This window comes from Chelon labrosus (genome assembly GCF_963514085.1).
Source record: "Chelon labrosus genome assembly, chromosome: 16".
NCBI lineage: Eukaryota > Metazoa > Chordata > Actinopteri > Mugiliformes > Mugilidae > Chelon > Chelon labrosus.
The window spans coordinates 5,585,319-5,865,647 of NC_140349.1; the positions used below are offsets into that span (position 1 = coordinate 5,585,319).

At 42.1% G+C, this 280,329-nt stretch overlaps 23 protein-coding genes across 38 annotated transcripts; 19 read left to right on the top strand and 4 right to left on the bottom strand.

Moving 5' to 3' along the window:
• Positions 1–2,171: 2,171 nt before the first annotated feature.
• On the bottom strand, positions 2,172–5,750 carry LOC311500898 (uncharacterized protein). Of its 4 annotated transcripts, none has more exons than XM_084562529.1 (11): positions 5,400–5,750; positions 4,824–4,979; positions 4,282–4,401; positions 4,057–4,176; positions 3,837–3,962; positions 3,589–3,741; positions 3,357–3,500; positions 3,130–3,258; positions 2,892–3,041; positions 2,665–2,802; positions 2,172–2,581 (listed from the first exon to the last, which is right to left on the bottom strand). In XM_084562529.1, exons 2-11 carry the CDS (start codon positions 4,840–4,842, stop codon positions 2,502–2,504), a joined length of 1,179 nt encoding a protein of 392 aa, XP_084418655.1. In that variant the 5' UTR covers positions 4,843–4,979; positions 5,400–5,750; the 3' UTR covers positions 2,172–2,501. The 4 variants fall into 4 exon arrangements, with proteins under 4 accessions (XP_084418655.1, XP_084418654.1, XP_084418653.1 ...); XM_084562528.1 differs by having other exon boundaries at positions 5,345–5,750; XM_084562527.1 differs by lacking the exon at positions 4,824–4,979.
• Positions 5,751–6,461: 711 nt separating this feature from the next.
• kdm1b (lysine demethylase 1B) lies at positions 6,462–17,604 on the bottom strand. Its single transcript, XM_084563729.1, has 21 exons — positions 17,383–17,604; positions 16,927–17,069; positions 14,311–14,432; positions 14,144–14,233; positions 13,437–13,548; positions 13,240–13,353; positions 13,117–13,155; positions 12,781–12,973; positions 12,464–12,648; positions 12,185–12,355; positions 12,020–12,094; positions 11,791–11,925; positions 11,217–11,388; positions 10,934–11,061; positions 10,612–10,743; positions 10,451–10,525; positions 10,252–10,368; positions 9,372–9,497; positions 9,014–9,136; positions 8,601–8,753; positions 6,462–7,607 (listed from the first exon to the last, which is right to left on the bottom strand). Exons 1-21 carry the CDS (start codon positions 17,396–17,398, stop codon positions 7,524–7,526), a joined length of 2,505 nt encoding a protein of 834 aa, XP_084419855.1. The 5' UTR covers positions 17,399–17,604; the 3' UTR covers positions 6,462–7,523.
• Positions 17,605–17,942: 338 nt separating this feature from the next.
• On the top strand, positions 17,943–30,463 carry cfap69 (cilia and flagella associated protein 69; the record flags this gene model as incomplete). The annotated part of the gene is made up of 23 exons (XM_084562985.1): positions 17,943–18,032; positions 19,425–19,484; positions 19,576–19,641; positions 19,967–20,076; positions 20,172–20,248; positions 21,100–21,198; positions 22,440–22,592; positions 22,835–23,012; positions 23,161–23,284; positions 23,403–23,451; positions 23,547–23,668; positions 23,746–23,977; positions 24,161–24,325; positions 24,432–24,547; positions 24,743–24,861; positions 25,392–25,473; positions 25,580–25,772; positions 25,933–26,070; positions 26,357–26,433; positions 27,061–27,258; positions 27,429–27,515; positions 27,609–27,680; positions 29,109–30,463. 23 exons carry the CDS (start codon positions 17,943–17,945, stop codon positions 29,271–29,273), a joined length of 2,772 nt encoding a protein of 923 aa, XP_084419111.1. The 3' UTR covers positions 29,274–30,463.
• Positions 30,464–33,670: 3,207 nt separating this feature from the next.
• Positions 33,671–46,159, top strand: slc9a1b (solute carrier family 9 member A1b). The gene is made up of 12 exons (XM_084563005.1): positions 33,671–35,013; positions 38,459–38,919; positions 39,051–39,301; positions 39,875–40,092; positions 40,690–40,886; positions 41,126–41,215; positions 41,310–41,380; positions 41,471–41,644; positions 41,996–42,110; positions 42,208–42,306; positions 42,903–42,975; positions 43,995–46,159. Exons 1-12 carry the CDS (start codon positions 34,719–34,721, stop codon positions 44,237–44,239), a joined length of 2,289 nt encoding a protein of 762 aa, XP_084419131.1. The 5' UTR covers positions 33,671–34,718; the 3' UTR covers positions 44,240–46,159.
• A 163-nt stretch (positions 46,160–46,322) lies between these two features.
• Positions 46,323–47,349, top strand: fabp10b (fatty acid binding protein 10b, liver basic). The gene is made up of 4 exons (XM_084563134.1): positions 46,323–46,504; positions 46,591–46,763; positions 47,034–47,123; positions 47,241–47,349. The coding sequence occupies exons 1-4, from the start codon at positions 46,438–46,440 to the stop codon at positions 47,289–47,291; spliced, it is 381 nt and encodes a 126-aa protein (XP_084419260.1). The 5' UTR covers positions 46,323–46,437; the 3' UTR covers positions 47,292–47,349.
• A 194-nt stretch (positions 47,350–47,543) lies between these two features.
• Positions 47,544–54,527, top strand: srsf10b (serine and arginine rich splicing factor 10b). The gene is given in 7 exon segments (XM_084563133.1): positions 47,544–47,682; positions 51,177–51,403; positions 51,406–51,479; positions 51,985–52,091; positions 52,978–53,149; positions 53,244–53,297; positions 53,379–54,527. Coding segments are annotated over 6 exon segments (729 nt in total). The 5' UTR covers positions 47,544–47,682; positions 51,177–51,304; the 3' UTR covers positions 53,602–54,527.
• A 2,521-nt stretch (positions 54,528–57,048) lies between these two features.
• Positions 57,049–58,551, top strand: gja9b (gap junction protein alpha 9b; the record flags this gene model as incomplete). The annotated part of the gene is made up of 1 exon (XM_084562719.1): positions 57,049–58,551. The coding sequence occupies one exon, from the start codon at positions 57,049–57,051 to the stop codon at positions 58,549–58,551; it is 1,503 nt and encodes a 500-aa protein (XP_084418845.1).
• Positions 58,552–59,272: 721 nt separating this feature from the next.
• On the bottom strand, positions 59,273–60,714 carry mycbp (MYC binding protein). Its single transcript, XM_084562857.1, has 5 exons — positions 60,601–60,714; positions 60,241–60,313; positions 60,050–60,098; positions 59,589–59,718; positions 59,273–59,500 (listed from the first exon to the last, which is right to left on the bottom strand). Exons 1-5 carry the CDS (start codon positions 60,613–60,615, stop codon positions 59,456–59,458), a joined length of 312 nt encoding a protein of 103 aa, XP_084418983.1. The 5' UTR covers positions 60,616–60,714; the 3' UTR covers positions 59,273–59,455.
• Positions 60,715–61,434: 720 nt separating this feature from the next.
• LOC311501253 (sialin) lies at positions 61,435–72,147 on the top strand. The gene is made up of 11 exons (XM_084562972.1): positions 61,435–61,689; positions 64,403–64,562; positions 65,938–66,158; positions 66,251–66,484; positions 66,656–66,830; positions 66,915–67,033; positions 67,366–67,527; positions 68,225–68,357; positions 68,756–68,903; positions 68,996–69,086; positions 69,463–72,147. The coding sequence occupies exons 2-11, from the start codon at positions 64,478–64,480 to the stop codon at positions 69,628–69,630; spliced, it is 1,536 nt and encodes a 511-aa protein (XP_084419098.1). The 5' UTR covers positions 61,435–61,689; positions 64,403–64,477; the 3' UTR covers positions 69,631–72,147.
• An 8,232-nt stretch (positions 72,148–80,379) lies between these two features.
• On the top strand, positions 80,380–83,978 carry LOC311501286 (elongation factor 1-alpha). The gene is made up of 8 exons (XM_084563007.1): positions 80,380–80,506; positions 81,309–81,463; positions 81,955–82,134; positions 82,217–82,513; positions 82,612–82,762; positions 82,836–83,092; positions 83,178–83,412; positions 83,524–83,978. The coding sequence occupies exons 2-8, from the start codon at positions 81,320–81,322 to the stop codon at positions 83,643–83,645; spliced, it is 1,386 nt and encodes a 461-aa protein (XP_084419133.1). The 5' UTR covers positions 80,380–80,506; positions 81,309–81,319; the 3' UTR covers positions 83,646–83,978.
• A 247-nt stretch (positions 83,979–84,225) lies between these two features.
• Positions 84,226–89,883, top strand: LOC311501285 (elongation factor 1-alpha). The gene is made up of 8 exons (XM_084563006.1): positions 84,226–84,283; positions 85,361–85,513; positions 86,175–86,354; positions 86,439–86,735; positions 86,865–87,015; positions 87,282–87,538; positions 88,971–89,205; positions 89,447–89,883. Exons 2-8 carry the CDS (start codon positions 85,370–85,372, stop codon positions 89,569–89,571), a joined length of 1,389 nt encoding a protein of 462 aa, XP_084419132.1. The 5' UTR covers positions 84,226–84,283; positions 85,361–85,369; the 3' UTR covers positions 89,572–89,883.
• A 1,981-nt stretch (positions 89,884–91,864) lies between these two features.
• On the top strand, positions 91,865–97,878 carry LOC311500899 (cyclic GMP-AMP synthase). The gene is made up of 8 exons (XM_084562531.1): positions 91,865–92,755; positions 92,864–93,096; positions 94,581–94,803; positions 94,892–95,022; positions 95,681–95,825; positions 96,551–96,650; positions 96,829–96,951; positions 97,314–97,878. The coding sequence occupies exons 1-8, from the start codon at positions 92,698–92,700 to the stop codon at positions 97,702–97,704; spliced, it is 1,404 nt and encodes a 467-aa protein (XP_084418657.1). The 5' UTR covers positions 91,865–92,697; the 3' UTR covers positions 97,705–97,878.
• Positions 97,879–98,541: 663 nt separating this feature from the next.
• Positions 98,542–102,021, top strand: rpl11 (ribosomal protein L11). Of its 2 annotated transcripts, none has more exons than XM_084563323.1 (6): positions 98,542–98,648; positions 99,374–99,524; positions 99,669–99,775; positions 100,283–100,414; positions 101,600–101,710; positions 101,942–102,021. In XM_084563323.1, exons 1-6 carry the CDS (start codon positions 98,643–98,645, stop codon positions 101,969–101,971), a joined length of 537 nt encoding a protein of 178 aa, XP_084419449.1. In that variant the 5' UTR covers positions 98,542–98,642; the 3' UTR covers positions 101,972–102,021. The 2 variants fall into 2 exon arrangements, with proteins under 2 accessions (XP_084419449.1, XP_084419448.1); XM_084563322.1 differs by lacking the exon at positions 98,542–98,648 and adding an exon at positions 99,237–99,278.
• A 1,752-nt stretch (positions 102,022–103,773) lies between these two features.
• Positions 103,774–113,689, bottom strand: klhl43 (kelch-like family member 43; the record flags this gene model as incomplete). The annotated part of the gene is made up of 7 exons (XM_084563403.1): positions 113,474–113,689; positions 106,665–107,045; positions 106,429–106,577; positions 105,844–106,190; positions 105,050–105,349; positions 104,682–104,857; positions 103,774–104,560 (listed from the first exon to the last, which is right to left on the bottom strand). The coding sequence occupies exons 2-7, from the start codon at positions 106,976–106,978 to the stop codon at positions 103,774–103,776; spliced, it is 2,073 nt and encodes a 690-aa protein (XP_084419529.1). The 5' UTR covers positions 106,979–107,045; positions 113,474–113,689.
• Positions 113,690–114,978: 1,289 nt separating this feature from the next.
• Positions 114,979–126,404, top strand: eloa (elongin A). Its single transcript, XM_084563561.1, has 12 exons — positions 114,979–115,061; positions 118,625–118,681; positions 118,908–119,020; positions 119,216–119,784; positions 120,198–120,559; positions 122,177–122,288; positions 122,638–122,790; positions 123,042–123,139; positions 123,362–123,542; positions 123,633–123,762; positions 123,931–124,112; positions 124,224–126,404. Exons 1-12 carry the CDS (start codon positions 114,990–114,992, stop codon positions 124,283–124,285), a joined length of 2,091 nt encoding a protein of 696 aa, XP_084419687.1. The 5' UTR covers positions 114,979–114,989; the 3' UTR covers positions 124,286–126,404.
• A 530-nt stretch (positions 126,405–126,934) lies between these two features.
• Positions 126,935–131,779, top strand: pithd1 (PITH (C-terminal proteasome-interacting domain of thioredoxin-like) domain containing 1). The gene is made up of 6 exons (XM_084563562.1): positions 126,935–127,258; positions 128,156–128,199; positions 128,770–128,847; positions 129,496–129,600; positions 129,717–129,825; positions 130,876–131,779. The coding sequence occupies exons 1-6, from the start codon at positions 127,067–127,069 to the stop codon at positions 130,975–130,977; spliced, it is 630 nt and encodes a 209-aa protein (XP_084419688.1). The 5' UTR covers positions 126,935–127,066; the 3' UTR covers positions 130,978–131,779.
• Positions 131,780–132,481: 702 nt separating this feature from the next.
• Positions 132,482–147,500, top strand: lypla2 (lysophospholipase 2). The gene is made up of 10 exons (XM_084562882.1): positions 132,482–132,513; positions 137,631–137,723; positions 139,093–139,124; positions 140,463–140,528; positions 140,645–140,692; positions 140,853–140,923; positions 143,387–143,460; positions 143,580–143,681; positions 144,664–144,834; positions 145,430–147,500. The coding sequence occupies exons 2-10, from the start codon at positions 137,646–137,648 to the stop codon at positions 145,478–145,480; spliced, it is 693 nt and encodes a 230-aa protein (XP_084419008.1). The 5' UTR covers positions 132,482–132,513; positions 137,631–137,645; the 3' UTR covers positions 145,481–147,500.
• An 805-nt stretch (positions 147,501–148,305) lies between these two features.
• Positions 148,306–166,220, top strand: sfpq (splicing factor proline/glutamine-rich). 2 transcript variants are annotated; one of them, XM_084563222.1, is made up of 12 exons: positions 148,306–149,064; positions 149,687–149,875; positions 149,988–150,289; positions 150,384–150,479; positions 151,152–151,348; positions 151,484–151,568; positions 151,677–151,788; positions 151,872–151,920; positions 152,022–152,128; positions 165,232–165,281; positions 165,871–165,983; positions 166,078–166,220. In XM_084563222.1, exons 1-10 carry the CDS (start codon positions 148,441–148,443, stop codon positions 165,256–165,258), a joined length of 1,788 nt encoding a protein of 595 aa, XP_084419348.1. In that variant the 5' UTR covers positions 148,306–148,440; the 3' UTR covers positions 165,259–165,281; positions 165,871–165,983; positions 166,078–166,220. The 2 variants fall into 2 exon arrangements, with proteins under 2 accessions (XP_084419348.1, XP_084419347.1); XM_084563221.1 differs by having other exon boundaries at positions 148,307–149,064; positions 155,241–165,281.
• Positions 166,221–174,150: 7,930 nt separating this feature from the next.
• Positions 174,151–196,751, top strand: zmym4.1 (zinc finger MYM-type containing 4, tandem duplicate 1). 6 transcript variants are annotated; one of them, XM_084562885.1, is made up of 27 exons: positions 174,151–174,486; positions 180,163–180,574; positions 183,256–183,369; positions 183,708–183,784; positions 183,866–184,021; positions 184,648–184,880; positions 184,978–185,215; positions 185,309–185,512; positions 186,314–186,464; positions 186,549–186,664; positions 186,764–186,943; positions 187,364–187,514; positions 187,622–187,794; positions 187,881–188,025; positions 190,243–190,341; positions 190,446–190,483; positions 190,747–190,930; positions 191,652–191,764; positions 192,453–192,708; positions 192,918–193,148; positions 193,308–193,417; positions 193,527–193,692; positions 194,283–194,434; positions 194,533–194,647; positions 194,726–194,974; positions 195,474–195,603; positions 196,103–196,751. In XM_084562885.1, the coding sequence occupies exons 1-27, from the start codon at positions 174,181–174,183 to the stop codon at positions 196,335–196,337; spliced, it is 4,734 nt and encodes a 1,577-aa protein (XP_084419011.1). In that variant the 5' UTR covers positions 174,151–174,180; the 3' UTR covers positions 196,338–196,751. The 6 variants fall into 6 exon arrangements, with proteins under 6 accessions (XP_084419011.1, XP_084419014.1, XP_084419012.1 ...); XM_084562886.1 differs by lacking the exon at positions 174,151–174,486 and adding an exon at positions 176,431–176,636 and having other exon boundaries at positions 179,962–180,574; XM_084562889.1 differs by lacking the exon at positions 174,151–174,486 and adding an exon at positions 176,431–176,636.
• An 859-nt stretch (positions 196,752–197,610) lies between these two features.
• Positions 197,611–222,531, top strand: LOC311501191 (uncharacterized protein). Of its 2 annotated transcripts, none has more exons than XM_084562883.1 (46): positions 197,611–197,676; positions 198,257–198,423; positions 198,775–198,934; positions 199,056–199,248; positions 199,546–199,617; positions 199,842–202,317; positions 202,417–202,506; positions 202,614–202,727; positions 202,964–203,120; positions 203,309–203,483; positions 204,216–206,058; positions 206,553–206,630; positions 206,835–207,572; positions 207,723–207,796; positions 207,967–208,140; positions 208,272–208,432; positions 208,506–208,668; positions 208,751–208,945; positions 209,804–209,963; positions 210,148–210,403; positions 210,670–210,850; positions 210,959–211,165; positions 211,856–212,006; positions 212,181–212,269; positions 212,427–212,534; positions 213,471–213,727; positions 213,830–214,010; positions 214,097–214,291; positions 214,395–214,539; positions 214,728–214,843; positions 215,618–215,764; positions 215,864–216,014; positions 216,096–216,268; positions 216,360–216,495; positions 216,655–216,771; positions 217,069–217,106; positions 217,213–217,318; positions 217,418–217,545; positions 217,929–218,073; positions 218,268–218,362; positions 218,447–218,621; positions 219,344–219,495; positions 220,441–220,555; positions 220,641–220,889; positions 220,957–221,086; positions 221,688–222,531. In XM_084562883.1, the coding sequence occupies exons 2-46, from the start codon at positions 198,324–198,326 to the stop codon at positions 221,890–221,892; spliced, it is 11,271 nt and encodes a 3,756-aa protein (XP_084419009.1). In that variant the 5' UTR covers positions 197,611–197,676; positions 198,257–198,323; the 3' UTR covers positions 221,893–222,531. The 2 variants fall into 2 exon arrangements, with proteins under 2 accessions (XP_084419009.1, XP_084419010.1); XM_084562884.1 differs by having other exon boundaries at positions 216,658–216,771.
• Positions 222,532–231,149: 8,618 nt separating this feature from the next.
• LOC311501069 (putative C-mannosyltransferase DPY19L4) lies at positions 231,150–241,225 on the top strand. Of its 2 annotated transcripts, none has more exons than XM_084562727.1 (19): positions 231,150–231,484; positions 231,615–231,779; positions 232,916–233,040; positions 233,130–233,220; positions 233,310–233,431; positions 233,655–233,800; positions 235,435–235,558; positions 235,677–235,811; positions 236,452–236,583; positions 236,683–236,784; positions 236,859–236,932; positions 237,029–237,187; positions 238,413–238,532; positions 238,624–238,744; positions 238,829–238,885; positions 238,974–239,056; positions 239,148–239,280; positions 239,513–239,671; positions 239,772–241,225. In XM_084562727.1, the coding sequence occupies exons 1-19, from the start codon at positions 231,379–231,381 to the stop codon at positions 239,934–239,936; spliced, it is 2,319 nt and encodes a 772-aa protein (XP_084418853.1). In that variant the 5' UTR covers positions 231,150–231,378; the 3' UTR covers positions 239,937–241,225. The 2 variants fall into 2 exon arrangements, with proteins under 2 accessions (XP_084418853.1, XP_084418854.1); XM_084562728.1 differs by having other exon boundaries at positions 238,624–238,738.
• A 1,705-nt stretch (positions 241,226–242,930) lies between these two features.
• ints8 (integrator complex subunit 8) lies at positions 242,931–251,673 on the top strand. 2 transcript variants are annotated; one of them, XM_084564006.1, is made up of 28 exons: positions 242,931–243,071; positions 244,151–244,289; positions 244,410–244,584; positions 244,805–244,945; positions 245,326–245,397; positions 245,882–245,933; positions 246,081–246,260; positions 246,343–246,450; positions 246,527–246,679; positions 247,024–247,124; positions 247,292–247,433; positions 247,551–247,621; positions 247,704–247,879; positions 248,135–248,265; positions 248,395–248,505; positions 248,602–248,806; positions 249,138–249,259; positions 249,374–249,558; positions 249,662–249,695; positions 249,781–249,840; positions 249,992–250,053; positions 250,264–250,382; positions 250,536–250,639; positions 250,864–250,914; positions 250,998–251,071; positions 251,148–251,212; positions 251,349–251,392; positions 251,487–251,673. In XM_084564006.1, the coding sequence occupies exons 1-28, from the start codon at positions 242,991–242,993 to the stop codon at positions 251,601–251,603; spliced, it is 3,075 nt and encodes a 1,024-aa protein (XP_084420132.1). In that variant the 5' UTR covers positions 242,931–242,990; the 3' UTR covers positions 251,604–251,673. The 2 variants fall into 2 exon arrangements, with proteins under 2 accessions (XP_084420132.1, XP_084420133.1); XM_084564007.1 differs by having other exon boundaries at positions 242,932–243,172.
• A 1,741-nt stretch (positions 251,674–253,414) lies between these two features.
• On the top strand, positions 253,415–264,344 carry LOC311501172 (T-cell differentiation antigen CD6-like). 3 transcript variants are annotated; one of them, XM_084562859.1, is made up of 13 exons: positions 253,415–253,553; positions 254,624–254,689; positions 256,868–257,149; positions 257,242–257,556; positions 257,900–258,211; positions 258,446–258,536; positions 258,631–258,752; positions 260,085–260,195; positions 260,369–260,491; positions 260,690–260,761; positions 261,129–261,314; positions 262,741–262,833; positions 262,924–264,344. In XM_084562859.1, exons 1-13 carry the CDS (start codon positions 253,502–253,504, stop codon positions 262,956–262,958), a joined length of 1,860 nt encoding a protein of 619 aa, XP_084418985.1. In that variant the 5' UTR covers positions 253,415–253,501; the 3' UTR covers positions 262,959–264,344. The 3 variants fall into 3 exon arrangements, with proteins under 3 accessions (XP_084418985.1, XP_084418984.1, XP_084418986.1); XM_084562858.1 differs by having other exon boundaries at positions 258,446–258,535; positions 258,627–258,752; XM_084562860.1 differs by lacking the exon at positions 260,369–260,491 and having other exon boundaries at positions 258,446–258,535; positions 258,627–258,752.
• The last annotated feature ends 15,985 nt before the right edge of the window (positions 264,345–280,329 follow it).

A 280,329-nucleotide genomic window follows, 5' to 3' on the forward strand; every position in this document is an offset into this window, starting at 1 on the left:
TACAATTAGCTCTTATCTGGATATGAACTAAAACAAATAACACGCCTGTCGCAACTTCCACTAGTCAGTGTTGGCTAACCTGGCCTCCTGAGAACCTATTTAAAGGGCTGAGAATATGAGGTCATCACATGACATCACGACTGGCTTTGATCTCAGCCTTTGATCTCAGCCATGGCTGCCTTTGAGCTCAGCCTGTCATCCCTGTTGCTATGCAACATATTTAAAGGTAAACACATGGTCACGTGACCTGCATCTACCAGACAAGGTTCTAGAGTCTGACCCACCACTGCCATCAGGTCAAACAAGCTTTTGTTTTATTTTTCTCAGTGTTGCCAACTTGGCGACTTTCTTTTTTGTCAAAAGCAACTAGCGACAAATCTTGCGACTTTTTCTGGTTTTATTGGAGACTTTTCTAGTGTCTTGGAGACTGACGTGAAAGCACACATCGGTTTTCAGTTACTGTCCTCAACAAGCAGTAACCCTCCCCCGTCCCAAAGCACTCACAGGCGGTCAGTCTCACAGCAGCCCCGCGCAGCAGCAGTCAGGTGAGCCGGACAGGTGAGACCCACGCCGCTCCGCGTCCAGACTGCAAATGAATGGCGCATGCGCAAAGCTGCCGCTGATCGGGATGTAAATGTTTCTTCACTGTCACACTAAAATAAATAATGAAATAATAATCCATTTAGATTGTTAATTTTTGTCAAGTTAAAACCGTTTATACAAAAAAAAAATGTTAAAAATGTTCTAGTTATGGCAAAAAAATGCTCATGTTTTACTGTGACTTGTTGTAGGCTCCTAAATGGAGCATAAGGTTACTATAGAAACTAAACCAAACTTAAGAAAATTAAAAATAAATAAGTAACTCTGCCAGAGTGTCACTTTTGAGTCACTTTGCCAATACCAAGCCCGGATAAAGGAGTAGCGTTAATAATACAGGACAAAATTCATTTTGTGTGGCTAGGCAAAGCATTAGTCATGAAATTATTTTGAGAGCTGATGGCCTATTTCAATGGCAAAATAAAAAAAAACAAAAAGACAACCAAGAATCAACAGAAGAATTTGTAGTTCTATACATATTTAGGTGTTTTGTTTTTACTCACTTTTTGTTATTCACGTTATCCCTCTCTCCTACAGCGTCCATCACAATTACATCCAAGTGGCAAACTATGCGACTTCTAGCGACTTTTAGGACAGCCAATAGTTAACTTTCTTTACTGAGGAGTTGGCAACACTGGTTTTACACTTATATTGTTTACCTTGTGTGCTATGTACAATTATTACTGTTTTTACTGTAGTACTTTTTTACTAATAGCTGCAGGAACAAAAATACATTTCACTGTGCATTGTACTATGTAAAACTGTGCGTGTGACAAATAAAACCTCATAAAAATCTTATCTTACACTACACAAACCTCAGTTATAGAAGGAATCAACATTAGCATGAACATTTGGATGAACTGGATGAGAGAGGAGAACGGGACTAATGGCGTCTCTGTGGTTAGGACATGTAATGTCTGTGTGAGATTAGCCCATGATGGGGCTAACATGATGGGGCTAACAACAGCCCACAACATTGTTTGAGACGTGCAAAAATATTTCTGATTCGTTAAGACACCATGGCGGAGTAAATTAGACCCTGGTGGGCTGCCGTAGAATTAACATTGCACAGGAAACTCTGTTATTGTGATATCACTACATCAAATTTCATCTTAAAACAATGAACTCGTCTACGTAACTCTACAAATCTGTATACAAAAAATGCCTTGCGAAGAAAGGAAGAAGCTTCATCTATTTTCGATTTATTTTACGTTTCACTTTTTCTTGTCTTGTGCACTATCCTTACAATAAATTGCTGTGACATAGCAAATGTCCCCACTGTGGGATAAATTAAAGAATTATCTTATCTTTAAATCTGCCTTCTAAAAGAGGTCCTGTGCTCGGAGTTGGATATTTGGAATCTATCCCATCGGTCACTGGGCGAGAGGCGGGGTACACCCTGGACAAGTGACCAGTGTATCGCAGGGTTAAAGATAATTATTGTGTGTAATACAGTAATTTTAAAGTTAATGACCTCATAATCTTACACAAAATGTGTATAATAAAAATGCCTGATAGATAAGTGTGCGTAACCAGTTGGCTAAAAAAAAAAAACAACAAACAAACATCTGACATGAATTTCATCATGGAAGCAGTTTAATCCAACACAACAAATTGTCACTGCTGTACACAGAGTGTGCACATAACACAAAAGCATAAATGTAACTTAAAACACTTGAGTTTTAAAATGGTTTTTTTTTATATATAAAACGAGGAAATGGGGCTCACAAACAATCGGCACATATGTTAAGACATGAATAAAACCTTAAAGGATTTGGTCCTAAGCCTAAAAAAAAAAACATAGTAAAAATCTTGTCATCTTAAATTAACAGGAATGTAACTAAAACACACTGACCTACTAAACATAGCTGTAATTTTTTTTAGGGGATGTTTAGGAAGTTCGCTTATTCTTCTTCTTCTTCTTCTTCTTCTGGTGATCCGTCAGAGTCTTCCTTCACAGGCGTCTCAGCAGTCAGCGTTTCGTCTTTGTAGAATAAGAATATTGTTAATCTACGCACATTGTGACTTCATTGCAGCATCAGTACTTGGTCGATGTATAAACAATACCTGTTCTGTTTTTTTTCAGGCTTCCTGCTACTTGTTCGTCGTCACACCTCTCGAGATGTATTCTCAGGATTTTGGTCACTGATGGGTGTTTAGCTGCCTTGATTAAGGGTTCATCATCTGAACTGTTGCTTAAGGAATCTGAAACCAGATTAATTTAATTAAACATGAGTACATGACTGGTTTCTGTCATCTTCACATGCTCCCAGTGCTGAGGGCAGAGTGGTTACCTGTCACAGGCTTCTTTCTGGGCCTTTTTGGAGTTACGTTCCTCTTCTTTGGAGTTGAGGCCTTTGTTTTGGTTTTTGTTCGTACGTTTGTGCGTTTCTTTTTCACGACATTAATCAAGGGTTCGTCATCTGAACTTTCATCACTGAATTCTGCCAAACAACAGCAACAAGGAAAAGGTTTTGTAATGCTTAAGTGGAAACGTCAAACAATGTTTTGTTCAAGTTGCTGCTCAATTACCGCTTTTCTTTTTTGAAGCACTTCCTTGCGATGCTTTTCTCTTTGTGTTTTTCTTCACCGGTTTCCTCTTCTTGGCAACGAGATTCACCAGGGGAACATCGTCATCATCCTCATCATCCAAGCTGCTGTCTGGGGATGAAGAGTCTTTTAAAACCCAAACTCTTTGAATTTGAACCACCTGTGCTTAAATTTGTTTAAATTAGATTGCAACGACGAAGGCCTCTTACCTTCTAGAAATTTGTCGGTGTGTTTTGTTGCATTTTTCTTGTGTGCTGAAGTCTCTTTCTCTTTCGGTGCATCTGTCCCCTTCCTCTTTATTGTTACCAGTGACTCGTCGTCTGAACTTTCACTGGAAGTCTCAACATATTTCACTAGAACAAAAAAAACAAAAACAATTTCACTATAGATAATGCATTTTTGGTACAACTAAAAAGATAAAAGCTTTCCAGTTTGACCCACCCTTTTTCCTTGCTGCACTCCTTTTGGACGTAATAACTGGGGTTGATTTTTTTGATGGAACAACAGATGCTTTTCTTTTAGGACGTGACTGAACTCTCTTGGCAATTTCACTCAGAGGCTCATCGTCTGAGCTATCGTCCTTGTCCGGTGACGCTGTGTAAGAAAACGAAATCAAGAGTAAGTGTCAGATACAGAAGACAGAAGCTTTCTGTTGATGTTCCAGGTCCGTGAAGAGGAAACTATCCCACCTCTCTTCTTCCTCTCAACAGATTTCTTTTTCGCTGGCACGGAAAACGTCTTCTTTGCGGCTTTGGAGGGAACTTTGGAGATTTTTGCCAGAGGTTCATTGTCAGAACTCTCATCTGTGCTCAAACCTGAAAAGGTTAGATCAAGAAAAATATCAAAACAATCGGTTTAGGCAGAAAACACAGCTGAACAATAGCCAATGATGTGTGGTTATGTAGCCACCTGCATTCTTTTTATTTTTGCAGTTAGGTTCAGGTGGTGTGTTTTCCTTCTTCTCTTGTTTCTTGGGACGTGCAGTTTTCAACTTTAAAAGCGGCTCATCCTCTGAGGAGACGTCCGACGCTACAAGACAAAAACAAACAACAATTTAGTACAACAATCTCCATGAAAATAATTAACTTAAACACAATAAAAAAAACAAACTATCTGTTCTTTTGTCCTCAGCACCTTTGTCCTCTTTTGAGGCTACGCCCTGGGTGTTGCCGCATGACTTTTTCTCTTCACTTTGAGGCCTCATCAGGAGTTGTGACAGAGGAATAAGCTCATCAGAGCTGGAGGATTCCTTCCCTAATCAGAGACAGAATGGGATAAATATCAGTAAATAAATAGATTGACGAAGCACTGACGCCCAAAGTACTTGAAAAAAGCAATTCAGTATTAAGACTGCAGCAATACCATAGGGCAAAATACTCTGCTGACGTTATACAGCAATAAGTCCAAGTACAGGAGGTCAACCAAACATTAGCCACAAAATACATCCTAAAAGTACTTGTGTAGAATAGTATGAACGTGTTATCACATAAATTATTTTACTGGTTTATAGCATCTGATGTACACTCAGCAACTTAATGTTATAGCTAGCTGACATGGAGCTAATTTCACCTTATTCATGTACATGTGGGTTGTTGAGTATTGTAGAAGCTGTTCAGACGTTTTTTTTATTATTATTCTTATTATGCAAAATTGAAATCTGCATATACATCACTTACCTGTAACTTGCCAAAACATTAGGCACACGAGAGAAAACCAAAGTAGTGTTTACGTTTGAAACAGTGTCAGAAAGGTGGTGATTCAACTGGATGATCATTTTGGAGGAAGTCTAAAGTGTTTCCGTTGTCTGTCCGAGCCCACTGACTAAAATGGGACTGTCAAAATAATAAGGACACGTGTCGGTACTGCAACATAATACAGTTCAATATTACTAAAAACCACAGCCTCCAAAAAGAAAAGAGTTAAATCAAGAGCTTTCTCGGTTATTTTAAACCAATGCTGAATACCAGGACATTCCCGAAGCTAACATTTGTGCAAGGCTGTCATACTATTCACTAGTATACCTAATGAATTGGCAGGTAAGTGTTTATTAGTTGAACACAGTGGAGTAAAAAGTGCATTGTTTTGCTTGTCTCCGCCTTAAAATGTCTGCCTATTATAACGGTAATCAAATTAAGCTAGCAGCAGTTTCTTTATTTATTTATTTATTTATAGGCTACCTTCGCTGTTAGCTACGTACCTCGGCGACATGCCCCTTTAGCTCAAACTAAAAGGAATAGTGTTGACATTTCTACCTGGGGAGTCATGTACATTAGCGGGGAAACCGGCGGTGCTGCAGTCCATGTTGTTGGTCAGTATCCGTGCTACTGTGTACGCCTTTCATCCAAAACGCGCCAATTTGGCCCCCCCGTTAGCTTCTTGTGGAGTTGTGATAGCTTAGTACGTAGCTTGTTGTTTTCCGTGTCCTTTTTTTTTTTAGCAGCTCTACGGTGCGTGCTAGTTAGCCGAACTACGGCTGCAGTCACTGCCCCAGGAAATGTCAATAAACTGGTTTAAAAACGACTTTCCCCGGGCAATGCTGCTTTAATGTCCCAGTTCACGTTTATTTTGTTTTCTTCCGTGTAGCCTTCGCTGGTCGAGCGTTGATGACGTTCTATCGCGTCATTGGTCTACTGATTTCTTCTTCGTCTTCTTCTTCTTCTTCGATGCCAAACTAGGAAAAGAATCCAAATAAATACTAATAAATACTAAATAACTTCAAACATTGGCGACTTTTTTGAACAATGAATCTCTCTGTAACACAATAAAATGTTTTAATGTGTTTTGATGTTGTTTTTGTTTGTCTTTCTACAAAATAGTTAAGTGGCAAGTTGGTGCCGCATAATATCAAGTTATCGAAGAGAAAAAATAACAACATGCTTTTATTGAAAATGAGATTTAAATCCAACTGATTTTATTTTATTTCCGTGGCTTCAAGTCACAACATCCACAGTGTCACACGTCCATAGAAAAGATGGGCCAAACAGGATTTCCCGGATGCAGTCAGTGACTATACGGATGTAAAATGTGTTATAATTCCATTAAGTATAAAGTAGCCTTTAATGAAAATAATCAAATTAGAAAAAACATGTTTACAATTAATTATTTGGTCTGTAACTGTTTTATTCTTATTACATAAGTTTATAATAGAAGAAAGCAGCAAACACTACGTTCACATGCTATTCTTTTTTTAGCATTTATTTCTAGAAATTAAATATTTATTAATAAACAAAATGAATTTACTGATAAATGTTGTCATTTTGTTGGCCGACTTTAATGAGGAAAAAAATAAAAAGCCTTCATGAGTGAAACGGGTCACTGTGGCAGTTGATAGCTCTTTTTATTACACACATCCAAGATAAATACTCAAGCGCTGTAATGTCAGACATGTAGGACATGATCATGAAGATGCACTGATCCAGACAAAGATAAGCATCTACACATAAAGAAGAAACATTAGTCAACATTAATCAAAGAAAGTGAGGACATTGTTGTGCTGTTCCCCAACCTCAAACCTCAGGTACTTCAACGATCAGGAATTAATATGAGAAAGAAAGTGTTTTTTTTCCCCCTCCCTTTTGGTTGGTTGTGTTCATCGTTTAAACGTCCATCTTCAAAATTATTTCATTATTCGCTGGCTGGTGTTGTCCTGACCACATCCCTGAGAAAGTAAAAGGGACAACCTGGTGTCTTCTGATCAATTCAACTACTAATACAAATGATTTATTAGTTTCTTTTCTTACTGTTTTAAATCAAAAGTGCTATCACAGAAGTACTACTACCTACTAAAGATCTAACCGTTCGTCCACTCGACGTCAACCGTTCGTAGCAAGACATGAATCACAAATAATACAACTGAAATTCATTACGGCTGAATAAAACATTGGCAGGTAACTCTCAATAAAGTTATTTTAGAAATCATGATCATATATTAAGTGACAGAGAGCACACCAGTGTCTCATTCAGCCTCATGTCATTGCAGACTTGCAAAGAAGAAATATCATTAAACTCATATCACCCTGCTTTCCAGCCCAGCTGACACTCGCAGAGCTGCTTTCTATTCTTCATGCCGTGTTGTTGAGTGTTTTTTTTTTTTTTGCACCACAGCGTTTTACCTGATGTGTTTTGATAGAAGTAAAAAAAGTACTTTCCTGTGTTAAATATGTAGTACTAGGTCCTGGAGAGCCCTATTTCACCCCGCTTACTGGAGAGAGACTAACAGCGTCTTGATGATCAGACACATCACAGTACAGCAGAACATCAGGTCATTCACACAGTCTGAGTGGGTCAACGGCCCGTGGCTTGGTGCAACCTGCGAGTCCGTGCTGGTGTTTTTTGGTGTTTTTTTTTTTTTTTTTGAGTGCTGTGGGACGGTCGGGTTACATGGCAGCCATCTTGCTGGCCTCTCTGACCCCGCTGAGGTAGGCTCCTGTCACCGTTTGAGGGAAGTGTCTGTTGGTGGCCTGGCATCACAAATCAATAACGACAAATCCGTTAGAAGGGATTTCATATGCACTTTGAAAATCAGTTTATAAGTCTGGGACGTGACAGTGTCATCCTGACCTTTCTCACAGCAGACATTTTGGATGTGTGTATGAATTCAGATTCTTGAATTAACAACATTTAACATCAACAGTAAGATTAACTTGATTGACACTCAGGTCATTAAGTATGTGTTAAATGGACGTGGAAGATCTTTTGCACAAAAAAAATTAAAATAAAATCTTACAGCATCTAGTTACCAAAACAAGACCTGTGTATTTAAAGGATAATTCTGTATTTCCAGTTAGTGTGGCTCTATGGGTGATGTTAACTTTGCACTCTCCACCTCAAGAGTTAGCAAACCAGAGTGTGTAAGGTGATTAGGTCAGCTGGCATGTTGCACCGTTTGGAAATATTGTCTGTGTCTACTTTCAGTCAGACTCAAAAACTAACCACTAAAATCATGCATCAAGCTGCAGGGCACTGTAAAAAAAAACTCCTACACCTACATTCATTCATTCATTCATTTTCTGTAACCGCTTGTTCCTGTGAAGGGTCGCGGGGGTCTGCTGTCATTGGGCGAGAGGCGGGGTACACCCTGGACATGTCTCCACTCTATGACACCTACGGCCAATTTAGAATCGCCAATGAACCTAACCAGCATGTCTTTGGGCGGTTGGAGGAAGCTGGAGTATCTGGAGAAAACCCACGCAGACACAGGGAGAACATTCAAACTCCTCACAGAAAGCCCCAGTCGGCCCATGGATTCAAACCCAGAACCTTCTTGCTGTGAGGCATCAGTGCTAACCACCTCGCCACTATGCTGCCGCCCCTACACCTACATATTGGGTTGAATTATCCTTTATAATTACTGCTAAGGAAGGAGAAGATTGGCACCTATTGGAAGCCACATTTTAGTGACGTAATGGAGGAGGAAAAAACTCCAAAGACTCATTTGGTAAAGGACGCGTTACCTCGCCAGCAAAGAACACTTTTCCCTGCACGTCTTCAGCGAGGATGTCGTAGGCCTCACCGCTGCCCCCGGTCTTCACAAAGCTGTAGGACATCTGGGACCACATGTCTTTGCTCCAATGTGTGACGAAGAAATGCACCGGCTCTGGGACGTCCTAGAGAAACGTGACGACTTGAATTACTGCCCCCAGTCACACAGTTACAGTTCTCCCGTAAGAACCTTTACAGGAACTCAGGAACTTAACATGTTTGACAAAATAAATCCAATAGTATTAAGTTCAATTGAAATTGAATGATCAGGGTCATGGTTTTAGTCAGTGCCTGCACAATATTTCCTTTGAATGCTCAGACTTTAGTTTGCACTAGGGTTCTCTCAGCCACAGTAGGAGTTACTCTAAGTGTTGTAAAGCATCACCTGCTCTTTGAAAAGTTCACGCAGGACCTTCATGCACTCATCGACCACCTCCTTGTCCTCCATGTCCCGGACGGCAGGTACAGCATCACCGGCGATGACTGACATCAGCACAGATTGCTTCCCCTAGAAAACAAACAATTGTGGTTTTACACCTGATGAGATTCAGATGTTTTTCTGTCCTGTAGCTCAAAGTTATTTTGTCATTTCTGACAGAAGATTAGTTGATTATTACGCTCACTTGCCAGTTCATTAGGTACACTAGTGAATGTATTCACTGCACTAAATCTCATCTTCATGAAGGTTGTGATATTCAGCATTAGTTTAAAAGAACAGAAAAGGCTTGACTGTTGACACAAACCTGTGGATCCAGGTCATAGAAGACACCGAACATGCCCCTCTTTTCAGGAGCTGGTGGGATGTGACCGAAGTAGTCGGCCCCTTGGATCTTGTTGTCCCAGAATCTGTACGGGAACTGGAGAGCAATCTGCAAAAAGCAAATTATAGGAATTAAAAGGATGCAATGTTGTTTTTCCCTTTTTATTGATTTTAAGTCACCACCTGGATTTAACCACAGGTAGGAGCCTCCTGTAGGATAATTACTGCATGGGTGATTATCTTTCAACTGGCAACAAGTTATTTAACCCCAACTGATGCAATGAGTAGCTTCTCATTTCTTAAACAACCATGTCTAGAGACACATCCTGTGGTTGTGGAAAAGATGTGGTTGTTTGAGAAGGGTCAAATCATTGGCATGCGTCAAGAAGAGAAAACATCTAAGGAGATTGAAGAAACTACTAAAACTGGGTTAAGAACCATCAGGGTAAGAAGAGAGGCAGATGAAGTGATGCACCCATCATGCCTAGTGTCTACTGTACAAGCCTGTGGGGGCAGTGCTATGATCTGGGGTTGCTGCAGTTGCTCAGGTCTAGGTTCAGCAACATTATGTGACCAAAGAATGAGGTCAGCTGATTAGTGGAACAGATATCACCCGAGTGCAGAGAATGTGTGTCAAGCATCTGTAGTGTAAAGACGTCTGTGTCTGGAAGGTCCCGTCACTGGTTAGTCAGTAGTCAGCTACAATTTCACACAAAACAAAAACTAATGACGACTCTGAAGGACGCTGTGGGTACGGTTTTGGATTGTATGAGTACAATAAAACCTTCACTTACAACCTATTGTTATCTGGCTTAATGTTCAGATCCAGGCAGACGTCATATAGTTTAACTAACCGACATTACCTTTTCAATGATACCAGCTCCCAGACTGTGGATCGCTTTCATTTTTCTCTCAGACAGTGGAGGGTTGAACTGAATCGCGTTCCTCTGAAGCAAAGTCAACGGGATGGTGACGAGGACCTGAAGAAGAAAGGGCGTTAATTTAACCAAAAGAAGCAAACAACATAGCGACAATAAACACATTCAGCGTTCATGTTCTTACCTTCTGTGCCGTCCACTGCGACCCATTAGAGGAAGTAACTTTGACAACGTCACCTGAGTAGTCTATGGCCTGAACCTAGCAAACAAAATAAAAACGTAATTTTATTTAATTATCCCTTACATAACTTGTAAATGTGAGGGTATAAACGTTGAAGAACAAACCGGACACTGTGTGCGGATGTCGAGGCCCTCTGCCAGTTTGTGGAGCAAAACAGAGTAGCCCTTGGTGAGTAATGTGTGATCTCCTGAGAACTGGGCAAAAAATTCATTGTGGTCCCAAGATCTGGCCGAAACCTGCGAACAAAAATACACAATAACATTTCTAGTGCAGTTCATATCAAAACTGACAAAAACGAACCGACACAAGGCACTGGAGGACAATCTCTAAACATACAGACACATGTGATAAACCACAATCATTCACATCAGACGCTAAACGAGAATCTTGCAGCCGATTTTCACATTTGGAGTTTTTTTCTCCCACCTGGTCTAACGTGCTTCCACAGGCGTACTCCAGATTGCTGAGATGAAACTGAAGAACTTTCTCCTCCAGCTCACTGAACTGGATCCCAGACTCCTGGAGGAAGTTCTTCTTCACCTCCTGGACCTTTTCTGTAGACATAAAGAAGATCAACATCATCGTTTTACCTTTTACAACCTGCAGCGTGGTGTTTCAGCAACTGTTACGCTTTATTTCTCTTTGACCGTGCCTTGGTTAACTTCACACACACACACACGTAAAATTATCATATTGTGATGAGAGTCACCTCCCAGCGGAGTGTCCTGGTTCTGCGACTTGTCCTTCCTCCATTCTGAGACCACGTCCAGGATGGCGTTAAAGTGGAAGTCCATGCGCTTGTCGATGGCCGGGTCGGTGACCTGCCCTCCCTCCTGAAAGAGGTCACACCTGTCTCCCAGCTTGTGCATCTTGACGCCCATCTGCAGCAGAGGAGGGACAAAGAAACTCACATTTCAGATCCGTGACCCATTAATAGAAATGTCCTTCTTCCTGGAAATAAGCTTTTAAATGAGAAAATTCAAAATGCTTCTCTCTTTTAAAGATCAACACTGCCACCTCTCTGGTTGGGCTTAAGAGCTTATATATAGAGAGAGAGATGTGATGCTGTTTTCATTAAAATGTCTCACAACAGGGCTGGACATTTAAAATGACACATTTATTTATTTATTTACTGCATACATTATTTAAATCGTCCTGTACAGCGTGTTTCTTGATGACCCTGATGAAGGCCATGAATAGTCTTGACCTTCCTACTGTTTCTTTTCCACCCCCATAGTAGCAGGTGAAGTTTTTCTGCAGTGTCTGAGCGCACTAATTCCCACCTGTTCACACATCAGGGCGACGGGGTTGTTCACACAGCCATTGACAATCTGAGCTCCTCGACCCACGGTGACGCCCAGAGATGTATCGTCCCACACCCGACCGCCAATTCTCTCCCTCGCCTCCAGCACCACCACCTGTAAAACGAAGCAAAGTTTGTTCTCCTCTTTTGTCCAGGAAACGGGGTTAAATATGACACCATAATGAGGTGCACTTGGAATAAAGTTTTACCTTTGTGCCAAAGTTTTGGAGCTGCCGGGCAGCGGCCAGTCCTGAAGCCCCGGCGCCGATGACGATGACGTTCTTCTGCGCAAAGTGGAGGAGCTGATGTAAACCGTAACAGAATAAATGATAAAAGCTTTTATCCTCAGGCCACATGCAAATGACAACACTCACGGTGCAGTGTCTGTCAGGGAGCAGAGGTCGTTTCACCGCCAGCACGCCGGTGTTGATGAGGCCCTTCCTGGTCATGAAGTGGAGCACCCGGTCCATCTCCTGCACGCAGCGCACGCGCACCAGCCCCCGAACCACGATGTTCAAAGCGCATTTCTCAGGGGTCAGCACCTCCTTTAGAAAAACAAAGGGGGAAATAAATAAATCTTATAATTTGATTGTAATTTTTTTTCGAGGAGGAGGAGGAGGAGGAAGGAGGAGATGTTATTGACTGCACCGTACCTTACAGTTCCTGTGCCAGGAGGCCAGGATGAGGTTACGGAGAGCCAGGTACATGGTGGGGTCACGGGAAAATTCTGGAAACTCGTAAAGCTCATCCAGCTCCATCATATCCGGTCGCACACACAGAGCCTTGCCGCATTCATTCGGCTGGTAGAAGGGCTGGAAGTACGGACACAGGCCTGGAACTGGGGCACAGAGATCATGATTACTACCACATATTACTGTGAGGATTAGGATCGTGTTTGTAAATGGGACCCAGACCGAGCATCTCCTGTAAGGTATATCGCATGTAAGGTATATATTATAAACAATCTTACTTTGTGGCTGCACAGCTCTGCAGTGATCTGCCCTCAGCTCGTTCAGAGACATGTTGCTGGTAGAGCCTGACGGACTCATCCCCACACAGTCGGGGTAGTAGGAGGCGAGGAAAGGGCTGGCTGGACTTTCTTTAAACAGCGGCGGCAAAATCAGCATCGAATGCCACCAGCTGTCGGACACCTCGGCCACTCTCTGAGAGAACGAAAGGACTTCCGGGTTAAGAGCAAATCAATCAGCGTGTCGTTCAGTGGCACACATTCTGGATGCAGATTAATAACTCTGTCACTCTGGAGATAACAGTGAACTGTTGCGTATATCACACACCACCAGCTTACCAGGTCCTCTGGTTGGGAGCACTGCTCAGGTCCCTCAGTCTGTAAGCATCACACAAGATTTCCATCACAAAAAAAATCCAACTTTTCTTCGTGTAAGGTTCATTTTTTCTGTTCCCTGTTTACCTTGATGTTGTTAAACTTCATTCCACAGCGGTACGTCGCTGCTAGAGAAGTAGTGAGTTGGATCTCCTTGGTCAGCTGGCGCCACTTCCTACAGTCTGGTTTGGTGCATTGAACCTAAAGGGAACATTATGAAAATCAACAATGCTGCTGCATGTGTTGGTTAATATATTTCAATTCAAACATTCAACAGAGCTCACCCAGAGTGGCAGCTGCTGATCTGCCATGAAAGCTTTAAGGCTCGGCTCACTCTTCCCGTTGCTAGTCCACACCTTCTTCCAGGAGGCGAAGGTCTCGTAGCCGTCTTTGTGACTGACACGATGAAAAAGCAGGAAATGAAAATGATATATTGAGCTGATTTTTTTTAACAAATGATTGTTTTCTGTCATCCAGGTCATGGCACAGTTTATTTCTGGAGCAGCCTTCCCATCACCGCAGTACATTTACACAACCAAGGTTATCAGGAGAACCCACAACATCACCAAGGTCAGCACACAGTCACAGAACAACCTCTTCACACCGGCGGGGAGACGCTACAGGAGTTCAAAATCAAGGACAAGACTCACAAACAGTTTCTACTCTCAGGCCGTCAACCTCCTGAATAGGTCATATACATAACACTTCTTCATTATCCACTGACTGCTTCTGCAGCACAAGGCACGGAGCACTTTCCTCAACTCTGTTTATTTTTTAACATTTAATTTAAGATAAGATAATCCTGATTTATTTATTCATCCCACAGTCGGAACATTTGCAGTGTTGCACTAAAATTCCTGCAGCTTATTGTAAAAAGCATGTGGAAGGCTACCAGAATCATTAAATACTTCACAGGTAAAGCCATCAAATACTAACTGTACATGGACACTTCACTTAGACTTGTGATACGGCCTGAGTGAAATTATTTTACCTTCTGTAGTAGTGATCGAAACACTCGTTGCAAAAATGCTCGCCACACGACAGATGATACCACCGAGACGTGTATCCGTTTTTGGCGCACCTGACAAGAGAGAGGGAAGAAAAACCATTGGCATTTTAAAATCTAGCGGTTTCACGTGCGATTTCTGCCACGTTTACCTTTCAGATGCGCTCGCGAAACAAACGGGGTACATGGCCGAACACCCGGCCTTCTCGCATTTTCTGTACTTCTTCTCGGACTGGTCATCTTCTTCTTCTGTGTCCGTGGCTTTTCGTTTGCTCTGCGGTCCAGAGGAGAGTAGCATTAACAAATGTCAGTCAAGAACACACCTGCCAGCTACGCTTGATCGGTATCCCCAAAACTATGGGGCCATTATTGTAGCAAAACTATCTACAAATGTGTATTTCAATCCGTGTGTGTGTAACTACATTTGCAAATGTGTAAAAAAAATCTGTGTGTGTGTAACTGGATTTACAAATGTGTATTTCAATCCGTGTGTCTATAACTAGATTTGCAAAAGTGTAAAAAAAATCCGTGTGTGTGTAACTGGATTTACAAATGTGTAAAAAACATCTGTGTCTATAACTAGATTTGCAAAAGCGTAAAAAAAATCTGCGAATGCGTACATCGATCCGTATGCGTAGATAAACCTGTAAATGTGTGATCTGTAAATATCTGGCCTCTCCATTGGATGTGTTCTTACACGTGACTTTTGCTACACTTCTGCCGCTGCAGATCCGCAAATGTGCGCAGCGATTTGCAAATGCGTGTGGAGATTTGTCTGTGTGCCTCCGTAGCTATACAGCTACATACCACCAGTGGGCGCTAGGCTAGCACCCAATGATATTAGCTACCGGCTACCTGGGCTGGCTGGTACCACAGACTGTATGGCTGGGACGAACAGTGGTCCCGATCCCGATGCAATGGAGGCTGGATGTCGTGCTGTAACTACATAACAGGGCTCTCGAATGAGACACACACATTCAATAAGTTCACACGCCACACTTCTCACGCTGACAAGTGATAAAATTCGCCGCACATTATTAACATAGACTGTTTAAAATGAGTAATTACGAATGGATGAGGCGAAAGCAGACTCCTCTGCTTGAATAAGCGACCTGTCAGCAAATCGATGGGACAAAATAGTATTTCTAGTTGCCAGGTGAAATAGTAAATGCGTGCACACGTCAAAGAAGAGCTGGAAGTGGAAGCCCGGGAGGATGAACTTATTTTAATGCGTGAGAGCCCTGTTATGTAGTTACAGCACGACATCCAGCCTCCATTGCATCGGGATCGGGACCAGTGTTCGTCCCAGCCATACAGTCTGTGGTACCAGCCAGCCCAGGTAGCCGGTAGCTAATATCATTGGGTGCTAGCCTAGCGCCCACTGGCGGTATGTAGCTGTATAGCTACGGAGGCACACAGACAAATCTCCACACGCATTTGCAAATCGCTGCGCACATTTGCGGATCTGCCGCGGCAGAAGTGTAGCAAAAGTCACGTGTAAGAACACATCCAATGGAGAGGCCAGATATTTACAGATCACACATTTACAGGTTTATCTACGCATACAGGTCGATGTACGCATTCGCAGATTTTTTTTACACTTTTGCTAATCTAGTTATAGACACAGATGTTTTTTACACATTTGTAAATCCAGTTACACACACACAGATTTTTTTCACACATTTGCAAATCCAGTTACACACACACAGATTTGTTTTACACATTTGCAAATGTAGTTACACACACACGGATTGAAATACACATTTGTAGATAGTTTTGCTACAATAATGGCCCCATACAAAACAGGCATCGCATAAAATATGTCCCGGCAAATTCAGCACAGACAGACTTCAAACTTGGAGACATTTTGCAGCGTACCTACGTGGTTGAGAGAGTTTAATGCACTGCAGCTTAAGAAAACACAATCAAATAGACAAAACACAAGCACTGCAAATACTCACAACACCAGCACACACAGAAACACAATGACAACACAAACTGGCAGACAAGAGAAATGTCTCCAGTGGACCTTATAAATCTGTCTGAGACAAGCTTGTTGTTGAAGAATTCCTTATAAGCCTTTTGCTTAATATTAGCTTGCCAATTCCACTAATGTGATGAAATACACACATTAGCTTGCAGGCCGACAGCCTCGGCAACATTTCCGTTGCGGTTTGCATTGCAAACATTTCTGTGTTGGCTGGAGTTGTGAGTATTCGCAGTGTCTGCGCTCTGAAATTACGAAGACGTTTTACTAATTTGCTTGCGTTTCGTCTATTTGCATGTGTTTTTTTGGGCACAGCAACAACTCTCTCTCGGTTACTGTAGGGATTTGAGTTGGTATCGCTCATCCCTGCTTTGAACACAGCCCATCCGAAGATCACAAGACAAAAACAACAAAGTAAAGGAGGAGAAAGGATCCGATAAGGAGTCAAAAACAAGTTGAACAAACTGACAACAAACAAATTCAAGCTCTCTCATTAAAAGGAAGAAAGTTCTTAGGAAACAAGAATAAATATCCTGGAGAGTAGTACAGAAATCTGTTAGATCTTAATAATTATTAATCAGCATGGATGAGATAACCTTCATGTCGTCAGCGTGCCTGGGAAATGTTGTATTTTTGGATATGATATGACCAAAAGAACAAAACATACTGTATGAATGAGATCAATATTCAGGCTTAGATAGATGGATCATTTCTCGTTTGACATATTAGATGTGGATAGAGAGCAAACAGGTGAAAACAAAGCAGACATTGTGCTGTTTACCTGTCCAGGTGGAGGGTTGTTGGTGCGCTTCACCCGGACGTTGATCTGCCTCCCAGAGGAGCGCAGGGTCTGACCGTCCCCAGGTGACTCCCCGGAGCTCCTCTTCTTGGCTCTCCGGGCACCAGAGGCATTCCCAGAATAGTCTAAACATTGCAAAACCACCAAATATTTCACAACAATGCGCAGATCGGGGAAGCTCAGCTCAAATTGGGCCTTTATTGTGACTGGAAGAGCTCTTTAAGAGACAAAACATGACGTTCACATAGAGACAATGCACGCAGCTAATTACGAGATGATAAAAGCGATTAAAACATTTGGTGAATTAGTGTTTAAAGATAGCAAAAGATGGGATAAATGCACACGTTAAGGAGCTCTTTAAATCAGCAAAACAATGTCAGCCTGTCACTTTAGCATAGAGCAGCAGCAAGCAAGCAGCAGCGCGGCGTGAACACTGACCTGCGTCCGACAGCATGACTGTCTGCGGTGCCTCTTTAAAACCCCGAGATTTATTTATTTTCTTATAATGAAGTTAAGCTCAGTCACTGAGACGCTTCTTTACATTTGCTGAATTCCTTTTATTGTTGTAGGGGAAGGGAAATCAATGCGCCGCTGCTACCTGAATACCACTTCCGGTTTTAAAGAGGAAATGGGCGTGTCCTCCTGGCTCAGTTTTGACCTCCGCGGCTCGCCGTAGTGCTCTGCGCGGTCACCATAGCAACGGCAGCACGCTACCGTTGAACACAAGCGGAGCGACGAAGAGAGCGATGGATGGTTTTATTCGGTTTTGTGATGATTTTTATTTTATTTACGTGTTTTTATGAACAACAACTTACAGTTAACTCGTTTTTATTAGCAGAACCACCCAAAACACTTGCAGTTAGATGGACAATGAATGCTAAAATGAAGCTAATTGTAATATACTAAAATTGGAGTCTTTCGCTAAATCATTTCGTGTGGCAAAAAAAAATATTTTTTATTTTTTATTTTTTACTTTATCTTTTCCTCTAAATTTGCCAATGGATCCAGGAAAAGTTGTACACAGGAGAAAGCCGGACATCCCCGTCATCAGCCTGAGATCATCACATAGGAGTCAGCATATTCCAGAGGTAATTTATGATTATTTTATCATTTTAAAACAACCCAGAGTTAATGGAAAGAGTTCATGAACTGATTATATGCGCACAAACTAAGGCTTGACTAAACTAAACCATCAACAATTGAACATTACAGTGATTAATGTTTGTTAATGTTGTAAAAATGCACACCACATACTACTTATTGTTGTTATTCTCATGAAAATGTGATTGTAATATATTTAACTTGTAATTCATTTAACAACACTTTTATTTATACTGTACTGTATTCAGATGCCTCCTCTAGTCTGCACTGATGTGCAGTTAAAGGCAACACTCGTGGTTCACTGTGTATTTTTTAATAAATCATTTAATTAATCATGTCATAGTATATGTAGAGACAAAGCTTGCACAAAGGCAGCTGGACTAGTTTGAGTTCTCTCGAGGATTTTCCACATATGTTGTTTGGGTTTTTATTAGGACCGTCTGTGGGTGGAGCAGACCTGAAAATTAATTTCTGAAAAGTGGTTCTCTATCATGAAACCCTCCAGGCTCAATGTGTGAATTGTTTTTTTGGGGGTGAAAGGCGATGCCCTGAAGGATCCTGACCGTACCTTTTTGCACATCTGGCAACAAACACCTGGGGCACAGGCTGACCCGCTTAACGTGAAGAAGCAAGACTAAATATCCCCACAATTTATACTAGCATCACTCTTAATATAGGTAGGAGAGGGATCTCCTTTATTATGACACAAAAGATATTTAAATAGTAAAGCTGCTTTAAGTTTAAGATTAATTAATTACTTTAAGACGTTTCAGTCCACCTCCCCTCTTTAGAGAAGAGTTTTCTAGTTTTACATACGTGGCATTGTGTCTTGACCTGGAGACCTGACTGTCCTGTGATGTGCCAGTGCATTCGTGAAGTAGTTGTTCCCCCAGTTTAAATCCTACACATTCCACACAAACCTAAACCAGTCTTTTAGAACTGAAGAAGCCACTTGAATGAGTTGTGAAATATTTTCTAGAAAACAAATCAAATCAGCTTCATTTTAGCTTTGTTTTAAGATTAATGAACTCATGTTTGTTTGCAGCTTCATCCGTTTTTTACCACTATGTTTTCCATGAATGCAAAAATTATATTATTTACCTATTTATGCATTTACTGTACAAAAATGTTGATGTTCTGTTTACTAATTTTATGGCGCAAATGCTGTCTGAATGGTGTCTTTATGATCCCAGAAAATGCACAAAGATTACATAATGTTGGCTCTGAGTTACATTCTCTATGTACTAAACTTGACTGTTAATGTGAATTTAACTCAACTACATATTATAAAATCTGATTTTACACTAAAGCCTGGAGTTGACCTCAATCACGTATCATGAAGAGATGTTTAAAGCCAGTAACTCACAATTTCCCAACAGGTCAGCGCTAAAGGTCTTGATCTCAGTAAGGTGATTCGTCTTCTTGAAGATCCTTTGACAGTAAGTTCCACTTGAGTATCTTTAATCTTTTTTTTTCCTGCTTTCAGTTGTGTTATACTCTGTCTGTGTGATTATTCTGTCTTTATTAAAGGCTGACTTGAAGGAGAAACACCTTCTTGTCTTGAAGAAGCTGCTGAAGAGAAACCACACCGGCTTCGTATCCTTTCTCGATTTGTTATAACGCAGACGTCTATTTCCAAGATGCACTTATTGTCTGCAAAATAATGTCTCCCAGGCGTCTCACTCTGCAACAGATGGTCAGGTTTTCCCTCATTACGGTTCCCCGGTGCAGGGATGGAAATAGACCCTGAACACCGTTCCCCTGGCTCTAATTTACCACTGCACCACTGTATCTGTCAGCATTTTCCCCGTTCAGAAATAACCCCAGTTATCATGTTGAGTCATTGCTTCCCCTCCCTCGTTAGGATTCACCTCTGTTTCTGTACGAGCACGAATGTTAGAACTTCTTAAGCCGTTTGAAGCTTTTAAGGGAGCTGACGGGCGTTGCCAAAATACTCAACATCTGCGCTGAGAAGGTGAAAGATCACCCTGAATACGTGCACATATTGTGTGAAGCGCTAAATATCTGCAGGTAAGAGAATCAAGTGTTTCGGACTTAGTGCACATGGTTTCTATTTTTAATATAAGATCATCTGGTCATCACAGTGTCGCTCTGTTTCATCTCAGGCTTCCCTTTCTGAAGGAGAAAGTGTCTGACGAGCTGAACTACGCTCAGGACGTCATAGTGTTTCTCTCTCAGATAGGTACACTGCTCATTAACATTTCACAAGTCACATTAAATAAAGGCACAACTGGGAATTATCAAAAGCTGCCACTAATTTCTGTCACTTCAGACTCGAAATGTAGTTATTAAATCTTTGTTATAAGGATAAAGGTTCCACTCTTTAGGTTTTTATGCTCACAAAACATAAGATCAGCTTATAATAGGTTATATACACTGATCAGCCACAACATTAAAACCACCAGCCTGTCAAGTGAATAACAATGCGATCCATCAGACCTTCTTCATTTGCCCCGTGGTCCAGTTTTGATCCTTATCCGTCCATTATAGGGCTTTCACCGTTAGACAGAGGTCATCATGGACACTCTGACTCGTCTGCAGCTACGCAGACCGATAACAAAACAAACTGCGATCCACTGCGTGCTCTGACTTCTTTATATCTGAACCAGCATTCACTTTTATAGCAATTTGAGCTACAGCAGCACGTCTATCGAATCAGGCCACACAGGCCTGCCATCACTCCCCGCCTGCATCTTGTCCGCCCATGAACCTGTCACCAGTTCACCCCTTTTCCTTCCTTGGACCAGTTTTGATGGGTGCTGACTACCTGTAGACCAAGTACACCCCACAAGACCGAGTCGTCTCTTAAATTCTCCCGCTTTTCGTCCAGTTTTTCTCATTCTAACAGTGACTTTGTGACAAAATGTTCACTTGCTGCCTGATATATCCCAGCTTCTGCCATGATAACCAGACAATCAGTATTATTCACTTGACCAGCGATTATTATCATAATGTTATGGCTGATTGTTTATGTCAATCCATGCATCAACTGTTTGGACATTTTGTGACGGATGGTTGTGTTTCCGTTGGCAGGGTGTCTGATGAGGGTGTCAGATGCCGAGGTGAAGCAGCACATAGTTGAATCTGTCAAATCATTCTACAGCTGTGTGGCTCCCAGACAGCTGCTCGATGGTAGGGACCGTCTCGCCAAGCCAAAGCCTCGGACTTTCCACTCTAACAACCGATTTTCTAGGCTTTCACCGAGTGAGGCTCTTTCATGGCTTCCCGTGGTGGCATGCTCGTAGTTTTGTCTTCTTTTCTTTTTCTTTTTTTTCTCTTTTAGAATCCACTATCTAACAGTCTAGATGTGTAACCAAACATGCAGCCATTCAAGCTGTGTGTGGCTGTACACTATCTACCCAGAGCAGTGATTGAGTCTAGATACTGAAAGATGCAAAGAACAGCTAAGACTGAAGGGAATGACCCTCGTTTTGCAGTTTTTTCGATTTAGATAAAAAAAAACTTTATGATGGAGATAAATGAGAAGTTAGAAAATCATTTGGGGATCCTAAATGTGTGAATTCGTGGTAATCTTAAAAAAAATATACCAACCTCACGGTGGTTCCTGAAGAAAAATCACTAGACTCCATTCTCTGGAAATCATAAGATTGTAGTCGTGACATTGCCATCCATCTAATCTAATTTTAAAATCTATTTTCTTTAATGTTTTTTTCAATATTGTCCAGTGAATATATGTTGTGTTCATTTTAGAAATTTTATTTTTAGAAGTTTTAATTTTCTACTTTTAATTATTGGTGTCCTTAGTCTTTTTCCTATATATATATGTATTTATACATACTGTATATACATTATATATACAGTATATCCTTTTAAGAGATACATAATTAATTATAATAATTAGGTACACTAGTGAAAACTTGTAAAAACAAATGTGTTTCAGTATAACTATTAGTTTAAAGTGACTGAGAGCTGTTGAGTCGACTGTGTTTTCATTTACTGTGGTTTGTTTGTAGTGCTATTAAATTGTACTGTGTTGTACTGACACGTGTTTCTATTATTTTGACACCCCCACTGTAGTCAGCGGGCGAGGCTAAATAACTGAAACACTTTTTAATCCAATCCAGTTTAACAGCACCACAAACTACATCCTCCAACGTGATCATCCAGCTGATTCACCACCTTTCTGACTCTGTTTCAACATAAACTGAACATTAAAACAGTCATGAAGGAGGATTTAGCGCAGGACTGTTGTATTAGGCTGGATTTATTTTAACTAGTGTACCTAATGTTTTGTATTTACATGTATTTCACTTTATTCCCTCTCTGTTTTACTTTGTTAGAGTCTTTCTCTCTGTTAAGATCCAGGAATGAATTCATTAGTGTTTAGTAATGTTTCTGCTCTGCTCCTGCAGATCACCAACCGACCTCTCTGGGCTACAGGCTGCAGCTCCTGGAGCGCAGCGACCTGCCTCAGACTCTGGTCCTCTCCATGGCCACTCTGGAGAACCACCCAGACATCAAGCTGCAGCTCCTGCAGACTCTTCAGATCCTCTCCAGCTCCTCTGGTCAGTAACTGATTTTTGGAAACAGTGACGTGTGCAGGGGAGGTTTAGATCTGTCAGACATGTCAAATAAATTACGTACTTCATTAGAGAAAGTAGCCAGCACTCGAGAGCGCAAATCAACGTACAACCAAATAACAATCAGACGAACAGTGATTTTGAGTGTCCTTGTGTCAATGTCAGCAGGTCCCTGGGTCGTTTCATTAATCACATCTCCATGACTGCATTTCACTTTGCATCCACAGATATGAATTGTGCTTCAATACTGCGTGCGCGAGGAGCAGAGACGGTATGTCTCCACATGAACGGGCACGACCCGTCCGGTCAGGTGCTTTTCCGCTCCTCTGAAATCCTCTGGAACCTCCTGGAGAGAGGCAGCAAGGAGGAGGCCACCGCTCAGCTCAGCAGCATGGAGTGTGTCGTGTATGTGTCATTTCAGACGTGGCTGATGAGGACAGTCCCTCAGACCTGAATTTAAAACCACATAAATCACCCATTTGAATACATTTGTCTTTTATTTTATAATATCAGCACATAACATCTTACCTTCTAGACTTTGTTTGTGCCTTAGGTCTCTGAAAGAAGCGTTTTTTCATCAGCTGCTGAACGCTTCTCGACCTGCTGACCTCCAGCTCAGAAATGATCTGCTTGTGATCACAAGTCTCATCGCTGAAAATCCAAACTCTCTGCTCATTGTGAGTATAAGACCATTAAGTAAATGATAAAGTGATGTATTTGTCACATAACTGCACAGTGTTAAATGTGTTAAATGTGAATCAAGGCTTTGTCTGACAACATTTTTCGTATTTTCAGGAGAGTTTATTTGCCAAACAGCTTTTGGTTCTCGTCTCATTTCCAGAGCGTGAGGCCTCTCTTTGCTTGAACTTCAGCTATTTAATAAGTCACGTGTACAGTTGTACCTTTCTTGATAACAATATTTAATCATTTATGTTTTAGTGAAAAGCCACAGCCCTTTGGTGTGCAACCTCAAGCTCACCTGCAACAGCGAAGATTTGAAAATGAAGAAGTTGCTGTTGAATCTGTTGGTTTTAATGTCAGCGGACTTAGCTGCCCTGCAGGTCAGTCACACACTCAGTCAGCGCGTTTGGTAATATTTCAGTAAACTGAGCGATAAGTCCGAGTTCTGTTTTTGCAGCTCTTCAAAGAAGAGCGAGTTGTGCTGTATCTGCTGACGCTCGTGAAGCCGCCCGCCGCGTCGCCTGAGCGCCAGTCGGGTTCACGCCACTGGTCCACCGTCCAGCGGGAGGAGCTGCAGCTGCAGGCGCTGGCCACCCTCGCCACCATCGCGCCGCTCATGTTGGACGACTACATGTTATATTATGGAAACAGCTGTCTGCTGGTCTTGCTGGACTGGTGCATCGGGCAAGGTCAGGAAATAGATACACATGAGACAAAGTACACTAATAAGAGTCTGTGATGTGACTGAAAGGTCAGGGGTCACAGAGGAACATACATGCATACTTTAAAATGTTTCAACTGTTCTATATATATTTTTCTTGGTTGTTTTAAAACTATAAAAAGGCAGTCCAATGCTTCATTCTCTATTTCAGATGCTTACTTTGGCCGGGGTCACAGCTCCCATGGCACTGGAGGCAGGGGCAGTACGAAGACTCAGATGCAACACTGTGTCAGGGTGCTGAACTCGGTGGCGTCTCTGGGTGACGAGGCTGTAAACCAGGACCTCTGTGATCAAGGAACCATTAGCCAGTTTCTGGGTAACTTTGGTTAAAGCTGGATGCCACCAAGTGCTCACCATCAACCTTTGCTGTTACCCTTAAAATAAATAATGTAATGTAATAATTAAATGCGGTATTTCCTCAGGGATTTTAATGCAGATGGAAGCGAGTCCTGATGAGGAGGATGCTCTTACTCTGGAGATACAGTCGGACATTCTTCTGATCCTTTCAACTCTGTGTGAGACCGACTTGCACAGAAAGGTGCGGCTGGATTTCAACATATCTTGATAGTCTGTCGGCTCGATGCTTAGACCAGAACCTGCATGTTACATTACCGTTTCGTAATGTAATATGTGTGAAAAAGAACTGACTCCTTAAATAAAATGGGTTTATTTGATTATTAAGTGGATCTGTTTTGAGATGCTGATCATTCTGTAATGTGTCACCGTGCTGCAGGACCTGTTTGGGTCAGAGGGAGTTGAGATGACCGTTCACTTCCTGAGGAAGGGCACCGACAAGTTCTACAGCGGCCTGGGACACAACAAGCTCTTCCTCTCGACGGTCGAATGCGTGTGGTCAGTTCAGCTAAAGATCAGCACACATTGTTTAATTTTATGCATTAAAGCATGCTGTTTCTCAAATTTTAACCTAATCTGGAGGAATATTGACCTTCCACTTGTTTTGTTTAGATGTTTTATATCCTTGTGAACAGTTCAGGAAGTGCAGTCGTGCACTAAATCTTCCTTCACGACTGTTATAATGTTTACTTTATGTTGAAACTGCATCAGAAAGCTGGTGATTCAACTGTATATTCAACTGAAGAAAGCGTTTCTGTTATTTAGCCTAGCCAACAGACTGGAATGAGGTCGTCAAAATAATAGAGACATGTGTCGGTACAACACAAAACTGTTCAATAGTACTATAAACTGCAGCCTCCACAATGAAAACACAGCTGAATCAGATAACCTTCATGAAGACAATATTCAGTGCAAGACTGTCATGTAAGAATACATTTCTTTTCACTGGTGTAATGAACTTGCAAGTGAGTGTAAGCATGCAGTCAGCAAGAAAAGACGTCCTGTCATTGTGCTCTTTATCCCGTCAGGTCATGTATTGTGGGCTGCTACACCGCAGAGGATTACTTTCTGGCCAAAGAGGGAGTTGTTCTTCTTCTTGACTTGCTCAGTGTAAGTAGCTGTGTCTTGAAGCCCCTTATACAGGATTTCAGTTTGTGACGTTCATTTACACCTACAGTACGTGAAATATAAAATCATTTGACTAACTCTTTCTCAGACGGGCCCCAGATGTGTTCACGGCATCATCCTGGCCACCCTGCTGGAGTTATGTGACAACCCCAGCACTATTTCTCACGTCCTGAGCTGGAAGGACGGCGGCGGTCAGACGGCTCCGGGGCTCCTGCTGCAGCTGTGGAGGGAGGAAGAGGAGGCGCTTGGCGTTGACCGCGACCTACGTGGAAAGATTGCAGGTCAGAGTGCAGCTTCCAGTTTGAGCCAGAACGCAAAGTACATGACTGTGCAGAAACATTTTAGTGCTATACGTTTGATGCTATACAAAAGGAATGTGTTACATGTAATCATGCAAGCAGGTCATATTGCAGAGTATTGTCATGTGTTTTTGTCTTAAAGATCCCCAGAGACCCGTCCTCAGTCGTCACCAGCAGGACGACATCCAGCTCTCATTTCCTGCTAACATGCCGAGTGCAGCAGTACTGGAGATATCTGAGAACCTGCGGTCAAAGATTTACTCTGTCTTCTGCAAAATTGGTAAAATTGTCACTGAAGAATTCAACCAGCTTCACACTTGCTTTTCTTCCTTTTAGGCTAATTTCACACCCTGCAATTTATATAGTATTACTTATTTAAGCAATACACCTATTAGTATTGTTGTATAGCTTCTTAAATCAGCCTCATTCTGACACTGTTTTTAGCAAATTACATCTTTTAGTGCCAGACTTAATTCATGTGATTCAAGATCATAGATTTCATAAATACCCTATCATGGTGTCTAGTAACGCTGGGACTAGAGATGATGTTCCATTCACACCCTCAGGTTTTCAGGATCTTCCTGGAATGTCGACAAAAGATCACGTGACTCTGAGCATCGTCAAGCGATATCTGGACTTCAAGGTAAAAATCCGAGAAATGACAACGAGTGCAGGTTTGTTGAAATGTAAAGCTTTAGATAGCAGTGTACTGCATCCTTCAATCTTTCCACAATAATCTGTCCCGAGGCAACAGAGATAAATGAACTAAAACGAGACATAAACAGAACCAGGTTTCATCAGTATGTGCTTACTTGTATCTATAAAATATATAAAAATAGTATTTTTGTGTTTTCATTCATTTGTAATCTGTAAAATTGATTATTTATTATTATTATTTTGTTTGTTCTATTGTTGATTAGATCAATTTGCAAGTGTCTGCAGATGGAGATCCACTAAGCATTTAGCAACATCTTCAGAGAGACAAATTAGATGATTAGATGTTTATCTGAAGTTAATATGAGCCTTCAGCTGTAAACATTAGGCAGATATCTTTTGAATTCAGTCCAACATTTCTGCAGTTCAGTGTTTAAAGAACTACTGAAGCCTCTAATTCACTTCAGATAAACTCTTTAGACGTTGACTCGCTAAATGGACTTGACAACGCGGAAGAATGAACAGGAGGACAGAGAGAACGTGTGATTTTGTCACATCTAGCCTTAGTCTCAGATGACGCAGAAACGGTATAAACACTGAGGTGATGGTTCTCTAGGTCGGTGAGGTGTGGGACGAGATCAGCAGGGAACTGAGTCTGGACGGCGTGAGGCCGGTCAGCCCCGACGAGGAGGCTCTGAGCTGCATCTGCAAGACTGCGGTGGACACGGCAAAGAGGATCGCTGCAGAACAAAACAGCATCCTGGAGCAGCAGCAGAAGGAGGAGATCAGCGAGGAGAAGATCACGTACACGGAGGTGCTGAGAGTTTAAAGAGCAGAAATGCCTCATTGATATATGTCAAATCCTGCTACACAAACCTGAACTTAAATAGATCTGTTTCCACGCGTACATCAGAACAAGAGAAATCATGAAGGAAGCTGGCATTTTCTTTTCTTTTCATGCGGTTTGGTGTCTCTTTATTGCAGATAAAGTCTCACTGGAAGCAACGAGAGCTCACAGCCAAGTCATGGGACAGTTACGTCTCCAGGACGTCAAACTACGAGATCCTGAAGGTTTTATATTCTGAGATATAACCGCCTGTCCTACAAAAAGTTCATCTACATTTTTATTATAACACCTGTAACTATTGTTATTTTTGTGTGCAGGAGGTAAAAGCACAGAGGGAGTCACCCAAACGAAAACCAAATCATGGGGACGCTGCTGCTCACCCTGCAGAGGTATTTAACACCGACACACAGCTCTTATCTGATTTCACTGATTGTAGGCGCCCAAGTCTGTCAGTAATCTGCTGATGTTTGTCATATACCTGCTGATAAAAGCATCAAGTTAATCTTTTGGCTTGAGAATGAAGATTTTAAATTTAATGAAATATCTTGGAGCATAGCTTTGAGTGTTTCTGGCTCATAAAGCAGCACTGGAATCAGTTTTGAAAGTAAGAAATCATCAGTAATCAGAACTAATATGGTAAATCTAACCTTTTAGACGATATAAAAAGCAAATTTCTTATTCCGTCTATTAAAATCTCATTTTGGCTGCAAGGAAATCAAACTTTTATTTCCATTTACAAGGTGCTTTAGTTATGTCCTCAAGCTGAGCCACAGGGAAAAGACTGGAAAAAGACATAGCAGACGACCATTCAAAGGAGATTAGTTGAGCAGGTTTATCGGCTGTTATTGAACAAAGAGCGCATAACATGGCATTAGGCAGAGCAAAACCCGGACAAAACACCTCTATCTATGAAGGAAATATTCAAATAGGGTATGCTAGGAGCCACAAAAGAGCCCTCTCTCTCTCTCTCTCTCTCTCTGTCTCTCTCCTACAAGCTCCCACTGGCAGTCTATAGATCACATACAACATAGAGCAACAGTGGACTTACACAGATGGTTAGCGGTTTTATCCCTAACCACAACACTAAGTAACCTTCCCCTTAAGATCTATCCATAAGGAACACGAACACATCACACAGGTGCAATAAACCAAACAAAATAATAATTAGCCAAGAGGCCCAGATCCACAGCTACCCAGTCCTTTTATACCCCAGTGAGTCACAGTGGAAAAACAAAACAAATAAAAAACAAAAGGTGTTGGAGTGATGAGCAGGTAAAGAAAGTAAGAAAAGGAAATCCAAGGAAAGAAAGGCAGGATAATCCAAAGGGAAAACTAAAACCAAAGCACACTCAATCTGGAAATTTCAGCAGGGCCGACATGAGGGTAAGTCAGCAGATGACTTGACTAGAGACAAGGGGAAAGACATGATTATAAATACACAAGGACTGATGGGAAAGCAATAAACAGGTGGACCATGAGGGGCGAAGCACACAGACAGAAAACAAGACAATACAGGTGAAAGTAATAAAAAGGGACAGTAATAAAACACAAAGACGGGAAGTAAAACTGACAGACACAGGGAAATAAAAGTAGAAACACAAGGAAAACAAAACTGACGGGACAGCGAGACCAGGACCTTTTCAAAAATAACATAAACTAAAGCGATAAAAATGAATTATGCATAAGAACCATTAAATACTGACATCATGACACAGTGGACGGCCCTGAGTGGTTGCAGCAGGTCAGGCAGCTATATGCAGAGCTACAATAAGAATCTGAATTCACCTGCTGCCTTTTTTTTTTTTCTGTCTTGTCAGAATTTCGTCGGTCACGTCGTGGCGGTCGAGAGCACGGACGCTCCGGGTCCTGCAGGAGTGAAGGTGACGCTGGCCAGAGCTGCAATCAAGGCTGCAGGTCAGGACAGAGCGGAGCCAACCACACAAGACCCGGAGTATTTCAGCACTGTATCTGTCAGAGACTGATGTCAAGTCCTCTACGTTATCATCATTATTATTACTACTCCTCTGTTTTATATTATTTAAATATACAGTACAGCCACAACAGACTAGACCTAAAGGCGCATGCTTTAAAGTGTTTATATTTCCTGTGTCCAGCTCTATAGATGTCGAAGCGAATCTGCAGCAGACATGCCGTCACTGCATGTGCACAATCAGCATCTTGTTGTCTCGTCCACCTCCCAGCGCCTTACACAGACACACACTGTTAGCATCACTTCACAGGACGTCCATTTATTAGTCTAAACAGTAACAAGAGTAACACACACACACGGTTGCTGTAATTGTGGTCAAACACGTCTTATTTCAGTGTGTCTGCTTGAATTAAATTAAAGAATTTGATTTGTAAACAGTAAAAAACCATTGAAATCCTTATTTTTATCCATTTTTAAGTCATAATTATGAATGCAGTCATTAAATATGTATCCATGAACTTACATAATAAGTGAAACAGCGTGAAAACAACCACTCTGGTATCATGGAGGCCTTATATAACAACACAATACCTCTAAACATAAAGAATCAACAGTGTAGTAGTTAACACTCTCCTTAAAAGCTTCCACTTTTGCCTTGGAGGTGAATTTGTTTAAAAACTGTTTTCTCTTTAGTGCTTTTTGGAGTTACATAAGTCACTGCAGTGCATTAACACACATGCTCCTTCAAGCGAGTAACACGCTGCACAGAGCCGCCGCTTCTTCTTCTTCTTCTTCTTCTCCTCCTCCTCTGTCTGCTCTCCCACGTTTTACCGGCCGGTCGACCAAATCACCCCTGACAGGGCCGGAGCTTTTCACTCGGCTCTCTGTGAGCGTTTGTGTGTCCGTCACGGTGGGACGCTCACACTGTACAATAGAGCGGGGACACGCAGGGGTCTCTTTGGAGCTGCTGCCAGTCTGTCTGCAGCCGTCCATGAAGGCGAGGGCGAGCTTGGATTCGGCCGGTTGCCCGTCATCTCTCAGAGGACCAGTCAACTTCAAACTGTGAGACAAATTTACACACTTTGATTGGGATTTGGGCCTCACTATTTGGTATTTATGAGCACTTAATAGTTCATAATATGTGGTTTTAAACTGTTTTTCTTTACTTGAGGGGAAATAATCTGCTTAGAACTACATTAAACTGTGCTATAACAATCGACTAAAGGTTTAAACTAAAATGTTGGTAATATTTTAAACTTTAATTCCATTTAAATAATAACATAAAGTTTCACGTTGCTCATAATGTGTTCATTGTTTTGTTCTAGTTGTCCTAATTTTGTGTTAGGTGGAAAATGTTAAACTCTTCCAGATAAGGACAGCTTCATTTGTATTTAACTCGTCATAACTCATCAAAAAAATGTGGATTATAATGAAAAAAGCTCTGGACGTGGTTAGACAGAGCTTTAATCAAGATTTTTGGATAAAAATCTTTTTTGTGTGTTATACTTTAATCTAACTTGGCTTAATTTATCTCCAAATACACTGGAGTCAAATTATAATTGATAAACTTTCATCTTTTTGATAATAAAAAGTTCATTTTTAAGGACAGTGATGTAGGACATTTAATTTGTCCTTACTTTTCACCAGTTTTTGTATGTTTTTCCTATTTCTAGTTTTATCTTTTAAGGCTTTTTCCCCATAATTTACATTCTCATTTTAATAAAAACTGTTGCAGGAAGCCTGTCGACTTGTCGGAGCAGAAATGATCATCAGGCTGGGAAGACTGACACCGGGATACTTCCGTCTCCTCCAGGTTAGCTCGTCTCTTTTTTTTTTTTTTACACCCGCAGCCATGTTTTATTTAAATATCTCCCTCTCTGAAATGATCTGCTCTCAAAAAAAGCTTTGTGTAGATAGATAGATAGATACTTTATTAATCCCGAGGGAAATTCAAGCATCCAGTAGCAGCTACAAACATTGAACATAAAATACAAAAGCTATATAAAAAATAGAAAGTGACTAGAAATAAAATGTTTATACAACTATAAACTATGTTAAAAATATAAAGTGACCTGTTAGAAATTAGAATGTCTCGTCTATCTAGAGAAAAACAACAAAACAAATCCAATATATTTAATTTAATAAAGATACTGTAGATTCCTCTGAACAACGTGCACGTAAATATTTAACGTCACCTCATCTCAGGAGGGTTTGTTATATAACCTGCACAGACGACATCACCTTGAGCTTTATTCCACTTTAACCTCACACCTTTTATATTTTATCAGCAACACAGACGCTGCTCTCTCATCGTGTTCATGTCTCAATATACACTCATTAGCCACTTCATTAGGTACAGTAGGTGAAACCAATGCATTCTAATTATAACAGTCCTGCACTAAATCCTCCTTCATGAGGATAAGATTTAGCTCAAAGACTTTTATTCATTTGTTCATTTTCTGTAGCTGCTTGTCCTCTGGAGGGTCACAGTGGGGCAGGAGCCTGACCCCCGGTTGTCATTGGGTGAGACACGGGGTACACCCTGGACAGGTCTCCAGTCTATCACAGGGCTAACACAGAGATTTAACCAATTTGAGCTAATTTAGAATCACCAATGAACCTAACCAGCAAGTCTTTGGACGGTGGGAGGAAGCTGGAGTATCATCAAACTGGAAACCGTCTTCTGAAAGAAAACCATGATGGAGAAACAACTAAATTAACCTTTAAACATTGACTCAGTCTGTCCACAGATCCTCTTTTCTTACCCTCTATGGGTTAATCCCAGATCCTAATCCCAGATACAGATCCCAAAGTTTCCAAATATACCAAAAATGCTTTCGCTGATACCGCAGAAAATATGTCTGTAACCCGCCCTCACCCGCCTGTGTCCGTCCCGTCCGCAGAGGCAGGTGTCAGGCGAGGTCCGGATGCAGCCGCAGAGCAGCCTCATCGAGCCCATCGCCATGACGATGGCCACAGTGGGGATGGGAGTGTCCCTGTACAGCGCCAGGCAGATGGCGGAGAGGGTGAAAGAGCCGGGCGTCTGAGAGAGAGAGAGAGAGAGATCTGGGAGGGTGGGTCCTCTGTGTTTGTGGTTGGTGTTTGTGAACGTCAGAGGAGGTTCGTGACGGAGGAGGCTGGTGTTTTTGGAAAAGCTACCGTAGGTGTCCCAGAAGGATCAGTCAACGGGCGGATACACCAGAGCCTGTGGCCTGATGACTCTGGATGCTGAGCGCAGGTCGTCGCACATTTTTAATCATGATTGTGTTTTTTAGTGTAGCCACAAACATCTGAGCAGTTCTAGAGAGAAACAACACGCAAAATGTTATTTTAATAATCACGTAAAAATCTGATAAAGTAATGATGTTACTGTATTTACTGAGATTAGTCTCAAACACACACCTTGCCTTCAAACTACTTCAGTCACTTGTTGTAGCTTCCTGTACTTTAGCATCTTAGCGTTGGATTGTAAATCAGAAGATTCTCAGTCATCGAGGTCTAAAACAACAAAGACAACTGGACAGAGTCTTCTTGAAGACATTTCATCCATCATCATCCAACAACTTCCTCCTATTGACTCTTTGTTGGCCCTCTCATTGGTCAGTCAGCAGACCAATCAGAGGGCTCCTTCCTCTCCGTTAAGCCCTGACTTCCTGTATTACTGTTGATAGGTTGGACGCATAATAACTAAAAAAGATATGTTTTTAACCATGAAACATATTTAACTCTGAGATTAACGCCTAGACTTATTACTAATTATATCAGTCCACAGGAATGAACACTCTTGCTTAATTGTTTTAAATATTTCTGTCTTTGTAATTAAGGATTTCAGTTCAATTAGTCATTGTCTATGAGGTTTCGTTTTGTGTAATACACTGTCACATCTGTTTGCCAACATGAAAATAAAATCCTTGTTGTGATTAATTGAAACTATTCAGAGGTGTGAAACGGGTTTTAAATTTGATCGAGATCGAGATTAAAAACCTGGAAAAATTCCTTGTCTTTTCACCAGTTTTTAGTTTCTATAAGATAATACTTTAATTTATTCCACAGTGGGGATTGTTTTTTCACTTTTATTCATATATTTCCTCCACTGCTGCCACATTTTTCGAAGAATTACACTTACGAGTTTCAGATTTTTAAGGTTTTTAAGGTTACACAACATTTAAATTTCATTATGGGGCTTGTTTTAACCTCTACGGAGAGAAAAATACACCTGCACCTGACTGCGTTGGTGTTAACTCCTCTGTTACTCCTCCTAATCAGTTCTCGTTGGAGAGACTCCAGACCAACTTTCCACCACTAAAAAACTGTGAGTAGGGTTAAGCTGGTCTGGCTCCCAGGCTAATAGTTTGTCTAACACAGGAAGTCAGACTTAACAAAAGGTAGGAGCCCTCTGATTAGTGGTCAGCAGACCAATCAGAAGCCCAATGAAGAGTCAGTTTGGTTTAAAATTATGTCAATAGTAGACTCTAGTTATGTGAGCCTCATATTTCTAAGTATTTATGGGACATGGGACTCTTCAATTTGTTAAATATTATCTTTTATTTCACATTGGAACAAGATATACTAAAACAAGCCAACAAAAATAAGTACATTCATATTTTCCAGACTCGCCGATGTTTTCAAAGCAGCCTCTGGTTCTCAGGCGTCACCCACGTGGAAATGTTTCCGTGGGAAACGCCTGCTGCCGGACGACTGCACAGTCTGTATGGAGTGATTCATGTGAATGAAAGTGCGACAGGGGAAGGGATTTTACCGTGAGGCCTTGTGGCAGGAATGGGACGCCCATGTCACGTCCTTTATCATCTGTAGGGGGAATACAGACTGACTGACTGTTTCGCCTCGTCTCACACAAGACTGTCCCACAGCATTAGTTTATAACTAAGAGGAAATAATCTCTTTGATATTAACACCTGGTCATTTATCATATTTCCCAAAATAATGCCTTAAAATGTTCTGTGTGCAGACTTGAACATGAAGGTGTGGATGCTATCTTCCCACCTTATTTTATTTCCTGTCTCTCATACATTCTTCTTTGCAGATCATTTGTATTTTTATGTAAAATAAGGAGTGAAAGGTGCAGTTTTTCCTTTCTAAATATTATTGCCTGGAGGGAGAGGGGTCTGTTTGGTCCTCCACTCCAGCAGATGTCTCTTGACCTCGGGCTGCCGCTGCCGAAGAAGAAGAAAGTAATAAAGATTTCTGTCTGATGGATGTGAAGTTGGTTCGTTTGGGGAGGAAACAGCCGACCAGTCCCCACCATGCTATGAAACCAGACAGAGTCGTGATGTTTGCCGCAGAGAGGGGCTCGTTTTTCCGCAGCAGAGACCACCGCGTGTTTTCCAGCTATGCGCAATTTTAACGTGCGCGGAGAGAGTCCGTGCGTAAAAGTCCCGTGCACTCACCACGCTGGCTTCCCGTCTTATCCTTATCTTCATCTTCATCTGGTGTAGAGTCGAGCAGCTGAAGCCCTCTGTCAAACAAACGAAAAAAAATGGCTGTTCTCCGTCCCGCCCGGAGGAGATCCGGTCCACGTCTGACGGGCTTACTGTGCGTTTTCTTGCTCGTTTTCGTGCCTGTTGCCGCCGCGAGTCGTGATGTTGTTGACTCGGAGAGCAACGAGACGCGGGGAGGTCCAGCCCGATCGACGCAGGAGGACCCCCATCACCAGAATAACTCATCTTCTCACAAGAAGAAGGCTTTCCCCGTCCTCTCCTTCAACTACGACCACGTCAGGAAGCCCTTCGAGATCTCTCTGTGGATCCTCCTGGCCCTCCTCATGAAACTTGGTGAGTGCCAATTCAATCTGTGAAGAACCAAACTGGTCAATAACGCCCTCATCTGACATCAGCCATCAGCCATCATCCAACCTGGGAGAGGCCACCTCATAACCTCTTGTTTCTGTTTCGAAAAGTTTCCAACAAATAAGTTTATTTAAATATGAAACTAGTTTAAATTGCAATAAAGAAACAGAACCAATGTTGGATTACCACCTGAGCAGGGGTCTGGGTCCTTCAGGGGCCTCCAGTGCACCTTATTTGCACCACTATGGAGTTTTTAGGAATAAACACTTTGGCAAGTTTCCATTAAAGTGTCAGCTGACTTGTTGCCGCCTCCGCTCCACATCCTCTTATTGTGCAGCAGCTCCAATACCATACAAAAAAAAAAGAAAATGTGGTACCAAAAAGTCAAATTTCAAGTAAAGGTATCCACGACACCGGGACCCGAGACCTTCAGGGTCCTCCAAAGCGCTGGGATTGCACCACTGTAATAAAATAGCAGCTAGTTCTTCTTTTTGTTTTGTTGTTTCAGTTTACATCAGAGTTTCAAGTGATAACACACAGAAAACCTTCAGCGAGGTCGTATTAGAGTCTCAACATCTCTACCTCTGAAAAATGTTTTACAGAAATTCAGAAATTGCCTTCAGCTTGGTACTAAAGTTATCTGTCTGGCAGCTTATGGTCAAATCACATAGCTATTTATCAACTGCTCACATCATTTATTAATTGCTTCAGTCAGATTTTAGGTAAAATTATTAATTATACATGAGCCCCAGACCTTCAGGCTCCTCCAGATCGTCTTATTTGCACCACTGAAGTAGAATATCAGCTCTAACGGCCCCTTCCTCTTAAATCCTTTAAATGTACAATAATTTTTCTGTTGTGTTTGAGTATTTTTAGTAGTAAAGAGTAGAACACCTCAGTCAATGTCGGATTAAAGTCTCAGCAGAAATTGGAGTATCTGTTTTCATGACTTTTCTTGTTGGCACCCAGCAACAAATCTTTGCTCCAGAGGCCCTCAAGAGATTATTTAGATTATTTATTAACCTCTTCTGTCAGACATCCCTCAAACATGATTACTTTTCTGTGCGTTGGAGCTGAGACATGAGAGCGAGGGGAACACTGTTGCGTGCTTGAGAGAGTTTCCACCGGCTGCTCTGGTTATTTTAGGACGACCCTGGTGGTGGAGTTTAGACTCCCAGCTCTCCGGAGATTCGTAATTATAATTAATCTGTTGCAGTGACCTGACATTTAGCTCTGACATTGACTTCTCCTCCTCCTCTTCTTTTGGATACTGGTGTACGTGGAGTATTTTTAGCGTCAGAGTTGTTGTGGATCGACGAGGAATTGAACGGCACCAGTTATTTTTTTACCCTACTGGGAAACAAAGTTGTATTTTATTCATTTTCTTTTATTATTTTCTTTTATTTGTAAGCCTTTGTTAGTGATAATTGGTGATCTCCTTTAGTTATTTTACGTATATGTGCCACAAAACACCAACCAAACTTTAGCATTAGGAACGTTAGGTTTAGGATTAAGTGATTTAGAAATGATTCCCTCTATAATGACCTGTTTGTTTGCACCGTGACTTAGCAATATGTTTATTTACTTTCTCTGACATTATATTTGCTCATTTATACTACAGCAGTTAGAAGTGTGTGCTTATTGAAGATGACGCAGGCCCTCGGGCTTTTAAATCTTTGTGCATTCAATTAATTGGAAGTACATTTACAAAACTCCAGTTAATTTTTCTCCGTCGAGCTTTATTTTCCTGCGAGATACAAAGCTGCATAATGCGTTTGGTTGCGGTTGAACTGTCCACCAGTGTTGGGAGTGCGAACGGTGACGGCTGCAGACGTCTCTCCTGTGGTTTCATCCACTGGCCCAGCGTGCAAACACAGCGAAGCTCTCTGGAATCTTATCTGTCCGTCCAGCTGTTGTCTCCGAGGGCCGGTCCGACTTCCTGTCCTAATGCACTGCTCGATAACAAAGCTCCCAGTGTGCAGAGTCACGGAGGAGAGAGGAGGCCGGCTGCAGAGGAACGCTCCTCGCAGAGGCCCGGGGTCACATGACGGAGGAACTGAGTGTCAGACTCAGCTGAGAGACAAACAGTGTGAAAATTAAGACTTTGGACGCAGCATGTTATTTAGATGATTTGTCGCCTTGTCAGTATCTATTAGAATCAGTGTTTTTATGAATTAGGCAACAGTCATTGCTGCAAACATTATAATTTCCGTCTGTACATCCTGTTCTTGTAAGACCAAACCAAAGTTTGAGGTTTAGAATTTCCTTTAAAACTGAGTTGACAAATCTAACTTATTTAACCCCTTACATAGTATAGATATAATTTTAACAGGCATGAATGGTAAAAATGGTAAAACATTTATCGATATTACAAAATCAATACATACAAATACATTACAAATTCAAATTACACACTATAACACCAGCTGTTATAATCCAATTTGAGACAGAGCTCAAGCTTTTCGCTTAAAACTTCTAAACTTTAAAACGTTAATTTACAAATTAACATCCTATTCCTTAACTTCCATTAAAGGGGAACTACTGTTTTTTTACAACCTGGACCTTATTTCTGCCATAAAATCTGATCGTTTACTCACCCATATAACTTTGGTGACATTTGGAGTCGTTCGGACGATATTTAGATCAGCGTATATCCATATAGTGGGAGTGATTGGGGCACCGAAACGTAACTCCGGACTCAACAGGGAACAGCACTAGCGTATCATAACAAAATATTGGTAAAATTAACGAGTTTCGCGGAAGATAATGCGTTATTTAGAGGCTGCGTTTCGGTGCCCCATCCACTCCCACTATATGGATATACGCTGATCTAAATATCGTCCGAACGACTCCAAATGTCACCAAAGTTACATGGCTGAGTAAACGATCGGATTTTATGCCAGAAATAAGGTCTAGGTTGTAAAAAAACGGTGGTTCCCCTTTAACCGGATGTAGTTCCCACTCAGACCGGCCCCACGAGAAACTAGTACTTGCAAAAGGTTCCTTGGTACGTGTTGAATGTGCATAAACCGGCAAAGGCAAATAAAAAGGGCTGAAATCATCACATTTTTGGAACTTCTTCTTGTTTCTGTCCAACAGCTTATTGGCTTATTTATAATAAAATGTCAGGAAATGTCCATCAGAGTTCAACAACCACAGCTAAAAGGTTTTCAGTTTACAACAAGAGAGAAAAAAAAGAGAATCACATCACGCTGACTAAAAATTTGAGTAATATTTAGTTTAATTGACTGATCTGGTAAACCCGCTCACTGTTCCAGCTCTCTGGCTTATCAGTGGCCGTTCAGGTGCTTAACCAGCCACACCTGAGAAGATGAGAATGAAGGGCTTTGTTAAAGAGGCCTTAGTCAGCCACTTTTCAGCTGCAGAGGCTCACCATAGTATCTCACCTGTCGCTTATTTGTCTCTGCAGGTTTTCACATTATCCCCAGAGTGTCCAGCATTGTCCCAGAGAGTTGTCTGCTGATCGTCGTGGGCCTGCTGCTGGGTGGCATCATCAAGGCCGTGGGAGAGAAGGCCCCCTTGTTCGACTCCAATCTCTTCTTCCTCTACCTGCTGCCTCCCATCATCCTCGATGCCGGCTACTTCCTGCCCATCCGGCCCTTCACGGAGAACATGGGCACCATCCTGGTGTTCGCGGTGGTGGGCACGCTGTGGAACACCTTCTTCATCGGAGGGCTGATGTACGGCGTCTGTCAGATTGAGGCGACCCAGCTGGGCGGCGTGGACCTGCTCTCCTGCCTCCTGTTCGGCACCATCATCTCCGCCGTGGACCCCGTTGCCGTCCTGGCCGTGTTCGAGGAGATCCACATCAACGAGCTGCTGCACATCCTTGTGTTTGGGGAGTCGCTGCTCAACGATGCCGTCACTGTGGTGAGCGTGATGTCTTTGTTTTGTGCAGGCAGCAGTGCAAAACCAAAAGTAAACTGATCTTCTGTTGACCCACCTGTAAAATGCTGCAGGATGCATTAGTACAAATGAAAACCAGACGTTTCTCTGTGCAGGTCCTGTATCACCTGTTTAAGGAGTTTTCCCACGCAGGGACTGTGACTGTCGGCGACGCCCTCCTCGGCGTGGTCTGTTTCTTCGTGGTGTCACTGGGAGGCGTCATGGTGGGGGTCGTCTACGGCATCCTGGGAGCCTTCACGTCCCGCTTCACGTCGCACACTCGCGTCATCGAGCCCCTCTTTGTCTTCCTCTACAGCTACATGGCTTACCTCTCCGCCGAGGTCTTCCATCTGTCAGGGATCATGTCGTAAGTGTCTGTAAAAAGAATAGAATCAGGTTTCGCACATTTTGCTGTTTTGTAGATTTAATTTTGAGAAAGCGTTTGTTAAAAGTCAAATTTTATTTTCTTTGCAAATTTCTTTCAAAAGTCATATGTGGCTTGACAGCTAGAAAACTGTAAGCTGCACTTTTTTTAAATTTTGATGGGTACAAATGACGTGGGAGGAAATGGTGTTGCATCGTCCGTCTTTATTTAAATTGTGTGGATTTAACCCTGAAACCCTCTCAGAGTCCAAACCTTGTCCTGGACAAAGTTGACAGGAATAAATATTAATTCACAGATTAGATTTAACACTATATGTTCCACAAAATCAGCCTTAAACTGAAACCTGATTATAAAATGTGCACATGCAGTCCAGTCAAAAGTTTTGGCGATTGGTAGGACCTTGTAGGACGTCTCCAATAACCGGTCACTACTCTGGTTGATGAACGCACCACTATAAATATACCTCATCGAGCTGTGAACTCTCTCAGCATTTTTACAAACACCACTTGTGTTGTAAAGTTCAGTCTTTCTTTGTCCCTGTCCCGTCCCAAACAGTCTGATCGCATGTGGCGTCGTTATGCGGCCGTATGTAGAGGCCAACATCTCCCACAAGTCCTACACCACCATCAAGTACTTCCTGAAGATGTGGAGCAGCGTCAGCGAGACGCTCATCTTCATCTTCCTCGGAGTTTCCACGGTGGCGGGCCCGCACGACTGGAACTGGACTTTCGTCATCGTCACGGTGGTCCTTTGTCTGGTGTCCAGAGTTCTGGGTCAGTACATGTTTCTTGTCCTACTAGCACCACAGTGATCTAAAAATATAATGCTGTAAGACTGGATAATATATAATTGGTGGAAGAGATTTGTACCAGTTGCTAGTTTAATAAATTTATCATGAATACTGTAAGTACATTAAAATGTGTGATTTTAGAAGCATTTAAACCACAAATTATCCCATTAAATCCACTAGAGGGAGCAGCCACTCTGCTAAGCCAGGCAGCTAGGCTAACGTTTACCTAGTTAGCTTTTAGCAGGACCAATATTGTTAGGTCTTCTTTTTTTCACATTCAGGGTTTTGTTTTAAATTAATTTACGTGGGTTAATAAACTCAATAACATGTTGATACAACCAAAAACGTTTTTTTAAATTCTATGAAACAGGAAAAAGTGTTTAAATTTGAAGTTTAGCTGGATGTATCTCGCTAGCCGGAGTTAGCTGGAACTAGCCTGTGAGCAGTTTGGTTTCAAAATAGTTTTTCTACTTTTTGTGAATCAAAACTGACATATTCCTGTGGTGTAGAATTATTTATTTATGGTGTTAACTTAACTTTGACCCCATAAGTTAAATATTAATATTTTCTTGTGTTTCAGGAGTGATCGGTCTCACGTTCATCATCAATAAATTTCGAATTGTGAAGCTGACCAAGAAAGACCAGTTCATCGTGGCCTACGGTGGCCTGCGAGGGGCCATCGCCTTCTCCCTTGGCTTCCTGCTGACCAACAGTAAGATGAAGAACATGTTCCTCACCGCCATCATCACCGTCATCTTCTTCACCGTCTTCGTTCAGGTGGGAACGTTCGCCACTAAAAATCAAAGCTTAATTGATTAAAATTAGTTTTTATGACAATTTATACAAGAGATGGTCACCTTAGGGCTTCCACTCCTGTAATGCATGATCTCTACTGGCCTCTAGTGGTGAGGAGAGGGTGGAGTTGCAACAATTTACGAGTTATTTTTAATCTGTGGGATTATTTGCTTGTCTTTGAGAAATAACTTAAAGGATCTGATGTCTGCCTCTGTCTCCAGGGAATGACCATCAGGCCTCTGGTGGAGCTCCTGGCCGTGAAGAAGAAGAAAGAAAGCAAACCATCAATTAACGAGGAGATTCACACTCAGGTGAGATGTCGAGGTAATTCTTCCTGTTGCTGACACGAGCCCTCGGTGTGAGAGGAGCAAAGTAAAATGTTGATCTCATTTCATTTGCCTTCAGTTCCTGGATCATCTTCTGACGGGAATTGAAGACATCTGTGGTCACTACGGGCATCACCACTGGAAGGACAAGTATGGTTAATAAATATGTTTCCTCCATCTTTGTAGTTCGGCATTTTAGTTTAAAACATCTAATGGGTGATCTTTTTCCGCTGCTCTCAGGCTGAATCGCTTCAACAAGACCTACGTGAAGAAGTTGCTGATCGCAGGCGACCGCTCCACCGAGCCTCAGCTCATCTCCTTCTACAACAAGTTGGAGATGAAACAGGCCATGATGCTGGTGGAGAGCGGTAGCGCCGCCAAGTTACCTACGGTTGTGTCGTCCGTCTCCATGCAGTAAGTAGGAATTACCTCCTGTAGATATCTTCAGACACTCAACGTCTCTCTTTCCTCTAAAATGAAAACAATTTTCAAATAAGGCAGCTCATTTGTGCACAAGAGGGTTAATTACTTTGAATGCTTAATAGGACTGGGTGTTAAAATCCCTTTGATGACCAGCACAATACTTACGGAGCTGTACTCTTGGATGGGGTTGATTTGGGAGATGATCTCTTGGGTGGAGTTGGGTCAGGCCCAGCAGCTCAAACCGTGCCCCCTTCTCCTTGGCTGATTCGACCTATGTGGTGTCAGAGCATGTTGGAAGCGTACATTTACGTTTAAATTATTTGTTCGGTGTTTCCCCCACAGGAACATTCAGCCAAAAGGACCGTCCAGTCGACGAGCGATGCCGAGCATCTCAAAGAGTCGGGAGCAGGAGATCAGGAAGATCCTTCGAGCCAACCTGCAGAAGACCCGGCAGAGGGTGAGGAAGACCTGACGCTGTTTCATGTTTATTCCCAGCACACGTTATCGGGGTGACGTTTTGCGGACGCTCTCATTCTTGTGTTTTTGCTCCTCAGCTTCGCTCGTACAGCAGACACGACCTCCTGATCGACCCGTTTGAGGACAACATGAGCGAAATTCGCTTCAGGAAGCAGAGGGTGGAGATGGAGAGGAGGGTGAGTGGAAATATTTCTAGAAACATAACCTAAATTCTCTCTCTTCTCTTCTGATGCTAGTTCATGCTTTGAGCCTTGATTCGGCTAAATGGACTTTAAACTGTTCAATCAGTCACGGTGAAACTCATCAAGAGGCTGATTTTACAGATCTGTGCAAATGTTTTTAGGCACTAGAAGTGAAGAACGGATTCTTTCTCCTCGGTTTTCTCTGTACACTTTCACACAAAGTTTTAGACCTTCGTATTTGCATTTCACCCATATGCAAATGACACGAGCCGGGTGAACACAGAAACAACAAATCGAGATCAAGAGGTGAAAAGACTTGATCAAGAGATTGTCCAGTGCCATTAAAAAAGATGGAAGAAATATTACAATATCTACAATATTGTGTTGCATGCTAACTATTTCCAATGGAGCTGATTTCCAGACGATGAAGGAAGGTAGAGACAGAGTAGTGGAGACAAAGTCTAAGTAGCAGGGGGAGAATGCCCTTAAGCAGATGAGCTTTTGCTTAGTGATGTGTGTCTTTAATATTCAAAACTGTGATCGTGTGAAGTTAATCCCTTCCTGACCCTCTGGTTCTTCTCACCGGACAGATGAGTCACTACCTCACAGTCCCCGCGAACCGCCAGGAGACGCCGCCCGTGAGAAAAGTCTGTTTTGAATCAGGTCAGTTAAACGTATGGTACAGTATGGAGGTAAAGAAGGTGAAAAGATTAGAAATACTCCTTGTATTTTTGGGGGGAGAGTATAAATGCACAATGTACATGATGCAATAACGACAAAACTAAAATTACGGTTGTATATTATTTATTAATTTGACAAAAATACATCAATCTAACACGTGTGTCGCATTACAACTTTGTCCACATGATGGAGCTGTACAGTGTTCACATCTCAGTGTGCCTTGATTAATATTCTCTCGGGCTCTAATGCTGCAGATATTAAAATGTTTTCGGGTAGAAGGCAGGCGCTGAAACCGTATCACTTTCAAACATTACAAGCTGTTTCCTCCCAGCCCAACGTTGTACGTACACATATTTTAAAAAATTACTAAAACTGTAAGAGATCAGTCAAAGTAAATAACCCAAAAGAGATAAGGGACATGCTTTGAAAATATCTATTAGTATGTCACGGTAGTGTAAAATCTGCTTAAAAGCTGTATAGAAGATGTATAATACATATACTGTTAGAATTACACTCGCGTGCCAGTTCATTAGGTACACTTGTGAAAACAAGAGTATTATCAGAGTCCTACACTCAATCTATATGAAGGTGACAGCGGTTGATTTTTCATTTGTGGTTTCTAGTACTATTGAATCGTATTGTGTTTCACTGACATATGTTCCAATTATTCTGGCAACACCATTGTGATCAGTAGGCTAAGCTAAATAAGAGAAACACTTTTTATTTACTCCAGTTTAACAGCACCACAAACTACCACCTTCCTGACGCTGTTTAAACATCAACTAATTATTACAGTAATGAGTTTTTGTGCATGACTGTAGAATGCATTCATTTGACTAGAGTACCCTAATGTTTTGGCAAACGTGTGTATTTGTACACTCAAGCAGGTGTAGCCTCAACATAAAATATACATTGTAAACCTATAGTGAACCTATAGCACAGGCTGCGCGTAGACGGTGCTGAATCATTAATGTGTCTCTGCATTGTTGTGGGTTCTTCAGAGCACCAAGTTTACACATACGATGACACCGAGAGCCCCCGGGGCCGGGCTGAGGAGCCACAACCCAGCCCCCCTGATGCCATCGGCCACCTAAACGAGTCGTCCCAGAGGACCAATCAGAGGAGCACACCACGGTCCAAAGTGCAAGACGACCGGGAGGAGCAACTGAAGCTATCACGCTGCCTTAGTGACCCCGGTCCCAACAAGGAGGAGGAGGAGGGGGAGGACAGCCCCTTCCAGTCATGATTTAGGACGTTTACAGTACTTGAAAACTGAGCTCTCCATCTTCTGATCTCTATATGTGATCCATGAATGGAGCTGAAGCAAAGCTTAATATTCATCATTTAAATTATTGTTTTTTTCTGATATGAGTTGTTGTTTTTTTACAGTATTTTGGATATGTATTTTTTTTCATAATATTTTTATCATGTAACATGCAGTATTGCCAAAGCGTGCACCGCAGGACATTCGCTATTTATATTGTAGCCTGAAGTGTCCGCATTAAGTGTCTTAACATGCAAACAGAGACAGAGCACTTGTTTTAACAGACTTGAATCACCAGATAGGTGGAGTTTGCATTTCAAAGCACAGAATAGGGAACAATATGGAAGACATATTTGTTTGAGGTTTGTTGCAGATATTGCGGAATATATGTATGATGATACATTAATTGCAAGAAGAGTGCAGAAATACTAGCTTTTGGCCATGTCAGCTGTGTAGCTCTGTCCATCAGTTTGATGGATTGCCATAATCAGACACTCATGGTGCCCAGAGGATGAATCCTAGGAGCCAAATGAGGCTGACATTCTTATTTTTTGTAAAATATCTCTAAAACCTTTAGATAGATGATCTTGACATTTGGTCAAGCTAAAAATATTCTCAGCATTTTTTTTTTTTTTTTCATCAAATGTTAGCATGCTAAAATGCTAAACTAAGATTACGGGATAGTACCTGCAACACATCAGCATGTTAGCTTTTTCATTGTAGCATTTAGCCAAGTACAAAACCCACAAGCTGCTAGCTGGGTTAAAAAAGGTTAATCTTTTCATATTTTGGTCAGTTCAGACATTCACGTTCCCTTCAGCACAAACTGTAATGACTGCCATGATTTTGTGAAAATATCAGTTTGCCTAACTGCTAGCAAAACTAAAAACATTTTCATCCGCCTCTGCTGAACGTTAGCATGCTAACATGTCAAACTAAGATGGTGAACAGGGTAAACATTAGCATGTTTGCATTGCTTTTGTATGTCTCAGTGACGATGTTAGCATTTAGCTAAGTACAGCGTCACACAAAGCCTGTAGCTTAGCTGTAGAATTTAGTTCAGATGTAAAAAAATAAAAAAAATCAGTTCACATCTTGCTCGGTTCAGACGCCCAGATACATTAGCATGTTAGCATTGTTCGTGTATGTTACCATGACAGTGTTAGCATTTAGCTGACTACATTGTCACAGAGATGCTATTGTGCCTGTAGAATTTAGTTTACATGTAAGAGTCAAGTAATCTGGTCAAAATCGTGTAAAGAAATTATTTTTCTTTTATGCTAAAACAAAAAGACAATTTCATTACTGAAAAAAAGTAATGAAATTGGACCAACAGTGGTTGGACTTTAAAGTATATGTATTTAAATAAAAAATACATTAGTGTCCAGCTGGAATAGAAAACTCAAATCTGGTGATTCAAAGATGTTGAACTAGAATAAAAAATTTAAAAGAAATATAAAATAAAATATTGTCTGACCTAGTTCTGTGAACAAGCTTAGCACTGTGTTTATCCTCCCAAACACCGCTGCATGACTGATCGGTGTTTTCTCAGGGACCGCAGCGTGGCTCAACAGACGCCTGCTGTTGATAGAAAATATGTGTTTGTGTCAAAAATGTGCTCCAAAGTGATCAGTTTATTACGTGTCTGATTAGTAAGCTGAAGTGAGATCCATGTGTTGAACTTGTCGAGACTGAACTGCCTTTCCATGTCTGCACATCACAGCACTGCCTGAAATTATGCTGCCTGCACGTTTGCCTTAAAATGTTTTTGCTTTTTCTGTGTTTACCTGTTGTGATATTTTTATATTTTGCAAAAACTGAAAAAAACATGTAGATGTTTCTAAGTTCTTGTAAAATGAAGGAAAGCTTTAATTCCTGTCTGAAATAAAGGTTTATAATTGTTGAATTTGTTTTGAGTTTTGAGAACACATAAGGGAAGCATACATCATGTGTAAGACTAAACCCAATTCTAATTATCTGTGGTGTCAGGTCAGATTTCAAAGACGATACACAAGCTGTGAATGAGGAGTAACGGAAAGCTCAGCCCCCTCGTGAATCACTATGGAAACTCCAGTAAAAAAAAATAAATAACAGGGAGTTTGAAGTCCCCAACATGCCAACCAGGACTATGTAAAACAGCTCTGACAACACATCCTCATCACACAACACGAGCAGCAGACATGGACTTCAACGGCACCTGGAAAGTGTATTCTGAGGAAAACCTCGACGAGTTTCTCAAAGCAGTTGGTAAGAATATTTAAAAAACGAAATAAGTTATTTGTCTATGCATGCATGCATAATACTAATTACCTTTTTTGCTCAATACCTTCAAGATGCGCCTGCAATGGTCGTCAAAATGCGTAAGGAAGTTAAACCGGTGATGGTGATTGAGCAGAACGGCACAGAATTCACCTTCACATTGAAGACTCCTGTCTGCAATAGGGTCCACTCATTCAGCATTGGAAAGGAGACTGAAATTACTGGTGTGGATGGCAGGAAGTTTAAGGTACCTCGAGAGAATTTTTTTGTGTTGATGATGAAAGAAACATTTATTTGAAATCCAGTTTTTGTGTTCGTTACATTTTGACTTGAGTTTTGTGAATTTCAAAGTAAAGCTCATGTTGTAAATAGCAATACAAGGAACACTGTGTATTTAAAACTAAAATAATCTGATTCTTGGAGACGCAATAACCAAAGAAATAATTGTATGGGATAAATTAAGATAGTTAATCCACTGTATAAATATTTTTTCACACTTTTGTTCTTATCCATGCAGTGCACTGTCCGAGAGGAAAATGGGAAGCTGATTGCTGCATCTGACAAATTTACTTCTGTCCGAGAGATCCAGGGGGACGAATTGATTGAGGTGAGCCACTTGAATTCTTTTTAAAACTTCTGGGAAAATTAGGGAATCAGGGGATTTTTTTTTATATATGAATCAACATGTTCTTTTTTCTGTGTCTGCTTCTTCATTTTTTTCCAGACCATCACTGCCGGCTCTGTAACAGCCATCTGCAAAAGTAAGCGAGTCTGATCAGCACCTGGCAGCTCATCACTACCTCTAACAGCCATGCTCAGCTTTAAGCTAGCGGCCTTCTTTAAACAATACAACGATGAATAAAGACAAAATAAAATTAAAATAAAAATATTTAATCAAATGAACAACGTGTATTTGTTTTATTTCAGGTGATGAGGTGTTTAGTATTGTCGGGGGCGCTGTGGGGTTTTACTACACTCTTTTTATGTAAGCGAAGAAGAACCAGAAGGCGCCTTGTTACTGCGCATGCGTTCACATTTTATTTTTTTTCTTCTGGGTTTTCCTTTCCCAGACATTTCTCTCTGCTGAGTGTGTGTAACTTTACGGCCAGATACATGAGGCCTCCAAACACGTCTTTGTTTGTTAGGAACATCTCCGATGAGTCCAGGTGAGTCCTCAACCAGAACCTCCGGTTATTAACCAACTAACTGATATTAACGGCAGTTAGCTGAGCTAGCTTAACAGCTAACGGTAGCGTCCTCCTCGGAGGAGCCTCAAGTTACGTTAAAGAAGCGTGCAGACGCGCTAAATGTGGGGATTATTTACCAGTAACCCAGCGTTTCATTAATATAAATAAACAAACATATAACTTGTATCATAACGTGGTTTGGTTGGACTTATATCTGCGTGGAACAAGTCTTAACTACCCTAACGCTCCTGTTTGTTGTTGCCGCGCACGTTTCCATGTTTTCAATTAGGCTAACATGGCTAGCTAAGGTCGGCTAATAAACAATGTTTCTGCAGAGCTTTGGTGATATGCAGGGAAGAAAACGTCTTAATGTGGAGAACTGGATTAAATAGTTAGAAATTAGATTTGTTAAACGGCATTTTAACAATTCTAGATAACGTTTTTTTTTTTTCAGCAAACCCTTATTAATATTTTAATGCTTGTTTTTGTTCCGTTACTGAACAGTTTTTGTTTCTAGATGCTGCATAGGTTGAGTCAGCGTGGTGGAATAAAAGTATGAGCATCAATGAACACTCTCAATTTGAAAATATGGATAAAATTATGTCAATAAATTTTACTTATTGAGGAATTAATGTGTACTTTAACATTTAATTTGATAAAAGGATCATGCACATTTACTCATAGGGAAGAATAGATTTATTCAATCAATATTGCGTGATTGTGTTTTAGAGTCGAGTACGTCATATAAAATTAAGTCAATAAGAAGTACAATATCTTCTTTTGAAATGGGGGTAGAAATAAAAGAGATGGTGTGTGAACTTAACTAGAGTCCTTATGTAAAAGTAAAGTAAACTGATTTAATAAAAGTGTACCGTCACCTTTAAATCGATGGACGCACACTAAATATGAACATCTTCTTGACGAGTCCTTGAACTTGAACTGACTCCAAAGATATTGTGACGTAAAAAAAGTTAATATTTATCAAGTATTTAACATCTTGAGCTCATGAAGACCAGTGTTGTTTTTACTGTGGCGAATCAAAGAGCAGCATCAGTTGTCTCCTGCTTTTCGCCAGAAGACGGCCGCAGTGTTCCCAGCAAAGGACAAAGACGCCTTCTCTCAAAACAAACTACTTGATTGGTTTTAATTTAACCGTCTTTAGTTTTCTTCTCCACGATGTGGTGCTCATTCTTATTCTTGAAAGTTTTTACTTCATCTATTATGTGTTTTAATTTGCTGAAAGGTTGTTCGTGTTACACATAAATATAACCTGGATGGAACACCTGACGTGTTTACAGTGCGTTTTAGTTGAACTGCATGTTGCCAGAAAGTGTTCATATATTTTTTAAGGGACAGTTGACCTAAATATATACGATAGAGTTGTAAAGTGTGAGAGGCTGCTTGTTTGCATTTCAAAAACGTTCCTTAAACGACTTTTTAATTAACACGGAAGCGAGGAGATCTCCCGTGTTTGAGCTTTATATTCATGGCCGACAGGTTGAAATACTTCTGCTAAGTTTCTGAGACTGAACTGTTTGAGTTTGTTGTCGTCAGACCCCAATCATGTGAGTTTCAAATGTGCACCGGCAGCAGATGCCCTTTAATAAAAACCTAAACTCCTAAACGAGTCATTCAGAACTGAAGAAGCTACTTGAAGATGACACTTCTTTTTTAGAAAACTCAAACGAGTCCAGTTGCTTTTCTTTTAGCGTTTATTTTTGGATCAATCCCAACAACAGAGAATCTCCGCGTGCAGATATAAGAGCGCACTCCTGCAGGTGCAAGCTATAAAGGAACCACAAGTCACGTTGCGTCTTCTAAAATTAACAGGGAGACCGGTGACATCAAAGTAGGCTCTTCACACTCTGCAGCGCTATTTGGTTTAGCAGGCAGACGAAGCACAGCGCAGTGCAGGTAAGAGATTAAAATCTGCACTCGCTCGCCAATACATTAGGTACACTAGTGAATACAGACCCGTTGTAATACGACAGCCCTGCTCCAAGAAGTCTAATGTTCAGTTTATGTAGACACAATTCAGTCGTACTACAAACCACAAACTGAAAACACAGGTGAATCAACAGCTCTGTGTTATTTTAAATAAATGCTGAATATAATAACCTTCAAGATTTGGAGTAGGACTGTTATATTGGGACGTTTTAGCTTCGTCTAATGTGCCTGATGAAGTGGCAGATGAGTGTATTTTGGGGTTAACTGTCCCTTTAGCTTCCTCAGCAGCTGCTCTCCCGGCTGTTATTATTATTATTAGGGTTGCAAAATTCCGGGAATTTTCAAAGTTGGAAACTTTCCATGGGAATTAACGGGAATATATGGGAATTAACGGGAATTAACGGGAATATATGGGAATTAACGGGAATATATGGGAATAAACAGGAATAAATAAGAAATTTACAAAATTGAAGGTTGGCCCTTAACAGGGAACTTAAATATAGTTGGGGGGAATATATTGTAGCATAGTCTTGGCTAAAACAACCAGATTTAATGCAAGTACACTCCTCAATCACATGCACACAGCACACTATTGAGGCCACGCCCCCTACATGCACTGTGCATTCCTCCATCACATGCACAGGTGATTTCTTGAAGCCTGGAGGCCACACTTTTGAGCTCAAAGCACAAGACTATTGAAGCCACACATTTGAGCCCGCGGACTATATAAAGTCAAGTAAGTTTTGATAATATCATGGGGTAAATATATTTGATCTATAACGTTATTAATGTTTAACTTGCAAATATTAAATAAAAATGTATTAATACAGTAGCTAACTATCTGGTAAGTTAGGTGCTAAATGAAAGCTATTTTTCATTTCATTGACCATTTAAGAGGCTAGCTAATTATGGTGGTAGCTACCTCAAATTTGATGCTGTTTCTTCTGACTCCTGCAAGACGGTTTTCTGTAACCATACAAGAATTTATACATCAATTCTCATCCCATAATTCCCATAAATTCCCATAAATTCCCAATAATTCCCATAATTCCCATGGAAAGTTTCTAATTTGGAATATTTCCAAAATTCCCCAGTTTAACTTCCCATGGAAAGTTTCTGGAAATTTACCAGAAATTTTTCCACCCCTTTGCAACCCTAATTATTATTATTATTATTATTATTATTATTAGTTGCTGATATGGGTAGAGTTTCCCGTGATGGTCAGTTGAGTTATACTTGTATTTGCGATGTTCAGGCCTGAGGATTTGCGGCGTGAGTTTGGCCGCTATGGGCCGGTAGTAGATGTCTACATCCCACTTGACTTCCATACACGTCAGCCAAGAGGATTTGCATACATTCAATATCCTTTCCCAAATGAGCTTGAGCTGTGTGTTCCCGCTAACAGACAATTTTTTAATTTCCTTTCAGCAGAGAAGACATGATTTTGTGATGTGTTCTTTTTTTTATTATTATTTTTTTGATTTGATTGAATATCTAACACACATATTTCTCTGTTATTGCTTCAGAAAATGTAAAAGCATCCAGTTGTGGAACCGGCCACAAAGAGTTACAAAGACCCGTGTAGAGTAGCTGTAAAGACAAAGTGACCTTCAGGATCAGAGGGAGGGAAAAGGTTGAAAAGAGAAAGTAAAGCATGAAGAGGAAAAGGGCACGGAGACAAGGCTTGGAAATGGCGGCAAAGAATGGGGAAAAGAAAAAGAGGTTTAAGACGAAAAAGCAAGCAAGCAAGCAGGAAACCCAAGTCTCTCTGGGAGTCGATTAAAGAGTGTAAAGATCAAGATGAAGTTCAAAGTCAAGCATGGGCAAAGGTAACAAGTCTGAATTATTTTGTATCCTCACAAGACAAATCCACAAATTTGACATGACACCAAAATCTTCCTGTGACATTTTGATTTTGATCGAAAGCAATTTTAATCAAGTAATCATGTGTTTGATTTGTTTATATATTTATATTTATATATTTATATATATATATATATTCGTTGTCCTGATCTCAAGACAGTTAGTTGATGTGTTTGAAAAGCTTGCTTCATCTTTTATCTCTACAAAAGTGTTGTTTCCTCACTTGTCTAACAGTAATGTTTACAGTAACATTCATGATTTACCTTTTTATAAACCAGGCCTCACAAATTTAACTAAATGAAACTCTCCTTATGTAAAATCAAGATAAAACACGTCTTGTTTCTCTACGTGGAGGAAGTTTCCTTTGCTTGCTTCACTCGTTGGGAGAGAACAACAACATTTATTTGAATCTGTGTGGCCTGAACCACAAAACGAGAGCAAACAAAAAAAAAAAAACCCTTAACCACCCAGTATGTTTGAGGATGTGCGCGACGCAGAAGACGCTCTGCACAGCCTGGACAGGAAGTGGGTTTGTGGCCGGCAGATTGAAATCCAGTTTGCCCAGGGCGACAGAAAGAGTAAGTGTCTGGCTTAAATTAATATTCTAGCATTTTTGTTTTTATTTTATTCAAAAAGCATTTTTATTTAACGTGTGCCAGAAATGTATTTTTATAGCCATTGTCTGTATAAATTGACATTTGTGGCTTTTACTTAAAAATAAGAAGATCTATATCGTACATCTCCTTTCAACGGAAAAATATCGAGATACGACCATTGGCTCAGCCCTAACTGGTACAATATGTAGGGCTGGGTTTAATAAAATCTGATTATCTGATTCTATCCAATCTTGATTTGAAAAATTCAATATTGATTCGCAAAATCCTCTGATTGATTTGGAAAATATACGCCATTTCCTGCATCCTCTCGTTAGAAATTGTGCTCAGATATTGAGATCGAAAACATGACAGAAGCTGCAACTCTTGAGAGCACCATCAGTCCTGAACGCTGATTGGATTTAACAAGCGTGACGACAGAGAAGAGCTGCACGAAAGTAAAGACAAATGAAAGATGTGAAAATATAGGTCGGATAATGTGGAAACGCCACGAATCTCTGGGACTAATGACGAGATGAGTTTTAAGTAAAATTGGTTCAGAAATTAACTACGTGTTTAAATGAACTGACGTTGATCTGGAATCGAATCAGTTCAGGAAATGAACAGGATGTTCAGGATGCATGATAAGAGGTTGATCTCAGTGTTTCTGTTCTGTGGAGACATGTTGCTGTTGTGATTAGAAACTGAACAAAACATTTCACAAATGAATTACATGCAGTGACGTCACAGACTCAGGCGTGGACGGAACAGCAGCGTTGTAGAAAGCTGAATCCTGTCGGCCTTTTAGGATTATTTAGTGCTTCTTTTTTCTTCTTTTTTTTTTTAACTCGTCACCGTTTCGTCACATAAGCACCGAACCAGATGAAGGCGAAGGAGAGGCGTTCTCCCAGCAGATCCTCTCGATACGACGACTACGATCGAGACGGCCGACGCAGGCGTTCGCGCAGCCGCAGCTACGACCGATACAGATCACGCAGCCCGTCTTGCGACCGACGCCGCAGACGGTCGGAGAGTCCTCGAGAGTGAGTTATATTTTCCTCTTTCAGCTTAACTCTTCAGCACTTTTTGTCTTCTTTGTCGAAAAAGGAAGAATAATGGTTTAACGTCTTCCTCAAGGTCTCGGGGCCGGGTGTACGGAAGAGGAAGAAGCAGGAGCCGTGAGGACGAAAGGTAGCTTTCTAATGCAGTTTATTTAATTTCTTTGACGCTACGTAACAGAGTGATTGAATTGTTTGATTCGTCTCTCCTCAGATATAAGCAGAGGCCTCGGAGAGAGTCCAGAGGAAGATCGAGGTCGTGTTCCAGATCTGCGTCTCCCCGCGAGGCCCTCAACCCACCGTCGACTTCCCACTACACCGAAGAAGAAGTGAGGCGGGTGCACTCCCCCTCCCGCTCCAGGTCCCGGTCCGTGTCCAGATCACGGTCTCGTTCACGTTCTCGCTCCTGGGCCGGGCACAAGTCAGGAGGACGCTAAACCAGACCCTGCCCCCCCCCCCCCCCCCCCACCTCCCACCTCCCCATCTCTAACCCTGGTAATGTCAGATGGACCGGAGCTGTTCATTTGTCAAGAAAAGATTTGTTTGTTTGATATGAATGTAACGTCCGCTGAACCATTTGTAGAAAGCTTGTTTTTTGCGACTCCGTTTTGAGAACGATGCTGGTCCTTGGCTTGGTTTTATATATTAAAAAAAGAAAATTGTTTTGGTAATGTTTCCCGTTAGGAACAAAGACGGCGTTTTTTGTGTTCAGTCGTGGCCTGTCAGGAAGAAATATATTGTCTTTTTTATACGGCGTTACTGATAACTTTGTTTTCTAAACCCTATGCACCCATTTTTACAAAAGGAAAACACACGTTCAGTATTTTAAGAAAGAATCCGTCAGATCATGTACTGTCCTGCTTTACTGCTGACCATTTCTCACTGCTGCTTTTCAACAAGTGTCCATTCATTTCTCTGGAAGGAGCAGTTAGCTTGAGGTCAATAATCCTTCACACTGAATCGTCGCGTAGCGATGAATTTTGAGTTTTATATTTGAGCCGGCGGCTTCCTGGAGGACAAGACGAGTGCACGTGGTGAGCAGTTCTGTCGAGTACATGACCGCGGGTGCTCAGGTGCTCACGAGTGATGCTGTGGTCCGTTAAAAGTGTTAAAATGTTTGAGTTAAACAGGCGGTTAATATGTGTGCGCTCATTTTGTTTTTATTTCTGTGGTGATTTTCTGTGAGACTTCTCAAAAAGACATTTAACATTTCTCCAAACATCTGTTCTGAGAGGAGGGACTGGCGCTTCCCTTCGGTGTTTGCGACTTGGCGTCACTGCATGTTTTACCCTCCTTATCTTCTATCTTTAGTAGGAAGAAAACTGTTATTTTGAGTAATAAATGGTTAACATTCAGAAGTAAACTGTGTGTGTGTGGTCTCAGTTTGTGATTAAACGCCTCAAAGTAGGTTTAACCATCATTTAGATTCTTTCTTCTTCTTCTTGGGAGACCCTGATGCTCAATACGTGGACCCAGAGCGGAAAACAGACCGGGACAGTCTGTTAGTGCAGCCGGGTCCATTGATTTCCTTTTAATGGAACAGTAGCTGCGAGGAACAACTGAAATTAGATGCAAAGAAGCATCCATGTATGAAATCGGACATGTCCCATTGATCGCTGGGGAAAATACGTCAAACAAGCACGGAGGCTTATCACACATTCAGAGAGCAGAGGAAGAACCGGTTTCTGGTTTCTGTTGTTATTCGTGGTGTTGTTCTGTGTCTCTGATGCATTAATAACTCTAAAGAAGCGCAGCATGCAGGAACACTCTGTAACATGATAAAGATCTCATAATCTTTAGTTTATTCTAACAAATCCTTTTTAATTTGTTTTTTTAGATGTGGAAAAATACCAAAAACACTCGTCTTATCTGATATAATCTTATTTTATCTCGGCGTCTCTAATGTGAGGCTTTGCTGCTTTAAGGAGGGGAACGAGCGTGAAGCTTAAAGGCTTTGTTTCAAACATAAACATGACTCCTGTTGTATACTTAAATCTACACTGATCAGCCACATCAATAAAACCGCTGAAAGGTGAAGTGAATAACATTAATCATCTCGTTACAGTGTGGGGACACTTTTCATCCTGGCATTTATGTGAACGTTACTTAGACATGTACTACGTTCGCGTACTCCCAACATATAAATATGACCGTTTCTGACGGCAGCAGGACTAAAACACCATAAAAACTAACAAAATTACAAAAAAACATAGCTTAAGATGTTGACCCGGTCTCAAAACTCCTCAACTAATCGGATATCTGAAGGACATTTTTGGAACAAACCTGATCCATAGACGCCTCTCGCCCTCTGAACGCTCATGTCCATTCCCTGATGTGTCCGACATGTATTAGAGTCACAGGGGAGACCTACACAATATCAGTCAGATGGATTTAGTGTTGTATCTGACCGGTGTATGTATATCTTTATACATCTTTCATTTCCTGTCTCCTGATTGTGGATTGTGCCTCAAAAATTACATCTTAGCCTGGAAACAAGCCCTGATGTGTCCTTACACTAAACGTCCGACCTCACCGAGAACCTGAACTCTTTACTTTCAGGTGTGTTGCTGCAAGAAGAAGTCAGGTTATCATGGAGTTCAGAACAACTGCTTTTCTGTCTAATATTGTAGTAAACTAAATATATTTTTGGAGGGGCTTGGACTGTTGATTAGACCTGAAACCCCTTTTTTGTCAGATAAAATACAAAATATTCACTTTACAACAAGACAAGAGATTCACCTGGAGGTGATATGTCAGTGTTATAACCTTGCAGCCCTTCAGCCAGTCTGATCAGATCAGAGTGTAGATTATGATCTCCGTTCGAGACCCTTCTCTGGGGTCGGATTCCCACCGACGAGGCCAACCCAGTGCACCAGTTCTGTCCCGCTTCAGAGGATCAAACGAGTTCAGGGTCCTCTGGGTTGAGCCACGAATAGGCGACAAACATTCACAGTGCTGCGAGGTAAATGGCAGCAGAGCTCTGCCACGGCATCGATCTCTTTCCGGCCTTATCGCAGGCTATAAGTCGTGATCCGCCGCAGCCGGCACGGATCATTTCTGTCAGTCGAGGCCGAGAGAGAGAATATTTGTAGAAGAGGGTAAAGCAGATAAAGGATGTGCCTTTAGGGCGGCAGTCACCACCTTCAGCTGGCCTTTACTTTTACATTTCATATCTAAGATGGAAGGTGAGTTAACTCATTTTAAAACATATTTATGAGCTCTGTGCTGAAGAGTAACGGTTATTGATTTCTGTTTAACACGGTTGGTGCCCTGTAATGATTCTACCAGTTCATCTGAAGGAGTTTTACTATGAAAAACACATTAATGTTCACAATTTAATGCTGTTTAACTCGTACATGAGTATTTTAAATCAGCGTTTGTTACTCTGTGAGCTGGTTATGTAACTGAATCAGCCTTTGCATGGATGAAATGTTGCTCAGACCTTAGATTAGATAAATAATACAGAAAAGCATGCTTGTGTAAAGAGTAAAAATCAGCTAAATGTAAGCTGACAGTGTTTTACTGTATCATGAATGGTAAAGTCAAATTATTCCTGATTTGTGAGCAAGTTAGGAGCATTTAAATGTTGATTTTATGTATTTTGAAGACTAGATTCAGTGTGAAAAGTCTTAAATTAACTTTCCGCCGCTCGTTCTCAGACTTCTTTGTCTCAGTTTCCCCCCGTTTCCTCTTTATTCTTTAACCGTATCTCTTTAACAGTATAAATCCGACTATGTTATATACAGATATTATGTGCAGGGTTGTGCAAACTGTCATCCACTATAGGTTATTTAGTAGCAGAGAGTTTCTTGGGCTGATATTCAAAGCGAAGTAACTCTGCGTTCATTTGTCTTCACACATTCCAGCACTGTGAATCCAAAAAAATGGGAGACTGGAACTTCCTGGGAGGGATCTTGGAGGAGGTGCATATCCACTCCACCATGGTGGGAAAGATCTGGCTCACCATCCTGTTCATATTCAGGATGTTGGTGCTGGGCGTCGCCGCGGAGGACGTGTGGAACGACGAGCAGTCCGACTTCATCTGCAACACCGAGCAGCCCGGCTGCCGCAACGTCTGCTACGACCAGGCCTTCCCCATCTCCCTCATCCGCTACTGGGTGCTCCAGGTGATCTTCGTGTCCTCGCCCTCCCTCGTGTACATGGGCCACGCCATCTACCAGCTGCGCGCCCTGGAGAAGGAGCGCCACTGCAAGAAGGTGGCGCTCCGCCGGGAGCTGGAGGCGGTGGACGCCGAGCTGGTGGAGGTGAAGAAGAGGATCGAGAAGGAGATGAGGCAGCTGGAGCAGGGGAAGCTGAACAAAGCCCCTCTGAGAGGCTCCCTGCTGTGCACCTACGTGGCCCACATTGTTACCCGCTCGGTGGTGGAGGTGACCTTCATGACGGGTCAGTACATCCTCTACGGACACCGCCTCAGCACTCTTTACAAGTGTGAGCGGGACCCGTGTCCAAACGTGGTGGACTGCTTCGTCTCCCGGCCCACAGAGAAGACGGTTTTCATGATGTTCATGCAAGCCATCGCCTGCATCTCCCTGTTTCTCAGCCTGCTTGAGATCATTCACCTGGGCTACAAGAGGGTTAAGAAGGGAATCCTGGACTTCTACCCGCACCTGAAGGACGACCTGGATGATTATTATGTCAACAAGTCAAAAAAGAACTCAGTTGTGCATCAGGTGTGCATGGGAACGTCTGTGGGACGGAAGTCAACTATTCCCACAGCACCTAGCGGCTACACCTTACTGTTAGAGAGACAGGGCAACGGTCCCAACTACCCTCTCCTCAACGCCTCCTCCGCCTTTGTCCCAATACAAGGGGACCCCGGTGCAAGGCCGGACGTCCACAAGGACAGCAAGGAGGAAGTGCCGAGCCCCACAGAGCACAACAGCAACTCCAACAACACGAGCAGCGAGACGCGTTCGCCTCCCGTGGACAAACAAGACGAACCAGAGGAGCCGCCGTCGCCCCGTCACGACGACATTGAGCGCGCACGCTCAGAGTATCCCACCCTGCCAGTGGCGGAAGCCTCCTCCTGCACGGCGCTGTCAGGGATTGCGAGGAAGTCGAGAAGGGTCACGCCGCCGTGGCACTGCTCCACGGTGGTGGAGGGGAACGGCTCAGACAGCGGAGACTCCTACCACGGCAGCAGCAGCATGAAGCTGCGCAGCGTCGGCCCCCGACCCAGGGTGCTCTCCAGGTCGGACATTAAGAGGCCGAGCAGATCCCAAAGCCCGGACTCTAACGGGGAGCTGAGTTCTGTGTCCCGACACAGCCGGGAGAGCAACAGCCCCACCACCTCCTCTCCAAACCGTCGAGTGTCAGCGGCGAGCAGCGCCAGCAGCCGACGAGCCCCGACTGACTTACAGATTTAAACCACACACCGTTTACCTGCAAACTCTCCATTATAAGACATAATGTTAGGGTGAAAACTGTGCAACTGTATTACAGCAACTAAACTACTTTAAGGACGTTAAAACAAGCACATAAAGCCTGTTGCTGTGGAGGACATGCTTGGACTTTACACCAAAGAGGAGCCTTTTTCCAATCATATAAAAAAAATCTGCTCTTAAATCAGCTCAAGCCAGGACACACGCCTTGTTTTCTCACATTTCTGGGCCACTCCCGTCCATCGAGGCTGACCTTTAATGATTTGGCAGACTGCAACAACTCTGTCTGAATGATTAGAGAGGAATGGAAAAGTCAGCCACAGATCTATACCGTTGTTCTAGTTATGTAACCGGATACTGTTAAATCAGTAGCACTGTCTGAATTAATCCAACATCTGTTCCAGCGTTAAACATCGTGTCTGCCATTAATTATCTCTCTGCCGCTGTGACGGCATGAATAAACATTTTTTATCTCACTTTCCAATTTCCAATTATTCATCTTCTGTAACCGCTTGTCCTGTGAAGGGTCATGGTCACCCTGGACAGGTCTCCAGTCTATCACAGGGCTCACACAGAGAGACAGACAACCATTCACACTCACACCTACGGCTGATTTAGAATCACAAATGAACATAACCAGCATGTCTTTGGACGGTGGGAGGAAGCTGGAGTACCTGGAGAGAACCCACGCAGACACATTATAAAATTAAATCAAGAAAATGACTGATGCTGGGAAAAAACAAAAACAAAACATTTTTATTCACACAACAAAAACTAACAGTGGTTTTTGTCTTCACTGTACATTCAATATTATGTAATAAACATTTACTCTACAAAAAAGGCAACCTTGTAATTTAGATATATTTATTTTTTTTAAGTCAAAAAGCAACTACTCTGCTGCTCCTCCGTCAGGCGCTGGTTCATACTGCATCAGCTGGAAAACGAGAGTGAAATTGGCGGTTAGACGTCGCAGTCTCAGAGGTTAACTGTGCCCTGTGATTTTTAAACTCTCGACCTCTCACCTTGTTCCTCAACTCTTTGTTCTCCTCCATGAGCAGGTTGCATTTCTGCTGCAGATCAGAAAGCTCCATTCGAAGAGCCTGAGCGTCGGCTGGCTCCGGGCCGGCCGCCCCGAGGTGAAGCTTTATGAAACTGCGTAGGCGGTTAAGGCCTCAAAACTCAAGTCAGCAGCAAACTTTCATTTTCATTTTCCAAACAGATGATGTAGTTTGCAGTTCATGTACGCCTCTGCAAGAAAACGACTCCTGTGACTCAAGAACAAATGCCACAATGACAGACTAACTCTTGCCACAAATCTAAACACCATGAATTACACCATCAGTTCAGAGTAAAATTGACACAAAAGTTGTATTTGTCATTGCCCAGGCATGTTTGTTTTGAGGATGTGTGACAGTATTTGAGGTATACCAGCTCCGGCTTTGTACCACTTAATTGCAAAGCTGCATAAACAAGAAAAGGATACTCCAGTGCATCGTTGGGTTTATCTGTCTCTTCATAAAGAGCCACTAAAACTGCAAAATAAAAGCCAAAGAACTGATTAAATAATACCTTGGGGAAAGCAGTGATTAGATGTTCAGGTGGACATGTTTTACAGCATGCACAAGAGTCACATTAGCAAGTTAAACACAGTGTTTACATTTCTTGACCACCTACCGCTTGTTATTGTGTCAAGGACCCCAGATTTTTCAAGATATCTCCTAAATTGTTCCCTCTTCGATTCTGAGGCCTGAAAGAAATTAGATTTTTACATAAAATAGCAGCACAACTGTGAATGATTTAATTCAGAAGCAAACTATTTAAAAAAAATAAAAAATATATAAATAACACATGGATTGGACGAGTTTGAGGTGGATAAAATAAAATGAAACGCTCCAGATGCTGTGGTGCGTTCACTGCCTGGCACATTGCTATGATGCTAGCTCGTTAGCGCATTCTTTGTAACGACAACTACAAACTAAACGCGACTACGTAAAACTATTAAACAGCTACGGAAGTGTGTCAGACAATACCCACTCTGTATTGTGACATGGCTGCGATGACAGCCGTGTAATTTTATGTTGTCTAAGAAGAGTAGCAGACAGATTCGTTAACTCGGACTACAGGCAGCCGGTGGTGTGTTTGTTTCCGTCCACAGACAGGAGGTTGCCACATGGTTGCCATAACGACACATAGAAGCTGGTGTAAATACCCGGAAGCGAAGTTTCCCAAAATATTAAATAAACAATTTGAAATTATAAATAAATACTGAACAGTCCTGAAAAGAATATGTGGCGTGTTTTTCGTGATTTTTATTTTTTATTTTTTTTTATTAAGAATTGTATTAAGAATTTTACAAGTTAACCGCAAAAGTGAATGACGCTGTGAGGCGAACTTTGAGTTACACAAATCAAAGGCCATGACTAAGCATTTTAGTTTATGGCACGGGGTATTAAATACGCCGAATTCCCTAATATTGGTTATGTGTTTGCCTTGTGTCAATGCGGGAGTTAATAACTTTTCATAAACTACTTTTTTACCCAAAAAATCTTAAATGCGTGTGGATTTCATACTACGTTCTGGAGTCATACAGAGCGGATTTTACGGATTTCTAATCGGGTTTATTGGCGATGGACGTTAAAACTAATGTTTCTTTCAGAGAGTGTAAGTCAAACCTAATATGAAAATATGTATATCATGACTGTGTGTTCGCTTTTAGTGTAATTATTTCTCAGTTTTGTGTTTTAAAGTAAAATTTACATGGATTTCTTTCTTATCTGGCAACACGAGGCAAGCCCTCCTAGTTGTAGGTCATGTGTTTTCACGTCACATCTTCAGAATGGATTTATAAAAATACTAAGAGCTGGATTGACTCGCTGGTACAACGAGGCGTAGCTTCTCCAGTCTTTTCTCAGATCTGCTCTTGCGTAAACCACCAGGAAAACACGGCGCTCTTGTGACTGTTTTTCTCTTGAACTGGACAAACCAGACACAACACAAGTCATTTGTTTTCTAGCCGGCTATGTTTGCTGTGACACCATTTACTGGGTTTTAAGATTAATGTTGCTCTCACTTCCAGTTAAGCAGACCTTAATGCAACTTGTGTGGTTTTAAATTCTTCACAAGGTAAGATGTATTCAACGAATATTCATAAAAAACCGTCATAGCTTACGAACTGACCAGTTTATAGATTATAGTGACTAATTCTGGTAAATTTCCTAACAATGATTCACCTGTTTAAGACTTTTTGTTGTTGTATGTCATTTACTGTGTATTGTTATACAGTATATATATAATATTTTGCACATGACAGACTTTAGGACACAAAATAAAAGATAATTTGGGATTTTTTGTGACAAACTAGCTTAAAAATGTTAGTCCCATTGATAATACACAAGGTGATTTATGTGATTTACTTGGTATTAATGTAATCTTAAATAATAGACACTTTGCATTTTACTTTACATATATTAATGTGTTTAAATTTTACATTGCCATTTCATTATTTAAATTTTTTTTGGACAAATTATTAAAAACGTCTGTATTTAATATTTTCTGTTTACATCTACTAAAGAGAGGTTGTGTCTCACTCATTCAATTCAAGCGAACCTTTAATGAAAGCATCAAAAAGGCTCAAATAAGATAAACGGACCTTTTTCAACCTCACTTCACCCCAAAAGCGGAAGGCGGATTTGGGCATTTTAATAATGCATTAATTGTTCCAGAGAAGTGAGGCGGGCTGAGAGGATCTCATGATAGACTCGCACACACATTCTTACACTCGGTGGCAGGCATGCATCACATGGTAACAGCAAGTAGTATATGTTTTGTCAGTCATACAGAAGAAGTGTCGGGACGCCAAGGAGCGCAGGACAGACAGACAGTGTGTGAGACATCTCGTCAATATGTCTCAATAACTGATAATAAAGTAAATAAATGTGTCATACCACAGTTGTGCACACTTCAGTGATATTCATCTGCAAGAAAATGAACAATGGAAACAGTTGTTAGTTGCAGCCCTGAAAAGTAAGGACATTTACATACCAAAATGACAATGAATCGGTGCTGTGAAAAGCAAAACAAAGCATTCAAATCACTTTAAGCTAAAGCGTGCCTTGCTGGTATTAAAAGAGGGCTTTGATTTGATTGGTGCTATTTAATCAGGCACATTACTGCACAGCTGAGGGGGCCTGACATTAAAGAGATGATCACCAGCCTCAGTATCGTCCCACGGGCAATGCAGATGTTCATGAGTTAAAAGGTCGTCCAGAGGCGTCTAGTATTTAATAAAAGCTCACACAGACATGTTACCTGTCTAACTGATAATCTCCAGACTATTTAGGGAGCAATTTAAAGTTTACTTTAGGTTTCCGGAGTACACAATTTCCCTGACGATATCTGTCTGACTTAAGAAACTAGAGATAAAACATCTGTACACACACATAGTCCAGACATTTATTTAGAGCACAAGTGTTTGATCACGTGGCCTGTTTTTCTAGTTTGCTTCTTCCTCGTGCAAACTGACGGGAAAACTGTGACAAATGATGAGGAAAAACTTCTAACATCTAATTTGTCTAGTAAAAAATAGAAAACGGCAGCAGCACGAGGTTTTCCATTCAAAGCTAAGCAGCAACAAGAATGAGAAGTGAAACACAGAACTATAAATATTAATTTCACTGTCAAATCCACTTCATGTTGTTTAATATACAGAGTTATTGCTGCTCATCTTATTGCTGCTCAACCAGCAATAATTAGTGGTAAAAGAAATATGGTCACTGGTTCAAATCCTCCTATAACCGTGGCATAAGTGCCTTCGCGCCGAGACCTGGTGGTGCACAGGTGGCCGACCCACCGCTCCAAGTTTATGCAAATGAACAGGTTAAATGCGTGTATTTATTGAGGCTAATTTCTGTTTTAGCCTTCTTTTGTCTTGTTGTTCTTTCTCTTATCGGTCTGTCTGTTTCTTCCTTATTTAATCATCAGGAAACCTTAAATGTCCGAGCTTTGTTCTAATATTTTCTATCTGATCTGTCACTAGATCATCCGCTCTGGAAACTCCGGCCCCAAACGTCCCAAACCTCCACTTGATCTGCATCTTTTAGCTCCTAAAACTACATAAACTGAATTTAGTTCCCGGTATTAATGTTGTTTTGTTCCCAACTTCCTCAAAAGCAGCTAGTATTAGTAGCTGATCATTAGGGTAAACCCAGTTCCTCTAGACAGAGATCTGTGAAACTGATTGTGTTGGGATTGCGACTTTATTAATCACGGACACTTGTGTGTGATTTAATGATGGCTGCATTCCCCTCTCTGGACGTCCAGCTCCTGTGAATGATTGTTTACCATCATGACTTGCTGGGACACTTTAATGGGGCAGAGCCAATCATTAATTCCACCTGTACTTTCCCACCAGTGACAACAAGTCCAACTTTGTCATGGTGGAAATAGATAAAATAAAAGATAGCTTGTGAGATACTCCACGTCTCATTTAGTTCAACAATTTGTGTCACGTCTTCATGTCAGGGCGCACACACGACAAACTACACTTGATTGTGGTTTTCAAACAATGATAGGTAGAGATCCGGAGTTTCACGCATTTTTCTAACATGTGCCCAAGGGTTTTATCAACTCCATGATATGAGCCGTGTTCTCTCCCGCTCAGATTTTAGCAGAGCATCCTGTGAAATCAGGAAGTGTCCGTATGTGTGCGTGTCAGCATGTGATCAAACCTGGCAAACTGCTTGTGTGGTTTCAGTAAGAATCCAAATCTGCTGATATGCTCCTTGCTTGTTTGTTTATCTCACATCCTCTTTGTTGCATGTGATCACTACCTTTGCAGATTTTCCCCCGGACGCCATGACAAACTGAAAATCGCTGCACAAATTTAAACACTTTTCCGGGCCAGCCGTCGGCCATGGCGCTGCCAAATGGCTGCTCCATCAACGCAGCCCCGTCGGACGAGAGCGAGGACACCGAGCCTCTCATTGAGACCGTTACAGGTGTGTCTGCAAACGTTTTACCTTTAAATCTGGTAAAATACAAAGAGGAAAAAATTCACCTCCAAATAAAAAGTATAAGACAAAGAAGAAGCTGAATACGCAGCAAAGTTTGTTGCTCTGTTCTATAAAGTATGCACAAGCTTTGCCTCATCTAGTCTCTGGTTATTCAGTCACATCCACATCAGCACTTTAGGGTTGAAGATGACCTGTAAAAATATAAAAAATCTTAACGAGCACATCAACTGGAATCACATGCTGCTGAAATAATGACTAAACATATATATATACATACAAAACACTTACAGTGCAGCATAAAGGTCAAATCATCTGCAAGATAGGAACATGTTTTCTGAACGCTTTGACTTCCCAAGAAAAGTTAGAAGGAACATTTAAATTTTGTCCGGAAAATATATATTTACGACCTATTTTATGTGCTTAAAAATGACTGAATATGCCTTTAGGTAACACTCACACACTCACTTCCTCTCAACTATCTTTAGACTAAGACAGACTTTATTCATCCACAAGGGAAATTGCTTGGTCACAGTAGCTTAGTTGCACATAAAAAAACACTAACATTAAAATAAAATATAAGGAAAAATCTAGTATATAAAATAGTATAAGCAAAAAATGTACAAAATTAACATATGAGCAAACATACAAGAAATAGTGACAGAATTAGATATATGTTGTTTACATAGAAGGATTAATAAGGTGCAAAAATGTGCATCAACATTAATAACATGGAGTTATCTGTTGTTGTTGTCCAGTTAAATACAGAGGCTTGAAATACTGTTTCAACACACAGACAATATCTACTTCTACTTTCTCTGCCACTATATTATAAATAAATATATACTACAAATAAACACTTAACTTCCTTTTATTGATCCCACATGAGGAAAGTGTTTGAGCCAAAAGCGATTTTGGTTTTAACCACCGTTATACATTAAAGGCACTGCTGGGATTCGAACCCAGGATCTCCTGTTTACTAGACAGGCGCTTTAACCAACTAAGCCACAGCGCCCGTGACGTCACGATGACTCAGCTACTTTATTAACTATTGACAAGCTTGTACCTGCTCTCGTGATGATCTTTAGTTACATAATGGATGAACAGTGTTAATGAGATACACAACTGTAAACACTTATTAACAGTTAAGAAGCAGTTTGTGCAAAGCCAAGCACAAAAAAAGTTAGAGAAACTACTAACAGCACTTTTATCCAGTCATGCTGCCACGTTTACACTGTTGCTGCTGTTTTAATGTCATATAATAATATAAAACAAACTTCTGCAGAGTATTTTATATTTTTTTTTAGATAATCCATGTTTTTTTTTCTTGAATCCTAAAATCTAAACATGGTCGTGTGAACAGTTCCTCCTCAGTGCTGCTCGGCTCGGCTCAACCTCGCCGTCCTGATGTTCTTCGGCTTCACCGTGGTCTACGGCCTCCGTGTCAACCTCAGCGTCGCCATGGTCGCCATGGTGAACAACACCGACCCCAAACCGTGGGAGAACCACTCCGTCGTCCCGGCGGCTTGTCCGCGTTCGTCGGGAGCAGAAAACACGAGCAACACGTTCCAGCAGCCTGACGGGGTGAGGCTTTGTAAGCTTTTATCCTTAAAGTTTTATTTTAAAGAAGTTTAAAATGCCGGGGGGTAACCCACTGTGCCTCCTCTCACCCCCAGGTCCCTCAGTACCCCTGGGACTCGGAGACTCAGGGCTGGCTGCTGGGAGCCTTCTTCTTCGGCTACCTGTGCTTTCAGATCCCGGGAGGCTACCTGTCCGGACACTACGGGGGGAAACTCTTCCTAGGTTTGGGGGTGCTGGGCACGGCGGTCCTCACCCTTCTCACCCCTCTGGCTGCAGGGATGGGGTCGTACTGGCTGTTTGCTCTGCGGGCGTTGGAGGGCTTTGGAGAGGTAGGAGGAAGCTTTTTATTTTTGTTTGCTGATAAATGTACAGGTGTTATCTATTAGTGGAGTAAAAAATCTGCACATTTTACCTCATCTTATGTATATTTATGTCTGATTTCCTATTATATGATTGATTAGGTGCATTAAAAAACGTCGTCCTCTGTCATGTCTCTGCAGGGAGTGACGTACCCGGCCATGATGGCGATGTGGGCTCGCTGGGCTCCCCCTCTGGAGCGCTCTCGCCTGATGACCCTGTCGGGATCCGGGGGCAACTTCGGTGCCTTTCTGGCCCTGCCGCTCACCGGCTACATCTGCCAAGCGCTGGGCTGGCCTGCTGTCTTCTACATCTGTGGTGAGTGAGGGAAGCGTGACCAGAAACAGACGTGCTGACTCTGAGCCTAGTTTTAACCTTTTAATTATTCACCTCGTCTTCCAGGGGGCGTCGGTTGCCTCTGGGCGGTCTTCTGGTTTATTTTGGTGTCAGACGACCCTCGCACTCATCCTCGAATCAGCGAAGAGGAGAGAGATTACATCATAAACGCCATCGGCCCTCAGGTACACACACAGGAAACGTTAACAGGTGTCCTACATTTCTCTGTGGCTTGCTATCAGCTGTGTGTCAGAAATCTTCACCCTCTCACCTTCTGCCCTATGTTGGAGAGTTTTTTCTGCTCGCAGTTTTGAAGTATAACTCCTCACTTCTCTTATCTGGCTTCCTGTTTCCATTTTCCCTCACAGCCTTTTCTTTACTCTCAATTCCCTTTCGCTGTCTGTTAGTTGTCCGGAAGTCTCTGCGTCATGAAACCAAACTGGAAACTCATTTTTCCACTGTATTTTATTTGAAAATTTTTTTATTTTTTTTTAACGTGAGCTCTCTGTTACTTCAGGGTACAGGTCACGGCTGGTCCGTGCCCTTGCTGTCCATGCTGCTGTCTGTCCCTCTGTGGGCCATCATCGTCACCCAGATGTGCGCCAACTGGTCCTACTACACCCTCCTCACCTCCCTGCCCACGTACATGAACAACATCCTGCACTTTGACCTGCAGTCGGTGAGGTTTTCTGATCATTTCTTAGGGTCTAAAGAAGTATTCAGATGTTTTCCACTCTATATAAACTGAATCACATATAAATTTTTATTTTATTTTTTTTGACAAAAATTTACAAAAAAAACCTCTTTACTGTTGAAGTGAAAACTGATTTTTATAACCTAATGTCAATTAATTAAAAATAATATTGTTAAATATTTACCCTCGTCCAAGTGACCAGCCTAATTTGCCGGTGCTATTAGACTTATTATTAGTTAAATGGATATCACCTGAGGGCAGTAAATGTGTCTGAGTGAGGGAGGGGTATTTATCTATTATTTATTATCCTCTAGAGCAGGGGTGTCCAATATACAACCCGCTGGATGGTCCAAAATGTCATAGAAGACTTGAACTGCAAGTTTTTTAATAAAAGTAACTGCTATTCCTAATCTGTCCGCCGGGGGTCGCACTTTAGGAAGAGTTGCAAGACTTACAGTACAACTGACATAAGAATTTATGGCTGGAGTTGACAGTTTTATAAAGAAGAACGGAGTAAAAATGTCCAGATGTGCACATGATATGACACTGCAGAAGCCAGTTTTCACTTTGACAGAACAAAAACTATTTTTCTTTTGGAATTTTATTGTTGGAAAAAGATTTTTAAAATGCTGAATGGACATCTGAACACGTCTGACACTCCGTCTCCGTCTCTGTGGTTCAGAACGGTTTCCTGTCCGCTCTGCCGTACTTCGGCGCCTGGTTGGTCTCCACGCTGTCGGGGGTCGCGGCGGACAGCCTCATCGAGAGGAGAGTCTTCAGCGTCACCACTGTACGAAAGCTCTTCACGCTCACAGGTCAGGGAGTTTTTCCTCTCGTACCCCCCTTGCTTTATTATTTATATTATTTTATTTGTTTGACTCAGCTTTTCGGGTAAAATATGTCAGTGTGTGCATCCACTTGAATGAATGAATGAATGGTGCAAAACCATGTCAACTTTAACCTCAAATCCAGGATTTCAGACTTATTTTTACAGCTGCTGAGATTTAAAGTCAATTATATATTAATATATATTATTAATATATTTAGACTCATAACACAACTGCTTAAATGTGGCTTCACTGCTCTTGCCTTTTGCTAAGTCTCTTTAGAAACGTCTCTTAATCCAAAGTCTTTTCTTTTTTCTCTCTGTTGTTGGTTGATTTATTTGCATTTCTTTAACGCCTGCTTTAACATCCACCTCGTCTCTCTGCAGGTCTGGTGCTGCCGGCCGCCTTCCTGGTGGCGGTGGGTTACGCCGGCTGCAGCCACATCCTCACCGTCACCTTCCTCACGCTCTCCACGACTGTAGGGGGGACCGCCGCCTCGGGAGTCTTCATCAACCAGATCGACATCGCTCCCCGGTGCGTGTCGACCGACCGTGGCGCTCTCGTCGGCTCAGAAGCTCCTTGCGATTCAAATAAGAGTAATGAACTTCCATTTCCTCTCCCTGCAGGTACGCTGGATTCCTTCTGGGAATCACCAACACATTCGGGACCATCCCGGGCGTCATAGCTCCGATCGCTACAGGATATTTCACTGAAGACGTGAGTCAATCTGAAATTTATTCCTCTTCTATCTATAATTCATTTAAGATTCATTTTAATCTTCACACTTTTAGTTTTACTTTAAACATTTATATAGATAAAACACATTTTATCTGTTCTGTGTAGGAAAATGTCTCTTTAATTACACACTGATACAAAGTTTACACTAATCAGCCATAACATTGCGACCACCTGGTGTCTGGTAACAGTGATAATCAGGAATCGGGATCAGAACTGGTCTTTAATGCCAAGGAAATCAGAAAACAAGGCAAAATACACAAATATACAAAATACATAAACAGAAGAGGGGCTGTACAGGAAAAAAAGGTGTGCGTTAATGTTATTTACTCAGTAATGTTCATAAACTCCTCTTCAGAACACTCTGGCCGGCTGGAGGAAGGTGTTCTGGGTCGCTGCAGGGATCAGCCTCTGCGCCGCCATCGTCTTCACGATATTCGGCAGCGGCAAGATCCAGCCGTGGGCCGTGACGGAGGAGGAGAGGGCGGAGGCTGAGAAAAACAGGAGCAGGTCCGTCTCGCAGTGAAACGGGAACAAATACGCAGCCGAACACAAACGGTAGCGACGGGTGAATCACAACATTTACAGACGGATAGTTCTACCTCTTCTGTAAAACTGATGTTTCAGTTATATAGAAGAATATATGCAGTATACGCACATCATGAGCCACAGATAGGATGAGATTTATACCACTGGACCACAGTGTCTTTTTACAGTGTTTTCATCTCTTATACGTAGCAATGATTCAACTTATTTTTTTAAGTAATTGGAGGAAGTTGTACAGATTAACCTGCTGGTTCTCTAAGGATCAACTGTTCAAGGTGTGAAACTTTATGGGTGCAGATGTTAAATCTGTGCGTGCCAGTCCACCTCCCCTGTTTAGAAGGGCGAGGTTGGTCCAGGGTGTTTACACAATTATGTTTTGTTCTGTCGTAATTTAGTGGGAAATTTTTGATAATAGGAAGTCGGGAAAATCTCACGGCATGAAGGTTCTTGGTTTGAATGCAGTGTTAGTGTGTTTCAGAAACATATCTACTTGTTTTGTGTTTATTTGCGTAAAATACTCCTTAAAAAGTGAAGTTAGAAGTCAAATATTCAGACAAAAACAGGTATTTACGGCATTTAAAAACAAAGGTCCAGTCTTCACGGTTTAGTTCAAATAGAGTGGGGTCTTTCTGTGCTGAGTTAGCATGTTGGTTAGGTTAATTGGTGATTCTAAGTTGCACACTCTTCCAAACACACATCAGGTAAATTCATTCATTCCCGGCTGTCATCGGGGCGAGAGGCGGGGTACACCCTGGACAGGTCTCCAGTCTATCTCAGGTCTAACACAAAGAGACACTCACACCTACGGCCAATTTAGAATCACCAATGAACCTAACCAGCATGTCTTTGGATGCAGACGCAGGGCGGAACATGCAAAGGCCCCAGTCATGTAAGACCACTCTGTTTAATCAGGCTCTGATCGGTTCATTTGTTCCTGAGAAGAAGAGTTGACACCAGAACAAACAAACCAACCTGAGGGATAAACACTGACCAAGGTGTTACAGCATCCTTGGCTTTGTTTTTTTTTCCCACTATACCTTGATCTCAGCGACTGTGACGGTAGCTTTTTTACTTTTCTGTCATCTCTAGGGGAACGTACGGGTTGAATCAGTCCAGTCAGAGTCTAAGGAACAAAACACTTCCAAGCTTTTAGGTAAAAATAATCTTAAGGGCTTAAAGTAGGAGTATTATCACTACTTCAGGATAGACTGACTGTAACCACACTGCCTTCAACAATCATGTTTACTGACACCTTCAGCAACTTAGGTGGGACAAAAACAATTCAACATGTGCAATCTTTTTCTTCTTTTATTCTACCTTTTTTTATCAGAGCACAGGTACGGCTCTTTGTTTTATATGTTTTAAACATTTTTTTATTTTATTATTGGAACAAATGTTTTATGAACACACACTAGACACAACAGGAGATTCATCGCAGTACAAGGGCTGCTTCGTTCACAGCTGCATCTGGCCAGTTGGACCAAAAGAAGCACTTTTCACTTATAAATACCACAAATGCCTTAAATTTCATAACAGCACCAGTGACTTGAGTTTTCCGGCGGGTGGGTTTGTCCGTTCGTTGAACATTAAAGCACCTTCTGCTGCCAGCGTTTGAACATTTTCAGTGTAAGTCCCATGACTTTGTTTGTATTGACTCTGTGGTGTTTTTAATCGTGTGTATGAGTTCACCCAACCATTCAGATGCTGCATTTGATTCATTTCCAGTAATTACAGATTTTATAAGACACAGCAACCCTCATTGTCTTTGTCAACTCGTGCCGTACTCCGCGGTGCTCTGGGATTGCAAAGAGATGGTGTTTTATTAAGTTATTTACCTTCTGTGCTTGGGTAACGTCATTAAGATGTGTTATTTTATTGTGAAAATGTTGTTTTATTTGAAAACAAAAAATTAAAATGAGTAACATGTAAACAGGTGTATGTGTCATTTTAATTTTATCTCTCGTTTTTGAGTCTTTCCTTTGTTCCTTGTGTGGCAAAAAAATCCTCTTAATGCAAATTCTTCACACAAAATATATGCAAAGTGATGAAGCGCGCTCCCACTGAAAGCTGACTTAAAATGTCGCATCTTTACTCGTCTATAAATGTAGTTTTCTATAGTTTTAGGCTCATTACACAGCTGCTGCTGTTTCAATAGGAATTCAAGTCTTTTGCATTTATGTTAAATCTCTTTATTTGGCCTGAACATCAAATAAAAGAATGATATTTCTAAATCTGTAAGTATAGAAACTGACCGCCTCCTCAGGCTGTGCAAACGCTGAAATCACAGAGAGAATAATGTGTCTGGTTTCTTGTTTACTTTTACTATCGTTGTATTTCTTCCAACAATTAATATTGTCTTTAAATATCTCTGGGTAAAACCACAGATTGCTCTCTGTCTTATTTTTTATTATTAGCCACCTTTATTTACCTACAAACTTAATTAAAACACATTAATTTGTACATTTCCATAGATTGGGCGGGTGAGTTACAAGCTGCTGTTCCTCTCTATGACCACTAGGTGGCACAATTGAGTTATCCTGACGTTAAATGAGCAATAATAACTTATTTTATAACAATTTTTAACCACATATAATGTTATATCTTTGCATAAATATGATGGTTTTTGGGGTATTAGTGTTAATTTTCATAATATGCTGCTTGTGTGTTTTGAAGTATTCAGAAAAAACATCTGTTTAAGACATTTTTAAAAACCCAGTCTTCATATCTTTGTATAATTAATTTATATATATTCATAAAATACAGAAAACTACACATGTTTTATGATTTTGTTTTTTGTATGGTTGTCTTCGTCCTTATCTAATGTGAACATCGTGCTGTAGTTTACTCATAGAGTTTACTCAGTGGGTGTAGCGCGCTGTTTCATGACCCTGATGAAACTTGCATCAGACGTTTGGGCATGAATGACCCGGATGTTCATGTCAGCTCCGGATGACGTATGACGTAGCCGGCGTGGTGTTACGGGAGTTATCGTCACCCGGTTCATGTTCACGCCTACATTGTCCTCTTGCCGTTTATCGCTATATTCTTGCTGTTATTGTCCTACTAAAATTAATTTTTCATCGTCAAGGTTATTATCATAAAGACAGGACGATTAGTAATTTATCTGGATTTATTCTACTTATTTTATCGGCGGTTATGCGACCGTTACAGTCAAACCAAATGATATTACATGACCTAGCTAACTAGCTCGGGCATGTATTAGCATGCTATATTAGCTGCTATCTAATTAAAAGTGATTTAAACCTAAATTGATTGTAATACGAGTCTCGTAGCTCTTTCGTGCCTCTATAAAGTAAAACTATGACCTCGACGTATGTTTTCCTCATTGTTAAAACCGTCAAACAGTCAATGTTAAGCTAGCATTGAGCTACATTGTGTTAGCATGCTAACATAGCTGTTATTTAATCAGCCAGTTTAAAGTTTTATTGTTTTAAATATTTGACTCCTACACAAACATGTCTCATATTTTCCTCAGTGTTAAAAATAAACAGTAAATGTAAATTAGCATTAAGCACAAAAAGTAAGCATGTAGATATCATGATGAATTAACTCATTTAATCTTTAAAGTTAAACGTGTATTGTTGTGAATATTTATTTCATAGCTCTTTTTTTTACTATAAAATAAAACTGCCAATGCTTTCCTCGTGGTAGAAATTTACTTAGCATTTAGCTACATCTTGTTAGCATTGAGTAACCAGCATTTATCTAATGAATGTTTCATGGCAAAGCATTTAGCGAGGATTCACAAACTACTGCACATGTAAACTAAATTACTGAAAGACAGAAAGAAATTCTGTAGAAAATGCATTGCTTGTATTTTGCACATAGACAATTAATTTATCCACTTATATCTTTATTCTTCACTAGTTTCCATAATCAGTAAACCTTTGTTTATTTGGTTCAACATAAGGCAACAGATCAAATGACTGGCTGTAATGCTGACATCTTTTTTTTTTATCTAGTTTCACATTTAATTACCTAAAAAAGTCAGGATTATGTTAATATATGAACTAAGATGTATACATCTTGAAGTCAGTTCAAAATAAAAACATCTTCAACAGAGTATTGCTGAGCTCAGATTTATTTATGACTGGTTTCATTGTGAACAAAACAATTTTGCCTTCAGGAATAATTTCATCCAGCTCCTTTTATTGGGCCTTTACCCTAAATTCCTTCGTGTATTATTGCTTTATCACATACCTACACCCAGGTGAAAGACAACTGATAAGAGACCAGTTTGATTGACAAACAACAAAGACATTTATAAGACATGTTTTTATTCAAGTGAAATTCTTAAATGTTAACATACATTTAAACTGTGTTCATGAAAATATCCACAGTTCGAAGCAGGAAAACACTTCACATGGTGACACAAATGCTGATAGCTTTATTTTTTTAATATATCACCTAGAATATTTCTATCTTTTTAGGTCCAGTCGTCGTAAAGAAACATACAAAGAGGCAGTTTAAGGAGGTGGTTTGGGGGTGCCATCAGAGCCTGAGGTGACCAAACTTGAAGTCAGGCTAATCCAACATGAATGCTGTGATATTCCCGTGATAAACACTTCTCCTTCTTAACACTTGGGGTGTGAAACAAATTCAGACTAAAGCCTGGACATGAAAAGAAAAAGGCAGTACTTTGTTAGCAAGTGTGAACCGAGCATTCGCAAGTGTGGGAGCTGTGGCCAACGGGAGATGTGGAACCTGGCAATGTGTTGTTAATGTAATTCATTTGCATTAGCTGTCCCCCCCAATTGACTCAGACTGCATTTGCATACAGTTTGCTGAGATTGCAATTCAGATGGAGTTACATTAAACTCTGCCTGTAGGCACATGAATACCAATGACGTGGGGTTTTCTGTATGTTGGCAGGAATCAGAATTAAGTCTTTTTTGTCCTTCACCCACACAGAAACAGCCGTGTGTCTTAAAACTGGCAGACCAAGACTATGATGTACCAGATCTAAGCTGATGCTGCCTCTCCCTCAACTATTAACTCATTATAATTATTGTACAGCTTTTCTACAACCTATATCCACTCCTTTATGGCCAAAACTATGTGGACACGTTTCTATGCAGAGGCACGAACCACTGCTGCATTGAGATTAGTGCTTCACAATCCTTTTATTTGATGCTCGCATGTAGTTCCACCAAAGAGAAATCTCCTCTCTTCAATTATTTGAACTGATAATTATTGACTACTTAAAAGAAACTACATTTTTCACATGCCACAAGTAAATGTTTAAATTAATCCAATCCATTATTATTTATCTGCATGATCATCACCTTTCACTTAAAGAAAACACATATTTCCCCGTTCCAGCTTTTCACATGTGAGCTCTCTCTGTGAAATGTGTCTTTTCAACAAATCAAACAATTGATTTAATCAAGAGAATAATCAGCATATTGACCTGATGTCATCACAGCTAATCATCTTGTAACAAACAGCAGTAAATCGTTTTGTTCTGATTCTGTTAAATGCTGAACTATTACAGTATAGTAGCTGTATTTTAAGTTCCATCACCAATTTTAATATTTTACACAAATACAACTAACATTGTGATGATATTAGTTTACAGGTATAAACTCTGCTTATATTTATGGAAAATGATAAACACCATCTAAACATATGTTGAAAGAGGAAATTAAAGTTCCTCCAGGCAGTTGAATTTGACTTAATATGCCAGAAAGGTTGTTCAGCATTAGTTTAAAACAATCGAGAGAGCGGCTGATTCAACTGTGTTTTCATTATGGAGGCTGTGGTTTTTAGTATTGAACTGTATTGTGTTGTATGGACACGTGTTCCTATCATTTTGATATTTTAGGGCTAGGCAAAATAACAGAAACACTTGTAACGTGTAACAGCACCACAACCTACATCCTCCAAAATTATAACAGTCATGAAGGAGGATAGTGCAGGACTGTTATATCTATATATCTATCAATTTATCTATCTATCTATCTGTCTACACTAACATGTTTTTCTCATCTGTAGTTAGATGTTCAGATCTCTTGTTGCTATGACCACCACTCATACCAGATGACTCACCACTGACGTGCTGCCAGGGACCGACTGCCTGTCGGCCTGTTGAATCACATTCTCTCAATCACACACATTCACACACAATCACACACACACACACACACACTTATACACTCATACTTCCCCCTCTCTGCTGCCCTGTCCTAGTTGGTGCCTGAAAGAAGAGCACAGCTGTTGTACTTCGCTCTCTTCAGTCATCATATCATTAACAGGCTAAGTCTTTATGAGCAGCGCTGCTGGTTAATATCTCAACACTCAAAGGCTGTATTTTAATAAAATGCAGCACACATATACATGTTAAAGACAAATCCCAATGACAGCCGGCACCAGAATGGGGCTGAAAATCATGGTTTTAAGTGAAATATCTCAACTAATGTTGGACAAGCTGACACAAAATGTGGGACTCAGGCTTTTGTCCCCAAGGTGAGGACTTACTTGTTTAACTACTTTAATATTTTGATGGCCAAATATCTGCAAAACTTACCCATGTCATGCTAGCAAACATTAGCAAGCTAACAGGCCACATTAGCCTGTTAGCTCTGACTTAGCTTTCCTTCAAATGGAACTTGTGAGCTTACATCACGAGAAGTCGTGTACACCACTCGTGAACTCACAATCTTATAGAAAAATTTCCATAAATGTAAACACCACAAGGGGGCGCCATTCATTCGGCGTTTACTTGTGAACGCGGTAAAGACGAACCCATTGAATGGCGGCATGATGCAGGAGAAATGGTGAGCGGAAAGGAAACAAAAACCCAATGACGCTTCTTTTGAAAGGAACTCATGAGCCCGTGGTTATGACTTGGGAAGTCGTGTACACAAAATACTTGGCGTTCAAGTGGGAAGTCGTGAGAACGCCGCTGCTAGGCAACTGTTTCCATCTAGAAGCTACTGAGGCTAACAGTTTAGCAAGCTAACAACCAAGTTAGTAAATCAAGGATATTCAAGAAGAAGAAAATGTAATAATCAGTGCATTAAATGTAAATGACCACTTTTTGACTAATAATTTTCAGTTTTTATAAACATTGTTAGTAAAATAAAACTAGCAGGAACACTTTTTAAATATAACATCGACAACATAAAAAAGGAAATGTTTAGAGATGTCCGTATACAAAATTAAATGGTCACCATGCACTGTAGTTTGGGTTTGTTTTTTTTGTGTGTGTTAGCTAGCTTTTCTTGTAGAACAGGTGAAGTGTCAACCTGAGTCCAGATTCTCTGCCAAGTTTTTCTTTCCTCTCCCTTTCATACACTGAATAACTCACCTCCTTAATGTCAGATGCTCTTTGCTGACTAATATCTGTCAACCACAAAAACCATTCAGAAATGTCTAAAGCACACGCCCAAACAGTCTCCTACTGGCCTAAACATAAAATAGTTTAAAAGTAAGGCAGGCTACATTTTACAGACTGGGCCTAAAAAAAGGAAAGGTGTTCTGTCTGGTTCTAATATAATAAAATAAATGTGCACTACAGGCATCTGTGGCACCTCATATATTATAAAGTAAAATTTTCCGCCTGTAGAAATCCTGAACACACCTTACATGTGTGCACGTATATTTTTAGTGCTAAAGTCTGTGATTCACGTCAAGACAGAATGATTTTCAATACGCATTTCTGTTTCATACTACTTTGTGAGGTTGTGTCACCGAGTACTTTTAGTCTTTATTCTCTGGCAGTTCATAAAATGACGACCCTTTGAGTCTCTTTTAGGCCCCGTCCACACGGAAACGCAAAAACGCCGAAACGCAGAAGTTTTTCATCGTTTTGGCCTTTCGTCCACACGTATCCTGTAAACGCATAGCCCTAAAACGCACCTTTCTGAAAACGGGTCCCAGGGTGGAGAAATTCGCAAACGCAGCTCTTGCGTTTTCATGTGGACGGCGAAAACGGGGGAAACGATGACGTCATCGCCACACCCCCGAGCAGCCTTCCACATCCCGCGAGACGTCTCGTAACAACATCAACAACAATGGCGGACTACATGCTAGTTTTCCTGCTGGAGAAGATATTGAGCCTATTAGGGTTACTAGGGCAAAATATCATGCTCCTGTGCCACCACGCTGAGCAAAAAAGGCGATTTGTAAACAGCGCTCAAGATTTGTGCGCATGCTCCGCCTCTTCCTCTCCGTTTTTGGTGAATTTCTGAAACTGAAACAGCGCCACCTATAGGCCTGGAATATGAAGTACCGTTTTTGGTCGTGCTGAAACGGATCCGTGTGGACGCGGATATTTCTTGAAACGATGATCGAAAACGGAGGGGGAAAAGATCGTTTTCGTACGTGTGGACGAGGCCTTAGTCGACTGTTTCCGACAGAGGTTATATTTTATATTTAAATTCATCATATGATTCCACTTTAAATTCCACTTCAGACGCAAAAATAAAGGTTTAAAATGGCTGTTGTCTGCTTAATTTACCATGTATTTTTCTGTATATAGCCTCAGTAATAATCCAGAGCATCTCCAGAGCAAGCAGGGGACAACAGTATGCAAGTAATAATTAGTTTAGCGCCCCTGGAAACAAGCGAGTGACGTTACAGTGCGGTGTTTGTTTTTGTTACATATATTAAACATGCCATGAAACAATTATTTGGATTTACATTATTATCTGTACCAAGTAAAGACAGCTCCAGCTCTTCTTGTGGCACCAAACACTTTATGGATCTCTATTTATCTGCTGAGAATTTATGCTGGTGCATTGCGTGTTATTGAGGAACCACATGAAAAAGACACCAGAAGCTAACACCTTTCCAAACACGTTTCTGGAGGAGATGTGATTCATTTTAATGGACCCTGGTGGAGAGTGGCAGTTACTCAACATGGCGAAGACATTAAAAAGATACCATTTGTGCTGCGTATTAGTGACGTGGCTCCTCGCATGTAGCTGTGATCCCAGCCCAGTCTGACGGGTTATATATAACGTGACTGAACACAGCAGAACCTGTTCAACAGGCAGCCGTGGGCATGCCAATTTATCTAAGATGCCCCAAGACGTTTAGTGCTTCTTCTTAGCTTCACTAACCCGACTGCTACTGCGCTACCGTCTTTTTTTATTTGTCGTTTTTCTTATTCTTCCCTTCACTTTTGAAGACGAGCAAGCCTTTTATCTCTCCCCTCCTCTGCCCTTATCTCCCTCTCCAACTCTTCGCTCTGCTCCCCCACCCTCGCTGCCACCGCTGCGCTGACGGAAAGCAGCAGCTGCCAAGCTGAAGTGGCTGTTACCTGAACTGCAGAGGAAGCCGAGCGAGTTGTTAGAGAGTGTACCAGGGGATGCCAGCTGCCTCTAGGCTGGGCAAGATGCCACAGTGATGGAGGAAAGAGGCAGAATCTGACCTCCTGACCCCACTGGAGAAGCATCCTAATAACAAACAAGATTATTTCTCAGGCTTCTTTAAATCATAGGGTTATGGAGTGGGGGGCTTTCAGTAGTTTCTAAACTAAATCTAAAAAAAAAGGTTTTCGGCTTGCAGCTCCACCCTGAGAGAGCGTCTGTTTTAATTCAGGTTATGCGTCTGCTGGGAATGCAAATGCCTGACAGATAAGGTGTCCTGAAAACAGCGTGAGTTCATCTTTTCACAGCCCGGCCTCTGTTTGAATGCAAATCTCGCTGGGATTTAGATAATCTTATCAGCAAACCAGTGCTCCCGGTGGGTGGGAGAGCTGGTGGGAGTGAGGGAGGGAAAAGGGTGAGGGGTGAGATTTGCATGATTTTAAAATTAAATTAAATTAAATATTGCATGTTTACCTGCGTGCAGACGATCATTTGGGATGTTTACGCTGCGGGGGGCCCCTGCAACAGACAAAATCAGAGGCAGACTATGAATAAATACACTCACTTGCCTAAACATTAGGTATACTAGTGAACAATCCTTCAGTAAATCCTCGATCATGGCTGTTATAAAGTTCCGTTTATGCTGAAACGGCGTCAGAAAGGTGGAAATTCAACTGAATGGTCATTTTGGAGGATGTAGTTTGTGGTGCCGAGCCAACTGACCAACACGAGTCTGTCAAAATAATAGGAACATGTGGCGGCATGATTAAAAGAAACAGCTGTCTCGGTTATTTTGAGCAAATTTTGAGTAACCATAACCTTCACAAGTCAAAACAATAGGAACATGTGTCGATACAACACAGCACAGTTCAATAACGCTACAAACCACAGCCTCAAAAAATGAAAAGACAGTTGAATTAAGAGCTCTTTCAAGTTATTTGAGACAAATGTTGAATATAATAACCTTTATAAAGTTAATATTTAATGAAGTACTCTTGCATTGGAATGCATGTACTAGTGTGCCTAATAAAGTGGCGAGTGAGCCTAATAGGGCTTTTACTGGCACAGCATTTATTGGCTTATTATTTGTGACATATTCTGACATATATAATATGTTTATAGCTTATTAATAGCCAGTAAAGTACAAAAAAATCTAATCAAACATGAGCAGAAATGGAAGGATTTTGGTGACATGTTAATCCCGTAACTAAATCCGTACATCATCCGCGTCATTGCTATCACCGTGTCTGTTTTGTTTTTATGTTATATATATGTTTTCCTTTACGTTTCTTTTTCTCGGTCTCTGGTGAGACTTCATGCATGTTTGAGGCGCTCCATTCGGCGGCGTGCTGACGTTTTTTGCAGGAATGTGTGTGATTTGCGGGGTTTGAGCCGAGGAGGGCGACGGGAAGTCAAGCCGCCTCCCATCCGGTATAAAACCCCCCGGTCCGAGCCCAGTCTTCCTCTTTCTGTTACCTGGCTAGGGGCAGCAGCTTTGGCCGTGAAAACCCAGAAACACCGGTAGGTTCAGTTTTGATTCAACCAGCTAGCCAGAAAGCAATCCTCGGGCCTTTTAAAAAATATGGATTTTAACGTTTTACTCAAAAGTTTGCTTTTTTTTTTCCGAGTTATGTAACTTGACACTAACCTGTGGATTTTAAATCAAAGATTTACCTCTTAAAATTAAACGTTAAACCCCTGCTGCTAGTCACATTGACTTGATGAACGTATTTTGTGTGTAATTTGAGTTTTAGTGGTGATATTTAACTTTTTAACGCGGATCTTTTTGCGAGGGAGGAGAAAAATGTGGAGGAAAGGAACAAAGAGGGGGGCGCTACGAAAGGAGAGACCGAAGGATGCTTAAATGGCATTTCTTCTCGCGTCCTCCATGAGAACAACTGCTAGTATTTTTCAGCGACAGGTGTTGAGTGGGACCCTGGACTGGATGGCTTATTAATATTTGGCGATCTTTGTAACTTTATCCGACGTGGCCCTTGGAGTAACACGTGTCTCGTTTGGCCTGTAGCCCGAGTGAGGCCTAGCAGCAGCAGCCGCCTCCTAGCCTCTCATACCCCCGTACACGTAACCGTTGGTGGCGATAAAAGGCTTAAATTTATATTTTGTCTTGTCTAACTGTTGGCGCTAATCAATGTATACATAATGGTTCAGTTGGGTGTTGAAAGAAAAAGTAGCGGTGTGGTATTCAAATTAAGCCGGGCCCAAGATGTCACGGTAAAGCTACATCCCTCCATGCTAGCTAGGCTGTGAAAAAAAAAATGGCGATCATGGAGCTCTAAGCAAACGGTTAATTTTTTCTTTATAGAAACTACAACAATGGGAAAGGAAAAGACCCACATCAACATCGTGGTCATTGGCCATGTCGACTCCGGCAAGTCCACCTCTACCGGCCATCTGATCTACAAATGCGGTGGCATCGACAAGAGAACCATCGAGAAGTTCGAGAAGGAAGCCGCTGAGGTAAGGGCTTTTACGCTTGTATATGGATTTTTTTTTTTTCGGGGTCCAATCTTTCAATACCGTTAAAAGTCGAATCCAAGATGGCGGCGTCAGTAGCGTGCCTTCACTGAGCTCAGCTGCCCGGCACGCGGGTCTAACGTTCGTGGGCGCGCACGCTGGGTGGGGCTTAACGTGGGATGGTGACTGTGCACTTCTTCCCCAGTGGAGGCCTCAGGCTGGTGTACGGAGACATTAAATGCGTGACATATCCTGCGTGTTTGACAATAAATGAACATAAGTTACAAAAACCTTAAACTGCTTATTAAAACACTGTAAATTCAGCTTTTACATGTGCCCAATGCTGTATGGACATAATGGCACATAATTGGATATTGGAGTCAAATACTTCTCATACCCAGTTGCTCTATCAATGTCAGTTACACAATAAAATGTTTGTTTTTTTTTTTTGTATCAAACTAAAACTAATCATTTGCTAACTGGTTCCTGTATAGATGGGCAAGGGCTCCTTCAAGTACGCCTGGGTGCTGGACAAACTGAAGGCCGAGCGTGAGCGTGGTATCACCATTGATATCGCTCTGTGGAAGTTTGAGACCAGCAAGTACTACGTGACCATCATTGATGCCCCCGGCCACAGGGATTTCATCAAGAACATGATCACTGGAACCTCTCAGGTAATTATCAACAAACTGCAAGATGAATGAGACTTTCCTGTTTTGTGTACACTGTATTCATGTTTACATGTGTATTTTGTAGGCTGACTGCGCTGTGCTGATCGTCGCTGCTGGTACTGGTGAGTTCGAGGCTGGTATCTCCAAGAACGGCCAGACCCGCGAGCACGCCCTGCTCGCCTTCACCCTTGGCGTGAAGCAGCTCATCGTTGGTGTCAACAAGATGGACTCCACCGAGCCCCCTTACAGCCAGCCCCGTTATGAGGAAATCACCAAGGAAGTCGGCGCCTACATCAAGAAGATCGGCTACAACCCCGCCACCGTTGCCTTTGTCCCCATCTCTGGATGGCACGGAGACAACATGCTGGAGGCCAGCAGCAAGGTGAGGATAGTTTGACTGAGGTTGTCCAGTACTCCTTTTGAAGATCTGATTTATGCGAACATGGATTAACTGGTCTCTCTTGATTGATTGGTTTGCAGATGCCCTGGTTCAAGGGATGGAAGGTTGAGCGTAAGGAGGGCAATGCCAGTGGAACCACCCTGCTGGAGGCTCTTGATGCCATCCTGCCACCTGCCCGCCCCACCGACAAGCCCCTGCGTCTGCCCCTGCAGGACGTCTACAAAATCGGCGGTAAGAACTGAGGGACGAATACAAGATGGTCAGATTGCTCTGTAGAATATTTGCTAAAACAAATTTCTCTCAGGTATTGGAACTGTACCCGTCGGCCGTGTTGAGACCGGTGTTCTGAAGCCCGCCATGGTCGTCACCTTCGCTCCCCCCAACCTGACCACTGAGGTCAAGTCTGTTGAGATGCACCACGAGTCTCTGCCCGAAGCCGTGCCCGGTGACAACGTTGGCTTCAACGTCAAGAACGTGTCCGTCAAGGAAATCCGTCGTGGATACGTGGCTGGTGACAGCAAGAACGACCCACCCAAGGCTGCTGAGAGCTTCAATGCCCAGGTTGGTTTTCCGACCATGAGAGTCAGGCCCCTACTTGTGTCCCAAGTTGTATTTAGTGGAATTCTAACTGTCCGTGTGTCCCCAGGTCATCATCCTGAACCACCCTGGCCAGATCAACGAGGGATATGCCCCCGTGCTGGACTGCCACACTGCTCACATTGCTTGCAAGTTCAAGGAGCTGGTCGAGAAGATTGACCGTCGTACTGGCAAGAAGATGGAGGACCGCCCCAAGTCTGTCAAGTCTGGAGATGCCGCCATTGTGAAACTGATCCCACAGAAGCCCATGGTTGTGGAGCCCTTCTCCACCTACGCTCCCCTTGGTAAGTTAACTCAGAGCCCGCTAACTACTACTTGATGCATGCGTATCAACAACTCATCATGTATCATGTTCATGGACACATTTCTAACATCTGCTCACCTCTTTATTCCAGGACGTTTCGCTGTCCGTGACATGAGGCAGACGGTCGCCGTCGGTGTCATCAAGACCGTCGAGTACAAGGAAATCTCTGGAAAGACAACCAAGGCTGCAGAGAAGGCCCAGAAGAAGAAATGAATGGACGTGCAGGACATCCAGCAACGAGATGTGTGCCGGCAGCAGCGGGCCACCCCTTCCCCTACATCTTCCTTCAACCCTGGTTCATCTTCTCTGAGGCATAGCTCTCTACTAAAGGACTGGCTTATGCTGATTAAAACCCATCGCAAAAGTTTTCGCAGGAAAAAAGAACTCCGTGGCATTGTCACATACCTGAATCACATTGACAGTGCCTCTTCTCAGTTAAGTTTAAGTTGGAAATGGTTTAGAACTGTAACTTGTTAAATGCCACAAATTTAATTGGAAAGAAAGCTGCTGGTAACAATAAAATAAATGTCTTTGAAAAAATTGAAATTGGCTTGTCTTGATCCTCTTTGTCCCCTCAGCATTAGATTTTGGGCAATCGCAGACGAGCCTCTGGCTGTTGCAGCTGTTTTTTTTGCTTATGCTATCCCAGTGCAGTGATGCACTTGACATCCAATCGCCTTGATAGGAGTTATGCAGCGCCAGCCAATGGCACCCCTTATTTGAGTCTGACACCAACAAGATCATACACAGCCCTCCCTCTCCCCTGGTTCGGTATAAAAACTCAGGACGGATCACATTCTGTCCTTTTTTACCACTGAACCAGGGGATATCTTGGTAGTTGCTGGGCACAGGTTGGTGAAACGTCTATTTTTCTTTCCAATTCAGGTCTTAAAATCTTAGATGCATGCTTTCTTAAATGACAATATTCAAGGCAAGACATTTTGGATTGACTTGGATTTGTCCAATGCAGAACAGCACTATGACTCAGATGCTGCTGGTCTAATTGCTGCTCGTCTAATTAAAAAAATAAAATAAAATGATTGCAGCCAGAATTGTAAAAAGCATGCTAGCTCACCTTGTGAGTATTTCCAAATTTGTGAAGGTTGTTGTTTATTCAGAATGGTCTTAACCAGGCTTCATCCTCGGGTTTCTTTTAGAAAAACGAGCACCAATCTGGAACAGAAGCGATGAATTTGAAGCAGGAAAATCGAGTTGGCAGATTGTTTCTGCCAGTCATGGTTACTCCTTTTCCAGCTTCGCGAACGCGCACAGTTGCTGGTGCTGTACGGGCTAGAGGGCGCGCGCTTGCATCAGTTGACGACAACATGGCGGCTCTGCGCTCCCGGCGCAACATGGAGGGCGAGGAGCCGGTATCCGTCCGACACATGGCGCGTGACTCATCAGTGTCGCTTTCCGGTGGCGTGAACGAGCATCGAAAATGATAGAAAAAAATAAATAAAAAATGGCGTAAAAATAAAAATCATAACTTGACACGCTTAAGTAAACTCACGAACTAAAATCTTCTTAAAACTACGTTTCGCTCTATTACTCAACGACTAACTGACACACGTTAGCTTACTGCTTATACCGCATTTGTGACACAGCCAAAAACATTAAAAGGTTTAATGCTTATTTTGTACAGTGGAAGCTAATTTCCATATTTTATTTTATTTGGCCTCTTAAAGCCCTTGAAAAGTGACCTCCACTGAGTCATGGCTCTGATAGACAAATTTTACGCAAATATATTGAAAGTCAAACTAACTCCTCGTTGTGGTGTAATTTAACGGCCAAGCAGGTCGTTAACGTTAGGTAAAAAGAGCCAAAATGGCGTCCGATGGGCTCACGCCATATTTTGAAAACGGTTAATTTAAGCATGAAATATGACTGTAAACACAACATGACGAACTCCCCGTGTTGTTTATAACCAGTAAATCAAAATGGGAAAGGAAAAGACCCACATCAACATCGTGGTCATTGGCCATGTCGACTCTGGCAAGTCCACCACCACCGGCCACCTGATCTACAAGTGCGGCGGAATCGACAAGAGAACCATCGAGAAGTTCGAGAAGGAGGCCGCTGAGGTTGGTACTAACGTAGCCCAGACAGTGACGCTGTATGCGGCATGGAGGTAGTGGGGAACGGGCGTGGTGGAAGTGCTCACTCATGTTCCTTAGCCAAACTCGCCATCTACTGTTAAAATGTGTGTAGTGTCCACATTTTCTACTGTAACACAAAATATAAGGTTTAATTTTAATATAGTTAGTAAAAAAAGTGGAAAGTCATCCTGAATACGTATAAAATTACTTCAATCTATTCAATTCTCCTATGGTAAATATTACAATAAATAGCCACTTTAAAGAATACATAAAACAACTAAGCATTTAATTAATGCAAATTAATAAAGTCTGATACTTTTAATGCTATATCACATTTTAATTCAAATTATTAGATGTGTTTACCCATTCAATTTGATATGTCATGGTCTAAATCAGGTACAATTTAGATATAGATATTTATTTTACTTTATTAAATGAGTAGACTAGACGTTAAATATACACGGATAATGATAAATGTCCATGCAGAGACACTTAATGTGTCATTGAGTTAGAAGAGGAATTAATACAGAGCCTCATTTTGGTATTCCCCAAATTCAGGAAGTTTTACTCCTTTGAAGAGGCACGATTTTATTTAGTGAACGTCATCTGTCCAACTTTTCTGACTTGACTCTGTTCGGCTGTATAGATGGGCAAGGGCTCCTTCAAGTACGCCTGGGTGCTGGACAAACTGAAGGCCGAGCGTGAGCGTGGTATCACCATCGATATCGCTCTGTGGAAGTTTGAGACCAGCAAGTACTACGTGACCATTATTGATGCTCCCGGACACAGGGACTTCATCAAGAACATGATCACTGGAACCTCTCAGGTAATTATCATCAATAAACCATGAGATGAATGAGACCTTTCTGCATTGTGTATACTATATTCATATCTAAATGTGGACTTTTAGGCTGACTGCGCTGTGCTGATCGTCGCTGCTGGTGTGGGTGAGTTCGAGGCCGGTATCTCCAAGAACGGCCAGACTCGTGAGCACGCCCTGCTCGCCTACACCCTTGGCGTGAAGCAGCTCATCGTCGGCGTCAACAAGATGGACTCCACCGAGCCCCCTTACAGCCAGAAGCGTTTTGAGGAGATCACCAAGGAAGTGAGCGCCTACATCAAGAAGATCGGCTACAACCCCGCCACCGTTGCCTTTGTCCCCATCTCTGGATGGCACGGAGACAACATGCTGGAGGCCAGCGACAAGGTGAGCAACCAGTCTAGAGGACGACTAGTCGCCGGACACTCTTGAACCTGCCTCAGATCGTGTTCCTGTCCCATCACATCAAATGGTTTTTCTCTGATCTTTTCATGTCTCTTTCTCCGTGCATTTCAGATGAGCTGGTTCAAGGGCTGGAAGGTCGAGCGTAAGGAAGGTGGAGCCTCAGGAACCACCCTGCTGGAGGCCCTGGACTCCATCCTGCCCCCCTCCCGCCCCACCGACAAGCCCCTGCGTCTGCCCCTGCAGGATGTCTACAAAATTGGCGGTAAGTGGAATCACACTCATATCCTGTAAACCCAGAAAGTCATCATCGCACACACACAAAAGAACAGTGCTGTTCAAGGTTTTGAAACAACGGCAGAGATCCATTGGCGACAGCTGCTGTTATAATATCAGACTGCACCCCGAATGATATTTAAACTACTTTTCTATGATTGAATTATAAAGATAATCAGACTTCAACATTTCACACACATTTAAAGGGTAGGCGTCCTGCTAACATTCCTCTTCCTCCTCCTCCTGTCCTCTCAGGTATCGGCACCGTCCCCGTCGGCCGCGTTGAGACCGGCATCCTGAAGCCCGGTATGGTCGTGACCTTCGCTCCCCCGAACCTGACCACTGAGGTGAAGTCCGTCGAGATGCACCACGAGTCTCTGACCGAAGCGCTGCCCGGCGACAACGTCGGCTTCAACATCAAGAACGTGTCCGTCAAGGAAATCCGTCGTGGAAACGTGGCCGGTGACAGCAAGAACGACCCACCGCAGGCAGCCGAGAACTTCACTGCCCAGGTGAGCATCTGGAGAAGACGGAGGTAAAGACACCACTGAATATAGTTTATAAAGACAAGATATATTCAGGCTGTACTGTTGCTAACTCAAGCGAGGTGAAGTGCAACCTGAAGGGTCCAGCTGAAAAATATTATTTCGATGTTACATTAGTATTTTGCTCTGTTTTGAAAAGCTGGTTTTGTCTGTTTTTTTTTTGTTGCATTTCCATATAACATGTACTCACTTGCCAAAACATTAGGTACACTCGTGAAAATGAATGTGTTCAGCTATAAAATACATCCGTGCTGTACTTGATTACTTCCCACCACTGCTGAGGCCCATATATATGTTTGAACACTGAAACACATTGAGTCATTCATTGAAACATATTGAAATTTAAATCAAAAACTAAATCTGTTCTTCTAAAAATAAGGGACTGCAATAAAGGATTATAATTCCAACACCTTTCCTCCGATTTGGACTCTCAAATTAAAGCTGAGAATATGCTCTTTTAGGTCATATCCATCATATAACCTCACCTGCAAAACAAAACATTAGGTACACTCTAAATAACCGTCTTGCTTTAAATCCTCCTGTTTGACTTTAATAACGTTCACTTTATATTAAAACAGCGTCAGAGAAGGTGGTAATTTAAACTGGATTGAATTAAACACTTGTTTTTTAGCCCAGCCCACTGACTAAACTGGGGATGCCAAAATAATAGGAACACGTAGGTTAGACAGCTGGATCAGCAGCTCTCTTATCAACTCTCTAAGTTGTTTTGAACTAATTCCGAATACCAGAACATTCATGAAGATAATATTTATATAATTTAAACACAGTCTGAAAACTGCAGACTTCGTCAACAGATATTTTCACGTCTGCTTCTTGAAATTCGACAATAAGACCAAGAAAAAAAGACGCGTGCTTACATTTAAGACTTTTAACAGAAAGCTTGTTGATGTTGTTGATATTCCAACCGTGGCTGCTTCAATTTTAATCGTTCTTTTTCAGTATTTGTCTCTTACGAATCCTCCAAAACGTGTCACTGTTCAATACTTGATTGATGAAGAAGAATAGTCTGTAAATGCCCTTTAGTTCAACCCAAGAGGAAAGAGAAATATTAACACCTGATACCTAAACGTCACTGTTTCTTTTAAGATTTCACTGAGGACATTTTGTCTCGTTTGACAGGGGACATAACAAAAAGTTACAAGAGCTTATCCATGTCATGGTATTGATAAAAACAAAGCTGAAACAAAGGCACAGGCGTTCCTAATAAAAATAAAAAACCTAAACTTCCCACAAGACATTTAACCTAAACTCAACAAGTCTAGCTGCCTTTGTTTTAGCTTTCTTTTTAGATAAAGCTCATTACTAGTGAGCAAACAGTTGCTCCACCATCTTCCCGATCTTCAGTATCCTCAGTCTCCTCGTCTCTCTCCCTGCTCAGGTCATCATCCTGAACCACCCCGGCCAGATCGCCCAGGGCTACGCCCCCGTGCTTGACTGCCACACCGCTCACATCGCCTGCAAGTTCAGCGAGCTCAAGGAGAAGATCGACCGTCGTTCCGGCAAGAAGCTTGAGGACAACCCCAAGGCTCTGAAGTCCGGAGACGCCGCCATCATCACCATGGTGCCTGGAAAACCCATGTGTGTTGAGAGCTTCTCCCAGTACCCCCCACTGGGTGAGTAACACACTTTAAAGATGAGCAAATAAGTGTTTTTATGCACATATCTGTTAAGTTATTATCATTTATCTTAAATTTTACTCAATGTAATCACTGAGGCACAGTCTGGCTAACACCGTTTATGTTTAAGATGGATATTTTTAAAGCTTTAATGCTTTTATAGCTTTTGATTGTGTTTTTTTAGCGTTGTTCATGTGCAGTTGTTGCTGTTTCGCTGATTCCTCTCTTCTCGTCTCAGGTCGCTTTGCTGTGCGCGACATGAGGCAGACCGTGGCCGTCGGCGTCATCAAGTCCGTCGAGAAGAAGATCCCCAGCGGCGGAAAGGTCACCAAGTCCGCACAGAAGGCCGACAAGAAAAAATGAATCCTCATGCAGGACGTCCCACTAAAAGTCACGTCTCAGCAGGAGCGGGTTACCCCGTCCCCTTTCCTCCCCTGCCACCCAGCGCCGTCTTCTCTGAGGCACAGCTCTCAAATCAAAGACTGGATCATGCTGATTAAAACCCATCGCAAAAGTTTCCGCAGGAAACGAAGGTCTGTGCCTTCAATAGGAAACCATGATCGTAATTAAGCTGAAGCCAAAACAATAAAAATCTTAAACATTGCCAAATTAAGACGCTTCCTTTGTGTTTTGTAGTGTTGAAGAAGCTTTAAGCATAAACACAGCAGCTGTCAATAAAGTCAGAGATCAATGATTATTTGTTAATGTCTTTATATGTCTCTGTAGCTCATAAGAGGACAAAGTCTGTTCTCTTTTCACGTAAACCGGGATATACGGTGGAGAATTTTCAACATTTCTGCACAAGAACGACTCAAAACGTAAGCAGCAAGTGTTGAAAGTAGACAAAGAGAACCCAATCGAACAAATGAAACAGAAATATTTAGCTTTTGTTTGTGTTGATTCAAAGAAAATGAATAATTTGTTCACATCTGTGAGATGTAAAAGTAAGTGAACTCTTGTTTCCGGTATCTGCTGTGACCTCCTTGAATCGAAACATTTCTGGTAACTGTTGAGCTGTCGTCTACAGCAGCTTGGAGGAATTTTAGCCCATTCCTCAGAACAGAACCACCAGATGTTGGTGGGTTTCCTCACATTAACTGCTTGCTTTAGGTCCTTCTACAACATTTCTATTGGATTAAGATCAGGCCTTTGACTTGGCCGTTCCTGTTCTTCTTTAATTATTCTTTTGTAGAACCACTTGTGTTCTTGGGCTCGTTGTCTTGCTGCATGTCTTTTAGGATTCACTGGTGTGATTCATTGGTCCATCAATGATGACAAGCTGTCCTGGAACCAGATGCAGTAAAACAGGCCTAAACAAGAACATTACCACCCCCATGTGACGGGACGAGGTTCTTATCCCGTCTCTTAGGGTCAGTTCTTATTTCATGCAAACCAGGAAATAGGTAAAAAAAAAATAAAAATAAATGTGCTCCAGCCCCCCTGCAATCATCCAGAGGACAAGCAGTTACAGAAAATGAATTAATGAAGTTTTATGGTCATTGTCCAGCGAAAAACAACAAAATACAGTTTGACAGCTCTTTGGCTTCAGGAGAAATAAAAATAGAAACTACTGTAAAGCAGCTATACATAATAAAATATATACAATTAAAGGAACCAGTAGCACACAAATGAATGTAATTGGTATAGTGAGGAAATAGCAGCATTTTAAAAAAGTAAACTTTAAATAATAGTGCAAATGTGCCTATTGAGTGTAGATGGATTGTGGAATAAATATGCTGGTTATTGCACAACTGTCTATAAAGGAGAGGTTGAAGACTTTTTTTAATCTATTGTTTCTGGATTTGATGACACTGTCTCTTCCCAGGAAGTCATATTTCTCAAGTTTCCTGCTAAGTATCATTGTGCAAGTTACATAGTTATTATCCCTGAGGCATGACTTGACACGCCACATGAACAAAGAACGATTTAGTTTGACTCTCATAGAAAAGCAGGACATCTTTCACACATTCGCTTCAGGACTTCCACTGAGAAATTCTCCCCAAACACACAAAGAGCAAAAGCACAATAATGGATAAAGATAGCTTTGTGGAAATGTGAAATGTGAAACACTATGATGTGAATTTGTTCTTGCACAAGTTTTTTTCCCCATAAATCTCAAGTTTCTAAGTTTTGATGAGCTGAACACTGACGCAGCAGAACATCTTTACGGGATTTACAAGGCGTGTTCTGTTCGGAAACCAAGCTCATGTCCTCATTTGTGTGACGCCTGGGATGCTTCTTGGAAGCTGAAAGTGAAAGTAAAGAGCTGTTAGAGCCCCAGAGGAGGAAAAGAACACAACAGTCTCTACCTTTGCTTGCAGCGCGCGCTTCTCAGGTGAGTCAAACCGCCGTCGTGTTGTTTTATCTGACGAATTAGAAACTACAGATATGATTAAAAAACATTGCATGAATAAGATAAATCCATCTTTATATCCATTAGAGAGAGAGTTAAAGGTGGTTTATAGTGGTTTCATACTAGTAATGGTTCCTTCAGTGTCTCCAGTGGAGTGTCTCTAATGGTTCCTGCTGGTTCATAATAGAAACTAATGTAATGGTTCCTACTGGTATCATAAAAGCGACATGTATGCAGAGCTGTGTAGTTCATTCAGATGATTTGTGAACACATTTTGACTGTATATTGTTTGTAATTAGATTAAATAGTGAATCCATTTTCAGACCATTTTAAAGAAGGTTTTAAAGCCTTGTTTGTGACCCTATATACGTCCCAAAAACTAATTATGCTGAAACTCACAATACAATGTAGAGGCACGATGAAGCTATGGCTGTTTGTAAATGTTGTAACCTGCTCTGCTGTAATGTACAACCCGGCCACTTCATTAGGTACACCAGCGAAGACAAATGCTTTCTAATATCCCGCACTAAGTCCTCCTTTATGACTGTTATAATGTTCAGTTTGTGTTGAATCAGTGTCAGGAAGGCGGTAACCCACCTGGGTGATCATTTATGGAGGATGCAGTTTGTGCTGTGCTTTTAAAGGCATGAGTCAAGTGATTGTGTGTGCGTACAGCGTTACCGCAGTGCAGATGAATATGAGTCTAAAGCCTGAAACTAGAGTTTATTTATTGGAAACTCTGGATGTTTTGTCCAGTGTGTGTTTGAGACCACACCCAACGGAGCTATAAGTCACCAGGGTTTTATTTTAAAAGGGTTTAAAGGTTGACCTGACACGCGTGGAACTAAATCATGGACTTCCCTCCTCTTTACACCAGTGAAACAAATCCAGGCTTACATAACATCCTGCACAAGTGTATTAGATGCACTTTAAACTGAGCTGCTGATTCAACTTCATGTTTTCATTTTGGAAGCTGTAGTTTGTAGATACAGACGTGTGTTCTGCCTGTTTTCACATAAGTAAATGAAGCCCCATGTTTAAGCTCTGTGGAGACTGAGTTGTGTTTTTTTTTACCACAAACCAATAGATATCATTGCAGTCTCCAACATAAACATACAGGCCCGGACGAGTGAGCTATGGACAGAGAGGACAGTCCATCAGTGAGACAAAGGCTGAAAGTTCAGAAACAACCAGGTGAAGCCACAGACACTCAAAGTACCTAATAATTCTTTGTGGTCGGGTACAATATTAACTTCATACATAAAACACTCTATACAGTTTCTCATCTTTGTCACTTTGCAGATGAGGAATCCAACGTGGTTGAGGAGCCCGCTGCCATCTCCCCAGAACTGGCCAGCTGGATCAAATTCAACGCTAAAGACCTCAAGCTCCGGCAGGCAGACCGGCGATGGGCTGCCGAGGTGGTCAACGACTTCCGCGAAAACCTGCTGAAATTCCTCAAGAGCAACAACGACCAGCCTTTCTTCCAGTCAGTGGACTTCCTCACCACTGGCAGCTACTTTGAGAAAGTTAAGGTGAGGTCATGATAAATTACTCACAGTGTCTGCAGTATAAGTCTCACTTTTAAAAAAATAAAAAATAAATAAACAAACTCGAGCAAATCTTATTCATCTCGGATAACAAAAAAGGATTTATAGAAAGATTCATACATGACATGGAAATACTGTAGAATATAGCATGATGGTCCAGAGGTGCAGATCATGACAGCGTACCGTCTGAAATAATAGTCCTCAACAGTCTCACTTAAAACTGAACATTATTTGCTTTGTAGAAATGGAATTTATAACTGATTCCTTACAATTTGATAGAGTGCTGTTTGTTACAACAAATTACGTTACGTTATGCTATGTTACGTTACGTTGCGTTACGTTACGTTGCGTTGCGTTACATTACAATATGTTACAAATCTATACGCCATGATACGTTACGTTATGATACAATATGATGCGCTACGTTACGTTGTATCGTGTTACGTTACATTACGATATGTTACGAATCTATACGCAATGATACGTTACGTTATGATACAGCATGATACGCTATGTCACATTGTGTTGCGTTACATTACGTTAAATTATGACATGTTACGAATCTATACGCCATACGTTACCTTATGGTACAATATGATACGATATGTTGCGTTGTGTTGCGTTATGTTACGATATGTTACGAATCTATACTCCATGATATGTTACGTTATGATCCAATATGATACACTATTTTACGTTCTGTTGTGTTGCCTTACGTTACGATATGTTACGAATCTATACGCCATGATAGTTACGTTATGATACAGTATGATACGATATGTTACATTACGTTGCGTTGCGTTGCGTTGCGTTGCGTTGCGTTACTTTACGATACGATACGATACGATACGATACAAATCTATACACCATGATACATTACATTATGATACAATATGATTCGATATGTTTCGTTGCGTTACGTTACGTTCAATAACCTTACGTTACATTACGTTACGTTACGTTACGTTACGCTGCGTTATGTTACGTTGCGTTATGATGCAATATGTTACGTATCTAAAATGATACGTTACGTTACATTGCGATACAATACGATATGTCACGATATGTCACGATACGTTGTATTGCGATAAAATACAATATGATTCATTATGTTATGATACACCACGACACAATACAGTGACATGACATAACACGGCATGTTGCAACATAATACAATACGATACAATATGATACATATAATATAATGTGTTCAGTATGATGCATTATGAGAAGATGCATTACAATAGGTTTCATTGTGTCACAATACAATACAATATGACAGGACATGGTACAAAACGATATGAGTGAATACGTCACAACATGTTATGATACGTTGCTATAAAATGTGTTGTGATGAGAGATAAGAGACTTAATATTACATATAACACATGACAAGACACAACATGATGTGACACTATTATTTATAAATATATTATTGACAATATATTTCATTTGGCTTCCTGCCTCAGATCCACAATGCAGACGAGTTTGACATAATGCTGAAGCTTCAGACGACTGCACGCTTCAACATTAGCCAGCTCGATGCTGGTCTGTTCTACCGGATCGATCTTGCGCGGCCCACCAGGACCCCCATACAGGATTTTCTGTTGGAGAACAAGCTCACGCTGTCATCAAGCCAGATCCTCAGTGAGATGCATCGCCTGGTTCGCAAGTTCCTCAAGACCTATGAAGGTTGTCTGCTCTTCCTCTGATAATTTGATACGATTGAAGTTAGAAGGAGGCAGGTTTATTTCAACTTTTTGTTGCTTCTTGTTTCCAGTGCCTGATAAACGCTGTCGCTGGGAGATGAACAGGAAGCGAATTTACAGCCCGGCATGCACCTTGTCTCTGTGCAGAACTGAGAAAAACAGCGACGAGTTGATCTCTGTGGACGTGGTTCCTGCACTGGAGGTAACTATGTCTTTTTTGTGTTAGTCTGTTACCTCCCGAGTATGTAGCCAGGGGATGAAGGGAGGAAAACAAAAGAAAATTGTTTCCGGGTAAAAGGGAAAGCGACACAGAGACCGATAACTGTGTGTAAAGAATGGTTCTTTATTCAAAAACAAAATACTAATGATAGCTAAGACAGCTGGTCACAAAACTAAACACGACCGACCACGACCGACAGCCACAAACAAACTAAAGGCGCCACCACACCTGGGGGGAAAAACCAAGAAAGATTAGTACCCATCTTTTCCACAGAAAAGATTAGTCAGTACTTCACCATTCAGAGTTCCAACAAGCAAAGTCAACCTCACGCTTCCACCACTGTGGTCCACCATCTCTCTCTCTCCGGGCCGCACCTCTCCTCCACTCTTTAACCAGGATCAGCTGATTACCTGAGTGGAAACGGCTGCTGGTCGGAGGAGGGGCGATCACCTGGAGGAGGAGGAGAGTGGGAGAGAGAGACACAAACACACCACAACAACCATAGCGGCACTAGGGCCGTAACATAGTCTAAAACTAATTTATGAATGTATATATGCAACGAAAGACTAAAAGACGGTTTATAGCAGCAGTAGTAATGTACCTAATGTGACATAAATGTTTTCATGTTGTCTGTTTGTAGGTTCCAGGCTGGCCCACCGCTGTCCGTAGTGGTCCAGAGGTGGACAACTGGCTGGGCAAGAAGGGTCGCCAGGAATTCAAAAGCTTGCCCTGTTTCTTTGTACCAAAGAGACAGAAAGGAAGAAACCTCAGCGAGGACGCTAAAGGTGAGAGGAAGTTACGTCTCCAAGCTAGAAGACAGGAAACCCTTCTGTTTTTGTGCCACATCACCAAAATACTTACATTTGAATTTAAATCATTTAAAATTGTACCATGTGCATATGATATTGTTTTGTATTAGATTTCAGTTGAAGATTTTTGATATTATGTAGAATTCAAAACAAAGATGAGATCAGACTGAGACAAATCCCTGATTTATTAAAACAAAATGAGACACTGAAGCACACTTCAGTCTTGAGTACATTGATTTTAACTCGTAATTCTAGAGGTGCACTTTTGCAGCTATGTAATATTGGCTCACTTTCCTGGATAAACTTTTTTATTTGTTTGATTATGTTCTCTTTGTCTACTTTAGTGACTTCTGCGCTAATCTGATGATGTTTTGAGTCATTTTTATGCAAAAATGTAGAAAACGCTGAGGGATGTAAAACCTTTTTAAGCGGCACATTTTCACATTGTACCTGGTTCATTATGTTGCCCTGGTGATGTTCTTGGGTTGTGGATTTATTATTCACTTTATTGCCTTACATCATTCTTTTATGTTTGGCTTGTACTTGTGTGTTTCTTTTATTCCATTTTATCAGTTTTTATTCTTCTTTTAAAAGTGATATATGACTAAGCAAAGCGAAGTAAACGTCTCCTCACAGATCTGTGACGAACTGTGTCAGTTTTTCATGCCATCTCACAAGTTTGTTTCGCTGTTCCTCTTCAGAGAGTTGGAGGATTTCTTTCTCTCACATCGAGAAGAAAATCATCATGTCTCACGGCAACAAGAAAACCTGCTGCGAGACAAACGCCACCAGATGCTGCCGGTGAGACTCTGAACTGTTTTAGAAGTGTAGTTTTTACATCTCCTCACTGTGTTTGGTATTGATCCGTGGGTGAGCTACCAGTCTGTTGCACTAGTAACAATAATTGTCATAATTCTCCAGGGGAAAGTTAATTTTGGACTGTTTACTTCATACTTTAACTGAATCTTCTCTGTCACAGAAAGCCATGCTTAATGCTCCTCAAATCTCTGATTGCGGGTCTGAAACAACGTTTTCCCAAAGAGCTGGAAGATCTCTGCTCGTATCATGGGAAGACCACCTTCTTCCACACTATGGCCTCCAGGTACTCTTCAAACTCATGTTTTCAAGGTTGGAATAAATGCAGATGTAGAAATGGTGACACTATCTACCACTATCAATTAACCCGAGACCGCACCTGCAACAGCCAACGAGTTATTGATAACCCAGGCCCCTTGGCATTAGTGGCGTGGAGGCTCTAGTGCTCATTTATTGTGAAAAGAGGTGTACAATAGAAACTGAATTCTTAAAATGAAGTTGGCTAATATATGTAACACAGAATTAGGTGATATATTACATTTAAGGCTTTATAAATATAATATAATGAAAAAACAAATGGGCCTCATTTAAATGACACAACATAACAAACCTGCAGCTGAACAGCAACACAAATCTCATTTTATTTAGGTACAAGGACTCCATGTGGGCTCCTCAGCGCCTTCCCGCCTGCTTCCTGCACCTCATCGGTGCTCTGGAGGACCGCGCACGCAGAGGAGACCTCCCTCACTTCTTTGTCCCAGAATGCAACCTCTTCTCCACGGCCGTCGTCCCACGCAGAATGCTGACTTTCCTTGTCAACGCCCTGGAGCAGCAGAGGAGGGAAGGCCTGCCCCTGCTGAAGCCTCCAGCTCCAGTCCCACCTCTGAAACCAGTGACTGTTTCAGCAGAAATCTTCGACAACAAGGCCCCCTTAGTGACTTCAGATCACTCTGTGAATGCTACACCTTTTACAGCAATCAAACTGGTCCTGATGTTTGCTTTGCTTTTGTTTTGTGTCCTGTTTTTTGCAAGAAGATAAATGAATTAAATGGAACAGATATCAACAGGATATCAAAACAGAAGACATATGTGAAGCGACAAAAAATAAATCATTATTTATTCTAATTCAAATTTAGTTGTGACATTATCAATGGTATAATAATTTGACTGTGTCGTTTATGTTTTCTTCGTGTTTGTTCAATAAACATTTCGTCACATATTCAGGTTTCCAGTTCCTCATTATTTATTTGGCACTGACAATCAATTCCCCTGTGTATTATTTGTTTTCCTCCGAATTTCAAATTTAATTAAATACCGTTTTGTGCTGTTTGCCAAGCAATGTGATGCTATTGTCACAAAAATGAGCGTAATAGACTTTACTAATTAAACAAAGGCCTTAAATGAATGGACTTTATAAAGGCCTTATCTGAATGTCTGAGCAAAACAAAAAGAATCTCAGTTTATCTAAAGCAGACAAGACGTGGATCTTCTTTGAAAAGCTAGAAATTATAAAGTTTTATATATTTCTGCTTAAAAACAGTTTTTATCAGTAAGCAAGATTGTTGCATACTCATGGGTTTCACCAGGTCCCTTTCCACAGGTGTTTAAAATCAAGCACCTAGATTATGAATGTAGACTGCATGGTGCTTGATTAAAACACCTGTGGAAAGGGACCTGATGAAACCCATGAATACAATTTCTGATGAACTAGCTGCTATTTATTGTATCAGCTTGACTAAAATACATTGAATAATCATGTTAAATAATCAAAAAACATATTATAAAGCTTTTGTTTAAAATTTTATCTCTTCTGGCCATAAAATAACATAATTTCATCGTTTGTTCTGTAATATTTTCCATTTTACTGAACCCGGAACCCTTGTGTTACTGTGGTGTTTACCCGGATATATTTGCGTTGGACACACCGCTATAAATATCCGCCGCCGGAAACGTAACGTCCTCTTCTAGTGATCCAACATGGCGGTGAGTAGCGTATCACATCATACGATGGCGTTGAAATGTGAAGTTACAGTTGAAATCCACAATCATCGGAGCTGTAGGGGCACCACAACAACTCCGCACTTTACAGAGACATAGGCTAAACTATGAAACATTAAACTAAAGTCGTATTTCTTCAACAAACCTGACAGAATAGTGTTTAAAGTGTAAAACCGAGGGATGCTAACAGGCTAGCTGCTAGGAACTCATACTTCCGTTATAAAAAATGTGATTGCAGTGCGGTTATGTCACTTAGGCTAAACAATAGACACGTCTATCTTTATTCTGTGTGTCTTAAGTTGGATTTGAGGTCGTTTTATTTCTCGGCACGTACGTGATCTGTGATAATGCTAACGGGGCTAAGTAGCGGGGATATGTACGGACATGTCCTCCGGCCGGCATGTGTTGGTCTGAGTCTGGTGGGAGTTTGATGTTGGAGCAGAGCAGATCTCTGTCAGGACTCAGTGGATCACAGACCAGAATAGACTGAATGTTGGATCGAAGCTCGTTTTCTTGAACAGACTTTAAAATCATCTTTCTCGCTTATGCTAGCTTGTTAGCAGGGTTTAGCTAGTAGGTAAACTCAACATGGCAGCAGCAGCAGTAGTTGACAAGGTGTGGGGTATTTTGCTGGAGCCAGGTGTTGTTGTACGTTTTGGTTTTGTTAATTCTTAGCACTGAGTAACAAATTTTTTTTTTTACTCCTCCAGGACCAAGGTGAGAAGAAGGAGAACCCCATGAGAGAGCTTCGCATCCGCAAGCTCTGCCTGAATATCTGCGTCGGTGAGAGTGGAGACAGACTGACCAGAGCTGCTAAGGTGCTGGAGCAGCTCACGGGGCAGACTCCCGTCTTCTCCAAGGGTCAGTGTCACAAAATAAACCCCATCAGGTGTCCTAACCTAATGTAGACTAGTATTGGACAGATTTAGGTTCAGGAAAGTGTGGCATACACTCGTCAGATTTTTAAAGTTTGGGGTTTTCTGTTTTTTTTTTTTTTTGTCGCAGCCCGCTACACTGTGAGATCCTTCGGTATCCGCAGAAATGAAAAGATTGCTGTCCATTGTACCGTCCGTGGTGCCAAAGCCGAGGAGATCCTGGAGAAGGGACTCAAGGTGAGACAGAAATGTCGTCTTTATCCTGTTTTGTTCACACGTCTGCAACATATTCTTCTTTTATAAAGGCTCGTCATTGAAGGTTGGAGCCGTCTGTTGAGTACTTAAATTACAAATATCCACCTTTCCTTATCAGGAATATCAAACATCAGGATTTCAGTTTGGATTAAAGCTTCAAAAATTTGTTAAGACAGAAAACTTGAACGTTTTAGGCGTATATCATCTTCTGGCTTCTGTATCTGTAGGTGTTGGTTGGACAAAAAAAGTGTTCATTAGTTTCAGATGTTTTACAGACAACAGAAACTTAAGTTGCAAGATGTTATGAAGCCTACATGTAAGATGTAAAAGAGAAACTGGAGTCATCAATGCAGAAAGGTGTCGACATCTCCAAATGTTCAAGAAGCTTCACTAGAAATGTCACTAAAAATCCTTAATAAAGGATTGAAAATATATTTTTAGTCAAGACGGCTGGTTTCTTAAATCCTGCTTTCCTCCTCCCGCCTCCAGGTGCGTGAGTACGAGTTGAGAAAGAACAACTTCTCCGACACCGGAAACTTTGGCTTCGGCATCCAGGAGCACATCGATCTGGGCATCAAGTACGACCCCAGCATCGGCATCTACGGACTGGACTTCTACGTGGTGAGTGACACGGACGGAAAGCGGTGTTGGTGCGCTGATAGCGGCTCCTGAACACGTTGTATTTAATGTAGTAAAACCCTGAGATCTCAGGTTTAAAAATGAAGCGATGCAGGAGACGAGTTCTCAGGCTTTAGTTGAATTTATTCTACAAATATTTAGCTCGTCAAATGTTTGTTGTAGCAGCTTGTTTTGTGTGCATGCACTTGTTTGTCGTGAATTTGTAGCATTTAATTCAAATAATTATGGTCAGTCGTGGGAAGCGCTTTTGGCCGAGGCTGATCACAGGATCTGTTAGAAGCTGCTTCGGAAAATATTTAATTTGACTAATTTATATGCACAGAGTGTGGTCCTAGTAACTCAGGAATACTGCACCTGGAGAGTTAATTGAAAGTAGTTCAGCGTTCACATTTGTATCACATCACAGCAGAACAAGTAAAGCCCTGCTTTCCTGTGGAATAAATATTAAATATTTTTAAATACGTGTCATTTCCTGCCGTTAGAAATCTATCTCGCCGTCTTGCGTGACCTTTTTCCCTCGTTACATCTTGCCAAACCGTGCAGTGAGATTAGTCATGAGAGAAGCTCCGACATTGAGGTCTGAACGCTGATTGGATTTAAAAAGTATGACGGCAAAAGCAAAGACGCGTGAAAGATGTAAAACTGGAGGGAAAATATTTTGTAAACGCCACAAATGTCTGGATCCAAAGACGTTAGTGTTGTGAAAATCTAAAATTGTTTTGAAATGGTGTAATGAGTTGAATCTGATTCACGCTGATTCAGGAAATGAGTAGCGCTACCAGCCCTACATGCAGAACACAAAGCTTGAAAATGATTAGAAAATAAAATATAGTGAAGACGCACAATTAAATTACATTAGGTTGAAAGATAAACTATTTGAGCTGCAGAGCGGAAACGTCTCCACCTGTTCTCAGAGGTAGATTCTTGCTGCTTTGGCCTTTAGTACTTGGATTACTACCGGTTCATGGTAGTTTCTCTGAGGTCCAGGACGTCCCAAACCAGACCACATTTCTGAGGCTGGAGTTCGTTTAGGGCATGCACAAAGAAATTATCAGTTCTTGAGTCATCTATTCAGCTGTTAAAAAGGCCAAAGACCAGATTGAGCCACCGTTGTTGTTTAGCCGAAGCTTTTCTGATCCCTCTCCCTCTCTCTCTCTCTGCGTTCAGGTTCTGGGCAGACCCGGTTTCAGCATTGCTGACAAGAAGCGGAAAACAGGCCGCATCGGTTTCAGGCACCGCATCCGCAAAGAGGAGGCCATGCGCTGGTTCCAGCAGAAAGTGAGTTCACGAAGCGTCAAAGGAAACCCTGAGAGAGAGTTATCATATTCCTGCCTTATGTCAGAAGTTTTTTTTAACTTAACATTATAGCACTTTTAAACTGAAGTTTGAGTTTCTGTGGCTGAGATTAATACATCGTCAACAGCTTTGAGAAACGTTAAATCTAGAAGGTGCTGTTTTAATTTTAATTTCTCAACATTTAACTACAACTTATTTCTTTTTCTGTTTCAGTACGACGGTATCATCCTCCCCGGCAAGTAAAGGACCTTCTTCTGATCTTGTTTGTAACAAATAAAATGGAAAAAAATTCAGTTTTTGTTTTGTGTCGTTACTACAGAGTTGAAAAAAAAAAACACTTAAATACAAACCACTGAAACATAGTTGAGGGTCAAACACAACCACAATGCACCACCTTCTTTTGTTAATCTGGGTCAATATGTTGGGACACAAGTTGTTCAAACTGTGTCAACAACAACACAAACTTCATCCTCCAATATGATCATCCAGTTGTTTAATGTTCTCCTGGGCGACCTTTGATCCTGACGTTCATGTCGGTGTAACTTTCACCTCCTGCTCATGCTCTGCTGTGGACCATGCATATACCTTTCATGGAGACGGTATTCCCTGATGGCTTCTTTGAGCAGGATAACGCTCCATGATTCAGGAATGTCTTGAGGAATACGGCAAGTTCAAGGTGTTGACGAGTCCAACTCTTGCAGGACTTACAGGATCTGAGGAGTCTGAGCCTTGAAGGGTCAGGATGTATGTGATATTGGGCATAGGTGGTTATAATGTTATGGCAAATTGGTGCAACTTAGTTTGGGACATAAAAATATTCATAAATGGCTTAAAGGACGCCTCATTCACACTGATTTATAGTCTTGACGTTAATAAAAGAGACTGAGTCGACACGTTTTGGTCAGATTGTCTTTATTGATTCTCCACAGACACAAATACAGAGATTCAGACGATCAATGGATCCACATTATCCTCTTGATATTGATCAAATTGATCCTTAAATTACTCCACAGCTCTTTTAACTTTATAAGACGGTCAGATAAGCTTTATTCTTTGTTTTTTTTATATTTTTCTGGTTTTTATGCATTTTTTTCTAAATATCACTTGAAACCTTAGTAGTTTATTAAAGCCAATAAATGCTTTTAAATTTATTTATTTATTTAGTCGTCAAGCTTCACTTCACTTATAAAATGTTCGTCTTCAACCACTATTTCTACTTCTTTTTTTTTATTATATTTTTATTTTCTTAGCTGCTCTACTTCAGATAAATAAATAAATCAATAAACAGGTTTTGTTTACCGCTCCAGTTTGCTGATGAGAAATCTTAATATATATTTTTTTTGTTGTGAATTGGCTCATATTCCTGTAGTGGACACACAAACAAACACACAGACACACACTCCTCGCTCGCTCGCTCTCACACACACACACATACACACATTTTCACACACTCTGCTTAGATACATCTTTGTACACCGGCGGATTCACAGTGACTTTCGTTCAGATATTCTCCCTCGGACACAAGAACCCGTGCCTCCATCTTCTTTTTTTTTTCCCCGTCCTCCATCCATCCACCTGTTCCCTCTCATGCCTCCACCTGCTCTGCATCCATCTAATAATTAAACCTTCACCTTTGGACCGATGCTCTTTTTCTTCTGTACTCTTCTGGCTCCAACTTAAATTAAACCTCAAATGTTTTTTCTTTAACCACATTGGGAGGACGCTTGTCTACGGACCTTTAGAAACCATCAAATTGGACAAATTAAACTCTTAGAAATGAAGACGCTTCTTGGATGAAACATCTTCAGGGAACTAAAAGAGCTCAGTTGCCCTTCTTCTTTTAGATAAATCATCACCTGGATGACCAAGAACCTTCAAAGACTAACAGTAGTAGTATTAGTTATCAAATCCTTCATTAAAGCTTTATAAACCGTAATAATCATCAGGTCTTTAGTTGATTAAACTTTTCCACATGGACAGAAAAGGTGTCTGGCATGATCCAGATGTTGTCCTGAGGTTGAACCGTCCCCTCTCTCTATCTCTTTCTATGCGGTGGTGGTTTGTGATGGCGCCATGCTGCCCTCTCTGCTCTTTTGATGCTGGTCTTCGTTGCCCCGGGTGTTGCGGTGCTGCTGCCGGCGCGGCGCGTGGCGCGGCGGCAGGGTCAGGGTGCAGCAGGAGACGCCCACCGTGGGCTCGGGCAGGTCCTCGGCCATGGACCAGCTGTCCGTGGCCGGGTCGTACCTCTGCACGGCCGCCTTGTAGCGCTTCTCCGCTTCGTTCCAGCCGCCCAGCAGGTACAGCTTCTCGGCCAGAGGGGAGAGGCCGGCGGTGCTCACGCCCAGCGGGAGGGGGGCGGCCCGGCTCCAGGATCCACTCTCAGGGGAGAAGACCTCCACGGAGAGCACATCCACTCGCTCTCCGCCGGGCCCCAGCTGGCTTCCTCCCACCACGTACACCTTCCCCCCGAGGGCGGCGGAGCAGTGCCAGCCGCGGGGCGTCTCCATGGGCGCCTTCTCGGTCCAGGTGTCCATGTCCACGTTGTAGCAGGCCACGGAGCGGGAGTAGGCGCAGTTGATGTAGCCGCCGGTCACCAGGATGTCTCCAGAGGGCAGGGTGGCGCTGGAGTGGCAGCAGCGGGGCATCTCCATGGGGGCACGCATCTGCCAGGTGTTGGAGGAGGGCAGGTAGCTCTCGGTGGTGGCCAGGAGGCCCTCCACGTTGCGGCCGCCGATGGCGAACAGGCGGCCGCCGCTGGCAGCCAGGGAGAAGTGGGTGCGGCGCTGGCGCATGCTGGCCAGGTGGAGCCAGGTGTTGAAGCGAGGGTCGTACCTGATGGAGGCAAAGGAGTCAGTAAAGAGCTGTTTCCAGTTGAGCAAATCACATCTGGACAAGCCCAGACTGTTTTCTTGACTTCGGATTCTTAATATTTTGTCCTCGTCCGTCCTCTCACCTGCTGAGGGTGCTGACGGCGTGCTTTGCCTGGTTTCGGGCGTCGTTCTGGTCCTCTCCTCCGGCCACGTACAGGAAGCCGTCCATCACAGCCACGCACTGGTTGAAGCTCTTGGCGGGCAGCTGGCTGAGGTGGCGCCAGGTGGCTGCTCCTTCACGGGGATCCCTCCACAGCACCTGCACACCGAAAGTGTCGAAAGGTTTCAATGAGTATGGATAATCTAAAAGGTCTGTCAGTCTAAATAGAGGTCACTGCTCTTGTGAAGCCTGCGGGCAAGACTCAGGGCTGCATAACAACCTCAAACACTTTTCTGGTTTTTAAACACCATGCATGTTTCTTCTGAGACTTTTGGGAACCCTGACACCGACCTCACGGCTCAGAGCTCTCTCGGTGAGCGACGGGCGGCCTCCGACGGTGAGCAGCGTCTGCTGGCCGGCCCGGACCTGCGTGCGCCTGGACTGCAGGGTGTTCTGCTTGTAGGGCAGCAGGTGGTAGTTCATGGCGTCCACCAGCAGGCGGTGGCACTGGGGGTCCAGCATCATGCGGGGCACCGGCTGGATCTGGCTCACCAGCTCGCCGGCCGGGATGGTCTCGAAGCGGACGTGGGACAGGAGCTCTGCGGCGTGGGCCTGACGGGAGGCGTCGAAGTCGAGCCACTTCATGACGAGCTGGAGGAGGACAGGAAAGGAACGTGTTCAAAATCCTAACACTGTGTTTTAAAAGGTTTGATGATGGATTTATAGGAGATTTTCTTCCTAAATCTTCCAGAGGAAATATTTTGTCAGATTTTCATGATATAAAACCAAATATGTACAGTAGGAGTGCCAGTTTTAGTGCCAACAGATTTATGTTTCATCCATTTATAAATACTGAACTCTCCTCCTCAGCTGTCTGTCTATTTACATCTATAAAGGAGTTGTATATTAATAACAAGTTCCTCTCTGGCATACAGTGCGAGTTATACTTGTGCTCGCAGTCGACCTGCAGGTGACTGGTTTTGGATTCCTGACTCTGAACAGCTGGTCTGGGGTCTGTTTTTAGGTCTGGATTAAAATAGAAGGAAGTCCCAGAGGGGCCAACGAGCTGATGCTGAAAGTGTCGCCTCAGTTAGGAAACGAGAAGTGACTATTTGGCTCTATAAACACGATGTTTAATCCCTGACCTGGAAGGCTGTGACCTCCGAGGGCAGCAGCAGCGAGTCGTCCTGCAGGAAGGCGGAGATCTGCTCCAGGGTCAGCTGGGTGAACAGCGGCGTCTCGGCGAACTGCACGAAGTTCTCCAGGACGAAGCGGCGGGCGGCTTCGCACACGGGCAGCAGGCCGTAGGCGGCGGCGATGTTCCAGATGTAGACGCAGGTCTGCACGTTGAGCTCGGCCAGCAGGAAGTCCATGCACATCTTGAGGAGCTGGGGGATCTGCAGGGTGGCGGCGGCGGAGACGGTGCAGCCGATGGTGTAGAGGGACATGTGGACGCGTCCCAGGTAGGCGAAGGTGATGACGTTGGCCAGGCCTGAAGACAGAGGGAGGGATGTTTGACTCAAACATTAAGTCTAAAATGTTGGAAGCAGTTTGTTTGTTTGTGTCCCTATGTGTCCCTGCAGATGAGGGAATGTTTAAAGTCCCAGGGTCTGCTTTCCATGTACTCTACTCTAGATTAAAAGACTCTAATTTCTGGTCTTTTCATATTTCAAAATCAATTCTAAGTAAACTTTCTATATTTCCTTCCACTTTATGTGACTTGAACCCACCCAGAGGCGAGAGGGAGGGGAGTTCCAGACGCTTCATGCCAGGGTCTTTGGCCAGAATCTCTCTGAAGTACTGGCTGACGGAGGAGATGACCAGCTTGTGGACGTCGAAGGCCTTCGTCTTGCAGGCCAGCTCCAGATCAGTCAGGAACCTGATGAGAAAGAGACGGATTGAAGATTAAAAACATTCATCTGCTGCATCTTCTCAGAACACAACAACGATGAGTATCAGGACTAACTTCTCCTGGCGCATCTTGCTGAGCTCCTCCAGCAGCGCGTTGCCGTGCATGGGTCTCGTGAGCTCGCTGCCCAGGCCGAGGCCCTTCTCGCCGGGCTTGATGACGGGCGGCGGCAGCGGCAGGTTGAGGCTGTTCAGCTGAGCGATGTCCAGCGCCGCCATCTGCTCGATCTTCTTCACCCCGCTCTCCACCACCACCACGCCGTCGCCGCGGCTCTCCACCTTCAGCTGGGATGAGGTGGTCTCCATGGCCACCTGAACGATGGCTTCCACGGCGGCTTTCTTCTGGCGAGAGGCCTTCTTCTTGGGGGCCATTGTTTTTACTCTGTGAAGATGTTTTCGGAATTCGTCGGGAGCTTTACTTTCACACAGCACACAGCACCTGAAAAAAAGAGGAAAGATAAAGACTTCTAAAAAACAACTAACACATTAATTATTATCGGGTAATTTCTGTGTTTTCTTAATACAATGAACCAAAATATATGAATTTTATTCCTTCAGAACCTAAATCTTGATGTGTCCTGGTTCCTATTTTCTTGTAACTCATTTATCCATAAATACATGCACAAAAAAAAACTTGAAGAGAACCATACTGTAGTATTTATATAGTCACTGTATGCTACAAATGACTGTTTTTCTTTGTTGTTGTCAGACTTTCACCAAAGCTTTCACAGATTTGTATGTTTAGATTTAAATTTAAATTAAATTAGCTGACATAATGCAACTTTAACAGTGATAAAAGAAGAAATAAGGTTGTATTGTGGTATGTAAATACTCCTCAAATACTTGTATGGCATCTTAAAGGCTTTGCAAACTATTTTTATATCAGATATTCCTCCATAACTTTAAATATTTATGATTTTATATGCAAAAAAATCTTGTTTTGAGTATAATTTATTAAGAGTCTGAAGTCCAGAAACCAAGTGAATCTGTTTCATTAGATCAAAAACCGATATAGTAGGCTACCTTTTGTTTAAAGGTCCAGTGTGTCGAATTTAAAAGGGTCATTTAGTAGAAATAAAATATTTGGCTTTGTATTATGTTTTCATTCATGTTCAATCACATTAAATCACCTTAATTAGATACCCATCTTTCTACAGTAGCCCAGAAAGGACAAACTAAACACTGACTATAGAATCTGCAATCTGCAACCTCGCCAGCAGATGTCACTATATGCTACACTCTGGTCCTTTAAAGGCTTTTGAATACATTTCTAAATAACTTCTTCTTTTTTTATTATTATTAATTTAATCCAAAGATAAAAACATAAAACCACACTTGATAAATAATATTAGGGACACGTCGTGGCAGGTGACACTCTTGACAAACAACCAAAGTTCATCAACAAATTCCAGACTTTAAATCACTGCATTCGAAGGCCACAATAATCCCACTAACAGATTTTCATAACTCTGACACAACACAACAAACACTGACTGAGAATCAACACCTTTTCTTTTTCCTACTGAGGCTCACCCGAGGACAAACTGTCTCTGTGTCTCTGCGGACCGGTAGCTGTGAATGACAGCTGCGAGTGTCCGCTGTGAGGCTGTCCAGATTTAAAGCTCAGCTCAGAGTCGGGTTTGTGGTTTATAGCGGCCCTCGGTATTCATTGCCGCACTTCACAAGCTGTGTATTTTGACCACAGAGCAACTGGGGAATCGCGGCCATGCTCGCAATGAGCCGAGGTCTGCAAACCAGAGTCTAGAGGGGATACGAGGGGGTGTAGAAGCAAATGGTATCTGGATTGTTTCCCTACCACATCTAAAGTGATATCAAAGGAATATATCTCGAGATACTTTTACATTTTGGCCGGGCTGAGGCATGAAGATTGGGCGGATGTTGTTGCCTTTTGTGTCATTTGAGATGTAAACAATAAATAAAGTCAAAACTTGTTAAAAAAGCTGAACTCAATATTAAATATTAAAGGTGAAAATGCATATATACTCACACTTGCACAGCCAGAAACATCAAAAATGTTAAAGGTACAGTGCAAAAGGTGTATCGCCCCCTTCTGGCAGTGAGAGGAATTACACAAACATCTGGTTGGCTTTATTACCACAATTTTAGACTCTTGTTGATTGCTCTAACATAACATTTTAATGTCATCCACATGCTTTTCAGCTTAATACCCTTGGGATGAGTTCAAATACATTCAAATAAATAGAATCTGAATGTTCAGTGCAGATTAATTGAAGTATTTATCTGTTTCTACATACCGTCTTTTAACATTTTCATACTACTTTTCAAACCAACATCAAAGAACCAACGGCAACGAACGACTGTGACGTCTATTGTGTCTGGACCAGAAAGTTGCACTTGAACGCACCACAAAGACTTTTGCCAATGATCAGAATGAAAGGAAATTACTCTTCATATCAGCAGGTGGCAGTAGTCTGTAATCGACATTCAAAAAGGGGAAACAGGAAGAAATACTATTAGCTAGGAGGCTCGGAAACTATGAAGAGCTACAAACAGTCGAATAGAGCTGGCCTCTCCTGACTCGTGCTAATATGTTGGTCTACAGTTTATTCATTCCAAATGATCATGTTGTTGTGGAAATATTTCTTTACTTAAATGTTTAGATGAAGATGAAACACTCAACGTGGTAGTTTTGTTTACATCTGTCACAGCCAGAGAGAGCTCTCTAACTTCTGCAGCAGATTCAACAAACTGAAATGGCTGAAAACCTGCCAAGCAACGTCCAACTAGTGCCAGTAGTGCAGGACTCACTACAAATACTCATCTCACGGACACTCACCAACAACCCGACACCAGAAAACAGCACTAAGAGTAACTCCACATGTTTTTCTGCTGCTCGAGTTGGCCTATAGTCAATGAGATAGTCTTCAATTACATCAACTAATGGACATTTGAATTAATGCTTGCGATTCCTATAACACGACCACTTCTGAAACCTGAACCCCTAAAACTTCTCAGGTAATCAAAATGCCAGCCATGCTGTAACTTTAGTTCTAAACCTTCTATCCTCATGGAAAAGGTATTCCAGCACCAACAACTCAGCTGCAGCGACCAGACGTATACATGATTCACTTCTCTTTCCGTCCCCCCTTAAATGGCAGCTATTGGCCGGCGAACGGGGCTCCACACATGGACAGAGACAGGACGGTACGGGGCCCGAGCAGCAGCTGTTGTAGGTGTCATATGAAGAGGAGGGGCCCACAGTTACACAGAGCGTAGGCTTCGGCAGCTCTGGATGTTGCAATCCCTCTTAAAACAGATGAAACAGCAACGTCCAGCAGTGACCTCGTTACATCAGACACCGCTGCAGCGTTAAGATCTGTGAAAGTGACCCTGTCAGTCTCATGATCCCAGACACATTAAAAACATCAGGTGATACATCCACTGGTAAGGTCACCTGGAGACAGAAGGGGGGAAGATGAGGACAAAATCACATTTGATCGACCAAAAACAAAGGGAGTTATCTTCAAAAATTTTGAATCTGCTGATATAAACTGAACCCTTTCTGATAACCACTCAGAAAATGTTATTCAAGTTGTAAAATCAGGTAGGAAATGTGAGTCTGAGAGAAACCTGAGTCTATTATTTGGTGCAAAAAAAGCAATTGCATCAATCATACTCAAGCTAGTTAGCTGTTAGCCTTAGCTAAAGCGAATTTAAATCTAATTTAGCCACTTTGATGTTTTGACATATTTAGAAACTAAAAATCATAATGCACGAAAAAAAAAGTAATAAAATCACAAGTAGCCTAACTAGCCTATAGCTTAGCAGAGTAGCAGTAGCTTCTACAGCATATGACTCTCATGAAATGTTGTTGTACTTCACACCTTAAAAACATTTATAAGTATATTTTTAAAGGTAAAAATGTGAATTTGGACACTAATTCAAGAAAATCAATTACACATTGTATTTGTAAAGTTTTTAGGTTAGCACAAGCTAATTTAAAGCTAATTCAGCTACTCTTCCTGTTTCCTTGAATTTGGAAACTTAACTTTGATGCTTTGAAATATTCATGAACTAATTTGTTCAATACCATAGACATGACAATAACTAAGTCTTAAATCAGAGTGCAGGAAAAAAGGTAATAAAATATTTCAGTAGCTAGTAACTAGCCTAGCTTAGCATAGTAGCTGTAGTTACTGCAGCATTTGACCCATCTCAAAAACACGTATAAATATATTTTTAAAGGTTAATATGTGAATTTGGACACATTCACATCAACAAAGCATTCTTAAGAAAATCTTTTTTTGTTTGTTTGTTTTTAGGTTAGCTTAAGCTAATTTAAATCAAATTTAACTGCTTTTCCTGCTTCCCTGAATTTGGAAACTTAACTTTGATGCGCCCAAATAATGAGAGACTGATTTGTTTCATATCATAAACATGACAATAATTAAGTCTTAAATCATAATGCAGAAAAAAAATAATAAAACCACAAGTAGCTCAACTAGCCTAGCTTAGCGGAGTAGCAGTAGTTTCTGCAGCATTTCACTCTAATGAAGCACACCTCAAAAAGATTTCTAAGTATAATTTTTAAAACATGACACTTGGTAATGTTTTATCGACAAAATATTCTTAAAGTCAATAGTCAACAGCACATTTTATTTACAAATCCAAGTTTTTAAGTTAAAACTATAGGCAACCTTCAACCTGCTGGTGGCGCTACAGGAAGGATTCATTATGTGTGAACCAAATGAACCACACGCCTGTTGTGTTTTCCAACGTTTCAAACAAATTTAGTAAGTGGGAGATTTAGAGTCGTGAAAATAATCTTTGCTCCGATCAGCTGTCAGAAATATCTGGAACCGAGGTTAGAGCGGAGAGCAGCTGCTCTGTCATCCACCCTACTGGGAACCAGACCTCAGCCCCCCCTCCAACCAACAACACCACCACTAACACCACCACCGCCACCATCATCATCATCATCGTCAGTTATAAATATACTGTAACCAACGGCAGCATCTAATTTCAAAATAAGAGCACTAATCAGAGGAAAAGTCGTTAAATACAAGTTCTTAAAGCATTTTAGAGAAGCTTTATTTTTCAGAAATGTAAATATAGTCGGATGTTCGTCTGCTCACCCAGATTCCCAGCAGATACCTGAACAAGAAAAAATACAGTTTAACTAAACTATTAAAAAGACACAGGGAAGTTATTGTGATTTTATTTAGAGCATTAAGAAGCTGCTGCAGATGCTAATTAAAGCCCTTTGGTCTTAAATGGATCGATCCATGTGTGTAATAGATTAAATCTATTAATGTAAACATCCAGTGGGACGGAAATAGTCTGAATCACTGCCAGCGTACAGATATTTATTCACATCCATAATCTGCTCAATGGTAATCAAATCAACAGCATCTATTTGATAGAAAACTTCCTGCTTGGGAGTAATGGTGTGTTTTGGTGGAAAATAAAGTGTTTAGCTGTATAAGAAAAGGAGGAGTGTGGTAATCTAAGCACTAGAGGCCCTGCTATTTTATTTTTAAACCTTGACCTTTGTGTTCTTGTCAGTGAAGCTGTTCTGAATGCATCAAGCTCTGCAAAGACACTTTAATTTGTCCAACAGCTGACATTAAGGAAAGCCTTGTGATCGTTTTTGTTAAGCTTTTTTCTTTGTAAGGAGTGTTTACAGAACAATAAATAGAGCTGACGGCTTTCCCTCTGGAGATCTGAACAATCAGATCGTTATAAAGTCGTCAGATGTCAACCAGATCTGAGCGTATAAACACTTTCTACTGCTTACAAATGAAAATCTGCTATAAAAAAAGTTGATGGCTGAGTAAAGCTGCCTTTGTTAACTATTTAATTTGCTAATGGTGGTCGATGCTTGGAGACTTTGGGCACATGCATAGATTTTAACTTTGGAGCTAGGCTATCTGTTTCCTGTTTTATGCTAAGCTAACCTCTAATGTGCAACTATGAGGTTCACACATATCTTCTCACCAAGCTGCTTGCCACAAAGCAAAACAGACTATCTCTTTAATCAACTGATTTCAACCTTGAGTAACTCCCATCAAAACAATCGCAAAGAGATGTAGCATCCAGTTAGCATGTAGCTGCTAATCTGGAGTTGTATTGATGGTCACTTCTATCTGCCCCTTTATCTGTTAAATGCTACACCAGCTAGTTGCTAATTGGGTTTGTTGCTAGCTGCTGAATATGAAGGGTTCAGTTATTTATTTATTTATTTTACAGGTTTTACAGATGTTTTATCCAAAAAGCAGCTACATGCTACGACTGAAAACAAGAATAAGAGCGCTACAGTAAACAAAAACTGTGAAGTTACAAATTGGACAACCAAAACAAATAGCTGAAAGACACTAACATGATCTGTAGACCAAAAAGGAGGTGTAAAGACTGCTGCCTTATATGATATTTAACTTTTAACCAGTAACTGTGTTATCCAAAAAAAAAGGTAACTGGACTTGTAGAGTTTTTTCAGTAACTGTGTTGTATTTTCAGGTTATTTTGTGTTTTGTGTTTTGTCCATCCACCACCACTGTCACTTTTCATCTGCAGTTGAATTCCTTACTTATCTCATGAGGGTATTTATAGTTTCTGACCAACGCATCACATATGTGTGTGTGTTTTTAAAGCGAAGCTCTGACGCCATGAGCAGCGCAGTAATATCCAGCCGCGACTGTCAGCTGCTTCACATTGTTTCCATTCAGCAGCTAAACATTAATATCAGTTTTATTTATAAATTATAGACGCCATGAGAAGTGAATGCATTTTTTTAGTGCATTTGCACCATTGCTCGTGTCAACAGGCTGGAAGATTTTTAAGAGTGATCAGTTTACTTGTAATGCAATAAAATTAAAAGCATTTTACCTCTCACTTCTGCTCTTCTTTCCTTTCTTCCTTTGCTTTTTCTGTCTTTCTTCGCGCTCTCTTTAACCTTGTCTCTTCCTTTTTTCGTTCTTGTTGCCCTGTCTTTGCTTCGTCCCTCTGTCCGTTAGCAGGAGTGCTGTGTGTGTGCGTTTGTCTGTGTTTGTGTGTCAGTGTCAAGATCCAAACCAAAGCTGTGATTCAACCTCCCAGCCTCCATCAGACCCTCCTCTTTTAATTTTCCACCTCCAACACCCACCAAATAGAAGCACCCACACCCCGTCGCCCTCCCCTCCAGAGATATCCCATAATAGGCCATCTCTCTTCTCACCCGGCCCCGCCTCACTCCACCACCCCCCTTCTTTGGGGCCTCCCAGCTTAAGGTTTTAGATTTAGTTCCTCTCCTATATATAAACACACAAACAGGTATGTACAGCAGGTAAACTGTTAAAAATTACCAATCAACAATTTGTTGTGACAGTGCTGTGGTAGATATTTGGTTACGAGAGGGCACAAAAATAAACTGGGTTAAATTTGGAAACAGCTTGTAGTTTGAGTTGTGGGTACTTTATTACATTTAGAGGGCCTTCATTGTTATTGATACAACAATAACGATGGAGATTATATTAAAAGAAATAACAAAGACAATAAATGTTTTGTTGAGCCCTCTATCCACCCCATCTCCTCTCTGTGTGACGTTTTGTGACTCTATAACGTTACCTCACCGAATTTGTCCCCATCGTATTTACTACAACCAATGAAGATGACTCTGGGTTTGGGCTCCACCATTTACTGAGAAAAATATCTAGCTCTTTTGCTTTGCTGAGCCCTCCATCCACCCCGATCTCCTCTCCATGTGAACCTTTGCGGCTCTATAACATTACCTCACTTCTTAATTTTCTCCTGCCATATTTACTACAACCACTGCAGGTAGCTGTCACTAGCTCCGGTTTTGGTCTCCACCCTCTCCTAAAGGAAATATCTAGCTCTTTAGCTTTGCTGAGCCCTCCATCCACCCCGATCTCCTCTCCGTGTGAACTTTTGTGTCTCTGCAGCATTACCTCACTAAATTTGTTTTTGTCGTATTTACTACAACCAATGCAGGTAGTTGCCACTAGCTCTGGATTTGGTCTTCATCTTATCCTGAAGGAAATATCTTGCTCTTTGGTTTTGTCGAGCCCTCCATCCGCCCCAATCTCCTCTCTATTTGAACTTTGTATATATATATATATATGCTCTATAATGTTACCTCATTTGTCATAATTGCTCTGACCACTAGAGGGAGCAGTCACAAGAAAACAGCCACCGTGGCTAACTTCCATATTTAAACCAATATTCTGAAATATTTCATATTCATCATATTTATTAGATATTAGATTATTTTTCTGGTATTATGCTATTTCTATACGCTTGTGTGTCGTTCCACTCCAGCACTCTAGGGGGCAGTGATCCTCTTTTCATCCGTTTCAGTGCGATAATAAAACCAAGCGAAGAAGAGAAGGGGGAACCAGCAGTAAACATGGCGGAGGAACTGCAGGAAACAGTGAGGAAGCTTCAGTCCCGGCTCCTGGAGAATCCGGAGCCTCGAAAGGTAACAGCCGACCCGGCGGACACAGACAGATTTGGCGATTACCACCGAGCGTCTCTCAAAACGCGGCCGATGCCACGAAATGTCACGAAGCCGCCGACACACAGCTCCCCGAAAGTCGCAACGGTTTTTTAAATGCTGCCTTCACAGGCCGCTGTCTGCCTCCGTAATTCTGATACTCCTCCTCAGAGTAGAACATGCTCCTGCTTCATGTACTTGAAATAGTTTTAATTCAGAAGGAATAATAAAATAAAAAAAAAGCGAGTGAAAATGAATTCATCATGTGGTAAAATCGGATTAATCTTAAATTATAGACTTAATCTAGATGGATCAAATCAGTTGGTGATTTTTTTGTTGTTATAATCTCAACAAGTTTGGTATTTTTATCCGTAATTATTTGCTATGAATGGCATTAATTAGTTTTCTAATTTCTAAGTTAAATATATAATATATTAACTATTTGTTAGCGCTGAACCTGCTAAAATAAAATATTATGCCTCCTAAAGCCTCATAAAAATACAACCTGGCTATGACACCGATATCTGTGTTTACTAAATGTTTAAACTAAAAGGTAGTTCAGGATTGGTATTATGCATTGTTGTGATATATCTAAGCACATTCAGAAATGAACGAAACCCAACTACAAATGCATGGCTAACTGAGTAAAATAATAATGTTTCTTTTTTGTTTTTTGTACATTTATACTGATGACATTTTGCTTGTTATGTGACGAAAATCAACACATTTCGGTATTTGTTTTGAGGAACATGTGTCAGAAATGAATTGTGGTAAGGAATTTACTCGATAAATGTGCACTATTAACATCTTTTCTACTTTATAGTAAAAAATAATCTCAATAATAATAATAATAGTAGTAGTAGTAGTAGTAGGGGTTGTTTTGTTTTTACTTCCAGACAAATATGAGTCATTTCACCTTATAGTTCCCATATTTCTGACTGCCTCTGAAGGCACCGTGCGAAACGTCACTATAATTAAGGGGTTTTAACTTGTTATAACGTACTTCTTTAACGCTCGTATTTCGCCTAAACTCTTAGCTGACAGCTTGGTTTTCTCAATGTGCGCACAATGTCTATGTCTTATTAAAATAACGACCCCAAAAACCACAAGTTATTTCATAAATGAAGCCAAACTCGGGACCGGAGTTAGCCGTTAGCCGCGAAGCTAACCAGCGTTGGTGCGGAAAGTGCTGACAGAGGAGGCCTCTAATGTTACACCGCTGCAGGTTAACTCAACCTACACCACGTTTACATCTTAATTAAACACGCCTGCTGTCAAACTGCTCAAAAAATTTAAAAGCGTTTAAAATATATTTATCACTGTCCGGGCTCGCCTTTGTTTACTGGTGACATGTAACAAAGCAATCCTGGTGTATATGTATGTATGTGTGTGTGTGTGTGTGTGTGTGTGTGTTGCAGGTCTCTCTGATAAGAAGCCATATTTTTAATTTATAAAAGTTTAAATTAAAAATCATTAACATCAGTGATTTTATTTCCTGCAGATCTGCCACGTAAGGCCTTGATATAATTCACCCTTCTTGCTGCAGGGCTGCTGCTGCTGTTTGTAATGTGAATCAGTGTGAAATATATATTCAGATTTTAGATTTTTCAGCTGCAACAACTACAGATCTGACAGCTTCATTACACAAGATTGTAGTCAGGGGCTCGGATTACCTCTGAGGCCTTCATGTAAATGTGTGGCTGAAGTTGAAACCTGTAAACAAATCGCTCAGGCTTGAAATGAATGAGTTGTAGTCACCTTGGAGATTTGTTTTCTTTTTTAAGGGACAACACACAGACAAGTAGCTGAGGCGTCTCCGTCCTCTGTCCTCCTCAGTAATAATATGCATTTATTGTAATTTAGGTGTCTTATATTGTGCAGTACTTGCATATTATGTACACCGATCAGCCAGAACATTAAAACCAACGAACGGTTTCCCACCACCTGAATATTGTCGCAGACCAATCCTTGCATCCTTAGAACCATGTGTTCCCCCCGAGATAAGCGACACACAAACACCCAACCGTCCATATAGTTGGGTGAGTTCCATCAGTGGACAGGGGTCAGCATGGACTGGTCACTCTGACTGGTCTGCAGCCAAAACAATCTGTGGTCCACTGTGTGCTGTGGCTCCTTTCTGTCAGAACCAGAACTAAAACGTAAACAAACAGGATCGAAATAGATTCCTCCAGTTAGTAGCTTGTTGTTTCAGGTGGGAAACAAATGATTAAACCGCAACTCCTCACCAGTTTTGTAGAACAGGAGAAGCTACTTGGATTAAATGTCTTCAAGAAACCTTATAAGTCTAGTTGCTCTTGTCTTTTTTTTTGGATATATCATGTCCTGGATAACCGAGAACCTTCACAGGCAACCAGAACTTGAGCTGCAGTAGCTCATCGTTTGGATTGGACCACATGGGCCAGCAAGAGCTACAGTTCTAGAGATGCTCTGCTGCAGTCGCCTAGCTAGCCAGCCACAATTTGTTCCTTCTCAGAGCTGCAAATCCTTCCACTTGTCCAGCTGTCCTGCTTCTAACATTATCTTTGAGGACAAAATGTCCACCAGCTGCCTGATATATCCCATATATATCATTAAAACCAGATAATCAGCTTGTTCACTTCACCTTTGTGGTCATAATGTTATGGCTGAGCAGTGTGAGATGAGATGGAACAGGTATTTTGAGTAAAAGTAGCCTAAAAATACTAGAGGTGCATTCAGGTGTATCAAAACTAGATCGTAACAGTACTGTTGAGCTATTCAAACAGTTTTCCAAACACAAATTCTAGTATTTATGTTCTGGGAAAATCACTGCCGAGAACATTTGACGTGAAGTAAAGTCTTAACTGGGCCGACTCGCTTTTTCTGTCAGCTCCATTTATAGCTATAAAGTGAGAGTCGGTGCATCCTCAGCTGTGGCTGTCAGGCACAAGTTGGCGCGGTCGCTTTAAGAATTTAAAGTGGAGGCGCTGGCTCACCTGCTCCCTCGCTGCCGGCTGGGACTGCACACTCACCGGCCACTTCATTAGGCACACGAGTAAACATCTTCTAATAGAACGGTGAACTGCAGTAAATCCTAGCTTCGTGAAGGTTATAATATTCATAACTAGTTTAAAATAACTGAAGGAGCTGTTGATTCAGTTGTGTTTTCGTTTTAGAGGCTGTGATTTGTTGTGCTATTGACTTGTATTGTGTTTATACACCCATGGTAGTCAGTGGGCTAGGCTAAATAACAGAAACCTTTTTTAATTCAATCCAGTTTAACAGCAGCACAAATTACATCATCCAGAATAATTCCGTCACCACCTTTCTGACGCTGTTTCAACATAAACCGAAGATTACAACGGTCATGGGGCTAAGCTTTAGAGCGGGAGATGTTTTAGTTTTAACTAATGTACCTAATGAACCGGCGACTGATTTAATCACCTCCATATCTCCTAATCTAAATCTGGGAATAGCGTAGGAACACAAAACACCGACGTCTGCAGCAGATTTAAATCAAACCACACCAAACTGTTTGTATTAATCTTGTTTTTATTTTGTTTTTCCAGCTCCTGAAGACTCTCAAAAGACTGGGGGAGCTTCCCATGACTGTGGACATACTGGTGGTAAGGAATTATTTAATCCGCAGATGACATCAGCAGATTGTTCACGAGAAACTCCCGAGCGAGGCGTTTTATTTAAAACCAGCCGACTCCTGGCTGGAGCGTGAACCTTTTTGAAATCGGAGCAAGCGTGCGGCGGCTCAGTCAGATCCGAACACGTCTCTGGCCAATCAGACGGCTCGGGCTTGTCGAGTGTCTCGTTAAGCGCGTTGTTTTTCTCCTCTGGTAGGAAACTGGAGTGGGGAAGGCGGTGAACTCCTTCAGGAAACACGACGCGGCTGGAGAGGTGGCCAAATACCTCGTAGCCAAATGGAAGAAGCTGGTTCCTCAATCTGCAGAAAGGTAGCTGCTACGCACATGTGCCTCGACACAAGATATTTTACTTGTTTGCCATTTACTCACGGAGGTCATTTCATCATCAATACAACAACCACCGGTGTCTAAAGAACCATAGGTGGATCATGTGATCAGTTGTGTCCATGACGACCGAGCATGCTCCATGTGGCTGTAAGCTCCGTCCCTGTGTTTCTTCCTCAGACCCAACAGCCACGCCAAAGAGGCCTCCCGCTCACACACACACTCTCGAGGCCACGAGGCAGGCGGCCACAGACGTCCCCGAGAGCCCTCTCCTGAGGAAGAGCGCACCTATGTTGAAGAGGCGGAAGAGGAGGAGGAGGAGGAGGAGGTGTTGGAGGTGGAGAGAGGCTACCACACCAACTACTCGCCCTCGCCTCCCCTGCACGACCAGTACAGCCCCCCGCAGCGAGGAGGGTATCAGTCGGACGAATACGAGAGCCCCGAGCCGGCGCCCAGCCCTCCTCCTCTTCCTCCTCCTCCTCCTCCTCGCGTAGAAGCCCGCCACGCCAAACCAAACAGAGAGCCCAGCAAGAACCACCACCACCACCACCACCACCACGGCGGCGGCGGCGGCGAGCGGAACAAGGAGGAGGAGCGGTGGCGGCAGCGGGACGGAGGGAGCGACGGGAAGAAGCGCAACGGCGACCGGGAGAGGCAGCAGAGTCCGGTGCAGAAGTCCGCGAAGCACAACAGGAAGTCGACCGCACACGACGGCAGGAGGGAGGAGAAGAAGAGAGGGGGAGACGAGGGTGAGTGAAAGCAGCACCCTTGGTTTTTACATCTCATTGATGAAAACGAAAGAGAGAGGAGTCGTCTCTTAGGAGTTTGTAGGCGGGAGTCCTGATGCTAAAGTTGTGACTGTGGTTATTTGTGCAGCTCTGTGCAACAGAAACGGCAAGTGGTTTTATCGGCAATGATCAGAGAGTAGAGCCACGACAGACACTTACATCCTGTACCAGAGACAAACACCGACAGGAAGAGAGGAAAAACAAAATAAAACCAAAAGTGTGTGGTGCCAGTTGTGTCTACAAATTTATAGACAAAATAATTAATCGGTTAATCAAAAAGATCATCAGGAGATTCGTCAGTCATCTAAAAATAATTGTGAGTTGCAGTTTGAAGCTTTGTCCTGATTTTCCTCTGCATCCTCTAACGTTTCCAGGGCGACCGCGTGCGCCGAAGGACTCGCCGCCTAAAGACGAGGAGGAGGACTTCGAGACCCCCACCATGTCCTTCGAGTCCTTCCTCACGTACGACGCCCCGGCGGTCGTCAAGAAGAAGAAGAAGCCGCCAACGTCGTCGTCGTCTTCGTCACACAGCCGGCCGTCTCACTCCTCCTCTCACTCCTCGTCCGTGTCAAATTCCCACCGCAGCCGCACGCCGCCGCCCGTCTCCTCCTCCTCCTCCATCTCTTCGTCATCCTCCAAGGCGAGCAAGGCGAACGGCGCTCAGGGCACCAAGAGGCCTCACTCGGGCTCCAGCTCGTCGTCAGTGGCTACGCCGACGCCAGAGAAACGCAAGAGGGTGAGAACGTTTTTATCTTGTAAAGAATCAAATAATCTACATTTTAGAATAAGTTCAAACAAAATAATCTTCTTTTTTTGGGTTTTTCCCAGAGCTTTCAAGCCTCTCACAGCAGACAGAGTTGGTCCAGGTCTTTATTGTAGTGCAGTTAGAGCATAGCGGCGACTATTCAACATCAATGAATCCACTGTTAATAATTTACTTTAATCCCAACCATCTAAAATCATGCATTTAGTCCAAACTTTAAATATAAATAAGGTCATTTGATTACAGCACACATCCTCTGTAGCATTGTTTCCATAAGCTTCTCCAATGTCACCAGATTTATTTCCATCCAGTGTTGCATTAATGTTTCACCAAGATCTTGTATTGATGATGGGAGAGTCTGACCACTGCACAAAGCCTTCTCCAGCACATCCCAAAGATTCTCAATGGGGTTAAGGTCTGGACTCTGTGGTGGCCAATCCATGTGTGAAAATGATGTCTCATGCTCCCTGAACCACTCTTTCACAATCTGAGCCCCATGAATCCTGACATTGTCATCTTGGAATATGATCCATTGATGGAATAACCTGGTCATTCAGTATATTCAGGTAGTCAGCTGACCTCATTCTTTGGGCAACATAATGTTGCTGAACCTAGACCTGAGCAACTGCAGCAACCCCAGATCATAGCACTGCCCCCACAGGCTTGTACAGTAGACACTAGGCATGATGGGTGCATCACTTCATCTGCCTCTCTTCTTACCCTGATGCCCCCATCACTCTGGAACAGGGTAAATCTGGACTCATCAGACCACATGACCTTCTTCCATTGCTCCAGAGTCCAATCTTTATGCTCCCTAGCAAATTGAAGCCTTTTTTGGGGGGTTAGCTTCACTGATTAGTGGTTTTCTTAAGGCTACACAGCTGTTCAGTCCCAATCCCTTGAGTTCCTTTCACACTGTACGTGTGGAACTGCTCTTACTTTCACTATTAAACATAGCCCTGAGTTCTACTGTTGGTTTTCTCAAACAGACTAACATCTTTCCCACGACCACAGGATGTGTCTTTAGACATGGTTGTTTAAGAAATGAGAAGCTACTCATTGCATCAGTTGGGGTTGAATAACTTGGTTAAATAACAGAAACAAACATAGTAGAATAATAGTTTTCACGAATTTTAAAGGAATACTTTGATGCTTGCCTATGGTTAGCTTAGCATAAAGATTGAAAACAAGATGTTTCCCAGCTGTTTCCCTACTTTTATAAAAGCCCACAGCTGACAACATCTCTCAAGTTAATAACCAATTCTCTTTGTTTCCAGACTTTTTTTTTTTTTAACAATGTTATGTAAAATGCACTTTAACTTAAATTAGATAACTTTAGAAGGAGACACAGAGGTCAGTCCAGCCTCAATCCTCTGCCAATAGCTTAATTTAAAATATTCTTGGGCTGCGTTTCTGCTACCGACTCACTTTTCATTTGTCTTCATTTATTATCTATAGACAGACAGATGGCACTGAGACTGCAGAGCAAGTTTCTGATTGTCAGACTGTATCTCCTTCCAGAGGGCAGGAGAAGATTGATTCTATTTTTCAGACCGTGCCCGTTTATTTAAGCTTATTTTACGTGTTCAGGTCGTAGAAGCTGTGCCGGCTCTTCCTGAGATCCCTCTGCCAGCGATTCAACCCAATTACAGGCCGCTGCCCTCCATCGACGTCACGCCGCTGTCCCCTCAGAGACGCAAAGGTAAAGACCTCACCTCAGACAGTTACATCACGTTAAATCCCCTTTAATGAAACTGAAGACCTCAGTATTTGTTAAAGCTTTTCATGGTGCTTGAGTCAGAACAGTTTCCTGTTCACTCTTTCTTTTGCTCATTTCTTTTTGTATTTCTGCAGCTGCACACCTCTGAGGCCTTAACAAAACTCAGCTCAAGGTTTCAGGTTTCACATTCCCTTGCAGGTGATGTGTTGCAGTCGTGCACTTTGTAAACTAGAAGTCATTCTCTCGTCGGCGTCAGCACATCCCATCCCAACGCTCGACCTCCAGGCTTCGCCCTGACTCGAGTTTCACTCTCTTCCTGCTTCGCTTTCAGTTCCCGTCTGCAACGATGAGGAGGACGCCGGCTTCACGGGGAAGCGGTTCAACTCCAAGATGGTCGTCTACTCGGGAGCGAAGACGTCCTACTTGCCCAAGATGATGACTCTGTTTGAGCAGTGCATCCGCGTGCTGCAGAACAACATCGACTGTGAGTGGACTGAACCCGTCTGCAGGTGGCACTAGAGCTCCTGTACCGTCAATATTAAATCTGCAGACGCTGACATTTTGTTTCTGTGCAACATTGTTGTAGTCTGTGTGGCTGCCAGGTGAGCTGGGTTTACAGTGTCCTCTGTGGTCCCCACCTGAGCTCCACCCACCTGTTGTTATCCCAAGATGGTTAAAACAAACACAAACCGCTGCCCAGACCGTGACTCTCTTGGTGCCTCTGTGCTCTTTCAGCCATCGCCGAGGTGGGAGGAGTGCCGTTCGAGATCCTGGAACCGGTTCTGGAGCGATGCACTCCGGAGCAGCTGTACCGCATCGAGCAAAGCAACCAGGTAAAGAAGACACGTTTGGTTCAAAGGGAGACGTCGGTCCCTCCTCTGAGACAGAAACGACTGAACAAGACGTCCCCACGATGCAGAAACATCCCCACTATGAACATTTAAAACCTCTTTATAACTGATGGCGTGTCTTGCGTCTCCTGAGGAATCACGTTGACCCGGAGCAGACGGAAGACAGATGTGTGCGTCCGTTCTGAATCTCATTTCCTCTTTCAGTGTTTCACGGAAGACTCGGACGACTTGTGGATGCGTCACTGTCAGCGCGACTTCAAGCGGGAGTCTCCTCAGGAGTACGAGTCGTGGAGGGAGATGTATCTGAGGCTGCACGACGAGCGCGAGGAGCGGCTGAGGATGCTCACGCAGAACATCACGTCTTCACACGCCAACAAACCCAAAGGTGGGAGCGGTTTTTATCCACCAGCAATTACAAAGCAGAGACGTTCGTTTCTGTGCGTCGAGTGTTTGACGGGTGCGTTTCCTCTTGCAGGACGGCAGGTTAAGATGGCGTTCGTAAATTCTGCCGCCAAGCCGCCTCGTGACGTTCGCCGCCGACAGGAAAGATTCGGAACCAGTAGTGGTTCCTCAGCCGCCTCCACTTCAGCTGCAGCTCCCATCAAGTGAGTAAACTAAAGGATGTCGCATGCTAGAGTCACATTTAGGCTTAGAACAAGGAAGTATAGGATGGAAATGCCTGGATCGGGACATCCTCAGTAAGAAAAGCTGCTCGTATAACTTTCTGTACTTCTCGGTTGGTTCAGGACTTTCTGGTTTTCTGTGTCTTTCAGAATAAGGCCGGCTAACATTGACTACTCTGGTGAATCAAGCCGCTCCTTAAACAACCCCTCTCCTGGCTCGTCACGCTCATCGGCACTGAGTGGAGGGGTAGGAGGAGGAGGGGGAGGAGGGGGAGGAGGAGGAGGAGGAGGAGGAGGAGGACACGTTGCCCGGGACAAACCACAGGTCAAGAGTAAGTCTAGCGTTAACTTTTCTCAAGCGTACTTGAGGATTTTTGTTAATATTTGTTCCTTTTTAATCTCACAAACCACCTCTTCCTGTTTTTTTTTTTTGTCCCCCGCAGAAATCGCCCCCATGATGGCCAAAACTATCAAAGCGTTCAAGAACAGATTCTCCCGCCGATAGTGTGAAAGAGACTGAATGTATTTTATGAATTCCAATTGTGTTTTTAATTTAAGACTAGCAAAACTTTTACTGGAGACCCTCCACACCCGAACACACACACACACACGCGCGCACACCCTGGACACCGTTACAATACTTTAATTCACCAGACATATCACATGAACTTAACAGTATTGGTGGAATTTTATTTTATTTTATTTTTTTGTGGTTTTGGGGGTCTTTAATTAAGTATTTAAATCCTAAAATCGACGTCAAACAATGTGACGTTTGTGTTCAGAGGACGCACACACGGTCACACAGTCTGCTGTCTTTTCTCGTTTTCCCCAGCAGACTTTTTTAAAAAGACATTCTTGCACATTTTTGGGATCTACTCTCGGGGCCCAAAGTTACATGATAAGATTTATCCGTCTCTGTCGCCAGCAGCTGGCTAACGTAGCTTAGCACAAAGACTGGAAACAAAAGAACATACAGTAAAGTAATAATAAATGCAATAAGTATGCGTAATTAACACTTTAATTCTGCAGTAATGTCAGTTTACATATTTACAGGCAGGGTTATAAACGACTTTATGGTCAGGTGCAGTTGCCAAGATGAACAGAGAAGACACTGGGGCGCTAAGTAGCTAAGAGTTCTGCCCTTGACGACATATAGATGGTACATTGTTTTTCTTTTTACAGTTGCTAGAGATTAATTTGCAAGTTGTTCAGTCTTTAACGATGATGACAGAACAGTCACGTGATTATTTTTTTTAAAAATGTGACACCACTGTGACTGGAAGTTGACCAGATAATAGTGCTACGCCTTAAAACAATCACATGCTTTTGCTTTTAAAAATGATTAATAGTTTAATTATACACTTCCTTTTTGTACGAATTTAAGCCATTAGATATGTGTTAATTAATGAGCGTTACAACTGTTAGTTTGCAGATTTTGTATTCTCGTACAGAGCGAGGCTAGCGGCTTCCCTTTAGTTGTAGTCTTTGTGCTAAGCTAAGCTAACCAGCTGTTAGAGGTATATAAATGTTCTCATTTAACCGTCTTCGTAAAACAAAAATAAGACCATATCCCAAAGTGTCAAACGTTTTGTTGAAGGGATGTAAAAAGGTACTTTTTTTTTTTTTTTAATTTAAAGCTACAGTGTGAAACTTTTGTCTCCCCCTACTGGCAGTGACTCAGTCCCTTCTGGTCTTTAAGCGACCTCCAGAGGTAATCCTTCCTTTTCTAGACTGTAATCCTTTCTCTAAACAAGGAGTTTCTTTTTATCTGGAGTATTAGAAACTTTTCTTGTACGCTTCCGGTCAGGTTTAATAGAACCTCGGTTACATTAGTAACTCTGGGTTCTCCGCCATACCCCACTACTCTATCTTTACACGGAGCTTTATGAGACGTTAATTTAAAAGTTCCTCACTATAGCTTTGTAGGACAGTCATTATTTTACCTTTACGACCAAATGATACACTACATTGGAAAACTTTTGACGCTCATTCTTGTTTTTGTCTCTTGATCGCATGCATGACGTACGTCCGGACACCCGAGACGTCAGCTGGCAGGTGGAAGACTTAGCTTTTTAAAAAAAAAAATACAAAACAAACATGCATATTTAAAAACATGTTTTGCCTCGTGCGTATTTTTAATTGTGTAGGACAAAAGTGATATCAAGGAAGTAAACTCACAAACACACATCGTAGGGTTATTTTATTTTTTTTTTATCCCTCCTGTGGCTTCAGATTCTGTTTTTCTTGCTGTCGAATGTGTGCGTTTCTGTTTCTATCTGCTTCACTGTGACAATGAGTTTGTGCGAGGGCTGAGGAGTCTGTAGGAAAACAGGAGGAAGTACAATAAGGAAAGAAGTTAACAGGGCGTCTTCAGTCCACAATGATTATTAGATGTATTTATTTTCAACTGGGACCTGGCACCCTACAACATGCCCCCCCCCTCAACCCCAACACCCACCTCCGAACGGAAGTAGATGAAAAACTGTAATTTTATTAGATTTTAATAAATGTTATATGGTCATTTTTATTAAAATTGACTTTTTGCCCTTAAAGGCTGTTTGTGTGGAAATGTTTTGTGTCGTTTGAGCGATGAACATTAATATAATATAATATAATATATGGAGAAACAGGCATTGACTCAGAGGAGGTACAATATTCAGGGGCTAAAAACCTTAAAATTATCAAAATGCAAGTCATACATTAACCTTTCCCTCTTTTTAAGCTATCTTTACGTTTGTATTTATATTTTGTATTTTAAATTTTACGTATTTTTATAATTTAATTAATGGACGGTTTGCGACATTATCAACGTTTTGACGGTTAACGACGCAAGCCAATCAGAGAGCACCTCGCTTGTGTTTTGCGCTTTATGCAGGTAAAGTGCACATAATGCTGTCGAGTGTGACTTCCTGTAAGGCATCGTTTCTCTCCAAAATAAAATGTCAACCTTCAACACGATGTGTTTTCAATCAAGGGAGACGCTACGCTGCACATCTATATGTAATTTACTTGACGTTTCTAAAAAACTGCAAAAAGGAAATTATACTTAAATAAGCCCATATACTATAAGGAAAACTGTTGAAACTAGCGGTTTGTTTTATTTTGAAAATCTAGCACCGGAACTGCTTTGTAACTTCCGTTACTTTGACGCAGAAGTCAGTTCGCTTCACGCTGCGAAGTGAAACTTGCTGATATCATTTCACTTTATAAAAACGGTCTGAGCAAAACAGTTTGACTCATTTCTCCCGACGGTTGGCCACGGAAAAGCAGCGGCTTCAAGTCCACGATGTCCGGCCACGGCCACGGTCATGGGCACGGCTGCGGCTGCGAAGGTGAGCATGAGCCCGCGGAGAGGGGCCTGGAATACGGACTGTACCGGCGGATCGACCTGGAGAAGCTGCAGTGTCTGAACGAGAGCAGGGACGGAGACGGGAAGCTGGTGTTCAAGCCGTGGGACAAGCGGAACGAACGGGACAAGGTAACGGCCGCGCAGAGCGTTTCCCCCCGGGACAGTCGTCCTGTCTGCGGGCCCCCTCTGCACAGAGCTGCCGCGGGGCTGCATGGATGTGGTCCAGCTGACGGTGCAGGTCTGCGGGGCTCTGCCTCCACATGGAGAAGCCTGGCTGTGGGGCCAAACTAACAAAACAGTATTTAGGTTTTCAGCTTCAGTTATAAAGGTCTTCACTTGTAATAAAAAATGCGAATTAACCAAAATGAGATGCAAAACGCATAAAAAATTACCACAAAATTACTCAATAAAATCTAAAATGAGCACAATAAAAAGCAAAATGAGAAATACGATCATAATGTGAGGTAAAACCTTTAGAAAGAGGCACAAATAGCCAAAATGTGATGCAAAACATTCATAAAAAGGCTTAAAAATATCCAAAATTACATGAAAAATTACCAAGGGGAAACAAAATGAGCAGAATTTGAGGTAAAGTAACCAAAATGTGATCTATTATCTTAACAGAAACGCTCAAGAGGTCCACAGAGACCCGAAACAACCGCAGAGAGACTCTAAACGACTATAAAGAGATGCGAAATGACCAAAATGAGACTCAGAGTGATGACGCAGACACAGAATGACCTCAAAGAGACTTTAAATGATGGTAAAAAAAAAAAGATGTAATGTGACCAAAATTGGATGCAAACCGACCGAAATGTGAGATAAAATAACCAAAATGTGACAAAAGGCTATTATAAAGAGATTCTAAACGACCACAAAAACATGCGAGCTGACCCGAAACACCTGCCAGATACACAGCAGAACAGCATCTTGGGGTCCTGCAGTTTAAAACAATGCACCTTGATCCAGTAGCGTCTTGGTTAGTGTGTTTATTTTGTTAAAATTTGTCTGTTTTTCTCCTCATAGTTCGTCGAGAGCGACGCAGATGAAGAGCTGCTGTTCAACATCCCGTAAGTCAAAATCATCTTCGTCATCATTCTGAACGTTAAGCTTTTACCCTCCACCCACAGTTTTAGTGAACATGTAAAGATATGAACAAGAACACGCTCAGTAACGTTACTTTATTGTAAAAATCTACTTGTGTTTAAGTTTTAAAATGCTGACATTCGTGCTCCCCAGAGGATGAATCCTACTGACTTCAGTGATCTCTCTTGACCTTTCCTTTTATTTAGTTTTTTTAGCATCATTTCACTTTTATAGCAACAACATCAGAGGAATTTCTTTTTTCTAATCCTGCAAGATTAATCTGCTACTGCTAATTATAATATTTAGCTTTTGCCTTACAGACCTGTCACCACGGCTACAGGGAGTGTTGCTTGATAAGAGACACATGATTAATGAGTTGCATAAAAATACTGCTAGCCCCGAGTCTTGTAAATTCAGACCAAAGCATTTCTGCTTCTAATTTCATTCCACTCAGGATTCACTTCTCATGACTTGCAGCGTCTGTCTTCTCGTCTGTCTCCGCCGCAGCGTTTTCTCTGTGACGGTAACAGCTCGCTGCGTTTCATCTCTTTCAGTTTCACCGGCAGCGTCAAGCTGAAAGGTATCATCATCTCCGGAGAGGACGACGACTCTCATCCGGCCGAGATACGACTGTGAGTGTCTGTCTCTGCTTCTCTGATCAGGGGCTCAGCCAGGTGAGGGCGGGTATTTGAGCTGGAGGTGGGACGGTCATGTGGCGTTTACTGTAACAAAGGCCGTCTGTGGCGTCACCTCATGCCTCCTGTGTCCGGATCAAAACGTTGCACTTGAACGCAGCATGTGGCAGTAGTCTGTATTCACCATTCACAAGAGGAAAAGGAGAGGAAACAGGTAGAGCTGCTATTAGCTGAGAGGCTAGGAAGAGCTACAAACCATCGTCCAGGGCTGACCTCTCTTCTCCTTTTTTTATCTCCCTCTTCATTCTTCTTCTTCTCCTCCTTCTTTTTCTTCTTCTTTTATTTCTTCCTGTCCTTCTTTTACTCCCTTTCTGTATTTTCTTCTTCTCATTCTCCTTCTTCTTCTCCCTTTTCTCCTTCTTTTCCTCCCCCTCCTTTCTTCTCTTTTTTCTCCTCGTCCTTCTTCTCCTCCCTCTTCTTGTAGTTATTTTTCTCCTTCTCCCTTTTCTTCTTCTGCTTCCCTTTCTTCTACTTCTCCCTCTCCTCCTTTCTGCTTCCTTTTTTCCCTCCTTATTATTTTTCTCCACCTCCCTTTTCTTCTCCTTCTCTGGCAGTGATTTAACTTGGTTCATTTATCCTTTCCAGTTTCAAGAACATCCCTCAGATGTCCTTTGACGACACCGGCAGAGAACCGGAGCAAGCGTTCAGACTCAACAGAGACCCCACCGCTGAGCTGGAGTACCCGACAAAGTGAGAGCGCAAAAAAAAAATAATTGGATGCTGCTTCCCGGCCAGTTTTCGTTAATACACCTCCTTGCATGATGAACGAGTCCTTTTCTTTTTCTTCCTTCTTTCACTTTGACCAGGATCGCTCGTTTTTCCAACGTCAACCACCTCTCCATCCACATCTCCAAGAACTTTGGAGCAGAGAGCACTCGGGTGTACTACATCGGCCTCAGAGGAGAGTATTCAGAGGTCAGTCTGAGCTGCAGCAACCAAATAACCAGGTTTAGAGTCAAATGACAAATAAAGTCTGTCTCTGTCTAAGTCTAAATAAAGTTGCTTTACTTAGTTGTGCCAAATAAACCGGCGAGTGTACAGTATATGCATTTAATCCTTTGACAAGGAGTAAATTGTGATGGCTTAGACCAGGGCTGTCAAATATAAGGCCTGTTGGACAAAAACGAGGCCTCCAGAGGCTCCAGTCTGGCCTGTGGGATGAATTTGCAAAGTGTGAAATTTACATTGAAGATAACTGCTGTTCCTCATGTGTCCACTAGGGGTCACGCTGTAGTAGTAAACATAAGGCATCACTGAGAATCAGAACTAAACAACAGATGGCAGCGATGTGCTGAAAGTACACTTTTTTTCTTTAGCAAATGTCAGGCTGTTAATTAAATGCGGAGATTTTTATATTGGGCTTCTAGTTGCTCTAAAAGAAAGGGACAATTTGGAGTTATTTATAGGTTATTATGGTATTATGTTACTGGTTCCGGCCCGCTTGAGATCAGATTGGGCTGTATGTGGCCCCTGAGCTAAAATAAGTTTAACACCCTTGGTTTAGATGACTTAGAAGACATAAGACATTGGTTATTTATCCCACGTATGGGAAATTTCCTTGTCACAGTAGCAGAGAAAAATGTAATTGTAAATCTGTATGTGGCGGTTTGTGCAAAAAGCAGATTTATTTGTGCAAAAAATGAGGACAAAACCAACCCGTCTGACCAGCTTGTTGAGTCTCTTCCTGTCCCTCTCTGAGCACTGCGGTTCTTAGTGTGTCCCTGGTGTATAGTGGTTGGTATCTATCACAAGAGGTGAACTGAAGACAGGATCATGAGCAAACAAGACTCCCTGACCTGTGTGGTCCGATCCAACAGACCATTTAATCACAGAATGATGTTTGAAGCCCATGAAGTAGGCTTTGTGTATAAACCAGGCTTTAGCTATGTGTTTAGCAGGAGATGAGCAAGACACATAAATAACTGATTGCTGACTATCTACTAATCATACTCACTAATCTTTAAGGCTCACAGGCACGAAGTGACGATCTGTAACTACGAGGCGGCGGCGAACCCCGCGGATCACAAAGTGGAGAGCATCATCCCGCAAACCAACTTCATTTCCTGAGAGCTACACAGAGCTGGAAGGAGGACGAGGCGGAGGAGACTGAGGAGAGGTGTCTGTTGACTGTTTAAAAAGTCAAAGATGAGTTCAACGCTGTGTACCGGCAGGTTGGTCGAGATCGGCCGGATAATGAGCGCTGAAATCTGAAGACCGGAGAAGCTTCAGGTGTGTCTGGAAGTGCCAAGCTGTTTGTTTTCTGTGGCAATAAAGAGTTGAGAAGGCTTAATGTGGGCAAATCGCTTCGTAATAAATGCATGAACCATTTGACACAGATCAAGTCTGCTGTTTAACCTGCACTGAAAATATACCCACCACAGCTATTAAAGATAAAGTGACAGCTACTGCAGCTATGAAACCTATAAAGAAACTTAATTTTCTTGATTTGCTTCCTTAAACACAGAATTATAAACACACTTCTGCATCATGTGCCATTTAAACAGCAGACACACTGTCTTATAAACACTGCTGGATATTTTCTGCCACCTAGTGAATCGTTTTGTGACTGCGTTTTCATCTGATCGGGAGCTTTTCAAACTCCAAAATAATCCATTTTTCCTAACACATAAGCGCTATTTTCTGGATTTTGTGAGTCAGCATTTATTGTTATAATCTCATTAAAAATCATCTAATCACTTTATACATTCCCCTCCTTTTTTTCATGCAAAGGTGTTTGTTATCACTGTGTTTGAGGCGCTTATGGGAAGTGTAAGCTCAGTGTGAAAGACCTCTCGGTCTGAATGTCTTAAAAGAAAGGTATGCTTTTTGATGAAGAATGCTGCGAGAGTATGTATACGTGGGGAAAAAAAATAAAACAAAGTGGAGAAATTATTTGTTTTATCCTTTGGATACACTGATCGCGCCCAAACATACATTATATACTGAATAAGAGAATCAAATAGCCACTAATACATTGATATGTGGTTTTATTATTATTATTAATTACCAACTAAACAGTTTGTAGAATAAATGTACTTTTTAGTGTTTTAGGAAACATCTTGCGTCTAGACGTTAAACTTCTGAAATGTATTTTCACAACGAAACATATTTAAGTTAACTTTTCAAATGGGAGCATGTGGTATTTTCAGGAAGATAAAGTTAAGTTAAGTTAAATAAAACAAATTTTACTTTATATATTATTAATTTTAAAAGATTTTAATAGCTTTTGAACATTTAGGTCAGTAGCATACAGGTATGTATAGGTGTTGAGAGATGAGCTAGTTTAGCTTTTCAAGGGATTTGCTGAGAGTAAGTAAAATGTTCTACCACTAGATTTATTCTTTAAACATGTCAGAGTATTTGTGTTTAAAATACAGCTAAAGCAACTGTGAATTTCTCTGTTTTTTAAAAATAAACATTGATACTCAGCGCCACAAACAGAGAAAAAAAGATGGCCGCCGTCTGAAACAAAAAGGTCGTGATACACGAACGGTAGAAGGGCGTTGCTAGGCGATGACGTCCCCAATGTGCTGGCCCCGCCCCCCTGCTGGTGTGCGGCCAGTAGCGGAAGTTCCGTTCCGTCGTGAACTGGGACAGCAAGCGGTGAGTGTATGAATGTCTATTCGGTAGCGGGCCGTTGGTGTCAATTTAAACACTTTATCCCGGTGCAGTTTGAACCTTACCGGGGTAATATGGTTCTTTAAGGGTCTCTTTAAAAAAAACAACCCGTGTTGGAGGTCCATATTTGATTTTAAACATTAAGCTTGAGGTAGAAGGCGAGGGGCACCGGCAGGAGACAATACAGTTGATGTGTGTACGGCGTTAGCTAGCTCTACTACCTCTAGCTCCGGTTATTGTGTGGATGTGTGCGGGCAGATAAACCGGGATTAAACCCGAGTGCGCTCGGTCGGTCTGTCTTTTTGGGGCAGTAGAGGCTTTGTGCTGCTGAATGCCATCACTGCTGAGGACGAGCCCTCGTATCATTGCTAAGCTTCAACCATTCATTGTCTCCTTCCTCTTCGACACCCACACCAGCCGCTTCCTTTGCCTGCTTTGTTAATTCAATTGGTTTATTACCCCTTTTTTTTTTTTTGTTTCACCTCCTTTGGTGTTTGACATGAGCTAGCTAGCCGGGCTTTTGACCTCCACCAGCGGGCTGGGATGGTGGGTATTCGAGGAGGTGTTGGTTGGTGGGGTGCCTGTCACTCAGTGCCGCATATTATCGTGTTGTTTGCCAGACATCCGTAGCCGCCGAGCTGAGCGAGTGCAGCAGCAGCAGCTTGATGTTTGAGGTCCACTGACACACAGACTGCAGCACGCCTCTGCTTTTGTGTTTGACTTGAATGTAATTGGTGTCACGCAAGATGGAGACTCGTGATGTGCTTTAAGCTGAACGCAGGCAGGATTTCTGCTTTTTATTTCCAGTTTATTTCACCTAAAAGTGTTTTTTAACAAAAGTGCAGCAAAACTGTTGCCCAGGATTTGAGACCTGACTGTTGGTGTTTTCATATAGACTTAAAACATTTGATATTAGCAGAAGATTTACTTCATGATGCTGGGTTACAAATCCAATAACTACTAAACTACTTTTATATGAAATATGCCCCAAAAAGAAAGAAAGTAGTTATATATATATATATATATATATACCATAATCGTCATGTTTAAGAAGCAGGAACTAACGGGTCTTAAAACTGATAATCAGTTAAAATATTAAGTTACCCAGTCATATGACAACACTTGAGACGGAAAGAAAGACATGCATTCAGTTAAAGACCGGAGAAAAGATGCAAATAATCACGTTTAAGAAGCTGGGACCAACAAGTCGTAAAACATTTCCAAATTGTTCTGAGAATCACGTGAAATATTACATGACTTTTTGTGTTTTTTGCAGACTTAATGTTTAATATCAGGAAAAGATTCGCTATAAATGGACGTTGTTACGATGCTGCGCCACAAATTCGATAACTACTAAAGTGCTTTTAGGTGAAAGTCACATGTATTCAGTTAAAAAACAAAGACAAGACGCCTGTAATCACATTTAAGAAGCAGGGACTGACATGTTCTTAAAATATTTCGTAATTGTTCTGCCAGTAAGTTGAAATATTAAGTTACAAACTCATCCGACAACATTTGAGACATGACTTTTTGTGCTTTCATAGCGACTTAACCTTTGATATTTAGATATTTCATAATGAGTAAAAGGATTTTACCGCATTATTTTGTAATATCCACCACTAGCTCCATCTCCTATAAAACTCAACATCTTTTTTTTGCACTTTTAACTTATTTTGACCCCAGATAGATGATTTAATGGGATCAATTAAAGCTGTTTCATGGTGAGTGGCTTGCGGTTCACTAGGAAACCGTCAAAGTTCATCATTTAATATGATAAATGTAAGAGAAAGAGCTAAAGGGAACCCGTTTAAAAGCTGTAAATGTAGTATAAAGCAACTTAAAACCAAAGAATTATAAATATGCAGGTTGCAGCTGCCTCCAGCTAGAGGTTATACCGGAAACTGGCAGGAGATTAATGCAATAGAAACTGTAGCAGGTAATTAATGAAATTAAGTTCTTAAGCCCATGATAAGTCACCTTATTTTTTTTTCCTCGGCTCAACCTGAATCCGATGCTTGCTCATGCCGTGGCACTATTTTTAACCGCCGTCCTCCTCCAGAAGCGTAGCGAGCAGGGCATTGTTTCTTACAGCGTGTCCTTTTAAAAAAAAAAAACCCACTCGGTGTTTTATGGGTCAGTAGGAATCCGCTGAACAATAACAGGTGGAGGGGAGGAGAAAAAAAAAGGTGATTAACTGCCTCTTTGCATACGCTGCCCCGTTTAAACATCTTGTCCTACTCGTTGGAACAGATTGTCCTTCGCCTATCTTTGTCATTTCTCATTGTCTTTTATCTTTACCTTCTATCACTTCTGCGTTCGTGTCGTCATTTTTTAAGTCTCTTCAGACTCGGCCCGGTTCCCCTTCAGATGCCAGATAAATTTGTTATTAGACTTTGGCGATAAAGAATTCTCTTTTTGTTTGTGTTATTTGTGGAAACGAGAGGTCACGCTGAGGGGGGGGGTTTCCCAGCTTGAAACGCTCTGGTAGAAAACAGTGAAGGGAAGTTATGTCTCAACTCTTTACTTCAGATGCAAAGTTCTCATCCAGGAGTTGTTATCCGTGAACCTGATATATTGAAGCAACGTATAATCGAAAATGGACACGGTGTTATACAGGCGCTGTAAAGAGGAGATTACAGTCGGTAATGTAGTTCAATGATACACCACCTAGAGATCGGATCGGGCCCTTGCAAATTGTGCAATGCAAATTGACGCCAGCCAGTCGCAAGTAAATAACACTGATCGTCTTATTTCGACGTCAATTCATGTGGTTGTTACTTGGAAACCTGAGCAAGTTCCAGCTTTTTATTTATTTATTTTTTTTATTTGTGGCGATTATATTTAGACGTCAAGTTGAACGCCGTGTCCCTGAAAGTTGTTGTTAGAAGCAGGAAGCACGTCCCCATGGCAACGGCAACGAGGCGTAACCTGTATCCTCGCGCCACGCGTCCCCTTCGTCCAATCGGAGTTTTTAAAAATCAGTCGCCAGTTGGTCATAATGTTATGGCTGTTTTGGTTTTTCCACGCTATGGTGTTTATTTTATGGTCTGTGTGAAATGGAAATAATATCGCTGTCAAATAAATGTAGTGTAGTAAAAGTCTTACTGCTTTAATTAGCAATAAATGGAAAATTAAATAGCTTTAATTAGTTACTTTCATTCCACCACTTAAATGTCCACATGGATAATTCGTTTCTTTTCTGATGTGATTTGCTTTAATCCCCACTAAACTTTGCTCACGCCTGGAAAAGCCTTCCACTTCCAGGTGTTTGACCTTGCCCGTTTTAATCTCTCACCTGTTACTCATTAATCAGAGGTCAAGAGGTGAAAGCGAGTCCCCTCTCTCTTTGGACTCTTTGAATCACACATTTTTACTGCGCACGTCTTCTCGTGTTGGCTGCAGATTTGACCTTCACCTGATCGCCTGCCAAACACAAACACAAACACACGGACGGGCAGCGGGGAAAAGAAACGAGCGGCGACCGGCTCGCTCGCTCATAGCAGCCGTGGAATTTAAACGTGTTATACCCCGCCGACGGTTTACACATTAACCTTTCAGACGTGTGTGTCCCCCCCCTCGTCTCCCCGGCGTCTGTTTATCAATCGGCTGGCGTGCTGTCTGATTCGCCCGTGCCTTGTCTCGTCTTGTCCCACATCATCAGAAAGTTAAAAGTGCGTTAAGGAAGGCGTTTACTGCTTCACTTTACTCTAAGACCACAACCTGAGCTCGTGTTATTGGCGGCTGACTCACGGTCCGTCGATTTACAGATCAGGGAGGGAGGGAGGGAGTGAGTGCATTTAGTTAATGAGTCCCGTTACTTGCTGACTACAGAAACCTTCCCGTCACAAACACAGTCACGTGCCTCATGACTGGTGTTTTAGATCCTGCAGCAGCAGCAGCGGCGGCGGCGGCGGCTTTCATTATGTGTCAGTGTGTGACTGGCGTGTCCAGCTTTGTTGTCGTTCCGGGCTGAATGGCCGATAACCAGGCACCACACACACAGATGTTTACTCGTCCTAAACTGTCTCCACAAAGCTGCTGTTTTGAATAAGCTCCTCGCTTTTCAGAAACCGAACTATTTCCTACGTTTATAAACATTTATATAAATCCAGCAAATAAATCAGCAGCTGTAAAAAGGTTATAAATGGCGTTTAGAGCCGATATAAAACGATTCTTTAACCATTTAACTAGTTCTCTATGGGCAGACTATCATTTTAGCCAGACTGACACTAGATTTTGAGATAGAAGGGTTTATAAAGTCTGATTAACACATAAATAACTGTGTCACTTAACTTGGTGAACTTTAACTTAATTTAGTTTAACTTAGCTTAACTCAATTTGGCTTAATTTATCTTAACTTAAGTTCAAGTTTTGTTTTTTATATACTTAACCCAATATAACTTATCTTATCTTAATTTAATTTAACTTGCTTGTGGACAAAGTATGCGACGGTGACTGTTTAAACTACCTGAAACCCAGTTTTGGTGTTTCATTAATGCTTTATCTTTATTAGATCACATAAACAAATGACTTTAATTGATAAAAAAAAGTCAGATTTTCCAGTTTATCACTCCGGCTTTAAATAAAATCTACTTTGATCGTATTCTATTGACTATTTAATCCATTTTACAGGTAAAAATAACAAACAGTCTCTAGTTTTAGTTGCTCACTCTGTCGATTTGCTGCTTTTCTTTGTCCTGAGTTGACAGTAAACACGTATAAGCGCTGCCAGTCACAGCCTGAGAGACAAAACCCAGGTTGAAAAATGCCTCCAGCTGCTCATGGCTCATAGTCATTAAGCAAATCTCATGAAAAGGGTTTGTCATTAACATCTGGATTTAATCTCATCTGCCTGAACCAGTTTAACCTGATTAATTTAAACGACTCCGGTGCCGATTCAAACTAGACTGTGTGATATTAGTTTGTAGGATTAAAAACGTATTAATCGCCCAGAAAATGCTCCACAGGATTGACTAGTTTCACCTTCACCACAAGGCCGAAAGTTAAATAAAGGTTTATGTTTGATCTGAAAGCACATGACGCCTGTATTTCCATGCGGTGGCTGACCTCTGTGTTTTTATTTTACCTCTCCTCTCTCCCAGCATCCCTTACAGTGTATGTGTGGCAACAACATGTCTGTGCCGCTTCTCGCCGAGGCTGTGACGGTGTCTGGGGTGGAGAAGGAGACCGCGGCGGTGAGTTTTCACCACAAACACTGGCGTAACCGTTTAACCTCTACTCCACAGCCACATCCTGCTGCATTGAAAGAAAACAAGCAGATCGCAGAGCTATGGGCCTTTTTATTTATTGATATTTTTATTTTACGTGAAGTAAAAAACGTGAAAACTAACAAGTATTAAAAAAATAACACACAAACTGGACAAAGGACTGCACCAAATTAATAACGAGGTCAGCAGTGGGACAGTTTATCTGAAGCCAGGTTATTATGATGGCGTTTAAGACATAAGCTTGTGCTGCAGGTCTTGATATCAAAGAGCTGTCACATGAAAAATACTTTTTTTTTATCAACAGTTTACTTTGGCTAGAGTTTCAAAGGCAGGATACGCCCGGCTCACGGCTCGAGTGTGTGTTTCATTCATCCACAATTGGAAGAACTTTAATCTGGAAAAATAAAGTCGGTCGGAAATTTGTAAATTATGCAGAGTGGATGTTTGGAGAGGTGGTAGTTTATAGATCATCATTCAGTACTTCTAACTTAATCAGCCACCAAAAAATAAAAGTAGAGAAACATTTACTGGAGACGGCATCAAGTAGAAAGAGAGGGTTTGAGAGTTTATGGCGTTGGATGATCAGAACATTTCTGGAGCCGACGTACGAGCCACACTACGTTAACTTTGACAGAAGGATTTACTGGAGGATAAAAGCAAGATCTTCTTTTATCCTGTAGTCAGTGTGGATTATAAAAATGATTTCTGCCATGTTAGTCAAGCTTTAGTTCTTTTAGAGTAAGAGCGGCCTCACCTGTAGTTTCACCTGTAGCTGCGTGTCTAACAAGCACAGCTGGATCTTAGCCTTTTACTGAACATTTATCAGATATGGCACATGCATGGATTTGTTAAACATCGCCGTCAAAGCTGACTGTCTCTGATTCCAGCTCTGAACCCTGCATGGATGAATAAACGGTTTTATTTCTGCAAAGAACCAAATGTCTTGACTTCCAGCCAACAAACCGTGAAGTGCCAGTTTTTTTTTTTTAAATTGCGTTGTCGTGGTTTCCCTACGGGGAGAAGCTGGCAGCGAGAACCTTTAATTTGGCGCTTGTCTCTGTTTAGGAACAAGTTCTCACACTTATTGCAGTAGTACACTCTGTGCAGGAGGCAGCTTAATTATCTCTTTAGAGTTTTTTTTTTTTTTTAATTATCTCTAAATTGCAAAATGGAGGCGAACATTCTGTACTGTTCACGGGGAGATGACAGGTTTCTTCCCTCTCTGTTATCAGTCGGTATCTGGAACAAGCGAAATGTGAAAAAGAATTGTTCTCAGTTTATTTGTTTTTAGATTTTAATTCTGCTTCTTTTTTTTTTTTTTTAATCTGTGTTCCAGGTGATCTTCCTTCATGGGTTAGGAGACTCAGGGTGAGTAGTTTCTGTTTTCAGTGCCCCTGTTTGTTGTTTATATTTCACTGTATACGCGTCTAATGTTGGTGTGAAAGTGCTCTTATACTAAACACCTGACTAATTTGAATGGAAAATCATTTTCCTTCAGATACTTTTGTTGATTTGGTGTCAAACAACCAAATACTCCCTTGTTTCACAGAAATCTGTATTTATATCTCTCACTCAAAGTCAGTTTCAAGAGAGACAAGACTATTTAAATGTCTCTGACGTAATGAGTTCAGTATAGGATTAGGTTGGAAAGGTTGGAAGTAAATAAAATTGACCATCTTGTGACAGTTCAATGTTCTGCTGGGAACCTTTTGGACCTGGCATTCATTGGTGTGGATGTTACTTAGACATGTAGCACCCACCTAGACCAGACCAGGCACCCCCACCCCATAGCAATGACACAGGAACACACACACAAAAACACTTTAGGAACAACTAAAAACAAAAAAAACATGAAGAACAGCACAAGGTGTTGACCTGGCCTCCAAATTCACTAGATCCCAAACTGATCAAGTATCTGTGGGATGATCCACAGAGGCCCCTCCCCTCAAAGGCCCCCCCCCCCCACTAACAACATCAGGACACCCTCAGAAGGCCCATGTCCATTCTCTGATGAGTCCCAACTGTTTTGGAGGCACAAGGAGAGACCTACACAATATTAGATCGGTGGTCATAATGTTACGCCTGATTAGAGTATACACACAAGCCACTAGATTTGCTGGAGTTGTCGATTTATGGCACGTTTTACTGCCTCGCGCTTTTATGTTTTGTTTGTACTTTATGTAAAACACTTCATAGCTTCTTGTTTTTAAATGAATAAAGTAAATAAATTATAGAAGTAAACGACGCAAAACGGTAGTACGTGATACTCGTTGATGCAGTCACCATTCAAGGCTTAAATGCCGACTCTAGAGCAGACTGTAATAGAAGCAGAGAGAACGTGGAAATCATTAAATAACGAGTGCTACAGCAGCAAAGGGAGTTAATGATCTTAATATTATATCATTAAACTCTGCCCGTGGCTCCACTTTAACGTAGACAGATGTTCAGTCTGACACATTCAAATGCACTAATTGACGCCAACATTCGAGTAATTTACAGCTTTAAACCGACTCTTTAATGGAACATAAAGAACTAAATCAGGTCTTTCTGTACGCCAGGAGCAAATATTTTCATCGTGCATTTCTTCAGAGTATAAAGGGGGATTTTCATTTGCTGCGTCGTGCTGCTGCGCTTGTGTGTCGGTCGTATTGTTTCTGCGGCCTGGATTGGAAACAACGAGCGTCTCTCTTTTGTGTTTTCTGTCAGGCATATGTGGGCGGACGCTTTGACGTCGATCCAGCTGCCTCATGTCAAGGTTATCTGCCCCCACGCGTGAGTCCTACTTACTCCGAGACTGACTCTGTTCTTTAATGATAATGTTTACACAACCCACAGTTAATGCACTGTTCAGTCTTGTTGCTAACGTGTCGCTCGCATCCCCCTCGCAGGCCCAAAATGCCCGTCACTCTCAACATGAAGGTGAAGATGCCCGCCTGGTGAGTCGGCCTTTTTTAGCTCGCTTACACTGGGCGCCATTGTTTCCCTGCAACCAACAATAGGCTCCCATACGGCCGCTGACAACGCTGTGATTGTGTCTATTGATTTTCCTCTTCACGCCGGCCCCCTTTTTCTTTTTTCTTTTTTGCATGTGTGCAGGTTTGACCTCATGGGACTCACCCCCGACTCCCCAGAGGACGAACTTGGAATCAAGAAGGCGGCAGATAACAGTGAGTGTGATGTTTTTAAATAGAAAAGACTCTCCATAGCTGCTTCGTAACACCAGAGATGCACTGATACATGGGAAACCTTTACCACAGCACCATTTAAAGTGTTTATAGAACATTAAACACGTTAAAATAATTGAATTGGCTGATATCTTATCATGTTAATAAATGTACCAGAGAAAACATGCAAATCATCATGCTGGGACTAACCTTTCAAAATGATTTTACCGCATTATTATTTATACCCACCAGCTCCATCTCCTATAAAACTCAGTACATCTGTGGACTTTTAACTTTTATGTGACACAAGAGAGATGGTTTAATGGAATCAATTAATGCTGCTTCATGGTGAGTGGCTTGTGGTTCACTAGGAAAACTGATAAATTATTTAATATAATAAGTGTAAGGAAGGGATGCCTCCTGTTTAAATGGTATTCAAAGCCTGCAAATCAGAAGTTGGCCCGGGTTTGTTTTGGTTGACTGAACTGATTTGTCATGGCAATGAGTCTTGTCCCTGATTATCAGATCATTTTTCATCCTCTGTAAATCACTAAAGACTAGCCCAGTCGTCACCATCCTACGTTTCCGCCTGAAATTTGATTTCGGTCTCGCACGTTAGTCTGGCCAAATTGCACTTCCGCGGTTCGCGTGTAACCGCGCCAATCAGCGAACAGTTGAGTGATGACGCGGAACTCGCCTGCCGAGTTGCTTGTAGTCCAACGAAGCTTGTAGTTCAACAGCATAGCAACAATGGCGACGGAGGAAGAGACGCTAGAAGCCATCCGCGAAGTTGTCTCAACTCTCGAGAGCATCACGGAATTAAAACCAGAACAAGAGGCTTGTCTTGTCAATTTTATAAATGGCAAGGACGTCGTAGCTCTCCTTCCAACTGGCTTTGGGAAAAGTTTGATTTATTTAACTGGAAGCGGAAGTGGTAAGTGTAAGAGCCTGGACTCCGGCGCACAATATACGTCATTACCAAACGTTGCTGATTGGTTAAGGGAACTCCAATGATTTTAAACCTCAAAATAAGCATCCGCCCATTACGGAGACAGATTCCTATTACATTGGGCCAGACTAACGTGCCAGACTGAAATCAAATTTCGGGCGGAAACGTAGGATGGTAACGACCAGGCTAACTAAAGACATCTCTCAAGCAGAAATGTTGGGTTCAGGTTCTCAAACGTGATGATTGGCGTATTTTTGCTTTTAAATCCAATGCACTAACATGACAAAACATTACTCGTGGAACTAATATGTTCTAATATAACGGTCCTGCACTAAATCCTCCTTCATGACTGTTATAATGTTCAGTTTATGCTGAACACTTTGTGGTGATGTTAAACTGGATTGAATTAAAACGTGTTTCTGTTGTTTAGTCTTGCCCCCTGAGTTAAACGGGGTTATAATCTTCATGAAGGTGAGATTTAGTGCAGGACTAATAAACTAAACCCAATAAACTGGCCATGTGAGTGTGTGTACAGGATGTAAACACAGCTGCAATAAAAACAAAATCCTTTTATTACCTGCAAAACAAACGCTTAAACACTTAAAAACCTCAGATTTTACAAACTCCCAGCTTTTATGTTAATAATTACTTGAGGTGCTGATGTAGAAATCCGCTTCTGTTAACGAGCAACCCGTTCCACATGTAAACAAAACTATATTCGCCGGTGCCCGTGCATAAATGCATCAGATTTCCACGTTTCTCTCTTTGATTTACATGTGAGTCATTTAACCAATATTACGAGAGAAGAGGGAAAAGAAACAGCCTTGTCTTGAGTCGAGGAGCCTCAGCAGCCACTATCTCCTAGAGGCGTCGTATGCTTCAAACAAGCCACATAATCGGGTTAAACGCCGTCTGAAATCAGCTGTAAATTTCCCAAACTTAAAATCCGACATTCACACCTGCTTCTCGCAGCTTTTGGCTGTTGCGGGGGTGAAAAAATATTCAGATTATTAAAATGTTTACTTGTTACTCCTCTTCAAGGAGAGAGGGTGGTTTATTTAAATGATTATGAAAGGATCAGCCTTCTGTATGACAGCACAGTCAGTCTCTTCCCACTGGTCACTAATCTTCTACCTGTGAGAAAGCCAGTATAATAGATGTTTGACGCATCAGACGTCACACAAGCTGCCTGCCCCTTATTGTAAATCACTCATTCATTCATTTTCTGTAACCACTTGTCCTCTGGAGGGACAGACAACCATTCACACTCACATTTAGAATCACCAATGAACCTAACTAGCACGTCTTTGGATGGAGACATGCCCAGGCAGACACAGGGAGAACATACAAACTCTACACAGAAAGGCCCCAGTCGGCCTGGATTCGAACCCAGAACCTTCTTGCTGTGAGGCATCAGTGCTAACCACCACACCACTGTGCCGCCCTCATCATAAATCCCTCCAGACTCATTTAATTTAGCTCTCTGTGTAATTGTTTTCTTTCTTTCTTCTTTCCAGTCAAGGCCATAATCGAACACGAGGCCAAAAATGGGATTCCACCAAACCGTATAATGCTCGGCGGCTTCTCTCAGGTGGGACTTTACTTTGTCTTATGTTCCACAAGAGTCGCATTTGAAACGCACTGCAAATGAGATAAAAACCTAGTTAATGTGTGTAATAAAGTCCGTGTGCTTCCTCCATTCGTCCACAGGGCGGGGCCTTGTCCTTGTACACCGCCTTGACCTGCCAGCATGAGCTGGCTGGCGTCGTGGCCCTCAGCTGCTGGCTCCCACTTCACAAGAGTTTCCCATCGGTACAGTCACAGTTTTAAGGTTTCCACAGCAGAACATACACTCACTGGCCACTTTAGTAGGTACACCTGTTCAAATATCACATGGCAGCAGCTCAGTGCATGGTCATGGTCTGGATGATTTGCTGACGTTCAAACTGAGAGTCAGAATGAGGAAGTGATTTAAGAGACTTTGAACACTGCATGGTTGATCAGAAACTGATCATCTACAGGGATTTTCTCAACCATCTTTACTGGAGATATCCAGCAGCACGGGTGGTTCTCTGGGAGAAAATGTCTTGTAGATGCCAGAGGTTTGAGATGAAAGCGAGTCAACAGTAGCTCAGATAACCTAACTTGCTGTACTCAAGGTTTTGCAGAAGAGCATCTCTGAACTTTGAGGAAGATGAGCTGCAGCAGGAAGACCACACCTGTCAGATATAAACAGGAAACTGATGCTACAGTTCACAAGGACTCACTAAGACAGGGCGAAACGTTTCCTGCTCTGACGAGTCTTGATTTCTGCCGCTACGTTCAGATTAAAGGGTCAGAATTTGGTGTAAATAACATAAAAACATGGATCCATCACCTCCTTGTATCAGCGGTTCAGGCTGGTGGTGGCTGGCACATTCTGAGCCTCTTACGACCAACTGAGTGATGTTTAAATGCTCCAGCCGACTCGAGTCTTGTTGGTGACCGAGTCCATCCCTTTATGACCACAGTGAACTCATCTTCTGATTCTACTTCCATCAGGATAAATAAACAAAGCTAAAAAATCATCTCAAACTAGTTTCAGGGTCAGTAGATGTCACATCAACATGGACTAAACTCTCTGAGGAATGTTTCCGGCGCCTTGTTGAATCCAAGCCACCGAGAATGAAAGCAGTTACGAAGGCAAAAGTACGAGCGCGGTGTACGTAATAAAGGCGGCCAGTGAGCGTGTAGAAATCAACCTGAATCTTCAGTGCGGTTCTCGTGAGTCACTGTTGTTTCCTCTGACCTGCAGGCAGCCAGCGGCAACAAGCACCTCCCCGTGCTGCAGTGTCACGGTGAGATGGACGTCATGATCCCCGTGGAGTTTGGTGCCATGACCGCAAAGAAACTCAAATCCATAGTCAACCCTCAGATGATCACCTTCAAAACCTACCCAGGGCTCTCTCACAGCTCCTCTCCTGAGGTACCGCTGCCCACTAACATACCTCATATTTATTTGTTGTAGGATTATAAGTTTGACTCCATTTTAAATGCTGCGAAAATTTGTAGAACAATGAATGGATAGAGATAGAGAGACAGAGAGGAAAAGATGATAGAAACAGGATAGATAGATAGAAAGAAATAAAGAAAGAACAAGAGATAGTATAAAACATGGACACTGGATTTATTCTGTGTATATGAAGATAAATCTATAGAGGTAAGTATATGAGAATATGTACGAAACGTTCTAAGATGTGTAAATACTATGTAAAATACTATTAAGATATATAATTTGTAAGATATATTAATTACAAAATGTATAATTCTGTATGAAACAGCAGCACAAATCAAATCCATCTTTAATTTAATCTTTAATTTCCCCATTTTTTTTAATTTAAAATGAGGAATATTTGCGATTTGTGACATTTAAGAACCAGAAAATGTTAAAGATTTGGATGTTCTTGCTTGTTCCGCTCAAACTTCCTCATCTTCTCGTGTTAAATCTTATTTTATAACATAACTGCTATCAGGTGTTTAGTGTCTCCACTCCGCCAACATCCAGTCTGCTCTCTTTGCAGGAGATGGCGGCTGTAAAGGAATTTATCGAGAAGCATTTGCCTCGGATCTGACCTCACCTCACCCCTACTGTGACCCCCCCTTCCTTCCTCCCTCCTCCGAGACACTGACCTCTCACCCCTGATCTGCCATTCTCCCACAGGAAACAGCCATGAGCACCACCACCCCCCCCACACACACACACACACCTTTACCGCACACACGTCACACAACACAACAAATAAGAGCATGACACTTACACATAAATAAAACAGTAAAGATTTGATCCACACTGCTAAAACAAACGATGACTCGCGAGTCTTTGCCCTCGGAGGGAGAAACACTGACTGATGCGTAACATTCCCTTTGGTTTTATTTAACCCTCTCTGCTCATTTTTACCTCATTTTGCTTCCATTGTTTTTTCCAACCGCTTTCAACCATTCCTTCGCTGCATCACCTTTCCCTCTTGCTAAGATAAGCGAGCGAGTTAACGCCTGGCCCTGTTCATACTAACTGTTAAAAATGAAGTCGGACCAGATTCTTCTTTACCATTGCTTAAACTTTGACGTGTGACCTCTCTAAGCTCCAGCAGATCTAAGAGAGAGAAGGTGGTCTTGGCCTTTTATTTAGTCCTGCAGAAGAAATAAACAGTGATATGCGCTACATAATTTACAGCTTTGTGGGCGAGTAGCCATGCTAGTGCCCGCAGTTTATGTTTACAACCACAGCCTGCGCTATGTCCTCCTGCTTTTGGCCGCACCATACGTGCAACTTTTCTGGTCTGACTAAGGTGGAGTGAGCGCTGGTTTGTCAGAGCAGCTGGTTTCCCGCCGACCTCCTCCATCCCATCCATCCCATCCACCCCACGACAGTTCACCGCAGCCTGTCCGGGTCGTGCATCGCTCATTTTTGCCTGAAACATCCCGTGTGAGTTATATAATATGAACAAAACCCAGCTGAAATAAAGTCAAATCAATCCATCGATGCTTCTGCTGCCCTGTGCCGTTTCTTTTCAAACCTTCCACAGCATGTGATCTGTTTTGGGATTTTGCATGTAAACGTACCTCGTTCGATTATTCTTTATTATTTTAAATAAGATTGCAGGCTTAGAGGTGAATGACTGACCGGCATTGCGTTGCATGAAATAATGCATCACTCCAGATGGTTGCAGACCCGCGCAGGCTGCACACCATGAGTCGTCTCACTGTACCTCCCACGGACACTTTTCCCACTCAAGTCTCCTTCTTCACATTCTTGATTTTGGTTGCTTTAAACTCTGGCTAAACCTCCTTCTTCCTCCATTCCTCCTCCCATGACACCAAGGCAGAGTTTAAAACCGCCCATGTCCCTCCTTTGGCAGCCTATTGTAACCCACTAATATAATATTAAAAGGTCAGATTTAAAACTTAACCCCAACACTATTATACTTCTTTTAAAAAAGAAAATGGCTACACACCGGGAGAGCTTTGGCAAGAAGCTTTTCCAACGTAACTGAAGGGTGACGCGACATTTTAAAAACGTTAATCTTGAACAACTTGTGATTCTTGGACATAGGAGTGTAACTGAGGAGTCGTGTGTGCTTAAAAATATATATATCGGGTGTTCTACATTTTTTTTTTTCCTTTTGTGAATGTTAATTTTACTCTCCTCATGATTCTGTTATGTTGCTGTTCAGATTTTAAAAACAACAAAAAAGAAAACGTGAGGAAAGACGTGTTTTGATTGTTGTTTGCGAATCATGAATGTCTCTCATCGCCTCGGTTCCTTTTCTATTTTGCCGTTACTCTGAATCCTGAAAGCAGTCGAGCTTTCGTTTAGTTTTCTCCCTTCTTTGACCATTTTTATTATCATTATTCCAGTGTTTCTCCTTGTCTCGTATGTTTGTTTGTTTCCCCCCCGAGTTCTCATTGGTTAAACTTTTTACAAATGTTTTTTTGTTGTTGTTGTTGTTTATGTTTTGTCATTGTCGTCATCTCATCCTTTTTTTGTGTGTGTCTGTTTATAATGATGAGCATTAATAAAACGTGTTGAGGTGAGACTGGAGGTCTCGCCGCTTGTTTTGTTTTCAAAACACCTGTATGTGGAATAAATGACCAAAAAAAAACAAAAACGAGTTGAGCGTCTTTTATTTTTAGCATCAGTGAAAATTCTCAGTCATACAGGATATAGTAAATCTAAAAAAAAAAAACGAAGGTGACTGGAGTTGATTGAGTTTTCTTGAACAATTTCCAGGAGTTACGGGTTTTATTTGGGTGTGGTGTCCACCTGAGACTTAAATAATGAGAGCCAGTTAAAGACCAGATACTCAACCACAATAAGAAGAACTGGTTCAGATTAACCTGGTGTTTTGGTGGCAGTAGAGAGGTCTCCTACACATTGTTCTCAATAAACTTTAATAGGGTATTGGTCTGATCGGTAAAAAGATGATGGAATAAAAAAATGGGCCATGTGAAGATGGTGTGGAAAGACCCGCGCACTTTTTATATAAAAAAAAAAAAAGATAGTTTACAATTAGAAGCATTTGTGCATCTGCAATAACTTAAAGAGCTGATATATGAACATATTCTTGCCATGGATGATCACAGTAGCTTAATTGGGCTATTTGTTGTCTATCAGCATTCCATTGATGCATACTACATAAAGCTGGCTGAATACTGTAAATACAGTATGCAAAGCTGTAATCAATACAACAGTAGTAAGCATATATTTGATTTAGTTACACTTATTTTGCCGACTACTGAGTTCCATGCACAGACGGTGTGTCATTTCTATTGATACTAGGTCATTGGGTTATTTCCGGTTATTTAATTGTGTCATATGACTCCGCCTCCTGAGGAGTGGGCCAATCAGCGTCGCTGGGCGGAGTTGAGCGTCTCTCACTGTGCAGGAGAAAGAAAGACCATCCGATGTACAGACGTTGGTCGCCATTTTGAGAGCCTGCAAACACCAACGGAAGGCGGTTGTTACGCAGCAAACGTTTAATATTTTTGGTATTTTAATTACGCCGCTTAAAAAAAATAATAATAATAATCAATGTCTCGATTCAACAACAACCGTGGCGCCTTCGGGATGAATCACTTCCAACAACGCAGAGGCGGTGGGCCCGGCGGCCCCATGCGAGGTGGGCTAATGGGAAACCCTAATTTCAGGAACCATCCTTTTCAGAATCAGAACCAAAATCGTCGGGGGGGCAATAACAACTTCAACAAAGCGCCAAATCAAGGACAGACGACTCCACAGAAGCCTATAATCCCTCCGCCGAGTCCCGGCCCGGCCCTCACAATGAAAGGCCCGATGCAGCAACAACAGCAGCAGCCGAAACCAGCACCAGCACCACAGCAGCAGGAACAGCCAAAGCCGACAACCCCTGCGCCTCAGCCGAAGATTCAGTCACCACCGCCGAAACCCAACATGACCTCTCCTCCACCAAACCAGGCAAACAAGAACGTGAACCAACAGTTGAAGTCGCCTGTAGGAAACACCAACGGACAGCAGCATCAGAATCAGCCTCCACACCCAAGCCCGAAGCCAGGGCCGCAGCTAGGCCAGAAATCGGGCCCCCAACAAGGCCACAAAACAGGGCCACCTGTGGCCAAACCTGTGCCGTCGGAAGCGACCGCAGTCGGCGCAGCAAAGACAGAGGAGAACCCGTCAAAGGTCTGTTTAGTTTGCTGTAATTCATGTCTCCTTTGTGTTGCGTCTACAGCCGTTGTAAGCTAACAGTAGTTCAAACGGCTAACGGTGCGCTCGGTATGAAAACACTGTGTAGCTCCGGCGGGCGGAGTTTCCGTGTATTGCCAGTAGTGTCTCGCAGTAGCTTCCCAGCGGCACTAGAGGTGATTAAAACCACGCGCACATAAACGTAGTGTCTCGAGCTAGCAGCCATCTTGTCCAAAGACATGAAATAAATGTTATATTTGATACCATTATAATAAGTTTTATTTACAATTTATTTCCCCTAATACATGTATTCTAATTTTAATTTTTTTACGTTATTAGTTTGTCGAAAATTAGCATCAGTATAAATAGGTAACGTTCGTCTGAAACGCACAAAGCCCATGGGGGATGGGCCCTTGGCTGTTTGAAGAAGGATGTCGAGCAGTAACATTAAACGCAACTGTTTTAGTAAGATCGTGTTTGCAAAAATAATTCCAGTTGTGCAATTTATACTGCCATGTTTTTCACCACAAAACTGGATATATTTGTCGTATTAGTTTACATTGAAGAACTGTTTAGTCTCGGTGACTTAAGCATTAATTTGTTTTCTGTCAATCGACAGGAGTTCAAGGCAACACTGTCCATGCTGTTGAAGCCTGGTGAGAAGACATACACACAGAGGTGCCGTTTGTTCGTTGGTAACCTGCCAAATGACATCTCGGAGGAGGATTTCAGGAAAATATTCGCTAAATATGGAGAGCCCACAGAGGTCTTCATCAACAAGGGCAAAGGCTTTGGCTTCATTCGACTGGTAAGTGTCCTGTTACGTACAGGACAATTTCACGTCAACTTCTTATTTACTATATTGCATATCGCACGGCACAGATTGTTTAAAAGCATTTTCTGTGTTTGCTTTCTCACAGGAGTCCCGGGCGCTCGCAGAGATCGCAAAAGCAGAGTTGGACGACACGCCGATGAGGGGCAGGCCCCTGCGCGTCCGCTTTGCCACACATTCTGCAGCGCTGTCCGTGAAGAACCTTTCGCCGTTTGTTTCCAACGAGCTCTTAGAAGAGGCGTTCTCACAGTTTGGAATGGTCGAGAGAGCCATTGTCGTTGTAGATGATCGCGGCCGCTCCACAGGCAAGGGCATCGTCGAGTTTGCCTCCAGGCCCGCCGCCAGAAAGGCCCTGGATCGGTGCAATGAGGGCGTCTTCCTTCTTACCACGTATGTATATATTTTCAGCTTCAGTACACGTATGTTAAAAAATGTTTAAATCCTTTGATTAATAGTCGGATTTTGTTGTTTTCTAATTTTCCAGGTCACCTCGGCCCGTTATTGTTGAACCCCTGGAGCAGTACGATACTGAAGATGGTCTTCCAGAGAAATTGGCCCAAAAGAACCCCAGATATCAGGCGTAAGTAAAAAAATAAATAAATAAGTGTACATTTGTACATGGGACCAATAGAACAATTTTAAGTTTGAGTTTATAAACAGTTCGGCTGTGGCTATAATACACAGGCCCCACACTATGGGCCCTTAAATGTCTCAAAAAGACTTAGATGTACTGACTAGGCATGAATGTTTTGATGTATAGACTGCATATCCCCCTGGATGCAGGCACCTTTGTTGTGCAAATTATTTTCTTCTCATTGTGGCGTGGTGAGTAGCAGATGGTGTGATAGGGGATGTGGGGGTTGGTTAGAGTTTGCAGCTGTTAAAAATCAATCTCCTGTCCACAATGACAGATGTTAGCTCGTGTGACTCAAAGGAGAAAGGAGAAAATGTCTTGCAGCCTTTAATACACTATGCTGGCATGAAGGACCAGTATACTAATATTTCCTTCTGTATAAAGTAGCTGACATTACAAAGAAATATCCAAAAAAGGTTCAAAAAAGGCAAATGGACTTGTCCAAATGGACTTGTCCAACCTTTTTTGGATATACCATGACCTGGATGTCTGAGAACCTTCACAGACATTACAAAGAAATAGCTTTTGTTGCGATAAAAATGGTTAACTGTGTCATTGGTTTGTGAGATAGCTTTAAATACACTGTCAACCTAAATTGTATATTTTGTTTATCTACAGAGAGCGCCAGGAGCCTCCTCGCTTCGCTCGCCCAGGTACTTTTGAATTTGAGTACTCCAAGCGCTGGAAGTCCCTTGACGAAATGGAGAAGCAGCAGAGGGAGCAGGTGGAGAAGAACATGCGTGAGGCTCGAGAGAAACTTGAGAGCGAGATGGAGGATGCTTACCACGAGCACCAGGCCAATCTGCTCCGGCAAGGCAAGTTGAGAGATTTTAGACTCGCAGTTGTTTTTAGCCCTTTGTGTGTGTCACCTATCAGAGGTGGAGTACCTTTAGTGTTTAAGTACCACCATTGAATGTGTTTTTTTTTTTTTTCTTTGTGTTTTCTTTCAGATCTGCTGAGGCGACAGGAGGAACTGAGGCGCATGGAGGAGTTGCACAGTCAGGAAATGCAGAAGAGGAAGGAGATGCAGATCAGGTATGTTAGTTGATTTTTTTTTTTTGGTTGTCAATCCAGATGTTTGTTTGTTGTTTGTTTTAATCAGGACTCGATACACGTGACCAAATGTTTTATTTTTTATAATAGACAAGAGGAAGAACGACGTAGACGGGAGGAGGAGTTGATCAGGAAGAGGGAGATGGAAGAACAGATGCGTCGTCAGCGCGAGGAGAACTACAGGATGGGCAACTTCATCGATGTGAGTTTTTAATATCCAGTAAAGTGAGACGTTAAATCATTGTTTGATTGTTTTAATTAATAATGTCTTGTGTGTTATTACAGAGGGACAGGGAAATGAGAATGCATCCTGCCGGAGCTTTGGGCATGAATGGTAATTTTTTTTTACCGCTTCTCTAATTGTGTTGAATATACTTTGTAATCCACACCCTTTCCAAAGTGCCGTATGTTTACCTTCCTTGTTGTTTTTGTTAGATATGCCCTTTAGTGGAGAAGGCCAGAAGTTCCCCATGGGTGGACTGGGCTTTGCGGGTCAGCAGGGAATGGGACCTTCTTCAGGAGGCTTGATGGGCAACGAAATGGTAATGTATCCCACTTTTTGGAAAATCACTAGTTAATGGCTTTTGGTTGTAAAGATTCCCAGCTCATGTTAAAGATGAAGGCCAGCTGGCCAAGCAGGGTGGGAGAATATGAGTGAGTGGTTGTCCGCTGTCTTCGGATGACCCGCTGGTTGTTGACTATGACAGATATGGCGTCTGCCTGATAGGGTTTCTTTCCCGTGGCAAGCCGAGCCCCCTCAGTTACCGTCACCTGAGCCATTGCGGTGTCCAGCTACAAAACTGTCAACCTGCACTAAATCATCAGAAATTGCTCTCCAGTGTGTTTCTGACCATAGTGTTAGACAACCTGCAGTGGCATTGCTCGCTCTTCTCACACTGTTTGTGTAGTGGACTGCTATTGCAAGCCCTGTCCTGAGCTGGACAGGCACTTTTTCTTCAGAATGGCATGTACCAGTGTTTTTTATTTTTATTTTTTTCCTTTTAACCGCTGACAGTGTTCATATCTAGTTAAAAGCATCCTTTTCATACTGTACTAGCACTTTATTCAAGCCTCTGTTTATGAGAAGAAAGTTGTGAATGAACAGTTGCGGTGTACGTCATCTTCTGAACCAGCAACCTTTTACCTTCTGATCAAAATCCTTTTTTTTTTTTGTTACTGAGCGTTTACAATGCTTTTAGTGCAGGATGACAGTATCACATTTTCAATTTGACCAAGGCGATGTATTACAGAAGGATTAACTGATGGGGGCAGCCACGGCTTTGTGACTAGGCTTGAGCGGTATCAGGATATTATAGTATGCCATGACATTTAGGAATTTTTTTTAACTGATAATGAGCTGCTGTGTATAGGTGGTGTATGTAGTGCACAACCAAGTCTCTTGTCCAATTGAGGAATTGACAGTTAAGCTGATTTACAAAAACAAAGCAACAGCGAATAGTGGGGATAATAAGATGTTACGTATGTAAAAAAACTCTTTGTATTTTGGTTTGGTCCAGATTATAAAGGTGAGTCAGCCAACGCAAACGGAGCCTGAGACTCTCTTCCAATGAGTAAAACACTTTATTTAACACATTATTTCAGTCAACTGCTTCCTCATCAGTCTAACATGGGAGAGGATTTTCACTTCTGTCCCATTTTGTTTTTTTGAAATGTTGATTTTTACATGTCCTAGAGTCACGATCAGTCCCAAAGTCTTTCAGTATGTGGCACGGTACTCTGTCCTGCCCCAGTAATGCATTAAATGTTCAAACTGACTCCCATCCTTTGGGGGATCCCAGAGACTCTGAGTATCCTCCACGCCACAGTGACTCCTAATCAGCTCAGCTTTTATTAGCAAAATATTGTGACATAGAGCATACCTCACTGAGGATCTCAGGAAAAGTCTGATTGTGATTATTTAGCGTTAGAACGATGGCGCTGAATGTTGGACCAAGCCTCAGATCTGTGTTTATGGCCCGAATTGACCTTTGGCTAAGCCCCGCCCTAGAATGTAGATTGACCAATCACAGCCAAGAGAGCTCCCACAGGGGTCCGACACTTTTTCCACAGCGCTCCATTGACTTCAACGCAGGCGTCTCATATTTTCGGTCTCGGCAGGCTATACTGTCGGTATATATCCAGCATCCAGGGTATGGATAAGCCCAATGATGTGCGCGCAAAACCCCGTGGAGCGAACCAAAACATCACCGTTACAGCTTAAGTTGCATAGCTGTTGATACGCTAGCACACGCTGAAGAAATACAACGTTATACGTGCGTAACGTTAGTCCGTTTGCTTCGTAATAACGATTATAGAAGTGAATAGAGACGTACCCAGCTTTGCATGAACAGTGTTGCTCCTTGATATTGATACCAGAGCCTTATAGATAACCAGAAGAGAATGTCGGACGTAGCAACAGTAACCAAGGGGGGCGGGGCTTAGCCAAAGGTCAATTGTAGGACTAATGTCAGGTCACTAAACGTGATTGGCGCTATAAGATCAGAATGAAACTTACAGTGTGTTTCAGTTAAAACAAACTAGGCTTTGAATGGTGCACTACACATATTAGTATAGCGGATCCATTACCGTTTTACCACTAAAGAAGAATTTTTGGTTTTAAGCTTGTTGGCAGTGTTGATGTTGGATGAGGTTCGATAGTCTGAACTTTGAGTCTTGACATATACGATAGTTTGTTTCACCTTAATGTGAAGCTCTGAACTATAAGACAAGCAGATTCACTTAAGATATATTCATCTTCTACTTTTTTTTATTTTTAACTTTTGTTGTTCCGTCTTTTTTGTGAATCAAAGGCTTCCTCTGATGGATTTCTGCCTTTTGAGACCCTCTCTCTCTCTCACTGTTCCAGTTTCACAGGTTTTCACTGAATTAGCAGTAAAAGTGCATATTGACGAGCAGACTGCTTCGTATTGCAAAATGGCTGTGTTGACAGTCTTGACAACGTTTACTCTGCCCTCAGTGCCCGTAGTTTACACTATACGACAGATTCCAGTCACACTTGGGACTTTTAGTAAAGTTTACCAAATCAGTGCCATGTGATATTTTTAAATGCCATCGTTCATGTTCAAGAACCTTTGGACGTCACTTAATTCACTCCGGTTATGGTGGCACTTCATTTTGTAAATCTTTACCAGATATCTGAGGAAAGATTAATTCTGACTGCGAGAAATGCAGCATTAAAACATATTTACATATAAACTTTGTATATTTAATAGATATACAATTTCAAAAATGCCTCCACCCATCTGTCGTCTTGTTTGATAATCAACAAGTTAATATTGTCAGCATTTATTAATGCTAGACGAGCAGTACTGCAGGCTCCCATAGTTGGCATGCACTGGAGAAGAGACCCTCCTAGCTAGACACTGACTAACGAAAGCATTACCCTCTCTTCCTTTTCCGTATGTTACCTGTGGCACCTGTGGATCTTCATATTGGAACGAACGGTTTCTTCGGATGTGTCTCCTGCTGGTTGTTTTATAAATCTGCTCACGATATAAAACAAACCAAACCTAATGTCATACCTTTGTACACGCCTCCATATGGACATGAACTGTGTGCTTACGCACTGACCCCATGCCATACCTTATTCCCCCACCCTTCTGTCTGCCTCCCTGGCAACTCGACCCCCTACAGCGCAATGAGCGTTTCGCCCAGGGCGGTCCTAGGGGAATGGGTCCTGGTAACCCCGGGTACGGCCGGGTCCGCGAGGATTTTGATGGTCCTGCTAAGAAACCCCGTTTTTAAACGCTGCTCTTTGATGCATACAGCAGCCCCATTTGTATAGATTCTCTAAACGAAAATGTTGAGTCGCATTTCTGGTATTTGAGTTTAAAATGTTGGAACATTTTAGCCAGGCAGTTTACTCCTTTTATGACAGTCAATATTTTCATTTTTTATTTTGTATTGTCTCTAGTAAGGAAAGAGAGGTCACCCTTGTGTGACCCAGTTGTTCTTTCTGACCATGTATAATTTTCTTTTCTAGATGTATTATGCTCTGTGAGTCGTCGTGAAGTGATACTTGTAACATTTTTCTCAACTTCCTATGGCTGTGTTTTGTGCCATACATTTGGAATCAAAGCATGTAATATAATAAAGAGACATTGGTTCTACCAGGACAAACCTTTAACATCATTCCTAAAGCAAAAAACGTGCGCTTTATTCAAAAGCAGCCAATCCAAACAATGGGTTGTTGGCACAAACAAAGTAACGTGGATATATCTTGCCACATTAGGTTTAAAGAGTCTATGTGTTATCTCTGCCACAGTCCTGACTTATTGTGTTCAGTAGCATGTACAATACGATCTAAAAAAACAAAACATGTGGTCCGCCTGAAACAAATGTCAACGAGTTCTGATGTTTGCTGCTTTAATTGTCACGTGGCCAGTTCAGATAACGGGGATCATCCTCAGTTAATACACTATAGCAGAGTTGTTGACTAAGCAGGGCATTTCTGGTACAAAAGGATTGGTTGAAACATTTAATGTCTTCTAAAATTGTCTATAGGCCTGTCAGCCTAATGACTCTGTAGTACAGGAGACTCTGTTTATTTTAAATGACAAAGTTTTTCTCCACCGAAACTGTCTTTTTATTTTTATTTCTTTTTTATTTAAGTGGTCGGATCCACTGAGTTAAGTTTCTTTCATTAGTATTGTCGTAATTTATAGTTGAGCTTCAGGACAGCAGAAATATTACACATAGAGCCTTTAAGAAAGCCTAACCAAGCTGACGGACATTTGTCTCTATACAAACACAATCTGGTCACATCACTCTCTTTGTCTCAGACACACAGCAGTGTGTGTGTTCATGTTTGGATGTTGGGATTATTGACTACGTTTACATACAGTTCGTTTTACAGTATGCTATAACAAATATTTATTTGTAGCTTTCGCACACGGACCAACTTCACTGCCAGCTACTGTGTCCTCTAAGGCTTCAACAAATTTTTTGAAATCGACGAATGTCTTGTAGATGTCGGTTAGATTTAAACATCTGCACAAACTGCTTACCATTTTCAAGTGCACTGGAAAGCGCCATTGCCGTGCTAACTATTGGCACTTACTCAAAACAGAAAAGGAGATAACGGGGTCGCACAGGTACCCCAAACCAGCAGTCGGACAAAACTCTCGGTAATCGTCCAAATACAACATATTGACGTTCAGAATCCACAGATGGTACCCATATGTTTGGACCGTGTGGTTCTCTCTTTTTTGGATAATGTCCCATTTGTAGCATGTCCGGGAGCAGGACACGCCATAATCATTGCAGCTGGTTGATGCGCTCCTCGCAAATCGGCACATTTACGCATCAAATACACCAACCCATTGTCTTAGCCCGAGTCACCGCCGTCCTAGACGCTAGATTATGTTTTTAAATTGACATACGATCTCATCACACCCAACCGCCAGATGCTACTGATTGCTGTACTCAACACTCTCGCATTGTGTTATTGTCTTTTAACGACGCTTTTAGGCTCCAGATTCTGCTTCTGGCATTGAGATCGGTGTAGATGACGACCGAGTGTAGCGTGTAGTGTGCAGTATGTATGTGCGCATCCAGTAACTGTCTCGGTTAGACAGAAAACTGCATGTAAACGTAGTCATTTATAGTTACTGGATTTATTTTGGGAACATTTTTTATAAAAGGAACCTGTAAAGAAGTCTTAGTAACAGACATTAAAGCTGACTTAATATACATACTCTAGTTTCACTCTTTTTTGGCATTGGTAGATCTGTCTTTGCATGACTGGTACTGGGCTTGATTAATTATTTATGCATTTCTGATATTATTGACCTAAGTGTATCCAACAAAGGTTCAAAATGACCTGGATGACTGAGAACCTTCACAGACATTGACCCTAAGTGGCACTTGTATTATTTAGGAATTAGCAAACATAGTCATAGATTTAAAATTCCTTTTGTACCAAAGTAATTTTCTTATAAATGGTGTTGGACCTGCAAGAAGAAACTAAAATGGTTTGTACTCCAGTGCGACATGTGGCAATATCCATTTCAACATATTGCTGCACAGACACATTGTGTGGCTTGTGATTTCACGGCTGAAAGACGTTCAATGTGACAACTGTTGGGAATTACGTAGGACCAACAAAGAACCACACCGTGGTTGTATCGTCTTTTTCAAGTGGGTCCCAGTGTCCTTGTTTATTGTCCCCAGATTATTGAATCTAATGGTTTGGGGTTACAACAAATACCATCTTATTTCCCAGCCTTATGTCATGAATTGTGTTCCATTCAGCGGTGTCCATTGACCACCATCTCTTTGTTGCAACCGATGTGTTTATCTTTAGGTTAAGCTGTGGAAGCTTTACAAGAACCAGCAAATGTAAACCACAGAACTTATTATAACTAAGTTACTTTGAGACATTGGCATCTATGATGTCAATATTCATTGCGGATCAGAGATTGTAACTACACATCCTAGATTCAGTACCTTGTTATATTATGAATCATTTGCAACAATAATTATGTATCATTGTGTAAAAGAAATTCTAAATTCTGCTTTTCCAATTCATATGTGTCCCTCTGTCCAATCTGGACCAACACGATTAATGACGCCAATTAAATAGACGCCTTCACTGTACTAAGATACAACCAGGAACCATAGAGTGGTTGTATCATCTTTATCAGATGGGTCCTAGGACCCGATGCCTCTGCTAATTTTTTGTCATAGTTGTGTGATGGCATGAAAAAATGAACGTAAGTAATCTTGTGATAAAACTTTTGTGATTCGGCATATTTGGATTAACTCTTTTTTTTAACTTTGCAGTACTTCATAGCCCTACCTTGACTCTTAACTCTGGCCATGTGAACTGTTGAAGACACATTTATGCCACTTCTAGTTAAAAGTATTATTTCATAGACACAATTTCAACAATAAGTTGATTTTTACCTAAACTTTAGTCACTTTTTATTGCTCTTGTAAATAGTTAAAGTCTGTCTAATGGTAGACTTTGAACAGCATTTGTACCTTTAACCGGGTGACTCTATTCCACCCTGTTTCAGTTCTTTTTGTCATAGTAGACGACTTCTTAAACAGTGGAGAAAGCAGTGTACCTGTTAATGCACTCTGCTCAATAACCAAACATAGTCTTAAAAAGGTTCATCCACCATCTTGTGTCACCCGAGAAACCCGCAAAACACGACTGAAATGGCTACGAACAGAGGACTGCGATGCTTGGATGAGTTTGGTAATAGAACTGGATATTGTGGACTTTCATCTCAAATGTTTCGTGTGTTTGTGTTATGTAAATTTTTTCTTTAACAGGTCTGACCGGCTTTAAAGGTTATGGACTGGGGAGGAAGTTGTGGCTGTGTAGTTTGTATTTTTGGAGTTCTTTAGCTGAGAAACACCAAACACTTGACCTCAGTGAGATTCACAACATGATATCCTCAGAACTAAACAGCGAACAGTAGTTTGTGGATAGATGATATACACATAGGTGTCTCGCCTATCATTCTAATCTAGCCCATTCGTCTTGCTTTAAAAAGCTACCTCACCCAGTCAGTCAGTGAACTACAAACGTGAAGACCAAGTTTTTTTTTTTTTTAAGCAGCAAGAACATAACAGACTTTTTAAGTGGCAATTTCGCGGCTTTTGATGCATTTTTGACAGGCTTACAGATCCTGAGAATTTACATATACGATTACAAAGCAGAATTTTCTTGGCACAAGCAAAATGCAATACGTTTAAAATTATATGCAGCAGTTATGATGTAGTTTGTTGTGGGAATGAAGTCTTTGTTTGTACCCCACAATTCAAAGTGGAGTTGGTTCAGATTTTCTGAAGAGAAATATGCAGAATTATTATTCTGGAACCATTGGTCTTTATTGGGCCAGTACTTGTGTAATTATTTTTCACATCACAACTTAAAACTAGTTAAAGTAGTTTGTACTTATTGACCATAACCAAGTACAGCTTTGTCTTATTTCAGATTTGATCATTTTAAGACGGTTTCCATGTTTTTTATGTTCTAGATGACAAAGTTTCTTATTAAAACAACCAAAGTGTACTACTAATAATTATTTCTAGAGCAAACAATGTTGATGTTTTATACGTCTTTGAGAAAAGACATTTAATGATCATGTTAGCCAAAGTGAATTTAGCACAACGGCTCAACCGGTAGTGCTCTTTAGGAAATAGTTTGTCAGATGATTGGATTTCTTGACCAAAGTATAACTTCTGGAGAAAAGTATGTCGCATAACCCATGAAAGAACTAGGGATGAATATCAAAATTCAAATGACTGCTAATTCTTAAGGGACCATAGGACACCAAGCTATACGTTTTTAAATAAATAGCTGTACAGTTTGCTAGCAAAACATGTCCTTTGGATTCATCACGTTTTTTAAATAACTTCTTTGTAAAATAATAGAAAGAAATGAATATTCTTTTGGTAAACTTATAATTTAGTTGTTGATATTTCCCAGATAGGATCTGGTCATCGTTAAGAGTAGGGCTAAACCTTCTCACTGATGTGACCAAAGTGTAAGTCTTAAAACTTGTAATGTAATGTCTCTGTGTTGGTGTTGTGTACAATTTGTTTTTCTTTAACAGGTTTGACCATCTTTGTGTTGGACTATGAAAAGGAACAAACCAAGAGGTTCAGGCCAATTCTGTAGATTCTTTTGGAGCAGTTTTGTTTTTAAAAAGCTATCGCTTGGAAAGACCAGTCATTTCAAGAATACGTTAAGTATTTATCGTGGCTTTATACGTTGGATAGATATAACATTTGGCCTTTCTTCTTGCACTAAACGCATAAATGAAGGAACAAACTGGACTTTACAGTAATGACAGTATATTTAATTATTTAAGAGAAGGGATAATCCTTTTTGCAACACATTTTGAAATGTAAACCCAACGTCTGAGGCGTTCTTAAAGAGATGTTTCAACGTTTCACCAATGATGGCACCAAGTGCAATTAAAAGAACACAAAAATACCAGTTATAAACGTCTGAAACTGAAAACCCCTAACCCTTTGATAACAGTACTGAAGTAAAAATGCAAAGCTTTGATTTTTAGTCAAGAATTACAGACAACAGTAACGATTTTAAAGGTTCACAACAGTTTTTCTTTTATCTCGGCGTTGCCTAAAATGAAAATCTTCAGCTGTGGCATTTGTCAGAGAAGGCAGTACAAAGCACAAGTTACTGACAGTATCATTATTACATTAGGCAACCAAAACAGAAAAATACTCCCCTTTTTGATGGGTAATTAGTAATTAATCCATGTTGCCATCTAACAGACTGTAAAGCAACTCTTTTCGGAGGTAACAGCAGCTGCCAACACACACTGACTTTAAAAATAAGTCAATAGTTAACATTTCTCTATTGGTGGCCACAAGCACCCGTAACAGACTATAAAGTAACTACATCATTGTTTTATGACAGAAAGGTTTCCTTTGGGTGTAACGGTACACGCATTTGTCTAAAACTATAGAGTAATAACAGTTTGCATCACAGGGCAATTGTAAAACAAACAATTACTATTATTCAGTCTCACTTTGGGAACAAACAAAGAGTTTTACCTTGAATGTATTGACACTGCAGTTGTCGTCTTGTCTATTAGCCAAAGCCGTGTCAACATTATCCCAACTCCTAAATGGCCAGATGGCGTAGCAGCTCACACTGTCAACTCTGAGGACGTGGCTGGTTAGTATTCAGTGTTGAGCCAGATGTGTTTTTAGATTCTTGATCTGAGATTACACTCTTGGCTTCAGTCATTATTTTAATTACCGATGAAAGGGAAGGGAAGGAAGCATTTGAGTGCCTTACATTTTAAAAGTATGAATTACAGACAGTTTAAAGCTTTTATATTTTGAAAATAAATAACAAAAATTTGTTAGTTTGTTTTCCCAAAATCTACCGCACTAAGCCAATGAAACCATGGTACATAGTTGGCTTTGAATTAAGTGTACCGTTACACCCCTGCTACATATTGTGACTGTGCATTTCTAACGTTCGTCAAGTTTCAAGTCGAGATTATTGCCTCCCTCACCTCAACTCACATCAGCAGTTGTGTTCTATGAAACATAACTAACCCTGAAAACAAACGCTGCACCAGTAGACCGGACCAACCTCCCTTTCACCCATGTACCTGAGGCAGGAAGTTCCCATGCACCTTACGGTTGAAGAGCCGCTGGCGTGTTGTGCCTGTGTGGTTGTGTGTGTTCCATGTTTTTTGGGTAAATGAGGTGCGTTAGCTGCTGTCAGCCAGCTTGTCAAAAGACGGGCTGCCCCCAGTCCACAGTAGAGGCTCTTCTCTGCAGTTGGGTTACATTGACGATGAGTAGTTCTGCAGAAGTCAGTGGACAGTAAAGCCTGGACTTGTTTTCACTGCAGCCAGAGGTATGCTTACACAGATCAGCCGAACGAGTAAGGTAAGTGTCCCATCCATGTTTATAATACAAGATGCACAGTTGTCCCATAACTTGACTCTTCTCTCTCTGTCCTCCTATTTCCCCGTCACCGCTGATGGTGACGTACGCAAGGGCGTCTGGCATCACACTTACAAAGAATGGCATCACAGTGCAGATCTCTGCTGTTCAATCTTTTTTGTGTGTGGGTGGAAGCGCTGTAGACCGTTCGGTGTGTGTGTGGTTGTAGTACTTTGGCCTCTCTGTACATAAACGAGTGTGTATGGACGGCTGAGTCACTGGTTCAACTCTATAAATGCAGAAGTGGAATACAGTGTTGACAATTTTTATCTTCACACAAACACTGTAGTCAAGTGAAATGTGTAATTTCTTGTTATAGAGTTAGTATCTTGTACATTTATGCAAGATATTTCCTTCGTCTAATTTCTCGGTTATGTTGCTGGAAACGTTTTTTTGTGCCATATTTGAAAGGTGATCAGTGTTGGAGAAAGGCAGGTGCAAGCAGCAAGAAGCCTTTTCCTCTTTAATACTGTGAGAAGTCACTATGTGGTGTTCCTCGTGGGATATGTTTTACAATCAAAAAGTGTTTAATTTAAAAAAAACAAAAACTGAGCAGTTATGGATTATATCTGGGTTGGTGCATTTTAGTTTTGATGATGTTGAAAGTACTCTCTGTAGCTTTTGTCACTTCAGAATCGGTAGCATTCACACCTGCCAATATTTATTGGTATCAAACATTGAAACACAAGCTCTTCTATCCTTGAATGGACAAAACTTCAACATCTCAACACTATCCTGACTTCCTCCGCCTCTGGCTGTTAAACCTCTTATATATGCATTATTCAATTATTTAATGACGAAGAAATTAAGATGCGACTTAGACAAGAGACCAAATATTGTACCAATACACAAACAATACAACTATCACACTACAAGTGACCAACCTGTACAGTTTAGATTATGGAGTTTAACATGAAGGACACAACCTGTACACTTTCATTAATAATTTCCAATGCAGACTGAGGAGCAATCACCTTGACTCAAGAGTTAATTTTTTTCCTCAATGTTCAAAAATGTATTTTAATTCCACCATAGTGAACAGTTCTGACTATTTCACAAAGTATAGTGTGAGAAATACGTCAGCCAAATGAGAAATGATTTTGCAAAAGGATAAGATAAGGACTGTGTGTACACGATTTTCTAAGCTTGTAATAAAACACGTAACATGGTGTTGTACACTATCTAATTTACATCTTTTCTTAATGTATCATCTATTCTTTAAATACTGTTCAGGTAAACTGTTAAAGACTAGATCACTATGAATCAAGTCTTGGTTGCAATGAGAAAATACTGAAGAAACCTAATTTAATTTTTAACTTGTTTGATTTTAATCCTTAAATACAGTTTATTAACTTATATTGCATACTAACATATATTCAGTGTGACTAAACAAAATAGACTGCAGAGATTCATGTGTTTGTAACGGTGAAGGGGATGAGAAATGGATAATGGTGTCACCTGCATAGAAATGCAATACAGCATTATTTGCATATACGGAGAACAACAGTGGTCCGAGTATGGAACCCTGTGGAACACCTTTTGATAAAGAAGACCCAAAAACTATGTAGTTGATAGTAATTAAACTAATCTCTATTGAGTCTGGTTAAGCCGTCCAATATGATGAACTACTTCAAAAGCTTTCAGAATCCATCCATATATTTGTCGCCCTTCAGTGAGTAAAGGGCATAAGGATCATAATGTCTCTAAATGTGATTCATGGTCGTACCGGGTTGGGTTGTCTTTGCAGTGTTCGAGAGAAACATCTCATTTTTTGGGTTTGGTCTGGGTGGGACTGTAAGAAAAATCATTGATCCTTTTCCCCCATAACCTCTACACCCTTCTTAACTTTGTCTGGTTGTTGAGTTCTGGTTCTTTCACTTGACAAATGCAAATTTTATTTCACTTAGTCAGCAGATTTCTTCACTTTCAGCCTCTGTTTGTTCAGTAAAGGGTAATTAATTTATCCTCTACCCCGAGTGATCGTAAGGTCTATATATTAGACCAGACTTGGAACAGAGATGTCTTGTTATTGGGAGGAAACTAACACAATTCTAACTTTGCCCGTTTGTGCAAAGAGACGACGAGATGGGATTTCAAATGAAATTAATTTGTTGTCGTAAAAACAAATGCAGTTTCATTTCCAGCTGCGTAACATATTTGCATATAGCCATGATATTGTTGACTTCATTTGATCAACCCATAATTTATTTAAAATCAATACAGTTTTAGGTACATCCGTCTTTTTAACAGAACAAACATCTAACAGCTACTAGTCATGGTTGTTGGACTTAAAAGAAGAGACCTGTATTTGTTCTGAATGTACGACCACCGCTCACTCAGTGCTTCAAAGATCAGCTGCAAATGGCTCTTCCTTTCCTTTCCTCTCTCCTCTCAGTAACTCTTGAGCGCCATGTCATGCCAGTGACCAGCCAGCCATTTTGAAAAAAAAAACGCACAACTGCATCATTACTGTGGCAATTTCTTTCATGTGTTGCTTGTACGTAGGAGTTGTTGTAGCTGTGAAGGGCCGTGGTGCGACGAGCTCTGACCATCCTCAGGAGACCACGCTGAGTTCAGCCACCGGAGGCTGTCGTTGTACCTCTCTGCACTGTGATCCATTTCCCAACCAAATCCTGAGTTCCTGATTGGCCCCAAAATGTTTCCCCTGCTCAGTCTGAGTGTGATGCCAGAATGACCCATTTTAGTCTGTAATGGCCTTGTCCAAACGTCTGAAAACGACCAGCCCTGTGCAAGGTTATGGTGCAGCACTGTCCGGGTAGTTTTGCAGTAATCCCCCCTCCTCCCCGATGTGTCAGACATTTACCTTCCTACCTGCCGAGGATTTGAACGTTGTTGAATTTGTCCCGTCCCCTCTGCAGTTTCTAAAACATGAACATACTTGAAGGTGCTGAACACACACACACACACACACAGCTCATATTACAAACTTCTCCTCACACCGACACATCAAGACTTATAATGCATGTTTACATAAAAACACACACACAAACAGAGGACGCACACACACACACACACACACACACACACACACAGAGATGTAAAGGCTGTTGTTCAGAGTGGCAGCTTCAGATTAGTAAAGGCCTCTCTCTAGAAGTCAAGTGAACGTGCTGACCAGTCCACTACCAGGCTCTCATTGTTTTGTCTCTCGCTGCAGGAGCCTCGACCGATCGAAGGAGGATGAGGATTGGCACAGATCAGATAACGGTGAGTTCTGCAGATCAGAAACAACAACATGTGTGTGAAGATTTAAAACTAAAAGACGACTGGACTTTTTTCTTGAAGACGTTTTATCCAGGTGTTTTATTAAGAACTTTTGTGTGTTGTGTCCACCTGAAACTCACAGGACCGAGGGTCTTTTAATGAGCAAATACTCACCTGTCATTAGGGTTGGGTTTAAAAAAAACGATCTAATATCGTCTCATTAGAAATCTTGCTGTGTTCTTACAAAGCTGGTTTCACACGACAGATCTCATGAGACTAGTCCACCTTTGGAAAAGATCCATGACCTGACAGAAGCTTCAACTCTTAGACTGTCTGTCTTAGACTTTAAGTTAAGATGACAGAAGAACCGGACTATAGTAAAATATTGTAGAAATATGGAAACTCTCCAAGACTGCAGAGAAATGCATTTCAGACCAGACACAGCTGTTAGCTTCAGGCAGTGAATGTATATTTAAAGACTTTCTGAATCATATATTTAAAGATTTGAAATTCAGTTCCTTGTCTCATAGTCTTCTGCTGATGCTTTGTGGTTCAGTTGATTGACAGTTTGTTCTTTGTTCCTGTTTCGTAGGTAAAATGAAGACAGGTGTCTGATTAAATGCTGCAGGACACTCGACAACGACAACACTATGGTGACGCCGTGACGACCTCCATGTTACTGCACCTGCACTCACTCTGAAATGTGTGAGTTAGCAGCTTGGGACTTTAATGATTAAGAAATAACGCCTTGCTTTGGTTTAATAATCGTCACTAAATTACTGTCTGTGTTTCTCCTCAGGCACCACCAGGACACGTCCAGTCCAGGACACGTCCAGCAGAGGACAAACAGGCTGCAGTCCAGAGGAGGGATGCTCTGTTTCCTCTTGATCTGATGTTCTAATAATAAATGATATCAACCTGAGTTTGATTGTTTGTATTATTTATGCTGCTGTTCACGTAGAAACTAGTTCATTTAACCCTGTAGCTGTGGTTCAGGCTCTAAAGAGGTCAAATGAATCTAAAGCAGGTGAAACAGAGTAGTACCTCATGTGATGGGTTTATACCGCGTGACTCAGTGAGGATCTGAGCTGTTGATAAACCGCCTCGGTGCCTCGGCTCTGACGCTGTTCCAGGTCGGTCCGGTCCACAATTAAGGCTAAAGGTGCAGTGTTTCCGCCGCCGGATCACACTTGTATCCCCAGTGTTGGCTGTCAATCCTGGACGAGGTCCAGCGCAGAGACACGATCCGGAGGAGAACTGAATGTGGGTCAGGTTCGTGCGGTCTGAGCGGAGCGATAAAGCGCTCGGATCGTTAACGGCCAAACGTGAGGACGGAGGAATGAAACGGGACGGGTCACCGTGTCTCCACCTCAGTCTGACCTAGACACCGGACAAGAGAAAGTCCTGTGGATCCAGGAGGCTGTGGTGGACATTTTTAACCTTTTAAATTGTTAAATATCTTAAAAAGATCACAATATAGAGTATAATAAAAGCCATTAGCCAATTGAAAAGTAAATTGAGAAGTGTTTTAATCTGTAACCAAGCCTCTCAATTTATCAGATCTTCATTTCTTTTGAATGAAAAACCCTTAAAAGGTTCACTAACTAAGACTGGTGGTAGAAAGTTTCCTGAAAAGATGTCAAATAAATGAACTTAGTGTAGTTTCTAGATGATAAAGAACAAAACCAGAAGCTTTTATTTCCTGTGTTTGACCCTCCCTCGCCACCTGTTCTCTGGTCTGTAAACCGACCTGACGAGGAGGGAAAGGAGGCAGAGAGAGGAGCTGGAGTCGCTGGTGTCCACCTGACCAGCTCCAGCCATTAATCATTAATGCTCATGCATCATTGACGGCGTCCGCTGCCCACAGGTGGAGCGCTACCGTCCCCCCCTCTACACCCCCCTGCAGCCTGCAGACAGACCGGTCCTTCCAGTGATCCGCTCCGTGTCTGCCATCCTCGGGCCGATCATGCTGTCGCCTCCAGCGCCGTCCACGTCCAGCAGCAGTTTGTAGTTTAGAGTATTTCCAGGTCGCTTCTTCTCCTCCTCCTCCTCCTCCTCCTCCAGGTGTGACAGACTCCCCACGTAAATGAGTGGCCCACCTGGAGCCGCACCCCCGACTGCGGTCCTCGGCCTGGGCTTGGACGTCGGCGGACCGTGGCACCAGAGGAGCAGAGCTTTGGTCCAGACCTACCTGCTCAGCGGCTCGGGAAGCAGGACCCCCAAGACCCCCTTGAGGCTGCCGTCCCTGGTGGCTGCAGCCAAACGGCCTCGCAGGAGAGGCAGCGTGGCTCGACTCAGGTCAGGACGTCCACATAGCACACCTACCTAAAGTCTGCCCCAGTGAACTTTATTACACTGTTTAAAGTTTTCAGCTGTGAAATAACCTATATATAGTATTAGTACTATTATTTTTGAGTTCACAGCAGTAAATTCATGTCCCAACATGTTATCAGGTCCTTCAGAATCTGAAGTTATTTTGTCTGTGGTCAAGTTTTGTGTCTTTGTGGTCATTTTCTGTCTCTTTATGGTGATTTTAACTCTCTTTGTGGTCAGCTTGAGTCAATTTAAGTCTCTGTGCTCATTTCTTGTCCCCTTTGTGGTCCTTTTGTGTCTCATTATGGTCCATTTCTGTCCCTGTGTGGTCAGTTACGGTCTCTGTAGTCAACTTTAGTCTCCTTGTGGTAAATTCAAGTCTCTGTGCTCATTTGTTGTCCCTTTTGTGTCTCATTGTGGTCCATTTCTGTCTCTTTGTGGTCAGCTTGAGTCAATTTGAGTCTCTGTGCTCATCTCTTGTCCCTTTTGTGGTCCTTTTGTGTCTCATTATGGTCCATTTTTGTCCCTGTGTGGTCAGTGACTGTCTCTGTAGTCAACTTTAGTCTCCTTGTGGTAATGTCTAGTCTCTTTGTGGTAAATTTGAGTCTTTGTACTCATTTCTTGTCCCCTTTGTTGTCCCTTTTGTGTCTCACTGTGGTCCATTTCTGTCTCTTTGGTAATTGTAAGTCTCTTTGTGGTCAGCTTGAGTCAATTTGAATCTCTGTGCTCATTTCTTGTCCCCTTTTGTGGTGCTTTTGTGTCTCATTATGGTCCATTTCTGTCCCTGTGTGGTCAGTTACAGTCTCTGTAGTCAACTTTCGTCTCCTTGTGGTAATGTCTAGTCTCTTTGTGGTAAATTTGAGTCTCTGTGCTCATTTGTTGTCCCTTTTGTGTCTCACTGTGGTCCATTTCTGTCCCTGTGTGGTCAATTACGGTCTCTGTAGTCAACCTCTGTCTCTCTGTGGTCAGTTTGGAGTCACATTTAGTATCTGTGAATATCTTGAGATTGTTTTTTGATTGGCCTTTTTCTGTCTCTTTCTGGTCAATTATTTTCTCTTTCTGGTCATTTTGTGTCTCATTGTGGTCATTTCTTGTCTCTTTCTGGTCAATTTCTGTCTCTTTATACTAAATTTCAGTCTCTTCAGTCATTTCTCGTCTCCTTGTGGATGTCTTTTGTCTCTTTGTCATGAATATCTGTTCAGTTTTGTTCAGTTCCTGTTTGTTTACAGTCAGTTTTTGCCTCTTCTTAGTGTTTGTGCATCCACGTCTGTCTCCTTGTGGTCACGGAAAGGACATCTTCTTAAATAACATTCAAGAAGCTGTCCTGTGAACATCTAATTCGTTCATTGCTCCTGCAGGCCTCACTCTGCAGTTATTAACTCTGTGGCCGTCTGAATGTTGATGAATAATCCAAACGTGAGCGACACAAAACAAAGGACGTCAGATAAATGATACCGGGATGACCTGGTGACTCATGGGGACTACAATACCCATCATGCATCAGTGTCACGGAGCCTTTGAAGGTGATTAATCCCCCGTGTGTCATCTCCGCTATTCATTTCAGCAAAAGTGTCCGTCAAAGCGCAGGTTCAACGCTTGACTGGAATTACACTGTACCTGTTTCCCTTTCTGCTGAGCCCCAGTCTGATGGCTTAAAGTGGGACACTTGTGTGTGACGCACACGCCCCCACTCACCCCCCCACCCCGGGACCGACTCTGAGCACGGGAGGCCTGAGCTCCGGTGTGTCATAAATCTCAGGTGTGGAAACTGATCTGTCGCCTGATGCTGCACCCAGTGGTGCCACAGTGGCTTCGCTCAGAGGAGGGAGAAACCTGAGTGACACACACTAACACAACACTGTGGGTTTTTAAACACACGCACACATAAACACACACCTCCCTGTCCTGCAGAGTATTTGATGGCCGCCTCTCACCCAAGCAGAGCAGGTTTTAAATAACCATCAAGTAAATGAGGACAGAGAGGAAGGTCTGATGTGTGAATCTTAAACTAAAATATCTCTATCTATTCATGACGACCAGGGGATGAACCATGCAACAGTTGTGACTCATCAGAGAATGGACATGGTTCCTTCTGAGGGTGTCCTGTGGTGTCTGGCAACTGGATGTCGTCAGTGGGGGGCTTTGAGGAGAGGGGCCTCTGTGGATCATCCCACAGATACTTGATCAGTTTGGGATCTAGTGAATTTGGAGGCCAGGTCAACACCTTGTGCTGTTCTTCCCATTTTTTGGAGTTTTTCCTAAACCTGCATCCTGCTGGGGATAGCTGCTGCCATCAAGGAGTGTCATTGCTATGGGGTGGGGGTGCCTGGTCTGGTCTAGGTGGGTGCTACATGTCTAAGTAACATCCACACCAATGAATGCCGGGTCCAAAAGTTTCCCAGCAGAACACTGGATTGTCACAAGATGGTCAGTGTTACTCATAATGTTGTGGCTGATCGGTTTATGTACGTATATATAGTTTTATGATATTATAATATATCAAGGGTTTTAATTAGCATGTTAGCTAATTAGTTCTTAGCTTCGGCTGGTGGACCGCTGTGTAGGCTGTGTAGGCGTTCCACGGCGTGAAATACTCACTCATGCTGCTCAGAAAACCGGTCCACTGCATCTATTTGACACCGTCTAACCCTGAGGTTCTTCCATCAGGATTTGTTGATAGAAATACCTCTTTTTTTAATATATTTCATTTACAATATTTCTCCTTTATGTGAAGCTCTTTGTGACGTCCAATCTTGGAAGGTTGCTATACTTTAAATAAACCTTAAACAGCCTGTCAGAGCCACTGACACAGCTGCAGACTCTTAAACTTGTTTTTTTTTATTTTAGATACTTTCCTGAAAATAACTTACTCTCTTATTGTGTTTTTTTTTTTTCTCCACAGCCTCAGTGAACCATCCCTCCTCACCCCAAATGAGAACACACCCTCAGAGGGATTCTCCACCGGCGGTCGCTCCAGTCTTTTCCAAAAGCGACCTCCTCCTCCTCCTCCTCTTTCTTTGTTCAAGACCAGCCCTCCTCATCAGCAGCCGGTCCAGATCTTCACCAAACCGGCCTACATTCACTTCTCCCAGGCCATGCAGCCCATCTCCAAACCCAGACCGGCGAGACGACATTCTCACAACCCCTCCCTGAGCCCGGAGATGGTGTCAGGCGACCTCCGGCCCTCGGCTGCACATCGTAACTCCTTGTCCCAGGTGGAACCTCTGTCCGTCGTTGGGAAGACGTGCCTCCTGAGCTGCGGTCAACGTCCGGCCGCCGCTGGTCCGGCTCGCACTCAGCTGCACGTGTTTCTGCCCAGCGAGGCCGAAGGGGAGGAGGCCGACAGCGAGTCTGTGGACGAAGGCTTCATGGACGAACTGGACAGTAGGATGACGTCTCTGAAGCTCCAGCAGAGAGCAACAAACGCAGTTAAATACCACTCATAGTCGAAACAGATGAATCCTCTGCTGTGGTGCTGTATGGACAGAAGTATATGGTCGGCCACATTCTTTTGGGTGTGGGACTAGATTTTGTTTTAATTCATGAACATGAACAGAGTTAGCAGTGGCTGTGCACAAAGCCATGTCCATGAAGAGGTGGTTTCTTCAGTTTGCTGTGGAAGAACAACGTCAGCGCTGACGCTCTTGAGGTTGAAGAGACGCTGAGGCGTCTACATACATTTGTCCACGAGGTCCATCTCTTTAAACATCTGTTTACACTGGATGCTAAAAAAAAACACCCTGGAAAACATATGTGAAATGATGCAGATGAATAAGCTACACTATATTACCAAAAGTATTCGCTCACCCATTCAAATGATCAGAATCAGGTGTTCTAATCACTTGGCCTGGCCCCAGGTGTATAAATTCAAGCACTCAGGCATGCAGACTGTGAAACAAGACATTTGTGAAAGAATGGGCCGCTCTCAGGAGCTCAGTGAATTCCAGCGTGGAACTGTCATAGGATGCCACTTGTGCAACAAATCCAGTCGTGAAATTTCCTCGCTCCTAAATATTCCACAGTCAACTGTCAGCTCTATTATAACAAAATGGAAGCGTTTGGGAAAAACAGCAACTCAGCCACGAAGTGGTAGGCCACGTAAAGTGACGGAGAGGGGTCAGCGGATGCTGAAGCGCATAGTGCAAAGAGGTCGCCGACTTTCTGCACAGTCAATTGCTACAGAGCTACAAACTTCATGTGACCTTCAGATTAGCCCAAGTACAGTACGCAGAGAGCTTCATGGAATGGGTTTCCATGGCCGAGCAGCTGCAGCCAAGCCACACATCACCAAGTGCAATGCAAGGCGTCGGATGCAATGGTGTAAAGCACGCCGCCACTGGCCTCTAGAGCAGTGGAGACGCGTTCTCTGGAGTGATGAATCACGCTTTACCATCTGGCAATCTGATGGACGAGTCTGGGTTTGGAGGTTGCCAGGAGAACGGTACATTTCAGATTGCATTGTGCCAACTGTGAAATTTGGTGGGGGAGGAATTATGGTATGGGGTTGTTTTTCAGGAGCTGGGCTTGGCCCCTTAGTTCCAGTGAAAGGAACATTGAATGCTTCAGGATACCAAAACATTTTGGACAATTCCATGCTCCCAACCTTGTGGGAACAGTTTGGAGCGGGCCCCTTCCTCTTCCAACATGACTGTGCACCAGTGCACAAAGCAAGGTCCATAAAGATGACAGAGTCTGGTGTGGATGAACTTGACTGGCCTGCACAGAGTCCTGACCTGAACCCGATAGAACACCTTTGGGATGAATTAGAGCGGAGACTGAGAGCCAGGCCTTCTCGACCAACATCAGTGTGTGACCTCACCAATGCGCTTTTGGAAGAATGGTCAAAAATTCCTATAAACACTCTCCTCAACCTTGTGGACAGTCTTCCCAGAAGAGTTGAAGCTGTAATAGCTGCAAAAGGTGGACCGACATCATATTGAATTCTATGAGTTAGGAATGGGATGGCACTTCAGTTCATAGAATGAGTAAAGGCAGGTGAGCGAATACTTTTGGTAATATAGTGTACATACAAATAATTATTTTTAAATATGACTGTGACAAAACCTGACATAAACTATAAAACAGAATTTAGAAAACGACAACATTTAAATGGGATGTTTGGTATGTTTTAAGTATGTTTTCATGTATTATTCACACTGATGTTGAGTTTGTTAAAGCTTGTATAGATGTAAATGCAGCATGTCCTGTTGTATGATCATGGGTCACACAGAGTTATTTAGATGTGACAGGAACAAGCTGTGTAATAAACCCACCTTTATAAAACTGTTTCTGAGCATGCAGCTTATTTTTTGATCCTCCTTGTCGAGTCAGTTGAATCAGAAATAAAGCTCCACCTTTCACGTCATCTGTCTTAATATTTCAACACACCACAACACATTACAGCAACAACATCCACTCTACATTCAGTAAAGAAGCCGCCTCCTGGTACTGCTATGGTCAAAATGGATGCAGCGTTGTTGTGGTTTTATTTCTGCTGCATCAAATTTGCAGTTCAGAATTTTTTTAATCAGATTTCGACCAGGTGTTTCTGGGAAGCCAAGGGTCTAAAGGGTTAAAACCTTTACATGAATAACCGATTAAAGGGAAATTACCGTTTTTTACAACCTGATCATATTTTATTTCTGGCATAAAATATGATCGTTTACTCACCCATATAACTTTGGTGTCATTTGGAGTCGTTCAGACAATATTTAGATCCAGTGGAGCGCCGCGTATATCACTTTAAGAAATATATTTCAAGTATAAATAGTTTGCTTCAAGTAATATGATAAGCAAACTTACAAGTATACTTATAGTGTAACAACAAGTAAACTAGTAAAATAGCAAAAAATTGTATTTTTCAGTTTTAGTAATTCTAAACTCATACTTAGACCTTAGAGCTAGTAGTTATACTCGAAAGTATACTAATTTAATACTTCTTCGGACCAAATCGGAACATTTGTAAGTTCATAAATATACTTTAAGTATACTTTATAAGGTAATTTTAAGTTTACAAAAGTACACTTTCAAGTATACATCAAGAACACTCATCTATATACTACTAGTTTACTAGGTATATACTACCACAACTACACCCTTCTGTATACTGCCATTGTACTAGTTATATACTTGTAGTCCATATTTTAGTTTATTGACATTAGTTTATTTGAACTGAAGAAGCTATTTTTTTCCAATTTAAGAAGTATTAAATTAGTATACTTTCTAGTACACTACAAGTACATGGTCTGTAGTATACTTGCTATACTCAAGCATACTTAATAAAATGAACTTCAAGTATACTACTTTCTGCTGAGGATATAGTGGGAGTGACTGGGGCACCGAAACGCAGCCTCTAAATAACACATTATCTCCCGCGGTACTCGTTCATTTCAACAATATTTTGTTATGATACGCTCGTGCTGTTCCCCGTTGAGTCTGGAGTTACCTGTTCTCATCATCCGGGGTCTGCAGATTGACCTACTAACCTCAGAGCTGGATGATGTCATCTCTGAGCGCCGCGCACAGCCGCAGCAGCACGGCTCATTCACTCTGCGACGGTCGTCTTGTTTACCTGTAATTTGGTACTACTATGGTTCGTTTCTGCATATATCCAAATTGTCCGAACAAAATGAAAAACTGGACGAAGTTCAGCTTCCACAGGCTTCCTTTACGCAACCGGAACTTACTCAGGCTCTGGCTGGTTGCGCTGAAAATGGACCCGAACACCAGAGTGGAAGTACTGAGAGATGCGGATCATCGGGTTTGCAGCGCTCACTTCACTCCGGATGACTTTTTCCCTCCAAAGCCAATGAAGGAAGGCCAGAAAGTGCAGCGACTGAACCTCAGGAAGCATGCCATCCCGATCTTCGCAGAAGGCGCAACAGTCACAGCGGAGGTAATCCATTTCTAATGAAGCTTTGTGTAATGATTTGATTTTTGATAGAATGAGTCTGAAGTTTTCAGTGTGCATTGTGCAAAAAACAACAGAAACTCCAGGCATAACATCACGTTTGCAGCATCTTCCCCTTCGTGATTTGCACCGTGCAAGTTTTGTTTCAAATGTCACATTCCTTTTTATCTCACGGAGGGAATCACGAAAGATCCAAACATGCGACCTGCAACCATTAAACTATTGAGAAGAGCAGTGGCTGAGAGCCTTAAAACAAATCAATTTATTGTCTAAACAGAAGTTAAGCAACATATTTACAGATTATTCATGTGAGCGTTGTTTGCTTGCACCAGCATCATTAGGTCTTATATTGTGGAGCTGTCAGAGGATATCAGAAAATCGGAGGAATAGTTCCTGATTGCATAAACTCATTCATTTAGGACATTTGATTGCAAATCTGGAAGTTATGGACTCTAACACAATATGAAATGGTGTAGAAGAAAATTAGAACAGACTCAGCAGAGGTAATGAAGGCGTGTGTAATGATTTTATTAGGCTATAACCTGTGCATACAATCTACAGACCCCGGATGATGATAACCGGTAAGTCCGGACTCAACAGGGAATAGCACTAGCGTATCATAACAGAATATTGGTGAAATAACGCAGATAATGCGTTATTGAGAGGCTGCGTTTCGGTGCCCCAGTCACTCCCACTATATGGATATACGCAGCGCTCCACTGGATCAAAATATCATCCGAACAACTCCAGATGACATCAGTGTTATATGGGTGAGTAAATGATCGTATTTTATGCCAGAAATAAGATCCAGGTTGTAAAATAACAATAATTCACAGCTTTTTGTTTCACATGCAATTGCAAAAACAAGACAAGAAACAGTACGCACAAGAGAAGAAAAGCTAATTAATGTTTAAAACAAAGCTCTAGATTTGTGATTTTCACTAGTAAGGTGTAAGCACACTGGACTGATTACGTAAAACTATTGCAACGGTACATTATAGGCCTCAGTGTCACCCACTTGTAGTGTATGAGGCCACGTGTCAGTACAACAAAATACAGTTCAGTACTACAAAACACAGCCTGCAAAATGAAAACACATTTGAATCCACAACTATCTCAGTTATTTTAAACAAATTCTAAATACCAGAACCTTCACGAAGAGAAGATTTAGTGCAGGACTGTTGTCTTAGAATGTTTTCACTAGAGCACCCAATAAACTGGCATGTAAGTATAGTTTTTGATTGCTTTTAAGAACATGTTGGCTAGTGTTTTTACTTATACCAAGAACTATATAGCTGTAATGCATCCTAATCTGAGTTACAACACCAAATAAAATCCAATAGAAGAAGGCGTACGTTGGAGCTCTTATAACAATTCATATAAGATGTTAAAAGTCCTTGTTGCCTTTTGGTTTTCCGCATGCTCCAGTACAAGTCCATATTGTTTTAGTTCAGCAGTGAAATAGTCTTGAGCCGCAATCTTTTGATTTATGAATCCTAGGATTATATTGTCCTGCATGATCGATAATTTTGTTTACATTGTCATTTACAAAATGTAATAAATACGTAAGAGCACATTTGTTTTTGTTTTTTTGCTGGGCTCCTTGTAATAGCCACGCCCCTTTTCCTGATTTTCCCGGGCCAGCTAAAATGGCGCACCCCTAGATGTCCTTTTGTTGGCTTCACAAACCCACACAGCACCTTCCTTAGGTTACCAGCAAAAGATGATCTGAGATAGTGGTGGATAAAGTTTATTTATAAATGCAAAGTGCAAATAGTAGTTGTTAGTCTGTGTCAAACATTTTGAAAGGGACGATTCGAAAAATGAATACATTGCAGCCTCCTTCTGATCCACAAGGGGGCGATAATGTAACGTCGAGGGGAGCGTAATGTCGTAAAACGTGGTGGAGAAGAAGAAGCTGCGCTAACGCTCTGCAACAAGCTAGACTTTATTCAAACGGGGTAGCGAGGGACACGCGTTCAAACGGTTCAACAGTTTAAAAGTCTTTTTTAAAGGGCCCGTGGTTTATTTGCAAACGCCAAGAAGTGGGGGCGAACATGGCGGCTACGGAAACGGGCGATGGACACCGACGTCTGGCCACCAATCACGTCTCGCCTGTGCAAGTCGCTGGCGCGGTAATTTTCTGCACGTTGTAGCTGTATACTTCATTCTTTACAGCATCGAGCACCGCGACCATCCTATATCCAGCGTATCCACATGTGGGCAAGCTGTTTAATCGGCGCGGCGGTCGTTTGTTGCAGCCTGCGAGCGTATTAACGCGTTTAAAGCTAGCTAACATTAGCGAGCTAACGGGGCAGTCGGGAGAGGTTTATATTGTTTGTAAGCTTTAGTAAGCTAGCTTTAGCTTGGCGACACTAGCCTGTTTACATGGCATGTAATTAACAGCATCAGCGCAACATGGCTGAATCCAATGAAGCGGCCCAGGCAGAGGTAACGACATCCCCCTGTACCACATTAACTTCATGCTGCAGCTGTGGGCTAAACATCTGTGCAGCAGCGATGCTACTTGTGTTTACATTGACAGCTGCTGTGTTAGCAACAAGCTAACTCACTATGCCGTGCTTGTTTCCATGAGTGCATGCTTAAAGAGCCGGAGATTCAACTTAGCAATGCTTGATTTGATTTGTGCTTTTACTTTCACTTAAGCTGTGTTTTTATGTATACGTGCATGCTGCAGTTGGCTTCTTTGTAAAGTGGAGTTGCTTAACTGTGCAAACAACCACATTGCAGGACACGGTTGTGCAAAGGAGCGTTAAAGGCATGCAAGTAATGCAAATACACTCGGCCAGTTCATTAGGTACGCTAGGGAAAACGGATGCATTCTAGTATAATAGTCCTGCAGCAAATCTTAGCGCCTTGAAGGCTCTGGTGTTTGGCATTGGTTTATTGGTTTCATGTGGCGGCTGTGGTTTGTTATACTTTTGAACTGTGTCTTGCACCAACACGTGTTTATGTTAATTTGACCACAAGTCAGCGAGCTAGGCTAAATAACAGAAACACTTTTTAATTCAGTCCAGTTTAAACTACATCCTCCAGTTGATTTACATCCTCTCTGACGCCGTTACAACATAAACTGAACATTTAAACATCCATGAAGCTCAGATTTCACAAGTGTACATAATGAATTGGCATGGGAAGACTCTCAATCATCCAGGTTAAGGTTTAATATATATATATAAAAAAAAAAAAAGATTTAAAACTGAAAGAGGAGAACAAAGCTCTGATATAGTCACAGACTGAGACTGTTGAAAAGTCTCAGTCTGTGACTATATCAGTCTGTGTTAGTGGCTCGCTTTAAGTCTAATGTCTATTTCGGGTGAGTATTGGGTCAAAAACAGATCATAGTCGTGTGGTTTTCAGGTGGGCAGCAGCACCCGCAGATGTTCCAAATTAAAAACCCAAACTCCCCACCAGCCCTTTTGAACTGAAGAAGCTACTTGTATGAAGACTCTAAACAAGTCCAGCTGTTTTTTTTAAGTCTTCCCCGAGTTATTCAGCTGAAGAAGTTGTGCTTATGTGAGACTTTTTCAGCAGTCAACAGTGCATTAAATGTTTTAGGTGTTGATAGAATGAGTCTGAAGTTTTTGTTGTGTATTGTGCAAAACGACAGAAACATCCAGACACAACATCACGTTTGCAGCAACTTCCCCCTCAGTGATTAGCACCTTGCAAGTTTTGTTTCAAATGTCTCATTCCTTTTTTTATCTCATGGAGGAGATCACGAAACATCCAAACATTCAAGTCAAGCAAGATGCAACTATTGAAATAAACTATTGATAAGAGCAGTGGCTCAGAGCCTTAAAGTGGAAATGAAGCAATGAGAACTGTGATAATTTTTTGGTTGCTTTTTCATTTTTGGAAATACATGGATTTTCATTAAAGCTGAAATTCAAGTAGTTTCACTGGAAAATGACACGTAGATAACGACTTTCGACACTAGGGCGCTACGTCATCAGAATGGTTAGCGTTTGTTTGTGGATGTTTTAGCCATTAGCTTGCCATTAGCTTCCTACTAGCTTTGTCGCTAACTGTCAAATAAACATGGCAGATCTTGGAAAAAGAACAGGGGGGTCATTTTGTATTGCCCCTGGCTGTTCAAACGAATTCTATCGGGTAAAAGAGAGGGGTAAATTAGTTCATTTTCACGTTATTCCAGTCAAAAAGCCTGAACTGCTCCAAAGATGGTTAGCTGCACTGAAACTGAAACGCCTCAGCCCCCCAATGGGACGAGGACAGAGAGTACGTAGCGACCACTTTATAGAGTCTGATTACGTCGAAGAGGGAGCTTTTGATGAAGATGGGAGATTTGTTCGCCGTCCCACCAATCGCGTGAAGCCAGATGCTGTGCCAACAATTTTTAATTTTAGTGGCTATAGTGCTGGAGACACGGACAGACCTGTCAAATCGGACCCGTCAGGCGCTGCTATGCGCAGAGACAGAGCGCAGAAACGAGCTTGCCAGGCAGAGGAACGAGAGGTATGCTTAGCTTCTAGTTCTACTACTATATGAGGCATCTTCAATTTGTGATTGTCCTGCCAAGTGGGTACGCGTCAAGTCAACATTTCGTGATTATGCTACGTGTCACGATTATCCAAATCCTGGTTCAGTTTTTCTATCACCGTAGAAGTTATGCTACAAGCTGTTGTATACCCTCATTGTTGGGTCTATCCCATTCGTCCATATCCATTTTGTTTTCCAATTGAGGCAGTAAGCTAACTGTGAGGCTATGTCATCATTTTCGGAAAACAAAGATGGCGGCGCACAGGCTGAAAACATTAGAATTAATCCAACTTGTTTGTGTTTTTTTTCTGAATAACGGGTCATATTTCCGACTTTATTTGTATTTATGGTATATTTAAATATTTAACTGGTGCTATAGACATCTGTTTTATTTGACTGCTTCATTTCCACTTTAAAAAAAGATGAATTCATTTTGCTTTTGCAGTTCAAGGTGGTGCATCATCTGCATCGGTCTAAACAGAAGTTAAGCAACATATTCACAGATTATTCATGTGAGCGTTGTTTGCTTGCACCAGCATCATTAGGTCATATTTTGTGGAGATGTCAGATGATAGTTAAGGAAGTTATGGACATGAAATGGTGTTGAAGAAAATTAGATTTTACTCAACCGGAAACAGAAAACTGCACCAAAACACACGCATGCAATGAATGAAGTGATTAAATTCCTGGAATTAAAAAAGGATTCTGAATACAGGATGAAGAAGCTGATAAGACATGCCAAACTTTTATAGATGGTTTATGTCAGATGAAAGTTTTGGATCAAAGTTAAGGTTCGTTTAGCTCTGGGAACCTGGAATTGTTGAGAGCCTTCATACTTTGTGTCGTGGTTGAAATACTGTAAGTGTTATCCAGTGATGTAGAGACTGATGTCCTCACCCTTCTAGTTTGATGACATTAACTGTTCATTGTCTTGCACAGGTAACCGAGACCACAGAGTCTGTGGAAACCGTTTCGGTTCCTGCAGCATCAGTGGATGTCGGAGACCCGGAGCCCGTTTGTGGCTCTTCCCTTAGACTTTCTGAACCGAGAGAGGAGAATAACGTTGCTGCTACAGATACAGAAATGGAAACGAATGACACTAAAGTTGTTAACGCTCTTTTACCTGGATCTCCCTCGCAGACGTTCACAACAGAGACTACAGATCACGGTGCTGACCCAGGTGGCACCTCAGAATCAGAAGAAGATCATCTCGAGGTGAAAAACGAGAACGAGGAAGAAACTGTTACGCCACAGGATAACGACTTAGAGGACAGTCCCGTGAAACCGGAGGTCGGCGAGGACACGGACATGGACGCAGCTTCTGATTGTATAACAGAGTTTAAAGATGAAGACGTGGACACTAACGAGGAAGACGGCGCACAGCGGGAGAAGACGCCTGTCCAAGAAGCGAGGGTTTCCGCGGCGGACGATCTTGATGAGATGATGGACATTGGCACCGTGGATCAGATGGAACAGGAAGCTCAGATGAAGGAGGAGGAGGAGCTGAATAGTGTGACGGATGTGGAAGGCGGACACTCACCTGCCGTTTCAGGTATGATAAAAGTTAGCTTCTCTCAGCGAGTCTGTGTTAATACAACAATAGTTTATTGGTGCAGAATAAAAACTGATTTAGGAGCTTTTAGAGTAATAAATTATTGTGGAAAAGTAACTCAAACCTGACCTGTGAGGAGCTTTCTTTAATATCTACCTCGATGTACACCAGAGTGGAGAGCAGCCACAAATCGTAGCGGGCTGACAGCTGTCGGTTTTCATCAAACTACTTCTTCATCAAGACATGGATTAAGGCGGTTGTGTTTTTGGGGTCTTCTGGTGTCGTCAGCAGATATCTGGGTCAAGACTTCCTGTTCTGTTCTGTTCTGTGCACTGGTTCTTTTTCTACTGGATCGTGTCACAAGCAGTTCACCTTAAATGTACATAACAAATCATTGGTAAATATAACAGGTTTCATTTAGATTCATCAGTTTTTGTTTGAGGTTTACCTAAATTCAAACAAATTCTGCTTAAAGATGATTGATCAGTACTACTCTGAATATGAAAGGAAACCAGAAAACGCCTACTATGATTTTATGCCTTTTTTTTTGTGATATCTTTCCACCTGAAGTCACCTAGCTTTATGTTAGCGTTCCTGGACAGTGCTAGCCCGGAAGACAAACCAACTGTCCCACCCACAGTTTGTTTTGGTGGGGTGGGAAAGGTCCTGGAATTTCTCTGTCGGGAACCGGCAGATCTGCCGGGTCAATCAAATCGTTTGCGTGCGGTCAGATAGAAGAGAAAAGCTTGTTACGTACTCCGCGAAAAGCAAGAAATTCACTATTATTTACACTTAAGTATGTTTAGGTGTTTACACTTCATATGATATAAAGATGGACGAATGGTGTCAGTCATATACTTTCCGAAGAGCAGTTTTGAAGCTCAGTGTTTTTTCTCTGGATGGTCTCCATCTTGAAAGTGCCTGACAGTAAAGTTTAATACTTACTCTGTGAGAAACGAGAAATTAGTTCTCGCTCCTAAAGCCCAAATTATGCTTCCGCGTTGACACAGCGCGTCCGTGCGTACGGACCTATTACGGACCTATTGCGTCCTTGCGGACCCCCGTGCGTCCGACGCAAGGGCCAGACGTGCACCTCCCAAAAATCCTCGACGCGCGTCGAGGCGACGCAACAGCAACGCAGCAGCAACGCAGCGGCATTGGCTGTGATTGGTCCGCTAACTACATCCGCTGGAGACCACTTTTCCGGTTTCCACTCATAAACATCATTGTCTCCTTTGTCGTGCCCTAATTTGCAATAGAAGTATTTCTTCCTCTGCTTGAATAATTTGGAGCTCCAACGCCAGTCTCTCTGTCTCGGTGTCCATCGTACACTGTGACTACGACAAAAGCCGGAAGGTAAATAACGAGGCGAGATACGTCACAAGAGTCTCGGTCGGTCGGTCACAAAAAATCATAGCGCCCTCTACCGGTGTGGCATGCATTTCGACACGTAAACCCCACGCAGAACCATCACGGTCTCATGACTGCGTCCGAGCAACTGCGTGGCCATTGCGTGACCATTGCGTGATCACTACACGGAAGCATAATCTAGCCTTAAGGCTGCAAGAAGAAGAAGAAAGTTCGTTCTGGCCAGGTAATTTATACTTCACGAGAAACTTAAATGCCGAGCTCTAGGGAAGTCCTCATAGGCCCCTCCCACTGCAGCATACGCCACACGCGCTAAGCATTGTGGGAGATGCAGGAGACGGACACCGAGAGGCACTTTTTTTTTATTCTTATTTTCGGACGTCGGCCAGTTGTTTTGACGACCGTGTCTGTCGGATCTCACCGTTCATTCAGTATGCACCTACACACAGTATGCCGATCTCTACCCAGGAGAGATGAGCGGTCACACTGTGAACATTAGCATCTAGGAGCTTTTCGGCATTAACCACGCCCACTTCCAGTTTCTGACCAATCACAGAATAGTAACCGGACACCACACGAGAAAAAAGTTCTGCCCGGCTGATGTATCGAGAACAAATTTTCAACTTTTTGGCCTTAAAGGGGAACTACTGTTTTTTACAACCTGGAACTTATTTCTAGCATAAAATACAGTAGTGTACTCACCCATATAACTTTTGTGTCTTTTGCAGTCGATCGGGAGATAATTAGATCTGCGTATATCCATATAGTGGGAGTGACTGGGGCACCGAATCGCAGCCTCTAAATAACAGGGAATAACAGGCGTTTCGGTGCCCCAATCACTCCCACTATATGGATATACACAGATCTAAATATCTCCCGATTGAATGACATAAAAGTTATATGGGTGAGTAAATGATCGTATTTTATGCCAGAAATAAGGTCCAGGTTGTAAAAAAACAGTGGTTCCCCTTTAACTGCGACAAAGTCTTCTGAACGCTGTGGAGTTGAATTTGTTTACAACAAAATGACTCTGATTGATTGTCGGACTATCCAGCTTCTCTGTCGGCTGAAACGCTCTCATAATGAAATCAAAATGCTGTGTTACCAGACTCACATTCTAACAATAATTGGGTCTAGCTAGAGATAACAGCTGTTAGACTAAAGCTGCAACGAGGGATGCACACAGTTTCTTGGCGACACACGGTTGGGACACAAAATCTTCTGGGTCCAGCTCTGAGGAGAGAAGCTGCTCCAGAAGCACAGACTGCGACATCCCAATAATAACAATCACCTGTGGTTTAAATTCCCCTCAGTGTCGGTGGGCGAGGATAGAAACTGTTTAGAAGAGGAAGACGACGTGAAACCATCGGCTTCAGACTTGATGCGGTCCAGCTTGTCTCCGTCATCCGACGCGGCGGCAAGTGCAGGTGGGTGACGCCACTTTTTTCCATTTTCTGGAGGTGTTGACTGGTAGTTGGTAATAAAATCCTCACTTGATTGTCTACTTTTGTGGGAAATATTTGATCCAGTAGACTAGAAAACATCTTGAGCTAAGTTAAAGCTAAATATTTAGCAAAACAAATCAAGAATAATGTTTAAATTTTAATCTTGTCTTTAATCTCGTCCACATTCTTTGCCTGCCTTTTCACACACCATCAAACAGTTCAGCCTCTCTGGCAATGAATAATGTTTTATGCATGTATTTATACCATTAGTACTTGATTTTCCCTTTTGACTAAGTAGCATCTTGCTCGTGTTCCTTTAGGATCAGACGGCTCGTCACCAGCGACGATGTTGAACGGGATGAAAGTGGTCAAAATGTCGTTATCAAAATCAGATGCTGTGAGTAGAAGAGACATCATCATCTGCTCACATTACGACAGAGTTCGGGTTTCGCAGTCTTTAATGTTTATCCTGTTGCAGGGGAGAATGAGAACTCGCTCAGTCAAATCGTCTCCATCGCCGCCTTTGGTTAAAGTGAAGGACGAGCCGGTGGACGAGGAGTATGAGCAAGCCGTTACGTCGTCTACGTCGTCTACGTCTACAGCCACGGTGAAAGATGAGCCGAACACTGCGAAGGTACGACACGTTCTTCACCTAAAACACCTAAAAATGTTTCACAACACCACGGAAACTATGCAGAGGATGTGTTCAGACACAGTGTTGAGCTGGAAGTGCACTGATACACACTTAAAATGCAGAATAACTCAGTTGAAACAGGTTTTACTGAAACATGTCACCAGTAAAATCCTACCCCTAGATGTCTGGAGGCGATGTGTTGTCCACAAGCTACTGAAAGACACGACTGAAGGTTGCGTGAATCAAAAATATTGATTCATTTGAATTAAGCGATCTACCACCGATCAGGCGTAACATTATGACCACCTTCCTGATATTGTGTAGGTCTCCCTTGTGCCTCCAAAACAGTTGGGACTCATCAGAGAATGGACATGGGCCTTCTGAGGGTGTCCTGTGGTGTCTGATTTGTCTGGTCTGGTCTAGGTGGGTGCTACATGTCTAAGTAACATCCACACCAATGAATGCCAGGTCTAAAAGATTCCCAGAAGAACATTGAACTGTCACAAGATGGTCAATGTTATTTACTTCTCCCTGTCAGTGGTCATAATATTGTGGCTGATTGGTGTGTGTCTATGCAGTTGAATCTGATTCCCAGCTCCCCTGACCTGCTGCTCTCTCGTTGACAGGAGGACCTGAGGATCGGGTCGGTTTTCTCCGTGCCCCCTGAAGCGCAAACTCTTCCCATCGTCCACCCCTCGTCTTTACAAATGTCCTGCTTCCACTGTAAGAAAAGCCTGTTGAAAGGACAGACGGCTTTCCAGAGGAAGGGCTTCTCCTCGCTCTTCTGCTCCACCACCTGCCTCACCACTTCGCTTCCTGCCGTCAAAGGAGTCGCCAAGATCTGCCACAACTGCCAAAAGTGAGTCCATGTAGACGGCTGAGCCAGAATATGACGCGTAAAGGTAAACTGTGTCAGAGCGGAGCTGGATTTAGACTCCTCTTCTCGTTCTCTTCAGGTTGATACTTCGGGCTCAGGACATCATCCTGGCACCAGACGCTAAAGGGATTGTGAAGGAGTTCTGCGGCCAGAACTGCCTGACCTCCTTCAACTACAAAGAAAACGCAAAGAAAACCGCGGCCAACTACACGAAAACCGCCGCCTTCTCAAAAACAGCACAGCCAACGGCGGCAGGAACAGCATCACAGCCAGCAGCGCCCCAGTCGCTCTGCAGCATGTGCACCAGATACTGCATTGTAAGCCCAACACGATGACTGTCAGGAGTTGAAAAAGCCCAAAGATATCTTCGATTTAAATAACCCGCGCCGCTTTTTGTCATCTCCCTGCAGAGTAAACACGAGGTGATCCTGAGCGGCTCCGTCCACAAGATCTGCAGCGACGCCTGCTTCAACCGTTTCCGTGCAGTGAACAATCTGTCCATGGCCAGCTGTGGGAACTGTGGCTCCTACTGCCACAGCAAACCGCTGCTGCTGAAGATGGAGGACAGCAGCAAAACAGTGTGCAACACCGAGTGTTTGGCTAAATACAAAGAGGTATGGAAATAACGAGCACCAGGAACTTTCTTTTTCTTTTCAAGGGACTAAAAGTTTCCTTTAAACTTTTGTTTATCCAACACAGGCTAAAGATAACCAAAGATTAGACATAATAATACGCTGACGTATGAAGATAAGTGTTTTTATATGTAGTTCTTGAGTGTAACTATATTGCAACCTGCTCCACTTCAGTTCAGTAGGTGGTGTCGATGTAAAAGATTATACACCAACAATAGTGCCGTCATTATTTGTTCAACACTGCAACAACAGTAATCAAGGAGGAGGAGATTGAGGCTGTGATGCAGTTATTTAACGTTTTATAAAAGAGTCATAGCAAAGCTCTTAAAGCGTACACGCTACTGCATGTATTTAAAGATGGAGGCGATGGAGGCGTGGTGGGAAAACAGGTCTCCAGTCTATCACAGGGCTAACACAGAGAGGCAGACAACCATTCACACTCACACCTACGGCCAATTTAGAATCACCAGTGAACCTAACCAGCATGTCTTTGGATGGTGGGAGGAAGCTGGAGAACCTGGAGAGAACCAACACAGACACAGGGAGAACATGCAAACTCCACACAGAAAGGAACCAGTCCGCCTTGATGGATTCAAACCCAGAACCTTCTTGCTGTGCGGCATCAGTGCTCCTGATTTCGTCATTGGTTGCAGAGATTTGTGATATTTCACCTCTAGTGTCACACTTTGAATCTGGCTTTTATTTTGTGCCGCTCTCCTCTGTCCAACCAGCTTGCAGGCCGTCCTCTTTTTCATTTTATTTATTTATTTATTTATTTTACAGAAAGCCAAGATAACCCAGCCGTGCACGATGTGTCGCACCACCCACATGATCGCAGACATGGTCGACTGCAAAAACAACGACGACTCGGTGAATCTGTTCTGCAGCAGCAGCTGTGTGATGGCGTACAAGGTCCAGACTGTCAGTGCTTCAGGTAGATTATTATGAAGATTTACTTTAGTGATGTTTAACTCTGTTCTGTTTGACGTTTAATTTATTTATTATTTTTTTCCTGCAGGCGCTCGGTTGAATTGCGATAGCTGTGGAAAAAACACTGTGCCGGCCTATCATCTGGCCATGTCGGACACCTCCATCAGGAACTTCTGCACTCTGCCTTGTGTCGTGGCTTTTCAGGTCTCAAATCAAAGCTTCTACAAATGAGTAACAACCAGTTTTTGTAATCTATCGGCTAATCTTCGATCTCATTTCATTGTTTTGTTTTCTGTGTTGCAGGACAAGTTCAAAAAGTCCCAGAAACACCTGAACATTTTCACAAAGTTGCCCATAGTATCGACCCAAACGCAGACCGTCAATCCTCCTCAGCCACAGCAAGAAGTCAAAGGGTTGCAGAAACTGAACTGCTTCCAGTGTGCCAGCTGCATCACCTTCAAACCAGAGCTGGTCCAGATCAAGGTAACCTGGGGTGCTCCAGTGTAAGGGGGCGGAGTATCAGTGGTGATGTCCTGATTTGATTTAATTTGATTCAAGAGATATTTTGGCGCGATTTCCTGGAGACAAACGATGTCGAGGAGAAAAATATTCCAGAGAGGGTTAGGGAGTTTACGGTGTTGGATGACCAGAACATTTCTGGAGAGGAGGTACGAGCTACCCACTCCACACTACGTTAATTTGACAGAAATATTTACCTGACTGAATCCCGTTGCATCTTGGAGAATACAAGGAAGACAAGAGAAGACTTTAGGTATCTATAGGGGAGGAAATTTTGCGTGTTTAAGATCAGACTGGCCGATACCGAACATTAAAATATCGGGATCGGATCGCGGGACTTCCCAAACAATAGATAAATCAACACCTTTCCCACTCTGTCTGCAGGACAAGATGGTGTTCCTGTGCAGTGCCGACTGTTCGCACGAGTTCAAGCGAACCAACGGCGTGATGAGCCTCTGTGAGTACTGTAAGATCGAAAAGATCACCAGGGACGCCAAGAGGATCAGCAACAAGGACTGCTTCTTCTGCAGCGACGGTAAGAAGACGTAATGTGAAATGTCTGGCACAGATCACGTGTTAGTGAAAGATGTTGATATTAATAATAAAGCAGTTATCCTTAGACTCTTGTTTCCTTCTTTCCAGGCTGTAAACTCCTCTTTAGACATGAGCTGAGTAAAAACTGGGGGAAACATTGCCACTCCTGCGTTTACTGCCACTCGGTGTCAAAGAAGCTGGTGACGGCTCAGTACGGAGGCTCGACGGAGGAGTTCTGCTCTGAGGAGTGCAGGTCCAAATACACCATGCTCTTCTGCCATGTAAGCACGCCTTAACTGCAGTTCATTAAAATCACAGCTACGCTACAGCGATGGTAACGATGTCGCTCTTCTTCTTCTTCGGTCAGGTTGCAAAGTGCGACACCTGCGGGCGTAAAGGCAAACTGAAGCAGAGTCTTTCCATGCTCGGAGAAGTCAAACACTTCTGCGACCTGAGCTGTCTGCTGCAGTTCTGCAGTGAAAAAGCAGCCACGCCGGGGGACGTCCTGAAAGGTGTGTACTCTTGTTTCATTCATCGTCTGCTGTTTGTCTTGAAATCTGACGTGTGCCGGGAGCCTTCATCCCTCGGTTTGGTTGTTGTGGTTTGAACACAGCAAGCGTATTACGCTCTGGAACAAAATAACTGAGCTGGGTCCAATTGGAGAGGAATGTCTCTGCCTGATTGCTCCCCCCAAATTTTATTCTTGCAGTGTGAACACACATTACTTGGGCTGGGTTTTCCCTTTTGAAATTGATCTTGCTTGAAAGGTCTGATATCCATTCATAAAAACATAGATTGTTTTGTTGTTTTTTTTTGTTTTTTTTTTTAAAATACACACCATTTCCTGCATCTCGTTAGAAATTTTTCTGCCATCTCGCAGGACTGGTGTCTGCGACAGATGAGTGAGAAAGATCCACAAAATGACGGTAGCTCCACCTCTGAGAGCACTGTCAGACCTGAAAGCTGACTGGATTTAAAAAGTGTGACGACAAAGAAGAGCTGCACAAAAGCAGACATTAACAAGTGTCATATTAAAGGGGAACTACCGTTTTTTTACAACCCGGACCTTATTTCTGGCATAAAATACGATTGTTTACTCACCCATATAACTTTGGTGTCATTTGGAGTCGTTAGTCAGATATTTGCATCCACGTATATCCATATAGTGGAAGTGAATGGGGCACCGAAACGCAGCCTCTAAATAACACATTATCTGCCAAGAAACCCGTTCATTTCACCAATATTTTGTTATGACACGCTAGTGCTATTCCCCGTTGAGTTGTTAAAAAAACAGTAGTTCCCCATTAACTCTGTCATATCTAAGTACAGTTGTTTCAGACCTGAGATATCACTAGATGAACTGATATTCAATCAGAGCCCAATCAAATCCAGATTTCACCACCGATACCCAGCCCTAAATTTTACCGTCATGCCGTTTGTCTTCATGAACCTTCATTGTCTTGTTAAAATTAATATTTTGATGCCGTGAATGCAGAGACACCTTTTAGAAGCTGTTGTATGTATGTTTCTTACAATGAAATAAAATACAGTAAGGTAAAGTGAAATTAAATATTTGAACCTAGACGTAGAATACTGTGGAAATCTCTTTCTTAACTAAGTAACCCAGTTTTGAAACTGAAATGTTTCAAAATTAATTGGAATCGAATCAATTCATGAAATCAGTAGCGATCAGTAGACCTACAGGTTACCCACGGACCGATACGACCTCCTTATTATTATATAATCGTGTAATTTACCTGATGCATGTTAGTAAGAATGTGCATGTGGCCTCGTGTCCTGTCAGTCACAATCAGAATACTTCCCGTTTTTTACAACTTGGACCTTATTTCTTTCATAAAATACAATCGTTTACTTGCCCATATAACTTCATTTGGAGTCGTTTGGAAGATATTTAGCTCCAGTGGAGCGGCGCGTATATCCATACAGTGGGAGTGAATGGGGCACCGAAACACAGTAATGCATTATCTGCCGCAAAACCCGTTCATTTCACCAATATTTTGTTATGACACGCTAGTGCTATTCCCTGTTGCACAAGTATACACAATTTGACAAAAGTAAAATGGTTACAAATAAATTCTAAAATAGTCTGAGCGTGTTAAGAGTGACCAACACTCCACGGTAGGAGTTTGATGGCCACAGCCAGGAATGACATCCCGTGGCGTTCTGTGGTACGTTTCGGTAGGATTTCGTAGAACACGAACCAAACCAAAGTTGGAATAAAGTCACAGTATTGTACAGTAGTGTTATTTTGAGTTGGACTCTTGAGGTCCCTTGACATTATTTCCACGAGGCACATAAAGTAGTAAAAAAAATATTTAATATAAATCGATTCTCTCGTCGTCCGTCTCTTGGTAGCTCTAGCAAATATTAGTAGCGTATGGACGTAGCTGGCTTTTCTTGTCGTCAACCGCCAACGACCGTTGCTTTGTCTGGGTTCACCTGATGCCCAAAGCCACCTATCACCAATGTGAATTTGGTGGGAGGAGCCAAAAGACGATGTGGACTGTGTTTTCTTGATGTAAATTCCACTGGTTCGTCTCCTCAAAATTTGGCTTTGTTCATCCCGGTATCCGATCGCTTCACGTCGTCCAAGTCTTTTTTCCTTCATCGCCACCACTCGCTCAATTTCATTATCATTCCTGACAACTTTTGACGGATTTCCCACATTTGAGACGACTGGTGTTGTTTCTCTTGTGTTCTGGTTTCAGCCAGGGCGGGGGAGCCCACGCCCGTTATCGCCAACGTCATCTCGCTCGCTGGCCCGCCAACGGGAAAATCAAACGCTTCCAACAGCACTACCCAGCAAAGTACAAACAAAAACAAAATAACAGAGAATACGAATGTGTTGAGTCTTTATTCGTCAGTTTATTGCGAAAGTTTTATATCTTTGTTTTTTTTATTGTCTCCACAGGCCCCGCGGCTAACGTTCAACCAAAAAACTCTGGACATGTAAGTTGACTTCAGAAATTATATGTAAAACAAAACAAATTATGTTTATTAATGTAGAAACCTTTAGCGTGAGATAATGTTGAAGTGTTGTTATGCTGTGATGTTTATAAAAACGATGAACAGGTCTAGTTTATCGCAGTTTTTGGGTCAAGATGTAAAGAGGAAACCTACAAACCTACATCTATTAAAATTGATTAGCACCTCATTTATTGTTCTGCAAATCATAAATTCTGGAGATGTTCTCTATTTGTTTTGTCCTTCAGATCAGCATTCAGACAGAACCTGTGAAGGCTCCTCATCCTCCTCATCCTCCTCATCCTCCTCATCCTGCTCCTCCTCCTCCCGCCCCAAAAATCCTGAAGAACAAGGCTCTGATGTGTAGGCCATTAGTGCAGAACAAAGGGATCTCCTGCAAAACGCAGACGGCTGACGTTGAGGCACAGACAGGTAAAAATAAACAACAACCCTTTTTGTAAATATCATATGAGAAAGTTGAGAAAACTTTTCTTTTCAATGTTTCAGTGCAGCCTTTATCTTAGTAGACTCCACGTATTTGTAATATTTCAGAGTAAACTACTTCTACATAGCAGATATGTTTCGTCACAATATTTTGGATCCTCTTTTTCTACTACTTCTTCAAATTTTGGCAGCTTTGACGCAAAAATTAAAACGGAAGAAGAAGTTTTGATGATACAGGGACGTGGGGTTGCTTTATAGCAGACCTAACTACATAACTACAAAAGATCAGGCGTGACTGGAGCCCGATACCAATCCGATCATTTTCATTGGTCCTCATACCGATCTCCTGATACAGATCCCATACGGAAGTCATATAATGTTGGTTTATCAGGTCGGTCAAAGGTCCATAGATGTAATTCATGAAACCTTCTCTTTGAGTACATGTGTAGCTTATACATCCATGTCGGACTTGGTGCGCGTCAAATTAATTTGAGTCTTTGTCTGTAGACGACACTGCTGTGTTTCTAGAAGTTTAAACCAAAAGCGCAAACTTGTGGCAGCACCTGAAACAAAAGCATCTCAGCTCAGATCCATAGTCACAGATTTCTAAATCTATATTCTGTATTTACGTGATAACTACATGCTTGCTCTGTTTTTGTTGTTTGACACCATCTTAACTGATATCTAAACACTCAACATCTTTTTATAGACGACGTCTTTCCAAAGATCATGGTGGTGCCCATTCCTGTCCCGGTGTACGTCCCTGTACCGATGAGCATGTACAGTCAGTGTACCCCCAAACCCGTGGGCCTTCCGTTACCTGTGAGTCTAACACTACAACCACCTCTTAATATTTTTATTTTAACTTGGACCTTATTATCGTGGGTATTTACTTGGGCAGGGTTTTAAAAAACAAACAAAAAAAGATTTTCCGCTATAAATTGATCCTGATTTGAAAGATGAGGTTATTATGTATACATATATGTATAATCTCGGTGCAATCTTGTGAGACCGAGCAAACAAGATTAGTAGAGGTTTGAGGAAGATCCAGAATATGACAGGAGCTCCAACTCTTGAGGAAAGCATTGGTTTTGTAAAAATCTGTTTCCTTGTGAAGTAAAATTTTATCAAAACCGAAATATCCTTAAATGAACTTATAATGAATCCCACTGTGGGATAAATTAAAGGATTGTCTCATCTTAAAGGATTATCTTATCTTAAAGGATTGTCTTATTTTAAAGGATTGTCTTGTTTTATGTCATTTGTCTTCATCCATTGGAATCTCCATTGGCTTGTGTAGGTTAGTGTTTTGATGCAGGGGATGATGAGACGCCTTAACTAAGAACTGGGAACTAAGAACTTAACACAGTCAGGATAAGAAATGTCAGGGATTTAATATTTACTCATGCTCCATGGTCTATTTGGTTCTATAGTGCACAAATTATGCATATCAGACACCTTGAAACAGTTCATCTCATGGTCCGTTGTGTCTTCAATCTCTCCACCACAGCTCCCTGTGCCCATGTTCCTTCCCGTGACGGTGGACAGCGCCGAGCGCATCGTGGAAACCATCCAGGAGATCAAGCAGAAGATCCCGTCCGACCCGTATGAGGCGGAGCTCATCCTCATGGCCGAGATGGTGGCAGAACAAGAAGAGACGAACAACAAGGAGGAGGCACCGAAAGAGAAAGAGACGGAGAAGGAGGAGGTGGAGAAACAGGAGGAGGAGAAGGCGATGGAGAGACATGAAGCACCTGCCGCATACGGTAAGAATTTAACAAGGTGTTTAAATGATGAAAAGTAGGAAAGAAATTATTTTAAAGACCATTGACAGATCTGCTTCTGCTACTTCTACTGTATTAAAAAAAAAAAAGGGATTAAAATGACCACAAAGGGAAACCTACACAATATTAGGCAGGTGGTCATAATGTTATGGCTGATTTATTTATGTTATTGTTTGTTTTGTGGTCTCCAGATCACCTCAGTACCTACAGCGACGACTTGGACACAGACGACTTGGACACTTTACTCAACAACTGGGAGGACGCCTCCTCCGACGCGGGTCACAAGTCACCCAGTCAACCCAGCGCCCCAAAGAAGCCAAGTCCCACGGTAGACGTTCCTGTGGCCGTGTCCAGCGAGCCTCCCCCTCCGCCCAAACCTCGAGGTCCACCTCCCATGGACCTCGAAGCCGACCTCTCTGTTGGTGAGAAGAATCGATGTACAGAGTCTTATAGTTTAAGATTTAATCCACATTCGGGGGTTGGTTGAGTTTTATCTCCACCTTTATCCATGCTAAAATGTTAAAGCTTCCAGTGTGATATCTACAGAAAAAGGTTTTATGTCTATGTGGTCTCATTCTCAGAAACTCTGGAGAAGTTGGCCCAATTGAGAGAACAGCCTCTCAAACCTCCGAGTCCGCCGCCTCCTGCTACGCGGCGACGGCAAGCTCACAGGAAAGCCAGAGACAAGAGGGTAACTGTTTGTTAAAGAGTACACCGCTGCTGCTGCTGCATGTAACATTAGATTTCTTGAGAACTTCGTCCTAAACCCCCCCCCCCCCCACCTGTCCAATTTATCCAAGGGTCGTAAGCGGTTGTCGAAGACCTCTGAAGCCGCTTCTCTAAAAGCCTCTATCAAGAAGTCTCCGGACCCCCCAAAACTAAAGAGTCTGTATGGAGTTGACGCGTGGAAGCGATGGATCAAGTGGAGGCAAACTCAGCCCGACTTGGACAAGCTACGCCTCAGCTGTAAGTCTGGACGATATTCAACGACTGAAGTTGACCTGTCTGCAGGATACTTTCACTCAAAACATTAGATAGGGCTCCAGAAAATAGCCAAAAACCACTAAGCCACAAAGGAAATAAAAATCCAAAATTCTCTGGAAATTAAATAAACTAGATCCACACCCTCCTCCAACTACACGTTTCCAGTGCTACCTCCAGAATGATTCGTTTAAATCATACATTTCCCTCAATACAGTGTTTGTAAAGCTAAAAAACTTTAGATACTAATCTCGTTACCATAGGTGTCCCCCAGGGCTCTGTTCTAGGCCCCTTGTATTCATTATTTACCTTCTTCCTCCTGTATTAAACATGTTTAACCTTTATTTAGCCTATTAATTGTACTATTATAGATCCTCTTCTCTTTTTATTTTGTTGTGGTCCCTTTAATTGGCTGTGAGTTAAGAGTTGACCGTGGCTGCCAAACACATATTTCTGATTATGCATTCCTCAAGCTAACAAATCAACATTTCAGGTTATTCACCTGTATGTTTTTCATCTGTAGCTTTGACGTCTTAATCTCTGATTAATTTGGACTTCTTATATCTTGATCTCAGCACGTCGCTTGGAGTTAAAGGAGGACGTTCTCCGCTGCACCACCACTGAGCTCAGCTATGGCCTCTGCTGCTTCATCCATGAGGTGAAACGACCAAACGGAGGGCAGTACTCCCCTGACAGCCTGTTCTACCTCTGCCTTGGCATCCAACAGGCAAGACACTTTTTCTCTTTCAACACACAAACTTAAGAGAAAGCTTAAATGCCAGCCTCGGACTCATGCCGACTCTTCAATCTTTTTTCTCTCTGTAGTATCTATTCGAAAACGGTCGAGTGGAGAATATATTCATGGATCGTTTCTACACTAAGTTCTCCTCTGAGTTCACTGATATGCTCAGAGGTTTCAAACCTTTAATCACAGCTAGCGGTGAGTTATGGGTCAGAGTTTGTTTCTTTCTCTGTTTCTGTTTTACACGAATGCTCACTCCCCTTTCTGTCTCTGCAGGTTATGTCCACTCCCGAGTGGAGGAAGAGTTTCTGTGGGATTGTAAACAGCTGGGGGCCTACTCCCCCATCGTCCTCCTCAACACTCTGCTTTTCTTCTGCTGCAAGTACTTTGGCTTCACCACGGTGGAGCAGCACCGCCAGCTGTCCTTCGCACATGTCATGCGCTGCACCAAAACCAACCAGAACGGCACCAAGACCACCTTCCTGCGCTTCTACCCACCCATATCCTTGAATGAGGCGGACACAGGTATCAGTTTGGTCGAGATGATTTTAAGATCTTAAAACACATCCTCTTAAATTATCATTATCAATTTAGCAGTTGAAAATGTCATGCTTTTGGAGGAGGAGGAGGTTGGAAATCTGGAAATCACAGATGTTTTTGAAATTTGCATTGTATTTTAGAAAACTTATTAGAATTTTAGATCCCTTTCAAATCTGCAGTAGATGAGCTATTACATTTTACAAATTGCCACTGAAAGCTGGAACAAACTGCAACCAGATTTAAAAACACATATTTTAACTATGATATACAACTGGTGTCATACATTTAAGAGTTGAAGAAACTTCTTACCCCACATTTTTATTCTAGCGATGTAAATTATTGTGTGTCTTAACATCTGGACTGTGGGGTAAACAGCTGTAAGTACTTGTGACCAAGGCACCAGTTGGACATTTGCTTGTGTTGAGCCATTGTCGCCACTAGCAGGTCTGTGGTTTGTGTTGAAATTTATGTTGATCCTCTTCAGAGCCAGACGTCGTTGCAGCAAAGAGGCGCAGAGAGGATGAAAGTAAAGAGGACATCCTGGAGATGGCGGAGAACACGGACAACCCCCTTCGCTGTCCAGTCAGACTCTATGAGTTCTACTTGTCCAAGTGGTGAGTGTAGTGTAACCACAGGCATAATCATTCTATGAGACTTACTGCCTTTTAAATTTCAATTTTTTAGATAGATTTTTTTTCCCCTTGTGGTGACTTAATCGTTACACTTTTATAATTGGGCAGAATGGATTATACCTTTGATTTGATCTCTAATACAGCCATTATGGGACGAGTTCACATTTATTCAAGTCGGTCTTATAAAAAGTGCAGACCATAAATCAATCAGCTGTCTAGTACATAATGCAGCTGAACTAAAACATCACTCCATTGTTGGCCCCACTGGCTAGTCATTTGCTTTGGGATCAATTTTACATTTTCATTGATGACTTTTCTCTCCTGCCAGCCAAACACCCAAAAATGTGACCATTGGCTGTAAAACACTTTGTAATGCTAGTTCTTAACAGTGCTACCCAAATAACCCTACAATAACTATTTCTGTACACTGATCTAACCTCTTATTTTTCCATGTTGACATTTAAAACTGTTTGCCTTCCAGCTCGGAGTCGGTCAAGCAGCGCACCAACCTTTTTTACCTTCACCCCGAGCGCTGCTGCGTCCCAAACAGCCCCCTGTGGTTCTCCTCCACTCCTCTGGATGACGGCACCATGGAGGCCATGCTCACCCGCATCCTCACCGTCAGAGAGCTGCACGTCAGGAGGAGGAAAGGCAAAGCGGCGTCTGATGATCCAGCATTTATACCTGACGCGGAGGAAGACGAGGATTCGGAGTAAAGACGAGCACAGAGAACAGAAGTGACCTTTTACAGCTGTTGGTGTAAATATTTGTAGATTCACGGAGATGTTAATGCAGTAAACACAAATCAACAGAATAAAACTCATTCATAACTACAGTGTGTCAAACTGTGAGTGACAGAATATCTGCAAATGCACAAAGTTGGTGTTGGTGGGACTGAGATCATGGACTCAATGCGCGTACTGTTTCCTGCTGTTCAGCTGGGCACACATCTGTCCTTCTGTCTTTTGTCTCTCATGTATACTTTTGTTTCCTTACATATGCTATAGTTTCTTACATTTCTCTGCACATTGGACTTGGCAAACTTTACTTCTTGACATCATTGAGGTCCAGAGTAAAGAGCTGGAGGGCTGCTGCGATGGACGAAATATTAAATTCCAACTGAAAACATCTCTCTGGGATGCAGATGTGACTCATTTAACCAGCAAATTATTTCCAGATCAGCTGTTTTCCACAGTCATAGCACTCCGGGGGATTGTTTAAACAGCATTCTCACAAAATAATTGGAGGACATATAATAATCTTGGGAAATATATAAAAATAATCCTTACCAAAGTGTGACATAACGATGGATATATCCTCTGTAGTGTGTCTTGATTAATTTTCCTTGCCACGGTAAATGTTGAACGGTTACACAAGTCACAGTTGTGCTTTGTGTTAATTTGATAGTTTTACTTTGTGTAATTTAGCATAATAAAACAATCATATATATTATCTAGAAGACCTTTTTTTCTTATCTCAACTGAAGTAACATTTGAAATTGATCAGAAACTGATATTACTGTTAAAGATAAAAAATTTTGTCCAATCAATCCAAATTTCATGTTAAAATTGGAGATGCTACCCCCAGGGACGGTGACTTTTTACATAACAAACTGGTATCGTATAAGAATAAATAAACTATTCTCTTCATGGTCATGTTAGTTATTTTAACCCACGGGTATTGGAGGTATTTTCTATTGTTCGTTTTGAATAAAAATAGCTCAAAACATTGTTTTGTTGTGTTTCCTGTTTGTGTATAAGCCTGAATATGGGACGTTAGCTTGCTGTTTGGGGACATTAACCCCTGAAAGCATCACCGACCGTTGGTCCTCGTAGGGTCCTCATAAAACACAAACACCAGCTACGCATGGCCAAGGCGTACGTGGACGCCGATTGGCTGCTTCGGGAGTGACTCGGGAGTGACGTTAGCGTCACTGATTGGCAGCTGCGTATCGTCACGGGCTCGCTCTCCAGACGGGAAAAAGAAAGATGGCTGCCATTGTGTTAGCAACACTAGCATCCCTTCTTACTTCTTCTTGGTCTCATTGAAGCAAAGGTAAATGTTGCTCGGTTTTAGACGGATATATATGTTTAACAACATTTAGTTAGGTCTGCAGCAAAGGCTAAGTTGTTGGCAAAACCCCAAGCTAGCTAACGGCTTGCTAATGTTGAGGCATGTGTGCTGCAGAAAGTAAACAATTGCAACTTTGTCCTCAATAAATTGCTGTTCTTTTATCTTTTACTGAATAGACTGCTTATTTAAGTACTACTTCATATTAATGAAGGATCCTATCATTTTGTGAAATGTTTGTTTTTGTCAAGCGCAATTCCCCTGATTAGAGTTGTCAGTATTCAGGATATTAGTGCTCATTCAACCTCCACAGTTTCTACATTCTGGAACATTCTTTTACCCCACACTTAACTTTAGTTACTTAAGCTCGGTAGAGAAACTGTAAATATCTCTTCTATCTTGAATTTATTCTATCTTGCATTGGGGGGGAAAACCTTTTATTTATGCTGCTAGTTTAGTTGAAAGCTCTACATATATAGTTACTTACAGTTACAAATTCTGAAATTGTGAAAATTGTTTGCGTTTGCTATTTGTCATATTTTTTATTTTTTATTTTTTTTTAAAGTGTGTCCAGAAGATCTTTTATCATCCAAACCTAATTAAAGATTTCCTAAAAAAGAAAAACAGCTGTCATGGAAAGCCATCTGAATCCTGAGCAGGATGCCTTGGAGCACATAGTTGCTTGGAGAGACAAACCCTTCCTGAAAGAACGGTTTATAGACCCCTATAAAGGTAGGCAATGCATTTCTGAAACCAGTCTCTTGATTGATATTGATATTTCTGGTAATTCTTGCAAGCAAGTCTTTCTTTTGGGACAGATTTTATGTTACGTGCATAGCTTCATCATATGAAATTTATCCGAAGACAAGCAATATGGACGCTGCAGTTTAGAGTTAGATAAGGCTCATGGAGGTAATGGTTTTTTGTAAGAACTTGGATTTTGAATTTAACCACACTAACTGAGAGCCTGAACAAACTTTTTCCCCTTTACCTGCATTGAAATGAAGGCATAGTTGGCTTCCAGTAATTACCACACAAAACTGTATAACACAATCAACATGTTTTCATGTTCATCTTTTCTAGGAAGAGGTGTGTTCACCAACAAAGCCATTGAACCATCCACGTTTGTTGTTGAGTATCGTGGCAAAATCATTTCACAGAACGACACAAGGCCTGAGAACAGACACGGTGACTCTTTAAATGGTTTCTTGTATAGGTTTTCGTGGAATGGAGCACAGTGGTGGTACGTCATCTGCCTGTTTTTTGTTTTTATTATAAAGGGACTGTTTGGCCACAGTTTCCAAACTTTCTTTCCGTATGGAGAATTGCAGTTACTCTACAAATAATTTGTGTTTTGTTTGCAGCGTTGATGCTTCGAAGGAGGACAAATCCCTTGGAAGACTTGTGAATGATGATCACATAAGTCCAAACTGTGAAATGAGGAAGATTGATTTTCAGGGGAAGCCACATTTGTGCCTATTTGCAGTGGAGAAAATATCACCAGGCGATGAGATAACTTTCAACTATGGGGACTTCTCTTACCCGTGGCGCTCCATGGTAGGCCTTTTATAAAAGAAGATTTGTGTTAGATTTTTGTAATGTTTTGGGTCCACACAGCTAAAACTAAGATAGTTGGATACAACAACTGTGCAATCAATTCTGTCTTTACTGTTTTACCAAAGACTGTATTGTCTGAAAGACAACACTTTGATTTCTTCTATTTTCCAAATGAGCATACAAAGAATCAATATGTCTCTAAAACAGTAAACCACTACACAAATTTTCAGTTCTCTATGCAATAAACTCCCAATATTAATGCTGAACACTTTTTTCTGTCTTATTTGACATTTCCAGGAGACCTGGGATGGAGCAAGTGCTTCAAACACAGACTCCTATCCAACATCATCCACTCCAAGGAATAAAAGAGTATGTAAACAATGAAATTTAATGCTTTCACTGACTGTCTATGATGTCTTTTTCCAACTATCAGTCAGCACTGCAGTATTAGCATCATCTGCACACTGCATTGTACTGCAACCAAAATACTCCACGCAAAACTCCTTGTAAAACTGAAATTCAGTTAATTTCAGAGGATTTCAAAACTCATGTTTCATTCCATGGGCACAATTTAAACTTGTTTTTATTTCCAGGTTGAGGATTCTGCAGCTTCCAGCTCTGATAATGACAACGAACTACCTGGACCCAGTAATGATAACCACAGCTCTGCCAACATCAACAGTCGCGCTTCATCCACCGAGTGGGATCATGAGTCCTCTTTGAGCTCTGATGAACATGACTCAGATGAAGACTATGAACCCCCTGAGTCTCCGCCCAGTGAAAAAGCCGCACCTTTCACCAGAAGAAATTATTGTTATGTTTGCAGGAAAGGTTACTATAAAATCAGCCGTCATTTAGTAAAGCATGTTGATGATGAGCCTGAGATTGCTGAAGCCTTTGCATTGCCGGTGAAGTCCCCCGAACGTGCAAGGCTGCTTAACATATTACGAAACAGAGGAAATTATGAACACAATCAAGAGGTGTTGAGAAATAAAACTGGAGAGTTAAAACTGATGAGACGACCAAAAGCCAATGCAGAGATCAGCGCTTTAACCACCCAGCAGGAGCATGAGTCCGCCTTAACCTCTGATGAACATGACTCTGACGGAGACTATGAACCCAGCGAGTCTGAGCCTGACAACAAAGATACATCTTTCACCACTAAAAATTACTGTTATGTTTGCGGGATTGGTGTCCGTAAAATCACTCGTCATTTTTTAACTCATCTTGATGATGAGCCCGAGATTGCTGAAGCCTGTTCATTGCCTTTCAACTCCCCTGAACGTAATAGGCTGCTTAACATATTACGAAACAGAGGAAATTACGAGCACAATCAGGAGGTGTTGAGGAATAACAGTGGAGAGTTAAAACTGAAAAGACGACCAAAAGCCAAGCTAGGGATTAGCGCTTCATCCACCCAGCGGGAGCAAGAGTCCGCTTTGAGCTCTGATGAACATGACTCTGATGGAGACCAAGAATCTGAGCCACAGGTTCAAGACGCAACTTTCACCAGTAAAAATTTCTGTTATGTTTGCAAGAAAGGCTTCCGTAAAATCGCTCGTCATTTTTTAACTCATGTTGATGATGACCCTGAGATTGCTAAAGTCTGTTCATTACCTTTCAACTCCCCCGAACGCAGCAGGCTGCTTAGCAAACTGCGAAACAGAGGAAATTACAAACACAATCAAGAGGTGATGAAGAATAACAGTGGAGAGTTAAAGCTGAAGAAACGACCAAACGCCAAGACAGGAAGTGTTCAAAGTTATGTGTACTGCTTGTATTGTAAAGGCATGTTTAAACGTGTTGAACTGTGGAGGCATGTACCCAAATGTGCTCAGAAAATGTCTGCAACACGTGGCAAGACAGGAGTTTTAAATGAGGATTCTCTTGAGTCTCAGTGCCCGCAAAAATCATCTGGTGTGTGGAAGATGCTTTTAAGTATGAAACAAGATGACACCGCATTTGTAGTTCAGAACGATAAACTTCTGATGCAACTGGCGCAAAGTCTGTATGAGAAACATCCAGCAAAACAAGATTCCAGCATACAGAAACTGAGAGAACTGGGACGACTCTTGTTGGCACTGTATGAGAAGTTGATATTTAACTTTGAGGACGCTTTAAAACTCAAAAACTTCAACAATGTTGTTGAGGCGGTAAAAAAAATGGCATGTTTTGACAGAAAAAACAAAAGCTACAGGAAACGAAATCTTGCTCTGAGATTAGGACATTTACTCAAAAGATTAGGCAATGTTGTCATCAGTGGGGCAGAAAGCAGTGTGAAGACGGTCAGAGACGCAGAGAAATTCATAGAACTGTGTGACAAAGAGTGGACTGAACTGAGTGGACAAAAAGTAAACGCTCCGTCAACGATACCGTTCACTCGTGATGTTCAGGCTTTCTACAGGTACCTGGAAAAGGAATCGGCTTTTGCCACTGAAAGCTTGAAGATGAATGAAAGCCCTCAGGTTTACAAGACTCTGTGCAGAGTGACACTTGCACAAGCATCAGTTTTAAACAAATCTCCATTAGAGGTTGCCAAAATGACCCTGAAGTCATTCCAGGAGAGAGGCGACACCACCCGAGTGTTGTCCAAGCACTTCCTCAAGATAAATATTCCAAGGAAGACCGGCCAGAACGTTGCTGTTCTGTTAACTTCTCAACTAGTCACTGCGTTAACGCTGCTTGTGAGCAAGAGGCAAGCCTGTGGAGTACACAAAGACAACCCCTTCCTGTTTGCAAAGCCCAACTCTTCATCCACAAGCCTCTACAATGGAGTGAATTGTGTCAGGGATTTTTCAAGTTTGTGTTGTGCAAAGAACCCGGAGCATCTCAGGTCGTTGAATCTTCACAAGCACATGGCAAGAATCTTCCAGATCCTCAACTTGGAGAATGACGAGCTCGATCACCTTGCCAAGCTACTTGGCCACGACATCCGAACAGACAGGGACTACTATCGGTTGCCAGAGGCAGCTGTTGAACTTGCCAGAATTGCTAAACTACTGGTGGCAATGGAAAAGGGTTCACTGGAAAAATTCAAAGGGAACTCCCTGGAGGAAATTGAGATTGAAGGTTTGTGTCCACATTCATGTATTTCCAGCTCCCAGTGCATGATTAAAAGAAACTAATGTTTAGAAAATGATGAATGCTCTGTTTTGCTTTTTATTCAAGATGAACTGGAGCCTGAATCGGAGAAGGTCAACCCTGAAAACCCTGATGCCGAAGAGGACGCTGAAGAGTCAGATCCCCTTCAGCAGATTGGTATGCTGTGAAGATAGCTGCTTTCTAAACATTTATAGATATATAATGCTATAATGTTAGGAATGCGTGGTAGTCTTGTTGCGGCTTCATTATTGAATATTCTTCAGGTGATGTGGAACAGCGAAGCAGACGTCTGACTCCTGAGCGGGATGCTCTGGAGCACATAACAGCTCGCAGAGACAAAGCTTTCCTGGAGGAAAGGTTAATCGACTCCCTTAAAGGTTGGTGATTTATTTCTTGTTGACGTTTCTGCTCATAAAGAAATGTTTATTAGCCGACTGGTTGAGTCAGACACAACCAAGAGGATACAATCATTCATTCAGGAAATAATTTGACACATCCTAATTAATCAATCTAGAAAACACCACACTTAAAGCTATGTTATTGTTTAGTTCGCTATGAATAACTTTTCTTTTTTCTCTTATAACTGATAAAATTGTGTATTTTGTTGCTCTAGGGAAAGGTGTGTTCACCCGCAAGTCCATCGAACCGTCCACCTTTGTTGTCGAGTATCGGGGCAACATCCTTACTCACAAAGAAATGCAGAAACAGAAATGTGGAGATACTGTAAACAAATATGTGTTTGACTTCAGGTGGAAAGGAACAAACTGGCAGTGAGTTGCAGCTTATTATTCTGCTTTAAAAAGTTTTAAATGATCGTTTTTGCCACTATCCTCTTCAAGTTAAACATTTTCTTGTATTATTTGCCAATGCAATCTGAGCAGTTTAACCTCAGTCTTTTTGATAAAAAGCTGCCATTTAACCAGTGGCTGAACTTTCATGATGAGTGTTTTTCTTGCAGCATCGACGCTTCGACAGAAGACGGGGGCCTCGGGAGACTTGTGAACGAGGATGACACGAATCCTAACTGTGAAATGAAGAAAATAGTTTACGAAGGGAAGCCTCACTTGTGCTTGTTTGCGCTGAAGAAAATATCTCCAGACGAGGAGATAACTTTCAACTACAAGGACTCCAGGGTAGGTTTATTTTCTACACTGTCCTTGTTTTTGTCGTGAAGTGAGGGCTTTTGTTCTACTACTGTATGTCATATGCATCTGTGGACACCTATTTATCCATTTCAAATATTTATACAGATGTACTGCATACTGTTATTTATTTATTTATTTACTTTGCATCAGTTTATTCTAAAATATTAAAGATAAAGAGTCTCTGCTTTTAAGCTGCACTGTATACACTGATCAGTCGCGACATTTAAACCACTGACAGTAGAAGTAAATAACACTGACCACAATTCAGTGTTCTGCACTGAAACTTTTGGACCTGGCATTCATTGGTGTGGATGTTACTTAGACATTTAGCACCCACCTAGACCAGACCAGACACCCCCACCCCATAGCAATGACACTCCTCCAGCAGCCATCCCCAGCAGGATGCAGCCTGACACAGGCACACACACAAAAACGGTTCAGGGACAACTAAAAAAGAATATGAAGAACAGCACAAGCCAGGCCTGATCAAGTTTAATGTAGGATCATCCACAGAGGCCCCTCCCCTCAAAGGCCCCCCCCACTAACAAGATTCTGTTCCTCAGAAGGCCCATGTCCATTCTCTGATGAGTCCCAACTGTTTTGGAGTCACAAGGGAGACCTACACAATATTAGGATAATTTAAGAATCTTGTATATTTTTGTCAAGAAATTAAAAGTCAGAATTTTGCTGACATTTTTGCTAACTCCTTCATAATTCTAGGTCAAGGACTTAGCAGAAGCCTCGAGTAGTGCAGAATCTGACTCTGACGAGGATTATGTGTGTGATGATCAACCAAACAGCGATGACAGTGTCCCCAGTGACAACGACCAGAATGATGTCAAAGCGTCCGCTTCATCCAACCAGCAGGAGGGCAAGTCTGATCACAGCTCTGAGTCTGACTCTGACTCTGACAAGGAGTCCACCAAAGGCCGTTCCTTAACCAAGAAGAACTATTGTTACGTTTGCGGGAAAGCTCAATCTAAAATTTCTCGCCACCTCTTCACCCACAGAGACGAGCATCCTGATATTGCTGAAGTGCTCGCGTTACGCCGAAACAGCAAGGAGCGAAAAAGCCTGCTGCAGAAGTTACGAAACAGAGGAAATTACAAACATAATCAAGAGGTGCTGAGGAATCGCTCTGGGGAACTTAAAGTCCGACGGACATCGGAAATGATTAAAACCTTTTCAACTTGTATATACTGTAAAGGCATGTACGGTCGCAAGGTTGTATGGCGACATATGCAAAAGTGTCCTTCAAAGAGGTTCTCAAATCCTCCAGCAGGTGGCAGGACTCAAATCTTAACTTTGATCGCTGCCACAGGGCTAACGGATCCCGACCAGCTCTCACCGGGTGTGAGGAACATGCTAAAGAAACTGAAGAAAGATGAGGTTGCGTCTGTGGTTTGGGAAGATCCTTATATATTGCAGCTGGCACAGTGTTTGTACTACATCAACGAAGAGAAACAAAGGGATACATACATCAATCAGAGTCTGAGGCACATGGCAAGGCTCCTGATGACATTAAGGAAAAAGTCAATATGTAGCTTTGAAGAAGCCATCAAACCTCACAACTTCAGCAGCGTCGTTGAAGCCGTCAGAGAGCTCGCAGGTTTCAAAGAAGAGACAAAGGCCTGCGACAAACCAACTGTTATGTGGAAAACGGGATATTTGCTGAAGAAGATTGCAGACATTAAATATGGCAGGGCTTTGAAAGATGAGGCTGATCAAGAGACCGTGCAGACAGCCGAGACATTCATGAAGCTGTGTGCAAAAGAGTGGCCCACCAACTCACCAGCAACACTGAAAATAGTCAGACCGCCGACCATATTGTTTACACAAGATGTGCAGCTTTTGTACCAGTGCATGGTGAAAACTGTGGATTCTGCAGTCGAGACTCTTTCCTTGTACCAAAGCGCACCAGTTTATACCGCGCTTCTCAGACCGACGCTTGCCTATGTGGCGATCTTGAACAAAAATATGAAGGAACTTTCTAAAGTAACCCTCAAGTCATTCCAGGAAAGGGATGAGGTCCAGCCTCAGGAGAATGCCGCTGCTTCCCAGTCGCAGTTTGAGCAGATTTGGTCCAAGCTAACTGTAAAGATCAATGTAGTTAGCAACTGTGGCAAAAAAATGACCCTTACTTTGACCCATGAGCTGCTTTCTGCAATAACGCTGCTTGTGAGCAAGAGAGAAAAATGTGGCGTGCATAAAAAGAACCCCTTCTTATTTGCGAGGCCTGTCGCCATATGCACCAGCTTCTGTCAGGGACAACAGAGCATCAACATTTTTGTCTCTCGGTGCGACGCAAAAAACCAAGAGAGCCTCAGGTCTGTGTTTTTTCGGAAGCACATTCTACAGATTTTTCAGATTCTTTGCCTCACGAATGATGAGCTCGACCAGCTTGTAAAGGTGTTGGGTCGAGAGATTCGGACCGAGGCGGAGTACTACCAGACGCCAGAGGCGGCAGCAGACATTGCAAGGATCTCAATGATGCTGACGGCAATGGAGAGTGGATGTCTCAACGTATTTGAAGGAAAATCTCTTGAAGAAATTGAGATACCAGGTATGTGTTAAAACTATACGTTATTTGGAAAGTGTGTGGGTGAAGGTTCATGGTCATTAAAGTAAGGCAACTGGACTTAGAGCCTTTCTAAATGACATTTCATCCAAGTAGCTTCTTCAGTGGGGAGTTGAGGTATAACTAGGAACATCTATGGGTGTGACCCATCTGAAACCTGCTTGACTAGTGTATGAGTGTATGCTAAAGGCTAGATACTTAGCTGTCGTTGGAGGGAACTGTTTTTAGAAAGTGTGTTCCAAAAATTCTTGTCCTCAAAAAATTTGCAAAAATGTTTTTAACATTTTGAACCCCCCACTGTCGTTTATATCTGTCTTCTCTGTCTGTCTTTCCTGTTGTAGAATAATAGAGCTGAATAATACATTTCACTGATTTGTAAAAGTAAAACGTTAACGATGAATATTTTTGTTCAACGTTAAATGATTCGTGTCTTGATGTTGATTGACGCTCTTGTTTTTCTTTCATAATCTCTTTTAAAGATGGCGTGGAGCCTTTTGTGGAGCCTGAGACCCCTGAGAACAGTGATGCTGGGGAGGACAATGAAGGATCAGAAACTGGTGTGAAAACTGTCTCTGAAATCTGAAAAAACTTTATTTAGCGAATGTTTACTCAAATATTTTCTCTAAGTAAGAGGAGACAGAAATATTCCAAAAACGAATGGGAAAGTTTGACTTCAGCTGCATGTCACAGGTTGCAATATTTAAAATAAATGTACAAAAGGTCTGATATGATCTATCTTACACCTTCTTTGTCTCCTTTAGGTCGTCCAGCAGCTAGGAAAAAAGGCAGATTTACTTCCTCAAAGAAAGGTCGCCGAGGCCGCAAGAAGAAACAGGACAGAGAAAACGAGCAGACTGAGCTGAATAACGAGGAAAATAATAACGCAGAGACGGAAGACAAGTCAGAGGACAGAGAAAACGAGCAGGCTGAGCTGAATAACGAGGAAAATAATAACGCAGAGACGGAAGACAAGTCGGAGGACAGAGAAAACGAGCAGACTGAGCTGAATAACGAGGAAAATAATAACGCAGAGACGGAAGACAAGTCGGAGCACGTGCCAGTGAAGTGTGCCGTGAGCACACCTGAAGAGACTCGTAGCGAAGCTAACATTTACTTCAGTGATGACGATGACGTCAACGAGAACTTTGACATGGACGTGGACATGGACACCGACAACGAAGTCAGAAATGAGGACAGCGATGGTGACTCAAATTTAATAAACGAGCGCAAGGATACCTCTTCAAATCAGCACCTCGGTGACGGAGACCGTGAGGAGAAAGAGTCAGAGAAAGAAGATGATGAAGCTGAAGTTGAAGCTGAAGATGATGGAGATGAAGCTGAAGATGATGGAGACGAAGCTTTAGATGATGGAGACGAAGCTTTAGATGATAGAGACGAAGCTGTAGATGATGGAGACGAAGCTTTAGATGATGGAGACGCAACTGAAGATGACTGGATGGATGTGGACACTAATTACTCCTCTTCCACCTCAAATACAGGTAAGGACAGGTCAAATACATCTGGTGGAGCTACAGGAAAATTCAGTCGTTCATCCTGAAACTTTTATGCCATTGAATCAGCTGTAAATACAAAACTGAACTACAAACAAAAACTTGTTTTACACCCACATTTGTTTCCTTTGTTTATAGAGAAGAAGAACAATTTATCGGCCATGCTGAGTCGGATGAAGGAATTGAAGATATTAGTCCCTAAACTGGACATTGTAAGTATCCAGTGTCTTTGTTTACATTATACTCTGATAGAATTAACAATGGAGAAGAAGATTTAACTCTTGGACCATCCTTATTTTGTTTTATCAGCCATTAACATGCATCGTTTCGTTAAGCAAGAATCCCAACGTTTCCCAACGACTGTCTTTGTTGTTCTTTACAGAAGAAAGTTCAGACTCCAGTCCACGTTTCGCAGTTGTCATCTTTGAATATCACGTGGCCGGTGAAAGATCAGCTTATCAGTGATGACAAGGACCGGAGTGAAACACCGCCCGCAGAGCCTGCAGAGCCCGCAGAACCTACAGCACCTACAGAACCTGCAGAACCCACAAACAAGGTAAGCTGTGCAAAGGTGGGGATACTCTCTTCTCTCTCTGCCCTTCTGAGATATTTAATGTTGTAACATACAGGCATAAAATATCAAACAAAATAATAATAATCCATATATTCTGTTCTCTTGCTCGTCAGTCGCTGAACATGACCTGCTCCCACTGTAAAAAGACCATGATGAAGGGACACACAGCCTACCAGAAGAAAGGCTTCTCAGACGTCTTCTGCTCCAAATCCTGCCTGTTCCAGATGTTCCTTCACAACAAACCTCCCGCCAAGACGTGTCATTACTGTCTCAAGTGAGTATAAAAGACATCACCTTCATTAAAGTCTCTCATCATCTCCTATAAATCATGTCTTTGTGTCTGTCAGGGCGATATCGCAGCCTCAGGACCTCATCATGGCTGCTGTGGACAGTAAAGGAACTATGAAGGACTTCTGCAGCGTAGCCTGCCTCTGCTCCTTCAAGTCTCCCAACGCTGTGTCCATTCAAACACCAAAGCCACTCTGCAGCATGTGTAACAAGTCCTGCACTGTAAGCAAACGCTTTCAATTTCGCTAAAACGTTCATTTTAGCCCTTTAAACTCACAGTTTATGTATTCTTCATCTTCTCCAGACCACCTTCGAGTTGACCCTCGAAGAGACCGTCCGGACGTTTTGCAGCGACGGCTGCCTGGACGGTTTCTGCAGAGACAACGTGGGTGTCTGTGAGAACTGCAGCGCCGCCTGCCGCAGAGAACCGCTCGTGCTGAAGCTGGAGGACGCCACCAAAACCCTCTGCGGTGAAAAATGTCTGGACAAGTTCAGAGAGGTGAATCAGAGAATACAAAGCATTCACCGATGAAGCATTGGATGTGCAAAGATTGAGCAAAACCATGGCATGTACTGGAAATTATATAATTACTCAAATAGTGAGAACACTGAAAAACTTGGAGCTCTGACAGTGTTTTGGAGAAACGCTTTAAAAACAAAGAAAAAATAAATTATTTAAGCATTTAAAACTTAATTTCAGTCTTGCAGAACATTTTTAATTTAGATTTCAAACCTTCAAAGTGTGTGAAGGTTCTCACTCATCCAGCTAATAGTATATCCCCCAAAACAAGCTGAAACAAGGTGTTGTGGAAGCTAAAGTCTTCAGCTTCCTTCAGTACAGAGATATATTCTGGTGAGAAACACAGGAACTGGATGCATTCAGTATTTTTATACCGTTTTATTGCAGGAAGAGAGAAGGTGAGAGGGGCAACTACAAGTCCAGTAGCCCTTCTTTCAACTTTGTTCAAATTAATGCTTGGATCCTGTAACTTATGAATATTGCATCGCAGGCCCGTGTTGAGATCTTATCTTATTACGGTATTTGCACATAAGAGTGTTTTCCGTCCCCGTATATATGTAAATATAGTCTGTGGAGTTGATTCAAAATAAATTCCACCGTTTGTATTCATTGCAAAGATTAAACATGAGGAGAAACACGTCATTCAGTGCAGCAGTTTTAGCCTTTATATATTAGATATTTGAGAATTCATAACCAGAGAATATTTTACATTTTTACTTTGTCCGTAGAGGTATCATATAACATATAATGTCATATATGTAATTGTAGACGTCCTAGTAAACTACTCATAAACTCTCTGTCTCTGACTCTCTGTTCCCTGTTTCTGTTACTCTGTAGAAAATCACCACCACCCACCAGTGCACTATGTGTTACGTCTCTCGACCGGCGTCGGACATGGTTTACTACAAAACCCTCGAGGGCACGGTGGAGCTCTTCTGCGGTCGCAGTTGCATGTTCTCTCACAAGCTACGACCCACATATGTACCTGAGCTTCAAGGTACTGATGATTTGTCTCTTGCTCTTCTTTCCGTCTGACAGTTATGTGGTTGTAAGTCCTACATCTTTTCCCATATTTGTTTGTGATTTCCTTAAATTAAAGTTCAGACTTTTCCCTTGAAGACCATTTCATTTAACTATAACCCGAGTGTTTCTGATCTCTCTCTCTCTCTTTCTCTCTTCAGGAAGGAAAACCACAAAGGCCACCTCTAACTCGGCTGCAAACACAAACAATTCCTCTACAGCTACTGAACCAGTCACCATAGAGACACAGCTCGGGGACTCGTACATCACCTGTTGCAAGTGTGGAAAGATGGTGCGGAGAAGACAGACGCTTTACCAGTCGGAAAACGCCCTGGAGCTTTATTGCTCCGCGTCTTGCTTCTCTCAAACTCACCCTAACGTCAAACTAGGCACCAGGAAGTGCCACAACTGCTTTCAGTAAGTCCAGTACTTTGTTTTTCATGGATTTACTTTTGTGTGTGTGTCTCATAATCAACTCTCCTGGTCATACGGGACAAAACAAACAAAACTCTTTAAAAAAATATATAAAAACACACCCGGAAATCACAGAGATGCCGATTTTATCACAGGACCTCTTTAATTGCCAGAGGTCCCCTGGTAAAACTACCTAGTCCCGTGAAAATAGGGCTTAAGTGTTGTTGGTCCTTAAACTCATTTCAGTTTATTCCTCCTTGTTTCCCCAGGGTGATAACTCGGCCTCAGAACATCATCCGGGCTCCAGTGGATGATTCAGGAACGCTGAAAGAGTTGTGCAGCAACACGTGCCTCTCCTCTGTCAAAGCCAAGATGAAAGTGACTTACCCAAGACCTGATCCACAATTTGGATCTTGTACCGTGTGCAAGATGTGCTCCAAATCTTCTTTTGTAAGGATAAACAAAAAAAAAACTCTACTCTACTCTGATCTATTACACTAGAGTTTGTTACGTTGGAGATTTAATGTTTTTTTTGTGTTTTTTTTTTTTCATTCTTAGTGCAAATTCAAGCTGCCCTTGGACGGCGTGGTCCACAGACTTTGCAGCGAGAGCTGCGGCTCCCGTTACTACCACAAAGTCAAAAACCAGCCGATCCCCAGGTGTGACATCTGCAGCACCGTCTGCCCCGAGAGGCAACTCGTGCTTAAGATGGAGGACGGCAGTAGAACCGTCTGCAGCGACGAGTGTCTGGTCAAGTTCAAAGAGGTGCGGGAACAAGAAATCATCATCTGTTTCACAGCGAACGTTAAAGGACATTATTAGCCTCGATATGAAATCCCCAATGAAACAGTGCACGTGTGTACAGATTAGTTATGCACAGGTTGAATCTCAGCATCATATCAGCATGAGGAAAACAAAGAAACAATCAGTGTTTAGACCAAAAATTGTCAAACTAACGCCAAAGGACTACTTGTATTTTACACCGGTGCACACATTTATACAGGTCATTCTGTAATAATGCCACTAAGTGTTAGTTGCAGGTAAAACAGAGTGCCTCATGTTGCATTGATTTCAGCAACTTCAGCTCAAACACACAAAGAGAGAAGATGTTTGTGTAGATGTTGTGTAGGAGGCAGAAGGAGGGAGAATTTTGTGAAACATGTGAAAGAGGAAATATATTTCAGAGCAATCACAGCCGGTGTGGTCTGCTGGGATAAACAAATAAACAATAAATCCAAATGATTTTGATAGCCAACAATCTTAGGTGAAGTAAAGTATAAAGCTCATTGTTGAAGCATTTGGATATTTGTTAAAAACCAGGGTGTCAGATTAGTCGACTTGTTTTAAGATAAAATATTCAGTCTTCAGCTTCTTTGCGAGCACAATATCTAAACTGTGAGAAGCTTAAGGATGACCTTTAACCGTATCTTACCTTTTTTTAATAAATGACTCCAGAAAGTGGAGACTCGTCAGCTCTGCCCCACGTGCCAGACGTCTCACTGGATGTCCGACATGGTTGAAAATAAGAACAAAGAGGGAACGTTGGATTTCTTCTGCAGCAGCAGATGCATGCTGGTGTCCACGGGCCCGTCCTTCACCGTGTCAGGTACCCTACAGTCACGTGTTCAGTTCACTTTCACTCTCCACTCTTGCTGTGATTTGCACTGCAGATGTTGCTCCGAATTACCGACAAACCAATGACATGGGATCCATTTTACAAGCATAAAACACAGAAGAGGTTGCACGAATGAATATTTTTCTCATGCTCATATCTTTACAGAAACGAAGAGCCCTTCGCCTGACGAGATGAAGGGCGAGGGCGAGACAGACAGTAAAGAACTGAAGCCGTTGTTGCCAAAGTTAAAGTGTGTAAGTGTAACTTTAAACTAATTTCTCCAAAGTATTTAATCTCAAGGTGAAACGTATACATTGGTCAAAAAGGAGAATAGATGACACAGGATGGAGAGTAGATTCTTCACGTAGAGGTCTGTTATAAACATTAAGGCTGCACGTTGTGTCTCTCCAGATTAAAGAAGAACCCGTCGATGAGGCCTGCAGCCAGAATCCCTCAGCCTCCATGTTCCCAGAGGACATCAAGCATGAAGTGAATGTGGTGAAGGTCAAACATGCCGAGGTATCCGTGCTTTTATCATTTCCATATGTTTCCATTAAATGTGTTTCATATAATAATATACACTGCCTGGCCAATAAAAAGGTCACACTTTCGTTGGACCTCCTTTAGCTTTGATTACAGCACACATTCTCTGTGGCATTGTTTCAATAAGCTTCTCCAATGTCACCAGATTTATTTCCATCCAGTGTTGCATTAATTTCTCACCAAGCTCTTGTATTGATGATGCACAAAGCCTTCTCCAGCACATCCCAAAGATTCTCAATGGGGTTAAGGTCTGGACTCTGTGGTGGCCAATCCATGTATGAACATGATGTCTCATGCTCCCTGAACCACTCTTTCACAATCTGAGCCCCATGAATCCTAGCATTGTCATCTTGGAATATGATCCATTGATGGAATAACCTGGTCATTCAGTATATTCAGGTAGTCAGCTGACCTCATTCTTTGGACAACATAATGTTGCTGAACCTAGACCTGAGCAACTGCAGCAACCCCAGATCATAGCACTGCCCCCACAGGCTTGTACAGTAGACACTAGGCATGATGGGTGCATCACTTCATCTGCCTCTCTTCTTACCCTGATGATTCTTCACTATCCTTCCAGTTTTTAATAATGCGTTGGACAGTTCTTAACCCAGTTTTAGTAGTTTCTACAGTCTCCTTAGATGTTGTCTTTAGACATGGTTGTTTAGGAAATGAGAAGCTACTCATTGCATCAGTTGGGGTTAAATAACTTGTTGCATGCAGTAATTATCCAATCGGAGGCTCGTACCTATTTGTTCAGTAAAATCCAGGCATAGACGTGTCTAGCCCATTTTTAGGGGTGCTCTAGGACCCCAATGCTTTGTCGAAGCCGTATCCGTTAAATAAGTAAACCAAATTATGTAAAATGGATCAGTTTTTCTATTTGTCCTGTTTCTGTTGTGGTTTTGTCAGGAGGAGGAGGAGGAGGAGGAGGAGGAGGAGGAGGACTTGAAGGTCTGTTCTGTCTTCTCTTTGACGGGTGACTCCACGTCCACGGAGACCGCTGTCACCAACACTGGTATGCCTGCGTCCTGCACCGGCTGCAGAAAGGACCTGATGGACAAAGAGACCGTTTACCAGAGGAAAGACCACACAGATATGTTCTGCTCCACTTCCTGCCTTTTTAAATTTCACCAAGCCAAAACCTCGACGTGCAGCTTCTGTCTTCGGTGAGTTTGAAAAACTCTCCGTAAACTTCACAGGTTTTAAATTCTGCAGTCTTACCACGGTTTAAATTTAACCGTGACTTTGTTCTGATCTTATGCTCTTAGGGTGATAACGGAGCCTCAGAACGCCCTCAAATCCGCGGTGGACGTCGGGGACACAAAGAAGGTCTTCTGCAGCCAGCTCTGCATGTCCTCCTTCACCTACAAGGAAGTCGCAGCCACCAAGATGCCCATCGTGCTGCTCTCATCACATTCACAGTGCAGCATGTGCAGCAGATACTGCATCGTAAGACATGCATCGACTAGTTTTTCTTTGCAATCCTTGCATGCAAAACTAAAGTCAACAGCTTGCTGTCGTTTTCTTATCCGCAGAGTAAACGTGAGATCATACAGCAGGGCGTCGTCCACAAGATCTGCAGCGATCAGTGCTTTTTACGCTTCTGCAACCTGAACAACTTGTCCATCTGTGAGAACTGTCGCTCCCACTGCGACAAACCGCTCACGGTTAAAACGGAGGACGGACACAAAACGCTCTGCAGCGCCGAGTGTCTGAACCAGTTCAAACAGGTGAGAAGCTGAAACGACTAAAAGAACAAATAAAAACAAATCTTCAGGTGAACACATATAAAAGAGACTGACTTCAAACCCTTTTGTGTTTCTTGTTTGACAGAAAATCCTGTCGCCACAGCCGTGTGCGATGTGCCGTACCTCGAAGCCAATGTCAGACATGATAGAAAACAAAAACAGTGACGACGTTGTGGAGCTCTTCTGCACCAGCAGCTGTGCGATGGCCTCCAAGGTCCAGACGGCATCCGGTGCGGGACAAATCATTTTTAATCAAGATTGTCTTTATTCTTCTCTTTCTTTACTAATTCTTGTTTTTGACACTAAAGTTTTTCGAAGGGTTTTTTGACCTAAATGGTTAATCTACTGAACCTACTCTGGGTTTGTTCATTAAATATCTGTGATATTAATCTGCCATGAAACCTCCTCTTTTCCACAGGTGCCCCTTTGAATTGTGACAACTGTGATAAGATGTCAGTGCCAGCTTGTCATCTCGCCATGAGCGACGCCTCTATCGGGAACTTCTGCTCTCTGACTTGTGCCATGGCCTTCAAGGTAACGTGTCCTTTAGACCAGTGGACAAACCCATGGTGACGTCACCCATTGGATTCTGAAATTCAAAAATGAAGCCCATGTTGGTTGTGCTTTACTCTGCCCACACTCGGACACTCCAAATATGGGCTTGGGCGTTGTATTGGGGCGGACCTAAGGCAGTCTGAATGTTGAAACTCGCCCACCCAACTCTCCGCTTCCGTGTTAGCTCAGGCTACCGAGCTAGGCTAATCCCAAACTCCCCCTCTTTCCTAACCCGTCTTCCCAGCACCCCAGCTCACCGAGCCTGAGGTAAGTTCACCCGAAGCTGTACAACACTCGAAATAATGATTGCAGAGAGACCAAAACTAGCAGCTAGCGCAAAGTGACAGCGCCCATACGTCACTCAAAGCAGGAACGCCTTGGGCCATCTGAGGGTGTCCCGTGGTGTCTGGAAACAGGATGTTGTTAGTGGGGGGCCTTTGAGGGCCTGGTCTGGTCTAGGTGGGTGCTACATGTCTAAGTAACATCCACACCAATGAATGCCAGGTCCAGAAGTTTCCCAGCAGAACATTGAAGTGTCACAAGATGGTCAATGTCATTTACTTCTCCTGTCAGTGGTCATAATGTTGTGGCTGATCATTCTGTTCTTAGCGTCCATGTAAACACTTCCTTTAGCACATGATTACACTAAATGGTTAAAACCATGTTCCTCCACATGATGTACTAAATACTTTGCAGTAATTATCTAACAGTAGATGAAAATGTATTTTTTATTGTTGCTTGTCTGCACCACAGGACAACAAGAAAGATGTCAACACTGCCACTAACGGACCAGGAGCCTCTGACCAAACCCAAAGTGATATCCACAAACCACCAGAGAAGCTGCTGTGTGCTCAGTGCAAGTGTGTCATCAAAGTAACGCCCAAAGTCATCCAGAACAAGGTTAAAAACTCAAATCCTCTACTTCTGAGATACCTTTGAGGAAGATGTGATTCCCATTTGAGTTGTCTTCGTAACCTGCGTATGTGTTTGTGTGTGCAGGACAAAATTATTTTTGTGTGTAGCCTGACCTGTTCTCAGGAGTTTAAAATCATCAACAACATTGTGGGGATTTGTGAACACTGCAAGAATGAAAAGCTCATCAGGGACATCAAGAGGATTGACGACAAAGACTGCCAGTTCTGCAGCGAAGGTAAGGAGGAACATGGTGAAGTAATGCAGGAGTGCGTAGTCTAGTTTTGATACGTAATGCGTCATGACTCTCTCCTCCCAGGCTGCAAGATGCTCCATCGTCACGAGCTGGAGAAGAAGTGGGGTAAACCGTGTCGCCCGTGTGCCTACTGCTTCTCGATCTCCAGGATCGTGGTGATGACACGGGACCAACGCACAGACAAGGAGTTCTGCTCTGAAGTCTGCTGCATGAATTACAAAAAGCTCGTCAGCCGTGTAAGAAGAGGCAGACGTTAGTTCACACACTGAGCCCAAGTGTCCTGTTCTTTCTTTCACTTTTATTTTTTATTCCTCTGCTTCCTCTCAGGAGGCAAAGTGCGACGCCTGCGGTCTTAAAGGGGAGCTGAAGAAGAGTCTTTCTGTGGTGGGAGGCGTCCAACACTTCTGTGACCTGACATGTCTCCTACACTTCTGCAGTAAACAGATCCAGATGGTCGAAGAAGGTACGCTTCACCGTAATCTAATATCAATTAGAATTAGAATTAGAATATCAAAATCATTTGGAGGACAATTTGAAGAAGATGAAGAATTTAGATTTTTTTTTTAATTTGCTACATAAAAAGTTTTGAGTTTCCTGTTTTCTGTTTCCTTCCCACATACAGCAGGGTCCTGTCCAGTCATCGTCAACGTTGTCTCTCTTGCTGGCGCTCTGGCAGAGCGGCTGAGATCCATGAATGCTGCTGCTCAGCTCAGGAAGAAAGAAGAAAGCAGGACGAGAGGTAGAAAGAAAAAAGGTGGAAAGACAGAAGATAGATAGATAGAAAGATAGATAGATAGATAGATGGATAGATGGCTGCTGTGTGTAAGCTGTTAGATAGATAGATAGATAGATAGATAGATAGATAGATACGATACGATACGATATAATAAATATATAAACGTATAGAATCATATAGTGAATATAAATCAGATCAAACATATTTATAATAAATGATGTTGTCTCCAGAATTAAAAACTATTCTCAATGATTTGTTTATTATGTTTATTTACCTTGTTCCTCTGTCTCATCTCCACAGAATCTGACGCTGACGTTAAAACAAAGGTTGTTGAACAGGCGAGTTTATTTCTAACCTCATGTTTACTGCATTACAGATAAAAGACGTGTGTTTCCAGACATTGGTTTGATTTACGTTGTTTTATTATATATATATATGTTCTAGAAAGTCACCAAGGAACTGAAGAATAAATCTGTGCTCTGCACTCCGCTGGTTCACAACAAAGGAGTCTCCTGTGCGATACAGACGGTAGAAACAGAGAAACAAACTGGTAAATAACAGACCTGGGATGTTTACTCACTGAAGCCAGTAACCTACCATCTATATACAAGACTAACACAAATCTTTGCTCGTGGTAAAATCTTTGCAGAGTGCAGACGCAGGATTAACCCCAAAGTCGTCATCCTGCCGGTGCCGTTGCCGGTCCCGGTGTACGTCCCTGTGCCGATGAACATGTACAGTCAGTACACACCAAAACCCATGGGTCTGCCTCTACTGGTAAATACAACACTTACAATCACATGTCAGACCTCAACAGCTGCTTCACAAACCCTGCTCCTTTTCATGTGGTTTTGTTTCGTTAATTAAAAATGTTGGGTCAAGTTTAAGTCATATTTTCTCTGTCTTTGTGTCCGTCCTTGACCTGAGGCTGATATTTTAATGTTAAAACTCTATTTCATCTCTGGGAAAACTGGTAAGAAGTCAGGACCTCTTTGGGAGAAAATGAAAGTCCCACCGTTGTCATCTATATTTTCTCCCCTCCACTCTTAAATATTAAGAACTTTTATGCGTCGGACCAAATATTAAGTATAGCTGATCAGTGACTGCAAAGGAATTTCTCCTGGTGAGAGTTAAAGAGCTTTTCCCAAACTTTCCGACAGCTGCCCGTGCCCGTGTTCCTCTCCGAGAAGTCTGCCGACTCCGAGCCGACGATGACGGACCTGGAAGAAGGGATGAGAGAGGACGGGCAGAAGGACGAACATGTCACAAAAGACGGAGAAGCACAAGAAACTCAGTCCTTAAAGAGTAAGATACGTGTGAACTTCAGACGTTTTCAGTCTTTATTTTGTCTTAATCATTATATAATGTCAGTTTAATTTTAAAATACTATAAGTAACATATAGATAGATAGATCAACAGTTTATTGTACTCACTGTTTACAACCAGGAATACACCTTCTCTGACACCAGACTTAAGTTGCTCAGTTACTCCTTCTGTAGTTTCAGACATGGACCTGCCCACCACTCCTCTCCCTGAGAACGTTGCCTCTCCGCTATCACAACAAGCTGAGGGGAAACTCCACAACAAGAACAAGGTAAAAATAAAAACCAAAACAAAAAGGATGGTTTAGAAGCTGTGGTCTCTAAGGCGTAATCTTGACTCTCCGTCTCTCTCTAAGGGTCGTAAGCTGCAGCAGCTACCGGAGAAATCTGAAGAGGAGACGTCTCAAATAAGCGTTTCTCAGGACCTCACGTCTAAGATGCCCCTCAAACTAGAGACGCAGTTTGGAGTTGATGCCTGGAGGAGCTGGATCCAGTGGAGAGAGTCACAAACCAACATGGGCCGTGTCTCCTGTATGTTTTTTTCAGTTGTTTTTTTAAATATAAGCTTAAAAAATTTGAAGCAAGCTTAAAAAGTTGTGTTTGTTGAATTGCATCTTCTACGATTATCTGGAGGCTGAAAGTCCTGAGGTGAAGGTGGATTAGCAGCACTGTTAAAACATTTGTGTTTACTAACAGATGACAGATAAATCATTTCTAAAGTCATTTATCAATTAAAAACACCCTAATTTTTGCTCATCATAGTTTCTTACACCTGGATCTTTGTTGCTTTCTTCTCTTTTCTTCTCCAAAAGGCTAATTTAACATCACTGCCGTGTTCTCTGTGACAGCGAAATGAGCTTTTCTCCAGAAAAAACACAAAAATTGGAAATTGCAACTGAGAAAACGTGGTTATTCCTGTGGTTACTGTACTTTTTTATGTCACAATTAAGTGTTATTTTAGAGAGCAGTTAGTCTCTCTTCTTCTACGATCTGGGCTCTGTGTTAGCTCACCGGATCACTCGACCTTCACCGCTAAATCAGGATATCCTCCCTTCATCTTATGTTTTCAATCTCGGACGTAAAACCATTTTAGGGAGGAAGAAATTCTGTGAAATGACATTTAGAGCTTTTAGTCTGCTTCATTTACCTCACTGGGAAAAACTATGAGAGACAAAACTGTACCACATAAAGAATGAGGCGCTAACAAACAGCGACGTGTCTAAAACGTTCTCCTCACTCTTCCCGTCTCTTAGCGCACGCTGTGACGTTAAAGGAGGACGTTCTCAGCTGCTCGACGGCTGAACTGAGCAACAGCCTCTGTCGCTTCATCCACGAGGTGAAGCGGCCGGACGGAGAGCCGTACTCGCCCGACGGCCTGTTCTACCTCTGCCTCAGCATCCAGCAGGTAAGATCAGGAACACTGTTCGTTTTAAGATGTATTTAATAAATGGACACACCATGAAACCACAGAATAAAGGTGTCGTTTTAGCTCTCCTATGTTTTAATTTGATTAAAAATATTCTGAAGAGCAGTTTTGAAGCTCAGTGTTTTGTCTTTGGGTGATCTCCATCTTGAAAGTGTCTGACTCCACCTATAGTAAAGCTTGTTACATACTCCATGAGAAGCAAGAAATTAGTTCTTGCTCCTAGGGCTGCAGGAACAAGAACAAAGTTCGTTCTGGCCAGGTAATTCATACATCACGAGAAACTCAAGTGCAGAACTCCAGGGAAGTCCTCATAGGCCCCTCCCACTGCAGCATACATCACACGCACTAAGCATTGTGGGAGACAGACGACGAGAGGCAATTTTCTCATTATTTTCAGATGTCGGATCACGGCGTTCATTTAGATCTCGACCCAGGAGAGATTAGCGGTCACACTGCTAACGTTAGCATCTGCGAGTTCACAAAGTGACCACTAGCAAGTGGCCCACTTCCAATTTCTGACCAATCACACAATAGTTCCCTTACACCACCCGGTTGAAGGGACCAGAACAAGCTGCGAGAACAAATATTATTGCTTTTTGACGGATATTCAACAGCCTTAACTCTCGGCTAATTAGAAAAAAAAGACAAAAGAGGTGCGTAATTTAAAGTCTTAATTCCCACAGGTGAGTTGTGTAAAAGTTCTCCCTTGTACAGTCGTCATGAATGGAGAAATTCACTACAGAGACCTAAAATGTTCTTGTACCGGGCCGTAAACAAAGTGGAGGTCTATGGGGATTGACTCACTTTCGGAGCCAGCCTCTAGTGGCCACGAGAGGAACTGCACTTCAGCGTTGTCCATGAACGTTGCCGCTAAAATAACCAATAGATTTGACTGTTCGTTCTTTGTTTCTGTCTCTTTTGTAGTATTTGTTTGACAACGGTCGCTTTGAGAACATATTCAGTGATCTGGTCTACAGCAGGTTCTCCGCAGAGTTCACCAACATCCTGAAACATTTCAAACCTCCCGTCACAGCCAGCGGTGAGCTATCATTAGTCGTCTTTTTCTACGTCTGATTAGTCGACTACATTTATCAGCAGCTCTCTATTTCTCTCTTTCTCTGCAGGTTATATCCACTCCCACGTGGAGGAGGAGTTTCTGTGGGATTGTAAACAGCTGGGGGCGTACTCCCCCATCGTCCTCCTCAACACTCTGCTCTTCTTCTGCTGCAAGTACTTTGGCTTCACCACGGTGGAGGAGCACCGCCAGCTCTCCTTCGCCCACTTAAAACTCTGCACCAGAGCCAACCAGAACAACTCCGAGACCACCTTCCTTCGCTTCTACCCGCCCACATCCTTAAACGAGACACACTCAGGTATCAGTCTGGTTGCAACGGTCACGTTTATCTGTTTTTGCGTTTTCTAAAAGTGTTCGTTCTTTAGATGCAGATGGAGTCCCGGCGAAGAGGCGGAAGAGAAATGAGGGAGAAGAGAATTTTCTGGAGATGATGGAGAACACGGAAAACCCTCTTCGCTGTCCCGTCAGACTCTACGAGTTCTACCTCTCCAAGTGGTGAGTGTCTCTGACTGTCAGCTGGTAAACACAGAACACAACTTGCTCTAATGTTTGCCTGCACCTCTTTTATGTTTTCATTCGAACATGTGTAGTTTTATTTGAGTTATTAAAGCTTATAACCATATAAAAAGCAGCAATAAATTACGTGTTTGTAATTAAAAAAAGCATGAAATTAAATGTGAAAGGTGTCTCAGGTGAATCATCGACAGAATCTGTTTCAGCCTGATGTTCAGTCTCAGGTTCACTTGGCATCATTTGCTGCAGATGCAACATCCAGTTTTAAAGAAATGTGACTAAAAGAAATGTTTGTGACTCAGATATGATAAATCGCACCATATATTTTTGTTCCCAAAAATGAAAACAACGTAAAACATCAGCAGATTTTCTGTTTCATTCTCTTGGATTGGGTGCTCTTTGTCTACTCTTACGACTTGTGTGAAAAGCTGCTGATGCTTTGAGTCATTTTTATGCAGAAGTGTTGAATGTGGAAGCAAATACAAACAGATTTCTATCATCACCGAGGTGGTGAATTAATTCCAACTGTCTAAACATAATGACGTCAGATTTATTTGAAGCTTTTCTCTCTCTCTGCATGTAGTCCAGACTCGGTGAGGCAGAGAAGCGATCTGTTCTACCTCCGCCCAGATCCCAGGTGCGTTCCCAGCAGCCCTCTGTGGTTCTCGCCAACGCCTCTGGACGCCTCCTCCATGGAAGCCATGATCGTGCGAATCCTCGTCGTCCGAGAGCTGCAGAGGACTGAAGAAGATGGACGAGACGCGTGCACGGACAAGGACGCTGAATGATGAAGGCAGCCAGTGCACAAACATGCTATTTTATTTACTGCTGTTTCTGTACGACTTTGCACTCAAAAAAAAAGTTTTGTATAGGAAATTACATTCAAGCAAAGAGAAACATCAGTTAAAAACAAATCTACAGACAGCAGATATACATGGTAAGAATCGTTTTGCAGCCGAGGAGGAAGTTATTTCGCTCAGCGCTTGGAGGAGACCAAACATGGAGCTAAAAGAGAACAAATGTTGAGTTGCACCAGGTTTGCAGCAACATGTCTCCAACTGTTATGACAGTAAATGTGTTAAGATGTTTGCTAACAAGTTCACCGTGCCACTCTTTACATGTTTAACAGTAAAATTAGCCTCATTCGCAGCCATCTGCAAGAATGTTCTCTGTTCTCGCTCTTCAACGTTGTTACGGCAAATGATCACATGTTGTTTTCGTCGTTTGGTGCCAAAGGTTTAAAAAACCAACTGGACAGATGTTACAGATCAAAAACACTAAAATCATCTTTGTGGCTTGAAGAAACTTTGCAGGAAGTGAAAAGAGTTTCTCGTTAACTGCTCGGTTAAACTGTTCGCTACGTTTATAAGCAGTTTGTTTTGTTTTGTTTGTCTCCCTTGATTCAGTTGCGACTTGAAATTTGGTTATATATTTTTATTTTTAATAAAAAGCAATACCAAAAAGCAGTCCTTGTTTGACCTTAATATACACGAACAATGCATAAATATCCTGGACTCACCTTCCTTCAAGAGTTTTTTACAATTTTCTAAATTGCAGAACAAACACACAACCTCAGCGCTATAAAATAATATCAGATTTGTGCAGTCAGCCAAAAAAAGAACCAAAAACACGGTGCTTTATTATTAAAACAGCACAGTAAATTTTCTGACATCTGGAAAGGGACAACAGATGGAAACTAGCACTTGTAGCTAACTCTGGCTTGTTTACAGCAAGTAACTTGTCTGTTGATTAATGAGCATTGTCCCTATCAAATAAATAAACAAATAAAAATAAATAAAAAAACTTTAAATGTGACATTGACTTTATAAAAAAACAGCATCGCTCCACCTTCTGAGGTTGTTTCATAGGATGAAGTGAATTTTAGACACAAATAGTTTGAGTTCCGACTGGTTTCTCACAAATGCTTCTATGAGGAAGTTTGCAGGATTTATCAAACCAACACTTCAGGTCACGACCTCCTTTCTCCCCCATCCTCCCACAGTCCTCTCCATCAGGATCTTCCTTTATCCAGTTGTTCGGCTCTTTCGGGTTCCAAAAAGTCAAACTAAGAGCAAAAGAGTTTTAAAAAAACAAAACAAAACTGGTGACTGATTTAGAAAATGAACCAAAAAAACAGACAAACAATCAAACCTTGTGTCCAGTGCTGAGCCGTCCACCCACAACCATGTCCCCTCTGTCTCCGAGTCTGTCAGTCCGATCCAGAACTTGTCCTCTTTGTCCATCATTATGTCTGTCAGTCTTCTCTCCAGGAACATCTGAACAGGAACAGTTGATGAAAATGACTCTATGAAGAAACTAAATCCTTGAGAACATGAAGCTGCAGCAGCATTTTGTACCTGCTCCTCTCTGCTGTCTATCTTCACCAGGTCTCCTCCTTTAGCTCTACATTCATCTCTGCTCTCGTTCCAGGCTGATTTGTTAGTGGAGAAATTATAGCACTGTCCTCCATATGGCTCCCAGCCCTCTTCACACGTCAGAAATGTATTGTCTTTGAAAATATTTCAGCAAAGACTCAGTTCATTTGATACTGTATATCACTGTTTATTTGACTCATCTAAGATAATCAGAAAAAACAAGTGAAGAGACTTTTCTACAGTTTTACCTGTAAAAGGTTTCCTCAGAGCTTCATTCTCCTCTTTTAACATTTGAAGACATTTGTTGGTTTTCAAGTTAAGGAAAGCTGATTTAAAAAAAAAAAAAATACAAAGTAGTTGGTTAAGGTCTCAACCAGAGTCTAAAACATGATTGTCTTGAGTGAAACTACGTGAATAAAACTGGACAAACTTACAGAGACGGTAAATAACGATGAGAGCAGCTGCCAGGAGAGCACAGAGAACCAGCATAGCCCATGTGACCTTTGACCCTCTGTTTGGTCTTACATGTTGAGAAGCAGGAGCTTCACCTGGTCAACATTTGGAGAAGAATCAACGTTGTTCATTGAAAAAGAAACGTGTGATTTACAACACAGAGCATGGCTGGTGCAGCTGAAAGAGAAACCACCCCCAGCACCGCAGAAGCAGCTGATCCACACAAACATTTGAGATATTTCTTATTATATATACAGTCGATGGTTATTCAAAAAAGCAGCACAGATGTGACGGGCTGGGGATGGATGGGCAGGTCAGAGATTCTAGTGATCAAGAAAAGCTTGAAGCTGCTCATTTAAAAAAATAAAAATAAAAAATGAACTTCAACTCATTTTAGAGTTTATGAACTTAGTTCAAAATTAAAAAATGTGAACTAGTTCACTTTAATCTGTGCGAATTGAACTTTGAACTAGTTCTTGTTCAGAGTGAACTCGCACAACATTGGATGTATGAAATATAACTGACAAAATCATGACACACACAGAGCCCAGTCCCTCCATGTACCAGAGTCTCCCAATCCCAGCAGAATAGTTCCACAGCAGCGGATTAAGTGGCCCCCAGCCAGCAGACGGAGTGAGTGGATGCAGTTCGACGAGGACGTGTCCAACATCATCCAAGCCACAGCCAAAGGAGATGCAGACAGCAGACTCCAAACAATGACCACCATCATCGTCAGCTATGCCTCAGAAAGATTTGGTCTGATCGAGAAGGGCAACATCAGCCTCCTACACCATGAACCGCAGGGCCACCAAGATACGTAACCTGTGCCAGGAGCGCCAAACCCTCAAAAAGCATTTCAAGAAAGCTACTGAGGACGAGAAGTTACCTTTAGAAGAACTGCGTAACATCCTGCAAAAGAGGCTGATAACCCTCAGCAGAGCAGAGTGGCACAGGAGGTGCGGAAGAGAGAGAGCCAGGAAGCGAACGGCTTTCATAGCCAATCCCTTCCACTTTACTAAACAGCTGCTTGGGGACAAGCGCAGTGGCCGGCTCGAGTGCTCAGCAGAGCAAGTGAATCGCTTCCTCCAGGACACCATGAGTGATCCGCTAAGGGAGAAAGATCTGGGACCCAACAAATCCCTCATAAGCCCTGCCCTACCAACATCAGAGTTCAAGCTAACAGAGCCCAGCGTGAAGGAGGTTGAAGAGGTCATCAAGGCAGCCCGCTCAGCATCCTCCACAGGCCCAAGTGGAATACCCTACCTTGTCTACAAGCGTTGCCCACAGCTTCTCCGGTACCTGTGGAAGATTTTGAAGGTTATTTGGCAAAGGGGAAGAGTGGCCAACCAATGGAGGTGTGCAGAAGGAGTCTGGATTCCCAAGGAGGAGGACTCAAAAAACATCAACCATTTTCAGACAATCTCGTTACTGAGTGTGGAAGGGAAGGTGTTTTTTAGCATCGTCTTCCGAAGACTGACCGAGTTCCTCCTCAAAAACAACTACATCGACCCGTCAGTGCAGAAGGGCGGGATACCTGGAGCTCCTGGTTGTCTAGAGCATACTGGTGTAGTCACACAGCTCATCAGAGAAGCCCACGAGAACAGAGGCAACCTAGCTGTGCTGTGGTTGGACCTGACCAACACCTACGGGTCCATTCCGCACAAGCTGGTTGAGCTTGCTCTACACCTCCACCATGTTCCCAGCAAGATCAAGGACCTGATCCTGGATTATTACAGCAACTTCAGGCTCAGGGTCACTTCTGGGTCAGTAACATCAGACTGGCATCACCTTGGGAAAGGAATACTAACAGGCTGCACAATCTCTGTTACCCTTTTTGCCCTAGTGGGGACAACAGATGGAAACTAGCACTTGTAGCTAACTACATATCCTATCTAAGTCATACATACCCCTATCTAAGTCAGGAGTCCGACAGCCCCCTATCAGAGCCTATATGGATGACCTCACAACGTCATCAGTCCCAGGGAGCAGGGGGATCTTACAAGGGCTGGAGAGACTCATCACATGGGCAAGGATGAGTTTCAAGCCTTCCAAGTCAAGGTCCATGGTGCTGAAGAGGGGGAAGGTGGTAGATAAGTTCCGATTTTCCATCTCAGGAACTGCAATCCCATCCATCTCAGAGCAACCGGTCAAGAGTTTGGGGAAGGTCTTTGATTCCAGCCTGAAAGACTCTGCTGCCATCCAGAGGTTGAAGGAAGAACTTGGAGCTTGGCTCACGAAGGTGGACAAGTCTGGCCTGCCTGGTAGATTCAAAGCTTGGATCTACCAGCACTCCATCCTGCCCCGAGTCTTGTGGCCGCTTCTCGTCTATGCAATCCCTATATCAACAGTGGAATCCCTTGAAAGAAAGATCAGTGCCTTCCATAGGAAGTGGCTGGGCCTCCCCCGCAGCCTCACCAGCTACCCTTCAGTGGGCTTACTGAAGAATTCAAGGTGGCACGCACGAGAGAAGCCCTACAGTATAGGGATTCCAGGGACAGCAAGGTGTCATCAGCCGGGATTGAAGTGAGGACAGGAAGGAAATGGAAGGCAGAGAAGGCAGTGGAGGTGGCAGAGTCCCGCCTGAGACAGAAGGAACTTGTGGGAACCTTGGCAACAGGGAAAGCAGGCTTGGGCTACTTCCCAAAGACCCAGGTCAGCAAGGCCCAGGGCAAGGAGAGACACCAGCTACTCCAGGATGAGGTCTGAGCAGGCACTGAAGAAGAACGAGTGAGCAGGGCAGTGGCACGCCGGCAGCAGGGAGCATGGACAAAGTGGGAGAGTACGTTGCAGCGCAAAGTCACCTGGGCAAACATCATGCAGGTGGACTTCCACCGTGTTCGGTTCCTTGTACAGGCTGTCTACGATGCCCTTCCAAGTTCTGCAAACCTCCACATCTGAGGGAAGAGCGAGACACCTACCTGCCCCCTTTGCTCTGGAAGAGGCTCTTTAGAACATCTGCTCAGCAGCTGCCCAAAAGCCCTGGCTGATGGTCGCTATCGCTGGCGCCATGACCAAGTGCTAAAAGCAGTTGCTGGGAGTATAGCCTCAGCCATCAGCACCTGTAAACACCATCATGCCCCAAAGAAGACCACACCCTTCATCAAAGCTGGAGAGAAACCCAGAGCACATCCTCAAACAACAACAGGCCTCCTCCACACAGCCCCAGACTGGCAGCTGCAGGTTGACCTGGGAAAACAGCTGAGGTCCCCCCAGCATACTGCAACCACATCCCTCCGGCCAGACATTATCATCACCTCTGAGGTCACAAAACACCTGATCATGCTGGAACTGACAGTGCCTTGGGAAGAGCGAATGGAGGAAGCCAACGAAAGGAAACGCGCCAAGTACCAGGAGCTGGTGGAGGAGTGCAGGGGCAGGGGCTGAAGGACTTTTTACGAGCCCATAGAAGTTGGCAGTTGGGGCTTTGCAGGATGGTCATTATGTAAAGCACTCGGCCGCTTGGGCATTACAGGGGCAGCCAAGAAGAGGGCCATCCATTCCGTCACTGAAGCTGCAGAGAGAGCCACGTGGTGGCTTTGGATCAAGAGGGCTGATCCGTGGGTTGCTACTGGGACGCAAGTCGGGGTCTGATCAGCCCCGGCTGGGTCGCCTGGGCGAGGGTGTCTGTTGCAAGACCCGAAACACCTGTTGACCCCAGGAAACAACACTGATGATGCGTCCCAGTGCATCCAGAAGATGTGTCTTAGAGAGTGAACTAGTTCTTGTTCAGAGTGAACTCGCACAACACTGGATGTATGAAATATAACTGACAAAATCAACTAAATATATTAAATAGTTTCTCCTGAATTAACTGCAAAGTGCCTACACTGTAAAATGTTAAAAGTCAGTAAAATTTAGAAACTAGATTTCAGCTGTCACCTCAGAAATGTGAGTAAACCTGAAGAAAACCTCTGTTATAATTAATGAACATTTTTTGTTTCAACTCTGAGTTAAAAACAACTTATTATGTGACATTATCTCTCATTGACTCACAGTTCCCTTTACTATTTCAACTCACATTTCCGAGTTGAGATCATATTCATATATTCATATCAGCTGCCACTTTAGAGCACAGTTGTTTTTAAATTCCTTACACTTAGATTTCTCATCTTGACAATGACAAATGGCAAGTCTTAAAGTTTATGTAAACTTCAGACAGATTCATCTCTTGCCAGAAATTTTGACATTTATTTTATTTAGGCTGTTTAGAGAAGAGAACCCACCGAAAACAACCACTTTGGAATTCATTCCTGGTAGAGAAACGGCTTCTAAAATCCACAAATCCATTTCACGGTGCCAATATTCTTGCTGACCTTATAATCCCTGACAGTTTAATCCTCTTTTATCAAGCCTTGTTTCAAAGGTATTTCCATTTTATAGTAATACTATAATATAATACTATATATAATAATTTTAAAAAGCCTCTATATTTCCCAGTATTGATATCATATCAACCTTCCTCCTCCCCCGTCGCTTTTTTTAACTTATAAAGACATGAGTTCAATGAACAATTGACCACACAGATAAAACTCACAAGACAATGGATTACTTTAAGTTTTGTAAACTTATTAAACTGAGTTCACTAGCAAAAACCTGTCACGACTATTGGAGTTAAAGAGAAGAGAAACGTTCACACAGCTTAATGGGGCTGGAATGTTTTGCAGTGTATATTTAATAAGCATTTATTAAATATATTGGTGTGTCTAATATCTGTATTTGTCAGCAGCCAGATGCGGGCTATCTGCAGAAAACCAACAGGAAACGTGAACTAATTTTGTCACAATGTGAATCAGACATTTTATGGTTATTTCCTCCTTTTGTCCAATTTGACGTCTTCACTTTGTTTCTTTCCTTAAATAAACCTTATTTAATGAAAATCAGATCTGTCTCAGTTCCATTTAGCTGCAATTAAATATTATAATGTACTGATATTTTACAAAGTTGAATGTGTGCTAATATTTTCAAACGCTTTATGCAGATGATGTTTTCTTCTATTACAGTACATGTTATGTTCATAAACCAACACCTTTGCTCAGATTGGTGGTTGCTTGTTTGATGACAACGGCTTCTCTCCACATTCATGTTCTTACCTTTGTCATTGCTCTGTGACCGGCTCATTGTGTTGAGGCTTCAGGATCCCGACTTCAGACTTGGTCCAACTGTCTCTGCAACAAATAACAACAGCAACAAGCTGCTGTTACATGATTTGTCCTAAATTCTTACTTATTCTGTCTTCAGTCTGTTGACAGATTAACTCCAGTCAGGATTAATATTCACCCTCTCCACCCTTTGGGCTGATGAGAATGAATGACACCTTCATGTGTCACAACTTAAAATAAACTTCCTGTTCAAGATAGAGACGACACTTCGAAGTCTACTTCCCCATAGATGAAACAATGCTGAGATCAAACCGTATCTTGGCACTTGTCTTTATTGAAGCCTGATTTAATTGTCAAAGATGGCATAGATGACGCTGCCTCCTCTGGTCCATTTGAGTTTGTCGTTTGTCATTGCTTTGTTGTATCTGATAAATGAAACAAGTTGTTTTTTTGTATTGGTGCAAAATTGTGTTTTGTATTTTTTTCAAATGACTAATGTTTTTGGTTCAAATGGTTTGATAGATTTTACAGGTGATCCAGCTGTTGTACAGAATCAGTAAGAGCAATAAGAACTGATGTTAGACACAGCTGAGCACTTAACCCCGACTCAATGAGCATTTTGGATCTTTCAACATCATACACTCTGCCCTGGACGACCCAGCGTTTAGTAATAACTTTCCCTGTCATGGTGGTTAGCACTGATGCCTCACAGCAAGAAAATTCTCGGTTTGAATCCATCTGGTTCCTTTCTGTGTGGAGTTTGCATGTTCTCCCTGTGTCTGCGTGGGTTCTCTCCAGGTACTCCAGCTTCCTCCCACCGTCCAAAGACATGCTGGTTAGGTTCATTGGTGATTCTAAATTGGCCGTAGGTGTGAGTGTGAATGGTTGTCTGTCTCTCTGTGTTAGACCTGAGATAGACTGGAGACCTGTCCAGGGTGTACCCCGCCTCTTGCCCCAGTGACGGCTGGGATAGGCTCCAGCAACCTTGTGACCCTCCAGAGGACAAGCAGTTACAGAAGATGAATGAATGAATGAACTTTCCCTGTTGAGATGCATTTATTTATTTATTCATTTATTTATTTCCTTATAATAAAGACCGGATACCTCTCCCTCCCCATTCCAAACTCATTTTAAGATATTAAATGATATGTTTCTTAGACATTCATTTCAAAACTAGATCTCTGAAAGAATTGTACACTCACCAAAGATAAAATATGATTCCATTAAGGTTGGCAATTCAATGGTAGATTGAAATAAGGGTCAAATGTACAACACCTTAATTATCTTGGCCAAACAATACATAGATAGATGTAATTTTTTGGGAAATTCGACTAGAATTGTTTTTCAAGAAAACTCTCAAAAGTGTTGCTTGCACTCTTGACCTTAAATGTTTTGAAACCTTACTAGACATCTCTGTATTTTTCTTTTTCTAACTGCTTTTGTCTTCCTTTGTTTTAATTTTTGTGTCCTTCCTGTGTTGTTATACTCGTGTAACATTTCTGAAGTGTTTGGATGTTGATTTATTTAGTCATGCTCAGTCTGGTCACTTTATTCATCTTTGATTATAAAATAAAAAGGAAAAAATATATAATTTAGTCAGTTATTGATCCTGGCAGTCTGAATGTGCCAATAAGTCTCTAGAGATAACAACTCCATCTGTATTATATCTGAACTGTCGCCACAGCAAGTGATAAAAAAAAAAAAAGATGAATCAACATTTTCTTTCATTTGTTTTTTAAACAGTTTTATTTTAAGCATAAATAATAACTACTTGTAAGTTTTGTACTTTAACATATTAGCTTAGCTTCCATACCTGACACCAAGACAAACTAATAAATATGCATATTTTGTGAAAACAAAAAATAAAATCTAATTATGTACATTCTTAGAAGTTGCTACTCATTGAAAACATTAATGAATTAACTAAAACATCAATAACAATGATAAACTACTAAATTAATGTTATTACTGTTAATTAAACACAGAAAAGTAAATTCAGAAAGGGTTTTTATGTTTTTCTTAAATTAGACGGATTTTCAGTGGAGTTCGGTCTCAACTCTTCTTCGCTGCTTTCTGCGCTCATCCGCAACTTCCGCTATGTCCCGGTCCCGAGTCCTCCACACCCCCCAACGTCAGTCTTTACAGAGCAACTGAGCCGCTGCTTGTTTGCATCTCGGAGCAGAAAACAAAAGTCTTCTAGAAAAGGGACGTTTTCAGCTTTGTCCCGCTTCTTTCACCTCAGGCGTTCATTTAAAGGCACCTTGTGTTAGCTAACTGCTCGTTAGCTAGCATGCTACTACTACACCGACACACCAGGCGACTCCTCTTGGACTAATTCTATCGAGTCATGACTGAGTTAAGATGTCGAGAGACTTTAAAAGGAGAAAATGAAAAAGAAAAAGAAGAAGAAGAAGAAGAAGAGCGTCAAAATGAGACAGACCTGCAGAGCAAACGTAAGTGGAGCTAACATAGCAGGTTGCTAACTAAACACCAGGTAGCCTCCAGTGCAGAAACATCCAGTTGCTTTACTTTTAAATATCTTGTGTGGATGCTGTGACAACTTGACTGTGTCTGTCCTAACAGATGTTGGTGAGTCTGTGGACAGTCATGAGGGGGAGACAGTGTCCAGCGGTGCAGCAGATGACACATTGCAGCAGAAGGAAGGAGATAAAGATAGTCAACATGAACAGGAAGAACCAAGCAGACCTCAGTCATCCTCTGTTAAAACACCCAAGCGCTTATCTGCATGTGAGTAGAGTTACTGATAAACGCACAAGATCACTGCTGGCGACATGTCTTCTCAGTTAAGTGACTTAAATAACTGATGGAACAACATCAGGAGGTTGCACCGATGCATAAATCTTATCTGGTTCCACTTCAGATGCTTTAAAACAGCTGTCACTTTGATGAACAGCTGAGAGGTAAATACACTGGAAATGCAAACAGGCTCAACAGAAGCAAATGGAGAAAACTATTTCACTGACTTGACAATAGTTGCAGAAAGAAAAGTGTCCATGGTCACTAATAATAATTAAAAAAAAAAGAAGTGAAGTGAGGCATGCAGCTGGAACACGCTTACCGTCGCCATGGTGACCCACAAAGTCACTGAAGCCGGGTTCAGAGGGAAGTGAGACAAAATGCAATTGCTGCAGCGACAATCGTGTCCGTGCCTTTTTAAATCCCCCCTAGAAACACTTCCTCTGAGTCCTGCATTACAGTACAGGATTTATTTTATCTACACCCTGTTCCTGTGTAGCGTCCAGTTGTTGAGTCTCGGTTTTGTTTTATGTGTTTGCGTATATTTGTTGTGGTACGCTGAGCCCTCAGGGCCACCGTAGATGTGTGCATTTTGTTTGTGAAGTGTATTTTTATTCCTCACCTAAACAATAAAACTGCATTTCTAGTTCTGAACGAACAGTAACGAACTAATGCACGCAAATTCCTTCCCTATATATATAAGCAGCATTTATCAGTCAGCCGTAAAATTATAACCACCAGCCTAATATTGTATATTAGAGTCCTGACCCATCGAGGCGTGGACTGCTCGAGACCTCCGAAGACGTTCTGTGGTTTCTGGCACCAAGACGTCAGCAGCAGAACCTTTAAGTTCTCCAAGTTGCGAGCTGGGGCCTCCACAGATTACACATGTTTGTCGATCACATCCCACAGACGTTCGACTTGTTGGAGATCTGGGGAGTTGACACCTTGAACTTGTTGTTGTGATCCTCAAACCATTCCTGATCCACTTTTACTTTGTGGCACAGATGGTTGTCCTGCTGATCCAGCTGTCAGTGGTCATATTGTTGTGGCTGATTGCTGCTGTGCATGAGTAAATTAGTAGTAAACAGGTGTCAAAGTGTTTTACTGTTGTTTCTCCTCCTCAGCCGTTTTTTTGCAGCGTCTGGTGAGGGTGTTCTTCGGGTGCCTGGCGGCTGTCGCCTGCGGCATGCTGTACGCCGTGTATCTATCCACATATCACGAGAGAAAGTTCTGGTTTTCTACCAGACAGGTGGGTGACTCTGACTTTTATGAGTTTGCTTCAATTGCAATCATATATATATACTGTCAGCTCTAAAATCCCTTCTGTGTGTGTCTCAGGAGCTGGAGCGTGAGATCACCTTCCAGGGAGGCAGTGGACTCTACTATTACTACTACAAGCACATGCTGGCGGCACCGTCCTTTGAAAGAGGTACACGTGTACTCGAATACTTAAACATGTGTAAAACCGCAACATAAAACCAGGAAACACTCAGTTCTTTTGTCGTGTGTGTTTTCCAGGGTTTTATGAGCTGACGATGGATAACAGGACTGTTTCTGGACAGACCATCAACGCAGTGGAACTTTTTTCTCTTTATCCAGAGCTCATCACAAGCTTCATATACAGAGTGACTGGCAGCCAGGTCGGATTTGTGTTTCTGAATTTTCTTTGTGTGTAAAATAAGAGATGCATATAAAACTTTAGACAACTAGAATGAGAAAATAATTACTGGACACGCAATCGGAGGCCTTAAGTTAATTTACATGATTAAGGCGTAATGTAAGTTATTTGACATTCACACTTGTAAACATGTCTTTGTATTTTTTTCCTTTAATTGAACTCCATCCTCTCCTCTGCTGAAGCAGGATTTTGTTGAACCCATCTACTTCTACATTGGAGCGGTTTTCGGCCTCCAGGCGGTCTGCGTCACCGCCCTGTTTGTCTGCAGCTGGGTGATGAGTGGCACCTGGGTGGCCGGCATGCTGGCTGTGGCCTGGTACGTGATCAACAGGTGAGAGGACATCCGTCAAAACAGTTTCTCTCCGTGTGTGTTTCTTTCATATTTATTAGTTTCTTTTAATGCCTAATGAAATCAAAATGTCAGTAGTGAAGCACAATATTGCCAATGTATCTGTCTTAAAGGGGAACTACTGTTTTTTTACAACCTGGACCTTATTTCTGGCATAAAATACGATCGTTTACTCACCCATATAACTTTGGTGTAATTTGTATTCCTTCAGGAGATATTTAGATCTGCGTATATCCATATAGTGGGAGTGACTGGGGCACCGAAACGCAGCCTCTAAATAACACATTATCTGCCGCGAAACTTGTTCATTTCGTTTGTCCACAACGTCAGAATCGGAAAAATATTCAGCCATGTTGCAAAAACCTAGCAGAAGCAAATTACAGGTAAACAAGCCAACCGTCACGGGTGCGCATGGCGCTCAGAGATGACATCATTCGAGTCAGTGGTTAGTAGGTCAATCTACAGACCCTGGATGATGATAACAGGTAACTCCGGACTCAACAGGGAATAGCACTAGCGTATCATAACAAAATATTGGTGAAATTAACAAGTTTTGTGGCAGATAATGCGTTATTTAGAGGCTGCGTTTCGGTGCCCCAGTCACTCCCACTATATGGATATACACATATCTTAATATCTCCCGACTGACTGCAAATTACACAAAAGTTATATGGGTGAGTAAACGATCGTATTTCATGCCAGAAATAAGGTCCAGGTTGTAAAAAAACAGTAGTTCCCCTTTAAGGCCTGGACAAACCAAACTGACATTAAAGATATACAGGCAACTAAAGACAACTGTGATGTCGGCTCACGTCATCATCAGTTGCACTTGAAGGCAACACAAAGACTACAGCCGACAGCCAGCTGGCACAGATGATCTGTTCCCGTGTGGAAGGAAATAAGTCTTCATACTGGCGTGCGGCAGTTGCCTGTACATCGTCATTCAGAAGGGAAAACAGGAAGAGTCTGTGAATGCTCACTAGCTGAAACTGGACTTGTAGATTTTCTTGAAGATGTTTTGTCCTAAAAGCTTCTTCAATTTTAAAAGGCCAGATACTTACCTGTAGATGGAGGAAGAGGAAGCTAGAAAGAGTTATACAGAACTGGTCTCAGCAGCATTTACAGCTAACTGCTAATGCTAATAGCCACAGTTGGTGAAAAACCAATCAAAGTTAATGAAAGGTTGAAGTGGTGGAGGCTGAATGTGCATAAAGACATAAACTCCTGTTCTTCAAAAACAAGTATTGCACCATGTGAGCGTGGGTGAATCACTAGAGAAAAACAGAATTACACAGGATGAAGTGTGGGTTTGAACGTTCAGATGAGATGAAGGTGTGAAGGTGTTTTCTTTACTTTCATCTCTCCCTGTGCGCTGGTTCTCTAAGATCGACAGCCAATCAGAGAACTCTCTCTCAACAGACTCGTTCCCCAACTGATTCAACATGCTGAATGTGCAGAAAAGCCAAGACAGAGTTCAAAACTAGTGGAAATTGTGCAAGAAACACAGTAAAAATCCGACATTTCCCAGTTGACTGTCTCTTGGTTCATTCTTTTGTTTTAGTTTTTTTCCTTCATAGTGACTTTTCTACCTGAACTCTGCTTAAATTCTCCCACAGACCAGACACAACCAGAGTGGATCAGGCCATTCCTCTGCGGGACAACTGGGCTCTGCCTTACTTCTCTTGTCAGGTGGCAGCTCTGACTGGATTCCTGAGCAACAACATCAGCTCTGCCACCGAGGTCAACCTGCAATAAACACCCTTCTTATTTGTTTGTTTATTTATTTATTTAATTTTTTAACTGAATCCTCTGCCTATGTTTCGAGTCAGGTACTGACACTGAAACATTTCTTTTGTAGATGTTCTGCTATCTCACCATGAGTGCCACCACCTTCACCTTCCTCCTGGTCTGGGAACACAGTCACTACGTGCTCTTCATTCAAGGACTCTGTCTGTTTCTGCTGGACTCTTTTGACCTGGTGCCGCCACGGAAGGTAACGCACATCTGGGACTAAACAGGAAGCAGGAAGGAACCACATTTTCACCGATCAGGCATAACATTATGACCACCTTCCTGATATTGTGTAGGTCTCCAAAACAGTTGTGACTCATCAGAGAGTGGACATGGGCCTTCTGAGGGTGTCCTGTGGTGTCTGGTAACAGGATGTTGTCAGTGGGGGCCTTTGAGGGGAGGGGCCTCTGTGGATCATCCCACAGATACTTGATCAGTTTGGGATCTAGTGAATTTGGAGGCCAGGTCAACACCTTGTGCTGTTCTTTATGTTGTTTTTTTTGAGTTGTTCCTAAACCGTTTTTGTGTGTGTGCCTGCTGCCATCAAGGAGTGTCATTGCTATGGGGTGGGGGTGCCTGGTCTGGTCGAGGTGGGTGCTACATGTCTAAGTAACAGCCACACCAATGAATGCCAGGTCCAGAAGTTTGCCAGCAAAACACTGAATTGTCACAAGATGGTCAATGTTATTTACTTCTCCTGTCAGTGGTTTTAATGTTCTGGCTGATCGGTGTAAATGATCCATTGCTGTATGTCATTATTTTATGATAGTACTCCATTTGAATCTGCTGATTTCAGTTTCTCCTCTCTCTTCTCTTCTCTTTGTCGTTTCTGGGTCGGACAGATGGCTGACATTCACAAGGTGTACCTCAGCTCTTTGTTCCTGGCCTACTTGTTCCAGTTCCAGAACGCGGCCCTGCTCAGCTCGCCGCTGCTCAGCCTCCTGATTGGCTCGTTGCTCGCGAGGCACTTCCAGGTAGAGTTGTCTTCCGTCTCACGTCAAAGCTCAGCCTTATTAAATATCACTCAAACTGAAAGCAGAGCGTCACCGACGAAATCTGTATTTCTCTTCCAGCAAAAGATGAAGATGGGTCGTCTCGTTGCCAGAGTGATGAAGCTCTTCCTGCATTTCCACCTGGTCTTCACAACTGGGATCACCTTCAGTTATTTGGTCAAGGTAAATACAGATGTCTCTGTTTGTTAATCCATTTGTCAGTTCACTGTTCACTAACCAGTTCTTTTTATCAACAGAAACTTATTCCTGTAAATGAGAGCGACTTCATATTGAAGTTTCTGGAATTAAAATTTGGCCTCAACGCGACAACGTGAGTTAAAACAGTTTCCAGTTAACAACACAGCCTGGACTCAGTGTGCCGATATCAGATCTAATGTAATTAAACTCTTTTCTTTTTCTGTCTCAGTGATTTTGTTCCCAACTTCTTCCTGTGCCAAGAGAGTTTCCAAACACCCGGTCAGGACTTGTTCCTACGGCTGACGCAGGCCTCGGTCCTTCCCTTCTACTTCCTGGTGCTCACCGTCTGCCTGCTGTCCACCCTGCAGGCCATCTACAGGAGACTCAGGTGAGAGACGTGTGAACACGGTTTAATATGAGAATGGATTGTTTTCATTTTAAGAAACAATTCCACGATCTCCCTGAATTCAAGTTTTAAAACAAGACGATTGTGTTCCTCTTTCTGTTTTTTCCATTTAATACACAAAATTATATCAAAATGATTGATAATGAAACTATTGCTTAGTTTTACCCCTAAATGCCGTGACATCCCAAGCTCAGGGTCTGCCATTTGCTGGTGTTGGGCTGTCTGTGCCCCCCTGTGGACTTTTGTGGTGTTCTGCATCCCCTGTTGACAGTTCTTCAACAGATTTAGCATGCTGAATTTGTTTTTAGTAGTTCTAGCCTTCCAGCTAATAGTAGCTCTTCCTGTTTCCCCTTTCAAGTATTGAATCCAGACTACTGCCACCTGCTGGTATGAAGAGTTATTCATATTCATACAGATGTAGAACGTACATGCTAGCAGTTAGCCATTAGCTGTTGTCTTTACAGCAAGGGTGTCAAACTTATTTTAGTTCAGGGGGGCACATACCTCCCAATTTGATCTCAATGGTGCTGGACCAGTAAGAAAATAACCTATAAATAATAATAATAATAATAATATTAATTTAATCCATTACTTCTTCCACAATGGGGAAATTTCAGTTCCTGCTGTTTGACCCATCCATTTGTTCACACAGTAGTGGGCTGCAGCCTCTAAGGACTGCCCCAATTTGGGGGTTAGATGCTTGCACCTCAGCCATGGACACAGCGGGACCCCTCTGTCCCAAGCTGCGCCTCTAACCACTTACGCCACAGCTCTCCCAAATAACAACAACTCCAAATGTTTACCTTTGTTTTTGTGCAAATGAGAAATGGAAATGTTGACGTTGAATGAGCTATCCTTTTACGAACAACCTGATATGTCGGTGCATCTGCGGTGCCATCTGCTGTTTAGTTCTGAGTCTCAATGTTGTGTTATGTCCACAACTCTAAAAGAGTGCGCCTCCCTAGTGGAGCAATTAGGAATAGCAGCGTCTTTATGTCGTGTTTGCACTTTGCTCGATTCCAGATTCAGGCGATAACACAGTCGGCTTTTGTTGCCAGTGGTTCTTTGAAGTCGGTTTAGTGTGTTCCTACCTGAACACCGTCTCTAACAGTCTGGTTACCCAGTAAAATGGTGATGTCTCCTGATAAATTAACTCAGTAATGTTGTTTCCACATTTGTCTGTAAGCATGACGTCTCTCCTCTTCAGTGGTCAGCCAATGAAGACCAACCACAGACTTGAGGATGGGCGGATAGGAGAGCAGCCCGAGGTCATCTATCATGTTTTCCACACGTTGTTGTTTGGAGGCCTGGCTCTGCTCTTTGATGGGTATGGTTTTTTGTTTTGTTTTTTAAAAAAAGATAAAAGTTAATTCCTCTTTGGCACAACTTGACCTGAGCTGCGTTCCTTCCTCGTGCAGGATGAAGTATTTATGGACGCCGTACGTCTGCATGTTCACGGCGTTCGGCGTGTGTTCTCCAGACCTCTGGATGACGGTGTTTAAGTGGCTCAAGCTGAAGTCCATCCACCCTGTGGTATTGGTTCGTGTCTACATCTACATATTTTAGACTTGTTTATTCCTTCAGATGATTTATTTTCTCACACTGTGCCTTTTCATGCTCCAGTCTCTGATTCTGAGCACAGCTGTTCCGACCATCATTGGCTTCAGTTTGTGGAGAGAGGTGAGACTCTCCGTCCTTTTTCTTTCAAAGCTCTGTTATTACTAGACACCTTATATAATTATGCGTGCCTCCTGCTCCTGTGTTGCAGTACTGCCCTCGTGTCTTAGCGGATTTATCAGAACTGCAGGAGTTCTACGACCCAGACACGGTGGAGCTGATCAGCTGGATCAGGTGCGTCCTCAGATCTTTATTAAGAATCACTTATTTATTTGTATTTTTCATAATTCTGGCATCAAATGTCATCCTTCCCCTCTCCTTCCAGGTCCCAGGCTCCGGCGGCGGCTGTGTTCGCCGGCAGCCCTCAGCTCTTAGGAGCGGTGAAGCTCTGCTCGGGTTCAGCCGTAACCAGTTTGCCGCTTTACTCAGACATCAACCTGCTGAAGAGGACTGAAGATGTGAGTGAAAATGCTTTACAAAGATTGATAAATCACAGCGTTTGGTAGCAGAAAGCATGCATTATAGAACAAACACTTAAAGAAGAACAGAAATGTGACCACAAGAAGAGAGAAGATACAAGATTAGTCATCTAAACCTGGGTTTACACAACTTTACTGATATTATCTGCAGCCGACCACATGATAGAACAATGCAGCTTTTGTTTATTTGGTTTGTTTCCTTTCGTTGTAGACTTACCAGGTGTATGCGATGAGATCCGCAGAGGACGTCTACAAGCTCCTGACCTCCCAAAAAACGAACTACGTGATCATCGAGGAGTCGATTTGTAACGAGCTCACTCTTATTAAGGGCTGCAGGATCAAAGACCTGCTCGACATCTCCAACGGACACGTGAGTCGAAAGCGCTTTCAGCCTCCCTGCCTCCTTAAAGAGACGCTGAAGCAGCAGTTTGTAGAATCACTCATGATCTGTGTGTTTTGTTCCCGCTCAGGTGGTCTATGACAAAGGGGAGATTTACTCCTTCTCCAAGCACGGACGCTTCTGTCACGAGATTAAGATGAACTACTCGCCGTACACGAACTACTTCACCCGAGTCTTCTGGAACCGCTCGTATCACGTCTACAAAGTGAACTCTGTCATCTCCTTTCAGTACTGACCTTCAGCCTCCGCCTCCTCGCCGCAGTTAGACCGAGGGCCCGGCGCTGACGTTTTTTTTTTTACCGCCCGGTGCGTCGCTTCGTCTCCACGGTTTAAACTCGCCGTGCTCTTTGTCTAATCACTGTTAACATGAGACGTCCCGCTGGAGGAGCTGGACGACGGGAGTCAGCCGAGCACAAGGGCCTGGTCTACATGTTGTCGACATATATGGACCGTGTTGAAGTTGAAATATGCCATATTTATCAGTGTACTGTAGTTTTATAATGTGATGCATTTAATGAAAGGGAAGGTTGTTGGGAGACGTCCCGCTAGTCAAAGTGTTGGTCACAAAAGTTAACCCCAAAGACTTGATCCTAATGATTTTAATTATCTACTGATTTTTCCTCGAGTGCCACTTTGAGTTTTACATTTCCGGTGAAACATCCTGTCAGATATTTTACTGGACAGCCTTGGACAATAAAGCTCCATCAACAATGTAGAGTTAACACACGTACAACTAAAGACATTTAAAGTACTTTCGTGCAAATTAGCCACTGTTTGCATGCTAGTATGCTAAACTATGGTGCAAATTAAACATCTGCAAGTTGACTTAGTTGTTTAAGCGAGCTAGTTAGCATGCTACCATTAGCATTTAGCTCAAAGTTCAGCAGAGTGACACAGATCCTCTAGTGCGGCTGTGGACTCTTTGTTTTTAAGCTCCTTATTAGGGGTTAAATATTCATGCAGTAATCTTGACATAATGATTTCGTGGTGACCGACACCAATCAGCCATAACATTATGACCACGGACAGGTCAAAATTGCAAAAACGGACAAGTTGCGAAGGATCTGAGCAACTCTGACAGGAGCCACATTTTAATGACTACACAACTTGAGTCAGAGCATCTGAGAAACCGCAGCTCTTTGCATGTGTGCCTCCTACCTTACCTGCAGGGTGCACTGCAGGTAAGGTAGGAGGCAAACCAGCGGAGCCAGTGAGATGCTCAGAGATCTTGGGTCCTTCTATTCGTGTCTATGTTACTTAAACACATAGTAAGCATTGTTACAGACCATGTACACCCTTTAACAGTATTACCTGATGGCAGTGGCCTCTTTCAGCAGGTTAATGCTCCCCCAAAATCTGAATCTGTCATGGACACACAAGTCCGATCCATTTAAACCCCACCTTGAAACTTATAATGTAATGGCTGATCTGTGTTTATGGCTCATTATTGTAGATATTTATAGTTATTTTTTTCTTTCTTTTTTTTTTTAAATGTTTTATTGTGGTTCACAGTTACAACCTACACTCCAAAAATAGTTTGATTTGAAGAAAATGATTTGACTTTTGGGTTTAGATGTGAATAAACTATCTTGAAATAATGATCATAACAAATTTAGATAGAAAATTAATGATGTTAGATCCCAGGTTACTGATAATGTTATTTTTAAGCATCCTAAAGGTGAGCATTCATTACCTGCTCTCGCTTTCTTTCACCTTCTGCCTTTGTTTCCTCCCACAGTACTCATGCAGTGCATGTGTATGTGTTCTTTAAGGGACTGCTGCCTTTTTTTATGCTTTGCTGTAATAAGAAAGATGTCTGCGTGCTGTTTATTGTGCGATCTGATGTGAAAAAGGGACGTGGAAGAAGCTCGGCCGATTGTGTTTCTCCTGGACTCTGAAATCAGCTACTGAATATGTTTGAAGCTGTGGAAGTCGTTGCTTCACTTAATGACTGGCTCTGTTCTGTGTACATGTAACTGAACTACACTGGGTAGTAGATGCATAAGCTGTCACTGTTTCAGCCTTAAAGGAAATGGGTCTGTTCTGGGGCTACTTGTTTTTGTTCATGTCTTTACTCCACACTCACTTCCAGACTGTTTCTTCTCCACTAGTTCTTACCTTCAGTGTTTGGTGGTGAATTCCTCCTGGTGCTATCATGCAAATAACAAACCTCCCCTCTGCAAAAAAAAAAGTGAAGAAAAAAGAAATTAAAAGTGAGCGCGAGTTGATAAATATATTATTGCATGTGGTTCTTTCAGCATTCAGGTATTTACTTCCTAATCTGATGTCAAGATACTCTCTACACCCAGTACTTTTACTCAAGTACTGTATTTATGTACAAATACTACTTCATATAGTACTTGTTATTCATCTGCAAATATAGGATCCTGACAAAAAAACACATTAACAGGATGTTTTCTATACTGTATATTAAAATATCCAACAATAAATACAGATAAAACGATTAGGCAATTGACCAGATGTGTGGTTTTGATGCTTCTCCTTCTGAATATTCTATTTTTAAACTGATTTTATGGTTTGGTTGAATAAAAATAGCACAAAGGTATATTTTTATGCACATATAAATTCAGCACAGGCTCGCCAAGATTAATACAGAAATTATACAGGAATTAAAACTGTTTGTTCCATCCGAACTGTTGCAAGAAAACAACAGAAACACGGAAATGTCAACAAGCACAAAACAAAGGAAAGATCTAAGTTTTCTTCAATTTAACTAAAATTCCTGTCATTTTTTTTTTTTTTTTTTACAACTGGTCTTGTTGAATTATTATTCTGGTATTAAATATTAAATGGAAAAATACAAATTATGGCCTGGAAGTTTTATGTTTATGTTAGAGAAATATTTGTTAGGAGCTGAATGCTACATTCATGAAATCACGGAAAAATGTGATAAATCTAAAACACACTTATTCTGTCTTCAGTCTTTCTTCTTACTGCGCATTTTTCTAAGGTGGTTAGTCCCATTGTTAATCTAGTTTTCACGCCATATAATTAGTCTGGATTATCGTATTATTTTAATATATTTGCATCGGTTCGTTACCAAGTTAAACTAAATACAGTGTATGGCACCTTTAAAATTAGTTGAACTGAACGTATTAGTGCTAATTTGGTGTTTTATTTTTAAAGTTAGTCAGCACAGTAAAATGAGAGATAACAATTATGTGTGAATCCCAAATCGGACACAATTTGAACGAGTTTGTCAGCTATTTAATTACCATTAATTACATTTAAACCATGTGACCTGAACGCGGCATAAATATGCGCAAACATGGGCGCACCGTGTGTCTCCTTGGCGACGAGGCGGAACCGGAAATACGGAGGAGCGATGGCGAATCGCAGAATGAATTATGTGAGAACCAGTCCATGTAGCTGTCCCAGCTCCTTATTTTGACATTTTAGTGCACTCTTAGCTCTTTTATTCTCTACTTTTTATCAGTGTCACCTACTGAGGTAAGAAAACCAGCCTCTCTTTGTGCGGGCTAGGCGATACACTTTAGCTAGCTCGCTAAAGATATTAGCCGACACATCTCTAGCGCCAGACACCACCGCGGGTGCGCTTGATTTCAATACATGTACAGCCCGAAGTGTATGCATACAGTTATGCTTGCGTAGTAACGGCTGTAAAAATTGGAATCCCCGCCCGGTTGGAAGGAGCCGGGGAAGAAATGAAACGTCTTCAGACCACAACAGAACATTTCAGCGTTATCGATATGTAGCTGGTTTGACATGTCAAGTTAGCGTTAAAAATTAATTTTAAGTCAAGATATTTCGCCTAAAAAAAACGTATTAAATATGCATTTTAAAATGCTGCAAGCAACAGGTAAAGGTGATGAATACTTTACAACACTCTTACTTAAATGTAGATGTACTCCACTAGAAGCAATTGTTGATTAATTCAACATTTTATAAGTTATGAACTGTTATTAATAGGAAAGTATAAGTATTACACATAGTTGGGGGAGCAAAACACAAAAAATATTCATGTGTCCCTTGATAGTCTATGCAGTGAGATTTTTAATTTATGTACAGTTGTTTAATTTTTGCATATATTTGGTTGATGATTCACAGTCACTTTAGACTTGTATGGTATTTTAAACAAACCAAAAATGACATTACTTCATAATAATAATAAAAAAAATGTTAGTTGCTAGATTAAAACATAGTTAAAAGACATCAGTAATGATAATCTATCTATTATTAGATAATCTCTATTAAATACTTATTAAAATAACATTTTCTTTGCTGTATTAAGAATCTTTTTCTGGCCAGCTTGCTTTTATTTGCGTACAAATTAAAGAACCAGTGGAAATTAGATAATGTAAACGCTATTTCCTCCTGCTAAGTTTGGTTTTGTTGAAGTTATACAACTTCCTTGTTGTTGTTGTTGTTGTTTTTAACTCATCATGCATCTTCACTGCTTTACTTTAGGGGAGGATGAGTGCTGAAGCAGCAGACCGGGTGGCCGCTGTGGCCCCCAGTCGGCCCGGCACACCTCTCCAGACGTCCTGGTTTGAGTTCCTCCTGGACGACGGCCTGCTGGAGAAACACCTGCAGAAATGCAACCCAGGTCTGCTCCGCGTCACTTATAACTTCACTGTTTATTATGCAGCAACTTGTGGTAGATTTGAAGTGGTTTCATCACAAAACGCGGAGGGATTTGAGTGCAAATGTGTTTCTGTTTCCACAGACCCAATGCCAGCTCAGCTGATCATCCAGTTCCTGGAGCAGGCGTCCAAGCCGTCGGTGAACGAGCAGAATCAGGTGCAGCCTCCGGCAGACAACCGTAGGAACCGCACCCTGAAGCTGCTGGCGCTGAAAGTCGCCGCGCACATGAAGTGGGATCTGGATTTACTAGAGAAAGGGTGAGAGTGAATATGTATCATCATTACAGTGGGCTACAACTAATTGATAAAAGGGAATCTATCATATTTGGAGATTAATATGTCTTAAAATTAACAGACACCTGTTTTACCTGGAGGTTTATTTAGTTACAGATCTCAAATGTGAATAAAACATTCCCCGACTATAAACTACATAGAAAAAGTCTTCATCTTGAACACTAACCTGCTTCTTCTCTGCCAGCTTGACCATTCCAGTGTTGAACATGTTACTGAATGAGCTCCTGTGTGTGAGCAAAGTGCCGCCCGGGGTGAAACACGTGGACCTGGACCTCTCCACTCTGCCTCCGACCACCGCCATGGCTGTGATCATCTACAACCGCTGGTGAGTGGGATGAGACTCACTTCAGATATGAAATTAAATTATTAGATAATCACATATCTGTGAATGTAGATTAATGAAGGAATGCAATCTCCTAATATTTTTGTAGTAGCCTTTTCAGTATTAAATCTGTAATAATCTGTCACTATTTACAAACACACTCTTCTAAAAAGCGTCTAGATCACCAGTAAAGTTATAATAAGTTTTATTAATACTCGTGCAAAAAACATCACTTTTATTTTTTTACTTTGTTGTACAGATAATAGACAAACAAATGACATGCAGTAATGATAGGACATTCAGCCTGTGGCTTCTTTTTATTACCTTGGACATAATAAATGTAATAAAGATGTAAATAACTTTATTGTGTCTTTTTATTAAAGGGCCATCCGAACCATCGTGTTGAGCAGCTTTCCAGAGAAACAGACCAAACCAGGACCTCACCAGATGAACATGTAAACACTTCACTTCCTGTCACTTCTCTCACACATTTTAACACATCTTGGTCCTTTACAAAATCTGAAAATGTCCATGTAGTAATTTTTTTAATGATTCGTTGGTGTCGGGATGTTACTGAGTGTTGGCACACGGTCATATTCATGCCAGCAGCTTTTTTTTGTTGAATTCATCTTTCTATAATTTAAACACTCAACTATTTTTACAATGACACAATCATCTAGAAAGAATAAATTGTTGACCACCTGATCAGTAACTTGATTCGACACCTACAGAACCTACATAACATTCACCTACATAAACAAAAAGGAAATTTTATTTATTTATGATTGTATCAGGACTCGGAGTATTGGATAGAGGAGCAAAGCACTTGGTTGGGACATCTTTAGTATGAAGAGTTTTGTAGCAGCTGTTAGTGTGACGTTGACTTGTTGTGTCCAGGCCTTTAGATTCATTTTAATTTTATCTTGTGTCCTGCTCTAGGTTAAATATTGTGCAGCAGGAGAAGGAAATGACTGAAAACATCCTTACTGTGGTGAGTTAACATGTCTTTGATTCAAATATATATATGTTATCAGTGAATACACCTTTAATTATTAAACTTGTCACTCACATTTCCTTATTTAAGCAGCTAGTAGGCTGACTGAACCTTGTGCTTTTTTCTTTTTCCTCTTAACATTAGCTTAAAGAGCAGGCGGTTGACTCCATCAGTGTCCTGGAAGGAGCTCTGCGGCTGAAGAAAGACTTCTACGTTCACACCATGAGGACTCTGGACCTGCTGGCCGCCGACGCCGCCACCAACGGAGAAACGGAGTCCTCCACCGCAGGGTTTCGCATCAGTGCCGATCAGCTGCACTGTCAGGTCGGTGGCACGCACCGTCTTGTCTTTTTAGGACTCTTTTTAGGAATCCATTTTTACTCTAAACTCCTAATATTTGTTCCAGGTGCATTATGATTTGGGAGGTATTTTCTTCCAGCAAGGCTGCACAGACCAGCCAGCTTTTGAGAAAGCTCGAGATCACTTCAGGCAGACGAAGGAGCTGTTAAAGAAGGTAGTTATACTTGAAACAAACAAAGAAAACGCTTACACAGCAGCAGCAGCAGCAGTCATTGCTTTATATCTTTTAGCTGGACTCGACGGTCCACGTTCACCTGGACGAGAAGCGTCTGGCTGGCTACTGGAACGCCTGCAAAGCTTTGACTGGAGACTGTGACCCCGCCGACCCCCAGACCACCCCCTACGATCAGATCAACAGCCTGATCCGAGCACACAACCACCAGGTCTGAGTCAAGACTGTAGAGACATTAAAGTGTTTTTTCTTCAGGAAAATGTATTTGTGGAGCCATAAATCATGTTTAAAATGTAATGTTGGAGAAAAATAATCTATATTTATATATTTTTAATTGTTTGTGATTATTAAATTTTGGATTTTAGTGTCAGTTTTAAATGCTGTTGAAATAATAGCGTGTCAGATCTCATTTGTCACCATAAGGAATTAATGAATGTAAGCACTATATGTTATTTTTGATTAAATAAATCATGAACCTCCCAGAGGTTTGTGGAGTCCCCGCAAAACTTGACCTTATGTAGAACTCGTTAATAAATTCCTCTTCGTCTCTTGCAGGCCGTCATCGAAGCCTTCATCAGAGACAACGTATCCCGCAGTTTGCCAAACCACTTCAGACGCTCTGTCCTCAGGGAGTTCTTGTACAAAGTCCAACAAGGGTGAGGACAAAACAAGATCTGAACGCATTCATAGCAATTAGTCCTTTAGTGAAGCCATTGATTGTACACGAAGAGTAAGTATAAATGTAAGTTTGTTCTGTTTTATTGTTCAAAAGACTAAATAAAATAATAACCGATGCGTCCACGCTGGACTCTGTCTCTGTCAGGGAGTCCGGTCTGGATGAGGTTTGTCACAAGCTGTGTGTTTGCAACGCCGTCCGGGACGCTCTGGAAGGAGAAGTCCTCAGCGTTCGTTTCCTGCAGCTCCTCCTCAAACCCAACAAACCAATGGTGGACTTCATTTTAGAGGTAATTAAGATCAGATTATCTTTAAATATCAATTGGAGCCTTTACATGTTTGGCAATAAACCCTAGAGTGTGTGAATAAATTATTTTTTTTCTGAGTCATATTTCTTTGTCCTGCAGGTGTGCACACGTTCGATGGAAAGGGACCGACCGTCTGAGACATCCAGAAGAAACATGGCAACCTTCATGAAGTGAGTGTCACACCTCAGTCAGAGACAGTACTGAATCACACGACACTGACACTGATACAGTAAAAATAAACTTGTGTTGCAGGACTCTGTGTGAAAGCTTGGAGGAGCTGCCTCTGGTGTTCATGGTGTCGTCCCACAAGCTCTTCATGGAGCTGCTGAAGGAGGAGGAGAGGAAGGTCCTGGTGGAGCAGATGAGGAAGAGGTCGGCCACCATCAACCTCAGCGCCAAACCTCTGCCTTCCTTCTACGACATCCCAGGTACAGAGCAGAAGTTTCCCCACCAGTGGGCGACATACTACTCTTCTTCTGCTTTCAGCTGTTCCCTTCAGGGGTCACCACAGCGAATCATCTCTGTGTCCTCTTCTCTCACACCATCTGCCTTCATGTCCTCCTTCACTACGTCCATATACCTTCACTATCCCTCCTCTGAACACGTCCAAACCATCTCAACCTGGCCTCTCTAACTTTATCTCTGAAACATCTCACATCAGTCGTCTTTTATTGCGTCCACAGCTTCTGCCAGTGTGAACATCGGACAGCTGGAACAGCAGCTCATCCTTTCACTGGAGCCGCGCAGGATCAGGCAGATCCTCATCGAGCTGCATGGCATGGCCGAGCGACCCTTCTGGAGGGTCAACAGCAAGGTCAGAGAGATGATCTCCACATTAATCTATCACATTATTCACATATTTAATTATTAAGCATAACTTTCAATATAAATTCCTATCTTGTCAGTAACAGTGAATGAATTAAACCACATCCTGTTTGTGCAGTGGGAGGTTCCTCCAGACTACATTAACGTCATCCTCAGCATTAAAGACAACCTAACCAAGGACCTGGTGTACATCCTCATGGCTAAAGGACTCCACTGTATATCAATAAAGGTGTCATATTATTCTCAAGTGGGAAACACAAACCTTGTGCTTGTAATTAATAATATTTAATACCTGGATGTAATAAAAGTTTTCCTGTTTCCTCAGGACTTCATCCACGCGCGGCAGCTTTTCTCTGCCTGCCTGGAGCTTGTCACCGAGTTTTCCCCGAAGCTGAGGCAGGTGATGCTGAACGAGATGCTGCTGCTGGAGGTCCGGGCGCACGAGACGATGGCGGCCGAGGGCAGCAAGGAGCGGCCGCCCCCCGACCTGGTCAGCAGGGTCAGAGGTTACCTCGAGATGAGGATTCACGGTGAGTGCACGGGGTCCGCGTACGGTAGATTCCTTCTCGGGCGCATCGTTTGCTTTGAATTCTGGGAAAATCAGGACTGCAGAGAACTGATCAGATTCCTTCAATCCAGAAGAAAACGTATTTAAAAATTTAAAATATTACAGCCTAATCACGATTTATGAGCCGTGTATTCCACTTTAATGGTCTCTGCATGTCTTGCGGGTATTAAAATTCTCCTGGATGCTTCTGCAGCCGTCACTGTGCCTGTTTTCTTGATATTTTAATATTTTATTCACTGGTCTGAAGCAGCGTAGATTGTGAAGGTGCACTAAAACCTGTTGTCTGTCTCCAGATGTGCCTCTGCGTCAGGTGGTGGGAGAGGAGTGCGTCGCCTTCATGTTGAACTGGAGGGAGAACGACTACCTGACTCTGCAGGTTCCACCTTCTCTGGTCATGAACAACCCGTACATCAAGGTAGCACGTCTCACATTGTCACCACTTTTAATTCTACATACATATATTAGTTCCTACTAGGTTGCTGGTTTTTAATCCACTAAAGGCTTCTCTGATTAAATTCATCCCGTCTAGCTCGGACAGCTCCTGGCCTCCACCTGCAAAGAGCTCCCGGGTCCTAAAGAGAGCCGGCGCACCGCCAAGGAGCTGTGGGACGTGGTGGTTCAGATCTGCAGCGTCTCCATCCAGCACAAGAGGAACAGCGACGGCCGAGTGGGACTCATCAAGCAGAGAGAGTCCTCCATGGGCATCCTGTACCGGTACATCTCGAACACGTCTGAACATTAAAAAGCTTTGGGTGTTTTACAGGTGAACTAGTCCCACTCATCCTGCTGTGTTTTTTTCATTGTCTAAACCTTCTAGGAGCAAATTCATCACGTTCGTCAAGAAAATCAGAGTAAGTATCTAAACCTATAACCTTAAACACACTGGAAATATTAAATGTTTAAATCAGCTCAAGAGTTTTATCTGATGTTTACCAGGAGCCGCTGGTGCTGACGACTCTGATCTCACTGTTTGTGAGGCTCCACAGCATAGTGCGGGTACGTCTGAGCTGTTTGATGGCAGAAAATAACTTTAGTGACGCCACAGCGAGAGTAAAAACTATTTAGAGAAGAATTAAAGTGTTCTAGCATTGATTCTCTGCACGTTTAAAGATTACGTAGGTCACTAAATGTTTTCCTTTTCCTTCAGGACGACATCGTAAACGAAGTGACGGCAGAACACCTCTCCATCTGGCCGTCTTCGCTTCCTAAGTAAGAACCGTTATTCTGTTTACGCTTTCACTCTTCAGCCGTGGGTCAGAGGATGAGGTGTTTCTCTTTCCCAGTCCCCACTACCTACATTTAACTAAAACCTTTTTTTTTTTTCTATGGCAAACCAGCTATAAACTAAGCTTTTGGAAGTGTCACAGAGTTAGTTTTGCCTCTCGTGCTGCCTAAACGTGTTGATCTGTGTGTGTGCAGCATACAGGCGGTGGATGTGGAAGCTGTGGCTGTGACCGTCAAAGAGCTGGTGTCCTACGCTCTGACTCTGAACCCCAACAACCAGTCGTGGCTCATCACACAGGCGGACATCTACTTTGGTAGGAAGCACCAGCACATGACGGAGATTAGATGCAGATGTGCTCAAAAGGGGATTAAAGCGACTTTTTAATAGTTTAAAGCAGTTCTGTGCTACTAACTGTCTGGAGTAGACGTGCAAACACAATAATGGCCCCGTCTTCTCTTTTGTGCAGTGACCAATCAGTATTCTGCTGCACTGAACCTTTACCTCCAGGCTGGAGCTGTGTGCTCAGACTTCTTCACCAAAGCCGTTCCCCCAGACGTCTACACCGACCAGGTAAGGCTCGGGTCAAGGTGGGGAGTTGGGGTTTAAATTGGAGCATCTGTGTGGATGTTGTCCTTCAGAATCTTGACCAGGGTCAGTTTTGATCCTGTTTTCCTTCTCCAATGAGATGTACAAGTCCAATTGCTCTTGTTTCAGCTTGTTCAGCTTCCAGACAGGGAGTCCACTTAAATAACACGAACTGATTCCCTGATACCTCCACTAACTCTTAATTGCAGGTCCTGAAGAGGATGATCAAGTGTTGTTCGATGATGAACTGCCATACACAGGTCAGAATCTGAATCAATCGCACATGCTCATAATGTTCCATCCGGTTCATCTTCTATAAAGCGTTCTGTCCGATCCTCATCAGGTCGCCGTCCTGTGCCAGTTTCTGAGGGAAGTCGACTACATGACGGCGTTCAAGGCTCTCCAGGAGCAGAACAGGTACGACGCGGCCAGACACGATACGTTAACGCTGAAACTGAGACGTTTTACTCACGTGTTTAATATTCTGTCGCAGCCACGACGCCATGGACTCGTTCTACGACTACATCTGGGACGTCACCATCCTGGAATATCTCACTCGTATCCTTCTGGTTATAGATCTATATATTGACGCATAAACCCAAAGGCAGAGCTTTATAGAAGTGGTTTACGTCCTCTTCTTATTAAAATCTTTTGATCTTCGGTGTCTGTTCGTTCTTCTTGACTGTGGGTTCAGATATTCACCACAAACGAGGAGAGACTGAGAAGAGACAAATAGCGGTAAGTCTTCACAGCCCACGCGTCAGTCTTGACATTTCAATCTGAACTTTTCAGCCGAAACGAAGCCGCATCTAAACCTCCCAACGTGTTTCAGATGAAAGCGATCGGACAGGCGGAGCTGAACACCAGTAACCCGGAGGAAGTGCTGCTGCTGGCTGCACAGAAGAGAAAGAAGAGGTTCCTGCAGGCGATGGCCAAGCTGTACTTCTGAAGCGCTGTCGGGCTTTGTGGGATTTGTAAATTTTATTTTGTGCTAGAAAATAAATGTTTTTACACTCTGACTCGTTAGAAATGAAGCGTCCTGACTTACACAGACGTTCAGTTTAACTCTTTACCATGCATAACACATCAAATAGTAGGAAGGACTTTAAATCACAGTAAATAATGGCAGTTTTATATATTTCTTTTCTTTTCTGAATCAAACCAGGCGCTAAAAACATAGAGAAGGAAAACTCTAGGCCAAGATTTAAAGCTCTCAGGAACATTACGCTGAATAATGCTCACTTTTCTGGGATGCATTCACAGACCATCAGTCGTTTTCACCACAAACGTCCCTGCAGAGGAGACACGGGACAGAGAGATACTGAGTCTAACAGTGAAGACACCAGCCTTGCATTCCTCTAATTATAAAGACACAATAAATAACTCAAAATAGAAATAATTCTCCAGTAAATATTTCCAAGTAATTAAAGTGTTGGTTTATCTCATCACTTAAAAAGGGTGAACTAATGAGCTATCTATAGTATATTGTAGGTTCATGTGTTTAAAACAAACTTGTCAGCAGCACAATCTGAATTATATCTATTTGTTCTATACTGGGCATGAGGTAATGTCACGCTCATATATTTAAATACACCTGCAAAACAATCGCCATAACTTGGACACCTTCAAATGTCGTGAGACAGCAGATTCACTACATTGCCAAAAGTATTCAGTCGCTTATCCAAATAATTGAATTCAGGTGTTCCAATCACTTCCATGTCCACAGGTGAATAAAATCAAGCTCCTAGTCATGCAGACTGCTTCTACAAACATTTGTGGAAGAATGTGTCGCTCTCAGGAGCTCAGCGGATTCCAGCGTGATACCGTGATAGGATGCCACCTGTGCAACAAGTCCAGTCAAGAAACTTCTTCTGCTACTCAATATTCCACAGTCAACTGTCAGTGGTATTATAACAAAGTGGAAGTTATTGGAAACAACAGCCACGTAAAATGACAGAGTGGGGTCAGTGGATGTAGAGGGCTCGTAGTGCGCAGAGGTTTCCAACTTTCTGCAGAGTCAATCTTTACAGACCTCCAAACTTCATGTGGACTTCAGATTAGCTCAAGAACAGCGTGTAGAGAGCTTCACGGAACGGGTTTCCATGGCCGAGCAGCTGCATCCAAGCCATACATCACCAAGTGCAATGCAAAGCGTCGTGGTCGGGCCTTTCTTTCTGTGTGGAGTTTGCATGTTCTCCCTGTGTCTGCGTGGGTTCTCTCCGGGTTCTCCGGCTTCCTCCCACCGTCCAAAGACATGCTGGTTAGGTTCACTGGTGATTCTAAATTGGTCGTAGGTGTGAGAGTGAATGGTTGTCTGTCTCTCTGTGTTAGCCCTAAAACAGACTGGAGACCTGTCCAGGGTGTACCCCGCCTCTCGCCCCGATGACGGCTGGGATAGGCTCCAGCCCTCCCTTCACAGGACAAGTGGTTACAGAAAATGAATGCACGAATCATAGTTTATTCCATATATTAAAATCTGTCAGTTCACGTTTTTAATTTCCTTTTTCATTTGTGTCTTGTTGCCTCTTTGTTTTACAGTTTTCATGGTTTTGTTGAAAGCCAAAAACACATTAATAATAATATAATAATTAAGTCTAAAGCAAGAACTTTCTGTTTATCAGAGTTGAGGCCATCACAAAGTTCACATGCGCTTAAGAAGAGATGGCATATGTGGCAGAGGTCTGACGACTTCACTTCCTGTTTCACTAAATAGGAACTTTAGTCTGTGCTTTATCACAGGATCAGGAGAGGAAACTACACTGTGCAGAGAGTGCATCAGAGTTTCACATTTCTCTGAGCGCAGACAGAAGAAGATACTTTTCCCCTCCGTCTGTCGACAACATCAACATGGAGCTGGTGAAGTGGGTTTTAATCGTCGCACTGAGCTGTCTTTGTCAAGGTAAAGTTAAAACTGTTTCACAAATAAGCTTATTACAAGCTGTCATCTGTGTTTGTGTTTATTTCTCTGAATGGATCTAATTTAAAATGTTCAGAAAAAACAATATGAAGTCATTGCTAACGCTGAAGGGAAACTAAATTGACCTAAATTAGTTCTCACTTTTATTTTTGTGCATCACTTTTATTCGCAGAACCTTGTAATGATTTAACCCACACTGGCTTGCCACTTCATTAGGTACAGTAGTGCGGGAAAGACGACTACACTCCTGCGCTAAATCTTATCTTCACAGTGGTTTTGGGTTTTCATTGTTAGCTAAGAACAAACTGTTTATTAAGCATTTCTGGAGCCTGTGGTTTGTTGCACAGTTAAATTTCGTTGCGTTGCACCGACGCATGTTCCTGTTTCAGTCAGCGGGAGAGCCCAAACAATGAGAAACACCTTTAATCCTACACAGTTTAACAGACGCCACCTTTCTGACACTGTTTTAACACAAACTGAACATTATAACAGTCATGAAGGAGGATTTATTGGAGGACTGTCTGTTAGAAAAGAATGTGTTTTTGTTTAGCAGTGTACCTTATAAACTGGCAAGTGAGCGTACAGGGAAATAAACAGGGTTAACTTTATGTCTGTGAGGGTTCTCAGTCATCCAGGTCATCGTACATCCAAGGAAAAAGTATTAAAACTTTATCTTAAGGTTAACCCTGTCCAAAAACGGTTTTAAAAAAAGTGGCAACTGGACTTGTAGAGTTTTTTGACATTTCACAACTCATCCAAGCCGCTTCTTCAGTCCCAGGGGACTAGTGGTTTGAACTTTGAGGTTTAAATTGAAACTTCGACAGAAACTTGCCTGCAAGCAAGTTCCTATTTTCAAGTCCAGTTTTAAGACTTACTTCTTTCCCTGGGCTGAAGGTGGCGGTTACAGCGACTCAACTTTATCCGCGTATTTTAACACATAAAGTTGACACGTGGTGAAGCGGTCAACCCCTCTCTGCTTATCACTCTGTCACTGCACGTTTGTTTGATGTGGCCTTCACTCGTATCAACCTGTAACTCTTCATCTCAAACAGACCCGGCCCGTGTCCGTGTGAGAGCTCAAGACAACACCACAGTGACGCCACAAGAGGAGATGAGCGGTAAGGTCACATTTAGTTTATTATCTGCAGTGTAATGCACACACACGCGCACACACACGCCTGCGGTTACACCAGGGTTGTATGCATTAGTTTTTTTGTCCAGAATCAGGACGCCCCCTGTGTGCACAGGCAGCGTGAATGCTCTCTCACTGTCACAGTCACAGGATGTGGAGGTGACCTGCTTCTGAAACACATATTGAAAGATTTTGCAGGTGCAAAATCAAACAGTGAGATAGCAAAGCAACCCCCCACCCCGAAAAAACCCCACCACCACCACCCCACCACCGTGCAGACTGGTTTACTTCTCAAGCACTCTGAGCTCAGTTGCACCTTTGACGTACAGGATCTTAGTCCCAGAAATATCTCAGTTCAAGACGTCATGCTTCAGTATTATAGATTATTTTTGTATCAAGGCGTTCGTAATGGTGAATAAATAAACGAATACATTCCTATTCTCATGCACGCCGCAGTAACATAAAAAGCATTAAAAATAAAAAGTTGCAACCATGCCAGATTATTTGATGTCATTCAACAGTATGCTGAGACACAAACAGGAAACGTGTGGGCAGAGAAGACGGGTCTGGTTTCTGGGTCTGCGTGTTACCAGAAAGCTCCCTAAGCGTGAATCACATTTGAGGTCATTTCATAGAATTAATAATTTTGATCTGAGATTAAACAAAAAAAATAAATAATAAAAAATTACGTAAAAGCGTTTATTTAGAAAAGCCAGATGAAGGCACGTCACGTTGAGTTTTTAAATTTAAGCAGAAAATAAAGTAAAAATTAAAATTCACTTTAATATATTAACTAACTTAGAAAGATTTGAAAATGTAGTTGTCATCAAAAGACAAAAAGCTTAATAATTTACCTAATTAACACCTTTTTATTTTACATATAATATAGAAACTATTATTTTCTGTTAACAATCGATTTTTTTTTTATCCCTTAAAGAAATTTATTCATTCATTCATCTTCTGTAGCCGCTTATTGAGCTGGAGCCTGTCCCAGCTGACATTGGGGTGAGAGACGGGGTACACCCTGGACAGGTCTCCAGTCTATCTCAGGGCTAACACAGAGATTTAGCCACTTTGAGCCAATTTAGAATCACCAATGAACCTAACCAGCATGTCTTTGGATGGTGGGAGGAAGCTGGAGAACCTGGAGAGAACCCACGCGGACACAGGGAGAACATGCAAACTCCACACAGAAAGGATTAGAACCCAGAACCTTCTTCTGTGAGGCATCAGTACTAACCACCACATCATTGTGCCGACCCCGAAATTACTAAATTAAATTTATTTTTTAACTTTATGGAAAGAGAACATTTGTTTTAAAATAACGATATTATTTCGAGACGTTTTATGCAAAAAACTAAGGCGACGACGGCAAAATAAACTCTAAAACCTTTAACAGGAAGAAAGCACCAAGCAGCTCATACTGGGGGGTTTATTAGCTGCAGGCCGAGCGGGTATGTGGAATTCACTTCGTCCTCACTTTATTAAACTTTCATTTAAAAATTGTGAATTCCCCGGCATGCCTTTTTTTTAATTACTTATTGTTAATGTACTTCCATTATTGTTTTATCCTGTTTTAAATGAGCCAAATAAATGTAAGTAGGTAGAGAGTCGAAAAAAGATGTGCGAGTGAGTTAAATATGATACAAGCAAGAATACGTGATTAACAGGATGGTCTGGACCAGCGTAGAAAGTGTGCTCACAGGTCAGCGTTGTCGTGGTGTCGTGGTTTCCCTCGACTACGCCGCCCTCAGCACTCAGCACGACTTCTGGTCACGTAGCTCCCTCGTCTGTACGCGTGGTTAGACTTTTCTGATGTGGCTTTGACGATGAGGCGCTCTCACCGTCGCCGTCGGTAGCTTATATTCAAGAGAGTAGAACGACAGAGAGTGGACCTTTACCCTCCTGTCTGAGCAGCAGCTGCTAAAACTGTTTCTGTTTGAGGCCTCTTTTCTTTCTTGTCATTGTCGACAACTGAACAGTATTTTAGAGAGGCCTTTTAGTTTTACATTCTCCTGTTACCTTAATTTAGGAAAAGCAACATCTCCTGGTGAGTGGTAGAGGTAGATCTCATGTGATTTATCTTGGAGACGTGTTAAATTGGTTACTTTTCAGGTTTAATTCAATCCTGGTCACATAAATGAATGTTTCTGTCTGTCCTCAGGTGAACCCAACATAACATACCTTGGTGCTAAGTGCAAATGGACTATCAAGATGACTCTCAATGGGAGCAATGCCGCGGTGGCTCTGACGTCAGACTCTGTAGACATGCTGGCTGAAAGCATCTGTCATCAACTCGACTGTGGCGGCGTCTATCGCGTGGACAAAACTGCCCCCCTTCCAGGTACCAAGTGTTTCCACCAGTGTTTGTTTGAAGACGGTGGTTTGAAGAACTGCTCGGAGAGTGAGGGAAGCAACTGCACCGTGATCACTGGAGTGGAATGTGGTGAGGACTTCTAATGTCTTTTACTTCAAGAATACACAAACATCAGTTGAAGTTCAATTAGAAACGTTAGCTGATGATAATATTGTCCTCAGGCAAACAGGCCGTGCGTCTGGCGGGAGGCCCGGGCCGCTGCGCCGGACGGGTGGAGCTGTGGAGAGAGGGGAAATGGGGCACGGTGTGTGACGACGAGTGGGACATGAGGGACGCCGACGTGGTGTGCGCCCAGCTCGGCTGCGGCTACGCCCTCAGGGTGACGGGCCAGGCCGGCGCCTTCCCCCAGGGCCGAGGACCCATCTACCGGGACGATCTGAACTGTACCGGCAGCGAGGAGAACCTGTGGGACTGCCCCGCTGCACTGGACGAACACGACTGTGGACACAAGGAGGACGCTGGGGTCGTGTGCTCAGGTCACAGTCAAATTTAATTCACGGAAAAAGTTGATTCTTGACTCTTTACTTAAAGTTCACTTACTTGCTCTTTGAATCAGCTGAAGGCTCCAGAGCATTAACCGACATTAGCATTATCAGCTACTCTGGTCAGCCTTCTCTCCCCATGTGCATATGCCCCGTTAAATGTCCACATCTTGGCCTTCCTTTGACCACTTTAGACCAGGAACACCCCAGATAAGCTGCAGTTTTGGAGATGCTCTTATCCAGCCGTCTAGACGTCACAGTTTTTCATCAACTTTGGGGACAATGATGTATCCCACCGGCTGACAGGTGATAATCAGTGGTTTGTGTCTGTGTGCAGAGATGAGGGCCGTCAGACTGACTGGAGGTCTGGACCGCTGCGCCGGTAAAGTGGAGATCCACCGTAACGGCAGCTGGGGGACAGTGTGTGACAACTGCTGGAATGAAAAAATTGCCGCCATGGTGTGCTCCATGCTGCAGTGTGGTGCCGAGCCGGTTAAGTTCACCCAGTTCGTTCCCTCCCTTGCCCACAACAACGGGACCCAGTGGTTCTACATGTGTAGCTCAGCTCATCAGAGTCTGTGGCAGTGCATGGAGCTCAACATACCTCATCTGTGTACGGACTCTAAAGCATCTGGAGTCATCTGTAACGGCAAGTCACAGATTTTAGTTGTTATTGTTCAAAAGCAGAAAGAGCTTTAATGAACCTACTCAACGCTGAATCTCCTTTACATGTTTTAGTTTAGAGACACGTTGACATGTTTTATGTCGGCCTCAGCCTTCATCTGAGGACTTCCTGTATTTTCTGGCTTCTTATTCAAAGTTTAGAGAATCAAATGAAACCTCTACCAGATATTCTCGGTGACCGTGTGTGTTTCTCCTTCAGGTTCCCTCGGGTTTCCTTCAGCCACCACAGATAATACATCTACAACGCCCGACTGGACAACTGGTACTACTGGTACTATTGGTACTATTGGTAGGTATTTAACTTAGAGTCATGTGTCAGTCATTTATCAAACCAGGCCGTGATGTGTTTGATGCATTCATTTCTTCTCCGTTCACCCCAGGAACAACGACCACGGCCGCTCCTCTTTTGCCTCCAGAGCTCCTCGCCACCGCCACTCTAAGTCTTGTGCTCTTCGTGATTGTCATCACAAACACGATTCTCTGCTGCCATTACAGGAGACGACACGGTTGGTTCACGTCCCTTCACCCCGACCGACAGTTTCACTAGTAATGCAGCATTACAGACAGACAGACAGACAGACAGATAGATAGATAGATGGATATACAGATAGCTGTAACAGTCAGCAAAAAGAGTCACTAAAAGTATATAAAAATATATATATAAAAGAAATATGTATACATGTATATATTTCCTTTTTATGTGTGTGTATATATATATATATATATATATATATATATATATAGAGAGAGAGAGAGAGAGAGAGAGCGCTTGTAAAATATACAAAAGTGTACATAAGCGATATACAAACTATATACATAGTTACGTATATGTGTGTGTGTGTGTGTGTGTATATATATATATATACACACATATATATGTGTGTGTGTCTGTATATATGTATATGTATATGTATATGTATATATATACTGTATGTATGTATATATATATATACACACACACACAGAGCGCATGTAAAATATACAGAAGTGTATATAAGCGATACACAAACTATATACATAGTATACAAAATACATACGAAATATATAGTATATATTCAAAAAATACAGTATATGTATATATACTATATATATATGGTGTATTACATATTGTATATATAAATGCAATAATATGGATATGAAGATATGTGGTAATATAGATGTATAGATGTATAGATAATAATAATAATAATAATAACAATAATAATAATAATAATAAACTTTAAATATTTTTTGTGTATTTCATTTTAGCCAGTTACATTTAATTTGTCATTCAGTTCAAGTAATATATTTATAGGTTCAAATGTTTTCCACGTGTGTTTTTAAATATGATAATTATAACTACATATACGACTTTTAAGATTGAATTCTATCAAACTAATTAGAAATTACAATATGTGTTAAGGCACAAACACCAGAGCTGACGTGTCCTGACACTATAATGGAGTATATTCTCTTTTATGTATTAATATTGCTTTTTATTTTAATACAAAATCCTTTAATTAATAGATAGTATTTGATTAAGTACAGAAATTAAATAAGGAGAATTGAGAAATTATGTAAACTGTATGCCAATGTTAATTTTTTTATTTTTTTTTTATTTAACCAGGTAAAAACCTTAGAGAAAGTAGATTTAACAGCAGCACACTGATGCTGATTTATATTTTCCAGATACTGAAAATTCACTGTCTCTTTGATTAGAGTAAGGAGGTAGTGGTGCCGTATTCACAGAGCTTGCTCTTAACTCTAGTCACTGTTGGACTCAAACCAGAGAAAAGCATCGTCATGATCAGCATCTTAAACATAAATGAAAGCATGAATCTCTTCTTTCTCGCCTGCAGCCTTATTACTGAACCAGACGCGCAGCAACCCACGAACTTCCTCCGGACAGCAACACAACGACTCAAAAAACAACGTAAATCTGGTCAAAGTCACCACCAACCCGCCGGATGGTCAGTGGTCCGAACGTCTCGACAGCACGGATACTAATCATTTCTGTCCTTTTCTTCCTTCATAACCTTCACATATATATGTTGTCTGACACACACACAGTGCAGCATGCAGTCATCTCAACAAATCATGTCATTTTATTTATTTATTTGTTTTGTGTGTTTGTGTCAAAAAGTGCCCTCCGATCCCAGGTATCTCTGGACCCAGATTAGTAGTGCAGACAGCACGTCAGTAGATACAGACTATGAGCAGTATGACCCAAGCAATGACCCGTCTGTCAGCTTAACGACCTTTCGCAGTGAGCTACGTTCTTTTATTTTTCCCTGTTGTTTCTCACACTTTGCTTCTTTGTGAGCATTTTGCGGTTGAAGCTGCTCTGCTATATATATATATATATATATATATGTGTGTGTGTGTGATCATTGCTGTTTGCAGGGAACGTTTGCAGGATGCCACACGATTAATCTTATTGCATCTCGTGTCGTTTTCTATCCAGATTCTCAGCGCTACAGAACAGACGTCAACCCTCTGTTGAAGCCTCCGGGTCTCGGCAGCCTCACTGAGGAAGGTGAGTCACTGGCAGTTTTGCAAGAGATGTTGCACTCTTTTGCAGACCTACAAGCTCGCGGGGCGACATGCTCATCACACACTACCGCAGTCACGGCAATCTGCAAGTTGAAGAGGAACTCTGAGGTTCCCCTGGTTTGACCTGAACTGATTCTGTCGCAAACAACCTGTTAAAAAAAAAAATAAAAATGAAGATATTTAACCCAAGAGACAAACTGAAACATGGCCGTCTCATTATCTGTTCCATAGCGGCTGCCGTCCTCCTGCTACTTTACTATCTTTTAGTTGTTTAAATAAAGTTTTAAGTCCTCCTAATTTCATCATACCACTTATTGAACAGATAAACCCTTTATTCGTTTCTTCCTCAGCCCCTGAAGCCGCCAATGAAAAGGCTGCGTTGGCGAGTTATATAAACCGTAACGGCGGCCCTCCGGACCCTCAGTACAGCAGGGTGTCAAAGATCTCCGTGGACTCCTTTGAAAGCTCCAGCACCTCCTCTGGCGAATGCTACCAAAACGTGGACACCGCCTACACCAACGTCAACCCGGGTGCAGGTCAGGGTTTTTTTTTTTTTTACGTTATAATTTGAATGTGTGGTTCTAGATGCCGGTGAATATATTTGTACTGGTGTGTTCTCTTGTTGAAGGTCAGATTAGTTCATATTTGCCCTACAGGCATCATCATTTCTGTGCTATACACATATCAGCCAAAACATAATGACCGGTCGAATGAATAACACTGATTATCTGGTTATCATGCCACCTGTCAGCAGGTGGGATATATCAGGAGTGGAAGTGGAAGGATTTGAGCGACTTTGACATTACGTTAATTCAGATTCAGAGAACTTTATTTGTTCTCGGGGGGAACAAATATACATCCGTGGAGGGTGTAAAGTGAATATAGTGCAAATGTAAAGAGGAATTACAGGGATTACTGCATGTAAATATATAATCCATGAGAAAATAAGGAGTTTGGGGAAGAAAAAAAAAGAAAATGGCTGGAAGACTGGGTTGTACTTGGTCTGCAGTGGTGGGTACTGATCAAAAGGAAGGAAAAGAATGAAAATAGGTGAACTGGAGACGAAGTCATGGACGGTAAAGGCTCAATGCTGCATGTAGAAGAATAAATAGTAGCTTTTTATTGTCATTGTTTTGTAAAAAAAACCAATGAAATACAGTTTTAGCAGCTCTCTGGATCAGCAGCAACAAAACTGAAAGCTATAGCAGCAACACACGAGGAAATTTATTATATATATACAGATAAAAAGCACACAGTAGCGTACACATGGATGTAATTAGTAACAGTAGAAGGCTAAAGTGACTTAAAGTGGCACTGATATTGAAGAGTGAACTGGTATGTCATAGCAGGATTAGAAAAAATAGAATTAAAAACAATAATTACAATAAAAGGAAAGCTGGTTCTGATGAAAGCTCCTACAATGGAAGCTCGGAAATTCGGAAGAAGGTGATCTGTTCTGAGGAAAGGCGTGTTCTTTCTCGTCACTTATCTGGGGAAGGCATGACACACAACTTGTTTTGGAACATTGTTCAGGTGGTGGTACATATCAGAGTAACATTCACATAAATACCCAAATTTCTCAGAAAAACTTTACATCGTAATCGGGTCATCGATGCTATTCACTTCACTACTAGGTGGTTTTAATGTGTATGTGTGTTCAATTTGAGATAGATGGATAGAAATACAAGACGAAGGCATTGTAGATTTTTTTATTTTTTTATTTTTTATTTTTTTTAGATTTAGAGAATTATTTATGTTTAAGTTTCCAAACAGATCTGGGAAGAATTTAGCTTTTTTTTTAAAAGACTTTTATACGACGGCTAATTTGAATCTGTAGGCGGCCTTAGCTCAGAAAACTGGTTGAAAACTCATGTTTCACTCCTTCATGTGGGAGGATGTGGATGTGAAAAGTGAAAGTCAGACTGAAACTGTTTCCTTACAAGTCTTCTTAAATAATCACAGATTATTTGAGGCAGGCACCTGCTTGTAACTACGACTCTTCAAACTACTCCAATTTTCCGCTTCATAGACAAGCGGACGACGGCCAAAGCTCAGGTAAGTATCACACAAAAACAATAAATATATATTGTACAGTCATGAGGGAAATATAAGAGTTGTAACACGAGATGATTGTCTGAATATCAGATGACGACGACTACTCCCCCGTGAGCCCAGAGTGAAACTGCTCGTCTGAGAAAGATTATGGTGACGAACCGAGAGGTGCATCCAGGTCACAGAGGCCGAGAAAGTGAGGCGGAGGTTTGAGAAATGAAACACAGCAAACCGGAGATTGGTCGCCTGTTTCCACTGAGAAGAAGAAAAAAAAATAAAAATGAAGCAAAAAAAACATTGGCAGGCTACAGAAGTTCATACATTTTAATTAAAACTGGGCTCCGGTTGGTTGAAATCTGTCTTAAAACATGACTTTAAGTGTTTTGTAAATGTAGAAGAATTGTAACATAATGTTTGTATAAATGTATATTTTTAGATTATTTTTTTTTGTATATTTCAGTTGCAAAGCAGATGTAATGACTTGCATGTATTTGAAAAATGTGAATTTAAGTACAAACAAACTATTGAGGTATTTTATGTCGCAGGAAGTTCATAGCTAAAAGTATGTGGACACCTAAATATTATTCATTAATGTGCTTCCTTTACAGCCTCCCGAGGATGTACTAATATTTATATAGCACGTGTACTCACAAATAAACTCAGTGTACTTTATATTAAAGTACATGTACAAGTCTAAAACTCATTTTCAAGCCGTTGACATTCCAGGTTATGTCCAGATCTCTCAAACTGCCAGTTATTTAACACTATTGTCTAAAAACATCCTTTAATGTGAACATTTTCCTTAACTGCAGCTAAGTGGCCCAGTCCAATAATAATGATAATAATAATAATAAACAACCCCAGAGCAAGTATATGTGAAGGTGTCCACATACTTTCGGCTAATAAAGTGCTATTGTCTGCCAAACTTCTCCCATTCCAAACTATTGAGGTTTACCACAAGGTGGCACTACAGCCTTGTAAGTGACTTCTAGGATCCATGTTGGTGTTGATGTGCTTTCATGTAAACTACAGAGAAACAAACTAAGAAATAAAATGTTTGTCGCAGCGATGCTTTCTGAGGCGTAACACTTTCAGGACAAACACTTAGAAACGGTGTTCGACTGAGAAGTCCAAGCGCTGCACGGTGAAGAGGGTCTGAGCAGGGAAGGATTCCTGGATGGTGATCATGGGCCAACATAAACCATCAGCGTGATTTGAAACTAGACCTGGCTCTTCTTGGTCCATTACATCTGCAGCAGCTGCAGAGCATCAGTGCTTTCCCGCTGATCCCGAGCGATGCCTCGAATCAAAGCGATGTCTTGTTTTGTACAAGTTAATATGACAAACTGCTTCAAAGCGCTGTAAAACCTCCAACAGGGGGGTGGCTGTGCTGAATGCAGGGATAAACGTGGATTAGCTGCAGCTCTGCTAACGTGAGAAGAGGGAGTGATGATGCATTAGACTGATAACCAGCAGAATTGGGTGTTTTTGGACTAGAAGGTATTTGGCAAAGAAGAGGAAGAACAAGAGGAGGAGGAGGAGGAGGATGAGTGTGTGTTGGAGCGTGGAAGGGAGGGGGGGATTGGAGTTGAAGCTGAGGAGAAAAGGAGGAGGTGGATGGAGAAGTCGGCGAAGATAAAAAGTGTCTCAGAGAATCATATATTACACTCAAATTTAGTCCAGAGCTCTGCATCGAGATAAACAGGCGAATTAACGACCAGATCTCCTTATGAAACTCAATCTCTTTCACATGCCAGAGAATCCAGGACGCACACACCACTTAACAGAGACTCCATCTAAAAGTATGCAGCATGATATATCACAGATCCTCCTCAAACAGTTTGCTTTTGTTTTATTCCGCTCCGGGAGATTGATAAGTCCAAATCTGAAAATCTGTGGATTTACCGTCCTGATTAACATCAAGAGAGGGAACACTAGTATTTCAAGTAGCTTGTAGTATTTGTGGGATTAAAAGATCAACCCTCTGTTTTTACTTTGTTCATTAAATCAGTTACACACAGGAGGATTAGGGCTCCATAAGTCCATAAGTTGCTTAAAGTGTCCCAACAACAGATCCCGGCCCGAGTTTAAACTTTTGAACTTTTGTTTGGTGCAGCGGACCCGGAGACGACAGTACCTGCCCACAAACCGTACGGAGAACATGCTCCACGTTACAGCTACAGTTTGAGGTTTGAGGTTTGTTGTCCTCTGGTTAAGTTTAATTTAAACAGTAACAAGACTTTGGCAAAGTAGTTTATGGCTTTTTAACATTTTTTGTGATAAAGTTTCACTGACTCTATGTTGTTCTGGTGATTACAAGCTGCAGAAATATTGAAATATTTGATAAAAATGCACTCTCAGGTCAGTCGGACGGGTGTTTTAAACATGCCAAAGAGAAAAGGTGAAGCTCAGCGGAGGCTTTAAGTGTTTTTGTTTTTTTTGTAAAAAGATGCATGAGATTGAGGTTAACTCCATGGAGACGTCAAAAAATATAATAATGCACCAACTAGCTGTGCTTTACCCCTCCAGGAAGAGTCTATTTACAGACAACCAGCAGGTGAGGTGAAAATATATTTAATCTAACAAAGCAAATGCCAAATTAAACTAAAGGCTTCTTTAGCCATACAAAACGCAGACAGGATGGCCGCCCCTACCCCCATTCTGCTTCCTCCGTCATCGTTGTGATTTTATTGTAACAAACAAATGTGCAAAATTTAATTCAATAAAACATACATCAATACATGCGTGTAAATATTCAATTTCCATACATTGTACATATAGCCCTTGGTCTCCATTACAAACCTAAGGAGAACCATTAACCCCTTTTAGCATAATTCATAGCATAGCCTCATAGCATAATTGCCTGAGTCATATTTAAACGTTTTTGAAAAACAAGAAAAAACACAATTTTAAGTGAACACATTGGTATTTTTTATTGATATTGTAACAGTGGCCAAAAAATGAAGTGGGCAGTTGAGGCTAACGATTTACTGTGTGATTCAGTTTTAAGTGTGATGTTAGGGCAGTAGCACAAACATCAAATGGCAAAGTGTGTGACTATAGTTGGAGACATTATGGAGTATTTAACTGTGAACGTGTCAAACATTTATCTTAAGAGTCATTGGAGAGCATTAAAAAGCCAATAGAGGATACACTGGTAAATGCTAATGTTGCTAATAAACTGCTGTATTCATATGAGTGGGCGTTTGCTAAAGTGTTAGCCAGACTCAATGCAATAAGTAGAATAAAGGGGATCAGAACTCAAACGAATGCTAATATGCTAACATGTTAGCTGTATCAGATTATAAACGGTTATTACTGTTCCAGATAAAGTTATATTCAAACTTACAGGTTAGAGATTAAGGAAGCTTTTAGCAATAAAATACAGAATATAGCTGTGAAGTAAACATTGAGTTTTTAATTTAACAAAACAATTTACACACTTTAGCCTCTTTTAGCTCGTCGTTTCAGCTAAATGCTACATTTATAGACTCATTCTTATTAGCTTGATTTTCAGCAGGCGTTTTGTTAATCTTTGAAAATTTATGGTTGGAAGGAAATCTTAAGCTTAAACTGGGAATGGAATTTGCATTTAATATTAATTAGGATGAATCCTTTGTTTCAAATATGCAAACCTTTGCTTACAGCCCACCTAAAGTTTTAATAAGTTTGATTAGAGGAGTTTTTGAGTCCCCTAGTGGTTTAAAGTAACCCTGAAATATGAAGAAATTCTGTCATTATTAAATGGTTTTCACTTCAATAAGGTGACTGAATCTCTTAAAGTGCCTTTTGCATCATTTGTTGACTCCTGAGAATCAAAAAAACCTAACATAAATTAATTCTGTTTCGCTGCCACATCATTTTCCATCTCTGGATCAGTCCTACTTATTCTTCACTTGAGGTTGCATGTTCCATTACAACAATAACACAAACTGTAACATGTCAATTATTGTCCTTACTTCACTGTAGAGTTTGCTCCTGACTCGGTCTTTGTGTTGGCACTGCTCTTTGATTGCCAGGGACATGTTGCAGGATGGACTGCAGCCAGTGAAATGCGCTGAGGTCATCTGTTTGGATAGAGCCCCAGATGGTTTCAGACCTGAGCGAAAAATTCACTTCAGCTCATTAATCAAAGCCTCCTTTTTTTTTTCCTTTTCCTCTGGCCGAGCACCGGCAGAGATTTATACTAAAGCCATTAAATTCACCAATATTCCCCTCTGCTGATTAGTCACCCTCAGAGTGAATCAGGCCGTAGTGAAACGACATTACATCCTGCTGGGCTGGAGCTGAGGTGAGCTGGCGAAGCCCGGCAATAGTGTTGATTACTCGATACTCATTAGGTTGCTTTCACTGCAGCTGCTAAGCCCTCATCAGGAGGGTTTTTTTGGCTGAGCGGCCGGGCTGGGGCCCTGATCCAATTCACCTTTAAAGTTCAGTGGACCTGTCTGGGTCACCACGGGTCACTGCAGCGCTCTCCGTGGTGTTTGCTCCCAAAGAGGCCCTCGTTACCTCATTTCCTGTTACTACTGTACCAGACAAGAATCTGAACACCACGGTTTGGTTGAGTAAATGTTTGTTACAGACGGCGTACTAAAACTTCTTTTATGTGCACCAATCAGGCATAACATTATGACTAATATTGTGTAGGCCTCCAAAACAGTTGTGGCTCATCAGAGAATGGACATGGGCCTTCTGAGGGTGTCCTGTGGTGTCTGGCAACAGGATCTTATTAGTGGGGGGGCCTTTGAGGGGAGGGGCCTCTGTGTATCATCCCACAGATACTTGATCAGTTTGGGATCTAGTGAATTTGGAGGCCAGGTCAACACCTTGTGCTGTTCTTCATGTTTTTTTGTTTTTTTTTTAGTTGTTCCTAAAGCGTTTTTGTGTGTGTGTCTGTGTCAGGCTGCATCCTGCTGGGGATGGCTGCTGCCATCAAGGAGTGTCATTGCTATGGGGTGGGGGTGCCTGGTCTGGTCTAGGTGGGTGCTACATGTCTAAGAAACCTCCATATGAATGAATGCCAGGTCCAAAAGTTTCCCAGCAGAACACTGAACTGTCACAAGATGGTCAATGTTATTTACTTCTCCTGTCAGTGGGCATAATGTTGTGGCTGATCGGTGTATGTCTTTGTTGAAGAACCCAGCTGGTTTCTACGGTGGCTGATCGGCTGAGTCAGGAGGGGCCAGCTCTGTACGATGGTTGGTAGCTCCTCCTAGCCTCAGCTAATGGTACCTCTTCCTGTTTGTCCTTTTGAATGATGAACACAGACTACTGCCACCTGCTGGCATGGAGAGTTATTTATTTTCATGTAGGTGCAGAATGGCAGTCGTGCAACTTTTTGGTCCAACGTCACAGACGGCCTTCGTTGCAGGTGCTTCCTTAATCTTTGTCTTGGTGTGTCTTCAGTTAAAACAACAAACACAATTAAAAACACATGATTTTAGATAACACTACAAAATTATGGACATGGACTACATCTACTGTGGTGAGGAGTTTGCAGTTAAAAGGTAGAGTGTCATGTTTTCTGTCATGTCTTCCGTTTTTTCATAGTCATGTCTTCCGTTCTTGGTTTTCAGTCATGGTTTAGTTTTCTGTCATGGTTCTGTCATATCTTTCGTCATGTCTTTCATCATGTCTTTTCACAGTCATGGTTTAGTTTCTGTCATGGTTTCTGTTTATTGTATTTTGTTAAGTTCTTGGTTTTTTCATGGTCATGGTTAGTGTTTAGTTTTTCTGTTCTGTTTCCTGTTTTATTTTGTTTAGTTCTGAACTTTCTGTTTTTGTTACTCCATGTCTCCATGTTTTCTTTTGATTAGCTCACTGGTTTCACCTTGGTTTCTTGATTTGCTTCACCTGTGTCTTGTCACCCCTCTATTCCTCGTGTGTGTGTATATATAGCCCTGCCTTCCCCTTTGTCCCTGTCGTGTCATACTGCTAGTTTCCCAGGTATCATGTCAAAGTTTGTTCATGTTTTCCATGCCATAGTTTCATGTCTTATTTTAGTTTTCATAGTGTTTTTGAATTTTGTTTTCCTGCCAGCTCGGCAGCGCCTTTTGTTTGTTAGCATTGTATTTTGTTAATTAAGAACCCTTTTTTCGCCTACTCCTGCCTCCAGCGTACTGCATTTGGGTCCTAAAACTCCATTCCCCGCAACCCTACGTGACATAGAGATCAGAATCAGAAATAAAATCAACGACCGAACCTTGAAGAACATCCCAGACAGTCACCGTACATTTCTCACGAGACACGTTTATTAGTCTGTGTACAGAAATGAATCCCAACTTGAAAGCCGGCCGGGCCGCTCATTAAGCTTCCTTTTCTTCCTCGCACCTCGCTGCAGTTAACAGCCTGTGGCCTCTTCCCCACCAAGACACATTCATGTAGCTCCCAGTTGGGGCAACGCTGCAATTAAGCCGCTTTAAACTTGTTCAGCGGTGCTTGGAGGCCGTAAAAATACTTCCGTTTGGGTGTCAATGGGAGCCTGTGATGGTTAACGCCGCATTTACGGGAGAATACATTGTGTCTAGTTAATGTAAGTAGAGTCTGGTCAGCGGGTCAAAAGGGCAACGTGACTGAAGTAAACGAGGAGGCGCAGGAGAAACACGGACCCTTCTCCTCTTTGCTCGTCCCACGTCAAATCGCTCGAGAATTTACGGACACGTTTCCTTGTTTGCCTCCGACCAGATGGACTGAGTTTTTACGAGCGCGCGGTGCATGTCTGACAGCGACCTCTCGCTCTGAGTGCCAGTCAGAGCCGGACAGGTGTCATCAATCTTTGGTCTGCAGTGAATGGCAGATTGGCTGCCATAAACCGGGCCTGATTGCAGTGTGCCGTTCCCAGCGGAAGGGTTTTCAGTCCGAGGGAGGCATGGAAACAAAACCCCGCAGATGCAAACAATGTGTGTGTGTGTGTGTGTGGGACACTGTGTACCCGTGCCACATGGTGAGATACAGCGCACTGCATGGAAGTGATTCATTTATTAGTTATTCTTGTCAATCAAAGTGTTTCTTTGCGTTTCACAACAAACGTTCTTCAGAAAGTTTAACACAGACGGATGAAATTAGAGACATGTACACTTAAAGGACTCTCTGAGGACGCTGAGGTCACGTCATCTGAACAGAACAGTGATTATTTTATACGCTGATTGTGTTTTTTTAAATTCTCTGTACATTAAAGTACGTTTTATTCACAACATCCTGGACAAAGCTTTGGAACAATGTGAGCTAACTTGAATAAACAGAATATAAAGACTCTTCTTTTAGTTGATTTAATCTGATTTTATGATTTAAAAGATTAGAGGCTAAGATTACAGACTTGCATTTGAATTTCCTTCATAAAAAAAGTAAAAACAAACACATGAAACATTAAATTAAAATTGGAAGATACATGACAAGGATTACAGCTCTAAGTAAAACTTAAGACTGAACTCTCATTGATGCTTTACAGGTTTTACTCCACATCAACACCGCCTAATTAACAAGGCGAATAAAAAAAAAAACCCCGAACATGTAGTTTGATCCGTCGCTCAGAAACAATGAGCTGATGTCATTTGTCTCCCGGTGACAACGATGGCGTCCGGTCAAAAGAAAATCCCTCCAGCTCAAAAAAACCCCCAAAAACCCGGCGAGTCAAGTGGATGGAGAGCAGCTGTTTAAACTGCAGGCGGAGAGCTGCTGCAGTCATACCAACCGGCTGTGGCTCCAGATCAGAAACATAAGACCCGACAGCGGCTTTCTCTGACTGAGCACTGCCAAAATCATGAATGAACTCATCTGTGTGTTTGGGTTTTTATTGGGCTGTGTGTAACAGTTGTGTGAAGCCTCAGAACCAGGAATGATGAAATAGAAAGATGAACGTGTTCAGTGCTATAAACGCACAGCTTGAACCACTAAAAATACAGAGAGAAGATGAACCTGGAGTAGGCTGATGTTAATGTGTAGGTATACACCGATCAGGCATAACATTATGACCACCTTTCTGATATTATGCAGGTCTCCCTTGTGCCTCCAAATCAGTTGGGACTCATCAGAGAATGGACATGGGCCTTCTGAGGGTGTCCTGTGGTGTCTGGCAACAGGATGTTGTTAGTGGGGGCCTTTGAGGGGAGGGGCCTCTGTGGATCATCCCACAGATACTTAATCAGTTTGGGATCTAGTGTCATTGCTATGGGGTGGGGGTGCCTGGTCTGGTCTAGGTCTGGGTGGGTGCTACATGTCTAAGTAACATCCACATGAATGAATGAATGCCAGGTCTAAAAGTTTCCCAGCAGAACATTTAACTGTCACAACATGGTCAATGTTATTTACTTCTCCTGTCAGTGGTCTTAATGTTGTGGCTGATCGGTGTTTATACCACACATATATGCACTTTCTATTTGTTTTGTTTTTTCTATCAAGTTCTATCAGTTGATTCTAAATTGGCCTCAGGTGTGGATGTTATCTTATCTTTGTGTTTGTGCTAATTTGCAGATGTTTTCCTGCTAATGTGCTAAGCTAAAGCTAGATTTGTGGTTCAGACGTGCGCCTCGTCGTGGTGAGCTGTGATTGGTCCAATGGCTTTTCCTCATTCATGTCTTTCAGTCGATTTCGTAGTCAACATTCATGAGCTCCAACTCCAACGTGAGGTGCTCGGTTTCCATCTTGGTTCCAGACACTGACCAGCTGTCTGCTACTGTTTTAGCTTATGCTAACACCAGCGTAGCCTGCTACCACGTAGGCTCTGTGTGTTGATGGAGTATAAATCATGATTAAACCATGATTTATGATTATGGGCACAGTATGCTAACATTTTGAGCATGTTAGTATTCAGAAGTTAGCACTGAGCTCAATGCTGCGCTAATCGTCCACATACAGTAGCCACTATCATGGATGTTTTAAACTTCTGATCAGGAGAAACATCTACCTGGTGTACGTTAATTATTTATAACCTGCTGATCAACAGACTCTGTGTTTTAATACTAAACTGCTCTGAATGAAAGACCGAACACTGTGAACACACCACTCTGTGTCAGCGTGGGTAACTGGCTCCGTTCCCTGAATGCATGCAGCACGGCGACGGCTCGCCGTGGGTATGAATCGTTATGGTTACTCAGCATCGTCATCTGTTTGCGGGCCCCAGGCGGGGTCATTAATTACAGAGTGGGACCGGGTGAATGTGAACGGCAGACGTCTGTGCCAACACAGCTCTCGTCTCAGAGGTCTCGCCATCCTCGAGGACGGATATTTTGATAAAAGAGAAGCGTAACTGATTGGTGGGAGACTTGGGTTAACGTAATTGTTTTAAACTTTATGACCCTTTCACAATCCTGTTTTTGAAACTTTCAGGTATTCATTAAGGCTCGTTTAGAGTACTACGGGACGTGGACGCCGTAACCTATGTACAGTACGTAGCCTACGCCGGTGTGAGCCATTTATACTCGCGCTCTCGTCAGTCTGGCTCGCCAAACGCTAGTTGGCGCTGTGTCTGTGTAGTTTCTACTTCCTGCTTCATTTTCAACAAATGTGTTCCGTCTTTACTGATCCAAAACTATCAATTCGAAAACTATGGAGATGGGGAAGCAGCTTGAAATACTAAAGCGGAAACACGCTACTGCCAAGCGGACCAATCACAGCTCTTGTGGTCTGCATCGTTGCGGTGCAAAGTTACATTTCTGGGGAGGTGCATGTCAGGTTACGCCATTAGAGTCTGGGTAGAGTCCATAGCTACGACATTAAATTGATGCAGAAGCCTAAACCTAGGGTCAGACTTATATATTATTTTCATTACAGATTAATACACTTGTTTTATGTTTAAATCTCCACATTAGAGCTGACACCATTAGCTTTAGTAGTGAGTTAATTAATTTATAATATGTTGTTTTAGCGTTTCTTTGCTTCCATTTTGTTGTTGTTTTTCAGACAGACTAAGATCCCTGCAAGATTGATAGCATGACATGGTAGGTGATGGTGAGTGAGCTCGGCCAGCTTCAAGTTGAGGACGTGTGTGTGTGTGTGTGTCCGGTCAGCCGCTCCATGCCACCAGCTTAACCCCTGGATTCCCCGCATTCCAGCCCCAAAGTCAGGCACAAGTCTCGCCGCTGGTCCGTTTAAGGTGATTGACGTTATTTGCTACCATTAGGCACTACTATGTAATTGACCTATGACCCCCTCACAAGCGACCTGTTGAAACAGCTTTAAACCAGATCGTCTAATCTCCATGGGAAAAGCCCTCAATCTAGACTTAGGGCTCTAAAAGCAATCAACACCTAAAGGTGAAGGAGGGGAGCCGGGGTCGCTGCCACCGGAGCGCTCTGATCCAGTCGGGGGGCCAGCGGTGATCATTTTGTTCAGACTCACCGAGCCGCACAAACGTGGTTCATCGCGAACACAACTCCCGACTTCACTGCCTTAACGTGCAATGTGCATTTATAGGGGTTGCAATGCTGCATTCTTTACCTGAAGTTTGTTTTTCATCATCTGACAAGAATACAAGCTGCAGAAATTGTGTTGGAAAGTACGATGACTGGCTCATAATGAATCATTTTTAATTTCTTTACACAGTTTGTTGCGTCTAATAAATGACTACAGTTCATTTAATAGTAAAAACTGAACAACACAACACAACTAAATCTGAATTAAAGACCCTCCATCGCATTCTGATTATTGTAAAGGTGTTTTAATGTATGAACTAAAACTTTACCAGACTTTAAAGTCTTCTATGTTTTTTCACTGATGCCTTAAAATGTTTGTTCACAAGGTTTGGGAGCAGACCAGCCCCCGGTTGGAGCCTCTCATGTTCGAGATTAATACCACGTTGGAGTCAAACACGTGAAAAATAAATAACGGCTGATGTTTTGAAAAAGTGCAGAAGCTCCTTTAACAACACGAAGGTCAAAGCACAGATTCCAATACTGCACTATGGCAGGCGTAGCTGTGGTCAGTACAGTCCAAAGACACGCATGCTAGGTGACTTTTTGATTCTAATTCGGCCGTGGGCGTGTGGTTTGTTCCTGCCACCTGTCCAGGTGTGGCCTGCCTCTCGTGCAGTCAGAGCTGGCATGGGCTGCAGGATAAGAGGTAACAGATGATGCATGGAATAAATCATCTTGTTGTTCTGAGTAAGCAGAAATTACATTTTTTGAAATACCGTTTGAGCTCCTCACCTCAACTGACCTTGTGTGCTTTTTACTGATCTGGAGCACAAAACCAACGCGATTGTAGCTCCTGTAAATGACAACACGGTGTAACACTGCAGGCTGAAGAGTCTTCCACCGACGTAAACATTTATATTTGTGTGCTGGTGTGTCGGCATCATTCTGTAATTTACTCACTAAGAAATCAGAGCTTCTTTGTGTTCCTCAAACTGTGGTGACTGGAGCTCGTGTTGCAGCAGATAAACGTTGATAAATGTTAGTTTTGTTGAAATAGTAGACGTTTGAGTAGATGTCGTGTAGGAAGAAGAAGGACGAGGGTGAATACTAGAGGCGTACAGTGTGTCCCATGTTTGTTCAAATTAGGAAACGTCTTAAATAACTAGAAATATGTTATAAACTGTCCTACGGTGTCTGAAATATAACTTCAGAGTTGGACTTAGCTGTATCGAATAATCTAATACATCTGGGACAGGAAGGACTTCTATATAGATCTTTTTGGATTAAAAACAGCAAGTTTATTAGCTGTAAAATCACCTAAATCACCCTTTTAAATCTACCAAGCACACTCAAGTATACTTTAAAAGAGCAGGATAAACAAACTGGGTTTTTATTTTATGCAGCTGCCAACAAAAAGGAGCTGATTATGTTTGTGAATAGGTCTCTTTCCTAGCAGAGCTGCGTGTTTGGCTGCAGGGCTTCAATCGTGTGACTCCGGGCCACTTCTTAAATCCACGTTGGTCAAGTTTTCCTCTGCTGACGTGATCCAGGCCGACAGGTTGGAGGGATTAACGGAGGTTTGACAACAAGGCATTGTTTCAAATGATACTGATCAAAGTTCACTTTAATCCTGTTAATTAAAGCAAAGAATAACACGGAGCGAAGCCACGGCTGGAAGGAGAAGCTGCAGAAAAGACTCGATGAAAGATTTTCATCTTGTAGTTCTCTGTTGAGATTTTAGAAATTCTTTTTCTTCTTCTTCTTCTTCTTCTATTTCTGCTGCTGCTGCTGCTTGCAGGCAGACCTCCAGAAATGTGCAGCTGATTGACAACCTTATCAAGGCCCGATGAGTGAAGGGCCGCGAGTAAACCTGCTTTATTAGATGAATGCACGCGTGGTGGGAGGTCCGTCTGACTTGGTGTTAATGCCCATAAAGGCTGACCTCTCCCATGCCATGTGCCTCCCAAATCCTGATATGAAAAGTGGCTTACAGATTAAAACATGCTTTCATTACAGCAGCTCAGACAGAGGCACTTTATAACTAACTATAAAATATAACAGAATATGTTGGCTCTATAAAAGGCGTCATGTTGAACATTGAAGAAACTGATGAAATGATGAAATGAGCCTCGGGCTGCAGTCATTTATTCCTCCTGATGTCTTGTTTTGACCGATTAACAATTAAAAACTCAACTGTATCCAGATTAGAATGACACGAAGAACATATGTAATCCCATAATCCTCTCATTTGAAATTTAGACATTTATTTTTATGTTTAATGTTGCTCTTTGATAAATTAATACAATTTCCGTTTTTGCAGCCTGACTGACCGAGGGGTACGTTGTTTAGGTTGTAGAATAATCACGTTCTCCACTTGGTCAGTGTAAAAATGCAAAACGCAAACATGGGAGACTCGTGTTACAACGCAGCATCGAGGTGACATGTGTGAGTATTTTCAACCAGGGTCTTTTTATTTGTTGAAAAAAGTCTTTAATTTTCCCAAAGTATCAAAAGTCATGGTAAACTTACAAAAAACAGGATAAGTGGTTATGATACTTCACTGTCTTTTCTCAGTATCTGGACATTATCACGTAATTTATTATCATATCATAAAATAAATCTTGACAGGATCTGAAACTTCTACACTCAAACGAACTAATGAAGACAAATTACACTAAGGCAAAGGGTTTAAATGTGATCTAATATATATGTATAAAAAAAGAGCATTAAAGCGTTTTGGAAGCAGATTAAACAAACCCACATTCAGCTTCGAGCTTCTCATATTTGGTGCATAGCTGCATAAACGTAGTATGAAAGATATCGATGATACTTTGATTAAAAAAATATAAATATATTTCACCGTCGATGAAGAAGACACGTAAATATCCAAAAAGCGTTTTTAAGAAAAAGGCAACTGGACTTGTTGGGTTTTTTGTGGATAAGACATTTCGCCGCTCATCCCAGTCCATTTGCCTTTTTTGAAAACGTTGTTTGGATGTTTACGCGTCTTCTTCGTAGAGTTTTTTTTTTTTTTTTTCGAGAAACATCTTTTCGAAAAAAATATCTCTACAAGTCCAGACTTTTTTGAAGACGCTTTTTGGATACAGTGTTCCCTCATTTATCGTGGGGTTTACGTTCCAGACTCCACTGTGAAAAGTGAGAATCAGCGAAGTAGCGACCACGTATTATTAACCTTTTCCATACTCTTAGAAACACTTTCTACACTCTTAAACATACATACGTAGTAATTTTAACAACAAAAAATTGTATTGGCCATCGCAATATAGCGAAATTTACGCGATATAAAATTAAAAGGATTAAATAAAAACCCGCGAAGTAGCGAGTCCGAGACAAAGTGAACCGCAAAGTGGTGAGGGACGACTGTAGACCGTGACCTGGATGACTGAGAAACTTCACAGGAAAGACACGTAAATAAAAAAGCTTATTAACTGGATTAGAAGAGTGTCCATAACTCTACCCCAACTTTTCATTTTGTTAACTTCATGTTGCGTCGCAGTTTAAATGATACGCATGTGAGAAAAGGCCTTTGGTTTTCTTCCCGGTCTTGACGTAAGCGTGCATCTCTGTTGTCGCAAACCAAATTTATACATTTAAACTTTTCACTTTACCCATCGACTCGTCCGCCACACAAGAGATAATGGGTGAGATAATGACCACAAACAAGCTCTTAATTCTCCATCAGCGCGGTAAAATAACCTTGATTCTTTGCATGAATTTATTTCCTGTGTTCATGTTTTGAGTTTCGTTCATGTTTCATGTTTTATTTTGTTAAGTTCTTGGTTTCCTGTATCTTCCCGCCTTTGTGATTGTCTTCCCCGTCTTGATTGGTTTCACCTGTGTCTCGTCACCATCCTGTCCTGTGTTCAGTATATAAAGCCGTGCCTTCCTCTTTGTTCTCTGTCAGGCTGTACTTGTTTCATACCTTATTTTCATGACTTGATTCTTCTTACTTGTTTCTTTGCCTTGTTCATGTCTCGTAGTAGTTCTTTGTTCTCCTCACATTTGGAATACCTGCCGTCTCAGCTGCGCTTTCTGTTTTGGTTTTTAGTTAAATACCTTTTGCTTACACCTGGCTCAGCCTGCTCGGTCCTGCATTTGGGTCCTACAACCATTACCTGCTAACCTATCCTGCAAAAAGCGTGACACAGTTCTACAAACCAATCACTTTTTGGTTTGTTCTAAAACCAATGTGCTAAAAAATCTGCATAAATGCACCAGAAATAAGAACTTTTTAAAGTGAAGCTCCTTCTTTAAACTCTCCTCGTTTGCCGTTTAACCCTCCACATTTACTTCTTCTTTGTTTTCTCTGCTGCATTTTTTTTTTCTTCCTGTGGAGATAAAACCCAGATCCAGCAGTTTATACAAAGTACAATGCTCCTCTATTACATCCATGACATGTAAAATATTTCCTCTTGAAGTTACCACACGTTTCCTCAAACTGCTCAAAAGCCATAATTGGAAACAGGCAGCCTGTGTACCTCTGAGTCACAGTAGCCTGAAATACGTTTAAATCTTTGTTATTTTCTTTCAATCCGGCCGCGCGACGGGCATTTTTAGACTCTAATCAAAGCTCTCTGGGAAACTTTGAATTTGGTCGACGCTGATTGGACGGATCTTTCACTTTTCAGTTTAAATGTTTGTGTATGCATTTCTCCAAAGTATGCATGGGAAAGTGCCCCCGCTGCCAGCTCGGCTCGGCTCAGGGTGGACGTTCCCTGTGAATAAATGCATGAATTTATGGCCGTGTGTGTGTGTGTGGCATAGCAGCGGGGCTTTTCCGTCCTGTCAGTGGAAAACATTAGTGTCATGCCCCCACGAAAACTCGCCCGCCCCCCCCTCGGCCCCCTTTCCCCCCTCCTTGTTTAATTCAGTCCATCAACACTTCCTCCTTCAGCCTGTTAGTGTCACACTGCATTTCCTCTCTGGCCTCAACCAGACCGGCTCGCCACAATCTGCCCGGTTTTGGGTTTCCCTCAAACGGCAAAGGGCTTCAAAGTCAATAACTGCTTTTTTGATTTTTATTGACCCAAAGACTCGCAACCCCCGGCCTCTTCTACCCCCCCAACACCGCTCACCCCGCGTTTCTCTAAAGGGGAATAAATTACAGTGAGGTGGGCGGTTGAGCCGAAGGTTGGAAGGTGCTGTTGTCTTGCTGATTGCACCTGCAACTCATTTAACAAGGTGTTCAAAAGCCTCCGAAGATCCCTGAATGTCTGATTCTCCCAGAGTCAGACTAAAGGCTTTAGGTTTTGTTTGTTTGTTTCATCGTTTGAGCATTACTGAGCACATATAATCAAGTTTTCGAACATTTTTTGAGGATAGTTTGAGCCTAAAGTCTCGTTCTTTATGTTGGAAATTTCAGTTTGATACCTCACCTGGTTTTGACTTTGGATGTGAGGAGTTTCTCCAGCTTACTCAGAGTCTTTATTTCTTTAAAGCCCCAGTAACTTTATCAGATTTGCTTTTCTTTTCAACATGAGATGACCTCATAAAAAAAAAAAATTAAAAATCTCCAGCTTTTCAGAAGCAGTAAAAAACAGTATGATCTGCGGGAGCCTTTTCTTTCCCCCTCACATCTTACTTTTCTGCGGTTTATAATCATCTGAAAACCTACGAGACCTGGAGGAAAGAAATGACACTCCAAACCAAGTTTCAAATCTACAATTGAACTCACTTACCAGTCGCAGATGTTCGTTGGGATCGGTCTCAAATAGCAACGGGAGTTGCACGTCTGAGGACGGGAACTCTCTCCGACGTGTGATTAAAAACTGCATGGTTCATTTTTGGATGAGCCTCCCCATCAACTACGGGACATCTACAGAACCAGGGTTATTAGGAGAGACCACAACCTCGACCATCGGGGGAGACGCTGCAGGAGTGTGAAATCAAGGACTAGATTCACAAACGGTTTCGACCCTCAAACCATCAGACTCTCACTACACAGAGCCCCCTTTTTAAACTCAGGTTTTAAACTTTTTTCAGCGTTTCATTTAACAGATTTCTCTTGCAGCTTGTTCTGCAGGTTTTATATATAGTAAGGGAGACGTGAGTGGTCTAAATGGTCCAAGGTCCGAGGAGAAGCTCCACTGATACTTCCAAAGTGAGAAGTTTTCTGGAGATCTTTTCTCTCAATGTCTCTTCTGAGTCTCCGTAGAAAACCATCCAAACTGAGAACGTATATTCACTCTTCTCCCCTCGTCTTATAGTAATTGGAGCATAGATATCTCCCCACTGTTTATACTTGGAGGATTTCAGAGCTACAAGGAGATGTTTAGCCTCACAGCAAGAAGGTTCTGGGTTCTAATCCATCGTCCCGACTGGTTCCTTTCTGGGTGGAGTTTGCATGTTCTCCTTGTGTCTGTGTGGGTTCTCTCCAGGTACTCCAGCTTCCTCCCACCGTCCAAAGACATGCTGGTTAGGTTCATTGGTGATTCTAAATTGACTCAAATTGGCTAGACTGGAGACCTGTCCAGGGTGTACCCCATCTCTCGCCCAATGACAGCTGGGATAGGCTCCAGACCCTACTCCACGACCCCCCAGAGGATAAGCGGTTATAGGAAATGAATTAATTGCAAGAAGAAGATGTTTAGTGACAACAAAAGTTAACATATAACTGTTCTGACTGTTCATTTGGCAAATGTTCTCACTTCTGGACTCAAGTTGTGGCACATATCATTCACATTTAATACATTTAATTGTTGCTGTTTGGTGCAAAAGGCTGGAAATTTTACCACTGTCTCGTTTTTACCTAACCCTAACCCTAACCCTGCGGGGAAAGATTTAAACTTTTCCTCCCTGAATGTGCACAGAAAGCTGTGAGGTGGTAATTTTCAGGTAGCATGCTACACTCAACACATTTAATGCAGCTAATCCTTTTTAAAATCGTTGATATTTGACTGCAGAGTTGTTCAAGCTTCATTAACGATTACCAGTGAAGACTTCCTGTGTTTGAGAGAGTGTTCTAAATTGAAAATGCACTAAAGCCTCCTCCAGCCGCTGTTTTATTTCACATTCTTAATAAATTCAAAGCAGAAATTACTTCATTCATCCAGCTCCATGAAAACGTAGGACTTCTTAAATAGCTTTCTTCCACATGTGCCGTAAACTTAATGAAATAAGGCTCATAAAT

Bases quoted from the DNA above. Each gene is read 5' to 3' on its own strand.
- LOC311500898 (XM_084562527.1), bottom strand. From the start codon at position 5,448: ATGGACTGCAGCACCGCCGGTTTCCCCGCTAATGTACATGACTCCCCA. The intron at 4,177-4,281 runs GTGCTGAGGACA...TTTGTCTTGTAG, and splicing joins AGCCTCAAAAGAGGACAAAG to CGTCGGACGTCTCCTCAGAG. The intron at 3,042-3,129 runs GTAATTGAGCAG...GTTGTTTGGCAG, and splicing joins TGCTTCAAAAAAGAAAAGCG to AATTCAGTGATGAAAGTTCA.
- kdm1b (XM_084563729.1), bottom strand. The intron at 14,433-16,926 runs GTAAACAGCACA...TCTGGACCGCAG, and splicing joins ACAACCCTCCACCTGGACAG to AGCAAACGAAAAGCCACGGA. The intron at 9,498-10,251 runs GTAATGTCGGTT...TGCTTTTTGCAG, and splicing joins GAGCTGGTATCATTGAAAAG to ATTGCTCTCCAGTTCCCGTA.
- slc9a1b (XM_084563005.1), top strand. From the start codon at position 34,719: ATGGCTGTTCTCCGTCCCGCCCGGAGGAGATCCGGTCCACGTCTGACG. The intron at 35,014-38,458 runs GTGAGTGCCAAT...TTGTCTCTGCAG, and splicing joins GGCCCTCCTCATGAAACTTG to GTTTTCACATTATCCCCAGA. The intron at 40,887-41,125 runs GTGGGAACGTTC...CTCTGTCTCCAG, and splicing joins TCTTCACCGTCTTCGTTCAG to GGAATGACCATCAGGCCTCT.
- fabp10b (XM_084563134.1), top strand. From the start codon at position 46,438: ATGGACTTCAACGGCACCTGGAAAGTGTATTCTGAGGAAAACCTCGAC. The intron at 46,764-47,033 runs GTACCTCGAGAG...TTATCCATGCAG, and splicing joins TGGATGGCAGGAAGTTTAAG to TGCACTGTCCGAGAGGAAAA. The intron at 47,124-47,240 runs GTGAGCCACTTG...ATTTTTTTCCAG, and splicing joins AGGGGGACGAATTGATTGAG to ACCATCACTGCCGGCTCTGT.
- mycbp (XM_084562857.1), bottom strand. The intron at 60,099-60,240 runs GTAGGTGGTCAA...TTTATTTTGCAG, and splicing joins CCTTGACACAATAACAAGCG to TTTTAGTGGCTCTTTATGAA. The intron at 59,501-59,588 runs GTGAGAGGTCGA...CTCGTTTTCCAG, and splicing joins ACAAAGAGTTGAGGAACAAG to CTGATGCAGTATGAACCAGC.
- LOC311501253 (XM_084562972.1), top strand. From the start codon at position 64,478: ATGGCGCTGCCAAATGGCTGCTCCATCAACGCAGCCCCGTCGGACGAG. The intron at 66,159-66,250 runs GTGAGGCTTTGT...TCTCACCCCCAG, and splicing joins CGTTCCAGCAGCCTGACGGG to GTCCCTCAGTACCCCTGGGA. The intron at 66,485-66,655 runs GTAGGAGGAAGC...ATGTCTCTGCAG, and splicing joins CGTTGGAGGGCTTTGGAGAG to GGAGTGACGTACCCGGCCAT.
- LOC311501286 (XM_084563007.1), top strand. From the start codon at position 81,320: ATGGGAAAGGAAAAGACCCACATCAACATCGTGGTCATTGGCCATGTC. The intron at 81,464-81,954 runs GTAAGGGCTTTT...GTTCCTGTATAG, and splicing joins TCGAGAAGGAAGCCGCTGAG to ATGGGCAAGGGCTCCTTCAA. The intron at 82,514-82,611 runs GTGAGGATAGTT...ATTGGTTTGCAG, and splicing joins TGCTGGAGGCCAGCAGCAAG to ATGCCCTGGTTCAAGGGATG.
- LOC311501285 (XM_084563006.1), top strand. From the start codon at position 85,370: ATGGGAAAGGAAAAGACCCACATCAACATCGTGGTCATTGGCCATGTC. The intron at 86,736-86,864 runs GTGAGCAACCAG...CGTGCATTTCAG, and splicing joins TGCTGGAGGCCAGCGACAAG to ATGAGCTGGTTCAAGGGCTG. The intron at 87,016-87,281 runs GTAAGTGGAATC...CTGTCCTCTCAG, and splicing joins GGATGTCTACAAAATTGGCG to GTATCGGCACCGTCCCCGTC.
- LOC311500899 (XM_084562531.1), top strand. From the start codon at position 92,698: ATGGACAGAGAGGACAGTCCATCAGTGAGACAAAGGCTGAAAGTTCAG. The intron at 93,097-94,580 runs GTGAGGTCATGA...TTCCTGCCTCAG, and splicing joins GCTACTTTGAGAAAGTTAAG to ATCCACAATGCAGACGAGTT. The intron at 95,826-96,550 runs GTGAGAGGAAGT...GTTCCTCTTCAG, and splicing joins CCTCAGCGAGGACGCTAAAG to AGAGTTGGAGGATTTCTTTC.
- rpl11 (XM_084563322.1), top strand. From the start codon at position 99,252: ATGGCAGCAGCAGCAGTAGTTGACAAG. The intron at 99,525-99,668 runs GTCAGTGTCACA...TTTTTGTCGCAG, and splicing joins GACTCCCGTCTTCTCCAAGG to CCCGCTACACTGTGAGATCC. The intron at 99,776-100,282 runs GTGAGACAGAAA...TCCCGCCTCCAG, and splicing joins TCCTGGAGAAGGGACTCAAG to GTGCGTGAGTACGAGTTGAG.
- eloa (XM_084563561.1), top strand. From the start codon at position 114,990: ATGGCGGAGGAACTGCAGGAAACAGTGAGGAAGCTTCAGTCCCGGCTC. The intron at 115,062-118,624 runs GTAACAGCCGAC...TTGTTTTTCCAG, and splicing joins AGAATCCGGAGCCTCGAAAG to CTCCTGAAGACTCTCAAAAG. The intron at 123,140-123,361 runs GTAAAGAAGACA...TTCCTCTTTCAG, and splicing joins GCATCGAGCAAAGCAACCAG to TGTTTCACGGAAGACTCGGA.
- pithd1 (XM_084563562.1), top strand. From the start codon at position 127,067: ATGTCCGGCCACGGCCACGGTCATGGGCACGGCTGCGGCTGCGAAGGT. The intron at 127,259-128,155 runs GTAACGGCCGCG...TTCTCCTCATAG, and splicing joins AGCGGAACGAACGGGACAAG to TTCGTCGAGAGCGACGCAGA. The intron at 128,200-128,769 runs GTAAGTCAAAAT...CATCTCTTTCAG, and splicing joins GAGCTGCTGTTCAACATCCC to TTTCACCGGCAGCGTCAAGC.
- lypla2 (XM_084562882.1), top strand. From the start codon at position 137,646: ATGTGTGGCAACAACATGTCTGTGCCGCTTCTCGCCGAGGCTGTGACG. The intron at 137,724-139,092 runs GTGAGTTTTCAC...TCTGTGTTCCAG, and splicing joins TGGAGAAGGAGACCGCGGCG to GTGATCTTCCTTCATGGGTT. The intron at 140,693-140,852 runs GTGAGTCGGCCT...GCATGTGTGCAG, and splicing joins AAGGTGAAGATGCCCGCCTG to GTTTGACCTCATGGGACTCA.
- sfpq (XM_084563221.1), top strand. From the start codon at position 148,441: ATGTCTCGATTCAACAACAACCGTGGCGCCTTCGGGATGAATCACTTC. The intron at 149,065-149,686 runs GTCTGTTTAGTT...GTCAATCGACAG, and splicing joins CAGAGGAGAACCCGTCAAAG to GAGTTCAAGGCAACACTGTC. The intron at 152,129-155,240 runs GTAATGTATCCC...GACCCCCTACAG, and splicing joins GCTTGATGGGCAACGAAATG to CGCAATGAGCGTTTCGCCCA.
- zmym4.1 (XM_084562885.1), top strand. From the start codon at position 174,181: ATGGTTCGTTTCTGCATATATCCAAATTGTCCGAACAAAATGAAAAAC. The intron at 194,648-194,725 runs GTGAGTTATGGG...CTGTCTCTGCAG, and splicing joins ACCTTTAATCACAGCTAGCG to GTTATGTCCACTCCCGAGTG. The intron at 194,975-195,473 runs GTATCAGTTTGG...GATCCTCTTCAG, and splicing joins CTTGAATGAGGCGGACACAG to AGCCAGACGTCGTTGCAGCA.
- LOC311501191 (XM_084562883.1), top strand. From the start codon at position 198,324: ATGGAAAGCCATCTGAATCCTGAGCAGGATGCCTTGGAGCACATAGTT. The intron at 218,363-218,446 runs GTAAAAATAAAA...TCTCTCTCTAAG, and splicing joins AACTCCACAACAAGAACAAG to GGTCGTAAGCTGCAGCAGCT. The intron at 220,556-220,640 runs GTGAGCTATCAT...CTTTCTCTGCAG, and splicing joins ACCTCCCGTCACAGCCAGCG to GTTATATCCACTCCCACGTG.
- LOC311501069 (XM_084562727.1), top strand. From the start codon at position 231,379: ATGACTGAGTTAAGATGTCGAGAGACTTTAAAAGGAGAAAATGAAAAA. The intron at 235,559-235,676 runs GTCAACCTGCAA...TTTCTTTTGTAG, and splicing joins ACATCAGCTCTGCCACCGAG to ATGTTCTGCTATCTCACCAT. The intron at 238,745-238,828 runs GTTCGTGTCTAC...TTCATGCTCCAG, and splicing joins CCATCCACCCTGTGGTATTG to TCTCTGATTCTGAGCACAGC.
- ints8 (XM_084564006.1), top strand. From the start codon at position 242,991: ATGGGCGCACCGTGTGTCTCCTTGGCGACGAGGCGGAACCGGAAATAC. The intron at 244,585-244,804 runs GTGAGAGTGAAT...CTTCTCTGCCAG, and splicing joins CTGGATTTACTAGAGAAAGG to CTTGACCATTCCAGTGTTGA. The intron at 247,125-247,291 runs GTGAGGACAAAA...TGTCTCTGTCAG, and splicing joins TTGTACAAAGTCCAACAAGG to GGAGTCCGGTCTGGATGAGG.
- LOC311501172 (XM_084562858.1), top strand. From the start codon at position 253,502: ATGGAGCTGGTGAAGTGGGTTTTAATCGTCGCACTGAGCTGTCTTTGT. The intron at 257,557-257,899 runs GTCACAGTCAAA...GTCTGTGTGCAG, and splicing joins CGCTGGGGTCGTGTGCTCAG to AGATGAGGGCCGTCAGACTG. The intron at 258,536-258,626 runs GTAGGTATTTAA...CGTTCACCCCAG, and splicing joins TGGTACTATTGGTACTATTG to GAACAACGACCACGGCCGCT.